Source organism: Microtus pennsylvanicus, chromosome 7 (assembly GCF_037038515.1).
Source record: "Microtus pennsylvanicus isolate mMicPen1 chromosome 7, mMicPen1.hap1, whole genome shotgun sequence".
Classification (NCBI taxonomy): domain Eukaryota; kingdom Metazoa; phylum Chordata; class Mammalia; order Rodentia; family Cricetidae; genus Microtus; species Microtus pennsylvanicus.
Genome location: NC_134585.1, coordinates 82,176,230 through 82,464,587, shown reverse-complemented (window position 1 = coordinate 82,464,587; position 288,358 = coordinate 82,176,230). Strand labels below are relative to the sequence as shown.

The 288,358-nt window shown below is 43.9% G+C and overlaps 4 protein-coding genes and 1 non-coding gene across 11 annotated transcripts; 3 read left to right on the top strand and 2 right to left on the bottom strand.

The window, feature by feature from the left end:
* The first annotated feature begins 137,429 nt into the window (after window positions 1-137,429).
* On the top strand, window positions 137,430-139,631 carry H2az1 (H2A.Z variant histone 1). The gene is made up of 5 exons (XM_075981265.1): window positions 137,430-137,562; window positions 137,974-138,051; window positions 138,335-138,448; window positions 138,809-138,938; window positions 139,176-139,631. The coding sequence occupies exons 1-5, from the start codon at window positions 137,560-137,562 to the stop codon at window positions 139,235-139,237; spliced, it is 387 nt and encodes a 128-aa protein (XP_075837380.1). The 5' UTR covers window positions 137,430-137,559; the 3' UTR covers window positions 139,238-139,631.
* A 753-nt stretch (window positions 139,632-140,384) lies between these two features.
* On the top strand, window positions 140,385-185,085 carry Dnajb14 (DnaJ heat shock protein family (Hsp40) member B14). 2 transcript variants are annotated; one of them, XM_075981263.1, is made up of 8 exons: window positions 140,385-140,810; window positions 152,927-153,098; window positions 159,370-159,515; window positions 170,600-170,785; window positions 172,586-172,680; window positions 173,365-173,474; window positions 174,151-174,323; window positions 177,753-185,085. In XM_075981263.1, exons 1-8 carry the CDS (start codon window positions 140,678-140,680, stop codon window positions 177,875-177,877), a joined length of 1,140 nt encoding a protein of 379 aa, XP_075837378.1. In that variant the 5' UTR covers window positions 140,385-140,677; the 3' UTR covers window positions 177,878-185,085. The 2 variants fall into 2 exon arrangements, with proteins under 2 accessions (XP_075837378.1, XP_075837377.1); XM_075981262.1 differs by lacking the exon at window positions 152,927-153,098 and having other exon boundaries at window positions 140,574-140,810; window positions 177,753-178,010.
* On the bottom strand, window positions 181,966-182,069 carry LOC142855160 (U6 spliceosomal RNA). The gene has a single exon (XR_012911428.1). It is a non-coding gene; the product is annotated as a U6 spliceosomal RNA (small nuclear RNA).
* A 2,854-nt stretch (window positions 185,086-187,939) lies between the features above and the next one.
* Window positions 187,940-199,320, top strand: Lamtor3 (late endosomal/lysosomal adaptor, MAPK and MTOR activator 3). 6 transcript variants are annotated; one of them, XM_075981260.1, is made up of 8 exons: window positions 187,940-188,075; window positions 188,290-188,335; window positions 189,083-189,117; window positions 191,927-192,034; window positions 193,374-193,432; window positions 196,073-196,206; window positions 196,646-196,709; window positions 197,235-197,453. In XM_075981260.1, exons 4-8 carry the CDS (start codon window positions 192,003-192,005, stop codon window positions 197,306-197,308), a joined length of 363 nt encoding a protein of 120 aa, XP_075837375.1. In that variant the 5' UTR covers window positions 187,940-188,075; window positions 188,290-188,335; window positions 189,083-189,117; window positions 191,927-192,002; the 3' UTR covers window positions 197,309-197,453. The 6 variants fall into 6 exon arrangements, with proteins under 6 accessions (XP_075837375.1, XP_075837371.1, XP_075837374.1 ...); XM_075981259.1 differs by having other exon boundaries at window positions 187,950-188,085; XM_075981261.1 differs by having other exon boundaries at window positions 187,993-188,133.
* Window positions 199,321-201,274: 1,954 nt separating this feature from the next.
* Dapp1 (dual adaptor of phosphotyrosine and 3-phosphoinositides 1) lies at window positions 201,275-251,079 on the bottom strand. The gene is made up of 9 exons (XM_075981266.1): window positions 250,880-251,079; window positions 234,402-234,524; window positions 230,261-230,394; window positions 218,442-218,572; window positions 209,464-209,511; window positions 207,942-208,004; window positions 206,477-206,562; window positions 205,835-205,922; window positions 201,275-203,704 (listed from the first exon to the last, which is right to left on the bottom strand). Exons 1-9 carry the CDS (start codon window positions 250,978-250,980, stop codon window positions 203,636-203,638), a joined length of 843 nt encoding a protein of 280 aa, XP_075837381.1. The 5' UTR covers window positions 250,981-251,079; the 3' UTR covers window positions 201,275-203,635.
* Between the last annotated feature and the right edge of the window lie 37,279 nt (window positions 251,080-288,358).

Genomic DNA, 288,358 nt, shown 5'->3' with positions numbered 1-288,358 from the left:
AACCCAGTTGGACAGAGTAAACGTATATTTTGGCAGACTTCTATTAATGATCAAAGACCAAAGCTAAGAGTCTGTATAAATGGCACTTTTATTGAAGGCTTATTAGACACAGGTGCGGATGTAAGTATCATTACCCCAGAATCTTGGCATCCGAATTGGCCTCTTCAAGAGGTAGATGTTCAGTTCCTGGGAATTGGAACCCTATCTCGTGTAAAACAAAGCACAAGATGGGTTGAATGCATAGGGCCCGAAGGGCAAATAGGAAGACTAAGGCCATATATAGCCAATATTGCCATAAATTTATGGGGCCGTGACCTGCTACAGCAATGGAATACCCAGATTAACATTCCTGTAGTTCCAGGAACTCATAATTCTGGGAAGTATATGATGAGGTATTATGGAAAAAGGTCACTAGCCATTCAGGCTGTACAAGAACATACAGCAAATACCAAACCTTTAGAGGTACCAACAGCCCTACCTTTAAAATGGCTAACTGAGAAGCCAATATGGATCAAACAGTGGCCTCTAGCTAAAGATAAACTACAGGCATTGGAACAGCTGGTGCAGGAGCAACTAGATGCTCACCACATTGAAGAATCAACCAGCCCTTGGAATTCTCCTGTGTTTGTTGTAAAAAAGAAATCTGGTAAATGGAGAATGGTGACAGATCTAAGAGCTGTCAACAAAGTAATTCAACCTATGGGCTCACTACAATCTGGAATTCCTTTGCCTTCTCTGTTACCAAAAGGATGGCCTCTTATAGTTATTGATTTGAAAGATTGTTTTTTCACTATACCGTTACAAGAAAAGGATAGAGAAAAATTTGCCTTCACAGTGCCTACTTATAATAATTCTCAGCCCAATAGGAGATATCAATGGACTGTCCTCCCACAGGGTATGCTCAATAGTCCTACACTGTGCCAATATTTTGTAAGTAAGCCATTGGAAATAATTCGTAAACAATTCCCCAAGTCCATTATTTATCATTACATGGATGACATCTTGTTATCTGATCCAAATAAAGATACTTTAGAAAGGATGTTTGAAGAAGTAAAGAAAGTCTTGCCTAGGTGGGGATTACAAATTGCCCCTGAAAAGATTCAAAGAGGAAATTCTATTAATTACCTAGGTTACAGAATAGGGTTAGAGAAAATTAAAACGCAAAAGGCACAAATTAGGAGAGACCGGTTAAAGACTCTTAATGACTTCCAAAGATTGTTAGGAGACATTTCCAGTCTACGACCAGCTGTTGGGATAACACCTGATCTAATAGTTCATTTAAACAAAACCTTAGATGGTGATAAAGATTTGAATAGTCCAAGAGAACTGACAGCTGAAGCAGAAAAGGAACTGACAATGATTGAGGAAAAATTACAGGAGGCACATGTGGATAGGGTGAACCCAAATCTTAGCTGCATCCTAGTCATATTGCCTTCCAGAATTTCTCCTACAGGGATTCTAATGCAGAGGGAAGATATTATTTTAGAGTGGATATTTATACCTAATAAACCAAGTAAAAAATTAAAAACTTATGTGGAAAAAGTCTCTGAATTAATTATAAAAGGTAAGCTGAGACTTCGTCAACTAGCAGGTATAGACCCAGCAGAAATTATAGTGCCTTTTACTACTGAAGAAATAAAAAAGTTATGGGAAGACAATGAACCGTGGCAAAGAGCTTGTGCTAATTTTTTGGGAGAAATTAATAGCAACTATCCCAAAAGTGGTAGACTTAACCTCATAAAAAGAACTTCTTGGATTCTTCCTAGAATTGTACGTGATGCTCCAATAACTGGAGCCCGTACGTTCTATACTGATGCAAATAAATCAGGGAAAGCAGGTTACAAGTCAGATGAATTGAGTAAGGTGGAACAAAGCCCTTATAATTCTGTCCAGAAGGCAGAATTATATGCCATTCTTATGGTGCTAAGGGATTTTAAAGAACCTCTTAATATAGTTACAGATTCACAATATGCAGAAAGAGTTATCTTGCATATTGAAACCGCTGAATTTATACCAGATGACACAGAGTTGACTTCATTGTTTATCCAGGTACAAGACATAATCAGGAACAGGCTTTGTCCGATGTACATAACACACATCCGGTCCCATACAGGTCTGCCTGGTCCTCTAGCCCAAGGCAACGCTGAGATTGATCAATTATTGATTGGAAGTGTGTTGCAGGCCTCAGAATTTCATAAGAAGCATCATGTCAATAGTAAAGGCCTAAAGAAAGAATTTTCCATTACTTGGCAACAAGCTAAGGACATTATAAAGAGATGTCCTACTTGTTCTTTCTATAATCAAACACCGTTGCCTGCAGGGAGTAACCCAAAGGGCACTAAGAGAAATGAAATCTGGCAGATGGATGTGTTCCACTTTATAGAATTTGGTAAATTAAAATATGTACACCACACCATAGACACGTATTCAGGTTTTCAATGGGCTACTGCCCTGAGCTCAGAAAAGGCTGATTCAGTAATCACACATTTATTGGAAGTTATGGCCATCATGGGTATACCTGCGCAAATAAAGACAGATAATGGTCCAGCATATGTATCTAAGAAAATGAAACGCTTTTTTGATTATTATAATATAAAACATATTACAGGTATACCAAATAATCCTACAGGTCAGGCAGTTATAGAAAGATCAAATCGTACTATAAAGGATATGCTGAACAAACAGAAAGGGACCGAAAATACCCCCAGAAATAGATTACATAATGCTTTATTAACCTTGAATTTTCTTAACGCTAATGAGAAAGGAACGACAGCAGCAGAGAGACATTGGATAATGGAAAAGTCTGCTGAACTAAATCAACCGATTTATTTCAAAGATGTGCTGACCTCTCAATGGAAGCCAGGAGATGTGCTACGTTGGGGAAGGGGTTTTGCTCTTGTTTCCACAGGAGAAGAAAAATTGTGGATACCATCAAAATTAATAAAGTTTCGATTTGAAGAGGAAAAACCTCTTGGAAAGGAGAAATGACAACTTATCTACAATATGATATTCATACAGATGGTAAGAAAAACATATAGAATGGGGGCAGGGTTCTGTTCTTATCTCCACAGGAAAACACTCATCTTTGAAAAATTCAAGGGACCCTGGATGTTTGGATACTGACAGATGGAAAAGTACCTGCCCGATAGGAAATATCAAGAAAACTGAATGGGTTGTGTAAGTAATATTAAACCATATTTCTAAATTTATAAAGCTGGTTTTGAAGTTGGACTCTGGCTCAGTCCCTCTCCAATTCCAAGCCTGTTAGTAAGAGAAAAACCCAGAGTTTCTGGAGTTTCTGTCTCATGTCAAGAGCCATGATGTGGGACAGAAAGAAATATGAGTTTAGAAAACATCTTTGCTTTTCTTCATATCTATCATACTTTTCATTGAATATATCTATCATGTCTTTCATTGAATATATATATATGTCTATATGATTAATGCTTAAGTTTTTCATAATGAACAATGAGTTTTTCCTGAAGTGACATTTGAAGTTTCCAGGAAGAAGATGGGGCCCCATAACAACAACTCCACCTGGTTGATATGACGTCATGATACTGATAGCGCTACAACAAGACCTGCTTTGGATACCAGCTGCACAAGACAGTTCCAACTTGGTTAGCTGAAATGGTGCACATCTTATACAACATTTTGGCCAGACCTGCACAAAATACTCAGAGACTATTGGCAATTTTAAAAGACATTGATCTTGAAATTTAACCATCATTTTACTTTCACAGGATCCCCCAGAAAGAACGTCGCCCCCATGACAGCTGGAAGTAATTCTAGAGGACGACGTCCCCTCTCCCAGTAAAGTTTGCCCTTGGGTTTAGGGACATCATTTAGGGGTTGATTATAATTAGTATACGATTGAGGGTTGGGGGAGGAATTTTATAAGCTCAGGGATCATTTTGAAAAAAAAAAAAAAAAAAAAAAAAGAGGGATGATGGGATAATAGATTTGTAATTGTGAGTTACTGTTGTTAGACAAATATATTGATATAGATTCTTGTATATTGATACAAAGTTAAATTGTATTGACTATTGTATGCATTCATGTTTCTACCTCTGTTTAAAACATTTTTATGTATTGACATATATTGTATTGTATATATTTACCATATTGCTGTGTACATTTCTACCTCTGATTAAGATACTTATATAATGTTTGTGTATTGATATATATTTACCTACTGCAATGTATATTTGTACATTGTTTATATTTGGAGGTCATTGTCCTCATTTGTTTCACAGTTGTTTATTGTCTTAATCTTTAAGTTAGATAGATATTGAGAATTATATAGACTAATAGTCATCTAAGTTTGTCATTTATAATTAGACTAATCAGGTTCTTTAGATATATAGAGATTATACTCAGTATAGATAGATAGTCTTCAACTTCTTCAAAGAGCTGTAGAAAATGGCCTTTAATCTAACTCAGAGTTTTGTGGTAGTGAGACACAATTGCTCCTGGCAACACCACTCTATTCCCGAGAGAATGTTGAGCACCAAAGACACTCCACCTGGAGCCTTTCCTTTTGGCAGAACTGGCCTTGGGGCAAAGAAATGCCCATACCTCAACCACTGACAAAGATACAGAGCGTGCATCAATGGATAAAACAGGGCTGTCTTATCCTGCCAAGACAGGGTAAGATAGTTTTGAAAAGTTGCTTGCCTTTGAAAATGGTGTGTCAGTTATGTTAGGCCTTAGCCAAAGTTGGTTGCTTCAACGCTGCTAATGTGACTTTGGGTGATTGCCTAGGTAGCTAGTTGTCTCTGTGATTTGTTGCATGTTTTGGAAGTTGTTTTACTGAACTTCCTAATTAACCAGGTAACATTATTTCCCTTCTCAGATCTTCGATGGGGTTGAAGACTATATAGATGTAGTTACTTTTCTCTCATGACTTGGCCAAGTTATTTATTATACAAGACCTAAGCTAGTTAGAATAGCATATTTGTACTTATTGTATATAATTTCATAGTAGGTTTAGAACTCTCTTATTTAAACAGAAGGGGGAGGTGTTGCGGGAGGTCCTCCCACTCCTCCAGCCTATCGTCGCTGAGATACCAGCCCCTTGGGGCGTGGTCTCTCTCCCTTTAAAAAAGCAGCCACTTCCCTCTCCTCTCTCTCTTCACTTCCTGCTCCGCCGGTGACTTGACTTCCTTCCTGGTTACGCAGAGGGCTGAAAGTGATCTGTAAGTTTTTTCCCCTTTAAATAAATATCACCCTATTAATCATAATCCCAAATTGGCATTGTTTGTGACTTACGCCTTCACATGTGCACACACCTACATACACACATGTGTACAAACATGTACACACACATACCATTCACATAGACACACAAAATTCAAAGCAAATAAACTCTCTTTTGTTTGTTTTTGAATAAGGTCTCATGTAGATTCAGCTGGCCTTGGACTTGCTATATAATTGAGGGTGACATTGAAGTCTTTAACCCATCTGTCTCTAGCCCTCAGGCGCTGGATTACAGGTGCACACCACCACCATGACTAACAAGAAACCTGCTTTAACAGAGGATCTTGAGTTTCAAGTCATGGCAATCAAAACTCCAAAAATCAGTGTTCTTTCCCAACTGTCACGTATTTTAAAACTTGTTATATACTTAGTCACAAAGAAATTACAATGAATGAAAGAAAAAAGTGATTGAGTCATTGGGGAAAGAACGCATGTGAACAAATCTAATTGGTATCTGTCAATGTTCAAAGCAAGCAGATGTTTTACGACAATCTGAATATCATAGAAAATGAACTTAAGTTTTTATATTGTGCCAGTTGGTGTATCACTACCATGACAAGGGAGATACTGAGATCCTCAACTTTCAAATCAAGAAGATTTGTGTTCAGGATTTCAGAGCTTTTGGTCTTTGGCTACCCAGTCCTGCTGCCATGTAGGTCTACACTAGGACATCCTGATGGGAACATATAGGGGAAGGAACCTGGTCAGGGCTGCTATTACTGTGAAGAGACACCATGCCCACAGCAACTCTTATAAAGGAAATATTCATCTGGGGCTGGCTTACAGTTCAGAGGGTCAGTTGACTATGACCATGGCAGAAAGCACGGTGCTATGCCGGCAGATATGGTGCCAGAGAGGAAACTGAGAGTTCTACATTTTGATCCACGGCAGAAGTGAAATGCCACACTATGCCTAGCTTGAGCATCTGAGACCTCAAAGCCCAACCCCACAGTGATGTACTTCCTCCAATAAGGCCACACCTCCTAATAGTGACTCCCTGTGGGTCAAGCATTCAAACACATGAGTCTTTGGGGGGGGGGGGATCAGTCCTATTCACACCACAAGGAATCTATTCACCTCCTAAGAGTGTTAGGAAGCAGCTGGGCTCTCATATCCCTTCTGAGGCATGTCCACCAGCTTCACTCTTAATGAATTTACTGCCTCCCACCAACTAAAAGCTAAGTCTCTAGCACAGGGCACACGGAAGGTGTCAACACTGCTAAAGATCAGAATTTCATGTTTCCTTCTTAAAAAACAAACAGACAAACAAACAAACAAAAAACTCTCAACTTGGTTTTGATGACACATGCCTTTAATTATCCAAGCTCTCGGGAGGGAGAGGCAAGCAGATCTCTCTGAGTTTGAGGTCAGCCTGGTCTGCAGAGTGAGTTCTAGGAAAGCTGCCCAGTGCTACACAAAGAAACCCTGCCTTGAAAACCCAAAATTAAAAAAGAATCTCTTGTTCAAGAAGTAAGGCAGTTAAGGAAAAGCAATCCTGTGAGAAGAAAGGGGGCCATGAGCAAAATCACAGCCGGATATTCTGTTGCGTCCATCATCCACTCCTGTACAATCAGAAAACTGCTTGAAAGAAAAAGCGTGCTTAGTAACCTTCTCAGCACAGGCTAGGCTTGGTGAAATTACCAACAGTAGATGAGTATTCTGTTTTCACAGCTGTGCCAATTTAGATATAAGTTCTGCATTTTGATTACAAATGTCTTGCCTTGGGTCTCCAGGCAGAACCCAGTCAGGGAGGACTGGGCTTGTGAGTATGCGGACGTGAGTTCGTTCCTCGGAACTCACATGGATGTGCTGATATAGCATGTGTGCCTGGCATCTCAGCGCTGGGGAGGTGGGGACAGAAGGAAATCCGGGGCTCACTGGCCAGTCATGCCATTCCAGATCAATGAGGGACAGTTCCTCAAAACATGTGGGTGGTGTTCCTCAGGATGACAACATAGTGTGTCCTCCTTAGGCCCCATGCATACAATTTTATATACACACATAAGAAAAAAATAATAAAACCATCTTTCTGCAGCAAGACAAAGATTTATGACCTGAAGACCATGAGTCAAGCTGACTTCTGTCTGTTCCATCACGTCCCCAGGCTGTAGCCCACAGTGCAGCTGGCGTCCAAGGTGACCTCACATGGATAGTGTGACCATGTTTAGCATATGTTAGAGGAACTGTTTTTTTCTTTGCTCTGTGGGAGATTTTTTTTACTTCTTAGAAAAGCTTTGCTATCTTTTTTAAGCCAAGCAGCTTACCAGTTTTATTTAGAAAAGGATCTTGTGTGGGCCACTTGCTACCTCTGTAAGGAGTGAAGGAACAGCTAGCTCCTGAGCAACTTGCCCACGGACATGTTTACACACTAATTTACATGGATAAACTGTGTAGGAGAGAACCAAGTCTGTGGTATTGATGACATAATTATATTAGTTCATATCCTTAAATGTCTGCATAAATATCTTCTAATGAACTGATAACAGCCATCTTCACAAGGCTTGTGAGTCTCCCATGCACTTTGGAAGACAGATTCCCCCTCCCATCACACTTGTTGTCAGCACCAACGCAGCACCACCTGATGAATATTGACGCTATACCCAACACGAAGCTTAGGGCCGGTGTTCATTCTAGCTCTGTGCAGTAGGACGTTTCCATTTAACACATGGGAAAACTCAAGTGTTATAAATGGCTAGGGAGTCAGACTCAAGCATAGAGACACCTATCTTGCTGAGCGTGCTATTCAACACAGGGAGAGCCCCAGCTACTAGGGTAAAGGCTGGGCTATTGAAACAGACTCTGGATTTTATTGTCTTTGACAATAAAAATATAAATGTACTAGAGTTAAATAGACTAATAGGAGTTTTGTCTTCATAAACACAAGTATAATTCCCTACATCTAGTAATATTCAATAAGAAGCATGGATACAAATGAGATGAGATGGTCTGCTGTCTCCCATTAAAATATCCATGAAGATTAAAAGATAGACAAAACCCAATGATGTGCAAAAGGGAAGAGAAGAGGGACCAAAATTTCCAGCCAGTTTCCTCTAAATACACTATCAGCGAGGACAAAAGAAACAGGGAGTTGTTGGACTCTATCATCTCTCTACAATCTGTCCATCTATTTTCTATGTATGTGAGAGAGAGAAAGGGATGGAGGGAGGGAGGGAAGGAGAGAGGGGGGAGAGACAGACAGAGAGAGAGAGAGAGAGAGAGAGAGAGAGAGAGAGAGAGAGAGAGAGAGAGAAGATAGAAAGAGAGAGAGATTCTGACACTCATTTCTTCTTTGCACCCTTAACACCCAAAGACAATGGTTGGACTCTTGTTTTCACAATATAAACCTTCCTTTCTACGTTACCTCCATCAGCTCTTTCTTTTCCATTTTTCTGTCCATTAGTAGGAGGTAGAAGGGAAACTAAGACAGTAATCTAGGATGGTTTATATTCTGAAAAATACTCAAACCCAGGGGAGCTGTGAGGGTGGGGCGGGCACACTCTCCTATCTAAGGTCCCATTTAAGGACTGCGACTGGCTCCCTAGGAGGGGCAGAAGCACTAACGTCATTTCAACGCCAGCTCCAGCAGAGCTGGTGAAGGCCTTCCCAACACTGCAAACACAGGAAAGTCAAATGCCCCATCCCGACCTTCCGATCTACATCCGCCAGAGAGAGAGAAAGGTACTTGGTGCAAATGAAAAGCACAGGAGCCAAGAAAACAGCTTCACTGTAGACTGCCATCCTGGAAATCTCCCTTCCTGTAAGTCAACACACACAGGGAATAACAATGGAGGCTCCCTCCATAAACCCTGGAGGAAGAAAATTCACTGGGGAAAAAGTTCTAGGAAAGGAAAAAACTTTCTGGAAGACTAGGGGGAAGGTCTTAGTTCTGAAAATTATTGGTTTTGGGGGGGTAGTTGTTTTTTGTTTTAAGCATTTTATAAGACTCAATCTGTTGGGAAAATCCCAAGGCCACATTGCACAGATCTCACTAAAAAGTTAAAAAACAAAACAGAACAAAACTGCAATGAAGGCAGAGAGACAATGAACAGTGGTCAAAATGAGAAGGGGACTCGGGAGCATACGAAAATCTGCTTTGGGGTCAGTAAAGAAGAGAAGAGACCTCAGAGAACAGGAAATACTGTGAAGATGAGCCGGATAGCTATACTCTGGTGAGCGGGACAGCTATACTCTGGTGAATGGAGCAGCTATACTCTGGTGAGTGAAACAGCTATACTCTGGTGAGCGGGACAGCTATACTCTAATGTGTGGGACAGCTATACTCTAATGTGTGGGACAGCTATACTCTGGTGAGTGGAGCAGCTATACTCTAATGTGTGGGACAGCTATACTCTGGTGAGTGGGGCAGCTATACTCTGGTGAGTGGGGCAGCTATACTCTGGTGAGTGGGACAGCTATACTCTGGTGAGTGGAGCAGCTATACTCTAATGTGTGGGACAGCTATACTCTAATGTGTGGGACAGCTATACTCTGGTGAGTGGGACAGCTATACTCTGGTGAGTGGAGCAGCTATACTCTAATGTGTGGGACAGCTATACTCTGGTGAGTGGAGCAGCTATACTCTAATGTGTGGGACAGCTATACTCTGGTGAGCGGGACAGCTATACTCTGGTGAGTGGGGCAGCTATACTCTAATGTGTGGGACAGCTATACTCTGGTGAGTGGGGCAGCTATACTCTGGTGAGTGGGGCAGCTATACTCTGGTGAGTGGGGCAGCTATACTCTGGTGAGTGGGACAGCTATACTCTGGTGAGTGGGACAGCTATACTCTAATGTGTGGGACAGCTATACTCTAATGTGTGGGACAGCTATACTCTGGTGAGTGGAGCAGCTATACTCTAATGTGTGGGACAGCTATACTCTGGTGAGTGGGACAGCTATACTCTGGTGAGTGGGGCAGCTATACTCTGGTGAGTGGGGCAGCTATACTCTAATGTGTGGGACAGCTATACTCTGGTGAGTGGAGCAGCTATACTCTAATGTGTGGGACAGCTATACTCTGGTGAGAGGGGCAGCTATACTCTGGTGAGTGGGACAGCTATACTCTAATGTGTGGGACAGCTATACTCTGGTGAGTGGGACAGCTATACTCTAATGTGTGGGACAGCTATACTCTGGTGAGTGGAGCAGCTATACTCTAATGTGTGGGACAGCTATACTCTGGTGAGTGGGACAGCTATACTCTAATGTGTGGGACAGCTATACTCTGGTGAGTGGAGCAGCTATACTCTAATGTGTGGGACAGCTATACTCTGGTGAGTGGAGCAGCTATACTCTAATGTGTGGGACAGCTATACTCTGGTGAGTGGGACAGCTATACTCTGGTGAGTGGGGCAGCTATACTCTGGTGAGTGGGGCAGCTATACTCTAATGTGTGGGACAGCTATACTCTGGTGAGTGGGACAGCTATACTCTGGTGAGTGGGGCAGCTATACTCTGGTGAGTGGGACAGTTATACTCTGGTGAGTGGGGCAGCTATACTCTGGTGAGTGGGACAGCTATACTCTAATGTGTGGGACAGCTATACTCTGGTGAGTGGGACAGCTATACTCTGATGAGTGGGACAGCTATACTCTAATGTGTGGGACAGCTATACTCTGGTGAGTAGGACAGCTATACTCTGGTGAGTGGGGCAGCTATACTCTGGTGAGTGGGGCAGCTATACTCTAATGTGTGGGACAGCTATACTCTGGTGAGTGGGGCAGCTATACTCTGGTGAGTGGGGCAGCTATACTCTGGTGAGTGGGGCAGCTATACTCTGGTGAGTGGGACAGCTATACTCTAATGTGTGGGACAGCTATACTCTGGTGAGTAGGACAGCTATACTCTGGTGAGTGGGGCAGCTATACTCTGGTGAGTGGGGCAGCTATACTCTAATGTGTGGGACAGCTATACTCTGGTGAGTGGGGCAGCTATACTCTGGTGAGTGGGGCAGCTATACTCTGGTGAGTGGGGCAGCTATACTCTGGTGAGTGGGACAGCTATACTCTAATGTGTGGGACAGCTATACTCTGGTGAGTAGGACAGCTATACTCTGGTGAGTGGGGCAGCTATACTCTGGTGAGTGGGGCAGCTATACTCTAATGTGTGGGACAGCTATACTCTGGTGAGTGGGACAGCTATACTCTGGTGAGTGGGGCAGCTATACTCTAATGTGTGGGACAGCTATACTCTGGTGAGTAGGACAGCTATACTCTGGTGAGTGGGGCAGCTATACTCTGGTGAGTGGGACAGCTATACTCTAATGTGTGGGACAGCTATACTCTGGTGAGTAGGACAGCTATACTCTGGTGAGTGGGGCAGCTATACTCTGGTGAGTGGGGCAGCTATACTCTAATGTGTGGGACAGCTATACTCTGGTGAGTGGGACAGCTATACTCTGGTGAGTGGGGCAGCTATACTCTGGTGAGTGGGGCAGCTATACTCTAATGTGTGGGACAGCTATACTCTGGTGAGTGGGACAGCTATACTCTGGTGAGTGGGGCAGCTATACTCTGATAAGTGGGGCAGCTATACTCTGGTGAGTGGGACAGCTATACTCTAATGTGTGGGGCAGCTATACTCTAGTGTGTGGGACAGCTATACTCTAATGTGTGGGACAGCTATACTCTAGTGTGTGGGGCAGCTATACTCTAATGTGTGGGGCAGCTATACTCTAATGTGTGGGACAGCTATACTCTAGTGTGTGGGACAGCTATACTCTAGTGTGTGGGACAGCTATATTCTAATGTGCGGGACAGCTATATTCTAATGTGTGGGACAGCTATACTCTAGTGTGTGGGACAGCTATACTCTGGTGTGTGGGACAGCTATATTCTAATGTGCGGGACAGCTATATTCTAATGTGTGGGACAGCTATACTCTAGTGTGTGGGACAGCTATACTCTAGTGTGTGGGACAGCTATACTCTGGTGAGTAGGACAGCTATACTCTGGTGAGTGGGGCAGCTATACTCTGGTGAGTGGGACAGCTATACTCTAATGTGTGGGGCAGCTATACTCTAGTGTGTGGGACAGCTATATTCTAATGTGTGGGACAGCTATACTCTAGTGTGTGGGGCAGCTATACTCTAGTGTGTGGGACAGCTATATTCTAATGTGTGGGACAGCTATACTCTAGTGTGTGGGACAGCTATACTCTAGTGTGTGGGACAGCTATATTCTAATGTGTGGGACAGCTATACTCTAGTGTGTGGGACAGCTATACTCTGGTGTGTGGGACAGTATATTCTAATGTGTGGGACAGCTATACTCTAGTGTGTGGGACAGCTATACTCTGGTGTGTGGGACAGCTATATTCTAATGTGTGGGACAGCTATACTCTAATGTGTGGGGCAGCTATACTCTAGTGTGTGGGACAGCTATACTCTAGTGTGTGGGACAGCTATACTCTGGTGTGTGGGACAGCTATATTCTAATGTGCGGGACAGCTATATTCTAATGTGTGGGACAGCTATACTCTAGTGTGTGGGACAGCTATACTCTGGTGTGTGGGACAGCTATATTCTAATGTGCGGGACAGCTATATTCTAATGTGTGGGACAGCTATACTCTAGTGTGTGGGACAGCTATACTCTAGTGTGTGGGACAGCTATATTCTAATGTGTGGGACAGCTATTCTCTGGTGAGTGAGACAGCTATACTCTGGTGAGTGAGACAGCTATACTCTGGTGAGTGGGGCAGCTATACTCTGATGAGCAGGGCAGCTATACTCTGATGCCAGCCCTCAGTACGGGGAGGCAGAGGCCAGGCATCTGTAGAATAGCAAAGTTGAAGAGCTCATATATGACATAGGGTGGAAACACAGAGACATGACACCACACCAAAGAACAAACCAAATGGAAGAGGAAGTAGACTCTGAGAATTAAAGGCGTTTGAAACAAAAACAAGAATTAAATGAGATGCCGAATGGTGGTGGTGCACGCCTTTAATCCCAGCACTTGGGAAGCAGAGGTAGGCAGATGGATCTCTGTGAGTTTGAGGCCAGCCTGGTCTACAGAGTTAGTTCCAGGACAGTCAAGACTGTTAACACAGAAAAAACCCTGTCACAGAAAACAAAAAAATAACAAAAAACAAAAGAAGAGGAGGAGGAGACTTAAATGAGACAGCTGTGCTCTGGACCAAAGAACTCACTTCGCTGTCAGGAATGACATACAAATGAATAAAAACATAGCCTTCTAGAGGCTCAAAGACTTCGTGTTTAAGCTCAGTCGCTGTGTGTGTGAGAAGCAAAACAAAAACATCGAAAAACACAGTCTTTTTGTTCCCACACCCACTAAAGCATGTTTATTCAAGTAGGGACTTTTTATGAAAGCATCGTTATCAAGTAGAACAAATAAAGGGGTGGCCATGGCAACAGCTAAGGCTCACTGAACCCTCAGATAGTCAGGAGCCCTCCATCCATCCTCCTTGCTGCCTGCCTTGGGGGCAAGGCCTGCTCCTTACAGAATGCAGAATCACTGTCTTCACAGGGAAAACAACTTAAATGCTAGAAAACACTGAGCTCAAGGCCAAAGGCCAAGACACTGGGGTAGACTTGCCTTGAGTCAGTTGCCTACCCTGGCACCAATAGCTCGTCTGCAGAGTGAACATTGCCGCTCCCACACAAATATGTGAGGGGCAGGCTGGGTCAGCTCCAGAAGGGCCAGCACCACACCCCAGGAAGAACTCTGGCTGAGGGCTCTCCCATCAAAAGTTGCCAGCTTGTGCCTCTGACATACAAGAGAATAACAGATGTCAGTGACAAAGAAGCTCTTGTGTAGTCGGTTAGGGTCACGTGAACTTGTCTTTCCAGCATCTCGGGGTAGAAGTGGAACCATCCAGAGTTCGAGGTCAGCTTGACATATTTAGTGAGACTGTCTCAAAACTAAATGGATAGATAGACAGACAGACAAAGAGAGATACATACATACACACACACATACATACATACATACATACATACATATACATACATAGGAAGAGAGATAGAAGAGTTGTGGGAGCCAGAGGGGTCAAGAGAACACGGTCTACAGGTATCAACTAAGCAGGGCTCATAAACACTGAAGTGGCAACCTCAGAGATGCCATGGCTCTGTGCTAGGGGGTTATGGGACTCCTAAGAGTGGAAGTCATGGTATCTCTGATTCTTTTGCGTGTTCTTAAGATCCTTTTCCTCCTACTGCATTGCCTCATCCAGCCTTGATATAATGGTTTGTGCCTAGTCATATTGCATCTTGTTATGCCATGTTCAGTTGATATTCCTGGGAGTCCTACTTTTTTCTGAGGGGAAACAGAGGAAGAGTGGATCTGGTGGGGTTGGGAAAAGTGGAGGGAGGAGAAACTGTAGTTCGGCTACATTGAAAAAAAGATAAATAAAATAAAATAAATAAATTTTTAAAGAGCGTCTTTTATTGACTTGTCCACAGATAACACACAACTGAACAAAACACACATAAATAAGAAAGTGGGTCTATAAAAGTTTCTGAAAGCAAAATACCAAAAGAAAGAATAAAAAAAGAAAGCTCAAAGAATATAGGATATTGGATGGTTGAGGGGGGGGGATATAAAGCAGTATAGCAAGGTATGATTAAAGCTTAGAAAGAAAAGAAGAAAAGAACAAGGAAAGATCTAAATATTTTCAACAATAATAGCAAAAACTTTCTCAAAGTTTATAAACATTTTAAAAAGTGTATTTCAAAAGAATCACACACTTCAAACGTTTAAAACTACTAACCAAGATAACTCAAAATAACAATAAAACTGTAGACATATCAACTCAAACCAGAGAATGAAAAGGACAAAATACAGATAGCATAAATAGTTACTCTCTAAATCAAAGATTATCTATCTATAAAACAAAGCCTAGCATTTAATCAGAAATTAAGACTGAGGGAAATGTAATAAAATCATTAAAGTGCTCAAAGGAGTGAAATACTGTTACTATAAAATTCTGTAGTCAATGAAAATATTTTTGAAGAGTAGAAGCTAATTAATTATAAACAGAGACTGGCTGATGGTTGACTTTCTTGATGGGCTTCTAACCTGTAAAGCTATCTTTCTGGTCAAGAACATCATATCTCATAAATATAAAAAAATTTCTTGATGAAAAAAAAACTCTCATATTGTAGTAAAGAACCCATCTTCTGCCAGCAAAGTACGTTTTATGTATAAATGCTAGCAGCAAAGTCATTGCTATTATTGTACTACACCCTATATATCAGAGATCCCAAAGCAAATCACCTATCTTCTCCATCTCATCGAAAGCCCGTGGGAAAATATTCATGGCCATTTATCCTGTGAGCATTTTAAGGTATCTTTGTAAACTGATTCCCTAAGAGCTCAGACTCTGGTGGTTACCTACTCTGGGACAGCATCTCAGTTCCCCTGTGCCTACTTGATACCTTGCGCTCCTCTAATGTGATGGTTCATTTATGTCTCAGCTTGGCTGAGTCAAGGCATGTCCAGATAATTAGTTAAACATGTTCTAGATGTTTCCATGGAGATATTTTTGATGTATTTAGTGCTTAAGTCATCAGAATACCTTCTCTACCCTGGGTGGGCCTCATCTAAGCAGTGAAAAGCCTAAGTACATAAAAATGTTCAGTCTATCTTGCTCAAGGACAGAATTCTCCAGAAAAAGCCCCTTGAACCGAGTACCAGATCTCTCCAGTTCATAGCAGCACTGGTGCTGGGTTCAAACTGGTTCAAACTGGGATATTGCCTCTGCAAACTTTGCATTGCCAGCCTCTGAAATGAAGCACATTCCTTGTAATAAGTCAATACATGATGATAGATCAGTATTACAGAGGTAGATTGATAGATAGAAAGTGACTGACAAACTGCCAATAGAGGCAAAACAGTCTTTCAAATTACCTGCTTCACGGAAAGGTCTGTCAGACACTATGGGCCTGTAGACTGAAGATGGGTGACCCAACGTTACAGAAGAACTTTGGGGTAGCTGCCTAGGCAGCAAGATGTCTCTGTCAAGCCTAGAGTTTTGAAAGTTGCTTACAATGCACTTCCTTTTTACTTAGGTAATATTATATCCTTCTGGGGTCTTTGGTGGAATTGAAGATTATATAGTTAAAATTATAGCTTTCCTTAATTATGATAAAAGATAAATTAGATATGAAACTTTAGACTCATAATGATAGGATATATGATAGAATATTTTCTTTAATTTTGCCAGATATAGACTAAACATGTAACTATAATTCTTGATTGATACCTCTTTTGTTATATGTAATTTTCCTATGTTAAAGTTAAAACCTTCCTTTTCTTTAGACAGAAAAGGGAAGATGATGTTGGATGTCCTTCTCCTTCTGTATATGTGTTACTTTTATTGGTTGATGAATAAAACTCTTTTGTCCAATAGCTTTGTAGAGTACAGCCAGGCAGGAAATCCTAGCAGAGAGGGAGAGAGAAAGAGATAGGAGAGAGAGATAGTTGGCAGGGTCAAGGAGACACTATGTAGCCACCAAAGGAGAAAGATGCCAGAACCTTGCCAGTAAGTCACAGCCTCATAGCGATCCAAAGATTAACAGAAATGGGTTAATTTAACATGGAAGAACTAGCTAGGAATATGCCTAAGTCATTGACCAAACAGTGTTGTAATTAATATAGTTTCTTTGAGATTATTTGGGTCAGAGTGGCCAGGAAACAAAAGTGTAGTCTCCATTTATATAAGAGTTTTATAAAATTCCCTTTCAGGGCCTTCTTGCAAGGACTCCAACACTGCCACAGATGACCTGGCCCCATGTTTGGTGCAAAGCTCTACAACTCCCTCAATCATGCATCTTTTATGCTTGCATGAAGAGTACATGTGGCTGAGACTGTGAAGTTCTGCTGCCAGCTTGGAATGAAACCTGCCCTCCTTCAACCACAGCTGCATTGACATCTATGTAGACTCGAGGGAAGCAGTTCTTTAGGAAGTCTTAGATATAAAGGAGACACTCCAAAAGACTTCCAAGTAGCCAGAAATAGGCTCAACTTTGACTATTGTGGGATTTCTGGTCGTTAGATAAAAATACAGCATGCCTTAGAAACTTGGGAGGCATTCAGAGAATTCCATCACAAGTGGCAGACATGTATTTGCAGGAGCTGTGTTTTCCCGGCTGGGTCAGTGTTACATTAGTCTGATCACCCCTGGCTATTCTCCCATTCTGTTCTGTGCCATTGTATGTTGGAAGGCAGAAGCAGGTGGATCTCTGTGAGTTTGAGGCCAAGGGCTACTCTACAGAGCTAGTTCTAGAATAGCTAGGGTTGTTACACAGAGAAACCCTGCCTCAAAAAAAAAAAAGTAAAAAAAAAAGACTTGGATTTTTAACTTTAAATAGTGTTGGAATTGTTAAAGGCTATGGAGACTTTTGAACTTTAAATTAGTGCATTTTTCATTATTTGATGACCATGAGTCTGCAGGGCTAAGGAGAGGAAGGTAAGGCTTTAAAACAATGCCGTCAGGTGTCAGGCTGAACAGGGGTGGAGTTGGAATGCTCAGTATTGTCAACTTCTAGGATCTAGAATGATCTAGAAAACAAACCTCATGGCATGCCTGTGAGGGTTATCTACATTAGGTCACCCTCCCAGTGCTGCAGGAACTCCTTTTGCCAATAGCCTTTAAGATACCAGCCCACTTGGGCCTGGTCTCTGGTACTATAAATGTAGACATAAAGCTTGCAGGGCTTCTCTTCTCAGCAGCTGGACTCAGTTCCTGATCTCTGCTCATGCAGAGGACTGTGATCTGTGTGTCTACCCCTAAATAAAGAACCCTTTATTATACTCAATACTGAGCTAGTGTGGGACTTAAAAGATCATTTCTTCACTATACCTTTACAAGAAAAGAACAGAGAAAAATTTGCCTTCACAGTGCCTACTTATAATGATTCTCAGCCTGCTAGGAGATATCAATGGACTATCCTCCTCATCTGAATAAAGAAAGGGAGCAAGTTCAAGTATCCATTGCTCTCTGTAGATGGATGTTTCTATCCTGCCTGGCCCTGCAGCCATTCAGTCCAAAAAAAACACGCAAAGTTTATATTAATTATAAACTGTTTGCCCTATTGCTCAGGCTTATTACTAACTAGTTCTTATAACTTAAATTAACCTGTAATTCTTTTCTATATTTAGCCATGTGGCTTGGTACCTTTTCTCAGTTCGGCATTCTCATCTTGCTTCCTCTGTGTCTAGCTGGTGACTGCATCTCTGCTTCACAGAATTCTCCTAGTCTGGTTGCCCCACCTATACCTCCTGCCTGGCTACTGGCCAATCAGTGTTTTATTAAACCAGTGCAATTGACAAATCTTTATAGGGCACAAGAGCATTATCCCACAGCAGCTCTCTGCTTTCCTACACAGTGTGAGCAAATGACTTAAAGCTCCTGCTGCCATGACTTCCCCACACGAACTCTTTCCTCAAGCCGTGAGGGAAGAGAAACCCTGTCTTTGAGTTATTTCACACAGGGTGGTTTGTCACAAAACAAGAAAATGACTAAATATCTTAATCTAGGGTTGATAAGTAAAGGTCTACTTTCAAATAACTAATTAATATAACACAAGAGAAAAAAATACATTTCTTATGTCTTAAAACATCACATTGCCTGAAGACCTGTGCAACCCCATGTGGAAGTGGTGGTGATGGCGGTGGTGGTGGTAATTGTGGGAGTGTGAGGGTGGTTGTGGAGGTATGGTGGTGTGGTGGTGGGTTGGGTGGCTAAAATATAAGTCTCCATTGCTTGTTTTCTTAAACTTATTATTCTACTATCTGCACAACTGCTAATAAGCTTAAGAACAAAATTTCCTAAGTAAAAATGACCCTATTCCTGGTTTTACACAAATATTCTTGTATGAAAAATTACATGTCTGTTAAATATCGGTCCCTGCGCTTACCTTGAACTCCCACTTACATGTGAGGATTCATTGGGCTATTTTGACGAACATGTAATTGGCTATGTATTTTTTTATTGTTAATAAGTTTAATATTTCCTGGCAACATTCCAAGCTATGGGTTTTCATCAGTATGGAAATGCAATTTTCCACTGAAACAAAGAAACACAATCTGATTTGTGACTATGTTTCTTGTTTTATGTACAGCCTTTATTCTGTATCGACGAAAGTGGGTCAGAATATAAATCTACATAATCAAATTTTGCTTTAATTTTCAGGAGAAAGGAATGTATGAATGCTTGGCCTCTTTGCTAAATGCTCCAGTCATTTTCTCAACAGTCTCAGAAAACTTAATGAGCTTCTACCCATGAATGTGGAGATAATGGTCAACATAATAATTATGTCTATTATGCCAATTATTCCTTTCCCACCTTCATGTAAGAGAATAAACATCGTGTTAGCATTTTTAAAATTAAATTCATTCAACAAACTCTTACTTAACAACATCAAGAAAAAGATGATCACAAGCACACGATGTGTTTACAGGGATAAGCATTCACTAAACCTGGGAAGAAAGGGCAAGAAAAACTTCAACATTCCTCCCTAACTGTTGAGTTAACTGTTTTCTCTGCATTCAGTGTTCACAGTAGGGAGGTAACTTCATGACATCAGGGGTAACGTGGTCTTCAAAGTATAAGAACTGGGACACTAAGAGAAAATTAGCCTGACTTTAATCTACCTCCACTTCTAAATGATTATTTTAGATTTCACACATGTGTACAGTGTAGCTGATCTTTCCTTGGACTGCCAGCTCCTAAATAATGACAAGGAGACTCATTATTAATTATGAAAGCTTGGCCTTAGCTTAAGCTTGTTCCCAACTAGCTCCTATAACTTAAATGAACCCATTTATATTCATCTACGTCGTGCCACATGGCTTGTGACCTCGGTACTGTACATCCTACTTCCCCAGAGTCTCACTCATGAATCTCCCACCTCAGATCCTTCCCAGAGTTCTTATCTCTGATGTGGGATTCCTCTCTGTATGCTATAAATATATTTATTACCATTGGATAATAAAGAAGCTGCTTTGGCCTGTGGTGGATCAGAATAGAGCTAGGCAGAGACACTAAACTGAATGCTGGGAGAAAGAAGGTACAGTCAGGGAGACACCGTGTAGCTGCCAAAGAAGAAAGATGCCAGAACCTTACCAGTAGGCCACAGCTTCATGGTGATACGTAGATTAATAGAAATGAATTAATTTAAGTTGTAAGCACTAGCTGGGAACACTAAACAGTAGTGACAAACAGTATTGTAATTAATATAGTTTCTGTGTAATGATTTGGGTCTGGGTGTCTGGGGAAACTAAAGTACAGTCTCCATTTATATAACTCTGCCTGGAAGTTTACCTATCCTCTTCTGCCTAGCTATCAACCATCAGCTCTTTATTAAATCAATCAGAGGTCCCTTAGTTAAGTGAGAAGGGGTAACGATACATCTTCACACGGTGTGATCAAACATCTCTTAACAGTACATTGTATTTTTATTGTATCCATCTACATCACTCTGTAGATCCTTCTATACACTGTGCAAATTATGCTGTGATTGCTTTAATAAAGAAGCTGACTAGCCAATAGCTGGACAGGATAAAGTTAGGCAAGAAAACCAGACTAGGAACACTGGAAAGAAGAAGGGTGGAGTCAGAGGAGTCTCAAGCCAGAAACAGAGGAAGCAGGACATGGAGAAAATGAGTTAGCAAGCCATGAGTCACATGGTAGAACTTAGACAAGAAATACGTGTTAAGTTGGAAGTGGTAGTTAGTAACAAGCTGAGCTATCTGCTGAGCATTTATAATTCATACTAAGCCTCCATATCAGTTATTTGGGAACTGGTGGGCCAGAATGAAAAGTCTGCCTACATTGTTCCTCTTCTCTCCTCCCACTCCAACTGAACTTATTCCCAACAATCCCTCATCCTATGTTCATTTATTTTTTAATCTTAGCACAAAGTCATTTTTCTAGATTTCATTTTGAAACTGACACTTTCAAGGGAAGCAGATTTATCTAAAAGTGTGAAGGAGGAAGAATTAAAGAAATACATCTTAAAGTTCTGTCATCATTCCAAATAAAATCAGCTGAGGTGACTTGACAGTATTTAAGATACCTAAACATCCATAGGAAGTTCTAGGGGATGAACTAATCATGCCAGTTGGCCATTCTGCCTGTGCAAAGGCAGGCAATTGTTTTCTCTTGGATTTTTAATTATTATTTTCTTATCTATTCCTGCCAAATATTTGATCGACAGCTAAGATTCAGACTTTTCTGAGAAAACTTCACAAAGTAAAGTTTGAAGGAAGGAATCACAAATGTGTGGGTTAAGACATTTCCCGATGGAAAGAGACCCACTCTAAGATTAAATAATTTATGACAGCCTTGGCCTAACAGCAAACTCCCAGGGATGAGAAACAGAGGGATTTGAATATGGCTGAGAATCCACCATATTAAAAATACACTACATGAGAATAGGATTTTCTGTTCCCTGTAATATCCCACCAGCCTTGGTAAGGGACTGGGCTAGGGTAGGAGGCAGATAGATCTCCCTAGAAAAGGAAACAGAATAGCTATGAAGAGATGGGGACATGGGATGGAAGGATCAAGTTGGAGGTGGAAGGAAGAGGGGACAATGGAGGGAATATGGAGACAGACAGCTAAGTTTAACGGCCTTTTGAAGGGTAGTGTGGAAACCTAATGCAGTAGATTCTCCCTAAAATATAGACACATATGAAGACAATCTAAATGAACTTGCCAAATAGTGAAGGAGACAGTGCACCACTGGAGTGCTGAGATTGGGTTACATCTAACTGAATTGTTGGACAAAATAGTCCTGTGGGAACTCCCAATTAACTCAGGCTGCTGCCAAAACTATAGGCTGCTCTCCTTAAACATTCCAGCATCTTTGGTAAAGGAAGGTACTCTGCAAGCTACCAAAGGAAAAACATAAACACCAACCCAGCCACAAACCCTTGATATTCAATGATATCCTGCCTGCAAGATGTGTGTGTGTGTGTGTGTGTGTGTGTGTGTGTGTGTACGTGCCTGTATATGAATGTGGGGAAGAAAGTGTGTGCACACACACATATGAATGTGTGCATGGGTGGGTGTGTGTGTGCATATGCTTGTGCATGCATACCTGTGTCCATATCTTCCTCAGCTTCTCACTGCCTTGGTCCTGGAGACAGTCTCTCAGTGAACCTGGAGCTCGCTGATTCAGTTAGACTGACTGGTCAGTGGCGCCAAGGATCTTCCCTTCCCTTCTCTACCCCTCTAGCACTGAGATTACAGGCACACAGTTCCACACTCAGCTTTTTTTTTTTAACAGGATTCAGGGGATATGAACTCAGATCCCCATGCTTGCAAGTCAGGCTCTTTACCACTGAGCCATCTTCCAAACCCCTATTTTCTATTTTGTTTTGTTTTTGTCTATTTGCTCATTTGTATGTTTGTGTTTTTTGTTTTGGGGGGGTTAGGGAATGTAGTGATATTACATTTGTACTTTAATAAATAAAGCTTGCCTGATGTTCAGAGTAAAACAGCCACACTGCTAGTTTGCCATAGAAACCAGACAGTAGCAGTGCATGCCTTTAATCCCAGCACTAGAAAGGAATATAAAACGGGAGGAGACAGCTCTCAGACACTGTCTAATTCTGAGATTCCTAGAGGTAGGATCGCCATTCTAGACTGAAGTAAGAGCCAGCAGCTGGCTGTTTTGCTTTTCTGACCTTCAGGTTGAACCCCAATTTCTGTCTCTCGGTGTTGCGGGGACTTGGGATGGTTTTTTTGTTTTGTTTTGATGTTTATTTCTAGGTGAAAGTTCAGATTGAGTTTATGATGAGATAAGACTACCAGAAACATGCTTAAAAGGAAACATCTTACCTGTTAAAAGAATGACAACAGCCAGGACAATGGAAATCCTCCATGTTCTGAAGCCACACTCTGTGCTGAAAGCTTGTGTGGAGCCCAACACTTTCAAAGGTCCCTTGACTAGCTCTACTGTCTACAGAAGCCAAAAGCAAAATGTGTCTTTGAAACACATCATAAGAAAAATTGAAGAAATGTAGTTCTTCCTGTGCGTAGTTTTTCAAGACAGGGTTTCTCTGTGTAGCCCTGGCTGTCCTGGAACTTGTTCTGTAGACCACACTGGCTGGGAACTCAGACATCTGCCTGCTTCTGCCTCACAAGTGCTGGGATTAAAAGTATGCACCACCCCCTCCCAGCCAAAACTAGAAATATGAAATTTGATGAGTAAAATGAAAGTGTTGTTGCAGGGAAAGAATGGAAATGTAATCTGGGTGTTTCAGGATTGGAGGGGCTGTCATTTAGAAGTATCAGAAGGCTGACCAGTGACCAGAAAGTAGTAAAGTACATAGAAGAGAAGGCACCTTAATGTGGGCAGAAAATGTCCCATGCTCGGAGCAGCTAAGATGTGAGTATGATGACAGGTAGTGTTCTCTCCATTGTCCCCCTGCTGATGCCTCTCTCAGAGCTTTCCAGATCCCTCCACTGTTCTCGGCGCTGCTCCAGCCCCCAATGTGTGCAAGAGGAGCGAAGGGGCGCACAGTCAGCTCTGCGCCACATGTCGTAGACGTCTGGTACTTCTACGACAAGTTACACCCACACCAAGACCCCGACACCCCAACACCCCTCCATGAGGAGCGGCAAAGTGTCTCTCCACGCCCGGTCAGTACTCTTCTGTTTGTTTTTGCTTTTGTTTTTTCCCTCTTTTGAAGTATCTTGAGGTGTGTAGGGTTTGCTGCCATGTGTTTGACATGAGATCTTTCTAGAATGCCCAATCTGGTCTTGAATTCATAAACTCAAGCAATCTTCCTGCCTTTGCTTCCCACGTTCCTTGGAATCCAGTGGCACACCACCACATTCTGCTATCATCTTTTTTTGTTAAACTCTCCTGAGTTCTAAATATTTTTCTGCTTTTACTTGTGTCTCATTACAGCATAGCTAGCCCAAAACCTTTAGCAAACACAAAAAAATCTTCAGATAATCCCATGTGGCTCTGCTTAGCTTTACTGCTTACGCTAACAGCAAATTGAAACTTGTGTGAAGACACCTGATTGTGCCCCCCTCCTCCAGCACGCTAAGTGAAGTTACCTGTCGGTTTAGTCTTTTTCACATTCCTACAAGGAAGCCGTGTGTGAGTGTGTAATGTGTGTGTGCCCATGTGTGTGCCCGTGTGTGTGTGTGTGTGTGTATATACTGGCTGGCTCTCTGGACCTTTCTGAAGCAGACACACTTTAAAATTCTCTGCTCTCATCTATAGATTCAATGCAATCCCCATCAAAATTCTTCACAGATCTGGAGAAGACAATAATCAACTTTATATGGAAAAACAAAAAACCCAGGATAGCCAAAACAATCTTATATAATAAAGGATTGTCTAGAGGCATTACCATCCTGACTTCAAACTCTATTTCAGAGCTACAGTATTAAAAACAGCTTGGTATTGGCATAAAAACAGAGAAGTCAACCAATGGAATCGAATAGAAGACCTTGACTTTAACCCACAAACGTATGAACACCTGATTTTCGATAAAGGAGCTAAAAGTATACAATGGAAAAAAGAGAGCATCTTCAACAAATTGTGCTGGCAAAACTGGATATCAATCTGTAGAAGAATGAAAATAGATCCATATCTATCACCATGCACAAAACTCAAGTCCAAATGGATTAAAGACCTCAATATCAGGCTGAACACACTGAACCTGATAGAAGAGAAAGTGGGAAGTACTCTACAGCACATGGGCACAGGAGACCACTTCCTACGTATAACCCCAGCAGCACAGACACTAAGGGCATCATTGAATAAATGGGACCTCCTGAGACTGAGAAGCTTCTGTAAAGCAAAGGACACTGTCACTAAGACAAAAAGGCAACCCACTGACTGGGAGAAGATTTTCACCAACCCCGCAACTGACAAAGGTCTGATCTCCAAAATATATAAAGAAATCAAGAAAATATACCATAAAAGGCTAATCAACCCAATTATAAAATGGGGCACTGAGCTGAACAGAGAATTCTCAACAGAAGAACTTCAAATGGCCAAAAGACACTTAAGGTCATGCTCAATTTCCTTAGCAATCAGGGAAATGCAAATCAAGACAACTTTAAGATACCATCTTACACCTGTCAGAATGGCTAAAATAAAAAACACCAATGATAGCCTTTGCTGGAGAGGTTGTGGAGAAAGGGGTACACTCACCCATTGCTGGTGGGAATACAAACTTGTGCAACCACTCTGGAAAGCAGTGTTTCAGTTTCTCAGGAAATTCGGGATCAACCTACCCCTGGATCCAGCAATACCGCTCTTGGGAATATACCCAAGAGAGGCCCTATCATACAACAAAAGCATATGCTCAACTATGTTCATAGCAGCATTGTTTGTAATAGCCAGAACCTGGAAACAACCTAGATGCCCTTCAACGGAAGAATGGATGTAGAAAGTATGGAATATATACATATTAGAGTATTACTCAGCAGTAAAAAACAAGGACTTCTTGAATTTTGCATACAAATGGATGGAAATAGAAAACACTATCCTGAGTGAGGTAAGCCAGACCCAAAAAGAGGAACATGGGATGTACTCACTCATATTTGGGTTCTAGCCATAAATAAAGGACATTGAGCTTATAATTCATGTTCCTAGAGAAGCTAAACAAGAAGGTGAATCAAAAGACAAACACATAGGCATCCTCCTGAATATTAACCTTCATCAGGCGATGAAAGGAGACAGAGACAGAGACCCACATTGGAGCACCGGACAGAAATCTCAAGGTCCAAATCAGGGGCAGAAGGAGACGAAGCACGAGCAAGGAACTCAGGACCGCGAGGGGTGCACCCACACACTGAGACAATGGGGATGTTCTATTGGGAACTCACCAAGGCCAGCTGGCCTGGGTCTGAAAAAGCATGGGATAAATTTGGACTAGCTGAACATAGCGGACAATGAGGAAGAATGGGAACTCAAGAACAATCACAGTGGGTTTTTGATCCTACTGCATGTACTGGCTTTGGGGGAGCCTAGGCAGTTTGGATGCTCACCTTACTAGACCTGGATGGAGGTGGGCGGTCCTTGGACTTCCCACAGGTCAGGGAACCCTGATTGCTCTTCGAGCAGTGAGGGAGGGTGACTTGATCGGGGGAGGGGGAGGGAAATAGGAGGCGGTGGCAGGGAGGAGGCAGAAATCCTTAATAAATAAATAAATTATAAAAAATAAAATAAAATTCTCTGCTATCTAGGCAAAATCATGCCCAGAGAAGTCTCAGCTATCTAGCATAGATGATAATAAAAATGGCCACTAACAATGAGCTTTTTTCCCTACTTCAAGAGTTTCCCAGGAAAACACTCAGAGTCAGTGCCTCAGAAAACAGCACTCTGCTTAGCGGTCTGCAGCCTCACCCCCATCTTGGTCCCTCCATCCTTCCAGCCAACAGACGATGGATGTACATGCATACGTGTACCTACATGCCTGAGACAGACTGCAGTTAGACCTACAGGGCAAAGGCAAAAGAGGACTGGTCATCTCGTCCATTTTAATCTACACAAAGAATCAAACCAACGTAGTTCTCTAATTTCATGAATAAAATAGGAGGGCAGAATACTTTCCTAAGAATGGATTTATATAATAAGTGCATCCACATAGGCACCGGACACTTCATTCACAGTACCCAGTTGAAGAAATACAAAGGAGAAAAGAGGGAGAGAAGACAGGCCTTCCTCCACACAGAGATCGCTCAGGCCCATGAGAGGAAGTTCCTTTCATGTTGTCACAGCTCGTCATTCAAAGGTGAACACACAACTTGAGTGGATCAAGTTAAGTCACTGGTTTCTTATCCTGAGATATATAGTAAACCTACTGACTGCTTTATTTCTGTTAGATTCTCCCGAGTTCATGAAGATTGGAACCCATGCTGCAGCTAAGAAAGCACGTTGATGTCTCGTGTGTAGGACGTAGTCATGACATAAACTAGCAGAGGCATTCAGGCCGCGGTAACAAAGTACCATACAACAGGGACTTTAAGTGACAACTCTGTTTCTCACCATTCTGGAAGACTAGGGGATGTGGCTGCAAGGAGATGCTGAAGCAGAGGAAAGAGACTGGGCTCCACTCCAAACACAGCGTGCTCAAGTGGAAACTTATAGCCGAGGAGCAGGAAGGGGTCAGGGGATGGAAAAGTACTGAGACACGGCAGCCGGAGTAAGGACAGTCCCGGGAGAACAGACATAATCAGATTCTAGATGTCGACAGTCCAGGGTAAGGAGGCCTCAACCATCTAAGGGTGGGGCTGTAATCAGAGAGCCAAAGCCTCCTGCTAACTGGGCTTAGCAGGTTCCCTGCTCAAGCTGGGTTTTTCATGAAAGTGTCAAGGGGTCTAGAAACCCTGCTTGATTGTCCCAATCAAGCTTTTATCCATCAAATGCAGATCCCAAGGGAAGCTATCGTGAGACGTCTGCTACCAAAAGCCTCCTGTTCAGATACAAGCACTCTTGTCTTGAGAAAGAATTGAAGAGTTATAGGTGGTGAAATACTTAGAAAGACACCGAGAGGAAATAATAGTTAACATCTGAAAGCACGTAGCGTTCCTGTCTTAACTCCCGTGATGGGGATTTCACTGCCCATGTTTCTATGGGTTTGGGAAGGAGATACTAAGATGTAAAGGGTTTGGGAAAATGACCAACCGGTTAGGAGCAGTGATGTGGGAGTGTCATATATCAATCTGTTGATTTCATTGGCTAAGCAATAAAGAAACTGCTAGGCCCATTGGATAGGCCCACCCTTAGGTGGGTGGAGTAAACAGAACAGAATGCCGGGAGGAAGAGGAAGTGAGGTCAGACTCGACAGCTCTCCTCTCCGGAGCAGAAGCTTCAGAGAGACGCCATGCTACCTGCTCCAGGGAAGACGCACGCTATGAAGCTCTGACCCAGGATGGACTTAGGCTAGAATCTTCCCGGTAAGACCGGTGCTCACAGATTGTTAGAGATGGGTTGATTGGGATATCAGAATTAGCCAGTAAGGGCTAGAGCTAAGGGCCAAGCAGTTTATAAAAAGAATACAGTGTCCGTGTAATTATTTCGGGGCATAAGCTAGCCGGGCAGGGCAGGCAGCTGGGGTGTTTGGGGACGCAGCCCCGCCGCCGTCCTTATTACTACAAATGACGCCCAGACGTGTGGCTAACTAAATCCACTTAAAAAACCTGAGAAGGCTTAAAAATAATGGAGAGAGAGTTTAACACAGATTTTTGCTGTTTGTTGGTGGTGTGCTGTAGAGAGATTTCCTGATTCGGCAACAGCAGCAGAAAAAACGCTGTGTCATTTCAAAGCGTGGCTTCCTGGGGCTGTGCCACCAGTGCAAACTCTGGCTTTATGTTTGTGTTCCCGCTTGGGATCGGAAGGAGAGTGCTCTGAGACCGTGACGATGACTCAGAGCTCCCCGCCTGCTCCTGGGCAGAAGGCAGAATCAGGCTTAGGCAGGCGGAAGAGCATGGCGGATTCCTGCCGCCATACAGGGACGTGTTTTCAGACTGCGCAGTGCTCTGCGTGTCAGATTTGGATGTAACTTGGATGAAAAGAATTTCTGTGCTGCACGCTCAGTCTCAGAATTAAAGTGCTGAGTGCCGCTCCTACCTGGTAGCCCCAAGAGGCTTCCTGACTCAGCTTTAGCTGCAAAACCCTGCGTCTCATTAAGAGGTCCTGCCACAAAACACTTAAACAGTGTTGATGAAAAGCTGAACACATGCTTTTCGGTTTTCAGCCGTAGCAGGAAAAAAGCTGTGCCATTTAAAAATGCCGGCTTTCTGGGCCATCCTGCCAGGGCAAACTCTGACTGTTTGAGGCAGGAGGGCCGGCTACCAAGAGAGGACTTGAGTGTCGTCTGTTGTAGCTCGCTGGCTGGCAGGGACCTTGAAACGTCAGGTGTGGCTATAAACATGGTTGCAGCCTGTATACCAGCCATGAGGCTGGAAAGCTAAGGAATGGACTGGATCTAGCTGGCAAAGCCACGCCTTTAGTCCTACTGATATTGCTTGGTAAATTAAAGACTCGTGTGTTCAGAAAAAGAGAGATATACAGTAAAGAGAGATTCAAAGACAGAGAAAATTTCTGAATGGTTTAAAATGTGTTAAAAATATATGCAGACTAAAAGTTAAAATTCTTAAAGTAAACCTCTGTGACTTCAAGGTGTGGTAGCACACGCCTTTAATCCCAGTGCCTAAAAGGCAGAGACAAACAGATCTCTGTGAGTTCAAGGTGTAGTGGCAAACACCTTTAATCCCAATGCCTGGGAGGCAGAGACAGGCGGATCTCCTAGAGTTCAAAGACAGCCTGGTCTACAGATATACGCTCAAAAAGCAAAAAGTTAACCTAGGAATGTCACAGCTTAGATTCTTAAGTGCCTAGTGATTTAAAGGCGCAAATCAAAAGTGCTCCTGGATAGTAAAAAATTGCAGATTCACAATAGGACAGATTCAGACCACTAAATGAGTCACACTGTTGGATGAATGTACGTAGGCTTGAGAGAGAGAAGAAAAGGAATATAGAGAATAAAGTTAATGGTTAAAAAAAAAAGGTAAAGTCTTTAAAGAGACAGAGTACAGATAGTTAAGAGATTAAAAGAAATAAAGAAAAATAAGCCGCGTAAAAATGAAAAATTCACAGAGAGTCTGGATTATGTACATTGTGTTTTCTTTAAAATTTTTGACTGTGAAGGAGCTAAGTACAGAGAGACATTTCATTATATGGGCTGCCAAGTGGAACCAGTACGGATATCATGAGGGTATGATTTCAGAATTTGGATCTAAGGATATGATACTTTGGAAAAGAGAGTCTTCTTTTGTTTTCACAGAGGATGAGACTCTATGGATTTCTTCAATTCCGATTTGGTATGATGGACCACGTCCTCCTGAAGGGTTGCTGTGAACATCTTCAGAAAATTGCTTTGCTCAACTGCCAACTGAGATGAAACTAGCACACAGGTTATACCATGAAAGACCTAATTAACGATGCCCCCATTCAGCAGGAAGCAGTTTGGAGAGAAAAAAACTGCGCCCATGTTCCCAAATATGGTTTATAAATGTTCTTTTACATTTAAAGGGGGATATGATATAGACATGAATAATTTGCATTAGTATAGATTTTGCTTTATTGATAGAGATTTACGGTCAATTTTGTTATATGTATAAATGTTTCTGATGTAACTTTTACTTGATAACTGTTTTGTTATATGTAATTTTGCTATGTTAAAGTTAAAGCCTTCCTTTTTTTGTTTAAACAGAAAAAGGGGAAGTGATGTGGGAGTGTCATATATCAATCTGTTGATTTCATTGGCTAAGCAATAAAGAAACTGCTAGGCCCATTGGATAGGCCCACCCTTAGGTGGGTGGAGTAAACAGAACAGAATGCCGGGAGGAAGAGGAAGTGAGATCAGACTCGACAGCTCTCCTCTCCGGAGAAGAAGCTTCAGAGAGACGCCATGCTACCTGCTCCAGGGAAGACGCACGCTATGAAGCTCTGACCCAGGATGGACTTAGGCTAGAATCTTCCCGGTAAGACCGGTGCTCACAGATTGTTAGAGATGGGTTGATTGGGATATCAGAATTAGCCAGTAAGGGCTAGAGCTAAGGGCCAAGCAGTTTATAAAAAGAATACAGTGTCCGTGTAATTATTTCGGGGCATAAGCTAGCCGGGCAGGGCAGGCAGCTGGGGTGTTTGGGGACGCAGCCCCGCCGCCGTCCTTATTACTACAGAGCAGCTCACCCAGCGACAGCCCAACCGGGGACTCATGAATATGAATGAGCAGTCAGAGGCATCTGGGAAATACAAATGAGACCCACTGCCTCCTTAAACTTTGGAAAACAGAAAAGGGCAAAAGGGGATTCTTCAGGGGCCTGATAAGTAACCAATCCTTAATTAAGTAAATGTACCGAGAGAGCAATGAGGAATGGAAAAATCCAGGACCCAGAGAACCGATCCTGGCTTGAATGAGAAGTAACTTCAGAGCACCGGGCTTAATTGCCTAATGGGTTACCACACGGGTAGCTTCTGTGTGGGCATATTTTCTAGATAAAAATGAGCAAGAATCAAAAGGCAATGAGTGGTTTAAATCTTTGTTTCCCCTAATTCAGTTAAAAGGGTATTTTCAAAAGTATTTCTTTCAGTTCAAGAAAGTCTATATTTTATAGAATTAATGCTGTTTTCTGGGGAACGGTCCTTAATGTTGGAGGATGGGTGGTTTGCTTGGCTTTAATGTGTTCATTTATGCAACAAACACTCAGAGTTTCCTCTGAGCGAGGCACTGGCAGCGTAAGGGACCTTATCCTCGTCTCTTCGCGTCAATTTCACAGCAGTAACCATAACTGTTTTCCCCAGTTTCTCCAAAGTCCCAGATCCAAACATCAGTAGACTCAGGGCTAATGAGGATACACTTTCTTGGTCACGCTCAGTGCCTTCCACCCATGACCTCACAGAGTAGAAGGGCTGGGGGGAGGGTGTCTCTTTTGAATTTAAAAGTAAGTATGATTAAATAATTTTTTTTGGTATCTACTGATTTTATTTTTTTGTTGTTGTTGTTTTTTTAATTTATTTATTTATTAAGGATTTCTGCCTCCTCCCCGCCACCGCCTCCCATTTCCCTCCCCCATCAAGTCCTCCTCCCTCATCTGCTCAAAGAGCAATCAGGATTCCCTGACCTGTGGGAAGCCCAAGGACCGCCCACCTCTATCCAGGTCTCGTAAGGTGAGCATCCAAACTGCCTAGGCTAAGTAAGATAAATTAATATAAAATATGAGGACACTGATCTCATTCCTCATTCACAGGACTCGCCCGCCTACCACAGACCACACCGTGTCACACTGTCGCTTTAGAAGCTATGTGAGGTGAACGTATGAAAGGGAGGTGCAAAAACTATTCAGCCCGTTCCATTCCCATCAAATGAGCGCCTACTGTATGCAGTTTATATGCTAAATTGCTTACTCTTTAGGCCGGTCTTAGAAGAGACTCTGTAATGATACTTCATTTGTATTTTAATAAATAAAGCTTGCCTGAAGATCAGGGAGGAAAACAGCCACACTGGTCAGTCTTACAGACCAGGCAGTGGTAGCACACACCTTTAATGCCAGTAGCCATATTAGTTAGCCATAAAAACCAGGTGATAGTGGTTTTAATCCCAGCCCTAGAGAGGAATAGGAGACAGGATGAGGCAGGTCTCAGCTCAGTCTCCTTCTGAGGATTTGCGGAAACAGAATTACTCTTTCAGTCTGCGGATTTCTTAGAGGTAAGAGCTCTCTAGCGGCTTGACTGCTTTGCTTTTCTGATCTTTAGGTTGAATCCTAATATCTGTCTCTGGGTTTTATTAACTGTGCTACAATATCCTGGACTCAAAGGGTTTATCTTTCCCAAGTTCTGAAGCCAGGAATGGTGTACTCTCCTCTACTACCAGCATTCGGGAGTCTGAAGCAGAAGAATCGACAGGAGTTCAAGACCAGCCTGGTCAGCCAGGGCTACATAGCAAGAGCTTTAAAAATAAATAGATGATAGATAGATAGATAGATAGATAGATAGATAGATAGATAGATAGATAGATATTCTCATGTTTAAGGAACCAGATGGATAGATGGATTTAAACCCAAACTTGCTTCCAAAGTTTGTGATCTTACCATGTGCCGAAGTTCTTCATAAATAAGAAAAATGGTCTGGATGGCACCGCCCCAAACAGGGAGAGCTACATGTTAGTAATTTTGATAGAACTTGGTGACACCTTTGAAATCATAAGCACTGAAACCATTAAGCTGCAAAGGCTGAGGCTTGCAGTCCAGTTGGTCGTGTCTGCCCAGCTTACAGCATGCCATGTTTTCAGTCCCTGCACTTCTGTCTTAGTTAGGGTTTCTATGGCTGTGAAGAGACATCACGACCACGGCAGCCCTTATAAAGGAAAGCATTATTTGGGGCTGGCTTACAGTTCAGAGGTTTAGTCCCTTACCCTCATGGCAGGGAGCATGGCAGCAAGCAGACAGGTAGCAGAGAGTTATACATCCCAATCCACAGGCAGAAGGAAAAGAGAGACACTCTGCCTGGCTTGGGGTTCTGAAACCTCAAAGCCCACCCCCAATGACACACTCCCTCCAACAAGGCCACATCCTGCCACTTCCTGGTGATGGCAATGCATTCAAATCTATGAGCCTATGGGGCCATCCTTATTCAAACCAGCACAATCATAGAAACTAAGTGTGGCGGTGGTACACACTTGTAATCACCACACTCAGAAGATGGAGGCGGGGGATCAGACATCCAGGGTTATAACAAGTCCAACGCCACCCTGGGATACATGAACGTCAGTCTCTCTCTCTCTCTCTCTTTCTCTCTCTCTCTCTCTCTCTCTCTCTCTCTCTCTCTCTCTCTCTCTGTGTGTGTGTGTGTGTGTGTGTGTGTGTGTGTGTGTGTGTGTGTGTGTGCGTGGGGTGTGTGTGTGTGTGTGTGTGTGTAAAATTATTAGGCTTCACTTTCCTCCTCTACAAAGTAAGAATGCTTACAGATTTCTTGTCATGGATAAAGTGAAATAAGATGATTTGTTAAAATGTGTACTTCAGCAAAGGTCAGTTATTGTTTAATCTCTGACCAATGGAGACTCCTGCATTGGAGAACAGAATTGATTATTTTTATGTCTTTGTAACATTTTCCGCCTGAAATTGCAATGTTTCCTAGGTACAATTTTCATAGACTATAAACTCAGATAAGAAAAAAATGTACAATTCTTGCTTTTTAAGCTGATTTTAAATTCAAAATTTTCAACAAATATAGTCCCCCCCCCCCCATCCCAATTTCCCTCTGATGGCAAAACCTTGATTTACTCACTCCTGGGTAAAAGAGAGAGAAACGGATCAGTGTCTTGGCTTAGCCTGGGCTTTACAAATCTTAGTCTTTCCAAATCTCATCTTCCCTCTGGGGTCCAGGGTTGCTGGAATCTTGGCACTTGAGCCTTCAGAATGCTTTGCACCCTCAGTGACTGCCTCCACCCTCCACCGCGTGTCTGTAGCTCAAACCTTAAGCCTTGGCTTTTTCTCCTCTTAGATTTCTGAGGTTAGAAATTTGATCCCCGTGAATGGAGAGAACACAAAAGACCTCCCTGCTGCTTGGGTAGTGAGGAAATGGAAAATAGTCCCTCTGTGTAAGAACAGAAACCTTCTCTAGTCTGATGGTGGGGAGGTCCGAGAGCCGGGACTGCAAGGAGCCTTTATCAAGAAGAGTCGCAAAGCAGCGCCTTGGGGATTTGAAGACTAGAAGGCGCTGCCCACGCTCCCTCTCCCTGATGGCTTCCTTTCTCTAGGACTTCACAGTTTCTCACAGCTGCCACTTTCCATGAACCCACTTCATCCTTCTCTTTTTCCGTCCTCCCTGTCTGACCCCAAACACCTCTCCCACCTCTACTCGGTATGACTTTCCAGCTCAAATCCTGTCACTGGCTTCTCCTGATTCATCGGCTAACCAGCCTGCGGCTTGAGAACTTGTCAATCAGTTTCCATTTTTAGTTCAACCAGCAATTTGGGGGGATGGTAGCCTGCAGTTTATCTCCAGTATTCTTTAATTTTGGAATACAAAGTGTTTTATAGGCTTTTGCTTTATTTTTAGTAAAATGAGCTGTCTTGATTTTTTTTGTTGTTGTTTATTTGTTTGGTTGGTCGGTTTATTGGTTGGTTTTGGGGGGCAGTTTTTTGTTTGTTTTTGTTTTCTAATGCTTTGGCCAGTCTTGGGGGGAGGGACAGCTTGAACTACCCCAACTGGAAGTTTTCTAGAAAGATAATGGGATCACGGACCCATCTGTGCGCCCCATCTCTGTATGCCAGTGTTTGGTTTCGTTCTTCTGGGGCTTGAACTCTGGGCTTTACACTTTCTCAGCAGGTGCTCCACCACTGAGCTTCATCCCAGCCCCTCTGCTACTGCTCTCTAAGAGACACATACTAAGAAGAGGTTACTATGTGTGCACACATAGCTAATGTCTTATGACTTGGCCATTGCAGGAATAAGACTTCCTCCCTTTGGGTAGACTAGAGCACCTGTCACCTGGAAGCTATCACAGCAAGTCACGAGGAGATGAAAGTGACATCAGTGTGAGTTGTAGAGAGGTCAAGAGCGTCTCGAGCCACCGTAAGATTTTATTTCAAACTTTATTTCAGGCTGAGGAGAACTGCTTAAAATCTTTCCATGATGGGATTTAGGTTCTTTGCAAAATATATTTGGTAGAAACGTTTTATCTGTAGGAGATAAGAAAAGCAAGGCTAACTCATGTGTAGGAAAGTAAATAAAGCTCCAAGAAGCAATTATTTTGGAATTTTAAAGATTCCTTATTGGGTACTATATGATAAAAATTAATTTTGTTGTTTTAATTGTGAAAATTTGTAATCACTGAAGGATATGATATATATGACAGTTTTTATCTGAAATGTAACTGATAGCAAACAAAACGACAAGAAACATTCAAGAGATGCAGAAAGGAGACACAATAGGATGAGATTCCAGTTACCATTTTCATGGCTATTACTTAAGGTCATGGAATTACCAAACAAACCACAGTAGGCAAATGGATTTTTAAAAAGTCTCAAATTGGGCCTCTAAAATGTAAATACTTTCTTTGTAAGTAGAGACTGCTCTTACATCTCCCAGCCGCTCAGACCTGAAAAAATCACACAGAAACTATATTAATTACAACACTGTCTGGCTAATGTCTCATGCATATTTCTAACTAACTCTTATATCTTAAATTAACCCATTTCTATTATTTTATATTTTAACACAAGGCTCGTGGTTTGTTACCTCTTGCTTCTTGGGCAGCTACTTGTGGTCTGCCTCCCTTGGCAGCTACATGGCATCTTCCTGACTTTGCCTACCCTCTCTCTATTTCCTGCCTGGCTTTATTACTCTGTTAAGTCATTGGCTAAACCAGCTTTATTCATTAACCAATGGTAATAAAACATATTCACATCATACAGAGTGGAATCCCACATCATTTCTTAAAGTACATCTGAGAATCTTCCAAAGGAAACCCTTCGCTTTACATGTTTGATGGCCAATGGGACCAGAAAAGAGGGAAGAAATGAGGACCCTGTGGGAACAGGTTCACACTGCCTCCAAACAGCCACGTCACCTGCAACCTGGTTAGCGTTATTTGCTAAGTGAGTGATTTTTTTTGTACAGTTATATGTGATATTGGGCATCAAACCCAGGGCTTCAAACATAGTAGGCAAGCACTCTACCACCAACCTACATCTTCAGCCCCTTATTTGTAAGTTTTGGGGTTTTTTGTTTTGTTTCATTTTAACTAAGATTAAAAACAATAAGAATTGTCAAATCTGAAAAAGACAGTCAGTTGGTACAGAAAGAGACATGGGAAACCTGAAAAGCAGACACGGCCTTGAAGGGAAAGAAGAAACGTGCCCGCCAATCACTGATGCCGAACTCGGTCCAGGTTGTTCGGGGAAAGCAGCTGTTGGAACATATTTCCCTGCACTTTAGAACCAGTCTCTCTCCATTTTCATCATCACAGTTCCCATCTGCAAAGACGATTATAGAAGTCTATTGCAAGATGGCCACAATTTGCCATCTGTGTGTATTGCTACTATTGACAATGGACACCAACACTACACAGCAGTCTCTGCGGGAAGGTGTTCAGCTGCACAAGTTTGCCCCACTGGGAGTTGAGGCAGGGGTCAGGCGAGTAGAGGAACTGAACAAAATGAGACCTGACCCTGATAGGAAACAGATTGATGAACAGCTCTACAACCTGGGCTATTTGAAAACCTAAGTGGTCGTTGAGTCCTTGCGTGAAAAGGATATCTTTAATACATGAGGCTATACTGTGTGGAAGTTAGAGTTCTTGAAAACTTGTAGGACTCTTGGGATGGCTCCAGGGGTAAAAGCGCTTGCCTCCAGACCTGACAGCCCAAATTTAATCTCCAGAACCCCAGTGGTGAGAAAAGCAACTCCCACAAGGAGACTCTAACCTCTATGCGTGTATCATACACAAACACATATACTAGATCAATAAGCAAATACAAATGAGACCTGATCCTGATAAGAAACAGACTGATTAGCAGCTGTAAACCTGGGCTATTTGCAAACCAAAATGGTCACTTTAGTGACCATTTTTTAACTAAATACATTTTTTCCTCTCAAAAGTTATGTCCATTAACTGTCATAGAAATAAATAAATAAATAAATAAACAAACAAATAAGAGCAACATCTAATTCTCTCATGGGATTTCTGGTTATGGATGCAGTGAGCTGGCTCTTTTGCTGTCAGGTTGCCACAGGAAGGTGAGCAACGAGCAGATGAAGAACCAGTTCTGTTCTGCCTTCATTAGCAGGAAGCTCTTCCATAAGGACTAACGTACGCATAAAGACCAAGGGCACCTGAAATGAATTCTCACAGCCTGAATTTGAAAAGTGGAGCAAGAACTGGGCAAACTGCAGTCTATGTCAACACATTTCAAAGTGTGCTGAGCCAGGAGCTGAAAAGGAGAGTCACAAGAGGATAGGCAAACCAACATGCAAAAACCAGAAGTCAAAAAAAAAAAAAATTCATCCACAATGGCTTCAGAAAGATAAAATAGTCAGGAATAAACACAATCAGCAGGGTGAAACTCTTTTACAATGAAGACACTGGAAGATAAAAAGACTTCATATGCTTGTGGATTGGCAGAGTCAATATTGTAAAAATGACCATATAATGGTATCATAAATGATCTACAGATGCAACAAAATTCCTCATAGGACTAGTTCACCCCTCTCAAAACTCCTCTTCCTAGATGTGGATTTTAAAGGAAACACTTTCCTCACATGCAGCCCCCCAGTGGAGGGGGCAAGGGAGGGGAAAGTCTCCTACCTATCCACAGTTTTCTACACACAGCCTCTCCAACCCCAACTCCTTCACATTCTTTTTTTTTTTTTTTTTTGAGACAGGGTTTCTCTGTGGCTTTGGAGCCTGTCCTGGAACCTGGAACTAGCTCAGTAGAACAGGCTGGTCTCAAACTCACAGAGATCCGCCTGCCTCTGCCTCCCGAGTGCTGGGATTAAAGGCGTGCGCCACCATCGCTCAGCTCTTCACATTCTTTAGAAAGCTTTGGATGAGGGCACAGAACCAAGTTTCCCCACTTTCTTTGCAAAGTCCTTTTTTTTTCCAGTTCTGGGGTTGAACTTAGCCTGTTGCATACCAGACAAGTGCCCTATTTCTGAACAACAATCTCAACCCTTGTTTTCATTTTTATTTTAACAAAAGCTCTCACTACATTCCCCAGGATGGCTTTGAACTCACCCTGTCCTCTTGTCTCAGCCTCCCAAGTAGTTAACTTACAGGCCTGAGAAACTGGCCCTTGGGTTTCTTTGCATATTCTGCATGGATGGTTTTTATTATTACTGTAACGAAGTGACTAGCATCTCTCATACCAGCATCTGCTGTTCACTCATAGAAGTCCTTGAAGGGTATTTAACATCTTGTCAAATAGGCTTCCCAAAGTTCAAGTTCTTCAATATAGTTTTTTAAATGAGAAACAACTGTTAAAGAATTAATGACAAAGTTACTTTATGTGTCTTATGTTCAAGATAAAGTGAGTTGGCTGAGCATGGTAGTGCCTGCCTTCAATCCCAGCACTCCAAGGCAGAAGCTGGCCCAGTTCAAGGTCAGTCTAGATTGTGCAGCGAACTCCAGGTCAGAACTGCATACTGAAACTATCTCAAAAAAAAATACAAAGTGAATTCATAAACAAAAAGGAAAAAAATGTATCAACAATAAACCTAGACATCTCAGTCCACGCAGCTTTTCAGTATACAGACATGAGCTGTTTTCTGCACAAATCTAGAGAAAAATAAAACAGAACATTGGTGCAAATAAAATAAGACCATATCAGGTTATCTTGACACAGAAAGCCTTGAGGATGTGGGACTCTAAACAAAAAATATTCAAACAAACAGTTTTGAAACACCACCACCCAAACCCCTATCGTACGCCTAATTCAAACACTGTACATTGCCCGACGAGCAATCGTATATTCCTCTTTAGAAGGCCGTTTGCTTCCAGCTGCTAACCACACCACCTTTGCATGCAGCAGTGTTTATCCGGGAAAATACTTTTATAATTGTTGCATAAATGTTTCTACCACGATTTATATAAATGAGAGGGGGGACTAAAATTGTCAAATTATGATTTTTCTCGCAATAAAATTTGCACAGACAAAAAAGGGGCTGTTTGATAAAGCTGGTCATACACATCTATAATGAGGCTGAGGTGGGAGGATTGTCAGGAATTCAAGGCCAGCCTGGGCTACATGATGAGCTCATGGCCAAGGCTGGGATACACTGTGAAACCTTGCCTCATTACAAGGGTACAGAAGAATCCCGTAGTGGCCAGGATCCAGATGTTAGGTCTGTTCTCATCAGTACCTAAAAATAAAAATAATTTTTTAAAAAAAAACTGATACAAACCACATTCATCAGACACTGAATTCATCAGACATCACTGAATTCTGCTGGGCACTGGGAAGTTGCGGTGAACAAAGCAAGCAGGAAACCTGTCTGCATGGCACTAGCGCCTTAGGGAGGAAAGGGAACAACTGACAGGAACCAGTGGCACTATGGGCTTGGGGCTATGAGGGAAGGGAACAGGTAGGGTGATAAAATATAACCGAGGTGAGTATCAGCATCGCCTCTCTGAGAACAGGAGGGTAAACATGAGATGTCAGGAATGAGAAAGAACCAGAGACACAAAAAGCTGGGAGAAGAACCAGGGACGGGCAAAAAAAAAAAAGAGCCAGAGTGGAAAAAATGCTAAACTCAACTTGCAACTTGCTCCAGGCACAGAAAGGTCAGAGTATGAGGTCAAGGCATATGAAATAAAGTTGGGGAGGGGAGAAAGACTGGACATCCACTGACAAAAAGAAAATCACCTTAGCTAGCATATAGGTATCTGAGAGAAGTCTGCTGACAAACAGAACAGTTCAGCTTCCCGGGCTTCCGTGTCTTTTGGGTGCTGTGACTCCCCTGTATAGAGACCCCAAGCTCACCTTGCAGCCAGGCTTTTTTTGCCAACTCAGTTTACATGGGCCTATGAGAGTCTCAATACCCAAGTCATCATACTAGGTTCTACTCACTGTGATGGACACCTATTACAACTTCTATTTCTTCGTTTCTGTTAGAAGCGTAATAAAGGTCCAAGAAGAAAACCTTCTGGTCAAGAGAACAGGACCCCAGTCTGGATAGAGACCTAACACTCCAGGTGGGGTAGATGACTAACCTGGACAAGGAACACAGGCGGCCTCTCTGGAAGCCGTGCTGAAGAGATGGGCAGAATGAGACACTATCCCTTTCTTTCCACAACTTCCCCTCTTCAATTCAGCCTCTCCTAGGGTGCAGCCGTGCTGGCTTGCACGCCTGTGCACCTTGCTGAGTTACTGAGGCAAGCACAGCTTTTATCTTTCTCCCACTTTCTCTAAGCATGATCCCGCTAACACTCTGGGCTTCCCCAGCATCGCGGGGTTCTGATCTAAGCCTCCCTCTCCACTGTGTGGTCGCTGGAGCTCCGTGTGTCTGTCCTCCGAGCCAGGGTACACAGCATGACCTTTTCTTCTTCTACCTCTAGTCTCCTCCAGACGGCTGCTGAGATCACAGCTTGTCTGCCCTAGAAGGCTTTCTTTTTCTTTTGAAAATATTTCCTTATTTTGCTTTAGTTATTATTTTATTTGTTGAGATTACAATATAGTTACATCATTTCCTCTTCCCTTGCCTTGCTCCCAACTCTCTTACATGTATCCCCACCTTCTCTTTCAAATTCAAGGCCCCTTTGTCTTTGTTATTACATTTTGTGTGTGTGTGTGTGTGTGTGTTCTTAAATATAAAAATACATCCTGTGTAATGTTATTTGTTATTTGATATACTTATGTTTTTAGGGTTGATCACTTGGTACTGGATAACCAATAAGCATGCTCTTCCCTTGGTTTTTCGAGACAGGGTTTCTCTGTGGCTTTGGAGCCTGTCCTGGAACTAGCTCTGTAGACCAGGCTGGTCTCGAACTCACAGACATCTGCCTGCCTCTGCCTCCCGAGTGCGGTCTCTGTTTCCTTTCTAAGGGGTAAAGACTACATATATCTATGGGTTTAAAGAAAACTACTTAGAATGTATTTAGGTTTTAAGCCACTTAAAGTGGTAGTTGCAGGTTCTCCTCCAAGGTCCGCGACTTCACTAGCCCTGGACAGATGCCTAGATTTCCAGTACCAAGCATGGTTTCCTTCTTGTTGAGCCGGCCTTGTTCCATAAAAAGAGATGCTTGTCACACACATTCTTAATTATAAATACCTGGCCTTATCTTGGTTTGTTTCTAGGAAGCTTTCCTTACTTAAATTAACAGGTCTACCTTTTTGCCTCTGGGCTTTTTCCTTTTCTAACTTCTGCATAGCTTTATTTCCTTCTTACTCTGCGGTTGGGTGAGTGGCTGGGTGACCAGCCCCTGATGTCCTCCTCTCCTTGTTCTCTCACTGTTCCCCCTTCCCCTCATCCAGATTACTCCTTCTGTTTATCCTCTCTGCCTGCCAGCCCTGCCTATCATTACTCCTCCCTCACTATTGGCTGTTCAGCTCTTTAGCAGACCATCAGGCGTTTTAGACAGGCCAAGAATCACAGCTTCACAGAGTTAAACAAATGCAGTATAAACAAAAGTAACACACCTTAAAATAATATTCCACAACACATCACAACTGGATAGGGCTATTGCTGGCTTCCCTCCTTTGTAAACTTTCATAGCACTTTGTGGTACCGCGAGAGCTAGTCCTTAGGGAAGGGGTATTCAGATCAGTACCAGCTCAGGGGCCCTTGGGTCCTGTGTCTGAAGTGCATGGTGTCTCCAGCAATAGGGAGTTATCTTCCTTCTCTGGCGCACAACCAAGGGCAACCACAATAACAACAGTCTAACATTTTTAGTCTCTTGCATGGACCTGATCAACAACTCAAAATAAGGTTTCTCAAATCTGATGTTGGGGTTTTTGTTAGATAGTCTATAACTCTTGGAGCAGCCCAGATGGAAAATTTTTATTTAATTATAATATACATACATTTGTATACACCAACTTACATATATCGTGGGCATTTTTAGATAAATGCTTAATAGTCTGGTTCCTTATGACTTTTTCAGGCCTCCTTACTATTACTGTACCCTCTTTCTTCTGTATGTACCTCTCTCCCCCTCCCTAGCTTAGCACGCCTCCCCGCCCCCCCCCCCCATTTTCCTGTTTCTCTCTTCAGATTACAGCCCTTGGCCCAACACATGAACCCCTTCTCCCTCCCATTACCAAGCCCTTTCAGAAGCTCCATCAGACTCTCCTGCAGGCTCCAGCACTACATCTCCCAGGCCTAACACATCCCTTCTCCCTCTGTGTAACAGAAAAAGAGGGATATGTGCTCGGAGTCCTGGGCCACCAACTGGGACCTTCCTTTGTATCCACAGCATGTACCTTACCACCCAGGGATGGCACCCTGCCTATGCGCTTTAGCAGCTGCCCAGCTCCTCACTCACAAACCCACCCCACGGTCACTTCTCTACATCGATAATAAAAACTGTCCTTGAGTCCATTCTTAAATCACTTTACTAACGAGACTGAGAAACCCAACCCTGGCTTCCCTAATAGAATTTACAAAAGTTATAATGCGATGGGCTAGCTCATCTCAAGCCAGGCCAGACCTAGAGTGGGATCATTCCCAAACAAGACAGGTAGTCCTTCTCCAGTTTAGACTTGACCGAAAACTCATGATCATTAGCTGCAGAAAATAACCAGAGACTTCAGGGTCTATAAGATGAATTTCCCTAAGACGTGTGTGTGTGTGTGTGTGTGTGTGTGTGTGTGTGTGTGTGTGTGTGTGTGCGCGTGCGCGCGCGCGTGTGTGTGTGTGTGTGTGCGGCGTGCGTGCGTGCGTGCGTGTGTGTGTGTGTGTGTGTGTGTGTGTGTGTGTGTGTGTGTAGGAGTGCCCTGCCATTTATCTGGCATATCAGCGAATGAATACATGCCTGACAGACATGCTGCATGAATTACACGAGTTTGGTAAAATCTCCCCCCTCCAGAGGAACACTTGTCCTCTCTAATTTTGAGAAATAGCTGCTCAAACGATTTCACTTACAGCAGAAATGTTCCCAACAAGTCAGTCTTTCAGTTTGTCATCTTCCGCACGAACGAGAACGCTAGCCTCAAAACAAGCTGCTCAAAAAACACGAAGGTCAATTAGGCTTGACATCTTTACCGCAGACCAGATTTGCGAGCCTGAGGCAGGCACACGGGCTCCCATAAACCCTGGTTATTTGCTGCTTTAAAGCCCTTTGAAGGGCTTCAGAATGTGATCTGTCAGGGGAACGGTGATGGAAATCCCTAAACTGGCATTTAAAAAAAAAAAAAAGATCATTTGAAAAGCATGGGCTTGAAATGTATTTCTTCACTTGTGAAATTTCCATTTTATTTCACTGTGGGTAAGAAGCGGGTGGAGAGAGCCTTCAGGACGCTCCCACACCACTTCAACCAGCAGGAAGCGCTGCCCAGGCGCGCCAGCCGGTCCTTCCAGGGCCAGCCCCGGCACCTCTGTGGTGGGTGAGTGAGCTGTGCCAGCCAGGCCTTGCTGGACCACACAGGAAGTGAGAAGTTGAAGGCTACACCTCACCTCCCCTGGACCCTTATTCGATCAATGCCTCCTGCAGCCGGATCTTCCTGGAAACCACATACCTACTCAGCAAACAAAGCAACCTGCTTGGTTAAATACACAGTGAGAAGCCTCTGGGAGCTGGCAGTCCTCTGTGGCAGTTCTACCGCGGGGTTGTTAGCATCACAATGGCAGTTGCCCTGTGCCAGGCGTTCCATGAAGTGCTCCATACCCGTAATTTCATTTAAGGGTTCCCAATGAAATATGTGGATGAGTCTCAGCCTATTTATTTATCCTATTTATTATTTATTTTCACCTAAATTTGGTTATGAGAGCTTTCTTTTTTGTTGTTTTGCTTTGGGTGGAGTCATTGTTGTTGTTTTGTTTGAGTTTTTTTTTGTTTTGTTGCTGGTCTTTTTTGTTTGTTTTTTTTGTTGTTGTTGTTGTTGTTGTTTTTAAGACAGCATTTCTCTGTGTGGCCCTGGCTATCCTAGAACTCTCTCTGTAGACCACATTGGCCTCGAACTCAGATCCACCTGCCTCTGCCTCCCGAGTGCTGGGATTAAAGGCATGTGCTACCACAGCTTGGCTTCTCAGAGTATTTATTAATTCACAGGCTCAGTCAATAATGAATATAAGTAGACTATCTCTTTAAGCTCACTGCCATTCACTCATTTTAAACTTTATGTCACTTTGAGTTCCCTAGTGGTACGGAGATGGGTCAGGATTTGTTGGGTAAGTACAAATTGGTTTATAGATTCTTGTGTTGTTGTTTATTTTTTCCAGAAAATTACCAAATCCTTCATGATAATCAGTTGAAAACAACAGTGAATAACATAGATCTCTTTTTATCAAAAAGCTAAGGAGCATAGCTCTTCAATCTTAGTTGATGAAAAAGGCCAGGGAAGTGTGTTCAAAACCACAGAGCACTGGGTTCCACTCTCGCTGAACATTTTAAATCAGTGTATTACACAATATCCATCTAGGCGCTCCATATACCAAACTTAGAGAAAATCCCACCTTTGTTTATTCCTTTTCTCTTTTATTTTTATCGTCTTAAATTACATGTACGTGTGCTTGAAGTTATGGACCCATGATTGCCAGTGCCCACAGCAGCCCCAGAGACATGGGACCGTCTCTGGAGCTGAGTTAGAGGTGGTTAGGAGACGCCTAGTGTGAATACTAGTGACCAAACTCAGGTCCTCTGAATCACACATTTTGTTTGTTTTTGTTTTTATTTTTCGAGTCGGGGTTTCTCTGTAGCTTCTCTTGTAGACCAGGCTAGCCTCGAACTCACAGAGATCCTCCTGTCTCTGCCTCCCAGTGGTGGGGTTAAAGGCGTGCGCCACCACCACCCGGCTCCTCTGCTCACTCTTAACTGCTAAACCATCTCTCCAGTCCCTCTGTGCATGCGTGCGTGCATGCATGAGTGAGTATGTGTGTGTGCATGCGTGCGTGCGTGCGTGCGTGTGTGTGTGTGTGTGTGTGTGTGTGTGTGTGTGTTTGCTCCCATGAGTTCCTGCCCCCAGAGACCAGAAAAGAGCATTGGATCCCCTGGAATTACAATTACAGACTGTCATGAGCTGTCCAGCATGAGTGCTGGGAACTGAACTCCAGTCCTCAGAAAAAGCCTTGAGCCATCTCCAGCCCAAGGGAAAATCACTTCTGAGGGGCAGCGGCTGGAGCTCAGTCATAAAGAGATTGTGGGCAAGGCTTCAGGATTGCTCCCTGACAGTGCACTTTTGAAAAAGAAAGGAAACAAGTTCTGAAGGGTAAGATAAAGAAAGGGAGTGTGAGCAGAACAGAACTCAACAAGGCGAGAAGGTAGAGTTGAGAGAGGGTTAGTGGGCCCTGCCAGGATCTGAGCAGGGAGCTGTGCCACCGAGACGCAGCCTCCTAACCAACGCTTTGTTCCCATGGACTGGCACAATGCACCATGGCGCTCCTGTCTTGCAGAATGGCTCCTGTAGGAAAAGGACTTGGGAGCTAGGCACAACGGAGACCAAGGAGCAGCTCCGTCATAAACTTCCCACAACAAAACAATGTATGCAACTTTCTGACCCTGAGTTTTATCATCTATTCAACACACTTAATGGTTTGCTTGGTCTACAAGATCGTTAAAGGAGTTGAAAATAAAGAGGTGCTGTAGTAATGACATTGCCAAGTGGTAGTGGCGCACACCTTTAATCTCCGCACTCAGGAGGCAGAGGCAGGCAGAGCTCTGTAAGTTCAAGGCCAGCCTCATCCACAGAAAAAAATTCCAGGAGAGCCAAGACTATAGAAAGAAATCCTGTCTTTAAAAAAAAAAAAACAAAAAAAAACCTTACTTGTCAGACACAGCTTAAGGGAGGGAGGCTTTGATTTGGCTCAGTTTCGGTCCATCATGGCACTGGAGTCACAGCAGTAGAAGTAGGAGATGTCTGCTTCTCACGTCTCAGAGGATCGGGAAACAGGAAGTAGAGGCCAGAAGTAGATATCACCTTCAGACACTGCCCCTACCTCTCAATATTCTGCAACCTCCCCAAACAGGAACTCAAGTGGGAACCAAATTTGCAAATACATAAGTTTGTGGGGGGCATTTTACATTCAAATTATAGTAGGAACTTAAGAAACAACAGCTACTGGGGCCAGCGAGATGGCTCGATGGGGAGAGATGCCTGCCTCCAAGCCTGGCAGACAGAGCTTAACCCCTGGAACCATACGGTGGAAGGAAAAGAACCAACTCCCTTGTGTTGTCATGGCATAAACACTCACAAAGTGTGTCTCTATGTGTGTATAAAGTAATAAGTGTGAAAAATAGATAATAATTATTAATAATGACTTCCTCGTGCACTTAACTATTTTGTCTTTAAAAACACTTTTAAAAATACCCTTCAAATTTCTGCAATTTTAGCATATAATAGATGATATAATAAGATTGAAGACGTGACATCCGTGAGAAGGCCTCACAAAAGACAGCTTTTCCTGAGCTTAGCAATCAGGGTTTCCACGAACTGAATGACAGCTCAAGTCAAACTTCACTTCGGAGAATGTTCAGGATGCTGCATTTGCATGCCCCATAATCTGGGACCAAAAACATTCTTCAAAGCCTGTGCCAAACAGCAATGTGACAAGAAATTTAGTCCAAAGAACTTGGTTGGCTCTAAGGTTGGGGATAGGGGGTTAGTTAATTGGCTTTGGTTTTGGTTTGCCCTCCAGGGCTACTGTGTAGCTCTGGCTGGCCTAGAACTCACTGTGTAGGCAGAACTGGTCTTGAATTTACAGCCATCCACCTGCTTCTCCCTCCCAAGTGCTGGGAATACAGACATGCACCAACAACCCGCTTCAGTGGGTAAGTATAAAAGCCTCGCTGACAATAATGGGTGGAAGAAAATAAAAACAAGAGCTGATTGGTGGATTCAAAGATGTTTTCCTTGCAAAGATGAAGGTAGAGGAAGCATCCCTACCAACATGTCACGTCAGGACTAGCCTAACTATGTATACATTCAATGTCACCAACATATGTCCTCAGGACTAGTCTGACTATGCACACATTCAATGTCACCAACAGGACTAGTCTGACTATACACATATCCAATGTCTTTAACTCCTACCCTATGCCCTTGAGCCACTAATGGGCTGTGTTTCACCTCCTTCTTAGGCAACTCAGGCAACACCTGGGGCTCTGGAGGTGATAAGTTCCCTTCTACCCTCTGGGACAGGCTGACCAGAACCAAAAGGAACCCAGGTTCTGACAAATCAAATGGGTGGTACTCCTGAACTGGTTCCTGGGCATCAGCAAGTTCAACTGTGCCTCGGGGTCCTTGTTCTCATACACCAAGAGGACCAATCTTCTACAGATCAACTGCTGGTCCACGGGTACCAGGAGGTTTACCACTCCCAGCATCCCAAGGAATCCAGCATCACAGCAACAAGAAAGGTACAAACACTATCACTGTATTGTGTCTGGGTCCCCAAGAAATGTTTCAGGCTTTATGATATAAGAAAGAGCCCCCAGGGCCTTCTTTTACCTTCTTGTACCTTTATGGTACAATAAACACTTTTATTTATAAGTAAAAAATAATAAAAAGTGATTATTGTGTCACTCAGAAAGGGGCAAATCTTGAAACTAGAAAAGAGAAATAGAAATGAGACATATTAAGGGGGAAAAGATCTTTGGGGAGAATTGGGGGGAGAAAAACAAGAATACAGGGAGTATGGGAGCATTTGTGGCCTGGCAGTAGAGGGGTGGCTGGGCACAATGGCACATATACTTGTAATCCCAGTACTTGAGAGGTAGGGACACAAAGATCGGGAGTTCAAGACCAAGTTCAGCTATACAGTGAGTTTGAGGTCAACCTGATCTATGTGGGACCCTGTCTTAATAACAGAGGGATGGGAAAGGAAAGGGAAGAGAAGGGAAGGGAAGGGGGAGGGGAGGGGAGGGGAGGGGAGGAGAGGAGAGGAGAGGAGAGGAGAGGAGAGGAGAGGAGAGGAGAGGAGAGGAGACAGGAGGGCTATATGGGAAGAGAAAAGGGGATAAGAAGGGGACCATGGTAGATGGGGAGGACAAAGGGCAATGAATAAGAATAAAGGATAACAACAGAGGGTATGAAAATACCATAGTGAATCCCACCACTTTGCAGGCTCACTTGAAAGTAATTTTTTTAAAGAAATTCTTGAATACAAACCAGAAGATTACAATTCTGACACTTACAAATATTATAACTTTAGGATGGAAGCGCTTCTAAAATTCATGCTTAGCCTCAAGGGAAATCAAACCCTAGCTTAGCAGTCTTTGCTATCCTAAAGACACTGTGCTGGTGATTAAATAACTAGAATAGATTTTGAAAAGCAAAGGGTACCATAAAAACAAAAAATATTATTAAACTCTTCAGCTTGGCTAAAAATTTAAAAGATGATGTTATTTCTTTTGCATGATAATAATAAAATCCTAAACTTAACACTCTGAGAGAGGGCATTTCCACCTGTGATCAGAGTCCAGCACGGTGACCCATGATGGCTGGAGGGGACCAGGGCCAACCACAGAGGCAAAAGCTTTCTGTGTTTTATGACCTAGGATGGTGGTTGCTTCCTCCATGGTGGCATGAACGGAGGCACAGTGTGGATGAGGGTTGCCCTTGAAACACTGCTGGTATTGGTCTATACCCTTGCTGTAATGCAGGGAAAGTATGAACCGGATAAAGCATAGCAGGTGCAAACACCCTGTCAACAGAATGACTCTCACCACCCTCAACCCTGGTGACACTGCCAAAGCAGCTAAGCCCACTGATGTCGATCTAGGAAACAGAGGGTTCACAGGTAATCCAGCATAACCTGAAGACGATGCTGGTCCAAGTGAGCTGAGCAAATAAACATGGACATACATGGGTGGCCTTGTGCCAAATGCCACAAGCATACAAAAACATGCAATTCCATGTCATCTCCCTAAGTCATGGCAATAAGTTCCAGAAGACATAGTTCCAGTTCAGTGACATTTATATGATAAAAAGGTACTCCGGAGGTGCTTAATCAATTCTTCTGAGTACTTCTCTGTCAACACGCAAGAGTCTTTTCAAATGACAAGTGGACACGTAGGAGATATTCCTGTGGAAACCTGGCACAGAAGCTCCGCCCAGTGTAGAGCTATTCCCAAGACCAGAAGTTTGTCCCTGAGATGTGGAGCCTGCCACCTGCTTGCTCTTCTTGGCATCTTCAGATGTATGAACTGGAAAAAAGAGCCACCAAGAAGGGACTGGTGAGATGGTGAAATGACAGTTTGCTCCCTAGAACCCATGTAAAGGTAGAAAAAAAGACCCAGCTCCATAAAGTTACCCTCTGACCCTCACATGGGGACATGCAAGCCATTGAACATTAAGACACATTCTACAATTGTCAACTTTTTCCCACTCCCTGTATTCACAGGGTCATGACCCCTAGTGTGGCAAGCTGTGACACAGGGTTCTCTGTCCCTCTCCACACTGTGCACTGCCCTTCATGTGTTTCTAGATTGGCAGTGATGCTCTCAAAATGAAAACGAAGTCGGTTAGCTTTCCTTTTTTGCCTGCTTGTATTCCAGTCCCAGGGAGAATCACTCTGATTCTGAACTGCGTCCTCTGCTCTTTAGAGTCTCCCTGAGGTGCTTGTGTTGGCCTTGAAGTTACTCTGTAGCTTAAGTGGGTCAGTCTCACGTTTGTGATTCTCCTGGTTCCGCCACCAGGGCTGCTGCGGTTACAAGTGTGAACACCAGGCTCAGCCTGTAGTTTGCCTTTGGGATGGAGGATAGAAGACTTGAAAACCATCAATCCTCCTTTTTATTAAACCTACCAGCTCCTATTGTTTTATACATTATTAATATTTTGGAGACAGGGTCTTCATGTAGCCCAAACAGGCTTTGAACTTGCTATATGGTTGAAGTTAGACTTGAACTCTTGACTTTGTCGTCTCCACTTCCCAAGTCCTGGGATTACAAGAGAGTGTTGTCATACTTGGCTACCTTGTTACTTTGAGGTATACATATAATACTTGGAAAGATCCTTTGTCCTTTATGTCTTGACATGACTTTCATCCTATCATGAAGAAGTAGGCAACAAATGCTGGGCATGGCGGCTCATACATAGAGAATCTCAGTACTCGGGAGACTGAGGCAGAAAATGCAGAGTGTGAGGCCATCAGAACCCACATAAAAACTAGGTAAGTGTTGGCCCTCCTGCAATCCCACAACATAGGAGGTGGAGATCGCATCTCTGGAACAAGCTAGGTAACTGTCAACTGAACTGGTGAGTTGCAGATCCAACAAGAGGTCTTTGCTCAAAATATAAAGGGGGAAGCAATGGAGGAAGACACTCCCTGTGACCCTCTGGCCTCCAGGCGTATATACAGATGAATGCAAACACACATACTCACACCAAAAATAAAATGGAAAAGATGAAGTGTACATGATATTCTATTATAGCTAGGACTGACTCTTGAGTGTTTGTTTGTTTGTTTTGTTGTTGTTATTATTGTTTTGAGACAGGATTTCTCTTTGCAACAGCTCTGACTCTCCTGGATCTCATTTTGTGGACCAGACTTGCCTCAAACTCAGAGATCTGCCTGCTTTTGTCTCCCAGGTGCTGGGATTAAAGGTATGCACCACCACCACCTGGCTAGACTCTCAGTTTTCAAAGCCAAGATTTGTGAATTGCTTTCTCCCCAATTCTGTCAGACTCATGTATGAGGTTATTCATGAAAGCTTTACGAGTGACCAAGTGCTTTTTTTCATGTTTATACAGAAGCTGATTCCCCTTCAGAGGATGTGAGCTACATAACATGCCAGGTTATGTAAAAGGCACTATTGGTCAAGCGTGGTGGCACAGGCACTTGAGAGGTAGATGCAGGGGGATCAGGAGCTCAAGGTCAGTCTCAGCTACAGAACAAGTTTGAGGTCAGCCTGGCATTAGAGAAGGCCCGCTTGTTTGTTTCTGCCCCCCCCCCCCCCAGCTAGCTTAGACTGGAAATAACGACACAGAAAGTGTATTCATTAAATAGATAGATAGACAGACAGACGGCACTGAGTTTGTAGTCTTCTTTACAATGGGGACCTGTGCTCAACCCCGAAGGAACTGCTCACAAGCTGGCCTCTACCTACAATGCTGTGCAGCCCTGGGCATCTGCACATGTGGGTGACTAAGGCATCTGTGAGACGTCGTTAAGATGCCTGTCAGCTTCTTTTGTTCCCAAAGAAAGTTGTCAGCTCACAAAGAGCCTTGAGTGAAGGGATTCACCTTATCTTCGGTAAGTTTTGACACACAATGACATAACCAGTTCTTAAGTTAAAATTAGAAGAAATATTTCAAAGTAAAGAGTAAAACTGACAGATTTTCCGTGGAAAACTATTACATCCACATCGTTTTAGGGATTGTTATGATGATGATGATGATGATGATGATGTTTTGTTTGTTGCTTTTATTGCTGTTTTTCTTCAGACCACTTTGCAGACTTAATCAAATTCTAATTAAGCATAACCCATTGGTTTCTGTGCCAACATTCATTCAGCATTCCAGACTAGGCTTGAGATCACCTCTGCATGAAAAACCAAGATCTTGCAGACAGCCAATCCTTTAATAGATACTCATCTCAGGAAGAGTGGGTTTCCTCTATCACCCAGAGAGCCACTATAGTCTCTGTTGACGTCACAGACTCTGGTGCAAAGATGGGATCGTGTGTGCAAAAGGAAACTAAGCTGAAGATGTCAATGTGCTGGTGGAATGCTTGCCTAGTAAAGTAGAAGGCCCAGGGTTCAATTTCCAGCAGCACAAAACAGGGATGGAGACACACACCTATGATCCCAGCACTTGGGAGGTGAAGGCAGGGGGATCAGGTGTATAAGGCTTATAAAGTAAATTCCAGGTCAGCTTGGGCTCCCTGACATCCTGTCTTGAAAAAAACAAACAAACAAAAAAAAACGGGATGCCCCATCTCTTTGTGATAGCAGTGGGGTGTTTATTCTCCCTCTGCTCCAGGAGGTGATCCTGCCCTCTCTCCTGGCTTATGATATTGGGTCAGCAGGATGACAAGGAAAGACTGGATGAGCAAGGAATAGCAGATGTTCTGTGTGTGTCCGCCACACAGCCTTGACAGCCACAGTGACCTTAGGTGACAAGAATCCTTTCATGTCTCATTACTCCTGAACATAGCCATTCCAAAACCATTCTTCCTTTCTCTGTGTTCCCACTCAATGACCATGACTCTTCAGTATCTCCAACATCCCTGAGTTTCACAAGCCACCAAAGGACTTCTTGAAAAATTAGGCACCTCTTGTTGGAGATTCTATCCACATAACTGGCTCAGGTCTGACCTCCTACTCACTTCCAACACAAACACACACATATACTCAGGATCAGACTAAATCTTGCTAAGAATATTCTTGGCCCACTGTGAGTTGGGATAGGAGAAACAAGACTATAAGATAAAATCCAAATTTTACCAAGGACTTGAATTAATAACAATCTAGCATTCTTTTCATTTTTAATGAATTTTCTGTTAGCATAGCAAAGCTATGGGTATCACTGTGGTGTTTCACACGTGTTGGGTCATTGTACTGCCTTCTAATTCATCCTCTTCCTCCTCCTAATGGCTTTTCCTGCACCCTACAAACGAAGATTATTTGTCCTAATATTTTGCACAGTCTTTGGTTGAAAATCAAATGCGACAAGAACTAGAAACAGCTAAGAAAGTCGGCAGCAGAGAAGGTAAGGCATACTAAGAGAGAAAATCGCAAGAAACTCAGAACGGTGGGGGTGGGGGAGGCATAACGCTAAGGCAGTGAGAAGTGCAGACTGGGGGTGCGGTCTAACAGGATGGCCTTGGTACCATCGCTCATCCTGGACTGAGAAGAGCTTCTCCAACAGGGCATCCTATAACAAGCTCCTCCCCGTGGCCTTGTTACACGGGGTTTTTCCCTTAGCCCAAGCTCACCTCATTCCAGGGACACCTCAACAGGGACATGGACTAGGCAACAGTTCAAGATCCAGGACAACATGACAGTTTTCTCCCACAGCCTAAAACCAAGATATGTTCTGCTAGATTTTACTAACCATCCAATGCATCTAAAATGGGAAAGAAAACAAACCAGGAGACGCTGTGGGTATGTGCTGCTCATTCATATTTTGTGGGTTGTCTTTCTGTTTGTTTTGTGAGCTATTTTTTTTAAATAATGAGCAAAACAGGCAAACAGGGTGAGTCATAAACAGAAGATGCATATTTAGGGTCTCTGGCGCCGGAATGAAAGAAGCCAGAGAAAGTATGAAGAAAAAACTGACAGGCTCTCTTCAAACCCAGACAGAACGGCTCATGCAAAGGTACTGATGGCAAGTCCCACGCCCAGGAAGCATGGTCAGTCTATACAAACACACCCACCTCTGTGAGGTCCTCCCCCAGGACCTGGCCTAGAAGATAAAAGAAGGCTCGACCTTGGGGTAGAGAGAAAACCAGGCTCTGACACCTGGCTGCATCACTTCCTGGCAAGATTATGAGCACTTCCTCCTCTGTGGGGAAGAGAAAAATGAGACCTTTCTTGCAGAACTCTTGATGGGAATTTAGTGACGGCTCAGGTAAGCATGGCGGCACAGTGCTGTAGTTGTGGCACTCAGGAGGAGGTTGGGGCAGAGCCGAAAGTTCAAGGTGAGCCTGATATACACAGCCAGACCCTACCAGGGAGCTGAGCATACAAGCCAGAGCATCTAGTGCCAGGGTGAAAAGTCAGAGGGGGGAGGCATCTGGAGAAGCTGGTTCACATTACTGCTGTTGTCAACACTGAGACAAATGTCACCACTGTATGACATAAGACCACATACCCCAAAGAGAAAGCACAGCGTGACCACCACTGTTTGCACACCTTCCCAACAGCCCACCAGTTTACAGCTCCGGAGGCAAAAGGCACCAGCATCCCTAAGTGTGTTCCTCAGACACACGAGGATAAGAACATCAAACTGATCAGCATTAATAGGAATTAGAGATTAGATAGGTGTGTGAAGCAAATAATAGGCACCCAACACATTTCAGATGCTGTCACTGCCATTCCTCCTGCATGAATGTAAAACGACAGTCGGGTGGCGCTGTTCTCATCAAGATTCTGGATTTGCCAACATCGGGCTGCTGTGCCCAGAGCACAGAAGTGAAAACCTGGCCTTTAAAGTTCCCTTTTCAGACCCTCATTTCCCTCCTTGTGATTTGTTTACCCCCAGCCAAAGCAACACTGCTGTTTCTACAGCTGCCTTGCCTGTCTCAGAGAGTCCCACGGAGAGCTCACTGCTCTATTGCTTACTTTAGGTCAGGAGCTCACACCTGCTGCATCCCCATCATTTCTTCCTATGATGGCCACTGTGGTCATGACTTTTTTCTTCCTGTTGAGACAAAAGCAACCTATGGGGGAAAAGGGCTTGTTTCGGCTCACAGTTTGAAAGACAGGCCATCACGGCAGGCAAGGGTCATGTCCGGGAGGGTGTGAGGTGGCACTTCATGCTTGCCTGTGTGAAGGAAGCTGAGACCAAAGATCTCTCAGTTAGCTTTCTCCCTTCTTTAATGTTTTATTTGTTGTTATTTTACGAGTATGAGTGTTTTGCCTGAGTGTATATCTGTGCACCACTCGCATGCCCAGTGCCTTAGGAAGGCAGAAGAAGACACTAATGACCTAAAACAGGAGGTGATTATGAGCTGCCAGATGGGTGCTGGGAAGCAAACTCTGGTCCTTTGCAAGAACAGGAAGTGCTCTTTCCTGCTGAACCAACTCTCTAGCACCAGCTTTCTTCTTTTTATTCCATCAGATCCCAGCTTAGGAGAGCGTTAGACCCACCCTCAGGGTAGATCTTTCCTCATCAATTAACCCCTTCTGAAAACACCTCCCAGAGGTACCCAGAGGTGTGTTTCCATGGCAACGCTAAAGCCAGTTGAGTTGACGATGGAGATGAACAGTCACCACAGTTAAGATTTCACTCATAGACAAGTGACTGAAAACTACACTGGTCCTTCCCATTCTAATTCAGTTCCCACGGGGCTCTGCTAGCTGGCCCACGGGCCTCGCTTCCCACTTCCACTTGAGGCCCACAGGCCTCGCTTCCCATTTCCACTTGAGGACTCTCACCAGGTGGCCTATTTGTAGTTTCGCATGAAGCTTTTCAAGAATGGAACAAAATCCACATCTCTAAAGGTGAAATAGCCCTTTTTCAGAACAGTGAGATAAAGCCTGCAAAAAACGGCCTGCTGGTTCCCCGTGGGACACTGGACCAGCCTTGGAGTCATCCTATCTTTGCAAAGCACTTTGGCCTCGGAGGTGCCTACAGTCTGGTTTCCTGTTTCACACTAAAATTTGGAAAACAGACCTCATTCACTCAACCGGGATGTGGGCTTCGGCCGAAGAAGTCAAGGACCAGGATGTGGCCTCTCACCATCCTGAAAGCATCATTTAACTCGGACCCGCCACTATGGACAGCTTGCTCTGCCCTGGGCACTGGTGCGACACACACACACACACACACTCCCACACACTCATGTCACACACACACACACACTCCCACACACCCATGTCACACACACACACACTCCCACACACCCACATCCTGGGTCAGTCTACCCCTTTCCGGGGATGTGATGATGAGCCAGCACTGGTGTGCTGTCGTGCAAGCATGTGAGCTCTCACACACACACACACACACACACACACACACACACACACTCACACACACACACACACACACACACACTCACGCACACACACACGTCCTGGGTCAGTCTACCCCTTTCCGGGGATGTGATGATGAGCCACGTCATCAGGTAAGCTGCTCTTTTCTCTTCGTTTACTTGATGTAAATACAGCCCAGTGGATGTGGCCGCCAAACAACACCTTCTCTAACCAGGGCTTTTCTGTTATCCTGTGGTGAGCACATAGGGCTCTCAAACGCAATCCAAGTTAGGCAGGTTACATGGCAGGAAAAGGAGATTGATAAGCATTTGTGTACTTAGACTTTGCTCTGCTGTCCTGCGAAGGGCTGGCTCACCTTTAGAGTTGTGGGCTTTATTCCATTCTGGCCACGTCTCATGTAAAACGATGAATAGACCCACTAGGTGAGAGTTCTCAAAGTAAAACTGGAAAGCGAGGTAGATACCACAGCTAGCAGATCCCAGATTCGTGGCGCTGGGATTGGCCAGTGGAGGGCTCCACAGACCATTTGTCAGCCCCGCGACTGAAGGCCGGCGGTTCCATCTCTCTCAACTGAGCCTTTCCGACAACTTCATACAATTACTGTTGAAAATCAAATGATATAACAAAGTGCCCGGCACATATCAGCTGTTTTATAAGTGTTGATTTCCTTCTCTTCTACCTCAGCCCCAGACCATCCCCCCACCCCAAATTAACGTTGCCATTGTTTGCCAAATAAGGAAAAGGCCACTGGGGTTGATTGCAGCTGCAAGATTGCAGAGTCTCTCTATCCCACCCAAGTGCTTGAGAAGTGTCGGGCACACTCCAAACTCCAAAGGAAATTAAACGCTACTCCCCTGCCACCCACTCTAGTCACCGGGGCCCCAACGCACATTAAAGTAACATTAGGGCAATGATTTAAGCTGAAAATTGGGCTGCCAGGGAAAGCACAGGCCCCACTCGTGGGGGATTAACTATACCTACGGGCACAGCGGCAGGCGCCTCCGGCTGGCTGACGTCAGCGCCCCCGGGGTTGTTTTGCTCCCTCCCCCCCACCACCACCACCACCCCGTGCGTGGGAAGGATTTAGGGGTAGAAGTGGATGCAGGAGTGCGGCGCCTCTCCAGCACCAACGTAGCCCGCTGGCTCCCCCTAGTGGTCCTCAGCCAACATAGGTTTCCCTAAGAAAACAAAAGCAGGAGCCTCAGCGTATAAACGCCGGTTTTGATGATGTTTATCCTCCTCTCTTCCCAGTGGTCAGAATGGTCCCCATCTCCATCACAGGAAGCTGGTGACAAGGGAGAGAGTATTGGCACTGCTTTGTGGCAGGCCCGAACAAACCTCAAGTTTAGGAAGTCAGGGACTTCAATGAATTATTCCTAGCAGTCTTCACAAAGGAAGCAGAAGTCAGCTGAGGAAGGAGCACGAGGCTGCCCTCCGTGTGCCAGCTTCTCATGGAGACAGCCCGGCTGCTGCTGCACTGAGGACCGTGTCTTAGATCCATTCCCTAGGCTCCAGACAACAGATGGACCAAGGAGTCTAGGATAACCTTGCTCGCCAACAAATGGCAGGCAGTAAATGCTCCTGTGTCTCTGCTCCGGGCGCCTATTTCACGAATGATACCGAAAACAAGCTGAAAGGCTCTCTGTAAAGAGGAATGAATTTAATAAATGGATTTTAATAAATGGATTCGGACTAGACGGCAGGCAGGTCTGGAGAAGACAAACGCTCTGTGCGTACTGCCTTACTTCCGCACTCTAGAGGAGGAAGCAGCGCCTGCAAGTGAGGCACGGTAGTTTCAGGAGAGCCAGCATTCACTCCTCACCCCAACACACATACCAGAACCTCCCACCCCCACCCCCACCCCCACCACACACACACTACAGATGTAACCTGGCAAGGTTAGATTAAAAAACCAGGAAGCCACTAGCCTCCCTGTGAACTTTGAGCTCCAGTTACAAACCACCACTTAAATGACAATAAACTGAAATCTAACTTACAAGTGTTAATTTGTTAGCTTATTTTGTGGCCCAGTCTGGCCTTGAACTCCTGGTCCTCCTGCATCTGCCTCCTGAGAGCTGGGATTTCATACAGAAGCCACCCTGTCTACTGGGAGTATATGTTTTGTTACAGAAGGTGGATTCAGCCGGATAACAAACAGCCCCACCCTTCGCCAGTTGTTCTTGGTTATTGTTCATGCTGTTTTGCCTTCTGTTGCTGGGATAAAACACTGACCAAAGACAATTTGGGAAGGAAAATTTCTCCTTACCTTCTACAGCTTATCATGGAGTCAGGGCTGGAACTCAAGACAGGAACCTCCAGGCAGGAACTGATGCTGAGACAATGCTGAGGAACACTGTTGGCTTGCTCTCAAGGACTTATTCAGCCTGCTTTCTTTCTTCATTATTTATTTTATTTAAATAACTTTATTTTTCATTTATTTTACATGCCAAGCGCAGTTTCCCCTCCCTCCTCTCCTGCCAGTGCACCCCTCCGCCCCAAACCCCTCTCTTCTGCTCCTCCCCAGTCTCCATTCAGAGAGGTGCAGGTCTCCCATGGGCTTGGACAAAGCATAGCGCATCAAGCTGAGGTAGGACAGAGTCCCTCCCCTTGCATCAAGGCTGGGCCAGGTAATCCAGCATGGGGAACAAGTCCCCGGAGGCTCTCTAATTGTTGGCCCAGAGACCATGAGCTCCCACAAGCTCAGGTCAGCTGTCTCTGTGGGTTCTCCATCATGACCCCCCCCCCCCAGTTCATACAATCCCTCCTCCCTTTCTTCAGCAAGACTCCCAGAGCTCAGCCTAGTGCTTGTTTGGATCTCTGTCTCTGCTTCCATCAGTTAGTGGATGGAGTATCTGTGAGGGCAATTAGAGTAGTCACCAGTCTGCTTAAAGGAGAAGGCCAGTGCAGGCCCCCTCTCCACTGATGCTAAGAATCTTAGCTGGGCTTATCCTTGTGGATTCCTGGGGGTTTCCCTGGTGCCAGGTTTCTCCCTAACCCCAAAATGCCCCCCACCAAGATGTCTCTTTTGTACTCCCCCCTCTATCCCTCCCCCTATCCGTCTCCCATACCCAGCCTGCCCAACCTCAAGCTCCCATCCCTCCATCCCCTCCTTTCCAGGTCCCAGTTCACTCAGGAGATCTCTTCTGTTTCCTTTCCCAGGGAAATCCAGGAATGAAGCAGAGGCTTCGTTAAAAACAATCAGATTTCTCTAGACATTTTCTATTTAAATTTTTAAAATATTTTATTTATTTATGTGTGTGTGACCATTTTTGCCTGACTGTATTCATGCACCACATGTGTGACGTGCCTACCGAGGCCAAAAGAGGGCACTAGACCCCCTGAAACTAGAACTGAGTTATAGAAGATTGCGAACTGCCATATGGGGTCTGGAAAGACAACCTGGGTCCCTTGGAAGAGCAGCGAGCTCCCTTAAAAACTGGACCATCTCTCCAGCCCTCTTGACTTGCTGTTGGCACTGCTGAGTGATGCTCTCTAATTCTTTACTGGTTCTGAGTGTTACCTAATCTGTGAATCATTTCTTGTTCAAGTGTACTCTGTAATTTGCCTGCAGTGTCTCTCGCTGCCACTGGTGGCTGTCTTCCCAGGCTTGAAAGTCAACGAGGGCACAGCTATCACTTTTGGCAATGGCAGTAACCATAAGCATGGACCCAAGTGGCCAAAAGAAAAAAGAGAAATTTCAGAAAGCACATGTAACCAAGGGCTCATTAGCTTCTCACTGAAGCAACCCTCAGGCCTGCTTGCTGTAGTTGGGATAGGTTCAATAAATCCCTCAAAAGATAGGTCCGTTCCCTAGCCCCTGGAACCTGTGAACGTAAACGTGTTTATGGAGGGAGAAATCTCTGTGTATATAACTAAGATAAATATCTGTATACACTAAGAAATGAAACATACAGGAATTATGTAGCCATAGACCATGGAATACGTGCAGCCACTAAAAGTTGGAGGCAGCAAGATATAACTTTTTTCTACTAAAGTCTTGAAAAGGAATATATTCTAACACCTCAATTTCATGTTCCTGATCTCCAGGACTAAAGGAGAATATTACCAGGAAGAGGAGAGGAGAGAAGAGGAGAGGAGAGACAGAGAGAGAGAGAGAGAGAGAGAGAGAGAGAGAGAGAGAGAGAGAGAGAGAGCTCTTTGTTTGCTTTGAGACATGGTCTCAGTACGTAGCCCTGGCTGACATGAAACTTGCTATGTAGTTCAGGCTGTCCTTGAGTTCTTGAAGATCTGCCAGCCTCTGCCTCCTGAGTGTGGGGATTAAAAGTGTGGAATATTCCTGCTGCTTTTAAGACACCCACTCTGGCTGTCTTTAACGGCCCTCTAGGAAATCCATCTGAAGATGTACAAATCTAAAGGCCAACAAACAACTACGTCACACACAGCCACGTGATGAAACACAGCAGATGGTGATAACTTTGGACCCCACGAAGAAGAAAGATGTCTTTGAGCATGTGACATTATAGCTGATGCTACCTAAAAACACCCAGCAGGAAGGGGAGGGCATGCAGGGATGGGAAGCAGGCGGTGGAGCAGCAGAAGAAGACTTTTTCCAGAAGCCATAGCCAGGAAAGCACTATTATGCATTATGGCTCTCCAAATTTTAAGATCCTTAAAATTATTTCAAACAGTGTTCCTTGGAGCCTTCAGGTGGTCCACACAGATCCATACAGCCGTGGAGGGGACACTTGGACCAGGGTCTGGCTTCCAGCTGTCCCCATGAAGGCTTCCTAATAGAGTGAGCATAAGAAAGTTACTCTGCTGAGAGAAGACTTGAAAGCCATTGCCCAGTGCTTGGGCAACCAAGGACAAGTGTAACTAACCACCTCTTCCCAGTACACCCATCCACAAAGGGTAAGCTGAAAAGCTCAGTGGATTTAGCCAAGATGGTGTTAAACTTCTGAGATCCCTCCTTGCAAGGTTACCAGCTGCATTAGATCCTCCACAAGTAATGGGGGTAAGGGGCTAAATCTGAAGCCCCGTAGCTTAACAAGCCAAGTCATTTCCATCTATCTCCTCCCATCAAAGTGTCAAGGTCACATCCACTGTCTTACTGCACAGCGCCACAGACCCAGGTTATTTCCATATTGTTGCTCTTACATACTCAGACTTTCTTTTCCAAGGTCAATCTGAAGTTGAAAAGATCTGACTGAACCCAACTACTCTGTCCAGGTTTCTGCCAACAGGAGGAAGGCAGTAAGGGATAAGTACAACTTTTACAGACACTTCCCCAAAACTTCAGTCCTTACTGCCACCTGTACCTCGTGGGCCAAAGTTAGTCAAAGAACCAAACGCAGACACACTAGAACCGAGACATGTATTCTTTTTTCCAAGTGGCCATATTCCAGATTAAAAGTAGAGGCTTTGTTACTGATCCCATCGGCGCCACTAACCTCATCTGGCTGAGGACCCACCCCACCCTCAGCTCTGCCGCATCACCTCACACGAACCAGGTCTCCCTCCAACAGAACCTGTTTGTGCCCCAGCTTATCCTCCTCCACCCTAACAGCCCATGCTCCTTCTCTGCCAATTCCTATTTATCCTTCAGATCTGAATCAACCCAACACTTCCCAACCAGGACCTTCCTTTACCCAATCACATCAGCACCACTCTGCCCAGTCAAAACAAAGCCCATCTTCACTACTTAGCACTGTCAATGATGGTTTTCAATGTTTTCCTCTGCAGTATTAAGGATCAAACCTAGGACCCTGTGTGTGTTGGGTCAGCAGTCTGTCCCTGAGCTATGTCTGCAATACTCTTTCTCACTTTTTGCTCTTGCAGGGTCTTGGTAAGCTGCCCTAGCTGAACTTATTCTCACTCTATAGCCCAGGCAGACCTTGAACTTATGATCTTCCTGTCGTACGCAACAAATAGGATTACATGCCTACAACCCCAGGCCTGGCATGTTTTAACAGTTGTTATTCTGGCTGCTTGGTTAATGGCCATCGCCTTTCCTTTGGGTTTGTCTATTATTCATAGCTGCATTCAGGGCTTAGGAAATGCCCAAGTCCATGTAAAGTAAACAAATTAACACCGCTTAAATTTCTGTTTCACGAACATGTTGCAAATCCCTTTCTTAAAGGTATATTTGTGGCAAACACACATGAGAAATGAGAAACCTTCTCTTTCTGTCTGTCTGCATAAATTATGATCTTTCCCAAAATTAAAATGTTTCCCCTCTGTAATCTGGATATTGGGGCAAAGGTTCAGATGGGAGGAGGGTGCTAGTGTTGGTGGACTCGGGAGTGGGGACAGTGAGGGACACTTGTCTTCTGGCTTCTCTTCACAATAGCTTCAGGCCCCAGGATTTCATCACCTCCTGCCTTCCAATTCTCTCACCAACTCAGCCTGGAAAACATGTCTTAGATGCTGTAGTGGGAGTAGCAGCTTTGCTTAAATGTCTCAACCAGTCTGATCTAATTCTAGCCATGTGAACAATTTCTGTCCCTTAACTTGAACGATCCCCCAGGGTGCCGCTCACCAGCGCAGCCTGCTTAGGGACTCATAACTGCACGATTTCCAGCACCAGTCTCCCTCCAAGGCTGAGTCCCACCTTTCCCTACCTCCTGGAGTAGAAACAGCCATGAATAATACAATGTCTGTGGGGGAAAAGTGTCAAGAGCCACAGTGATGGCGCTGTCTTCCAGTTCTACCCTTCTACTTCATTCCACTGTCCAACTACCCTGAGTCAATCACATTGTCCTTGATACTGATGAAATGACAGACCAGCAAGTCATTAAGGGCTGCTTACGCCCTGCCCTGGAGAGCAGTCAAGACTGAGGCATTAGGGGGCAGATCGAATGTTTTAAATGAAACCCAGTGGAGCATCTTCTGGTGGAACCGTCTGGCACTGATAATAAACCCAGAGCTCTCAGGCTGTATGCATCTTACCTGGCCCGTGGCACTCTCCATGATCCAAAAACAGAAGCAGGAAATGAAAATATTCATACTGGTCGATTGTGTTCCCATTCACAGATGCAGAATTATAACTGTCCCCCCAGCTCTCTTTCTTGTCTAAGGCCTCCACCCACTTTCTTCTCTGTGTCCGACTGGCAGCAAATTTGGAATAACCTGTCTCCTGTCCCTAAATCCCAGACCTCATCAGCGTTCCCACTTAAAGCACTCAGCAGAGTATGTTAGGGTTGTGCTATAGATTTGTCTATAACTCAGAACAGTGAGACGTATACCTTCGGTTCTGTCTTACTTAGTCAGGGTTGCTTTGCTGGGATGATTACCATGGCCAAAGCAGCAAGGGGAGGAGCAGGTTTGTTCAGCTTACACTTCCACATCACAGCTCATCATCGAAGGAAATCAGGACAAGAACTCAAGCAGTGGGGAACCTAGAGGCAGGAGCTGATGCAGGCCATGGTGCTTTACTGGCTTGTTCTGCTTACTTCATTATAAAATCCAGGACCACCAATCCAGGTAGGGCACCACCCACAATGGGCTGGACCCTCCTACACTCTACAGGATTGCTTACAGCTCAGTCTTAAGGAAGTATTTTTTTCAGTTGGAGTTCCCTCTTCTCAGATGACTCTAGCCTATGTGGAGTTGACATAAAAACAGCCAGCACAGTTTGTTTGGGTTTTTTTTTTTTCACACCAAACGCAGGCGATAAGCACAATGACTTTATCACAGTCTCCTGACAATGACAAAGGAGGTGTCTGTCTTGAGCACCGCTCTATGGCAATCTCGAAATCACCCGCTTCTCAAGCATAAACTATAAATATCTATGTTGTTTAGTTTTATTTCTGCAAACAGAAATCACGTAACCACCTAGAAGTGCCAGTGAAATGACTGAGTGTGTAAAGGTGATGGCTGCCAAGCCAAGAGACCTGATATCGATCCCCAAGCCCCACACGGTAAAAAGAAAAAACTGACTCCCGCAAGCTGTCTGCATCTGCAGGCCAGGGAACACCCACCATCATATTAATCTAAAAACTGATTTAAATAAAATAAAAATAAAGCCCATCCACTTTCTCTAGTCTCTGTAGAATCGCTGCCTCAGCATTTCTAAGCTCATGTCCAAGAGGCAAATGTGTGGTGTGTGTGTGTGTGTGTGTGTGTGTGTGTGTGTGTGGTGTGTGTGGTGTGTGTGTATGTGTCTATGTCTATGAAGTTGGTTTTGGTTTTTTTGGCTTTTGGTTTTTTTTTTTTCTGGCCTGACACTATGTACCCAGACCCTGACCTCGTGGCCAGTATTCTTGTTTCTTCCTCCTGAGTTCTGGGATGACAAGCATGCACCACCATGCCCCCGCTGTTTTGTTGGGTTTTGGTAAGGATCTTGTATAGCCCACATTGGCCTTAAATTCCTTTTGTAGCTGAGGAAAACCTTGAATTCCTCATCCTCCTGCATCCACTTTCCCAGTTGCTATGGTTACAGGAGTGTGCCACAAGTTGAACTTTATGCTGCTGTCTTTTAAAACACTGTAGTGGTTTGAAAGAAAATGGCCCCCAAAAGGAGAAGCACTATTAGGAGGTATGGCCTTATTGGTGTGGATGTCATCTTGTTGGAGGAAGTGTGTCACTGTGGAGGTGAACTTTGAGATCTTATATATGCTTACGCCATGCCCAGTGAGACAGACCACTTTCTGTTGCCTGTGAGTCAAGATGTGAGAACACTCAGCTCCTCCGCTAGCATCATGCCTTCCTGCATGATGCCTTGCTTCCCGCCATGATGATAATGGCCTAAACTTCTGAGCTGTAAGCTAGCCCTAATTAAGACTCCTTTATAAGAGTCGCATGGTCATGGTGTCTCTTCACAGCAATGGAAACCCTAACTTAGACAGAAGTTGATACCAGGGACCTGGGGATTGCTGTGATCGGCCTGACTATGGTCTTGTTTGGTGTAATATGGACTTTAGGAGTTTGAGTCGGGAAAGCAGTGGCAGGCTTCCAGTGCTGATGAGTAGGCCGTAACAGTAGGACCATGGCACACAGTGCCACTAAGAAGAATCTGAACTGTGAGAGGCTGGCTCAAGAAGTTTCGGGGAGAATTTTAATATGTTGCCTACAGATCATTCTTGTGATACTTTGGTAAAGAAAGAGGCTTCGTTTTGCCCTCGTCCAAAGAGTCTTCCTGAGGCAAAAGTGAAGATATCTAAATTAATTCTACTGCCAGAGAAAAGCCCAAAAACATCCTAGTATTTCCTCTGCTATGTAGTTATTAGTGGGCATCTTATACAGATTTATAATGAAAAGGAGCAAAAAAAATGTAAAATTCAAGGAGAAGAGGAGCACCAGGAAGTGAAATCGAACTAAGTCCTGTGTTCAAGAAGATAAACAGATTAAGAAATGGAATAAAAGCAGTGGCAACCTGAGGGCAAGATCCCACCCAGCTAAATTTCCCACTTGCGGAAAGGAATTAAAGAAAAACTTAGAGCCTGGTGGTTCACACCTTTAATCTCAGCACTCAAAAAGCAAAGGCTGGTGGATCTCTAAGTGTGTGGCCAGCCTGGTTTATAGGGTAAGTTCCAAGGCGGTGAAGATTAGGCAGTGAAGGAAACCATGGAAAACAGAAAGTTGGTGAAGATGTAAATGGAAGACAGGGGCCGTGTTACAGCCCCAGCAAGCTACTTTGGCCATGTAGTTGTGGCTTTAGAGTCAAGGACAGAAGGAAGGGGTTAATGGAAATTACCTCCACAACTAAGGAGAGACCCTGGGGCCAGGCTGTGTCAGGAGTGGAGGCCTTGAGAGGTCCTTTTGTGAAGCTGTGAAGTTGAAACCTGGATTGCCTTAAGAGACCCTAAGACATTAGAGGTGCCAGAGCCATGGGATACCTTCCAAGGAAAGCTGCTAACAGGGAGTGGAACCAGCCCAAGAGAAGGAAGCGTGCTGGAGTCAACAAAGCTGAAAAGAGTTGGAGATCTGAAGAACATTTTGACATTACATATGGAGATGCAGAGTTTGGAGTTTGTCCGCTGGTTTTCAGTCTTGCTTAGCTCCAATGTTTCCTCACTCTGCTCCCTCCCCTGCATTTTGGAACAGTAATGTATATCCTGTGCCAGGACATATTGGAAGTGTGTGATCTGTTTTATGATTTTGATTTTATAGGGGATTACACTTAAGAAATTGCTTGAATCTCAGAAGAGACTTTGAACTTTAAACATTGTTGAGACTGTGATAGACCGTGGGGACTTTTGAAGTTGGACTGAATGCATTTTTCATTATGATATGGCTACAAGCCTTTGAGGACCAGGAAGTGGAATGTGGTGGCTTGGAAGAAAATGACCCCAAAGGATGTGGCCTTCTTGGAATAGGTGTGGTCTTTTGGAGGAAGTGTGTCACTGTGGAGGTGGACTTTGAAGTCTGATATATGCTCAAACCACACCCAACAAAAGAGACCACTTCCTGCTGCCTGTGAGTTAAGATGTAAGAACTCTTAGCTCCTTCTCTAGCACCATGTCTGCCTTCAGGCTTGCATGATGCCCTGCTCCCCACCATAATAATAATGGACTAAACCTCTGGACTGGAAGCCAGCCACCACAATTAAATGCCTTCCTTCGTAAGAGTTGCTGTGGTCATGGTGTCTCTCTAGGAACCCTAATTAAGACGGATACTGTATTCAAAGACAAATGCACATGTGTTGGGTGGTGGTGCAGGCATATGCTCTAACATGCAAGGAGCAGAGTTAGGATGGTCACAGGTACCAAGTGCAGAAAAACCTAAGGTGTCTTCTGATGGGGAAAAACCCAAGAATTTCTTTCTTTATGGTTCTTCTACCAGCAGGGACTGCAGTTTTGCTGATGTCACTTGAGTCTGTCTTAGGCTCATAAGTGCATAATTTACAACATGCAGAAATTTCTTCCTTACAGTTCAAGGCTGGGATACTCAAGATCCAGGCGTTGGCATGAGATATGGATCTTTTCTGCTATATCATCCTGCCATGGAAGGTACAGTCAAGAGAGAGTAATAAGGCCCTGTATACTTTTAAAGATGCCAATCTTGCTCTTAGGGGTGGAACCCTCCTGTCCTAACGACTCACTTTTCAATATTGTTTCCATGGCATTGAGTTTGGCAGGAGACCAACACTGAAATCATAGGACTAGCCAGTCTACAAAATAAGCAACATCTGCCAAGGATAAGTATTTGGTTTTCAAGAGTTCTATTAAATCTGATGTAGAAGGAAAAAGAGCCACCTATTAGTGAGGAACCCACCCTGACCAACATTAGGAGTCAGTAACCACCAGTATCATAAAGAATGGGAGCTGTTTGCTTTGCTTTATTTTTTTAACTCTGAGACGAATGTTGCCTAGGCTAATTCTGTTTTTACCAGGAGAGTTTCCTGTGATAGGGGCCTGTTGGCATAGTGAGGAGTCCCCTGCCAGCCTCTCCCCCTCCATGAACCTCTACTCCTAATCTAAGGAGAAAGCGTGTAAAACCTAGTATGTGCAATGAACTGGGCTCTGCAAAAGTTAGGCAGGAGAGCCTGGGGCAGAGAAGTCCTTAGCTGCCCCAGGAGATAGCAGAGCGAGAGAGTTAGAGACAATGTCAGGAGGCGCAATCTAAAAGCTGAGCCGAGTTTTTCCAGGAAGATAGAAGTGGCTAGGGACAGAAATTGTGCAAAGGCACGAAGAAAGAAAGTCTTAAATCATTTTCTCAGGTTGTCAGAGTTTACTTTTATATTTATTTATTTGTTCATTTAGTGTGGTGCGGGAGGGGGGTACTTGCTTGCACGCATGCATATGTATTACAGAATGCATGTGGTCAGAGAAGAAATTTTCAGAAGTCCGTTTTGTCTTTTGACCATCTAGGCTCTCAGAACAAAACTCAGGTAGGCAGGCTTGATGGCAAGTGCCTTCCGTCACTGAGCCACCTGGTCATCCCGTGTCCTCTTGGTTTTGTCTTTAATTAGGGTCTCATGTTTTAAGATAGGTTGGCCTGGAACTCACTATGTAGCCCAGGCTGTCTTTGAACTCTGAAAGTCCTCCTGCCTCAACCTTCCAAGTGCTGAAACTACAGGTGTGTAGCACCACAGCCAGCTTATCTATTTCTTTAGACGAGGCTCACCATGAAGCTATGTGGACATGTACCATCTCCTTCCCTAAAGCGTAGGCTTTTCTGGGTTTGTACTTTGAAGGTAGTAGTGGGGGCTAGGTTTTAAGTGTTTGTGCATACATTTGTGTGTGTACCATGTATGTGGTACACACAGAAGCCAGGAAAAGAGTGACTGATTCTGGAACTAGAGTTACAGATGTGATGAGTTACCAGATGGGTGCTGGGAACCCAACTCGAGTCCTCTACAAGAGCAGCAAGCGCCCATAACCACTGAGCTGTCCGTCCAGCCCTCACATTTTCAGTTCTTCCAAACTTCCATGTCAATGCCCACATTTGTTTAATCATTACCACATCAAAGGGCACAGTTCCAGTTATAGCAAATTGGGTTTGAATGCCAGCCCTGCTTTTATGGGCCATGTGGCCTGAGCTAAGACCATAAACCTTTCTACACTCAATCTTAGCCAGAAACCCAAGAAGCCAGGACCATAAACTTGTCTGAGTCTCAGTGTCCAGACGTGTAAACAGCGGATACAGACAAACCTGCTCCCTGGAGAGGGATGGAGATGGAGTGAGATAATGCAGATAAATTTTAACGGGAAGCTGAGCACCAACAACATGCCTAATCGTATCACACCAAGGCAGGTAATAGTGACAGGTATATTTGCAATAGAAAGAAATCATTTATTTTGGCAATGAGGAAGCTCCTGTGTGCTGTACTGTCTGCTATTATTTTCTTCCCAGCACTAGAATTCTCTGGAAATCAGTATTGATTTGCTGACTGGCACAGTTTTTGTCTGTTTACACTGCTGAAGGTTCCTTCTCTTCCTCTCTTTAAATGAGCCAGTGCCCTGCCAAGCGCCTCACCTGTGAGAAACGCTGCATACATGCTGCGTTGAATACATGAATAACTTAAAAGATTAACCTCATTTTCTCCAGTGCTTCTGGCAACCCAGTGAAACCGCTGTCAAACATCAGAAGAGGAAAGATTATCTCCCCCTCTACATAGTTCACAGTGGAAGTAATGATGGATGAACTTGTGAGGACCTTATGATATCGTATGGGTTAATTAAGTCAAAAGAAAATCTTTCCTCAAGATTTGGAATTTCAGACCCCTGGATTTTGTTTTTTTAGTTACATAATTACTCAAAAATTACTCTATATAAAAATTTGCCAATAAAAGTGATACCCTGCCAAAATCAATTGTCTTTCTTTCCAAGTCTGTTTATAAAGAATTCAACCAAAATATGAAAATATTATCCAGAAACAAAGTCCCATTAATAGAAATTAAATGAAGATAAGGACAGTTTTGGTCACGATGTATTTCTGGTGCATCTAGCAACAGTAACACATAATAAAGTATTTTAAGGCATTTACATTTTCTCTCACCTGAAGAACTACCACACTGAGAGTGTATTAAGCTAAAAAAAATTACCAGTTACATAATGCAGTGATATTGTCATCAAAGCATACTTAAGATAAACTCTAGAACTAGATTATAATTTACTGAGAAGAAAACTTTACCAGTTGTTGCAATTGTATCTAAGCACGGATTAATATCCTTAGCACTCAGAATACAGGCAGAATGGACAGACACAAAGCACCTGGTACATAAAACATCAAGCTGAGGAGGAGAAAGAAATTGGAAATGATTCTACGCAGACAGGAAAAGCCACTGGTTTTTGGCTTTTGCTGTCTGTAAGTCACCAGGTATAACTTACCATTAGATCTAAGAACGGCAGGGGAATAAAGATTGCATCAAATGCTTAGATCAAAAATAAAGTAATTACCATGAAAGCTGGCATGTATAATTCTTATCTCTTCAACAGCTTGTCAGTCTAGCTGTTCCTTAGTTGGGTCGTTCAAAGCCAAGAAATGCAAACAAAACTCATTGCCTCTCCTGCCTGTTTAAAGAAAAACACTAGACAATAACATAAAAGAGATTGTGTAAGCCAGCAGTGACTTGTCCTGGAATGGTAGTGGGAAAGACAAAGGCTATTTCTTTATTTACTTTTTGGTATTTTTGAGACAGGGTTTCTCTATGTAGCTTTGGAGCCTGTCCTGGAACTTGCTCTGTAGACCAGGCTGGCCTTGAACTCACAGAGATCTGCCTGCTTCTGCCTCCTGAGTGCTGGGATTAAAGGCCTTAGCCACCACTGCCCAGCTAGACAAGGATCATTTTAATAGTTATTCCAGATCATCATGACTACTCTTATTTCCCATTATACCAAAACTAGACTCTTGTTGACGGATATTTGTTTATACTGCCTAAAGATGTGTCTATGTTTTGCCTCACCTGCCTAAGGCACCTGATTGGCTAATAAAAGCTGAATGTCCAATAGCTTGGCAGAAGAGTATAGGCGGTACTTCCAGGCAGAGAAAGCAACTCAGGGTTAGAGTATAGGCTCCGCAGGAGATGCCAGCAAGACACAGAAGGAGTCTGACATACAGAATGAAAGAGATGTAAAAACCAGGTGGCAAAACATGAGTTAATAGAAACAGGTTAGTTTAAGTTACAAGAGCTAGTTAGGAACAAACCTATGCTAAGGGCCAAGCTTTCATTGTTAATAATAAGTCTCCATGTCTTTATTTGGAAGCTGGTGTTCCTCACAAGAAAGGCTAACTACAAGTTTTAGTTTCTTGTGGGATAGCTGCAAAGCAGAATCTGAACTAGGATGCTGAAGAGCTTTCTGAATTCAGTTACAGTGAGATGCGCTGGCTCACCCTGAAATGTGATGGGCCTTTGACTATGCATGATTTTATGACAGCTTCCATTAGTTATTGAAAACTACTGGTTCTCAAAGTTAATGTAGGTTTCCAAATGTTGGTGTATTTTTTATGAAATATGCTTTCTATATACTAAATAACAAACTGCTAATGTCATTAGAAAAAGTCTTTAAATATTAAGAGGGTCTCAAGGTCATTGTGACAGGCACATGATTTATGAAATATTCACTGACTGCTCAGAATTCTACATTGGCTGACTTTGCTCAGTTTCCAAAATCTGCCAAATCGAAATGAGGAGAAAGGAGGCGTTCTTGCTTGTCTCCCTGACCCCTAAGCATCAGTCTCACCATTCCTAAACCTACGTCATTGGTGGCCTTGAACAGGACTCCCAGAACTAGCTTCTAGATGCCAGCTTCTATTTCACTTAGACCTTTCCCTCAACTCCATGCATGACAACTCAAATGAAGCATTTAATTGGTATCTTAGTGTAAGCAGAGACTGCTCGTTCCTTTCCCGGATGCCCAGACCTGAATAATCACACAGAATCTATATTAATTACAACACTGTTTGGCCTGTTGCTTAGGCATCTTTCTAGCTAGCTCTTATATCTTAAATTAACCCATATTTATTATCTTATATTTTACCCAAGGTTCGTGGTTTGTTACCTCTTGCTTCTTGGGCAGCTACACGGCTCCTGCCTCCTTCAGGAGCTACATGGCAGTGTCTCCTGACTCCTGCTCTCTCTGTTCAGATTCCCCCCCTGGCTTGCTCTACTAGGCCATTGGCTGAAACAACTTTATTCATCAACCAATAAAAGCAACACATATACAGAAGGACATCCCGCATCATCTAGAGTCAATACATCCACATTCTAGGTCCCAACTTTATCCACATCACTCACCCCACCTCCCCCAGACCCAAACCTGCTTCTCCTACCTCCGTCAGCATTTCAAAAAAGGATCACTGCACACTGACCATTGCTTTAACAATGGACATAGCATCCTTACCTCCTCTCTCACCTGGACAGGTCAATCTGCAAATCTTTTCACTCTTTTTTAGGTGTGCTGGTCATCAAATTCTTTCCTTCTTTTGTGGGGATGAAATCTTAGAGCCCAGGTTAGGCTCTTATTTTACCTTATACCTGAGGATGACCCTGAACTCCTGATTTTTCTACTTCTGCCACCCACGTGCTGAGATATGTGCCACAGCTTGTCACTTAAATAAGTTATTTCTTTAAAGATTTATTCACTTTTTGGATTTTTTGATTGGGGGGGTTGGGGGAGTTTTGGTTTTTGTTGTTGATGTTGTTTTGCTTTGTGTCTATAAGTGTTTCACCTACATATACATATGAGTACTGCATGCATGCAAAGGCCAGAAGGGAGCAGCAGACTCCCTGGAGCTGGAATAAACGGTTGATGTTAGACCTGAGGCGGCCATCGGAGTGGGCAGTGTTACGACAAACACATCTTCTGCAGCAGTCCTGAGGTCCGTGGCAGAGAAGCTTGCAGTTCTCTCATTAGGAGCATTATTGCCAACGATAGGCTGGGAGTGGACCCTCAGCACTACAGGACAGTCTTTCTGAAGCATGGTTCAGAGCTGCCAATTATCCCAGAGGTGATGTCAGAAGGGACACCGGAAGCTGATTACCTTCCAGAGTACACGCTGGTGCTTATGGTAGCATTGATATTGTGCAGTAAGACAGTATACCATGGATCTATAAAATAATAAGCAGTGACCCTTCTGTCCCTTCTTGTTCATACTTCTCGTCTAGGAAGACATGGCCCACGCTGGAAGGTCCACACATGCTGGGCTATAAGGAAATGACTTAGAACGAGACCCAAACTGCAACTCATACAGGGATATCAAAGCTAGGAAGTCATTCTCTCACGTGACCAGTTCTCAACAACCTAATTCCAGGCTGAGCCACCTTAGACAAGGGGGAATGATCACTCTAAAACTAAGAACTTCCTTTACTTGTAAAATAAAAATAATCATGTTCTCACCTCATTGCATTGACTGAAATTGAGCTCTTGTGTGTAACATTAGATATAAACTGGGCCTTGACAAATAGCAGCCACTGTCGCTGATACTATTTCCCAGGTACTGGACTGGGCACTGAGCCCTACCCTAGTGGTCTTGGACACTAGACACAAAGACCAAGCCTGCTCTCTGGGAGGTACCCACTGACTGTCTTCTTGTCACAGGGGGCAAGCGAAACTCTTGACAAGGACTCCCAGGAGGGACAGAAAACCTTCAGCTAGCCCCCACTCAGCCCTCTAGACACCCACTTCTCCAGAGAAGCCAACCCATGTGTGGTCACAGACAGGATACACTTGAACACATTCTGTGCCCGGGCACTCTGCCAGCCTTGTCAGCTCAACAACAAAGCTCTGGGATTTAGACGAAGTTCAGAAGATCAGTCATGGAAACAGCTTAGAAAGGAAAGGCAAACCCAGGGTTCCAGCAGAAAGTACGCGTGTGCACTCAAGAAAGAAGCACGGTGTCGTTGGGTGCCGTTGACACTATTGCGAAGAAGTGCCTGTCGGAGCTGCCACTGTGAGCCCGGGCGAAACGTGGAGACCAGAGTCCTGGAAAATCCTGGGAAGTCTCGCTTAGAGCGTAAATGCAGTGGTTAGCTCCACGTGGAGGGACATGCTGGTAAAGCAAAATACTACTAAATGTGTGTATTGTGGGATTCCTGAGTTTACTGAGGATAGGCTATGCTGCATGGTAGAAATGGCTCTTTCTTTTTCCCTCTAGTGGCCACAGGATGGCAGTACAAGGTAGGAGATAAGGATTAGCCATGCATTCTATTAACTGTTTTGTTTGGTTGGTTTTTGTTGTTGTTGTTGTTTCGAGACACAGTCTCACTTGCCCAAGACTGGCTTGGAATGAACTGTACAGCAGAGGGTAACCTTGAAGTCGGAGCCTCTCCCTTCTGCCTCTGAGAGCTGGGGTTACAGGCCTGCTGCCACCAGTTTCGCTTACCTGCTGCTGGGGATTGAACCCATGGCTTTGTGCAGGCTGTGCATTCTATCAAGTGAGCCACATCCCTGAGTTGAATGCTGGAAACCACAGCCTACAAAACCCTAAGTCATAGAGTTCTTTGATTAGAAGTAGTTTCTGAGCGGAGCATGGAAATCCTTGTCCACAATTCTGCTACTTGGGAAGCTAAGGATGACGGCAGCTAGTGGAGTTTGGGGGAGGAGGGAGCCAGTAGGCTTTCTCTCTGTGAAGTGACAACCCAGATGGAATGACAGAAGAGTAAACACGCAACTATCACACAGGGCAACTACTGCCCAGGTAAGAAAACGTGTGCGGGAAATCCAAGAAAGTGAAACTGAGCCGGCTACGCTAGTTCACACCTGGAATCTCAGCACTCTGGGAACTGAGACTGCATTTCTGAGGACAAGGGAAGCTGTCAGAATCCACCCTCATTGTTCCCTAGCACTGTATCCACGGGACTGCAGAAGCACACACACACACATATGTGAAATCGCACTGTGGGTCCCTGAGTTATTGACTGGGCTGAAGTGAAGCAGTGTGAAAAGGCCCTCGCTGCGGGAGGGGAGATGTGGTGGGCAAAGAACTGTGCTTGAGAGGGAAGTGTGAATCAGAGGTGGCCTTGGAAACAGCCTGGGCTAGACACGGAAAAAGCCCTGAGTTCACCCCCAGCACTGTGCCAGCCAGGCATGGTGGCACACACCTGTAATCCAGCGTTAAGGAATTCAAGGTCATCTTCAGCTATGTATTAAATTTGTCAGCCTGGATACATGAGACCCTGTCTGAAAACTAATAAATAAACAAACAAACAAACAAATAAATAAATAAATAAATAAATAAATAAATAAATAAATAAATGGGAAAGGACCCAGAAAAGCAACAATAGTTTAAGAATGGCCACACAAAACTTTTTTAAAGATTTAGATATGGGGTCATCATCTCTGTGGCTCAGCAGGTAAAGGCCTTTGTCACCAAGCCTGACAACCTGAGTTTGATTCCTAGGCCCTCCCCTGTAAAAGGCACGTTGTCCCTTAGCCTCCACATGAACACTTAGATTATGTAAAGGCAGCTGCAGAGAGACAGGAGGTGGAGAGAAAGAGAGCCCTGGCCTGACTTAGGCAGGATCGTGTTTATTATTCATGGCACGGGGAAGTTTTTGTCACCCACATGTGCAGATGACCATAATGCCCACAGAAGAGGGTGAGATGTGGCCCCCACACAGGGTCAGAAGCCACTCCCATAGTACACAAGGAAAGCTAGGAAGCTATCAAACACCATGGTGGACGCGCATGCACACACACGCACACACACACACCACACACCAAATGAAAAATTAATGATTTAAAACGTTTGGATGTCACACCTCCTTCACATTCCACGTGGCCATTTGCTTCTCCGTTTCTCCACACAGACTGATCAGAACTCGCCCTCACCAGAAGCCGAAAAGGTGCTACCCATGTATCATGAGTTAAATAAACTACTTCATCACCTAAAACAGAAAGCTGAGATGTCATTCTGACCGTGTGGATTATTAAACATTTTAGAGTGGCATGATCAAATTGCATACTTAAAAAAAAACACTTTCATGCAAATAAAAATCTCTAACTGCTCCCAACCACTTTTGGAATAAAGCCCCACGTGTGCCCCAAATTCCTTCTAGACTTGAGAGTCCTCACGTGAGGTGCTCCCGCCCAAGCCCAGCACCCTCTCAAAGCCTGTCCTTCTTCTGGGACGTCATTCTTGAAATGGGAGGGAACATTCCTGTCATTTTACCCTTTGGAGGGTGAACTCTTACTCCACCCTCAGACCTCAGAGAGAAACCATCAGGGCTCCTCAGGGAGTCTTTCTCTGGATCACCCACCCCCACCCCCAGCCCTTCCTTTACCCCAGGAGGAATCTTTGAAGCTCTTCACCCTTTGTGCCTTTGAGCGAACACTCAGTAGCTCTGACCCTTTTCACTTTAACCTTGGGACGCTCTTTGGTTCCTGTTTGTTTGTGCTCAGGTCTCCTGAAGTAGCCTAGGCTGCCTTGGAATTCACCATCCTCCCGCATCTTCCTCTCCAGCAGTGGGGTCAGACTGCCGCCACCACGCCCGGCTGTGTGGGCAGCTGATGGGTGAGCAGCGTTCAGTAGACAAGCGGAAAGAATGGCTCTGGAAGCCAACGATTTGCGCGTGCAAGGGCTGGACGGGGAAGGCCGAGCCACAGAGCGCTTTGCAGGTAAAACAGGTGCCCGTAATTTTACACGCCCACGACCGCAGCTTATCTGGAGGCCAGACTGCCTTCCTTGGCCTAGGTTCCTTCCTACAGGACAGTATTACCATACATTTCCTTTTAGCTAAGGCAAAGGGAAAATCCCCACCCTGAAGACATTGCGCTGTCTGAGCTCCTAAAGAGTGATGAAACGCTTCTTACTCAACTCCTTTTCTCGGGGAAATGCAGGAAAGACTTGGACACTAACGTTCTTGCACACTCAGAACATCAAAGCAGTTGGGTGTGGGGCAGGGCTCCTTTCTCTGTGAGTAGTTACCATCTCAAATGGGTTAAAACCAACACCTCCGGATTTAATGTCTGTCCTTGAGAGCTTTCCAGAAACTTAGCTACTCCCTAATTGACAGAACAGCTCACAGTAATGCTTCTCAAAGACCAGCCCTGGGGACCCCTGACTGTCTGAACATGGGCAACAAGCCTTCTCAAAGAGCTGTGGGGGTGGGGGAGCAAGCCCAGTCTTTTCCTCCCAGGAAATCTTACTCAGAACTTCAAGAAAGCTTGACCAGCTGCCTTTGCAAACTCCCCAGTGTTCGAAACTCCACACTTAATGACCCGATCCCGCAGAGCTTCCCCTCCACCCTGCCCTGCCTTCTTTCCTGTCGCTTTGATAAAATTCCCTGACAAGCAACTCAGGGAAGAAAGCGCTTGTTTTAGTAGGAAATTCTAGGTTACAGCCTATTATTGCGGGGAAGTCAGAGCAGCAGGGACTTAGAATGTGTCCACAGTCAAGACAGAGAGCCTGGTGTGGTGGCCTGGTGTGGCCTTCAGTCTCCACAATCGGGAGGCAGAGGCAGGGAGATCTCTAGGAAGTCAAGACCAGACCGGTCTACAAAGAGGGCTCCTGGACAGCCAGGAATACAGAGAGACCCTGTCTCAAAAAGAACTAAATAAAACAATATCAAAAAGATTTTAAGAAATTAATTTTTTTTTAAAAGGCAGAAAGAGAGGGAGGTGGAGAGTGGTTAAGAGCAATTCCTGTCCTCACAGAGGACCTAAGTCAAGTTCCCAGAACCACACTGACACGGCAACCTGCCCACCCGCTACCCGCAGCTACAATTCCAGGGAGATCTGACAACTCTGACCTCTGCAAGCCCTGCGCTCTCTCTCTCTCTCTCTCTCTCTCTCTCTCTCTCTCTCTCTCTCTCTCTCTCACACACACACACACACACACACACACACACACACACCATACACAGAATTTCCAAAAAAAATGTAATGTTTTTTAAAAGAAGAGAGACAGAGAGGGGCGGGGGGAGGGGGAGGATGAGTGCGCACACGCATGCTCACAGGCACCCAGGCTGCTTTCTCCTTTCTAGACAGCCCTACCCAGGCATTCCTGGCTGTCTTTCTTTGCTGCTCCTCAGTATAAATTCTTGCTTGTCACCTGGCGGTGGTGGTACACCCCTTTAATCCCAGTACGTGAGAGGCAGAGGCAGGCGGGTCTCAGTGAGTTCGAGGTCAGTCTGGTCTACAGAGTGAGTTCCAGACAGCTAGGACTGTTACACAGAGAAACCATGTCTTGAAAAAAAATATATTTTTATTTATGTATTTATTTATTTTGCTTATCAATCTTTAAATCCTTCCTTGCTCTCCTCGCCTTGCTGGCTCTGCTGAAGACCCCCTAAGTGACTGTGGAGTCCGTAAACTGCAGCCAAGCGCATCTTGTTAAGGAACAAGAAGGTTCCACTATCAAACCTGAACTCTTGTCATACACATGTCCCCCAGATCGGCTGGGTGTCGCCCACAGTGATGGTTAATATTGTCCACTCTACAGGACCTAGAATCAGTCACCTAGGAAATGAATCTCTGGGCACGTCTGTGAGGAAATGTCTAAACTAGGTTAACAGAGGAGGAGACACCCACCCTGAATGGAGCACCATCATTCTATGAGCTGCTGTCCCCACATCATTAGAAGGAAAAAGCTAAAATAATGAAATACAATAAGGAGGTTTATTATTTGGGGGCAAGGGCTAACAGGGTAAATCCATCACCTCCCTCCCCCGTCCCGTCTCCCCCCCCCCCCCCGGACTTCCTGACTGTGGATACGATATGGCCGGCTGCCTTGTCTCAAGTCCCAATAGCCATGACTTCTCCAGCACCTTGTACTACATCTCAAACTGTAAGCCAAAATCAGCCCTGCCTTCGTTCAGTTGCTTTCTCAGATTTTCGGTCAGGGCAGTGAGAAAAAGTTATTATCTGGGCAGTACCACAGTAAGCTTTGCCATTCATCCCTCAGGAGCAGCCTCTCCATGGTAGAGAGGAGGGAACAGGATGAGCGAAGTGGGCAACCCCACTGTCTGTTCAGAGAAGAAACAGAACAAAGACTGGAAATGGGCACATGCTGATGGGGGAGTGTCATATATCAATCTGTTGATTTCTTTGGCTAAGCAATAAAGAAACTGCTAGGCCCATTGGATAGGCCCACCCTTAGGTGGGTGGAGTAAACAGAGCAGAGCGCTGGGAGGAAGAGGAAGTGAGGTCAGACTCCACAGCTCCGCTCTCCGGAGCAGACACCTCAGAGAGAGACGCCATGCTACCTGCTCCAGGGAAGACGCACGCCATGCCCCAGCTCCGACCCAGGATGGACTTAGGCTAGAATCTTCCCGGTAAGCGCACCTAGGGGCGCTACACAGATGATTAGAAATGGGCTAAATTAATATGTGAGAGTTAGCCTAGAAGATGCTAGGTAGAAAAGGGCCAGGCAGTGTTTAAATGAATACAGTGTCTGTGTAATTATTTTGGGGCATAAGCTAGCCGAGCCAGGTGGCTGGGGTCTTGGGGACGCAGCCCTGCCACCGCTCCATATTACTACAAATGACGCCCAGACGTGTGGCTAACTAAACCCACTTAAAAAACCTGAGAAGGCTTAAAAATAATGGAGAGAGAGTTTAACACAGATTTTTGCTGTTTGTTGGTGGTGTGCTGTAGAGAGATTTCCTGATTCAGCAACAGCAGCAGAAAAAAAAAACCTGCGTTATTTTAAAGTGCGGCTTCCTGGGGCTTTGCCACCAGTGCAAACTCTGTCTTTATGTTTGTGTTCCCGCTTGGGATCGGAAGGAGAGTGCTCTGAGACCTTGACGATGACTCAGAGCTCCCAGCCTGCTCCTGGGCAGAAGGCAGAATCAGGCTTAGGCAGGCGGAAGAGCATGGCGGATGCCTGCTGCCATACAGAGACGTGTTTTCAGACTGCATAGTGCTCTGCGTGTCAGATTTGGATGTTACTTGGATGAAAAGAATTTCTGTGCTGCATGCTCAGTCTCAGAATTAAAGTGCTGAGTGCCGCTCCTACCTGGTGATGGAGCTAGCACAAAATGGTACGTCCTCCATTTTGAAATTTTCCTGACTCAGCTTCAGCTGCAAATCCCTGCAGCTCATTAAGAGGTCCTGCCACAAAACACTTAAAACAGTGTTGATGAAAAGCTGAACGCATGCTTTTCGGTTTTCGGCCGTAGCAGGAAAAAAGCTGCGCCATTTAAAAATGCTGGCTTTCTGGGCCATCCTGCCAGGGCAAACTCTGACTGTTTGAGACAGGAGGGCCGGCTACCGAGAGAGGACTTGAGTGTTGTCTGTTGTAGCTTGCTGGCTGGCAGGGACCTTGAGCCATAGAGGTGTGGCTATAAACATGGCTGCAGCCTGTATATCCGCCATGAGGCTGGAAAGCTAAGGAATGGACTGGATCTAGCTGGCAAAGCCACGCCTTTAGTCCTACTGATATTGCTTGGTAAAGTAAAGGCTCGTGTGGTCAAAAAACAGAGAACTATACAGTAAAGAGAGATTCAAAGACAGAGAAAATTTCTGAATGGTTTAAAGTGTGTTAAAAATATATGCAAGCTGAAAGTTGAAGTTCTTAAAGCAAAAAACAAAAAAAGGAAGAGAGTTGTTGTGTGTCTTAGTACACACCTTTAATCCCAACACTTGGGAGGCAGAGGGAGATAGACCTCTGTGACTTCAAGGTGTGGTAGCACACGCCTTTAATCCCAGTGCCTAGAAGGCAGAGACAAACAGATCTCTGTGAGTTCAAGGTGTAGTAGCAAACACCTTTAATCCCAATGCCTGGGAGGCAGAGACAGGCGGATCTCTGAGAGTTCAAAGACAGCCTGGTCCACAGATATACGCTCAAAAAGCAAAAAGTTAACTTAGGAATGTCACAGCTTAGATTCTTAAGTGCCTAGTGATTTAAAGGCGCAAATCAAAAGTGCTCCTGGATAGTAAAAAATTGTAGATTCACAATAGGACAGATTCAGACCACTAAACGAGTCACACTGTTGGATGAATGTACGTAGGCTTGGGAGAGAGAAGAAAAAGAATACAGAGAATAAAGTTAATGGTTTAAAAAGAAAAAAGTAAAAGTAAAGTCTTTAAAGAGACAGAATAAAGTAAAGTGATAGAGTAGAAATATAAGCCACGTAAAAAATGGAAAATTCACAGAGAGTCTGGATTATGTACATTGTGTTTTCTTTAAAATTTTTGACTGTGAAGGAGCTAAGTACAGAGAGACATTTCATTACATGGGCTGCCAAGCTAAACCAGAATGGATATAAGGGTATTATGATTTCAGAATTTGGGTCTTAGGATATGATGCTTTGGAGAGAGTCTTCTTTTGTTTTCACAGAGGATGAGACTCTATGGATTTCTTCTATTCCGATTTGGTATGATGGACCACGTCCTCCTGAAGGGTTGCTGTGAACATCTTCAGAAAATTGCTTTGCTCAACTGCCAACTGAGATGAAACTAGCACACAGGTTATACCAAGAAAGACCTAATTAACGACGCCCCCATTCAGCAGGAAGCAGTTTGGAGAGAAAAACTGCGCCCATGTTCCCAAATATGGTTTATAAACGTTCTTTTACATTTAAAGGGGGATATGATATAGATATGAATAATTTGCATTAGTATAGATTTTGCTTTATTTATAGAGATTTAAGGTCAATTTTGTTATATGTATAAATGTTTCTGATGTAACTTTTACTTGATAACTGTTTTGTTATATGTAATTTTACTATGTTAAAGTTAAAGCCTTTCTTTTTTGTTTAAACAGAAAAAGGGGAAGTGATGGGGGAGTGTCATATATCAATCTGTTGATTTCTTTGGCTAAGCAATAAAGAAACTGCTAGGCCCATTGGATAGGCCCACCCTTAGGTGGGTGGAGTAAACAGAGCAGAGCGCTGGGAGGAAGAGGAAGTGAGGTCAGACTCCACAGCTCCGCTCTCCGGAGCAGACACCTCAGAGAGAGACGCCATGCTACCTGCTCCAGGGAAGACGCACGCCATGCCCCAGCTCCGACCCAGGATGGACTTAGGCTAGAATCTTCCCGGTAAGCGCACCTAGGGGCGCTACACAGATGATTAGAAATGGGCTAAATTAATATGTGAGAGTTAGCCTAGAAGATGCTAGGTAGAAAAGGGCCAGGCAGTGTTTAAATGAATACAGTGTCTGTGTAATTATTTTGGGGCATAAGCTAGCCGAGCCAGGTGGCTGGGGTCTTGGGGACGCAGCCCTGCCACCGCTCCATATTACTACAACATGCTGATCTCAGTTCTCATAAAACTGAGTCTGAGGCTAGAGTTCAGCTCAGGGATGGAGAGCTGCCCGGTCTGAGCAAGGCCCTGGGCTCATCTCAGAATGGCAGCGGAGGTGGGAGGGGGGAATCTTCAGCTTATATAGTACATACAATAAAAGCGCATTATGGAACTTACAACGTCATTCCAAACAAAACACATTAAACTCAAATTTCTGGCATCAGTTTTACGCAAAATTAACTTTGTTTTGCTGATTCTAAACTCCCAGATTCTACCCACCCTCTCGCTCAGTGTGACTCTCCGGTTCACAGTACAGGTACGGTCCTGTCCTGCTCGCTTGCTCGATGGTGTCAGTAGTCACCATTTAAACTACTGCTCCGAAAAACACGCTTTCTAGGAGAAATGTTTGCTGATTTTACGTGCACCCTCGTCTACTCTGTTTCTCACCGTCCTGTGCTGGCCAACTGGCAAAAGGAGGCAGAGATGTGAGCATTGAGTGGGGGGGGGGGGGGTGGCTCAGCAGTTAAGAGCACCTGCTGCTCTCACAGAGGACCCAGGTCTCATTCCCAGCACCCACACAGTGGCTCCCAGCCATTGGTGACTCCAGTCTGAGCAGATCAGATGCCTTATCCAGACCTTCATGGGACCCAAGCACTCTGCGGAGGCATACATGAGGACCAAACACTGACACATGTAAAATAAAGACAAAAAAAAATCTCAAAAAGAGAAATGCAAAAGGAACCTTCAAGCATAAACACTAACACTGATTTCTTTAAATAAGGATAAAAAATCAAGATATGAACATACTACTTTTTATTGAAATAACACAAAAAATTTCTTAAATTTTTTCTATGCTAATGGGGTAGTGGGGGACACAGATGACATAACGGGAACCAAGGGAAAGCCTGAATAAAAACTATAGCTTCGCTGGTTTTCAGTTGCTGGCTTTTATTTTCAATTTTAGTGGTTGCGTGGCTAAGTGATATAGTTCCATTAGCTTTGCTATCAATAACATCTCTGCGGTGTGGGTCACCATGGTAACAGCTGCCCAAGATGCTTCTCATAGACTTGGAGGTAAGTGAAGCCAGCTGAAGCCATCCACCTTTTATCGGAACCTGCATCCATTTGCCATGGGTGCCTTTTGACACCAGATGGCAAAAGCTCTCTCCTCGGAACAGGCTGATGACATTTCCTAACGGCTAAGGAACATTCTCAAGTTTAATTACAAACCTGGCTCCCATTTCCTGTTATCCTATTACTTTCCCTCAAGCCCTGGACCTTTCAATTTCTTTCCCACCACGGCCTCTCACTAGGCCGACTTCAACCTCATGACCCTCCCACCTCAGCCTCCTCGGTGCTGAGATTTGCTTTGCTTCATCATCCCTGGGCCCCGCTCAACTCTCTCCTCGAAGTGGGTTTGAGACCCTTTCTCTGGCTCTGAGGTCCCCTCTCTCGTTGGCAAAACCTATTGTTTCTGTAATTAGCATATTGAGGGACGTGCAAAATGAGTCTGATTCAGTAGGGCAGTCACGAGGCAGCGAAAAGAGTACAGTTTAAGGCAGGAGTCTGGGAGGCCCAGTGCAAAGCTGCGGAATTATCATATGAAAGGCGCAAGCTAATGGGAGATGGGCGGCTGGAATTACACACACACACACACACACACACACACACACACACACACCAGAACTGAGCCAACTACATCAAGCCCCTGGTACAAGAGCCCAGGCGTTACTCAATGTCTGGAGGTGACCTGTGGCTCATTATAACACTAAAGTATGAATTCTGGGTAGAGATTGTAATATGCTAATGAGACACGTGACCCATGTTGTTGCCCATAGAACCACATGTGACAGAGCAGAACTGCACTATGCAAATGACCCGGAAGTCTTCACCGAGACGTGTAACCCTGTCCCTATCCTTTGTTTGGGTGTGGTCCCTTAGCTTCCCACACTTTCCCCTGCTCCAGCCTGCTACCTCCTTTGGAAAAATCTTTTTCTAATAAACTGCTGCCTCCTCCTAAGACCATTCCTGTGTCTGCGCCAGTACACAAAAACCCAGATCCTCTCCAGATGTACCCACAAAACCCCAGTACCTGCTGCTATCAGTCAGATTAAACGTCCATCAAATATTTATCACTATTTTATGGCCAGCACTTAACCTTCCTGCTAGATTTTTTAAGCTATCCAGTGCAATAGAACACACTGACTGCTCATGGCCACAATACCCAGCATCCCCAGCCTCAAACATCATATTCCCAAACCTCCCTCCTGCCTATACTCCCAGCCTCTGGTAACCACCATTCTGTGGCCTCTTTTTTCCATGTGATGAGGTCATCAGTGCTCGGCTTCCAGTGCCTGGCTTATTTCACTTGGCAAAATGGTTTCCAATTCCATACATGTTGTCATGACAACAGCCTTTCATTCTCCTTGTAGTTGAACAGTATCCAGTGGTTTATACGTCCTTTTTTTTTTTAAATCCATTCATCAGTCAACAGGCAGGTTGTTTCCATTCTTGGTTTCTGTGAATAAGGCTTTAATAAACATGGGCGAGCAGATGCCTCCTCGGCATATGGATCTCTTTCCTATTGGCTATAAATACCCAGGAGTGGAACTCCACATAGTCCTATTAGTGTTCAGGGAAACTCCACACTGTTTCCCACGGCGGCTAGACTGATTCACATTCTATAGCACTGTGACGCACTAAGGGCTTGCTCTCGTCCACATTCTCACAGTACCCACTGTCTTTGCTCCTTCCGGTAGTACTCTTTCTTCCTAAAGCACAGTGACATCTCCATGTAGCTTTGTTTCCCACTTATCTGATCATGATGCTGTGTGGAGCATTTTTTAAAGATTTTTTTTTTGATCCTGTGCACACGTGTGTGCGTGTGTGATGTGTGAGTTCCTGTGTAATCCAGAAGAGGGTATCAGTGAGCTACTCAGTGTGGATGCTGGGACCCAAACTCGGGTCCTCTGCAGGAGCCATCTTTCCAGCCCACAAATGTCCAATTCATAGTTTTTAAGATGTTCCAATAGAGAGGGAGGGAGAGATATCTCAGTGGTTAAGGGTGTTTGCTGTGCAGCCATGAAGTCCTAAGTTTGGACCCCAGCACTCATATAATGACCGAGGTATGGTCTTGCCTTTGCCTACAACCCCAGCACTCTGGCCTCTGTGTAGTGTGTGTGTGTGTGTGTGTGTGTGTGTGTGTGTGTGTGTGTGGTGTGCAATGTGTTGGGGGGGGTGTGTGTAGTGTGTGTGTATGTGTAATGTGTGTGTGTATGGTGTGTGTGTTTGTGTGGTGTGTGTATGTGTAATGTGTGTGTGGTATGTGTGTGGTGTATGTGGTGTGTGTGTGGTGTGTGTGTGTAATGTGTGTGTGCTTGTGTGGTGTATAGTGTGTGTGTGTTGGATACTACTGTTTTGAGAAAATGACTATATAGGTCTATTTGTGTATGTGTGAGACACTGGGGATCCAATCTTAAACTTTCCTCATATTAGGCAAGTACTCTAAGAACTAAACTCCTTGCATCCTCAGCTCTATAGATTTTTTTTTATCTATTTTTCTAATATCGGTTCTTCTGGTCATGAATACAGAATGCCTCTGCATTGCTTTGCATGTCTTCTACAATTTCTTTCACCAATATTTTACATTCTTCAAGATTTTCCATCTTTCAGATTCAATTTATTCCTTGGTATTTTGTTGTATAGGTGGGGAAGGGTAGCTGCTGTCAGAGCAATTGGCATTTTGATTTTCTTGCACACAAATCTGTATTTTAAACTTAATTATAAATCATATCATAAACAACTTGAAATATTTCAAAACTCAGGGCTGGGTAGATGGTGTAGTTGGTAAATCTCTTGCAGTGCAAGCATGAGACCCCCAGTAATTAGAATAGACCTTAGTTTCACCCTTCCCCAGTGCCTAGGGGAGGTTGAAACAGGAAGATCCCAGGAGCTTGCTGGCCAGCCAGCCTAGCTAAATCAAAGAGCTCCGGGTTGAGGGTGAAACTTTGCCTCAAAAAATCCAGTGGAGAAAGATTATGTAAGGCATGCAACATACACACAAGTGCTGGTGTATACTGGTCTCTGCACACTGGTCTCTGTACACAAGCACACATACATGTCCATGCACTTACAAGTGTGTGCATACATACACATGCAAAAAAAACAAAATTAATTGAATATTTGAGAGGTTTTGGACAAAAGGAAATTTAAGGAGTCTAATTAATATAATCTTAAGACTCAAAGACTTTCAGGAAAGAAAAGGACTCCCCCACATGCTCTTTCCAAGTTTGGAAGCTTCTCTTCCTGCCCTGTGCCCATTGTGTCTGCTCAACACAACACCCTTGTCCTGCTCTCGCTCTTCCAAGTCTATCACACAGGGTTAAAAGTGAGTAGTGTCTCTCCTGTTAAGAGAGAAGTTTGGGGATGCATTATTTAATCTCCTCCAACATGGATTATGTCAGTGGAGTAAGTTTCTTGCCTCAGCTTGATTTCACTCTGTTGTTCCAGCCCAGCTGCAATGGGTTCTCCATTGAGATCATGTGTCAATCTGGGAATTGCAAAGATTCGAGTCAAAACAACCTCAGGAAAGAGGGGGATTTCTTTAGCACATTCATATGTGGATATATGTGGTATTTCTGCTAGTAAAACACATGGTCAAGCTTTTGACAAATGCTCGAAAAAATTGTACATATTCTGTGTATTTTCTTTGGTGTGAGTGTCCCGAGAGGAAAATGGGAGGAAGCAGAGCAAAGAAGGAAAAACACGAGAAAGTTTCAATTGTCTTAGTAACATCTTAGAGATGGAGCAAACCCAGGCTGAATATCAAGCCGCTGCCCTAACCCCAGCCTCAGAGTTGACAAAGTCACCAAGGCTGCAAGATCCTGGAGTGTGACTGAGCACGGAAGCACTGTGTATCCTCATACACACTGTAACCCAGCACTCGGGAGGTGGAGTCAAGGGTATCAGGAAACCAAGCTATCCTTGACTACATAGCAGATTGGGGGCCAGCGCTGGCTATAGGAGATTCTGTCTCTCAGAGCAACAGCGAAAATGAGTGAGGAAGAGTTAAGGAAGTGCATCTGAGATCACGGCAAGAGGGTAGAGGCACAAACAAATTAGAGAGACTTTATCCTTTGGAGCGGGACGGCAGCTATTTTCTCCAGGCTTATGAGATTTTAATTTCCCCACATCTTCTGCTATTACTGTTTATAGTCATTCATTCATGTGTGTGCACATATGTCATAGTGGGTATGTAGAGGCCAAAGAATAACTTGTTAGAGTTGGTTCTCTCCCTCCACCACGTGAGTTCTGAAAATAGAACCACGTCATCAGGCTTGGACCTGAACCATCTCTCCAGTCCTGACAAGCTTGGCTTTTTTCTTAATTATGTTTATTTATATGTATGTGTATGTGCATGCATGCCATGGTACACATGTGGAGGGAGAGAACAATTCACAGGAATTGGTTCTGTCTTTCTACAGCTGTAGGGATGGAACTCAAGTGTTCAGATTCGGTGAGAGGCATCCTTTCCCCTGAGCCATCTTGATGGTCCCTCCGCTGTTATCTAAAGGTAATAGAGCATGTAATTTTGTGTGGGTGTGTGTGTGTGAAGTTTCCTTAGGATCAAATGTTAGTTCATACATGCATGTGTGATATCTTTTCAGGTACTCCCCTGGTGCACTGGCCCCTAGAGATATTTCTGTAGTTTACAAAGAAGACCTTCAGCAAGCTGAATTTTCAGAGTAAGAAAAGGGGAGACATTGGCCATCGCACCTTCTCCATGCTCCCTGGGTCTTCAATGTACATCCATGCCTATTCTAAACAGGCATAAGATGATGGGACAAAAGCACCACCCAAACACACTCTTGTTTTCTGTAAGATTCACATGCACCTCCACAACAGCTTTACTTTATCACACCTTTATGTGAGCACACAGATAACAATTCTGTTTGTATTGTTTGTAAAACCCTTGGCTTAAAGGAGTCTTCCCTGGCCCAGTGCAAAAGAATGGCCAGCCTCCCTAGTGTGTCCCGGAGCCCACACTTGGCTGGTCCAGGAACTGAATGTGCTGTCAATCACCGCCCCTCATTTACAAGGCACCAGGATACAGGAAAAGGTGTTATCTGCTCCAGGCCTGATCTACAGCTTAAATGCGTGGCTGGCTCCTCATGTACTCTGCTGGGAAACACAGGCACAGAACTGCGAGGGCAGCTCATCTTTCTGGGTGGAAAGTTAAAACAGGGCATCTCGTCACCATAGTTACAGCCATTCTGTCAGTAGTCTTGAGCCCTCGTGAACCCAGAAGATCAGTTAAGAGGCCAGCGGGGACGGTGAACGGCTGCTCCACTGACAGCTGACAGCCACGAAGGCTTGCTGTGGCCCTAGAAGCTTCGACGCATGTCCTTTCAGATGACAGGCCTACACTGGGAGGGAGCGTTTTAAATGTGTTCTCCCATGTGCAAAACTAGAAAATGCAATGCGAACTTGAACTTATTTTTAAAATTAGCTGGAAAACGCAAACATTGGGCCTGCAAGATGACTTTGCAAGTAAAGGCACTTGTTGCCAAAGCTGACTCCTGGGGCCCACGTGTTGAAAGAAAAGAACAAAATCCCCAAAGCTGCTCTCTCTGCTCCACACACCTGCATGCCCACACACACACACACACAATAAATAAACAAATAAATAAAATTCGAAAATCTGAATGTATCTTTGAAAAGATACAATACTTGTAAGGACATACTGTGGTATAATTTACATTAATACATTAAATAAATAAATTAGATTTAAGGTTATACGAAATAGGACTAGAAAGATGGCTCAGACCAGGTGTTGGTGTTGCACACCTTTAATCCCAGCACTCAGGAGGCAGAGGCAGGAGCATCTCTGTGAATTATAGGCCAGCCTGGTCTACAGAGCTAGTTCCAAGAAAGCCAGAGGTGTTACACAGATAACCCCTGTCTCAAAAAAAAAAAAACAAAAAACAACAACAAAAAAAAAAAGATGGCTCAGTAGATAATCCACTTGCCACATAATCATGGATTCAGGATCTCCAGAACCCACATAAATGCCAAATGGGCATGGTGCCCCTTATAAGCCTGGCCCTTGGGATGCTGTGACAGGGGGTCCCTGAAGTAAGTGAGTAGATTAGCCGTATCAGCAGCTTCGGATTCAACTGACAGACTCTGACCCAATGAATATAATAGAGAGCAATCAAGAAAGTCATCCAGGTGTATCCAAACCTCCACACATGTATTTACATATACTGACAAGCTCCAACATCCACACAATCGTGGTTACACACAAGCATGCATACGACACACACAAAATATATCAATTTTTAAAAATTAAACTAAACTTACTAGCAGTAAAATATATAGCCTAAAATACATATAATACAGATGAATGCACGTGTGTAGATTCGGTGCCTTCTATGTGGGAGACACAATGGCTGTAGATGTCATAGGTGATACAACACCCTCATGTTCAAATCACTCAACGGCCAATCAAAAATTGCCCCCATATGTGTGTGTATCGTGTGTGTCTGTCTCTGTATTTTTGTCTCTCTGTGTGTCTGTCTATCTCTCTCTGTCCCTGTATCTCTGTCGCTGTCTCAGTCTCTCTCTGTTTTGCTTTGCTTTTGTTGTTTTATTGAGACAGGCTCTCACACTGTACGTAGCTCAGGCTGGCTTTGAACTCACAGCTACACTCCTTCCTCAGACTTTTACAAATGTGAACCATCGTGCCTAACCAGAAACTTCTAAAAAAAAAATAAATAATGAATAAAAAACCTTCTAAATAATAAGTGCTATGTGAATGTTATACATAAATGTTATGAACCATCAAAGGAACTAACTGCCTGGAGGAATCTGGAGCCGGGTCAGAGGTGAGGGCTATCCAGGCTCCTGACGGTCCATGGAGAAAGCCCCTGTGCAGACCCCTGCAACGAAAGGGCATCTCTGATGTGCAGTGAGGTACAGAGCCCATGGATGTAGGAGATGCTGGGTCCTGGGCTGCAGGGGCAGAAGAAGGAATCAGAAGGCAGACTGGACAAAGCCTTCCTACTGGGCTTTGTAGGCATGAAGGAGCCAGTGGGATTCCAGACAGAAAGCAAGATTGTCAGATTTGATCACAATTGTTTCTTTGGAGAACATACAAAAAACAGAGACCCACCCCAGGATGGGAGGAGCATGCTGCAGCAGCAAAGCACCATTTGTGTTCAATGTACTTTTTTTCTCCTTAATATGTATTCATTTTTTTAAAATTCCTGAAAATACAGGTTAGTTTTTTTTTTTGTTATGCTTTTGTTTCTAACTGTTTTGTGGACTGAAAAGACATGCCAGGTGATAATGATCAATACTGTATTATGAGAGACCTAAGTTTAATTAGCCCCTTTTATAAGTGTCTGAATTGTAGCTGGATATTCAGCTCAGTTAGTAGAGTGATTGCCTGGCATACACAAGATCACGGGTCCAGTCTCCTGCATCAGTTAAACTGAGTGCGGTGGTGCACATGTCTGATCCTGGTATTAGGCAGGAGGATCCATATAGGGTCATCCTCAGCTACATATGGAGGTCAAGGCCAGCCTGACATACATGAGACCCTCCTCCAACAAAAGGAGCACTCGAGAATCTAAGACTTTTTTTTTTGTTAGGCTCTTATCATGTTACATTTCAGAAACCTGAAACCTGCCTTCAATGAGAAGTCAGATAGTCTTTTAAAGACTCCCAAGCAGAACAAATATCTATAGAACTCCCTTAGAAATAATTGATTCAAGTAGTTATAATGTATTCTGGTGGGAGGAGTGGAAAGGAGAAATAACACTACCAGAAAAGGGGGAGGGGGACAAAAGGGAAGCCAGGGAAAGCTGGAAGCTGTACTGCATGGTGTTCCCTGGGTAACAGAACATCTTTCTCAGCGACCTTGCACTGATGAGTCAGAGAACCTAGACAGTACTGAATCCCAGCAACATCCACATGAGTCAGCTATGACTACAGCCACAGCGGCTCCCATTAGCCAGGATAGCTGAGGAGGTGAAAGGAGTTCTCAAGAATGACAGGGCCCTCCCCCACTCACAGCTCTGGGGTGATATCCTGCATCCTGCTAATTTGAGGGAAGACTATTAAATTTTATTTGGAAAAAGAGATTCAGGTCCTAACATCTTTAGGTACTATGCTAAAAAAGACACATTCCACCCCCTGCAGCAAAATAAGCCCCTCCTTTTCTTGTTTGGCAGAAGTGGCAACAGTCCTAGGGGAGATAAGTTATATTCCTAAGAACCACACAGTTAATAAGTGACTCAATTAGAACTGGATACCAGTAAGTTTTGGGGGAGCAGATATCTGAGTGTGCACACATGTGTGTGTATGTACATGTATGTGAGTACTCTTACCAGTGTGGACATGTGTAGAAGCTGGAGGTCAGTGTGAAGGGTCTTCCTCTATTACTCTCCACTTCACTTTTAGAGTCAGGATCTCTGAGCAAACCTCCATTATACTGGCTAGTCAAGGAGTGCCCACAATCCCCCTGTCTCTACAGCCCATCATCACTGGGGTTAAGTTTATGCCAACAGAAAACTCTCTCTGCTGCGGGTTTCTCTCTCAACAATAGTCACAAGAATGGTGCATCTCCAGCCTCATTGCTTCACCCACCTAGAGTTCTTGATGCAAATTCTGCCTAAATAAATAGCTTTAGGGTGGGAACTGATATTATACATTGCCCACCAACCAGCTCCTAGATGATATGATTCTGTCTTCCACAATATCATGATTAGCAAAGCTGAAATGAGCAATATACCTGTAGCTGTGAGTTCTGTGTTACCGTTCCCCACAAAGGATGTGGGATCAAAGCCTTCCACCTTGAGGGCTGGATTATAGTATGTGCCATAATTGTCTATGTGGTACTGTGGGTAGAACCCAGGGCCTGCCTTTTGCATATTAGTCAAGTACTCTACCAATTGTTATGGCCCCAACCCTACTTTTATCTTTGTGACTCACCCCCAGGTGTGTGTGTGTGTGTGTGTGTGTGTGTGTGTGTGTGTGTGCAAGTGCACACATACCACTGCCAATCAGAGAAGGTCAAAAGACAACTAACTCTCTACATTGTGGGATAGAACTCAGGTCATCAGGCCCTACCTACCAAGCCACCTTGCTGGCCCCAGTCCTTTTTTTAGTTAAAGAAAAACCTGATCATAGTAGCTTACATCTGTAATCCCAGTAATCTGAAGGCTGAAATAAAAGGCCTGCCACAAGTTCAAGGGCGGTGTGGGCTCCAGAATGAGACCTTGTTTCAACACCCAAACAACCCAGCAAAGAAAAAGTGTGCTGTGCAAGAAGGCAGCAAATGTGATGGGTTGGACCTAACCAAGGACCGCAAAGGCTCTGAAAACCTGCTGCTTCCTGTTAATAACGCTCCATGCGCACATGCTGGTCTGTATTTAATTGCAGTGGAATTGTAACTGAGGACCTCAACTCTGACAGGCACTGATTAGATCACTGTGGACTGTGAGTATTGAGACTAGGCAGGCATATCGTCTGGTTTACTGTGAGCAGGTACCAGAGGCCAAAGCAGAGGGGGGAATGAGAGGGAAAAGAACAAGCACCCGTTTTTCTGCCTTCAAAGCAGTTTTTCTGTAACATATGCCACACGACAGCGTCTAAGAATAAAACGTCGCTTTTCAATCCACAAAGGATGAAAAGGGGCTTCGAGGACGGCACTGCAGAGCCCACAATTATTCTTGAACAAAACTAACACATTCAGTCAGTACTCGGTTTTAATTTAGCCTGTTGCCAAGGAAACATCAATATCCGAGTATATTCAAAGCAAATCTTTCTTCTTCCGTGGTTTTGAAGGGATTGTTTACTGAAGGAGCAGCCATCGAGTGACTCCAGCAGACAGACTTAACACCACTCACTAGATGAATCTGTTGGGGCTCCCTGTGCCTTAGTCTCCTTAACAGACAACGTAACATAATTTTCCTACCATAGCCCAGAGTAGATCATTATTACTAGAACCTGCTCCTTTTAATTGGCGTATGGTTTGACGTCTCATTTGATATGGGGAGGAACCCATGGATTTACACCGAATCTCCTGATTCCGCATAATGCAATAGAAAGGAATGCAGCAAGGACCCCCTATTCATGGGTGGCATGTCACATGCCTGCAGTGTCAGCTGTTGGGAGGTGGAAGCAGAAGGATCAGAAGTTCAGGGGCAGCCAGACCTACGTGAGACTCCTATCCCAACAAAAAAAGAGAGCCTCATTTTCTCCTTCAGCAGCGCAAACATAACAGTTGGCATGCTGAAATGAACTGTGGAAAGGGAGGCACAGAAAGACTTTTGGGGAGGCCTGTCTTGGGCTGGCAAGATGGCCCCTTGAGGAAAGGCACTGGTGGCTTTGACCACTGGGCTTCACTTCCTGTAACCCACATGATACAAGTAGGGAACTAACTCCCGCAGGCTGTTCTCTGACCTCCACACAAATGCTGGGGCATCGAGGACACACACACACAATACAAGAACTTAAATATCTTATAGATATCTAATCTATATTTTTATTATTTCGTGGTACTCCAGAACTTCCATCAAAGGAGAACCAAAACTGAGGTCAGCTCACCTAATGCTCTATGTCATCAATTGTCGGGGACAGGGGTGCAAAGAGCAGAGGCAGACTGCGTGACAGGACACACTTACCATTCCAACCTTCCGGAGTAAGGGAGGGCCTGATGAGAAGTTTAACATCATCCTCAGCTACAGAGGGAGCTTATGAGATCCTGTCTCAAGGGGAACAACGGGGAAAGACGGCTCTGCAGTTAAAAGCACAGAGGACAGAATCCAGTTCTCAGTACCAATGTCTTACAAACGCCTGGAACTCAGGCTCCTGGGCATCCAATGCCTTTTCCTGACTTCCTTGGCAAGGGCACATGAGTGGCGTGCCCTCACACATGCACATAAATAACAGGAATAAAAATATTTTAAAGGGAAAGAAAATAAACATCCCTTTCAGCTTCATAGCTTGTTAGCGTTAATGTCGTATAACCATTTAGGACAGTAGGCAACATTGGGAAGATGTATAGTAACTTTCTTAAACATATTTTACTCCAAGGTTTAGTCGTTGTATCTAAGCACATGTCAAGCCACTTCCTCCCCCAGCACCCACATACTCCTTTCATTATTATTTTGTGGTAGTTGTGGAGCATGCTCAGATCTTGGTGAGACTCTGCGTCTCAAAGAACAACTTGAGGGAGTTCGTTCTCGCCTTTCACCACGTGAGTCGAGCCATTCAGACTCCTTAGGTCCATCACCTGCTGGCCTATCTCGGTCCCAGTATTTCTGATGCCGATTACTAAATACAGCCCAAGGCTTGGCCCCATTTCAGACACTACATTCAAACACTGGGCAGTCTGAATTTTCTAGAATACATGCCAACAGTGAGACAGTTCGTAGCTATGAGCAAAATATGAAAGTCAAGTATAGATCAGATCAGGAGTTGACACGGTGACCCTGGGTGGCTACGGTGGCCATGCCCACCAACTAGAGTTGCAATGGCATCCCACAGGTGACGGGGATAAGAAAATCAATGTGTGGGATACATTCTGATTACACATATTCCCGGCCTAGCTTCCCACGCACAGCCTTTCCATGACAGTTGATGTGAGAACAAATAAGACCGGGAAGAAATCAGAATGATCCCAGCCAAGTGGAACCAAGACGCCTTATTTGGAGCGTGCTTGCGAAGGGCCTCTGCTTGTGAGAGTTAAATGGCAGTAATGTTTAAACTCGGTTTATTTACTTCCCTGTGAGTCTGCCTCTGACTAGAAGGGAGTGCTTTCTCATGCCTGACAGCCTTCGCACAACCTCCTTCAGTGTGAAAATTCAGACTGCCCAGTGCTTGACGCAGTGTTTGTGTGAAAGACTGTGCTATGTGTGGTTTTTAAGCCTTAGCTGGCGCACACAAGTATGTTCTCCTGCAGCCTTGGGAGAACAGAGTAAGTTTAGGGCAGAGAAAGAGCAAGAGAACTTTCTCTGCTTCCTTTGGCATGGGGGCTGGTGCAGAAGGGCTGAGGCTAGCTCAGAGGAAGAGTGCTTCTCTCATGCAGGTGAGGCCTTGCATTCCAGCCCCCACACTGCCAGAGAAAGCGAACAAACACTATGAGATGCCCAAGTCTCATGAAGAAGAGAGCATGTGGTGTCATGCTGCCTAGCAATGAATTGAACCCAGAGCCAAGAATCTACGAGGTGGAATCTTTAGATAATTTGCATAAGTCAATCACCAAAGATTGACTCTTCAAGGTATTAACAGATAAGCTTTGATGACACAAAAAAAGAGAGATAATCCAAGCATCAGAGCAGATAAATGGGGAGCCTGGGGACACCCAGATTCCAGCCACCATGGTCTTGCAGGGGCATAGAAGAAGGGGCAAGGACAAAGGGCAGTCACAGGACTGTCTCTGAGCCAATCAAACACGCACCAGTTTATTGCCACCCTCTTGCTCTCTGGATGTTTTGCTTTCCTCCCATTTGGATTCTGTTGGCCATTACACCATAGGGCAGGGAGGGAAGGAGCCTCCGATACAGCAGGACCCCAATCCATCACAGGCTGGCACTTAAAAGTGAGTTCTCATTCAGTCTTAGTGGGCTCATGAGTCAGGCCATGCTTTGTACCTAAGTACTGTCTTAGGAAAGCCAAACATCAATGGCTCAGGCTGGGGATGTTGCTCCATTGTTAGAGTAAGACATATACATAAAATTGGATATGGCTGGGCACACCTAGAATCCCAGCACTCAGTAGATGGAGGCTGGAGGGACATCAGTTCAAGATCATCCCCAGGTATACAGCGAGTTGAAAGTCATTCTGTAATACATGAGACTCTGTCTCAAAAAAAAAATCTCATAAAAGCAAACAAAAAAAAGTGAAGGTTGGCCATAGATAAGTCTGTATGTGGTCTAAGTATACATAAGCTTTTCAATTCCTTCACTAATTTTATTGATTTATTTAAGCAACAAAGAACTGATAGTAAAGATATATTAGCACCCCAAACAATTAAGTCAACATTAAAAGGGAGACATGAAGTCAGATATACATATACCTGTAACCCCAGCACTTATAATGCAGAGGTAAAAGGAGTCTCCAAGCTTGAGGCCAGCCTCAACAGCATAGTGACTTCTAGACCAGCTTAGGACTATACAGTAAGACCCTATGTTAAAAAAAAAAAAAAAACAAGCAACAAAAAACAGAATTAGGAATGGTAGTTTACCTTAATCTCACCACTCAGGAGGCAGAGAAAGACTATCTCTATTATAAATTTGATGCTAACCTGGTTTAGATAGAAGTTCCTGGTTTACATAGCCAGGGCTACATAGTAAAATCCTGCCTCAGAAAATAAGTAAGTAAATAAATGTAGGCCTGGGCTACACAGTGAGATCCTGATTCAAAGCAAACACACAATCCACTTTGCCACCAGCTTTGTGACCCTGCGCACATGTGACCCTCTACACCTCTTCACATACCTGTGAATGGGGGTGATGATACCACCCACCTCGTAAGATTTTTATCACTAGAAGGTGATAAAATTTGGGGGGAGGCAAATAGAGTACACTGGCCTCAAACTTGCTCTGTGGCTGAGAATGACCTTGAACTCCTGGTCCTCCACTTCCAACTGCCCACGTACTGAGGTTACAGTGTGGTCCACCACCCTGGGCTACTTAGGAAGTGGTTAAGAAAATATCCTACAGATGGAAGGAGTTTGGTAAATGCTCACTCTTGGACTTTATTATTTTCCCCTTTTTAGAATTTTTTTTTTTATCATTTTAGAAAGTATCTCAGCCGGGCGGTGGTGGCGCTTGCCTTTAATCCCAGCACTTGGGAGGCAGAGACAGGCGGATCTCTGGGAGTTCAAGGCCAGCCTGGTCTACAAGAGCTAGTGCCAGGACAGGCACCAAAGCTAACAGAGAAACCCTGTCTCGAAAAAAAAAAAAAGAATCTGTGTGTGTGTGTGTGTGCGCACGCACGTGCGTGTGTCTGTGGGGGGGCATATGCAGGTATCCTTGGAGCACAGAAGAGGGCATTGGATCCCCTGGGGCTGTAGCTACAGTGACTGTAAGCAGCCTGCTGTGAGCACTGGGAACATAACTCAGGTCTTCTACAAGAGCAGAGTGCTCAGCATATTCTCTCTGCTGCTGATTCACCTCCCCAGCCCCTACTTTTCAGTTTCAACAATGATTACAACTATTTCTCCCTCCTGCAGAGGACATTTTGCAATGGAAAACGTTAATACCATAAAAACCTGATAGAACAGAAATCGAAATGCAGAGACATGAAAACTAGCCTGTTTTATGCAGAACACCACATGCTATCGATTAGCTGATGGAGACTTTAACGCCTTCAGTGGCTGCTGCTTAGCAGATCTAAGAAGCCGACAGTTCTCACAGACCTCTGTGAAACAGGAGCTCTTCTTCTCCTCCCACCACTGGACAGAACGCTGACTGACTGAATGAGGCTTAGCTGGAGAGAACAGGAAACGCGACAAGTAGAATATCCTCCGTGCTGAGGAAATCTCTCGGAAAACTGACAAACCACCTCACTTAAAGGGTTATGAGCTGCAGACTAGTTATGTTGGAAGCCCAATGTCAACTACTACTCCAAAGTTCCACAAAAGGGCTGGGTAAATACACTCCCTATTAAACCAAATGACCTGAGTTTAAACCCCAGGCCCCCCCATGTTGGAAGGAGAGAACCAACTCCCATACATTGCTCTCTGATCTTGACACTCACACTTGCCATACACACACACACCCTCACGCATGCATGCACACATGTGCACATTAGATAGATAGATAGATAGATAGATAGATAGATAGATAGATAGATAGATAGATAGATAGATAGATACGTACGTACGTACATACATACATGGATAGATACATACATACATAGATGGATAGATAGATGATATAGATACATACATACATATACATACATATATAGACAGATGGATAGATAGATAGATACATACATACATACATACATACATACGGATGGATAGATACATACATACATACATACATGGATAGATACATACATACATGGATAGATACATATATAGACAGATGGATAGATGAATAGATAGATAGATAGATAGATAGATAGATAGATAGATAGATAGATAGATAGATGATAGATAGATAATAGATACATACATAGATGGATAAGTAGACAGATACATAAAACAAACATACATGGATAGATAGATAGATAGATAGATAGATAGATAGATAGATAGATAGATAGATGTACATTTTTAATTTTAAAAGAAAGTTTCACAAAGCATTGCAAAACCACTGTGGATAAGAGATATCAAAGAATCCATGTTCTAAAGCTTGCAGAATGTGAGCCATGGTTTAGAAAAAACTTTTTGTTCCTTTAGTTGCCAAGAACTTGCTCTTATATTTATTAGTTTGTTTTCTATTTATTATTTATTTAGTTTAGACAGGGTCTTCCTATGTAACCCAGGCTGGCCTGAAACCTGATATGAAGACCAAACTGGCTTTGAGCTCATCAATATTCTCCTGGCTCTGCATCCTGAGTGGGGATTAAAGGCTTGCTTTTAATTTAAATGACGCTCTCCAGAAGTTCCTGGTCAACTTGTATTCCCCATTTGTAGCAACGTGAAGAAGGTCTCCACACCCCTAGGAGAGGGAGTGAGCTAATGGCACAAAAAGGCTAAACCAAGATCCCATTAGCCCAAAGGTCAGTGTCAGAGGCAAGTGAATCCCTACTGAAACTCATTCTACAGTACCAAGGGGAGCATTGCCATCCCACCTAGGATTCAACATGACAGTCTTCACAGCAAAACCAGAGACCTCCAGAAATCATCTTAAAACATCAGGAGCCAGCTGGGTTTCTTGTTTATTTGGTATTTGTTTTGTTTGTTTGAGGCAGGTTCACACAAAGCAGAGGCTGGCTTTGAATTCTGTAAGTAGCCAAGATGAACCTGATCCTTCTGCCTCTAACTCCCATACTCTGGGATGCTTCCCACACTCCGCTTCACTTATTTCAAGCCTATAATCTTTTTTTTTTAAACGCATGTGTGTATGTGAGTGTGTGTATGTGACGTGTTTAGCAAATACCTACCTACAGGGTGCACATATAGAGGTCAGAATACATCTCAAGGGAGTCAGGAGTTAATTCTCTCATTCCAGAGATCTGGGGACTGAATTCAGGCTATCAGACTTGGAAGTAAACATCTTTACCCAGAGAGTCTCACCCACCCTTAAGCCTAGAATCTTATGTAATTCCTGATGTTCTCTTTGAGGTAAATCCTAGAACATTCTATTTTTTATTTTTTGCAGGTTCCATAGACAACAAACCCATCTTTTTGGCAGCTGCAGAACGGTGTGTGTTGACAGAGTTGCCCCTAGAGGGTAATTTCAAATCTTCATTAGTCAAATAATCTGGGCTGGAAATACAGCTCACCAGCCAACCGCCTGCTTAGATTGTGAGTCTTCCACTTCTGTTTCCTGGATGTTGAGCATACAGGCATATGCCACTGTGTTTGGATAAACAATCTACAGTTTTTTTACATTTATATATGTATTTATTCTTTGTGTGTAGGGGCATGTATGTACCATGTGAATGTCAGAAGACAACTTTCTGAAGTCAGTTCTCCCTACCATGGGAGTTTCCGGAACTTAGCTCAGGTCTTAAGGGTCTTGGGGGCCTCATCTAGTAAGGATTCACTTCATTCCTCTAGTTTTAAGTTGCTGCCCTGCACTCTTATTCAGCGTACCTCAGGGAAAGAAGGGGAGTGCAGAAGGAAAGGAAGGTAGGGAGGGACAGAGAGAGGGGAGGAGGAAGAAAGGAAGGAAAGAAGGAAGAAGAAAAGGAAAGAGGGGAGGGAGGGAGTTAAGGGAGAGAAAGAGGCAGAAAAAAAATTGTCTAAGACAGTGTGGTGGCTCATGCCTGCAGTCCCAGGATTTGAGAGATGAAGGTGGGAGGATTCGTGAAGCCAGTTTGGGCTAGAGCGAAGAGAGACTGCCTCCAAAAACAGAGGGGGAAAACAGTCCCTCAAGCCGCCTTAAACAATATAGTGTCAGAAGCTAGCACCCACACTGGGTATGGTCCCCTTTCCTTAGGCAGCACCCTCCCCTTTAATGCCTGTGATTAAATCTATATTAAAACCACTTGCTGAAGAACTCCGACTTTGCCTCCTACTGACTCATCTTGGAATTCTCCTGTGCGGCATAGTCAGATGGTGTCTGAACCGACCAGGGCTGCAGCAGCACCAGTGGGCTGTCATGTCAGCTGCCACGACCAAATGTCGTCGTGCCTGCTCATCACAGGCTCATGGAATGGCTTCAGCGTATGGGTCAACGACCTCACCACCCTGAACAGGCTCCATCTCATCTGACCTCAGAATTTGGTCTGTGGCTCCATGCACACCCATGAACATCCCCTTGCTTTGTGAGTTCGTTACTATTGTGCTAACTCCGCAGGGCACAGAAGGAAAGGGGTAGAAAGTAAGCCACACAGAAACCGGAACCTGTCAGTACACAAGGACGATTCGGAGGGAATGTCACTGCCCTACTTTCAGAGACCTGGTCGTGCTCAAGTTTCACAGGGTTTTAGATGTTTAATATCAAACAAACACTAATTCTACAAAAGATAGTCCTATAATTATTCAGCCAAGTTGATGTATCACATGTGATTGCTAGTAACTGACTAACCATTGAAAATGTAACACTACATGTCTCTTATCAATTATTTTAAACGCATTTTAAAGAGTTTTCGCTTGTTTGTTCCCTAAATTTAATGTTTATCTGGAATACATTAATTGGCTGATTAGGGAAATGCAAATTTGTGTAAATATAAAAGTCTCTTGAGGTATTCCTGAAATCCAATACATCATAGGCTGAGAGATGAGAACGGCAAGTTTGAGGCAGCTTTAACTACACAGTTAAGAATACATAGAAATAGAAACTTCAGCCTGTCGACACTCTCTCCTGGAAGCGGGAGAGGTTCACATAGCCCCACTACTTCCTGAAGATTATCTGCTCGGGCTGATGGGAGAGAAACATTTACTTCAGTGGCACAGCCATTGGTAAGGTGCACAGCTTCCTGCAGACAAATCCCCAACCATGCTCTGATTGTTATCTAATGGAAAACTTTGGGTCACACATGAACACATGTGGAATATGAATGCAGAAGGAAATTTTTAGTTGGGAGTAGGAAGAGGACAAGAAAGAGTGGGCAACGAATATAATAAAAATGCATTATGTACATGTATGAAAATGTCAAAATGGAACACTCTTGGGAGTAATTAACATGCCAATACAAGCATTTTTTCAAAATGTTTGAGAAGGCTTTTCTTTTTGTAATGTAGTATAACCTTGAATGAACCTATCTTCAGTTTGTTTCCCAGAGATTTACAAATACTTATTTATAAACTCAATTCTGGAGCACCATGGGAAACACAATATTATTCTATGTGCCCGTGGTTAAGGATGGCATCCCTAGACCTTGCCCAAGTTTGTCACATGTCCTGGAGTTACACTTACCTCCCATTCAGTCCCTGGGTTGAGAGCCGCACCCCTGAACTTCCCTGTGTTGTGTTGAGAGTGTCACTTGCCTGAATTCTCTCTCCCTGCTGCTTCCAAAGGCTTGAAAACACCATAGCTCTTCGTAGTGAGACCCTCCACCAGTCTCTGTTCACCGGAACAGTTAGTGTTCCCGGCCTGACATGGCCCTCCAGAAGTCTGTTCTTCTTCTACAATTCAGGGTCCTTCTGTCTTCTCTCCAGACCCAGGTTTCACTGGCTAACCTGATTTTTCCTCTTTAATTTATGACTGAGGCATGGCAGCTGTCTTTCCATGATAAGCCCCAGACAAGAAATGAAACAGACACCAAGGGAATATAGGAAAGAGAAAGAGGCCCTTTCCCTAAAACTTTGTTTTTATGCTGAACACCCAGATACAATTCCAGTTTTTTATCCATGGGCTTGACAGAAACAGGTCCAGCAAGTTACCTCATCTGAAGAGTGAAATAAAGTCTTGGCCCCAGACTCTTTTAATCTAAGTAAGTGTGCTGGCTAGTCTCCACAGCAAGTAGAAGACCAACCTGGGCTATATAAACAAACAAATAAATAAAACCAACAACAAAAGACAAATCAGAATAACCTGTGAACACCAAGGAACATGAGACAGAGCAGGATATAAGATTAAATGTTTATGGACTTAATTAAACTTTATCTATAAAAACATGAAACAGAAATATGTAATCAAACATGCTATTGAAAATACAGTACACATGTATAAAATATATAAAATAAGGTAGAGTTGGGACACCAGGATGAATGATATAGGACCTTTCTATTCAATGTATGGTCCTTTTACCTGGGGCCTGGTAAAAATCTCTATTGTTCTATTTTGCCAATAAAGACTCAGGAGCCAGATGCTGGGGTGAAAACCTGCTAGCTCAGAGAGGCAGAGAAAGCACCCACCTGATCTTCCTCCTCCACAAACATCCCAGAAAGAGAGTTCTCGCCTGTACAGTCTCAAACAAAACTCCTCCAACCACATGTCCCTCCCTTCTATCTCCTGTGTGCGTCTCTCACTCCATCCTCCTGACTTCCTCCTTCTCTTTCTCTCTATTTCCTATCAACTGGTTGCTTGTTAATCGTGTTTACAGTATCCAGGCAGAAAGCTCTTGGATTAAAGGTGTGTGCTAAGGGCTGAGCCACACCACAACTAGAAACAGGGTTTTGTAGTAAATAACGTAATCTCAGGGTTCATAGCATGAGCAAATATCCTACAAGGGTTCCAAGGCAAGCTATAATGCCCAAAGGCAATGCTGGAAAGAATCCCACGTCTGCAGGAAGTTCTCTCGTTTTCATTCCAGTGCAGATGGTGACTGCCTCAGCCTTAACCATCTGATGTGATTGGCTAATCATTAAAGATTAAAGGGTTAAGTCAAGCCTGAGGAATGTGTAGGAGTCAGGTAAATAGGCATGCCACAAGATTGGGAAGGTTTGTGGAATACGGGTTCTGGTGGGCTAACTACCCTTGATTTAAGAAAGTGTTTCTCATACACTTGAAGGCAAGGCTTGCAGTCTTTAAACTTCGTACTGGGTAGCTCTGGTTCCTAACTAGCTGCCTGGCATTCCTTCTTTCCCGTAAGCACACCAGTTTCCCCTTTGGAAACCTGGACATGGATTATCAGTCTGCGCTGCTGAGAGGAAGGAAAGAGGTTTTCCAGTGGAAACCAGACCCCAAATCTCCTGTCCTCCCTCCCTCCCTGCCTCCTTCCCTCCCTCCCTCCCAGGTCACTACATAGCTCACAGTGGAGCTGTCTGTTTTCCAACTCAGCCTCCTGAGCACCAGGCTAAGTTGCTTGATAATTTAAAAAGGAAGGAAAGAAAGCAAGAAGGCAGGGAGGAAGGAAGGAAAGAAGAGGAAAGAAGGAAGGGGAAGACAGACAGACTTGGACTGAGGTACAGTTGGCAGACTGTTTGCCTAGTTTGTACCAAGTCCTGGGTTGGACATCCAGCCCTACATACACCAGGTGATGATAAACTAGCCCCCCTTAAGCAGTAAGGCCCATGGTGAATCCAGAGTGGCCACTCACATTTAGGTCCCCTAAGGCCTAGGGAGCATGTATAGACAGCCCCCAAAATAAACAATCCCAGCAAAGATCTCCTCCAGCTCCTCATCCGGTTCCATTCAGAAGATCATAAAAGGTGCTGGGCAGAGCAGCACCTATGCACCCTAACTCCTCCCCATCTTGGACGTTTTCCTCTCTTTCCCTTGCTCTGATCACTCTTTGTCTGTGTTTTCTCACTTTGGGATGTGAGACAAAGAAGTGAGAAGCCACAGACTCAGGATGGCCCCTGTGACTGATCACTGACACCCTAACACTCTGAGTTAAGTTTATCAAGAGGCAAGAAAGGCTCTGTCCTGTCAACGAACATACTTCACACCCACGCCTGTAATCCCAGCAATTGGGAGGTAAGAGAGGAAAGGCAGAAGTTCAAAGTTTTCCTTAGCTCCATAGTAAGTTCGATGCCAACCCGGGATATGTCAGACCCTGTGTGGGGGGAAAAAAAACACAAAAATCTTCAGCCAAAGATGATAAAGCAAAGAACTTATATAAACTCATTATTGTAATATTTTAATCAGTCATTCAAAGTACATAGCACATATCTAAGTGTACCTAGGACACGTTCTATGTCAACAGAAGAGCAATTGGATCATGCTGCAAAACTGCTGTATGTTAATATCAGAGTTCATCTTAAGTTATCATGTATTTTCCTTGTAATCTACCAGATATGCCCATACAGACGACCAAAACCATTCCATTCAGAGTATCATTCAGTTTGATTGTTTGATTCTCAACTAAAGATGTCAGAACGCCCAAGTTCTGGTCTCTTCCACCTTGCTATTTTAGGACCTGAGACATGATCGCTGAGCCTCTCTATCTCCTGTATCCAGAAGGGCTGCTGCACTTTGTGGCACAATTCTGTAATCTCAGCCCTTGGAGGCGGAAGCAGCAGGGTCAGGAAACAAAGCAAGCCCTCATCCCCATTGCAAATTTGAGTCCAGCCTGAGCTGCATGTCCCCCCCAAAAAAACAAAACTGAACAACAAAGCACTGCACTTGAGTCAGGGGTTTGGGGATCAGGCTTTCTTCTTTGTTCATACAGATCTCTAAAACGAGTTTTTAGAAAGCCTTCACTTTTCATTCTTTCCGCACGCTGCCATCGTGTGGTTGCTTGGCTCCCTCACACGCAAATCCTTCGAGGCCTGCATTGCTGTACAGGGACTCCTGCTCCACCAGCAGCTGAGGAGGAATTCCCCTAGATGTGGAGACCAAACAGGATAAACACTCCCATAATTAGTCTAGGCTATGATCTAAATATGTGCGTAACTTGCTAGCTTTATTATGTATGTATGGTTTGCTAAAATGTAAGAAGGAATGTTAATATGGGATATGAAGACACTAAGAATATAAAGAAGACGTGGATGCAGTCTCTGACCCAAACCCTAGAGGACAGTAAAGACAAGATGACCATCAATTCGGTCTCAGCTATATAGGAAGAACCAGTCTCATAAACGATGATGACGATGATGATGATGATAAAATCCAAAATTAGGATGTAAATTAAAGAAAGCATTTCATAAAATACCATGAATTTTGAGATTTTTTTCATATGATAGGGTTTTATATATAATTTTGTATATTCTTTCTTGTGAACACACGAAAACTCAGAGAAATTAATAGAATTCAACTCTATCATATTCGTGGGTGTGTAGAACAGGTGAAGGCAGGAGGATCAGAAATCCTCCTCTCTGGTGGCTACATAGTGGGTTCCAGCAAAGATTGTATATTGTTCAGTAACAATTAGCCGGGCAGTGGCGGTGCAGCACTCAGGAGGCAGAGACAAGCGGATCTCTGTGAGTTCGAGGCCAGCCTGGTCTACAGAACGAGTTCCAGGACAGGTTCCAGGACAGGTTCCAAAGCTACAACAAAAACAATTGAAAGAGCTATTGTTTAGGGGTTAACTTCCTATACTGGGTCCAAGCAGTCCAGACAGAAAACCCAGTGTCATTCCCATTCTAAATTTGTTTCTCCGTGCTCCTCAGACATCAGAATTAGAGAGATAACAGCCCAATTTCCCAAGCAAGTCTCAGTTTCAATCAAGAATTTCCTTCTGCTCACTCCTTGCACAAAGTAGAACCCGATGTCAACCAGTTAGCATTCTCTGTTGGCCTTAGAAGGAAAGCAGCTTCACGACGGCCTGTCGGCTCTTGTGTCATCTTTTATTTTCTTCCCGTTTCCTCAGCCTTTCCCTGTCTATAAACCAACTCCTGCCAGGCCCACAGAGCACGGACTCTAGTTTGTGGAACGCAGCGTCGCCCTGTTCCAGAAAGTCACTGCTGTAATTTCATCCTCGGCAGAGTTAGGAGGTCTCAGGTCTGCCCACGTTTGGGGATGCTGTCATCTTGGTGCTCACCACTGCTTTGTTCCCAGAGAAGAAGCCAGTACAGCCAATGGGATCGTTTGCAGTTTCCTGGGCACCCCGACTGCACACTCATTGTTTTAGATCACCCACGAGATTAGAGTCACGGTTTGATGGCATCGCCCTTCCCCCAAGTTCATATGCTGAAGTCTTCATCTCAAGCACCTCAGAACACAACCTTATTTGGAAATAGGTTCTTTATAGGGGTAATAAAGTTGAAATGAGATCATTAGGATGGGCCCCAATTCAAGGCGACTGGTGTCTTTATAAAAAGAATAAATTTGTTGCAGTGACATTTACAAAGGGAAGATGCTATGTAGACAGAAGGCAAAGATGGCATCGTCATGTCCAGAGTAGAGTCCTGACTCAAGCCCTTTGTCACCATCCCAAGGAACCCGCCTATCTCACAATTGATGGCGAGTGTCTTCAACTCTAAGATCATACATTTCTATTGTTCACTGACTCCTGAGTCTTTAAAGCAATTTTTAAAATTTCTGTGTTCTTTTAAGTGTGCGGGTGTTTTAGCAGCATGTGTTTCTGTACCTCATGTGTATACCAGGTGCCCATGGAAGCCAAAAGAGGGCAGGCGATACCATGGAATTGTAGTTTACAGTATGAGACACTGTATGGGTGCTCAGAACTGAACTTGGATCCTTGGTAAGAGCAACAAGTGCCCTTTACCACAGAGCCGTCTCTCCAGCGACAGTTTCTCCTGACTCCTGAGCGTTTGTTAGGGGAAACTAAAGCCAAAGAAAACTGACACACCCAAAGTCAAAGAATGCAAATGCGGCAGAATGGGTTGTTTCCCTTTCTATTAACCTTCACTCCAGGGCTCTGGTGTTCCACGCTTCCTCTTCATTGCCTTCCTTTCCTGAAACAATCCTTCCTCACGTGAACAATTTCCTCCACCCTCCACAGACAGAAGACTCAGAGCCAAGAGAACCATTTCCCCTTTCTACTAGCCTTGTTAAGTTTCTAGATTTTTTTCATTTGAGAGAACTCCTTAGGCTGGCCCCCTGCTGGCAAGCCAAGGATGTGTGAAGTGAGGTGAAGCCCAGCTAAGTTAATGTGTTCTAGCCAAAGCTGCTTTGAATGTACTGACCAGAAACCAGCTTAAGCTAGCTGGGGAACAGGGAGCGCTAACACCATGGGGTGCAGAAGCGCTCTTCTTGGGTAGCAAATAATGCAAGCAGAAGAGAGAAGGAAGCTTCAGGTTTTCTATGAAGTGAGAACCTGTGGGCAATCATGTTTGCTTTTCCCACTTTGGCATCTGACAGGACAAAATCTACAAGAACTAGATTGAATATCCATGCAGTCGAGTCTTTCAAAGCTGTTACAGAGAAATGGAATGGGTAAAGGGTAAACACGTCTCAACCATCTGTTCCTCTTTTTAAAAGAAGTCAAACTTCTGGCTTAATTCTTTAATAAGAGCATAAGACATTAGTAGAAATTTAGGGCTCGGAAGAAGACATTATTCTTCGTGTATATTACTCATAGCATGGGTTAGAATATTGGGCTGCATTCTAAATACCATAGAGACATAAATCAACAGAAAGTGTCTTTTGGCAGTTGTCAAACCAACAAAGGTGTTGACATACCAGTAAGTATAAAGGCAGTGGTTAACTTCTAGGTTACATGAGAACATTTAGTTACAGATATTCTTCTGTGTGGCTGGAAGAGACACACTGGCATTCCCTAGCCTGAGCCCATTGGTCTGGTGCATCTGGTGCAGGATGGAAAGGCGACTGGTGTGCTTCAGGAAGAATCATTTATAAATACATCTTTTGTTAGCTAAAAATTGCTTTCTTGGATTCCATCAGGAAAATATGTACAATGTATTTTATACAACTTATATACAACATAAGTTACACTTTTTTTTTTTGGTTTTTTGAAGCTTTGGAGCTTATCCTGGAACTAGCTCTTGTAGACCAGGCTGGCCTTGAACTCACAGAGATCCACCTGCCTCTGCCTCCCGAGTGCTGGGATTAAAGGTTTTTTTAATAAAACAGGGTCTCATTATGTAGTATGGCTTGCTTGAAACTCACTATGTAAACTGGGCTAGCTTCAAACTCAGGTACTGGAATCAAAGGTGTGTATGTGCCACCAAGTCCAACATGGTTCCATCCTTTAACAAACAAAGTGTGGAGAGAGTCCGTCCCTCCATAGAGGTCACTGGAATTTACTATCTGATGTTTGCAAACAGCTACCTCTCTTCCACCGCTCACACTGGCCACTGCTGGAGCTAGCTCCCAAAGGTCTGTCTTACACAGGCTCACAGCATTCTTTAAACCGCTCTGCAGGGCAGACCAGAAAAACAGTTCCAGAAGCAAAGGCCTGGCCAGTGATACTATCAAACGAGCTAAATGTTCTTTCCACACAAACTTTACCGCTGTCGTTGGTTGCCCTGGAGACCCCGCCCCCTTTGTAATCTCTGGGCTCCGCTCGTAAAGATTCTAAAGAGCAACCAAGCGATCACAAGCCAGCTGTCCCTGCTCCTCCAGCCCCAAGCGAATCTTAGATCAGCGTGAGTTCGCTGACAGGACTGCAACAGTCTGTGCGCACCTCAGCTGTGTTGCTGCGGGGTTGCTAGAGAGGCATCGTCACTTAGCATGTTAAAATCTCTGCAACAGTAAGATTCCTCTCAATATTTTATGAGACAATGTCCTATATATTTTGCTTTTAATCCCCAAAACCCAACATTTTTTGTGTTTCCTCCCTCCGCTGTGTGTGTGTGTGTGTGTGTGTGTGTGTGTGTGAGGGATATATTTGTGTAGTGTATACATACACACACACATGCTCTCTCCTTCTCTGCCTTATTCCTTTGAAACTAGATCTATCGCAGAAGCTGGAGACTGGTAAGCCTCAGAAATGCTCTTGACCCCATAAAGTTGTTAATCACTAAAGTTAATAATAGTAACAATGGTGATGATACTTGGACAGCAATAGAGGAGACACCCAGTCTTGATTGCTAGTATCTATGCATGCGCTTTCAAGCAACAAGATCTCCACACACATGAAAATCCCTTCCATTTGAAATACCTTATTATTAAGGGTGTTACGATTTCTGAGAAATAGGCTGATGGTTATCAAGACATGAAAGAAATGATCTTTTCCCATAACTGAAAATTAAGCTCTCAATAAGCACAAAAGCTTAGTTCATTTGGACCGTCAAAGTTCTGAAGATACAATTTAATGTATGGTGGAGGAGGCAGCAAAAGTTATGGCCCAAAATGTATGAAGAAATTGAGAAAGGATATTTCACTTTTAAATATTAATTTGAATTATCTATCAAATGTTTTAAATATTTCAGAAAGAAAAGCGTTTAATGAATCACAGCACATACACACATTAAAACTAATAAAAATTAATTTTTAAAAAATTATTGATCCTAAGCCCACATAGGAAGAAAAAACCAACTCCTGTAAATAGTCCTTTGACCTCTACAAGCACACTGTGGCACGTCACCATACACATGTGCACGCACACAAACACGCACGCACGCACGCACACAAGCACTAAGTAAATGAATGAATGTAATTTGAAAATACAGTTATTTTGTAATATTTGAAGAATTTTCTATAATTAAGGAACCAGTTCTACACAAGGGTAAGGTGTTTTGGTGCCTGTAGAGTTCCGTATTAAAGAAGTGGAATGCCAAGGACAGGGTGGGTTTGCCTTTGGGTTAGGACCTTAGTACATGGAAAGTTCTATATCTCACAGTAACCTCAGCCAAATCTGCAGAGCTGGGATGGGACCATATTTAACTGTGGGCAAGACATGCAGGCCCACAGATGTGTGGAAAGTTCCTCAACCATGAGAGCTGCAGATCCAGGCAGGAGACATAACTAACCCTCAGATCGAGACTTAAAGTAATGCCTCCAGCCCTAAATACTAGTCCCCCGGAGGGAAACCAATAGTTCAACTCTACTATGTCTTTATCCTTTACCAAACATTGAAAATACCACTATTGGAAAAAAAGGGGGGGGGGATGCTGGAAAGATGGCTCAGAGGTTAAGAGCACTTATTCTTACAGAAGATCTTTCTTTGGTTTTTCGAGACAGAGTTTCTGTTTTGTTTTGTTTTGTTTTGTTTTGGTTTTGGTTTTTCGAGACAGGGTTTCTCTGTGGCTTTGGAGCCTGTCCTGGAACTAGCTCTGTAGACCAGGCTGGTCTCGAACTCACAGAGATCCGCCTGCCTCTGCCTCCCGAGTGCTGGGATTAAAGGCGTGCGCCACCATCGCCCGGCTCGAGACAGAGTTTCTCTGTGTAGCGTTGTCATGGAACTTGCTCTGTAGAGGCCAGGCTGGCCTCAAACTCACAAATATCCACCTGCCTCTGCCTCCCAAGTGCTGGGATTAAAGCGGTAACTGCCCAGTTCTGAAGATCATTCTTAACTCCAGCTCCAGGGAACCCAATGCCCTCTTCTGATCTCTTGTGTGCACCAGGCATGCACATGGTACACAGACATACAGGTAAGCGAAACACCTATATACATAAAATGAGTAAATATGAAACCATTTTTTTAAAAAAAGAATCAAGGAGAGAGAGGCTTTAATTTAAAAAGAGAAAGAGAATAATTTAATCAAGAAACTAGCAACATCAGAACAAGTCCCAGTGAAGAAGCTGCAACAACACAAAGGTTCGAGGTAGCGGGGCTCCGCACCAGTCCCTAATCCTACAGTGCCAGCACCTAAGGCAATGACGCAGAAGACCTACCTGCTGGACAAATCATACGAAAGACTGATAAGTACTTTCAAATGGCAGAAAGAAGGCAGGAATACACTCCAGGAGAACTGAAGGGCCGAGCGGGATGAAATAAGGAAGCCAATCCGAGATGTGCAAATGGAATTCAACAAAGAGACAGAATTGTTAAAGAAAACCCAAACTGAAATGTTGCTGGAAATGAAAGAGAAAAACTAGAGACCATCATAGAATAAAAACGCGAAGACTCTTGGGAATTTTCTTGATTCATGATTGATGTGAAAGGGTCCAGTTCAGAGCTGGGCGGATGGTGGCGCAGGCCTTTAATTCAAGCACTCAGGAGGCAGAGGCAGACTGATCTGTGAGTTCAAGGCCAGCCTGGTCGACTGAGCGAACTCCAGGACAGCCGGGCTACACGGAGAAACCCTGTCTCGGAAAGCTAAAAATAAAATAAAATAAAATAAAATAAAATAAAATAAAATAAAATAAGGTGCGTGGGGGCCAGGGCGGGGGCGACAGCCCATTATTGTGGTGAGCTACTGGGCAGGTAGTCCTGAGATGCGTTAGAAAACAAACTGAGAAAGCGGTGGGAAGCCAGGCAATTCCTCTACAGTCTCTACTTCAGTTCCTGCCTCCAGGAGCAAGGCAAGAGTCTTGACTTTCCTCAGAGATACGTGACAGGGCAGATGTAAGCTAAATAAATCCTTTTCTCCACAAGTTGTAACTCCTATGACAGTTGGCCTTTTTTTTTTTTTTTAAGGCAGGGTCTCCCTATGTAGCCCGACCTGGTCTGCAACTTATAAATTCTCTTGCCTCAGTCTCTTCCTAGGTGCTGGGATTGTTAGGCATGTATCACCTATGGTTTTTTTGTATTATAATATTTTTACTTTTATCTCAAACATTTATCTATGTATAGCATATGTATGTGTTTGGGCACTCATACATACCGCTGTGTGCCTGGAGGTAATAGAACAACTTGCAGAAGTGGCTTTTCTCCTTCTACTGTGTGGGTTTGGGGAAGCACACTAGGTCGTCAGGCTTGGCAGCAAGCACTTTACCCACTGAGCCACCTTCTTGGCGGCCCTGTATTATAATTTTAATGTCCCTAAAAATGATCAATTAGCTAATAATTTTACCCAAATGTGGTTTTTGCAGGCTTGGGGGTTGGGCTGGTTAAGTTTTTAGTCGGCTTTACACAAACTAGTCTCCAGGGAAGAGGACATCTCAATGGAAGGATTGCCTCCATCACACATATCTATGGGACATATCTATGAGGCATTTTCTTGATTAACAATTGGTATGGAGTAGCGCTATGGGTGACACCAGCCACCCTTAGGCAAGTGCTCCAGGATTGTTTAAAAAAAAAAAAAAGCAAGCTGAGCTAGCCATCGAAAGCAAGTCCTTCTTGGTCTCTGAGTCGATTCTTGCCTCAAGATTTCTGCCTTAATTTCCCTCAAGGATGGTCTCTACTTGTAAGCCAAAATAAACCCTTTTTAGCCAATGTTTTATCACAACAATGGAAAGCAAACTACACTAGGTATCAAACCCAGAGCCTAGTGCATGCTAGACAAGCCCTCTACCCCGTGAGCCCTCCCCAGGCCTGATCAGAATTTCCAGTAGATGAAAAGGGAGATTTGGTATCATCTGAAAGCTGTCAAAAACTTTCTCAAAAAGCCCGAACAGCAAATCCTCGAGGCTTCGTGTGCTCTATGGTCTCAGTTATTACCAGCTGAAGCTCCTTCCGCACTCTGGAGGCCAGAGGCTCAGCTCTAACGAGAGCCTCCTTTACAAAGCAGGTTTGTAAAGCAGGCTCTGCAGAAGCCTGAAGGCGGGTGGTCTCCACCAAAATTCCTGCTAAGACTTAGGCCACAAAGCAACAGTGTTGACGGGAGGCCCTTTAAAGGGATTGTTACTTTTCTCCTGAAAGCGAGTTCTCATTCTCATAGGACTGGATTAGTTACAAAGTGAAAGAGGCTGAGGCAAAAATAGCACACGGCTCCCACCAGACATGGCGGCCTGATCACCCGCTCTGCAGCCTTCCAGAACCATAAGAATCAAAAGTAAACCTCTTGTCTTTATAAATTGGTCTCTGGAGTTCTGTTATAACAACAGAAAACAGGCTAAGAGAGAGGCATGGCTTGATAGTCCCTATTACAGCTGATAAATAGAAGCCAACAGAGATTAGAGGACAGATCCTAAAATGTCCATCACAACGACTAGACAGAGTGCTTAGAAATCAGGTGGAGGGGAGGTTTCAGCATACCTGAGCAATAAAACGACGTCCCAGGCAGCAGGGACTACGTGAGTCAAGGCACAAACCCCCACTCTCGGGACCCTGGATGAAGAAGCTGCAGGATGTTTAGAGAAAGGTTTTAAATCGCTGTGGCAAATGACCAGCGGTCTTGATGCTCTGTTCGCATTGGAACCTTGCAGATGATAAACTCCTCTATTGTTTCCTTAGATGGAGCAGCAGAGGCTCGGGGATCCGTGTGAAGCTCGCCGTGCAACAGCTTTAAACATCAACTAAAATCCTAAGAGTTTTAACAACTCCAGAGAACCGAGAAAGCCCAAAAACAGAGGTGAGGGAGAATTGCAGCCCAGCTGCTTTCAAGGATATCCTGGTGTTTGGGAACCACCTTATTGAGGCATGACTGACACATAAAGAACCGTACATCCTTAATGTGCATAATTGAATGAGTGTGCACCTGCCAGCCATTACCATGGTCTATGCCAAAGGTTCCGTGACCGTTTCCTCCTGCCTCCTCGATAAACAGCCATTATTGGTTTTGCTTCACTAGCATTGTTTTCAAAGTCTCTCAGACTGCAGTCTCTAATGTCAACAGCAAAGTCGGGAACCTGCTCCAGGTGGCGGAGAGACCCCTGTGCCTCTGCCTCTTCATTTCCGGCACTCTGCACGGTCAGATTCTTGTCGTGTGGCAAATGACAGAAAATGATCCCTGTCACAGTCAGCTTCGGCTGCCAACTTGAAACCAATCTAGAGTCAGCCAGGAAGAGGAAACCTCAGGTAATGACTTGCCCAAGCTCAAATTGGACCATGGTCAGGTCGGTGAGACATTTTCTTGGCTGCTTATTGATGTAGGAGGCAAGTGGGTCTGGGCTAGATAAGAAAGGACGCTGAGCAAGTTAGCAAGCAATGTTCCTCCATGGTCTTTGCTTCAGTTCCTGCCTCCGGGTTCCTATGTGGGGTCTTCTTCTGGCGCCTCTTGATGATAGACTTTAATCTGCCGGCTTGAAAAAGAACCTTTCCTTTCCAAGATGGTTTTGATCAATGTTTTATCACCGCAACAGAAAGCAAACTAGGACAATCCCTGAAAATGTGGGGTTTTTTTTTTAAGGTTTATTTTTGTGCGTGTGTCTCCGTGTAAGCATGCCATGTGTGTGCAGGTGATCACAGAGTCCAGAAGAGGGGCTGTGGTTGTTTTGTTTTGTTTATTAACTCTTTCCTCTTTGCCACTCAGCTCCCAGATGGATGCATGGAGACCTTTTCTTACTCACAAATACCCAGCCCTCGCTTGGCTTATTCCTAGCCTGCTTTTCTTAAGTTAAATTATCCCATGTACCTTTTGCCTCTGAGATTTTATCTTTCTCTATTCCTTCCTTTCCTTCTTACTCTACAGTTGGTTGTGTGGCTGTGAGGCTGGTCCTTGGCATCCTCCTCTCCTTCTATTTATTCTCTCTGCCTGCCAGCCCCACCTATCCTTTCTTCTGCCTAGCTACTGGCTGTTCAGCTCTTTATTAGACCAATCATGTGTCTTAGACAGACAAAGAAACACAGCTTCACAGAGTTAAACAAATGCAACATAAAAGAATGCAACACATCTTTGCATCATTAAACAAACATTCCACAAATGTTACAAATCTTCAACTAATAATCCACAACCAAGGGCATTGGACTCCCTGGAGCTAGTGTTACAGGCCACTGTGAGCTATTCAACATAGGTGCTTGGAAGTAAACTCAGGTCCTGTAGAAGAGCAGACTTCACTCTTAACTACTTGGCCATCTCCCCAGCTCCTGAAAGAATGGTTTTAATCATTGCTGGTCTTAATCAGAAAGTCATGCTCTACTCTGGATAAAAAGGCCATCTGAAGCCCATGTGTTAAAGGCTTGTTCTCCAGCCCTTGGTGCCCTTAGGTGGTGGAAACTCTGGGAGCTTGGGTCTCACTGGAAGTACTTAGATCACAAGGAACATGATAATAAAGGGTATATTGTTATCTTTACCCTTTTGCTCTGCGCATCTTTTGTTTACTTCCCAGCTGCCGTGAGGTGAACAACTTCTTCCGCCAAACACAGCAATCACTGTGCACTGCCTCCACGCCAACCCGACCACCAAGGAGTCCAATGGCAACGGTCTGACGTGTCTGAAACCATAAGCTAAAGTGAACCTCTCCACTTATGAGGTTGATTCTGTCGAGTATTTTAATACAGCTCACAAAAGTCACTAACAAGCCAGGCGGTGGTGGCGCACGCCTTTAATCCCAGCACTCGGGAGGCAGAGGCAGGCGGATCTTTGAGAGTTCGAGGCCAGCCTGGTCTACAAGAGCTAGTTCCAGGACGGGCACCAAAGCTACAGAGAAACCCTGTCTTGAAAAACCAAAAAAAAAAAAAAGTCACTAACAATTTGTTTCCTGTTATAACGTAATGCATGAGACCGAGTAATTGACAAAGACAGAAGGTTTGGGCTGGTGAGATGGCTCCGCAAGTAGAGGTGCATGCCACTAAATCCTGACGACTTGAGTTTGGCCCCTGAGACTCACACGGTGTTAGGAAAGAACTGACCCCTGTCGGCTATTCCCTGACCTCCACGTGTGCACCGATACACACACGCACAGAGGAGTAATGGGATCTGAGCTGGAGACCTCACAAAAGCAAGGTATGTGCTACACTTGTCTAGAAATCCCCCTGCCTCTGTCTCTGCCTCCCCAGTAGCTGGGAGGTCAGGCTTATAACACAGCCTTGGTTTTTTCGTTTGAGGTTCTCTTGGAGCTAGTAGCCTAGCATGGATCTCTGCACCTCTACAACCCTCCCTGCTTTGACCAAGCTACTCTTACTGACTTCCAAAGGCCCCGCTTACAAAACCCACCTCCATAGACTCTTGGGGTTAAATTTCCACCACATAAACTTTGGAAGGACACATGTAAACTATAATAAGCATTTAACACTCATAAAATCTGCCCTCTTGTCAAGGCATATACTCTTCGTTTTTTTGTTTTTTTTATTACGGCACTGTTAGGAGAATTAAATGATAAAAGAAATCACATGTCACTGTCTTTTTATAAACTATTCAACACGAAAAGAAATAAGATACTTAGGCAGTACTAAAAACAACTCCATCCAATAGGGGAAGGCTTATGCTTTGAACAGCACTTTGCAGACCCAAGGATCAAAGAAATTAACTTCCTTCAAATCACAGGTGAAGAGCAGAACCAGAACTGAAGTGCCAAAATTAAATTAGATGCCAAAAGGTTAGTATCCCCAGTGACTTGGGAAACCCAGTCGTTCCTTTTCTTCTGATTGGTCTCTTCATTCCCGAACTGCAGCTGACCATAATAACATGTGACTACCACACAGCATCTGGGAAAATAGATGGAGGTGATGCATCCATCTCTACTCTGCCACGCTCAGTTCCTTTCCCCTCTTCCCTGACTCTGTTTTACTTTGCTTATTTCGTGTAGCCCAGGCTGGCCTCAAACTCACTACATAGCTGAAGATGGCCTTGAACGCTTTTCATTTTTCTGCCTCTATCTCTCCGGGGCTGAGACTGCAGGCCTGTGCCACCGTATCTAACATCTAAAGTTCAATAAGTTTTGAAACTGTTATTTTATTGTTGGAGAAGCCCCTAATACACATGCGACTGTCGGAACCAGTTTGTAACTGTACAGTGCAACATGGTTGGCTGGAGATAGGATGTTGCACAGCACATCTCTACAGCTTATTTAGCTTGCACAACTGAAACTTCATGCCCAGCAGTTGGTCATTCTCACTACCTCTTCCTAATAGCCACTCAGAACCAGAAGGCCTCAGGGAAAGGATAAAGCAAGGTCCGGGAGTCATAGCTTCATTGGTGAAGTGCTTGTCTTGTAAGCACTGGGTCCAGCATTTGATCACCAGCTGCGGTGTTTAGTTGTTTGTTTGTTTAAGCCTGGTATGGTGGTGCCGTGCTTGCAACCCTGGTGCTGAGGATACAAGAGACAGATAGGTTCCTACGTTTCTGCCAGCCTAGCCTAGTTGGCAAGCTTCAGGCCAGGGAAAAAGAGCTGTGTCAGCAAACAAGGAAGATATGCGGCCCTGAATACAGGACTCCAGCCCAGGCTTTAATCAGGCCACATACATGTGCTCACAAACACACCTGAAGATGCATGAACGGACAAACATATAAATCAATAAACAGAGCCAGAAAAGCCAGAAATATGCTTCCGTGGCTAAGGACAAACCTAACCACATGAGTTAGATGCCCCAGGACTCATAAGGTAAAAGGAGAGACCTGGTTCTCAAAAGTTGTCCTCTGACCTCCATACATGCTCCATGCGGGCATATATACATGTACATGCTCAATTAAAAAAAATGCAATAATTAAAAGTTAAATAAATAAAGGTAGAAATCTAGTCCATATGTAACCGTCCCTTTCTTTGAGACAGCATCTTAATATGAAACCCAGACTCTCCACAGTGTGGTGATTTTTCAGCCTCCATCCTCTCTCCTACCCCCACACTCAGCCTGGGACTGCAGGTGTGTACCACCCTGCCCCCCCAACCCCCCCCAGCCCCGCTTGAATCATTTGCCAGTCTCCTTCAGTTTGGCATCTCAGGTAAGGCAACATGAGTGGTTCAGGTCCTAGAAAATCTCAGAGACCAATTGGAACTGCCAGGCCGAGTATGTGCACTTTAAGTAGGAAGAGGGAAGAGAGTCCTGATCCCAGAAGCGCTGTACACAGCCAGGCGCCATCCGTCCTTCCGAGTGCAGCCTTCTAATTGGCCAGACACTGAGAAAGAAAAGCACTGGGAAATTACCTTCTGGGGAATCCCAGCAGCCCACTTCAAATGCTAATTAGTTCCTGGACTCAGTGCCTAGTATTTAGATGCAGTACCTGTAGAAAGAAAGCCAATCCTTATTCTTAGAGTCCTGCGGTGTCTTGTGATTAGATCTCACTTCTGGTTCCTCTTGCCCTCATTGGAGATTCTCCATATAAAGTATTTTACACTTTACTGACATTTGTATTTTAAAAGAAAATTTTTTAGGAGATAAAATGCCTCACCCCCATGATATTGGATTTTAGAGTTAGCAATTATCTTTGAGCCAATTTAGACCTACCCCCTCTCATTTTATAGGTGAGAAGCTATGAACCACAATGACTATCCTGAGCGACAAGTTGATTTTTGTTTTTATGCATTAAAAGAAGAAGAAGAAGGTCACTGTCGTGCTCTAGGGAGGAAGATGGTCCACGCTGAGATCACTGGGCTGACGCCGTGTAGTTGATGCCACTCTGAAGAAGTAGGACCGCAAGGGAGGAACAGTGGGGAGGGGAGGACTGGACAAAGAAAAGATGCCACACCTGGGATCTTCAAGGCTACTGACCTATAGCAGTCAACGCACAGGATGTAGCAGATGAAATGGGTTTATGTTTGATCTAGTTATTTCTTTGCTGCTGTGATAAAACCCTCTTACCAAAAGCAGCTTGGGAAGGAACGGTTTGTTTGGCTTAGACTTCCAGGTCCCAGTGCATCTCGATGGAACTTGGAACAAGAACTGAAAAGTCTTTTTTTTTTTTTTTTTTGAGACAGTTTCACTGAGTCCCCTCAAACTCAAAGAGATAGATACACCTCATCTCCTTCCCTAGTGCCGGGATTAAAGAAATGCATCACCATGCCCTGCTTAACTAGCTTTCATATACAGCCCAGGACCACCTGCCTAGGGATGGAGCTGCCCACAGTAGGCTAGGCCCACGTGTATCAGTTAATAATCAAGATACAATCCATAGACACGCCCATAGGGTAATATGATCTAGGAAATTCCTTACTTCAAGCTGGCCTCTGAGATGTTAGATCTAACAGGACAATGTTGCATAAATTCGGAGACCGGCGGCGTGGTCTTGTGGTGTGCCCATATGTCTGTCTATCCTCGTGGCCTGCTGCAGCCACTCTGGGGGAACTGTGCTGTCCCTGCCTGGGACTGGCTGCTCTCAGGACCTGCTGTTCGCTACCTGCCACCACATGGCCTGCTGCCACCACTCGGAGACCTGCAGCATTTTTTACTTAATCTATTACAATAAAACTGTATTTTGTGCTGAAATTAAGGTCAATAAAGAAATCCAGGTGGGGCTGGAGAGATGGCTCAGAGGTTAAGAGCATTGCCTCCTCTACCAAGGGTCCTGAGTTCAATTCCCAGCAACCACATGGTGGCTTACAACCATCTGTAATGAGGTCTGGTGCCCTCTTCTGGCTTGCAGGCGTACATGCAAACAGAATATTGTATACATAATAAATAAATAAATATTTTAAAAAATTAAAAAAAAAAAAGAAATCCAAGTGTGGTGGTGCATGCCTTAAATCCTATCACTTGAGAGGCAGAGGCAGGTGAATCTCTGTGAGTTCAAGGCCAGTCTGGTCTACAGAGTGAATTCCAGGACTGTTAAATAGAGAAACCCTGTCTCAAAAAAAAAAAGTCACCATAAATACTATATTAAAAAATAAGGGACTTCTGGCACTAGAATTCATAATTCTAATACCTGTGAGATAGAGGCAGGAGAATTATAAGTCCAAGGCCTTCCTTGGCCATACAGTAAGTGCCAGGCCAACCTGGGCTGCTGGAGACCAGAATAAACAAGGAAAGAGGCTTTCAGCATCTTTGGATTCTTTTAGGTATATTTTAATGGAAATTTTGTGTTTAATTGCTTGATTTTATTTTAAAATTGTATATGGCGTCTGGATAGTCAGCTGAGAGGTTAAGAACACTTGCTGCTCTTGGAGAAAACCTTGGTGTGGGTCCTGGCATTCACACAGGGACTGGCAACCATGGACCTCTCCACTCCTAGAGGTCTGACACCCACTTCTGGCTTCCTCGGGCGGCAGGCAGTGTGTGATGCACAAACATACATATAACCAAGCAAACACTCATACACGTAAAATAAGTGAATCTAAACGATTTTTTAAAAATCAATGTGAATAATTCTTTACATGTATAAAGTAAATATTTGTCCCCTTTTCAACATTCATTCAGAATGGCTTTGTTTTGGGTTTTGTTTTGTCATTGATTATATTTGGCATTGGGGCAGCTCTCACATCAGCTGTGGCGCTTTGGACATGGTGACAACAGAGACATAGGTTACTAAAGCACAGAGCCTGTTTGTTGGATCGTTGCCACTGTGTGGGGGACAAATGTTCTCAGAAAGGACATGGAGCAGTCCCCATTCTTAGACCCAAACAACTTTGTTGTACCTGTTGTCAATACACACGGCCAAGGTTCCCACCATCTTCTTTGTGGCAAATTTGCAGACCTTTGTGAGGGCCTGAGGGACACGCTTCCCAAAGCTCACAGCACGGAGGCGCCTGTGAAGTCACTATTATATGCCCAGGACAGCCTCACTGATGCCAGAGTAGCCACTCTTTGTCTCTCCACCTTTCTGTGAAGGCGCCACTCTGCCAGCTCTGTATGTATTCTTTATTTACTTACTTGTTTTGAGACAGGATCTAGCCTCCACCCCATAGTCCTGTTTCCCGAGTCCTAGAACCACAGATGTGTCCACCACACTTGCCTACTGCTCACTTATTTTGCTATTTCGTCTTAAGATGATGGATGCTTTAGGGCTGACAAAGCACTTCCCGTGGTTTATGTAAACATATTTTGCTCTACAGAGGTATTCATAGAGGCTAATTAAAGCAGTGTGTCTTAGCTGAGAAGTGTCAATGTCAAAACCGGGTCGTCTGAATTCTATCTCCTCTTGTGTTTCTTTGCTGCTGCTGTTTTGCTGACTTCTGTTCTTTCAGCGGTAAAATTCCCTGACACGCCACTGGGAGGTGGAGGCGTGTTTAGGTTCAGTTCACGGGTACACATCCATCACAGTGAGGGAATTGGAAAGTTAGGATCGCAGCAGCTGAGGGAGCTGGTTTCATGGCATCCAGTCAGGAAGCAGGTTGCTAACAGTCTCAACCTGCTTTCTGCTTTTTACTGGATCTCAGATCCCAACTGTGAAATGACCCCACCCACACGTCAGATGGGTCTTTCCTCCTCAATCCCTCACAAACAAGTCCAGACTTGTTTCCACAGTGATTCTAAATCCCAGCAAGTGGAAAATCAAGACTAACCACCACTTCTGCCTCGGGAGTCACTTGGGCACCTCTCTCAAATGCAGAAGGGGCAGGGAGGCATACTTATCTCCTACAGCTTTGAGGGAGAAACAACACATTGACTCCACCCATATCAGCATGAACCAACCACATGCTGCCCCTCTCTGCAAGTAATAGTCTCCAGGAACCGGTTCGCAAGAGGACAGGGGGTTGGTTAGCATGATCCCATTTCAGCCACTCAGGACTTTCAATACCTGCTTCCCATTCTCCAGTCTGTTTACACTGGCAATTATGTTCATAACCCATAAAACAATCTTATAAGTGAGAAGGTGCTTTGTCCTGTATTCAAAATAGCTCATGAAAATTTGTATGAAAAAGACTGAGTCAGGAAGGTTATGACAGATATAATTTTATAAATATATATATTTCCACACCAGCAACCATTCAAGATTGTTCAGCCTCTAGGGGTGAATTGTGGGGAGATTTGGCTTCCTCCAGAAATATGCAGTATGAATAAAAATGCTTGGTAAATGGACCTACCCCCAGTCCTTTAGGCCATTGCCACAGGCAACCAAGAGTAGAATGGCACTTCTCCAGGTCCTCAGGTGAAATTCCAGGGCCGTTAGAAATGGATCGTATAGTTAGAGCTATCCATAACAACTTAATAGAAACCAAAAGCCAACTTAGTAGAAAACACAGCAGGTAGATACCATTTATTAATTTATAATTTTATTTAGTGTATGGTATGTGTGTGAGTTCAGATGTATGTGTGCCTCTGGCATTGGCATGACACAGCAGCTTGTGAGCAAAGGTCAAAGGATGTACCAGTTCACATGAAGAAGGTCCTCAGAGTCTAAAGCATTTGAATTCTTGGTCCCCAGTGGTGGCACTGTTTGGGTAGGTATAAGAGGTGTGGTCTTGCTGGAGAAAAGTATGGCACTGGGGACAGGCTTTAAGAGTGAAAAGCCTCACCTGCTTCTAGTTTTGCTCTGTCTGCTTCCTGCTTGTGATTGGAGATATGAGTTCTCAGTTTGCTATCCCAGCAACCATGCCTGTCCCTTCTCGGCCATGATGGATTCTTATCTCCCTGGAACCAAAAGTCCAAATGAACTCTTTCTTTCACAAGTTGTCTTGGCCATGGGATTTTATCATAGCAATAGAAAATAATGAATACAGAGAATAACTTAGGAGTTGGCTCTCTCTCTCTCCACTGTTCCTGAGGAACTCAGGTCACCAGGTTGGGCGAGGAGAGCTTTTACTAGTGGAGTCATCACACCTACGTAGACATTTTTTAAAGTTCTTGAGCCTTGATGCATATATAAATTATGCTACTGTAAATGCCCTTTTAATTTAATGCTATTGTCATTAATCCCTTTTCTTTATCAGTGTTTATTCTCAGCACTAACATTGTTTCTTTAGATGGGTGGTTTTCTGCTGTGGGACAATGGTCTTTTAATAAAACACTGATTGGCCAGTAGCCAGGCAGGAAGTAGAGGCGGGGCTACAAGAACAGGAGAATTCTGGGAAGAAGAAAGGGTCAGTCTGCAGTCATCAGAAAGGAAGCCAGACACAGAGGAAGCATGATGAGACTGCCTCACTGATAAAATGTGCCAAGCCACGTGTCTAACATAGACAAGAATAATGGGCTAATTTAAGATTAAGAATTAGCTAATAGGAAGCCTGAGCTAATAGGCCTACCAGCTTATAATTAATGTAGGCCTCTGTGTGTTTCTTTGGGACTGAATGACTACAGGACTGGGTGGGACAGAAACCTCTGTCAACAATTCTCAAACTGTAGTAGGTCACAACCTCTCTGCGGGTCAAAACAGGGATCATCTAGGATATTTATATTATGATTCATAACGGTAGCAAAATTACAGTTATGAAGTAGCAACAAAAAAAATTTTATGGTCATGAAGCACCATAGCATGAGGAAATGTATTAAAGGGTCACAGCATTAGGAAGGTTGAAAGCCACTGCTGTGGATGGTTGTATGCAAAAGTATACATTTATTATTTAATTTGTTGTTGTTATAGGGTTTCTCTGTGTAACAGTCCTGGCTGTCCCAGAACTCACTTGGTAGACCAGGCTGGCCTTGAACTCACTTAGATCTGCCTGCCTACGCCTCCTGCATGCTGAGATTAAAGGCGTGCACCACCACTGCCCAGCTAGAAGTATACATTTATACTATGTATCACATATATACATATAGTCTGTCTTCAAGTTTTCTGTAACTTATACTGTTAACTGACCAATCCCTTTCTTCGAATGAATAAGGTTTTTATTGCATCACAGAACTGGGGGTTAGGGAGATGGTGAAGAGTACTTGACTCTTTCCCAGAGGACCAAAGTTCAGCTCCCAGCACCCACATCATGTGGTTCACAACTGCCTTGTGCTCCAGCTCCAAAGGATCTAACACCCTATCTTCAGGCATCTACACACATGCAGATGTGTGTACATTCATGCAGATACACACATGCACACATTAATACAAATAGGAAATGAATCTTTTTTAAAAGTCACAATCTAACGGCATGAAATAGGCACTTCTACATTAAAATGATACAATAGCACGTACCTGGTTTTTCCTATAGTTTATAAAACTTGTAAATTTTCAGCATAGTTTGGAGGAAAAAAATGAGTTGTTCCTTGTTTTTGTTATTGCTTCAGGGGAGAGGAGAGGTTGACATGGTCTCAAGAGTTCAGGCTACCCTTGAACTTTATATAGCTAAGGATAGTTAGCTAAATAACTATTCAGTTTTCTAAATGCTGTGATTGAAGCAAGTGCCATTGTGCCCAGCTTTGTTCATTGTTATTATTATTATTATTTTATTTTTGATATAGGATTTCTTTGTGTAGGCCTGGCTGTCCTGGAACTCACTATGTAGGCCAGGTTGGCCTCAAACCTGAAGACACCCCACAGTCTCCCAAATGCTGGGATTAAAGGTGTGTGCCATAACTGCCCCGCTCCTTAGTTTTATTTTCTGAGACAAGGTCTCTCCACATAGCCCTGGGTAGACTGGAACTCTCTCTATAGACCAGGCTAGCCTCAAACTCACAGAGATCCGCCTGCCTCTGCCTATGGAGTGCTAGGATTAAAGATGTGTGCAACCACACCCATGTTGCTGTTTTTTTTGAAGATATTTTTTAAAATATTTATTTATTTGTTATGTATACAATATTCTGTCTCTGTGTATGTCTGCAGGCCAGAAGAGGGCACCAGACCTCATTACAGATGGTTGTGAGCCACCATGTGGTTGCTGGGAAATGAACTCAGGACCTTTGGAAGAGCAGGCAATGCTCTTAACCACTGAGCCATCTCTCCAGCCCTTTGAAGTTATTTTTTAGATTATTTTTTGAGACAGGGTCTCACTGTGTATCCCTGGTTGACCTGAAACTCCCTATGTAGACCAGACTGATGTTGTATTCAGAGATCCTCCTGACATCTGAGTGTTGAAATTAAAAACATATGCCCCACCGGCAGTGGTGGTGCACGCCTTTAATCCCAAGACTCAGTGGGAGGCAGAGACAGGTGGATCTCTGTGAGTTCCAGGCCAGCCCTGTCTACAAGAGCAAGTTCCAGGACAGGCTCCAAGGCAACAGTGAAATGCTGTCTCAACAAAACCAAACCAAACCAAACAAACAAAACCATTAAATAAAATACAAAAATAAAAACATATGCCCCACTCTAAGCATTTATTTATTTTAAAAACTTGTGTGTGTGTGTGTGTGTGCACGTACATATACACACACGTGAGTACACATCAGTGCAGATACCTTGGAGGCCAAAAGAACACACTGGATCCACGGGAGCAATACTTACAGACAGTCATGAACTGCCTAACACGGACACTGGACACTAAACTCGGAAAGTGCAGCATGTCATCTTAACTTCTGAGCCATCTTTCCAGCCCTCGGTTTTGTTTTGTTTTGTTTTTAAGATAAGTATACTGTTTTAAGATAACGATATTAAAAAGGAAACAAAGAGTATAATTTCCCACATCCTGTGGTGGGAAATGATCAATGGTCTGGACAGTTCCTGCCTAGAGAAGTTGGACCAGTCTATTAATGAAGGAAGAAACCTCTGCTTCCAGTTAGGATTCTGAGCAGCCGAGGTTTGCTGAAATGAATGACTACTTTGCAAAATGTTAGGATGGAAACTAGAGGACAATGTGCACACCGTCTCTCTGAAAACAGGCATCCATCTCTTAAATGTTGTTCAGCGATGCGTTCTGCAGATTTTGTTTACACAAAGATGGCTCGGCTTGGTCACACTCACACACACACACACACACACACACACACACACACACACACCTGTAATCCCAGTAAGTGGCAAGTGTAAGTAGGAGGATCCACAGTTCAAGGTCATACAGAGGTCTTGTGTGAGAACTAGGACTTCAGATGGAAGAAGCACACAGTCTGCAACTGAGTTGCAGCCCCGCCTCTTGGCTGTCCTAGTTCCGTAGATGGTTTGCTACTGTGTACACTAGACCACCAACTGTTTGCTCTGTCCTGAAAGCTTGTGGAGACTTTGAGAAGGTGAACTTAACAGGAGAAAGCAGACCACAGGAAGAGGACTTGAGGAGTATGGGCCACCCCTTTTTATCCCCTTCCTGATCTGAACGGCGCAGTAAGCTGTCCTAGCTGTAAACTTCCTTGGCCTCAGCTAGCCAAGTCCTCCCTGCCACCATAGACTAGCACCTCAAGCCTTGAGCCATAATGAAACCTCCCTTAAAAGTGGTTTCCTGTCAGTTATTTGGTGAGAAAAGTAACCAATACACATTATAAAAGCTAAGTAATTTGATTTAAATGCTCATGTCCCCTTTCAACTCACTATTGGAATTAATCTCGGTGGTAGTTAGATTTTGTCAGCTTGACACAAACCTAAAGTCACCCAGGAAAAGGGAACTTCAATTTAGGAACAGCCTTCATCAAACTGGTCTGTGGGCATGCCAATGGGGATTTTCTTGATTAATGGTTGCTATGAAAGGGCCCATCCCACTGTGTGGGCATGCCACCCCTAGGCAAGTAGTCCTAGGGTGTGTAAGAAAGCTAGCTGATCTCTTCAGGAGTGAGCCAATAGCCAGCATTCCTTGACAGTCTCTGGGTCGGCTCCTGCCTTGGCTTCCTTTAATGATGGACTATGACAGGCAAGAAAAAGCCAAATAAACCCTTTCCTCCCCATGTTAGCTCTGGTTAGATGTTTAGACTGTGGGAAGTGGTTGTGTCATGCGGATCTGTGCTCATGAATAAGATCGGATGCACCTCTGAGAGGTCTGACTGAAGAAGCTTGTCTGCTTCCACTCCTTGTCACGTCACCCGGACACAGTGCTCCTTCCTACCAGGGGGCACAGCATGGTGGGGCCATCTTGGTATTAAGAAGCTTCTCTTGCCAGATAATTTAACCTCCTGGAGTCTTGCTCTTCATCTTCCCAGCTTCCAGAACTATAAGGAGTTTAGAGGAAGACATATGGAAAGCAGTTGGGGAGCTAAACAGGAGCAAAATACTACATAATATGTAAGTATATATGTGTATGTGAAAATGTCATAATGAATTAATTAAAAGTCAGCCCTTGATAGGAGATTATCAATCAATAAAATAAAATGGAAAACAACAAACCCGTTACTTTGTATAGTACCTTAAAATATTAACACAATTAAAATTTTCAATCTCGGGCATTTTTATATAGCAGCAATCAGTGGATGAAGACATCCTGTCTCCCAGGTATAGTGATATTTTATTTGTGTGTTAATAAATAAAGCTTACCTGAAGACCAAAGTGCAGAATCAGGCCACTAGAGGCCAGGGAGTGGTACCACATACCTTTAATCCTAGAACTCAAGGCCACCCTGGGCTACACGAGATTTAATTTGTCTAAAAGAGAAATAGATTTCATATAAAGATGCTCCCAGTCACACACCCTAATCCCAGCCCTATGGAGGTAGAGACAGGAGTGCTATGGCTGGGTAGAGAGAAGAATATAAGGCGGGAGGAGACGAGAGCTCAGTGCAGTCTGAGATTTGGAGAGCATTGGAGTCTGTAGTCACTCTAAGGACAGGATCGCCCCTTGGTTTGTCTGAGCCTTGAAAGAGGTAAGAACTCTCTAGTGGTTAGCTACTTTGCTTTTCTGGTCTTCAGCTTCAACCCCAGTATCTGTCTCTAGGTTTTTATTTATTCGTGCTACACCAAGTCAAGTACGGTGGTATTCTAGCTGTAATCTCAGGTTTGGGAGACCAAGGCGAGAGTATCAAGAGTTTGAGGCCATCCTTGATTACATGAAACCTTACTCAAAATATAAACATATCTTATGTCCTGCTGAAAACTGAAAGATAGGAAAACTGGTGATAGGAAAGTAGACAAAGACTCAGAGAACCAACACTGTAGCCATGTGTATCAGGGTTCTCTAAAGGAACAGACCTGATCAATATGTATGTGTGTCTGTCTGTCTGTCTATCCAACAATGGCTGTTGAGGATCTGGTAGCTGTTCAGCCCTTGATGCTGGATGTCTCAGGGGTCTCAACTGGTGCTGGAGTCCCAGGCAAATCCTAGAGAGCTGCCAGTCTTCGGTCTCCGCTGGAATCCTGAAGAAGCCAGTTCTAACAGCCATGAAGGGATGTCTCGGGACCAGGATAGGTGAACTTGCCAGGGAAAGTGAGAACAAGCAGGCAAAAGGCAACAGCTTCCTTCTTCCATGTCCTTTTATGTTGGTTGCCATCAGAAGGTCTGGCCTAGATTTAGGGTAGATCTCCCAACTCAAATGATCCAGATTTAGGGTGGGTCTTCCCGCTTCAAATAATTCAATAAAAAAAAAAAACCCTCATGGAATAGCCAGGTGCTTGGGTTTTATTTATTTCCAGATATGGTCAAGTTGGCAACCGAGATTAACCACCACACCATGCTCTCAGTCTCGAATGAGTGAGTTTATCACCTATGGGGCAAGCAAAAGTAAAAGAACAAACAGCAAGTAGCAGATAGACAGCAAAGCATCATCAAATCAAATCAAAGCTTAGCACATCCAACAGAGATGCCTGGGGAAGCCTACTTGAGACAGCCATGCTAGAGTGTCTGACTGAGAGATGATACAGTCAGAGCTGAGTACTCTCTGATGAGCTTCAGGATTCCCAACCCCACACAGGTATTTTTATACCGTGGGATGAACAGTGGTAACCTCACTAGTAACCATTGCCTTCTGAAGAACAGTGGTAACCTCACTAGTAACCATTTGCCTGCTGGCTGTTTCCAAGGGTGCAATGTTTGTAATTGCCTTCCTTGTTTGCTGTTCTCCTTTCGATCTGTTACAGAGCCAGGGGGCCAGTCTGCTCCAGGACAAGGCAGATTTAGAAGCTACTTGAAATAAGACCTATTTGCTTGTTCTGAGTCAGCCCTCAGTAAGTATACACAGCTTATGACAATTTACCAATTTATATTACAAACAGGAAATCTCTGCCAGACCTACCTTTCAACTGCCACTTCCTCAGAGCAACCTGCCACTCCAGACACTAATCCGGTTAAACATAGAGTCTTCAAAAGCACCCCTCTACATTTGTTCTGTTCTTTAAACTCGAGATGTTGTCCCCTTGGTGTCTGACCAAGTCTGTAGTCTGTAGCAGTGTAACAGCCTTGTCAATATGGTCTTAATGTCTGAGTCATTGTTTGCAGTTGCCTTCTGGTCTGATATTCTCAGCTAGATTAAGGAAGGACCTATGACCAGTTTGTCCTTTCTCGCAGCTGCTGTCGCTTGGCAGGATGCCTGACAGAGAACGACGGACTGCCTACCCGTGCCTTGTGGTATCAGACTGACTGGCAGAGCCAATCTGCTGTTGTCATATATGCCACTGCTAGGGAGGGTTACATATCCTCTGCTATAATGTCCCTGTGTTCCGTCTTGATTAGATGGAGACCAAAGGAGACCAAATCAGAACATGCTAAGAATCTACAATCAACTTCTTGTCATGTTACAAACATTGTGTTAAATTATCTGAGAGAGAAGAGTTATAAAATACTAACATAGGCAGTTACGATCTTACTTAAGAATATCAATGTATAGACATATTTTCTTTTATTCCATAACTCTTTTTTTTTTAATTTTAGGGTTTGGATTTTTTTTCATGATATTTATTGAGCTCTACATTTTTCTGCTTACCTCTCTGCCTCTCCCCTCCCCTCTTCAACCCTCCCCCAAGGTACCCATGCTCCCAATTTACTCAGGAGATTTTTATTTTTTATTTATTTATTTATTTATTTATTTTTGCTTTTTTCGAGACAGGGTTTCTCTGTGGTTTTGGAGCCTGTCCTGGAACTAGCTCTTGTAGACCAGGCTGGTCTCGAACTCACAGAGATCCGCCTGCCTCTGCCTCCCAAGTGCTGGGATTAAAGGCGTGCACTACCACCTGAGTAGGATTAAAGGCTACTCAGGAGATCTTGTCTCTTTCTACTTATTCCATAACTTCTAAAGATCAGCATTAATATCTATCCATAATATTAGATAAATATCAGGAGAGGAAACACCATTTATTTTTGTTAAAACAGTAAATGTTCCAAAATTCTGAAACTCTGATTTTATTTTTTTATAATTTATTTACTTTTACTTAATTTACATTGGTATTTTGCCTGCATGTATGTCTGTGTGAGGGTGTCAGATCTTAGAGTTAGAGACAGTTGTTAGCTGCCATGTGGGTGCTGGGAATTGAACCCTGGTCCTCTAGAAGAGCAGTCAGTGCTCTTAACCACTGAGCCATCTCTCCTGACCATAAATTAATTTTTACTTAGCTAAAAGAGATGTTAGAGGGGGTTGTAGACATGGATCAGTAGGCTAAATGCACTGATTGTTTTTCCAGAGAACTGGAGTTCAATTTCCAGCATACACAGAGTGGCTAACAACTATCTGTAACCAGGGGCTCAGTGCCATCTTCTGGCTTTCATGGGTATTAGGCACACACATAATGGACATACATGCAGACAACACTCCCATGCATATGGATAAAAAAAATTAAGAAAACAAGCGTGTTAAAAAAAATTAAAAGGATACAACAGAGTCCATAACCTGTGAAAGTCTGGGTTGAGTAGATTTTGCTGGTTATATTTACAACTTATGCCCTGCATTTGTGAACTTTGTCACGTCAGTAGGCAGGAGAAGTATGCTATAAACACATGGCTTTAGTTTTAGCACTGAATTAAATGGTTCTCTTGGGCCCAAGGCATCTCTTAACTATGTTTATGTGAGGAGTTTGGGAGAGCTATGGCTACTGTGACATGGATGTTAATGCATCAGTGTGCATGTGCTCACGGTATTAAGCCCTGGCACATTTATGCAGTGTTGGCTTATTTGATTCTGTGAGTTACTTAATCAATGCAGAAACCATGGCTCAGAGTTCGCCTTACTTGAGGCCATGCAGAATGTGAGCGGCTCTCTACTTGGTGGATTCTCAGTCACACTGGAATCCAGTTACTGACAGACGAATGAGTCTTTAGAGTCCCTCCACCCCTCGTCCTAATGAATCAAGATTCTCACAGGAATTTTCTGGTTAGAAATTCTGTCATTGTCTATAAATGATAATATCCTTGGAAATAACTTGGAAATCTGTTCCTCTCTGCTTAAAAATAGGCATTTAAAGCAAGATGTAGTTGAGAAATTTAGAATTTCCAAGTGTGGCATTATCTCAGATTCTTTATATGAGAAGCTAAGGAGAGTGCTGGCATCTGAGGGAAGATAGGAACTGCTAATAGAAACTCTGTTAGGGACAACCTGTTAAAGCCCATAGTAGTGGGACCATGTCCTTCACGTTACTTTATATTTTTGTGATAAGAGTATTTATTACATTGGTGACCGTGGGGCTGGGGCTGTAGCTCTCTGTAGAGTACTTGCCTACCACAAGGGAGGCCATAGATTTAATCCCCAGCACCACACCCTACAAAACTGGTATCGCATTGAACAATGGACACATGCATTATCAGGATCACAACTACAGCAAAGATAAGCCAAAATAGTAACACATCGCGTCGTATCCTTTTCAGCCCAGGAAAGGGACCAGGGAGCTCACCACACAATTACTGTGAGCAGAAGATAAACAAATACTGTCTACTTCTTTGAAAGAAAAGGCAAACTTGTGTGGCTGTGTTAAACTAACTCAGGGTTTTAGCTGGGAGGCTGGTTGACTCGGTTGTGTTTGTAAGCTACTGTCCTGATGTTGTGCTAGAAGACCACGGCCACAGCGGCTTATTTAGGAAAGAGTTTGCTTTGGCTGACAGTTCCAGAGGGGTAAAAGTCCATTGTGGTAAGGAAGCCTAACAGCAAGGGACAAGCATGAGCAGGAACAGGAAGCTGAGAGTTCACACTGTCAAATGCAAGCATAAAGCACAGAGAGTGACCTGGAAGTGAAATGTGTGAAATTTTATTCTCGAAATTCAGCCCCACCCCTTGACATATGTCCTCCAACAAGGTTGAGCTACCTCAACCTCCCCTAACAGCACTACCAACCTGGACCAAGTATTCAAATGCCTGAGCCTGAGGGCCTGTGTTGGTTAGTTTTCTGTCAGTTTGATAAGGCTAGTCATTGGGAAAAGGACTCTAAATTGAGAAGATGCCTGCAGACAAGTCTATATGCCTTTTAGTGACTGCTGTGGCAGGGACCAGCCCATTGTGGGCGATGCCAACCCTAGGCTGGAGATCCTAGGTTCTTTAAGAAAGCACACTGAGAGCCGTGTGGTGGTGGCACACACCTTTAATCCCAGCACTCTGGAGGCAGAGGCAGGCGGATCTCTGTGATTTCAAGGCCAGCCTGGTCTACAGAACAAGTTCCAGGATAGCCAGACTGTTTTACAGACAAACCCTGTCTTGAAAAACCAAAAAAAGGCCAGATGGTGGTGGTGCATGCCTTTAATCCCAGCACTCGGGAGGCAGAGGCAGGTGGATCTCTGTGAGTTCGAGACCAGCCTGGTCTACAAGAGCTAGTTCCAGGACAGGCTCCAAAACCACAGAGAAACCCTGTCTAGAAAAACCAAAAAAAAAAAAAAAAAAAAAAAAAAAAAGGTAGGAAAACCAAAAAAAAAAAAAAAAGAAAAATTAGAAAAAGGTAAACAGCACATTGAACAAGCCATGGAGAGCAAGCTAGTAAGCAGAATTCTGTATCGGTTACAGCCTCAGGTGTCTGCCTTGAGTTTCTTCCCTGACTTCTTTAGATAACTGATTAAGCTGAAATAAATTCTTCCCTCCCCAAGTTGCCTTTGGTTCTAATGTTTTATCACAGCAGTAGAAACACTAAACTAAAACAGGAACATTTTCATCCAAACCATGACATTCTACTTCCTGGTCCCCATAGGCTCGTGGATAAATCATAAGGTAAATTATGCTTAGTCAAACGTTCAAGGTCCCATAGTCTTTCACAGTCTCAACATAATTTAAAAGTCCAAAGTCTCTTCTAAGACACAAGGAAATCTCTTAATGGTAATCCCCTGTAAAATTAAAAAGCAATTTTCATACTTCCAGCATATAATGGTACAGAGTATATATTACCATTCCAAAAGAGAGGAAAAGGGACATTGTGAAAGCTAAAATTGTTTTAAGTTTAAATTACTTTGCTTAAGAGAGCTATACAACAAAAAAGCCTCTAACTGTAAGTCTCAGTTGCCCTAGGGCAGATCACTTCCTGGAATGCTGGGGGCTGTTGTTTACATAAGATAATAAGCTTTGTGTTGTGTTTTTCCTTCTGTAAACAAGTTTGGTTGCTCCAACTGCACAGGATGTGTGTGCTTGATCACGTGGAGGTGGGAGGTATAGAGACAAGAAGTACATAGGGACGTATGTTTGTCCCTGACTGAATGAAGTTGGGATGTAGGCCTGTGGGTTTTGCCTTTATAAGCCCCTGACCAATGTAATTTGCAACCATACTCTGGGAATCCCAGCTATGGATCTAGCCAGTGTCCATTGTCCTGTTTCAATAAAGCTTGCTTCAACCTTGGCTAGAAAATTGTGGTAGTGGTCTTCTTCTTACCCAGTGGGATTAACAACATAATGAGGAAATGCTGGACCAAAGCAAGACCAAACTCAACAGGGCAAATACCAAATTCTGTAGTTCTATTTCTAGTATCAAAGGCTCCACCCCCCCCCCCCCCCAGCTTTGTTGTCTACAAAACACAGCTCTTTCTTGGGCTGGCTCCATGCCATGCATGCAGATCTCCTTGGCAGGTTTCCTGTAGTCTGCATGGCTCTCAGCACTGTCTTCCAGCTTCCTACTACGCTGGTCTGTTAGGCTCTACTTATGCCATGCAGCCACTTTTATAGTCCAAAGTCCCAAAGTCGTCTACACGCCTCCAAAAGGCTTGGTTACGTTCTTATAGCAACACCCCATTCTCTGTATCAACTTTTGTATCAGGAACCTCTCTGTCCTTGCCACCATGACCATGGCAAATTACATAAGGGGTTTAATTTGACTTACAGTTCCAATGGGCAAATCTCTATCAACATAGAAAAGCATAGAAGCAAGTGGCAGGGATGGCAGGAAGAAAAAGTAGCTGAGAACTCACATCTTTAATTGTAAGCATTGTGAACTGGATGGTAGTTGGGTGAAGCTCTCTGGCCAGGCTGCATCACCGAAATCTCCCCAAACATGGGAACAAGTGTTTGAATGCTTAAGACTATGAACAACATTTCTCTCATTCAAACACACTTTGGGTGGCCTTTATGCTTGCTGTTTCTAAGTCAAAAGAAGCAAACTACTAGTCAAGACAAACAGAGTAGGAATATAAATTACTTTGTTTATGCTTCTGTTTTATTTTTCTATTGCTATGAAGAGACACCTTGACCAAAGCAACTCTGTATCAAAGAAATTATTCAATTGGGGGCTTGTTTACAGTTTCAGAGACTTAGTCCATGACCATCGTGGCTGCAGGCAGACAGGCATGGGGCTATTATAGCCTGATCTTCAGGAACACAGGCAGAGAATATGGGTGGCATAGTTAAGTAAACTTCCAAGTTCATCTGGACTAGAGAGATGCCTCAGTGGTAAACAACACTGGCTGCTGTTCCAGAGGTCCCCAGTTCAATTCCCAACAACCACCTGGTGGCTCACAACCATCTGTAATGAGATCTGGTGCCCTCTTCTGACCTGCAGGGATACATGCAGGCAGAATACTGTATACATAATAAATTAAAAAAAAAAACACCCAGCTCATCCTAAGTACACCTCTTCCAACAAGGCCATACTTCCTAATCCTTTCCAGTTTCACTAACTGGGGACCATGAATTCAGATATATAAGCCTATGGGGAACATTCTCTTTCTAACCACCACACCTTCCTTGTTATCCTTATATGTTATATATGTTATCCTTGTTTATGAAGCATTTACTACGTGCCAGTCAAGCACAGGCTACATGTACTTTGTGTACCCTTTTCCTTAATCTTTAAACGGCTATGTGAAAGCACTGTGAAACTTGGGTTTTCAAAAGGTTAATAACCTTTAATATAAGCTCAACATAATAAGGCTGCTTGTTAGTTCCCGGCCCCCCAGAACTGAAATAATCACACAGAAACTGTATTAATTAAATCACTGCTTGGCCCATTAGCTTTAACTTCTTATTGGCTGGCTTTTACATCTTAATTTAACCCATCTCCATTAATTTGTGTCTCACCACAAAGTTGTGGCCTACCAGCAAGGTTCTTCTGTCTTCTGCAGGGCTACATGGCTTCTCTCTTGACTCTGCCTTCCTTCTCCCAGCATTCAGCTTAGTGTTCCCTGCCTAGCTCTGTTCTACCCTATCAGGCCAAGCCAGTTTTCTTTATTCATTAATGGTATTCACAACATACAGAGGGGAATCCCACATTAGAAGGCAAAGTTTGGAAGACTGGTCCCAAGCTACCCTAGGCTACAGAATTAAGATAGTGGGTTTTTTTTTTTGAATTTTAAACAACAACAACAACCAAAAAAGCCAGATGTTACTGTGGGATGTTTTACTCTTTTAGCTTTTGGAGGGGTCTAGCACTCAGCTCCCAAATAAATCCCACATGGAGGTTTATTTTTATGAAAGTCCGGCTTTTGCTTGGCTTGTTTCTTGCCAGCTTTTCTTAAATTATGCCGACTACCGTTGCCTCTGGACTTTTATCTTTTTCCATTTCTGTATATCTTTCTTTCCTTCTTACTCAGTGACTGCCTGGGTGGCTGCCCCTGATGTCCTCCTCTCCTTGTTCTCTCCTTCCAGAGTTCTCCTATTTATCCTCTCTGCCTGCCAGCCCTGCCTATCTTTTCTCCTGCCTCACTATCGGCCGTTCATCTGGTTATTAGGGCTATCAGGTGTTTTAGACAGGCACAGTAGCAGCCTCACAGAGTTAAACAAATGCAGCATAAACAAAAGTCATACACCTGAAAATAATAGTCCCCAACAAGGTATGGTGGCGCACACCTTTAAGCCCAGCACTCCTGAGGCAGGGCCATGCTGGTTTCTGCGATTTCTATGCCAGCCTAGTCTACAGATCAAGTTCCAGGACAGCCGGACAGTTACACAGAGAAACCCTGTCTCGGAAAAAATAAAATAAAAAAAAACAAATAAAAACAAAAGAAGGGGGGAGGTGAGTACTGAGATGATACAATGAGGAGGCATTGTAGAATTCATGTGTACTTGATTGTGAGCTAATTTTGTCTACCATTCTCCAGCAGAGAAACAATAAATTCTTAGCTGGATTTTATAGCAAAAAACTTGCACAGAATTATCTGAGGAAAGGAATGAAGCTGTGAGGTAAACAGCAAGAAATCTCATCAGAAGTCAACGTTCAATGTCATATTGGGCTTGGCTCAATAATTCTTTCTGTCTCTCCCTCAGCGCTGGGCTGTAAGCTCCTGGCTTTGTAAATTGCTAGGCTGTTATTGCTCTACCAATGAAACTGCTTTGAGGTATTTGGCTGTGGTTTATTGTTTTGTTTTTTTATAGACAGGGTCTCTGTTACTCTACATGGCCCGGAACTCACTGTGTAGACCATGCCGTCCTGGGACTCACAAGGATCAGCCGGCCTCTGCCTCCCCAGTGCTGCAATTATGGGTGTGGGCTGCCGCTACAGCAGACCAGTCCTTGCCTTTTTGAAACAGACTGTGTGTATGTAGTTCAGACTGGCATTCTGCTTGTGAATCTCCTGGTGAGCCTACTAAGTGCTGGGGTTGCAGGAGATTTGTGGGTATTTTTGGTTTTGTTTTTTCTCTTTTTCCTTGTTTTGGGGTCTTTTTTTTTTAGCATCGTATGATGGCATCATTATAATTCTTTAGTTTAAGCCTTGGCATCAAAATTTTTGGAAGCCTCTCTTCTAGCATTAATCTGGCACCAGAGAGGGTCCCAAATTTAAAAAAAATCTTTCAAACTGAAGCCCAACATAATGTAGAGTTTATGTTTCAAAATTCTCTCACATTGCTATTCCATGACACAGAAAGTGTAACACACTGTTGAGCTGGTAGTATGACTCAAAGGGTAAAAGTGCCCTCTGTACCAGCCTGACTACCTGCGTTCCATCCCTGCATCCCATGCTCAGGTGGAGAGACAGAACCCACTCCACAAGCTGTCATCTGATTTCCACAGAATCCTGATGGCGTGCACACCTGCGCCTACCCACATGGCTACACAATAATTTTTTATTTAAAAGTGTTACATCTTAAGTACTATTAATATGAAAGCTCTAGATCATTATGGTCTCCTGATGACATAGGTGTTGTCAACCTGCTAACTGCAACTGACATCAGAACAGTACAGTGTGTACATTCTTGTGGGGTTTTTTTTTGTTGTTTGTTTGTTTGTTTTTCGAGATAGGGTTTGTAGCTTTGGAGCCTGTCCCGGTACTCGGTCTGTAGACCAGGCTGGCCTCGAACTCATAGAGATCCACCTGTCTCTGCCTCCGAGTGCTGAGATTATAGGCGAGCGCCACCACCGCCGGCTCAGTCCCACTTCTTTTAAGCCCAGCATTTGTAATTGATTACATGGACCATCTGTAACTGCTTGTGAATCATGTTACGGTTACCCCACTGACATTTACCCAACATTTTTCATGTGGCAAAATGTTTAGTGTAGGAAAGCTGACACATAATAGCTTTGATGTTCCAATAAATCAACTTTCGATACTAGGCTATGAGGCGCATCCCATGGATGTGAAGTCTCCGCAAAATTATGGCTGACGATTTCATTATAATAACGCTCCATCCTAAGCTGTGTGCGGACAAAATTATTTGTTATCACCAAGGTAAGTTGGCCCTGCTGCTATCAGGAGACAGGATGGAGGGGGTGAGCGTTCCAAAGAGGTGAGGGCAGAAGTGGGGGGTTAAGAGTCAGTCTATTAGGGAAGTAGTTCACCGAGCAGAGGCCGATCTGAGCCACCTGTCACAAAGGAGGAGCTAGAGGGGACCCGAGATCTGCGGAGAGGAGAGGAATGGCCGGCCGGATGCGAGCTGCGAGGCCCAGGCTATCAGCCAGGGGCCAGGCTAGACCGGGAGGAGAGCTCACGTGGTCGCCCGAACCCCGCGGGGAATCAGGTAGGGGGGGCTGCGGTGGGGAGGACGCGAGCGCTCCCCTCCCCAGCCGCTCGGCTCCTCCCTCCGGGCACGTGACGCCTCCGTCGGCTCGATCGGTGGCGGGTGGCGGTGGCGCAGCACTCTGTTTCTGCCCTCCCGCCGCGGCGCCCTTCTTCTCCCCGGTCCCGTCCCGCCGCCTCCCCCACTCTTCCCCCGCTACCCCGCACGCGCCAATCAGCGCTCGAGCTCGCGAGCGCCCGCCCCCCACCCCGCTGCGCCCTCTCCCATTGGCTGGAACCTCAAGGACGCGTCCCGAAGGCGGGCGGCAACCATTGGTGGGCCGAGCCAGGCGAGTTCCCGGATGAGGGAACATTCTGCGGTATAAAGGGCGCGAGGAAGGCGGGAGACGGCGCAGTTTGAATCGCGGTCCGACGGAGGAGTGGGCGCCGGGATCTCGCTGCGCGTCCGCCTGGCCTCGACTCTCTCTCGCTTGTCCGATCTTCAGCACGGTCCGAGATGGTAACGTGAGATGGACGCCGGGCGGCCACGAGCCGCGGGCTTCGGGCGGGGCCGCCGTCCCCGGGGCTTGGGGCGAGGCGGCGGCGAGTGGGGAGCGTGCGGAGACGGGGTCCGGACGAGCGGAGGGAGGTGTTTTGTGAGCCCGGAGCTCCGGGCGGGAGGCGACGGTTGGGTGGCGCGCGCGGCGCCGCTGGGAGCCGGCGCGGGGGCGCGCAGCCGCTGCCGCGGGGGCGCGCGGCGGGGGTCGGCGGGGGAGAGGGTGGGGGCGAGCGGCGGCCCGGAGACCCCGGCGGGCGGCAGCGAGCGCGCTCTGGCCCCCGGGACGCGCCGCCGTGGGGGAGGGGCGCGCCGCCTTGGTAATTCTATCCTCTCCCGTCCCTCCCGGGCTCGCGGGCGTCGGCGGCGCCGCAGGCTGGCGGTAAGGCTGGAAAAGACTCCGGAAAGGCCAAGACAAAGGCGGTTTCCCGCTCGCAGCGAGCCGGCTTGCAGGTAGGTAGCCGCTGCCGCAGCCGCTGTCGGGGTGACCCGGCCTTTATCTCTGCACCCCCTTGCTTGTTTGTCGGCGCCTTGCATGGGTGTTCCATCTTTGCGTGGGTGATGTGTCGCGACTTGGCCTGCAGAGACTGAATATTGGGGCGTTTGGGGGGGGGCTTCTATCGCGCGTGTTACTGCCAGGGCGCGATGGTGCACCACCGTCCTTGGCTTTGGCGCGCACATCATCTTTACGTCTTTGATCTTTGTGCATTTTTGTTTGTGTGCATAAAAAATCAAGTTCCCTGTGGGCCGTATTCATCGACACCTGAAATCTAGGACAACCAGCCACGGACGTGTGGGCGCGACCGCCGCTGTGTACAGCGCAGCCATCCTGGAGTACCTCACCGCAGAGGTAAACGGGAGTGTACGCCTGTGAGCTGGAAAAGGTTTGGGGGGCGGGGGAAAGTGGCGAGAGGGAAGAAGGAAAGTGATGCAAGAAAACTCCCAGGCCTTGAGCGCGGCGCGGAGGCTGAGCTAGCACTAGAGGGAGCTAGTGTTGAGCCAAGGATCCTGCTGAGCCGGAGTTTGCTGCTCTTGCAAAAGCAATTGCGTGCCCCTTCAATTCTTTGCATAATTTGCATAATTTTGTCATTCAGGTAGTGGGGAGGGGATGACCACAGTTGGTAGATTAAAGACGCCGCTGAGGTTTGGCCAGCTTCATGGATCTCGACTGAAGAGAAGTTGGGAGATTGATCATAATTTTGCCTTTTAGGTACTAGAATTGGCAGGAAATGCATCAAAAGATTTAAAGGTAAAGCGCATTACCCCACGTCACTTGCAGCTCGCTATTCGTGGAGATGAAGAATTGGACTCTCTGATCAAGGCTACAATTGCTGGTGGTGGTATGTTATCACTGAAACTCCTTGCATCTCCATTAAGAAAATTAAACTTTCATTGCTTCTAGAAGGAGGATATTTAAGTTATATCTCGAAAAGTCATGCTTTAGTTTACATCACTCAGTTTTTCTCTGTTTGGACCTCATGGTTTTTAAAGACCTATCAGTTTGTAGTTACCTGCTTTGATTTTTAGTGTTTTAAGAATGTTTCCACAAACAGAATTAACCCTTGTCGCTCTCCTAGGTGTCATCCCGCACATCCACAAGTCTCTGATCGGGAAGAAGGGACAACAGAAGACCGTTTAAGGATGCCTGGATTCCTTACTATCTCAGGACTCTTGTTCTTAACAGCTGTCCAGTGTCGGTGATTCCAGTGGACTGATCTCTGTGAAAAACACAATTTTGCCTTTTGTAATTCTATTTGAGCAAGTTGGAGGCTTAGTTAGCCTTCCAAACCAACCAAATTTCTGCATTCGAGTCTTAACCATATTTAAGTGTTACTGTGGCTTCAAAGAAGCTATCGATTCTGAAGTAGTGGGTTTTGATTGAGTTGACTGTTTTTAAAAAACTGTTTGGATTTTAATTGTGATGCAGAAGTTATAGTAACAAACATTTGGTTTTGTACAGACATTATTTCCACTCTGGTGGATAAGCTCAATAAAGGTCATATCCCAAACTAGTTTTAAACCTGCTTACTGAACGTGTCTCCTAGGTCTCATTCTTTGCTCACTAAACAGTCCATCTGCAGAGCAACAAGTCGTAGCCAGTTTTGTCATATAACGAGCTGTTAGGACTTGCATGAGGAGCCATCCTGTATTTGTCCTGTGGACAGTTACAGTAACGTGGGACAGCTGGACTGTAGAGACCCTCGGGGTACAACGAGATAGCTCTGCGGGATGGGCTTGAGATGTAGAAGATAATCATGTTTTCAGTGACCAGACACTGCTGCGGAGTGTGGAATGCTCGTCGTCATGGGTTGGGGGTGCTCTAAATTCATAGACTAGGGTAACAGGATGACAACATGTTCTTTAGCTTGAGACCCTTCCCTATCCGAGACAGTGCTTGCATGTTACTTCGTGAGCAAAACCAACATGGGAGCAGGAGGTGCCAAACAGCCTTTGTAGGTGAAAGAACCACTTCCTGCTACAGTTACAGCTGATTCTAAGTGACCAAAAGAGCTGCATTGTACCTGCGGCGGCGCAGCAGGAGAGATGTGGGTCAGAAGTGCCACTGGAAAGGGGGTGCTGGGGTGGCCGCGGTTCATAGCCTTAGCCGCCTAAGTCGCGCCTGTGGGACCCGTACCGCAATGCTCCCCGTACCAGGCCTGAGGCCTCCAGACCTATCGGCCCAGGGGCGGGGCCTCGGGTCCTTGGGAATCGAACTGAAAGTGCGGGTCCCCTGTCCCCGCCCCGAGGGCGCGGGAGGCGGGCTCCGGGGCCGCGTCTGGGGTTAGAGGCCGGTCTCCCCTCCTTCGCCCGGGCTACCCGCTCAGGCCGGTTACGGCCGCCGGGACCCGGAGTGCGGCAGGCCCGGGAGGGACGCGGCTGGCGCCGCTGTGGCAGCGAGGGGCGGGGAGGCGGCCGTGAGGAGGCGGAGCTGCGAGGCCGCCCGTCGCCGGGCCGCCGCCGCCGCGGTGCCCGCTCCTCCCCGCGCCGTGCCGCGCCCCGCCCGCCCGGCCGCCTCGCCTCCTCCGCGGCGGGCCCCCCTAGCAGCTGCGCGGCCGCCGACACCGAGGAGGCGCGAGCCATGGAGGGCAACCGCGACGAGGCGGAGAAATGCGTGCAGATCGCTCGCGAGGCCCTGAGCGCCGGCAACCGCGACAAGGCCCAGCGCTTCCTGCAGAAGGCCGAGAAGCTGTACCCGCTGCCGGCCGCGCGCGGTGAGCCCTGGCCCCCACCGTGACCCCGGCCCCCGCGCCCTCCGCCCCGCGGGCCGCGGCAGCTCCAGCCCTCGGGGGACACCGGCGGGGCGCAGTGGGGTGCTGGGTGACGGGTCCCCTCCCCCGACCTGCCTAGGCCCCTGTGAAGTGACAGGAGCGGGACTCCAGTGGCTTATCGGGCTTCACCATCCCTGGGCTCTGTATGTAGCCGTTCCTTAAGTATCTTCGAATACCTTAGATGACACTGCTTTTCCCGGGGAGAGGGAGAGAGCCCTTTACAAGACAGCTCCACTTTTGACAGGGATGGTGAAGTTATTAATGATTTCTAGTGTCTGATTTGATATGACACCGTAAGTACCCGCAAGTTCGGTAAATCGCTGAAGAGTAGGGTTTGGACTTACCCACTTTAATTCTCCTTATTCATTGTCTAACTCTCTAGGCTTCGAGGTAATACAGTCCATACAACACTCCCAAAGCGCCCAGAGTTGTGCCTAGTATTTTATAGGACCCTCATTTATTCCTCCAAACAGTCCCATGTACAGGCATGGGATTATTTGACCAGGTTAACCCATGTGCAGAGACTCTGACAAATGAATAAACGAGTGAATGAATGAATGAAAATACCTTGCTCAAGGTCGTACAGAAAGTGGCAAAGTCAGAAGAGTAGCCGAGTTTTATCTCCAAAAGGTCTTTATTTAACTGCTACTGTTTGCCTCTCCAATGGGGAGATATTTTACTGTGGTCTCAAGTATTTCCAGGTTAAGAGAATTAAGAGGAAACTTAATAAACAAGGCCTCTGTTTGACTTTACTGTTTTCTTCATTCTTTCTGCATTGTTGAAGCCTTTTGTTTTTGTGCTTTTCGCTTTATCTTTTTGTTGCATTGGTTTAGGACAGGAAAAGAGTGAAGGAAAAGTTCATTTTAATTGTAGAGAGTGCAACATAAGATTTGTTATTCTAATCCTTCTTAGGTGTACAGTTTAGTGGTGTTAAGTATTTCCACCTGGTGCGCCATAGGCTCTGTGCTTTATCTTGCACCCTCGATACCGTACCAGTTAAATAGCCCCCGTTACTCTCCAGCTCTCAGCCCTCATTCTGATGTCACTCTTTATAGATTAGACTAATTGGGTACCTGATCTAAGAATACTCTGTATGCCTGCCTTATTTCACTTAATAACTTCATATTTCATCTGTATTGCAGTATTTGACAGATCTCTTTCTTTTTTTCTTTTTCTGGATTTTTGAGACAGGATTTCTCTGTCACAAGATCTCACAGAGATCCACCTGCCTCTGCCCCCCAGTTGCTGGGATTAAAGACGTGCGCCACCACCGCCAGGAAAGATTTCCTTTTTAAAAAAACGCTAAAGAACATTTTATTATTTACATACACACGTGCATTGGTGTGAGTGTGCACATGCACATTCAAACATCACATTTTCTTTTTGGGGAGATCTTATTGTGGGGGGGTGGTGGAGTGTGTATTTGTGTGTGAGCCATGATGTGTGCATGAGATCCGGTGACACCTTGTAGAGGAAAGGGTTTCTCCACACATGTGGGGACAGAGCACGGGTCTGAGCCCTCTCATTGGCCACCACGGGTTATTCGTTCACCTGTCAGTGAGCCTTGGGTTCCTTCCCATCCTGTGCTGTGAGTGATGCTCCTACCAGCACGAGTTTCTACAGACCTGCTTTCCCTTCTGCATATATACCCAGAAGTGGGGTTATTGGGTCATGGAGTAGTTCTAATTTTGGTTTTCGAGGAACTACCACATTGTTTTCCAGAGCAGTTGCACCATTTTGTGCGACATACATGGGGGGTTCCAGTTTCCTAGTGTCTGATTCAACACAACACTCCCAGTTTGTTTTTGTTTGTTTGTTTTGATAGTGACTACTCTATGACTGTAGCCTGATGATAGCTCACTGAGGTTTTGATTGCATTTTCCCTGATGATTAATGATGTTGGACAATTTTTATGTGTTTATTTGACCATTTGTATATTCTTTGAAGATTTATATATTCTCTTAAGTTGCTTGCCCAGTTAAAAAATCAGACTGTTTTTATTGATGTTGCTGTGGGACTCTTTATATATTTGGGGCATTAACTCTTTGACGTCTCCAGCTTGCAGCTCTTCCCTTTCCTTCCGTAGGTCATCTTCCCAATGTGTCAGCTGTGTCACTGGGAGCTTGAGCTTTGTGTCATTAGTCTCATTTGTCAGTCTTCGCTATGCTGTCCGGGCTTCTGGTGCCATATCCGAGAACTCATTGACAGAAATTACTCGCATCCCTTCTACTATGTAGATAGATTGCAGCTAGCTGTCATCTGGTGCTGGAGGAGCAGTTCTAACAGTAAAGAAGCAGAAACTCTAGGCCAGGTCACCTGCTTTGTAGGCCTGGTTCTTCACCACCCAGCTCCCTTACTCAAGGTAGACAGACTCTTGTGCTTGGCCTTTTGTGTGTGCAGCAGGGACAGTGTACGGCTCCCATGGTACTCCGAGGACAAGAACGGGCTGCGAAAAAGCATCGAATACATTTTGACTATCCTCTCTGTTTCACAAGTGAAACCATCTCAGCATCCTTAAAGCTAGTCCAGATTTACAGCGGGTCATGCTTCTATCATGTAAACAGCTAGGATGGATCTCCTAACGGACACTGTGAAAGTACAGCACCGTTATTGCTCTGAAAGCCATGGGTATAGGAACAGTGGAGAAATGGAGGAGAGAAAGTCAGGTAGAAAGATATCAACAAGGATGCTGGGTAATTATCAAATAAAGTGGTAGGGTGTAGTCATGGAGTAGTCTAAAAACAGTTCAAAGGCAGACTTCTGCTGTCTCTATAACCAGGGCCAAGATATTTAGCTATTCTAAGCTTTAATTATATGCAAAATTAGGATGTCATCACAGAGTGGATGTGACCCAAAATAAAGCAGTGTGACTGTTCTGTGAAAAACTGTCTTTTAGATATTCCTAGGAGATGTTTATGGGAGTTAAATAAGACCTCAAGTGAGAGAAACATCTGGAATGTTCTTGAAGGACCCTGATAAAGGTTCTGTATGGGGGAAATTGGAGCTTTTGGGTGATGACTACAAACAACTCAGGAAGTTGACTGGATCGTCTTTGGATCTGCTTATACTATGGCAAAAGAAAATACTGTGTTTTTTTTCCATTATTCTTATGATGAGTAGGCAGCCACAAGATTAAATTCTAGTTATGCTCCAGGATTTTTGTCCTCTTGGGATTTCTTATCGAGTAAGAAGGTAATCTCATAAAACACGCTAATAAACTGGCAAGTGTTTTCCTTGTTGAAAAGTTTGATATTGAGATGGATGAAGGACGCTATCGCTTTCCACGTCTTAGTTGAGACCATTCTTCAGACTTCATTCAGATGCTCACCTTGGAGTCACCTTTGTATGCTTGCTCAGTTGAAGTGGGTTAGCATTGGGTAGAAGGAAAGATACAGCGCCACCACCCTGAGGCTTTGTTCGCATTGTTTGTGTCGTTTTAATCTATTTTTATTTTGTGTGTGTGAGTGTTTTGCCTGAATAGGCCCACGGAGATCAGAAGAGGTCATCAGATCCCCTAGGCCTGGATTTAAGGATGGTTTGTGAGCCGTTATGTGGGTGCTGAAACCAAACCCAGGTCCTTTAGCAAAGCAACAAGTGCAACGAACCACTGAGTCATCCATCCTTCTGGCTCCACACATTGGTGTTTCAAGTTTTAGATTTTCAGAGTAATTGGAGGATAGTTTGAAGTGTAGATTTTTTTTCTTTTTTATTTATTCTCTTTCTTCTTTTCCTTCCTTCCTTTTTCCCCCCTTGGTTTTTTGAGACAGTAGGATTGACTCTGACTCCCAAGTACTGGGATTATATGTGCACTGCTACCTCCCGACTCTTTTTTTTCCTTTTAATGAGATAGATCTCGCTATGTATCTTCAGCTGGCCTAGTTCTCACTATGTAGACCTTGCACTCAGAGACACACCTGCTGCTGCCTCCCAAGTGCTAAGATGAAGGCATGTGTGCACAACCTTGTCTGGCTAGTAGTATAGGTTTTGTTGTTGTTGTTTGAGAAGAGCATTTTTATTCTTTTCAAGAACGTGGTAGCAGTTTGACTCAAATGATGGCATACAACCACAGAGAAGCCCATTCAGCATCCGCTGTCATGAGCGAACAGATACGTTTAAGTGCGTGGATAGTCTGTACATGCTACCCGCTTAATAACAGTTACAGTAATCCTTTAGTTTATTTCAGCCATGGGAGAGGTGATGCATATTTCTCTGCTTTTTTTTTTTGTCTTGTTACTTTGTATTTAATACAAAACTGAAAAGTGTTCCTGCTCTTGTCTCACCTAAACTGGTAAGGTTTTAAGCATCATTTGTATCCTTATCATTATACATCCTATTTTCTTTAAGAGCATCCCATTCTTTTCCTAATTGGCTTAATTAAAATTCAGTGATGAGAACATTTAAAACAATTATTTTTGTATCATCCAGTGAAGTGTTAGGAAATGACTTCCGAATTTCCACTGGTAGTGAGACTGTTTCAGATGTTGGCGCTGAGGAAAGAGAGTTGAGTTTGGGTCTGAACTTCGCCTTAGATAGAAATCTTCACTTCTGAGCTGCAGTTTTCTCATCCAAACAGAGTTTATTCAACAGATAGTTATTGACCACACACTTCTCTGTGCCATGCAGAGTTTTGTTTCATTTTGATTTTACATGTTTGGATTTTTTTTTCCTGCGTGTATGTCTGTGCACTGTGTGTGTGCTTGGTGCTCTCAGAGGTGGGAGGAGGGTATTGAATCCCCTTGAACTGCAGTTACAGACACTTGCAAGCTGAGCCATCTCCCTAGCCCCAGACAGTGTTTTAGGTACTAGGGAGTAAGTAGATAATGTGGCAGAAATCTTCTTCCATGGCATTTCCGTCCTAGAGGAGAGCGGAGTGACAGATGGAAATGAGGATGATGGTGTGATTTCTATAGTTACGTGCTCCTTTTTCTTTTTCTTGAGGTAGGATCTAATCGCCAACTCTATAGGTAGCTAAGGATAACCTTTAACTTCTGATCCTCCTGCCTCCGCTTTGCCACTGCTGGGATTATATATGTGTGCACCACACCTGGTTTGTGTGGTGCTGGGGTCAATTTAGAGCTTCATGCATGCTAGGCAAGCACTCTCCAAGTAAGCTGTGTTCCCAGCCCACCGTCCCTTTGAGAGCCTCATTTGTCTTTATAAAATGATTTGCGTACTTAGTTTTGTGAGTCGCCCATGTGTGGAAGTACATGTGTATGTGTGTGTAGGGCTGAAGAGGTCGTCTGCAGTGACAGATGGCTGTGAGCTACCATTTAGGTCCTAGGACTCAAACTCAGGTTTCTGGGAGAGCAGCCAGTGCTCATAACTGTTTGCCATCTTTCCAGCCCCAAATAGAACTTTTATAGTTACATGTGATTACATGTAATGTGTTCTATGTTGATACACCCACAGATAAAGCATGTCCAAAATTAAATTAACTGTAAATTTCTTTTTAAGGAATGTAGATCTCTACAAATGAGAATTGACAAAACAGGCTGCATTTCCCCTGTGAAAATGATGATTAGGACTTATATTTATTGCCGTAAAAGGATGTCAACAGTAAAATAAAGTTTATTATTTACTATTTAGTTACTTACTTACTTGAGATAGGGTTTCAGTATATAGCCTTGGCTATCCTTGGAACTCACTACTGACCTTGAACTCAGAGATCCTTCTGTCTCTGCCTCTGGGGTGCTGGGATTAAAGGAGTGCGCCACCACCCCCTGGCTAACCCTATGTTTTATAATCTTGGTTTCTTTTAGTGGAAAATGGTGTTTCAGCATCACAGTACAGGTAACTAGGGACACTGAGACTCTTAGGTTGTTCATTGTTTGGGACTCTATTCAAAGCACAGGGTTGTGAAATGCAGAGTGTGTGTGTGTGTTCATCTGTCTGTATGCTTTGGTTTTGGTTTTTTGAGACAGGGTTTCGGTAACTATGGAGCCAGTCCTGGAACTCACTCTGTAGACCAGAGTGGCCTCAAACTCACAGAGATACACCTTCCTCTGCCTCCTGAGTGCTGGGGTTAAAGGCATTCATCACCGCTGCCTGGTGTTTGTTGAGACTGGTCTGGAGATCTGCCTACCTCTATCTCCTGAGTCTCCTGAGTGTTGGTATTAAAGGTTTGTGCCACTGTGCCTTGCTAGTTTGTTGTCCTTTTTGTTGTTGTTTTTTGTTTGTTTTTTTCTGAGGCAGGGTTTCTCTGTGTTATAGTCCTGGCTGTCCTGGAACTCACACTGTAGACCAGGCTGATCTGCCTGCCTCTGCCTCCCAAGTGCTGGGAATAAAGACATGCGCCACCACCACCAGGCCTGTGTTGTCTTTTTAAAGGTAGTCAGCCTATGAGTGTATATTGTTCCTTCCAATCAAGGTAAGCATTCAGTCTTTGCTTAAACAGTTTTTAGCCTGTGTCTGTCTTCCTTAGATACGTCCTGGTTCTTAAACCCATGATGTCATATTTGGAGAGCTGCACCTGAGATTATGCAAGTACACTCACTCTGTGTTCCCACAATGGTGAAACTGCCTTAGAACACGGCAGGACACGTCCCTGTGATTAAGTGATGCTGACTATAAAGTAATGCAAGGCTATCCTGAATAATAATGAACCCCCCCCAAACATTAGGATTTAAGTTTTTATTCAAGTTTTTTGTTTCCTAGTGGGTCACAGGGTGAGTTTGTAGAACTATGTTCCCTAACTTCTAGAATGCCGAAGACAGTTTACTGTGACTTTACTGTTAAAGTTTGGTGGCTGTATTGTTACTCTACATGTTGCTGGGATAATATACCCAACAGAAGCAATTTAAGGAAGGGGGCTTATTTTGTCTGAAGTCAAGCCAACTGAAGTAGGGAATCCTGGCAGCGGGAACTGGAGGTTGCTCAGTTACATGTATCGGGAAGCAGAGAGAGATGGATGGATGCTGGCACTCAGCTTGCTTTTCCCTTGTTATGGAGTGCAAGACCTGAGCCCATGGCATAGAACCATGCTGCCCAAATGTAGAGGAGCTTTGCCTACCCCAGTTAAGCTCATCTGGAGAATCCCTCACAGACATGTTGAGAGACTTGTCTGCCAGTTATTTTAGAGCCTGTCAAGTGGACCATCAGGGTTAACATGTCAGTGGGTAGTCATTAGCTCACGCTTCATTTTCTGGGGTATGCAAGGAGGATACTCCAGGGTCTTATGCAAGTGCCAGTGATGGAAAAAGTCCAAGGATGGTCTAACTTTTCTTCCATATAAATCATTTGGTTGATTGATTGATTGATTGATTTGTTTGTTTTGTTTTTGTGTGGATACCCAGCTAACTTTACTTGCGTGTATCTCTGGTGTCATTTATCTTAGGATGTCTGGTATTTTATTATGTCATGTAGATGTTTTGTTTATATGCCAGAAGCCATCTAATTACTATTTTATTTATCGTTATATTTTTCTTCGCGATGTCTATTTCCATGTGCTAACTTTTCTTCATCTTCACTATCCACTACTTTCCTTCACAATTTTTATTTTTCAATTTTGAAGTTTTCAACCTTTGTATGTCTTATTCCTCTGTATGATACTATCTGTTGTTTTAAGTAACTTTGTTTTCTCCATGTAGGCCTTTTTAAATGATAGGGTAGCGTAGCCCAGGCTGGCCTTAAACCTGAGCTGCTCTTGCTGCAGCTCCCCAAGCACTGGTGTTACCCTCACGCCCAGCTTAGCTGACTTAGTCATGGTCTCACTATTAGCCTGGGCTGGCCCAGAACTCACTGTGTAGACCAGGCTGGCCTAGCAAGTGGTAGTTTTCCTGACTCTGGTTCTGCTGTCTGAGTGCCAGCGTTACAGGCCTGACTCACCATGCCCAGCCAACCCTGTGTTTTTGAATGGATATTTTTACCCTTTGATTTCATATTCTTTTAGTGTGTGTGTGTGTGTATTGCACGCATGTGTGTGCATGTATGTATGCTTGTGCATGCCAACTTTATGGAGTTGGCTGTTTCCTTCCACCTTCCTGTGAGTTCTGGGATTTGAACTCAGGTGGTCAGGTGGGTTTGGCAGCATCTTCATCTGCTGAGCCATCCTAACTCTTTGCCTGTTTCCTCACCTGGGATCTGCTAAGTAGTGATTTCTGAGTTGCGGTTCTGACTGCTCCTGTAGAGCAGCCTCCTTCACCCGCTGGCTTGTCAAGGCTTTCTGGTGCACACGATTACTTTCGAGGGCACACGCAGTGACTTTTTCTCATACCAATACTTTGCATCATTTGAGTACTAGCATTTTCTTTTAGTATGTATTTATTTTACTAATTGCTTACATTACTTCCTTATGTAGTGTTTGTTTATTTAGCCTTTCCAACTATACAGAGATCCTTCTGTCTTTGTCTGGTGTTTAAAAAAGTATGTCACCTAGTTAGGGAAGGCATCACTCATCCTGTCCTCCCCATGTCCCTTTTCATTTGCTATTTAGTTGTGCCTTCCTCTTTCAATGTGGGTCCTGGTCACCGCAGTTTCATTGTAAGTGTGGACCAGGCTCTCCTGCTCTTATAAGTGGGTGAAACCCATCCTGTCAGGTATCTCCTCGGCTTTACCAAAATGCCCGTTGGTTTCTCTTTTTCTGGCCTGTGAGCTTGGCAAATGCCCATGTACTGTTTTGTGCTTCTCACATAGACACTTAATATCCACACATACCTTTTTAGCAGTTGGTGGTTTGTTCCTGTCATCATATATTAGGGGATTCTGTGCATGAGGTTGTGATTTTGGTACTTAATTCTCTTTGACTGTATTCAAGATTTAGTGATTTAAATTTTAAGTTCCTGACCTGGTATAGTGGTACACTCCTGTAATCCCAGTACCAAGGAGCAGAGGCAGGAGGATTTGGGTTTGAGATCTACTTCATCTGCATTAGTTTTTTTTTAAGTTTTGCTAATTAATTACATGTCACGGATCACTACTTGCTGCATAGACTATTCTGATTCCACTATGGTTATATTAAATACAGCCTGAACTCCAGCTGGAAGGAAGCTATATGGTAGGTCTTTTATGTTTCTTGTTAATAACTATTTGATTACTATATCACCTCCAATTAAATTGTCATAAAATACAGTTTCTTTCTTTGGTGACCTCTTATCTGTTAGCCATGGTAAAAGAATCATATAAGTAATAGATGTGTTTTTGCAAATTTGACAACAGCAGTTGGAGTTTTTAATATATAACTAAAATTATATATGTATAGTAGCTTTCTGGATATAATGTGCATACTAAATAATTGACTCATTGAAAGTACAGACTTAGTGGGTTTGTAGTGGATTCACAGAATTGTGCATCTTGTGCCATACTTTTGGAACACTTCCAAACCTTGGAAATAAAATGGCTTATTGGATGCCTTGTGTCATTTCAGGTTCCTCTGACCTACTAACCCCTGCCCTTGGCAGAAACCAATCTGCTTTCTAAGTGTGTGTTTACCTGCTCTGTTTGTTTTCTCTCCTTCCCTTTCTCCTCCCTCTGTATCCCCAGCCTTCCCAGGCTCCCGCCCAACTCCAGTGTCCTGGAGATTCAGTTCAAGGCTCGCTAGGCCAGCTCTGCCTATGCCCCACATCTCCAGGCCTTGTGCTTTTCATATCCATGGAATCATGTAGTATGTGGTCTTTTGTGCCTGGCTTCACTGGCTTAGCAGAATGTGTTCTCTGTCATCTGTGTGATAAGCATGTTAATATTTAGTGTCATTTTATTTCCAAATAGTATTTCACTGTCTGGATAGGTCATTTTGTGATAAATATTTGTCTCTTTTTATCATTATGCATGATGATTTTTGTTTTTGCTTTGCAGCCTACTTGTGAGTTAAGATACTTTTTCTCTTCCCTTTTCCTTCCTTCCTCCCTCTTTCCCTCCCCTCTCCTCCTTTTGAATCAAGGTCTCACTTTGTAGCCCTGGCTGGCCCAGAATTTGCTATGTAGACCAGACTGACCTCGAACTCACAGAGATGCTCCTGCCTCTACGTCTGGAGTGCTGGGATTAAAGGTGTGGACCACCATTCCCAGCCTTAAGTTATGTTTTTATAATTGATTTATTCTTTAAAGGTGAGCATGCTGCTCCTAGATTGTAGTTCATACATATGACACTGGTTTTTTGAGATTGGAAGAAGTAATTTTATCATCTAGATATAAGGCTTCCAGCTTTCATTCTTTTGTGCTTACAGAAAGAGAGGGGGGAGTAGAGAGAGAGAGAGAGAGAGAGAGAGAGAGAGAGAGAGAGAGAGAGAGAGCGCTAGCACTGGAGATGTATCTGAGTGGGTAGAGAGCTTGCCTACTATGCAGAAGCCTCAATCCCTAGCACACTTGTGTGGCATGCTGGCACACACGTGTGAAGCCAACACTGGGTGGCTGAGGCAGGAGGATCAGAAGTTCAAAATCAGCCTTTGCTGCTAGTTCTAGGCCAGCCTAGGCTACTTGAGTCTTTGTCTTAAACAACAAACAAGCAAACCAAAGCATCAGTTGGATTTAACATCTCCTAGTTCAAGCTGAATAGATTTGAAGTTATCCTTAATTAAGTTGTTGGTTATTGGACTGAGGTTTGTTGAAACTACTATCCTGGTGAATTTTCCTATTCTTTTGTTCTTTTGCTAAGTTAAATACTTACTGTTTAATTTTAGTTTTTATGGAAAATTTCATACTTTACACACACACACACACACACACACACACAATAGTAAGATTAATCATATTGCACCATTTATCTTTAACCACTGGGAATGTATTGACCCACCTCACCTTGTCATTCCTTCTACCCTGCCGTTAGCCTCTGTTTCTCAGATTATTGAAAGTAAACCCCAGATGTTATTGCTGTTCTGTCTTTTGGTATACATTTATCCACAGCGTGATAGATCACTGTTCATGCTTGCAACTCTGCTCACAAGGACACAGTTGCCTTGTGTCTGAAATGTGAACAGTGCAGTTTCTTTCTTTAGTGCATGTTCTCTCAAAGATGTGTGCAGGTTCCAGAAGGTGGTGGATCCTCTGGAATTGGAGTGTAGGTGACTGTGAGCCACCCGACATGGGTGCTGGCAGCTGAACATGGACCCCTGCAGGAGCAGTGAGCACTCCTAACTGCCATGCTGCCCTTCCAGCCTCTTTAAATGTTTCCATTTTGTGTATTTGAAAGAAACTTACCGCTCAGCTCAAGTTGACAATTGGTTTTTCTACTTTAAAGATCATATTTTAAAAAAGAAAAAAGATTGTATTCCAATGTCCTTTGTTCCCGTTGTTGCTGCTAAAAAGTAAACAGAAATCTAATTTCTACTTCTTTTTTTGTTGTTGCTTGTCGTCTCCCACTCTCCCCCCAGGGTTTCTCTGTGTATCCCTCCCTGGCTGTCCTGTCCTGGGACTCACTCTGTAGACCAGGCTGGTTTTGGATTCAGAGATCTGCCTTCCTTTTATTATTATTTTTTAAATAGTCTCATTAATTACTTTGAAATGATATCTTTTGGGGATTTCTTTAGTTTTACTGTGTGATAAGCATGTCATGACCATTAGATGATAGTGATTTCTAGTTGCTGACGTCACATGTCTTTGAACTCTCCCGAGTGACAGTTAATGTTCTGTAGACAGTTATGCACTATAGCAATCACTGATGTTTACTATTTGTTTGGTTTTGCTTTTGAGAGGGGGTTGCACTGTGTAGCTCTGACTGGCCTGGAGTTCACAGATCTGCCTACTTCTATGCCCAAAGTGTTGGATTAAAGGTGTGTGTCACCACACCCAGCAGCAGGAGGTCTGTTATTTAAAGAGACATTGTAGAGTCTGAATTGGTGGTTTGTGCCTCTAATCTAGTAAACTCAGGCAGAATTGAGAGTTCAAAGCCAGTATGGGCCACATGAGTCTAGGTCAGTCCAAATGAATAGCAAATAGCAAGATCCTGTCTAAATAAAGGGGAAAACAAAACAGTGCCACCCTCACCCCCACAGCCCTAAAGGAGGAGGAGGAAGCCATGTTAAATCTTTTTGGAAGACATTGCAATTTGTCTGCTTTCTTTCCTTGTGGAGTTGCGCATCTGTGTCCTGATGTAAGTGGGTACAGTTTCCTTTGTCTGTCTTCCCACAGCATTATTGGAAATAATTATGAAAAATGGAAGCACCGCTGGAAACAGCACACATTGCCGAAAACCTCCAGGGGGTGGGGACCAGAGCAAGCCTACCTGCACAAAGGACGGCACTCCGAGTAGTGGCGAAGGAGGAAAAGTCTACACCAAAGACCAAGTAGACGGAGTTCTCAGGTAATGAGATGATATCATCTCCTTGATCGTTGATTCTGATTGAACTTAACTGATGTCATAATACCAGAGAAAGGTACAGTTGCATAGAAAGGAAACAAAGGTGTTCCTGGGGCATCCGGTGCTTCAGAGTCTGGTGGGGTCAGCCTTTAAAAAGCTCTGTGGAAGGTTCCATTCTTCTAAATCCACAATATGACCCAAGTGTAAAGTAATGACTTGAGCATTGATTCTGTGCATTGTTTGGTCGGTAGGAGGGGGAAGATGAATTGCTGTCTTGTCATATACAGTTGGAAACGGGAGCGTTTCATAGGAGGAAAATTGAGAGTCAGGGCAGCAATGCTTTACACTTTCTGCCTTAGCACCCTCTTTTTCCATTCTAGTTTGGCAAGGCTGCCTTTGTATACAGACACCACAGTGCCCTGTCTGGGTGTCCCCTCTGGGTCTCTCATACTCTCCTGTATGCAGCAGAGTGGGGTGGAGCTGAACAGCGAGAAACTTGGTTTTAGAAATACCATGTTACTAATTTTATAAATAAGAAAGAGTTTTCTTGAAAAAAGGCTAAGCTAAGAGGTATGAAATACTTCAGAATAGATTGTTCTGCTTCCTATTGAAAGTTTTTGGCGACGGTAATTAATTATTTATTTATTTATTTATTTTGGCTGTCTGGAGCTCGCTGTATACCAGCCTAGCCTCAAATACCCAGAGATCTGCCTGCTTCTGCCTCCCAAGTGCTGGGATTAAAGGTGTGCGCCACCCCTGCCCGGCTCCTGTGGAAGCTAAGGAAAGTGTTCTGATGTTGCTCTTCTGGGCAGCTGGTGCTGGCAGGTGATGGACTCTGGAGATGACGAATCGGGAGGGTGGATCCCATGGCATTGTGACCTGATGTGAGGAAGCACAGGAGAGCAGCAGAGTGGTCCACGTCTCCTGTCCTTTAGACACTTCCTTTCCTCATCCAGCGTAACTTCTATAACATATACTCTCAGACTCAGATTTTATCAGTGATGAAAGCCGCTTGTCACGATGTCCTGAGTCTAATATTGAAATATTTCTATCGTATTTTTCCCCTCTATATGTGCATACTAAAGCTCTGTTGAATCATTGTGTCTGAAATCACAATGAAGAAAACATATTCCCTGGTCAGGGTGCAGCCGTGAAAGAGGACATGACTGGTGTGAGCAGTAGCAAGCATTTCAAAGGCTGCCAACCACTTCCACAAGGCCGCACCTTGTCAGAGTTGACTGAATAAGTGAGTGAGAGATTGCTCTTGGCTTTTTCTGGGGACAAGCAATAAGAAAGCAGTATGCTTGAAACTGTATCCTAAAACAGGTTGTGTTTTCCTGTAGGCATTACATTACACTGGGAGAGCATGCCCCGAGACTCCTGTTTCTCTCTTTTTGGATTTACTTACTTTTATTTTATATGGATGAGTGTTTTACATGTATGTATACATGTACATTACATGCATGCCTGGTGCCTGTAGAGGCCAGAAAAGAGCATCTGATCCCCCAGGAACTGGAGTTACAGAAGGTTGTGGGTGCTTGGAACTGAACCTGGGTCCTCTGGGGAAGTAGCAAATGCTCTTAACCACTAAGACTAATCCATGCATTTTTCTTCAGCTAATCCATGAATTTTTCTAATTACAAATTGAATTGTATTGTTTGTGATTTTTGTGACCCTTCCCCCAAAATAGAATCACTTATTTGCTTGGATGTGTCACCAACCAACAAAACTTCAGCTGCACATTTTAGAAAATGATGTTCTTCCAGATGTGGTGTTATTGCTTTTTCTAAGTCTATAGTTCCTCTCCCTTATCGGGAGGGAGAGCACACATGTGAGGAGCTTCAGTGAATAGAGAAGTAGATTTGTTCAGCACTGGTGTGAGTGTGCTTCTGTGCATGCCTATGTGTGTGTGTGCTTGTTTTCCCCAAGGTGAGGGGATGTGCTTCTGGGATATCATGAGAATGAAGAATGAACGAGCACTAATGGCGGAACAGACATGCTATCAGAGTTGGGCAGGTGGAGACTCGCGGGAACGGCTGTCATCTTTTGTTATGTGAGACTGGGAACTTGTGGAGACTAGTAAAAGCGTGGGCTTCTTTACAGGTGGAATTCAGTGAGTGCAAAGTTAGCCTTGACTGAGGGTCCAGCCATATTTACCATCATGTTCCTTATGGATAGATGAATTTCTTTAGAAGCATCACCTCCAGCATTACAGATTGATTCTCCAAACCAATAACTCTACTGTATCTTTTAAATTCTATATAATATAAACTATGTCTATCTAATATAAATTGTATATATAAAAAATCCCTTCTGGGACTAACTATGAAGCATTCTTCTAAGTGAAATCCCTAAGTTATTTGGAGTATTTCCGTCAGCCCCTTGTATGGAAGTTGCCTAGTTGTGCAGTGCGTATGTTTGCAACAGGTTTCACGCGTGGCTCTGGCGAGGCGGCAGGTGAGAGGCCAGAGCTGCACCATGCCATTTTGTGTTTTGTTTTATTTATACACAAGGGATTTTCCTCAGGAAGGCACTTTGTCTTGATAGAGAAGATGCTTATGTGAACAAGTTGCTCAGTAACAGTTTGGCTCAATGGGGAGAAGCCGTGCAACCATGCCACTCCCGTTGCGTAAGTGCAAGGCTACAGTAAGACTGAAGAAAACTTGTGTAACTCAGCGAGCAAGCAGTCAGTGCCACGAGACTGTCTGTCTCTGAGATGAAATAGGCTTTAAAAAATTGAGGAAAATGAATTTTATTTGAAGTTTTTAATACATCATTGTAAAGCCATTTTGTATTAAACATGTAAGGTCCATGTGGAGTCTAGCAGGCAGTTATCGTCAGTGTCCATGACTGTTCCTATACAGATCCTTCTCATTGGAATTACAGAGACTGGACCTTCAGATTTGATTTAAGCTTCAATGCCCCTTGTCTTCCTCTACTCTTTTTGTTTGTTTTTAGACCAGCTCTTGCTGCGTAGCCTAGACTGATCTTGAGCTCATGTTCCTTCTGCTTCAGCTTCCCGGCACTGTGCTGGGGCTGCAGGTGCGAGACCGCAGTGCCTGGTCTTGTTAAATTTCAGTTCTTTAAGTTAGAGGAAGATAAATTACAGTTGTTAGACATATCAGAAGGATGATGCCTTAACTCAGAAGTGTTTCCCTAAACACCAATTAAATCTAAAGCCTATGTATTCATTTGAGACAAAGTCTCACATAGCTCAGGATGGTCTAGAACTCTCTCCAGCTGAAGATGACCTTGATTTTCTGATCTGCCTCTACCTCCTGAATGCTGGGGTCATAGGTGTTTGCCACCACACCTAGTATGGAGACTGGACCCAGGGCTTCATGCACATCAGGCACCTACCGTACTAACTGTATCCCCAGTCACTGGGATCTATCAAAATGAACATCTGTAACACATTTAAAAAGAGAGAGGAAGTTGAAAAATGATTTTTTGCTTCTGCCATTATATTTCCAGTCCAGCAAAAGAAGGTATAAACAGTGGAGCAGACAGGTCCTGCGGGCCTCCGTTATACAATATTTGCTTCCCAAGTTGTTGAGAAGCAGATTGACTTGGGTTATGTTTCTGGCCCAGGGTTAGGAAGTGGATGGTGTGTATCTACTTGTGGTCTTCTTGCTGGCAGAGTTCTAAGACAGCACAGGGAGAAGGCATCTGTGTATGAATGAACTGTGTCCTCTGAGATTTCTTTTTGAAGGTTTGTTTTGTTGTTAAGGATGCAGAAAGTTTGGATCTTTCAGAAAAGAACAGATTAAACACACAGCAAACACTTATTTTAACTAGCAGCATGACAGGACCTAGACTCACCCTGGAGACAGCTGCTTCTGGGCACATCTGGGAGGGATTTTCTAGGGTAGGTTAACTGGGGTGGGCAGATCCTCTCTGGATGGGCAGTGCCCTTCCATGGGCCAGACTGCATACAAAGGAGAAGGTTGAGCTTAGCAAGCACTCATTGCCCTGTGCGCGTTAGTGTGCGCCACATCTTCCCTGCTGTGGCTGACTTCCCCACCAGTACGGGTCAGAATAAACCCGATGCTTTCTAAGTTGTCATAGTCAAGCATTTGGTCGCAATAACAGGAAAAATGACTCCCAGCTTGATGGAAAGGCTGTGATGTGAGAAAGTAGGGTCTCTTAGTCACTGTTCTATTGCTGTGAAGAGACGCCATGACCACAACTCCTCTTATAAAAGAAAGCATTTAATTTGGGCTGACATGGTTTCAGAGGTTTCGTCCATGGTCTTCACAGTGGGAAGCATGGCAGTGCACAGGCAGACATGGAGCTAAGAGTTCTACATCCCGCTCTAAAGGCAGCAGGAAAAGCAAGACACTGGGCCTGCCTTGAGCATCTGAAACCCAAAGCCCACCCCTAGTGATACACTTCCTCCAACAAGGCCATACCTACTCCAACAAAGCCACACCTCCTAATCCCTGTTAAGTAGCACCATTCCCTAATGACCCAACATTAGTCCTCCCCATCAGTCATCAATCAAGAAAACGTCTGGTGGGGACTCAGTTGAGGTTCACCTTCTGAAATGACCCCAGATTGTGTCCGGTTGTCATAAAACTATCCAGGACAGTTGGCCCTTTGCCAGTTTAATGCACAAACACATCACTGTTCAGCTGTAACGTTTCTTATTGTCACCAAGATAGCGTTACTGTCAATATCACAATATAAAGCATATTACAAACTTTAAGTGTCTCAAAATCTTCAAACGTTCAAACCTTAAAAATTCAGTCTCTAAAACATCCAAAATCAGCCAGGCATAGTGGCAAATGTCTTTAATCTTAGTACTCAGGTGGCAGAGGCAGGCAGATCTCTGTAAGTTTGAGGCCAGCCTGGTCTACACTGAGAGACCCTGTCTCAAAAAATAAAATATTCAAAGTCTCTCTAAAATACCAAAGTGTCCATAAAAGCTCAAATTCTGTCAACCTTGGGCTCCTGTAAAATAAAAAAAAATAAGTTCAATACTTTCCTTACTCCACGAGGAAAGAATCAGGGCACAGTCAAAATCAGATCGGAAAAAAAAAAAACCGAAGTCCCCTCCCACACTGTGAAGTTCAGTATCAGGCTTCTGGGACTTATAATTCTGTAGGCTCCATTGAGCTTGTCACTGCACATGTCGGGAGTCTCCTAGACTGAGACCAGCTCTGTGCCACAGTGGCTGCTGTCCTTGGTCCAATAGCACTGTGTAATTTCTGTCATTGTACCCTTCTCCTGTCTCCTCTCCATGGACACAGTGCCTCGTGGATGTTTCCATTATAAAGGGGAGTTAAGATGGCTGTTGAGGTACCAAGCACTGTGGTGGTAAAACCCGCCTCAGCTCTCTGTGAATTGACGTGTGAGGTTTTTCCCTTTTCTCCCACATCTTTTCCCAGTTTTGCCCCTAGTTACCAGTGCTCCCAGTTAGTTTACCGGTTGTCATGCTCTCAAGACAGAATATGGAACACAATAAAGTTACAAAATATTGTACAAAGAAATGCACATCTGCTAAAAAAAACGAGCCCAGCGTTTCGTCCATGCATGCTGTGTGCTCCCTGGCACCGGGCTCCGCTGCCAGCCCTTACACCCTTGGCTCTTGGGATTTCAGGTAGTTTGGTTGTAGGATGTGTCATTCTAGAGTTCTCAGTGTTCTCTAATCCCTTCAGTATTTCTCTGTTATTCCTGATATATTTTCAACACTCCTAACCTCAGTATGTAAACCTTGGAAAGAACTGAAGAACAAACTGCATTAGATGATCGCTGGGAATGGACTGTTGGAAATTGGATGTAACAAGTATTCTTTAATCCCCATTACTACTTTTGACTGTTTTATTAATACAGGATCCCTGTGTTTTTCAGAGTAACTCAGGTAAATTCTCAGTAGCCATGGTGTGGAGCTAGCCTGTGCTGGCTTCGGCCGGGAGAGCACTGCTGTTCCTGTTAGACAGTCGCCCTACTCCTGTGCCCCCTCCGTCTGCACTCTGTACTAATGCTCTCTCCATGTTTACTCCTTGGTTGTGACACATTTTGAGGAGTTTCTTCTCTCTAGCTGCAGTCAGTGCCCTTCATCTGTGCTCACCATGGCCTGTTCTTCCCTGTAGCTTTGATAAACTGTGATGTGGACATTCTCAGGGGTGGAGGAATTGTCTGTATACCAAAGAGAGTGGCACCAACAGCCTGGATAGGTCATTACAGCCACAGATATCCCTCATCCCATTCTAATAGAGAGTAGCATTGTGCTCTTGCTTGAAATTCATATCATACCCTTTCTTGTCCACAGCATAAACAAATGTAAAAATTATTATGAAGTTCTGGGAGTTACAAAAGATGCTGGTGATGAAGATTTGAAAAAAGCTTATAGGAAGCTTGCTTTGAAGTTTCATCCTGACAAAAACCACGCTCCTGGAGCCACGGATGCTTTTAAAAGTAAAGTAACTTATAAAACTTCAATAAGGTCTTTTTTTAGAATGCACTTTACAGTGTTTCAGAATGTGAGATTCTGCTTTCTTCTGGTGTATCTAGAAACCAGCTTAAGAACTTTCGAAATGCCTTTGAAACTGGCTTCCGTTACTCAGCCGAGCAATCCTAAGTCACTTTCCTAGGTAGCATGAGTGTCTTCTAGGTTTGTTTGGGGATTGATGGTTTGCATTCCCTTCCAGCATTGACATCTGGCTCCAAGTCAACCGAAAGGGACACTTTTAGTGCATTTTTCCTGGACACAGTCTAGAATGATGGTTTCCTAGATAGTCTATTCTAGGGATGTTGGTCGTGTTTCTATCTCTCTATGACACCTGGTCAGGTTTGATGATGCTTGAGTTCAAACCCAGAGCCTTGACCATGTTAGGCATGCATTCAGCTGCTGAGCTGCATCTCTATCCCTTGGGTTTATGAGCCCGGTCTTGCTGTGCAACTCAGGCTGGCCTTGTATTAACAGTCTCCGGGCTTTGCCCCTGAGTGCTGAGGTGCCAGGCATGGACCGCCAGGCTCAGCACAGTTCTCTCTTCTGTGTGCCTTTCTAGTGATAGGATTCCTTTTGCTTCTTCAACATTGATTTCTTATCTCCTGTCTGTGTTTTCTATTTTAAGTTTTAGTGAGTTTAGTATTATATTAAATAAGCACAAATATTATGTAACTGACTTCATAATTTCCTCTTTTGTGTGTTGTAATGAGAAACATGACTATCTCTTGTCGCATTACCCTTCTCTCCCCATGATTGCATATGGTTCCTTTAACTTCTCCTGTCCAGGGAAGCACTTTCTGGCTTCTCTCTGAAAGATAGAGTTGCTGGCAGCAGGACTGATTCCTGTGCTTTAGGCTTATTATTAAATAAAAGGTCAATAGCAATGACTTCATGTTTTGTTACAGTCTCATTGTAACAATTAATGTATTATACACGTGAAATGTAATTTTGTGATTGTTGATTCTTGTGAATTTGATATTCATAGAGCCAGTGTTTAGCGTTTTCAGTAGTACACTGGGGTCTTAGAGTGGAACAAAGGAGGTACTTTTGTTTTAAATGTTTCAAAAAAGAAGACTTGATTGGTCCTTCAAAATAATACCATTAAAATGGTTTACAGTCTAAGCATTGTGGAACATGCCTATAACCCCAGCTTTCAGGAAGCAGAGGCAGGAGGATCACAAGTTTGAGGCCAGCCTGGTCTACATAGCAAGTTCTAGGCCAGCAGGGCTTTATACTAGAAAATTATTTTTGTTTTCTTCTGACTTGAGAGAGAGGTGGGTAGGGAGGAAGGAGGATATTGTTTACAGAACAGTCTTATTTGTTGAAGGAAGTTGCCAAGGAAAATACATTTGGGAATTAATAATATATTCCAGTGAAAGCCCTGCCAAAGCTGTGCTTGTGGAAACGCAAAGCGGCATTTCCTCAAGTTCACAGTGGCGTATTTGGAGTATAGGAAACCTGGGGCCAGTGAGATGGCTCAGCAGCTAAAGGCGCTTGCCACCAAGCCTGGCGTCCTGAGTTTGAGTCCTGGACTCAAAGTGAATTGGTTCCTACGGGTCAGCCTATGACCGGTACATATGTGTGTAGTGTGTGAACACGCGCAAGGGACAAACACACACAAATAAATAAAAAGTTAAAATGAAGTTATAGAAAACATTTTAACAGTTCAACATTATGAGTTAAAACGTTTTAATTTAAACCTTTTCCTGTTGTCTCATAAGCCCACCAGGCTCTGGTCGCAAGTTCCAACCCCATGGTCACACAGGTGGCTTGGGTTAGACTCAGTGGGTTACACACAAGAAATAGTGTAGGCTTTCTAGAGGAGGAGCAAAGCAGATGCTGGGGAGTGTCAGTGCTCAGAATGGATCCTTTACGTGCATCAAAATGTCAGGACAAATTTAATAAAATTGAAGCAAATCTTTTGTTTCAAAATGCTTAGAAATATTTGTGTGATCCACACACTATGTCTGTGATCGCCTGGTGCTGTCAATATTCTTCCTGGCCTGGAGAGGTGATACTGTTGTTAAAATCACGGGATGCTCTTCCAGAAGACCCAGGTTGAAGGACTATCTGTAACCCAGTTCTAGGGGATCTGACGCCCTCTTATGGTCCCCACAGGCACTGCACCCATGTGGTACAAGCATCCAGGCAAAATACTCATTCACATAAAAGTAAACAGTAGTAATTCTTCGTAATGTTAAGAATGTTAGGCTTGGCACCAGGTGTGGTTGTGAACACGTGTAATCCACGCAAGGTACAAGCAGGAACAAAAATTCAAGGTCTCCTTGGCTACTAGTGAGTTCAAGGTCAGTCTGAGCTGTGTGAGAAACTCAAAAATAATGAACAAGCCAGGCAGTGGTAGTACATGCCTTTATTTCAGCACTCAAGAGGCAGAGGCAGACAGATCTCTGTGAGTTCAAGGCCAGCCTGGTCTACCGAATGAGTTCCAGGACAGCCAGGACTACATAGTGAAACCCTGTCTCGAAAAAACAAAAATAGGGAGCTGGAGAGATGGCTCAGAGGTTAAGAGCACTGACTGTTCTTCCAGAGGTCCTGAGTTCAATTCCCAGGAACCACCACCAACCACACAATGGCTCACAACCATCTATTCTTCCACAACATCCAGATTTAAGTTCTAGAACCTATATGATGGTTCATAGCCCTTATGATGGCTATAACATCAGTCTTATGATACCTGATGCCCTCTTCTGACTTCTCAAGGCACAAGGAACAGTTACATGCATGCAAAACACTTATACTCATAAAATAAAAGTAACTTTAAAACAGAATATCGTTAAGCTGTCTGTAGAATGCCTAGTGTGCACAAGGGTGTTTGGTTTTCAGTATCACACACACACACACACACACACACTCACTCACACTCAAAACCCCCAAAAAATGCTCACCTGGTTTCTACCACTTGTGCATCAAGGTCATGTGAGCATTATTGGCCTTATAAAAATACTAATATAGATGCTTGTATTGCAATAGTTGCTGTTGTCCTTTTGAAGCAGCAAAAAGCACAAGTATCCCAGACAAAGCCAGCCATACACTCAATGGAGTCTCACTAAGTGGGGTTTTCAGTTGAACCATGGTAGTGCACGCCTTTAATCCCAGCACTCAGGAGGCAGAGGCAGATGGATCTCTGAGTTTGAGGCCAACCTGGTCTACAAGAGCTAGTTCTAGGGCAGGCTCCAAAACTACAGGGAAACCCTGTCTTAAAAAAAATAAAAGCAAACAAACCAAAAAAGATAGTTTTAAAGGTTATGTGTTACATATTCATGGTTTAATGTTGTACTTTGTAAAGGAGGAATAATATTTATTGATCAGCATGGTAGGAGATGATGATCTCTAGGAAGAGGCTCACACAGCCAGTATAAGGGTGGTCATCTATATATAAGAATGTTAATTTACTAGTTCCAAAGGGATCATAATTGGGAGTTCAGGAGCCAATTTTCACCCAGTAGAAACTGGACAGACAGTTCAAGCTGTAGCCCGTAGCCCACACATTTTCTTTTCTTTTTCTTTTTTTTTTTTTTTTTGGTTTTTTTTTCGAGACGGGGTTTCTCTGTGGCTTTGGAGCCTGTCCTGGAACTAGCTCTGTAGACCAGGCTGGTCTCGAACTCACAGAGATCCACCTGCCTCTGCCTCCCGAGTGCTGGGATTAAAGGCGTGTGCCACCATCGCCCGGCGAGCCCACACATTTTCAATGAGCAAATGTAGTTCACTGTCTTGCAGCCTGTTCTGTCAGACAGACATGGCAGGCTTCATTCGTGATGCACTTCCTAAATGTCTGATTGCATTCTTAGCCAGTCTTCCATTTGGATATGAAGCCGTTTCTCCCTAAGCAGAGGCAGTGTTTGGGTATTATTTTCTTTTTTTAAAAAATATATTTATTTGGACTGGAGAGATGGCTCAGCAGTTAAGAGCACTGACTGTTCTTCCAGAGGACCTGAGTTCAATTCCCAACAACCACACGGTGGCTTATAACCATCTATAATAAGATTTGGTGCCCTCTTCTGGCCTACAGAACACTGTGTGTGTGTATATATATATATAATTAATTAATTAATTTATATGTGTGTGCTTGTACACACATGCCTGCATGTGGACTCAGAGGACAGTTTGCAGCAGTGGATCTCTCCTTCCACCGTGTGAGTCCCAGGGATTGCGGGAGTGCCTTCCCTGTGGAGCCATCTCACTAGCCTCCACTCTTTCTTTTATGTATGTTTTCTTGTTTGTCCCGGTCGCCCAGAACCAAAATAATCACAGAAACAGTATTAATTAAAATATTGCTTGGCCCATTAGCTCTAGCTTCTTATTGGCTAACTCTTATATTAATTTGACACATTTCTATTAGTCTATATATTGCCATGTAGCTATGGCTTACTGGAAAAGTTCAGCATGTCTGACTCTGGCAGCTCCATGGCTTGACTTCTGTCTCTGACTCTGCCTTCTTTCTCCCAGCATTCCATTTAGCTTTCCCTGCCTACCTAAGTTCTGCCTTGCTATAGGTCCAAAGCAGTTTCTTTATTCATTAACCAATAAAAGCAACACATAGACAGAAGGACCTCCCACATCACTTTTATATGAAAACTAAAGTCAGGTTTGATCACACCGAAACATTATTTTATAGAAAGTGGAAATCATTTGCATGTTATTTTCTTCATGAATAGAAAAATAAAAATGATTAGATTAGGAACTTAAGTTAAACACTACATTTGTGTTTTTGCAAGGCAGACAAATTCTCCCAAGGACAGCAGACTAAATGTGGCTGTTTTGTCTTTCATCAAAGCTTGTCTAGTTTACTAAAGCAGAGAAATATTCACTGTGACTTTTAAAACGTACCTAAATATGTTTTACAAATTATTCTAGTGGGCTTGGATTCCCTCTCTATCTCTGACATAAACACCGTTACAGCATATCTGTGTTTGAGTTGGAGTAGCTCAGTGGTGCTTGCCTCTCATTCACAAGGCTTTAGTTCATTATCCACTGTCTCCACCAAACAAGCAAAACACGACAAACAAAAACACCACCAAGCTGGCACAGATCATCCTCCAAGACTGGGGTATGCGGATATTTGAGTACACGGTTACACCGTCAGCAGAGTGTCATAACGGAGGGCATTAGCCGTTTGTTTCATAAATAGTTATGGATCATGTGCTACGGCTGGTGCTAGGTTTGGTAGTTTAATATTAACATTGTAGATCAAGAGCAAGTCTCTCAGAACAAAGACATTAATTCTACCTCTGGGACTGTTCCTTATCTTAAGTGAGGGGTTTGATCCTTCATCCTTACAGAATTTGTACTCATAGAAGGGAGTTGTGTCGCACAAAGAAACATTTGCAGCCTAGTGAAGCCTACAATCCGGCAAACATTCTGTAGTTTTTCATTACTGGTTTTTCCTTTTTTCCTTTTTTCCTTTTGTTTTCTTATAATATTCATGAAGCCATACGTACTTTATGACACATGTCTATAATATCATCACCTGGGTGATAGAGGCCGGAGGATCAGAAGTTCAAGGCCACCCTCAGATACGTACAGGCCAGCCTAGGTCACATGAGGCCTGTCCTAACCACATCTTCCCCAACAAAGTGTCATGGGGCTAGTGCCACCCTTGTTTCATAATGAGAAAATGGGGACTCAGAAATTCTCCCAGGAGACTCGCTGTAACGAAATACCTGAACAGAAAAGGACAGCTGAGGGAAAAGTCAGAAAGACAAGTAATGGTGGCCTGGTTATGAAAACTGTGATTACAGGTGCTCAAGGGACAAAGGCAGGCGGTCACAAGTTCAAGACTTACTTGAACTGCAGAATGCAGCATGCATTCAAGGAGGCTTAGGTAACTTACTGAGAGTCCCCACCCCTTTGTATTTTTAAAGAGCTGAGTCTATAGCTAAGTGTTCAGTACCTGTCTAGCATTCTTGAGTACTTTATCCTCAGTAGCATAAAAGATGAAAAATGAAGTAGCATTAGGATGAGAGTCATTGGAGAATCATTCATATCGTAGGTGAGAACTTTTTTGTGAGATGTTTGATTTTTTTTATGGTTAGAGAAAGGGGCAGGGATAAAAGCTTGGCCGTGAGAGTGAGGCAGAGTAGTTTAAACACCAGTGGCCTTTTGGATAGAAGAGCTGACTTTGGCCTTATTCTCCATACCAGGTAGATGAAAAGCTTGTACGTTATCCAGTGAACAGGTCAAGTGGACCCTGGAAGACCAACAGATAGTGAGAAGATCTATATATTCAGGACTCAGGAGCAGTATGGCAGGGGACACTTGAGTGTCTGGTAGATCTGTCCTTACACCTTCCTGATTAGGTGATGGAGGACTTGGCAACCCTAGAGCACTGAGAAACATGGAAGAAGAAAAAAAAAGTAATAACTGGGCCAGGCAATGGTGGTGCATGCCTTTAATCCCAGTACTCGGGAGGCAGAGGCAGTCAGATCTCTGTAAGTTCGAGGCCAGCCTGGTCTACAAGAGTTAGTTCTAGGACAGGCTCCAAAGCTACAGAGAAACCCTGTCTCAAAAAAACCATAATAATAATAATAATAATAATAATAATAATAACAACAACAACTGTTTTATTGTGGACAAATACTACAGAAGAAAGTGGCCCCTCAGTGACCCACACTGGACCACACGCCTTTCTCATGAGGTGACAGATGCCCTAATTCCCTGAAAGGACAGTGACAGAGGAGGAGTTGGGACCTTCAGCTTTCTTCCTTCCTTCCTTCCTTCCTTCCTTCCTTCCTTCCTTCCTTCCTTCCTTCCTTCCTTCCTTCCTCCCTTCCTTCTTTCCACTATTTACTTATTATGTGTGTTTTGCCTTCATGCATATATGTGCAGCACATGCGTGCCAGGTGTCCTCGTCAGATCCTCTGGAAGAGCCAGTGCTCATCACTGCTTTACCATATCTCCAGCCTCAGGAGAAGCTGCACAGTGTCCGTGGGGTGCTGTGGGGGCCGCACCCCAGACTCCCTAAAGATGACAGCCACTCTCCTCCCTACTGGGGCGGTGAATTAGTTACTTTCACACCAGCTTGACCAAATACTTGAGCCACATAACTTAAGGGGAGGCGAGATTGGTTTGGGTGTATGATTTGAAGTGTCCATCCTTTATGAAGGGAAAGCACATGGCATGGCAGGCTAAGGCCGTTCACATGATGGTAGATAGAAAGCAAAGGAAAGAGATGCAGTAAGGAAGCCAGGATAAGATGTAGCTCCAAGGGCATAACTCACACAGCATTCTTCCTCCAATTGGGCCCACCTCCTACCCTCAGTGCCTACTAATAATGTCAGCACTTGACTCCATCAGAGGCTAATCCACGCACTCAGTCAGAGCCCTCATGCAATTGTGGAAAGCTGTCACAGACACTGGTTACCAATCTCCAAGGCAGTTTTCAGTTTAATCATGCTAGCAGTTTGGATTTACCATCACAAGGGGAATTAGGGATGGCATGGTGACCACTATCCAGACAAAGATATAGCTTCATGGTGTCAATAAAACCACACGGAGAGCAGCAATAAGGCACCCTTCTCTTTCTATCCAGGAGACCACTGTAGCTTAATACAAATCTGGAAAACCCGTGTCTTCCCAATGTTAGTGAGGAGGTCCCCACTCCTTCACTTGGTGTCATCAGAGTCTGAGGGAAAGGAAGTGTGCTCCTGCCCGAAAGTGGTGAGGTAGTGTCCCTTACACCATTGGAATGGCACAGGGGAAGAAGTGGGAGGTAGTGTCCCTTACACCATTGGAATGGCACAGGGGAAGAAGTGGGAGGTAGTGTCCCTTACACCATTGGAATGGCACAGGGGAAGAAGCTGAAGCACAGCATTTAAGATGTAGAGCCTCGCAGTAGACAAAATAGCAGAATTGTATTTGAAAATCTCTTATCATCCCAAGAACCAGGACCTCACATGGAGTTTTAGAACTCCGTTAGACATATGGAAGGACAGAAAAGCCAGGACTGTGTATATGTGTTACTGTGGCAATGATACAGCTGTTCCGGAGAACCGAAGTTCAAACAAGATCAGAAAAAAACCACAGAAGCTGAACAAAATGGAAATTCATTATCAGAAGTAAAGATCTGAAACACCTGCTAATGAATAAATGAAAGAAAAGGCAGAATGAGTAAAGAACGGACAAACTAGAAAACAGAAAGTAGACACTGCCTGCTTGGACAACCAGGAACGTAACAGAGCTGAAGAAGAGCCTAATAGAACCTGAAGCTCTAACAGATCTAATGCTCAGGTCTGGGGGCTCTGAGACCGCGACGGAGACAGAGTGTATAATTCTGACAATGAAAGTTTGGAGACTTATCAGACTTGGCCAAAACAAAGTTTTTATATGTGAGAAACTGAATGAACCCTAAGCAGTTAAAGCAGAAGAAATCTTCAGCAGAGACATCTCCCATCTCGAAGTTAAAGATGTAAACAGAGTTGTCCTCTGACTTCCACATGCACCTCTCTCTCTCTCTCTCTCTCTCTCTCTCTCTCTCTCTCTCTCTCTCTCTGTCTGTCTGTCTGTCTGTCTGTCTGTCTGTCTGTCTTTCCCAGGAACCCATGGTAAGAAAAAGCATGGCTGGCAGCACACACTCAGCATCCCTACGGGATCCCTGGGGCTCGCTGGCATTGAGTCCAGCTTACTTGGGAGCTCAAGTCAATGAGCCTGTCTCAGAATCTAAGATAGGTTGTAGCCGAGAAAGCAACACCCAAAGGTTATTCTCTGGCCTTTATACAAATGCTAACACAGATGTTTGCATATGCACAGATACATTCATACATGAACATGCACGCACATGTCACACAACACCAAACACACACACACACATACACACACACACACACACACACACACACACACATACACACACACACACACAAGAAAAGACATGGAGATAATTTGCCCATGGCAGAGGAGCCCATGAAAAGACTTCAGCATCATTAGCCACTAGAGAAATGCAGAGTGAAACCAAGATATCGGATAGTGCTATGCACCTATCATAATGGCTGACATAGAAAACTGTACCAGCTCCTTTTAAAGGCTCTGGGTGCATGGGATGGATTATTCATGTATTGTTGAAGAGAAGTAAAATGAGAATCATTTTGCAGAACAGCTTTGGAAGTTGATCAAAAAACTAATTCAGAGCTACTGTGCAATTGAGCAGTGCACTCCTGGCAGTTATCCCAGAGAAATGAACATTTTCATTTATACATAAACCTGGGGTAAAGGCATATAGCAGCTTTATTATAATAGCCCCAAACTAGAAAGAGCCCAGCTGTCATGGAGAGGATGAGCAGTTAACCCAACAGTGCTGTATCCTTACCATAGAGTACTATGTAGTAATAAAAACGAACATCCTCCTGCCATGCAACTAGCTGGGTCTGTCTGGATACTGCGCTCATTGAAATGAGTCAGTTCCAAAGAGTTTCATTTATATGAAGTAATCCTATTTTTATACTGTGTTATTTATACAACATATATATACGTATATTTGTGTGTGTGTGTGTGTGTGTGTGTGTGTGTGTGTGTGTGAGAGAGAGAGAGAGAGAGAGAGAGAGAGAGAGAGAGAGAGAGAGAGAGAGAGAGAGAGAGAGAGACTCAATATGTAACCCAGGTTGACTTTAAACTCAGGGTCCACTGTCTCTGCTTCTCACTTGCAGACATTGTAGGTATGCATCCCCAACTTTGGGTCTTCAACATCCTAGAAATGGTAAAAATTAGAGAACTGACTAATAGTTCATTAGTTGTCAGGGATTGAGGAGCTGCAGGATGGAGCAGGGATTGAATCCAGTTATATAAAAGGACCCCTTAGTGCCAGTGAGATGGTTCAGCTAGTATAAAAGTGCAAATCCAGTAACCTGAGTTCCACTCCCAGAACCACAGAAAGGTGGTCAGAAAAAACTGACCTGATCATCAGGTTGTAGCCATGGTCCACGCATCCACAGCACACACCTGCACACATACAAAGTGAGGAATTAGAGTACTTGAAAGAATGTTCTATTGACATAATTAGTAGTACTTAGTACTCCATTTATGATATTTTGCTATAATTGATAAGATAGTATCACTAGGAGAAATTAGGAAAAAGGTGTAGAGGATATCTATTGTGTATTTTAAAAGTGTGCATGCATCTATATCACAAAGTAAAACATTTGAAGAAAAAATTTTGAACACCAAAATAAAATTTGTATTTAATTCTCTAAATAACTAGGAGCTGCAAGCATCCCTGAATTTTGCACATGCACTAAATGGTTGAATAGTTCAAGGCTAGCCTGGGCCATGTAGTGAGACCCACTACAAAACCAAAACAAACAGCAACAACACATAAGACTTTGTGCTGGACCCTTAAGCACTGTAGCACAGGCATAGACAGTCCCTACTCTCATGTGGGGTTTTCTGTCTTAAGGAAAACAAGTTGTTTAGAAATAAAATAGGTGGTAGTGTGCAAAAAGAAAAAGATTTCCAGCAGAAATGTCTTGGGTTATGTATTGGGTATGTATTCATATTATGCTGAGCATTTGACCTCAGACACTCACTCACCAAGTAAGCTTTGAATCTTATTGCGAAGGAGAAACTATTAACCAGCGAAGGGCAGAAATGGTAGGGTTCTCGATACTTGCTGGATACCACTGTGGTTGTTGGGAGTAGTCTTGTTTGTCAGGATGGCCTTGAACTTTAAATCCTCCTGTCTTGGCTTCCCAAATGCTGGGATTAAAAATGTGTGACCTCCATCCGTGCTGTGTAGTTGAGCAATCTTGAATGGCTCACTATGAGAACACAAAGTGGGGGACTGTGCTTTAGAGGCCATGGTGCAATGTTGCAGGGGAGAGATGGCAATTTCTTTGTTTCCAAGGCAGTGGGAAGATTTGACTATTACAGAAAGCTATATTGAGATAGCATGATGTTGCAAATATATACATATAGTATTAAAAAATATTGTTACCATTTTGTAATTTTTCTCAGTTGGTTTCAAGTAATATTTGTATGTATGTGAGACAATCTATAGAATGAATATGTTACTTTCCAATGCTGCTGCTTGTTGCATTTTTAGAGATTGGAAATGCTTATGCAGTTTTAAGCAATCCAGAGAAACGAAAACAGTATGACCTCACGGGCAGCGAAGACCAAGCTTGTAATCACCAAAACAACGGCAGGTTCAATTTCCACCGAGGCTGTGAAGCCGACATAACTCCGGAGGACCTGTTCAATATCTTTTTTGGAGGTGGATTTCCTTCAGGTACTCTGAGCTTATTTTGTTTCGTCAGCTAGACTTCGTAAAAATTTCCAGTGTTCTCATCTGGGCTTTGTTCTGTTTTAAGACAGAGTTTCACTCTAATCTGGAGCTCACTATGTAACCTGGGCTAATCTCTAACTTAGAGTAGCCGTCCTGCCTCAGTTTCCCAAGTGGTGGAGTCACTGGCTGGAGCACGAGGATCTTTCCACCAAAGGAGGGAAACATCAAGGGTTACCATGGTTACTGGGCCTGTCTTTAATTAAAAGGGTTGAAGGATGTAGATGACTTGTCTTAGTGGAAGTTGAAGGAAAAGAGTGTAGGCCAGAGGTTATGTGTCATAGAGGTTACAACAGGGGAAGCATCTGGTACCTGGGTAGAGTGATTGGCATTGGTCCCTAGACTCTTTTTTTTTTATTTTTTTTTATTTTCTTTTTTTTCTCTCTTTTTTTTCTTTCTTTTTTTCTTTTTTTCTCTTTTTTTTCTCTTTTTTTTCTTTTTTTTCTCTTTTTTTCCTTTTTTTTGTTTCGTTTTTCGTTTTTTTTTTCCTTTTTTTGTTTTTTCTTTCTTTTTTTCTTCTTTTTTTATTTTTTTCTTTTTTTTCCTTTTTTCTTATTTTTTTTCTTTTCTCTTTTTTTCTTTTTTTTATTTTTCCTTTTTTTCTTCTTTTTTTTCTTTTTTTTTCTTTGTTTTTCTTTCATTTTTTTCTTTTTTTCTCTTTTTTGTTTTTGTTTTTTTTTTTTTTTTTTGGTCCCTAGACTCTTAATGCCAATGTATGTAAAGGTCCTCTTCTGTATTTCATTGAAGTAGTAGACAGTCTGATTGATATATAATCTTTCTAGATGCCTTTTTATTGTGGTAGAGTAGGAGCAACCACTTAAACAAGGCTGACAGGAAGTATCATTTCCCACTGTATGAGAAGATCTAACAGTGCTGGCATAAACAGTGTAAACTCCTATTTTCACTTACTGTGAACTATTTATGTGGAAATGAATTTAAGAATATATTTTTTTAAGCTCTAGGCTTGTTTATGACATTGATGTAAGGTGCTGAGTAAAATGTCCCATTCAAAATGAGAATCTGACCTGAGAGCCTGTCTTAGTATCATAGAGAAAGAGAGGTGTCATTGATTGGACATTTTTGCAAAGCATCCCCGAGTTGTAAAAATAGATCAAAACTCTAACCTGTGTTTTGACAAATTGGAGTCTATTACCTCCAAGGAAAGTTACTAAAACTAGGAATTTTGACTTAAAATATGTTGGCAAAAGTCAGAAATCTTGGAAACAAAACTTTTTTTTTAATAGTTAATTTGAAGCTCTCTGTTAGTTATAATATGGTTTACTTTGTCAATAGTAGCCATTGCTGGCCCTTCACTCCATTCGAAAACAACTAAATATGTCCATCTGTGATCCACTTATACTTTAATATATTAGCATTTTAAAAACATTAATTGTAATGCTCTTTTTGGATTTCTAGATGTATGTGATATAGTTAAGTGCAGAAATCAGAATTTTCAGAATAAAGGCCTAAGGTTTGTAGGAACAACCACCACCAATGATGGCCCTTCATGTGTGGAGCATTGTTAAGGAACTCACACCCACATTTTCACACAGAAATTTAGAAAGCTGGGTACAGTAACTCATATCTGATGGAAGGTGGAGGCAAGATCAGACAGTAAACATTCATTGTTGAAAACAAACATCCAGCAATTTAGTTACAGACAGGTGGGCATGATGGCATGTGCCTTTTTTTGTCACATCAAGGCAAATGGGATTCACTAATTTAACCTCGTCTTTAATTTTCTAGGTAGTGTACACTCATTTTCAAATGGCCGGGCTGCTTACAGCCACCAACATCAACACCGACACAGTGGCCACGAAAGAGAAGAAGAAAGAGCAGATGTATGTTTATAATGTGATTATAAATCTCAAAATGACAAATTCTAGTTCAGGAAAGCAATTAGAATTGACTAAAAATAGGGCAAGTTGTTTAAGGAAATAATGAGTTTTCTCTTAGCAAGTGTTCAAAGGAGACGCAGATGTCCTATGAGAATAATTGAGACGCAGGAGTAGCAGTCAGGGTAGGGTGGTGGCAGTGTGGACCTTTTGATTTGGTATTGCATAGTTCTGATAAAGGTATATCTGTATTTTGTACGTTCTGAAGGTGGCTTCTTTCTATTGACTGGAAAGATTTAGAAATGATGCTGAAAACCCTTGGGTAGAGAATCTTTGCTTGGTTCTAATGCAGGCATACCTGATTGCCTGTGTTAATGAAACTCCTTGTGTAGAAAGCTTCACGGGAAGGACACTGGATGAGACAGGAAGGGGCCTGAGCCCAGCTCCCGCAAACCCGGGTGACTCAGTGTGCATGGCAGGAGGAGGCTTCCTCATCTCTCAAAGGAGGTCGGATTAGTTTCCAACCCTGGGGAGTTTGTATTTTAGGGATTATAACAGGAAGTTGAGATTATTCGCAAGTTTGGAAGCACTACCCTCGATAACCAGAGATGTCCTTTGTACCTGTCAGAATGTGCGGCAGCAGTGGAGTGCTGGCAGTCGCTACACTCATGTTCTCTGCTCTCGTTATAGGGAGGCTTCTCTGTGTTCATCCAGCTGATGCCCATTATTGTGCTGATCCTCGTGTCGTTGTTAAGCCAGTTGATGGTCTCCAATCCTCCTTATTCCTTATATCCCAGATCGTAAGTAGCTAAGTAAAATTTTACATTTAATTGTTGCAGCTTTATTTCTCCCCTTGAAGGGTCCTTTGATGTTTTTAAGTGCCAACTCTTTTACAAGAAAATCTCTAATTCTAAAAATAGTGATACATTTATATGACTGTTGCTATTGTACACTTGTCCCACTTGGATCAGGACAAAAGTGCTGTATTTGAATTTAAACTTAATGTAGTAGTTAATACATCGACATGAAAGACAGAAAGGAAAAGGAGAAAATTGGTCTTGGGCTTGTGTCATTAAGTGGGAAATGATGTAATTAAGTGATGGGAAGACAAAGGAATCTAAACCAAAAAGTGCGTACTCTGTGCAAAGTGACTTGGAGCAGTTTTCAGGAATGTAACTAAGGGCTGGAGAGATGGCTCGGAGGGTAAGAGCATTGTCTGCTGTTCCAAAGGTCTTGAGTTCAATTCCCAGCAACCACATGGTGGCTCACAACCATCTGTAATGAGGTCTGGTGCCCTCTTCTGGCCTGCAGGCATACACACAGACAGAATATTGTATACATAATAAATAAATATTAAAAAAAGAATGTAACCAATACTGATGTTAACTTTAAATTGCTTTTATTTTTGTTTCTTGATTTGAATATTAGGATATAGTTTTAATTAAATGAAGAATGATCCTATATCTCTTTTTGCAGTGGATCAGGACAAACTATTAAAATGCAGACAGAAAACTTGGGTGTTGTTTATTACGTCAGTAAGGACTTTAAAAGCGAATACAAAGGAGCACTATTACAAAAGGTAGAAAAGAGTGTGGAGGAAGATTATGTGACGAATATTCGAAATAACTGTTGGAAAGAAAGACAGCAGAGTAAGTCTATCAAATATTTTCTAACATTTTAGAAAATTTTTAGAGTCTTTGTAATGCTTGTTGTAGATTATGCTACTTAAGGAGGGAAACTACCTGGTTTACAATTGGAATCCAGTACATGAATGAGTACAGTCAGCCCTCTATGTTTGAGGTGTCCCTCATCCATGGATTCATTCAGCTGTCAATCAAAACTGTGCAGAAAAAGAGCAGTTGTGTCTGTTCTGAACATGTGCCAGTGGTTCTTGTTGTCATTGTTCTCTAAGCCATCCACTGTAACAACTCTGTGCATGACATCTCCACCATATCAGGCAGCATTGGTAAGATGGAGGCAGCATGCACAGGAGAATATCTGTAGGACATGCAAACACAGAAGTTTTGTGTAAGAGACATACATGTCCTTGTGTCTTAGCATCTGGAGACCCTGGAAGCAACCTAACATGTCTGTTGACTGTAATGATTTTTCTACACATGGCAAAACGTAATAATTGGCACAGTATAATAACTTACTAAATGGTTCTTGTCTCACTGTGTTTCATGAGCATTTTTGTTGAATAGATAGCTTCTTCTAGCCGTACATTATCTAGAAGATCAAGTTGCTTCTTGCTAAACGAGTTACCTTATCATCATAACACATTATCCAGTAAGCATTCAGCATTGTGGCTTGTACCAGTGTAAAGTGTTATTTATTATTTAGTTATAGTTCATTTGTCTTAGGGTTTCTATTGCTGTGAAGAGACACCATGACCACAGCAACTTTTTTTTTTGATGTTGTTCTTTTTCCAAGGCCAGGTTTCTCTGTTTAACAGTACTGGCTGTCCTGGAACTCGCTTAGTAGACTAGGCTGGCCTTGAACTCACTGAGATCTGACTGCCTCTGCCTCCCAAATGCTGGGATTAGAGGCAAGTGCAACTCTCTTCTGGCTACAGCAACTCTTAAAAAGGAAAACATTTAATTGGGCATGACTTATGGGTTCAGAGACTTAAGTCTGTTGTCATCATGTAAGCACAGTAGCATGCAGACAGACATGGTGCTAGAGCGGTAGCTGATAGTTCTATGTCCAGATTGTCGGGCAGTAGGATCAGTGACACACTTTCTCCAATAAGTTCACTTCCTCCAACAAGGTCATACATACCTCCTCCAACAAGGCCACACCTCCTCCAACAAGACCACAATTCTTAATTGTGCCTTTCTCTATGAGCCTATGGGGGCCATTTTTATTCAAATCACCACACATTTATTAATTGCACATAATACTGGGTTGTTGTAAGGAGGCCACTTGTTTTATTCCTGGCTGCTCAGCCCCAAAATAATCACACAGAAACTGTATTAATTAAATCACTGCTTGGCCCATTAGCTCTAGCTTCTTATTGGCTAACTTTTATATTAATTTAACCCATTTCTATTAATCTGTATATTGCCACGTGGCTGTGGCTTACCCGGTAAAGTTACCAGCATCAGTCTCCAGTGGCTCCATGACTTCTCTCTGACACCGCCCTTCTTTCTCCCAGCATACAGCCTAGCTTTAGCTTTTCCTGCCTAGTTCTGTTCTGTTCCTGCCATAGGCTCAGAGCAGTTCTTTATTCATTAACTAGGGCTTTAACTAGGGCTCCTTTTGGGAGTGTGGGTATTTACAGGAACATGGGCATCTTTGTACTGCCTCTGTAACACCACTAAAGAAAATCTCTCTCCCTTTTCCCTTTAGCAACTACTAACTGCAGATAGCTGTAGGGTCTCATGATGCTCTCTCCCTGCCAACTGTTAACTGGGCAGAGGTCCTCAGAGAGGGCTTGGGCCTTCCTCCCACTCCATGCAAGAGTACTGATGACCCAGTGTTGTGCAGATCTCGCAGATCACAATCAGTGTAATTCAAGAGCATTAATGATATCATTTCTGGTGGACATCGTTCCACAACGCTCCAGCCTTTCCAGCTCTTCATTCCTTTCATTCTCCCCAATCTTAGGAGGGGATGGTGGGAATGCCCCATGGTGGGGGAGCCTTTAGCACAGTCAGTCTGCAGAAAGCACCACCCTTTCTGTTCAAAGCTGGTGGAGTGTTATTCACTGGGTTAGACAAGTGTTTAAAAACAAGCTTATTGTGTCCATTTAGCAAAACAATAGCTTAGCTTCTCCAGTTGGGCCTATGATCTCACAGCCACAGGTTTTTGACCATGTTTACAGTACCAGGTGTGAATTCCTTCCTGTGGGGTGGACCTCAAGTCCAATCAGAATGTGGTTAGTTACCCCATAACAACCATGGCGCTGTTGCATGATGGGCACACGCTGCTTAGCAGGGTAGGTAGACCAGCATCCACAGCTGATGATAGTTCTCCAATAGCCTGTGTCACTCCTTTGTAATATGAAGGCTGTCTGGGAAGGAGAAGGCGTCCAGCTTTGCCAGTTTGATTCTCCTAGGACCAAGCCATGTAATATGTTCAGCTGGTCTTATCATCTAATTCTTGCAGGCAGAATTTTGGTTATTTTTCAAGTTGTGTGGGGGCAGTACTTGTGTATATGTATTTTCCAGCTTTTTCCCCAAGTGTGAAAGCACACACAATCCGGGCACTTAGGGTGTTGCTGCAGAAGGACCGCAAGTTTGAGGCCAGCTTGGGCGATATCCTGAAATCTGTTCTCATGGAGAAAAAGAAAGCGGAGGAAGAGGGAGAGGAGGATTTTATTTTAGTTTGTGTCTTTATTTGGGGGAGTGGTTTTTTGAGGCAGGGTTTCTCTATGTACTGATGGCTGTCCTGGAACTAGCTCTGTAGAACAGGCTGGCCTCGAACTCATCCACCTGCCTCTGCCTCCTGAGTGCTGGGATTAAAGGTGTGTGCCACCACCCAGCTTAATTTGTGTTCTTAATTGTTGGAATTCTCATAAACCACACAGAGCCATGGTAAGTCCTGGTTTCAGGTGATATTTTAGAAAAGCTGAGAAGTTATCCCAGAACCTTAGCCGCTGGGCTCTGGGGTAAAGGAGAAGGACTCTGGGAGGAGATGGCAGGGCTCTAGCCTCATTCTCTGTATTCTCTGTTGGTGTTGGTTTTGTGTGCTAAGTCAAAGTAAAGTTATATATAAAGAAAAAACCTGATGGGTGTGGTGGTACACACCTTTAATCATAGCACTCAGAGGCAAAGGCAGGAGGACGTCCAAATTCAAGGCCAGTCTGGTCCACATACTGAGCTTTAGGACAGCGAGGTCTGTGTAGAGACACTGTTCAAAAATTTTTTTAAAAGAAAAAGTCCTAGTGAACTGGTTTATAGGAATTGTATTTGGTTCTTTCTTTAAAGTCAGTTCAGAGAAATTTATGTGTGTGTGTGTGTGTGTGTGTGTGTGTGTGTATAAATATAATATACATGAATTCTCTAAAGTGTTATTTAAATTTAATCGACTAAGGTGATGTAAATTGTTGTTAACTAACGAATATTTGTATACAGAAACAGATATGCAGTATGCTGCTAAGGTGTACCGTGATGAGCGGCTGCGGAGGAAGGCTGATGCTCTAAGCATGGACAACTGCAAAGAGCTGGAGCGGCTGACTAGTCTCTACAAGGGGGGATAAGCCGGAAGTCCCGCCTACTCCTTTCCATGTACTCTGTCTTTTCTGTACATTTCATTTCGCTGTGAAGCCGAAGAAGACTTGATTACAGAAGCTGAGGAGTTGATGGCCTACTGGCGCATTCAGTAGTAAGAGCGGACAACTGAATACTTTAGTATGCTTCTGCACTTACTTTCCCTCTGAAATCTCACATGATTCCTTACGATGTCTGGAGAGGATTATCACACCTGTAGCAATTGCCAGTTTTAGTGATTCTCCATTATTCCTTTGCCATGTAAATAATTTTAGAATCATTTTGTGTATATATGAATGCTTGCCTTTTATTTAAATTATTTTAGCGTTTAGCTCCATGAGGCGCTCCATTTAGGCTGATGGAATGGATGTTTATGACACAGTACCATTTTCCATTAGGTATTTGGGTGTGTGGAGTTTAAACAATGAAATTTTTTTCAAAAAGAAAAGACAAAACTTTATGGAAAAGCTTATAACAGTGTAGAAGGAATTGACATTTTTAATATTGTTCTTATATTCCAGAATATGTAATGAGATAAATGAACTGGTATATACTATCAGTATGCTCTTTAGTTTTATGAATTGCTAAGCCATACATAGGAACAAAATGCTATAAGATAGATTTTAAAGAAAATATGATGACAAATATTATGCTAAATGAGTTTTCAGTGGTAAGTTGCAGTTATGCTATTCACAATTCTGGTAATTAAAAGTTAGCCCCAAATGTTCATTTATGTATCTTTCAAGGCTACTGAAGCTTATGAAGCAAAAGATGAACTTTTTTCCCATGGAAATTCAATTTCATGGATATAACTGAAGCAGGACCCCCAAAGCAAATGGATTCTTCTACAAATACATAATAAGAACAAAATGACCACTAACACCCAGCTATGTGCCTTTCCAACTGCTGCTGACTTACCGGACAGAGCACGATCTCTTGGGCCACACGCGGCCCTGAGCAGAGGTAGAGCAGCAGCTGGAGCTGTAATTGACAGCAAGACCTCATCTGAGCATTCTGAGCTGAGCTCACTTGCCCCAGGCAACTCATCAGATCTTTAGACTCAGCTTCTTCTAACTCAATCTGTAATACATGGTGGGAAACACAGCTGGGACTTGAAGGTTTGGTGCTTTCTGGGTTTGAAATGATTTGTGGTCTTCTATGTTTAATGATAGTGATGGCTTCATGGTTTCGCTTCATACAGTAAAGGAATTACAAACACAGTTTTGGTAGTTTGTTGTCCTGACCCATCCCCCCCTCCACAATCCCTTGCTCAAGAATGAGCATGTTAGGTAGAGAGACTTTGTGGTTTTGCTTACAGATTCTTTTCTAAATATTGCTGTTTTGTTATCTCTTGGCTTGTCTTGAAAATAGTCTCTTGTGTTCTGTTGTCAGAGTCTCCAGTAGAAAGACCTGATTGTAATTACACACATGGTTTTAGGTGTCTGGACAGCCCCACCATGCCTAGAAATGGGACCTGTAACAAGAGGAGTGTCACAAGGAAAAGGTTCCTCCTGAAGTTCTCACACCATACATTTACTATAAAACTATTAAAGCGCTGCATGTCTAGTCATCCTTCGTAAGAACCTTTTCTTCACCGTCACCCATATTTCTGTCACTCTCTAAAGTAGAATCTTGACTTTTCTAGCTTCTGAGGAACACCTTCAAAGGACCATGTACCACAGTGGCTGCCTCTACCTCTTCAGTATGTGTCTGTCCATAGGTTCTTCTCAATGCTCTCACGAAGGCTGAGGGCTTGACGTAGGAATCACTGCTCTTTGCTTGTGATAAACTGGGATTGAGTTTTACACTAATGTCACATTCACAATTCCAGGGCACTCTGGGCCTTGTTCTCAGAGCCTTCCAAGTTCTGTTTTGCTTCCTTCAGCAAACTTCCTGTCTGACGATTAGCCTGAATTAGAGTTGTTTAGTTCATGTGAATGGTTCCCTAACGTTGCATGCCTCTAAACATAGCTGTTTGTATTTTTCTACTTCTTTTTTATCCAAATCTTCTTCAGCTCTCATTTCAGCGTTCAGTTTGCAGATTTCTGAATTGCATCAAACTGTTATTATTCCTTTAATTTCTTTGTATTTCCATCAGCTGTTGATCTTGTTCTCTGGAAGAAGATAATAAGACTTAGTGCTTCTCTTCCCAGAGTCCTCTGGTCCTTGAGGAGGCTGCCATGCTGCTTTTGTGATGCTTTTTGTGCTTGCTCATTGCGTCACTTTCTTTCTGTATTTTGGGTCTCACCACGTAGCTCTGGCTGGTTGGAGCTCTCAGTGTAGACCAGGCTGGCCTGGAGCTCACAGAGATTGGCCTGCGCCCCTCCTCCACCATGCTGGGAGTAATGGAATGTGCTCCCACACCTGGTAATAAAGTGGGATGGTTTTTTTGTTTTGTTTTGTTTTTGAGACAGTGTTTCTCTGTGTAGCCCTGGCTGTTCTTTAGACCAGGCTGAATCTCTGTAGACAGAGATCCACCTGTCTCTGCCTCCCAAGTGTGGGGATTAAAGGCGTGCACCACCACCACCCGGCTATAATGTGTATTTTCATTCAGAAGAACACATAGTTTTCCATTTCCCATGATGATCATGGCTCTCATGTTTAACATAGCCATTGAAATATCCATTTCAAAACTCTCTTGTTTTTAAAGATCTGTGACAACTAAATTCTTAAGTTTCTTGTTCATGTAAGTCCTCTGCTCTTCATTGTAAGGGTTTCTTAAGTCCAGTGCACTTTTGAAGTCTTCTTTCGTCTATGTTTGATCTGAAGAATGATGTGTACATACTGTTTCAACTCAGTAACTTCCTTAGTTGTCCCTTTGGTCTCCAGCCAGATTTGCACTGATTGTCCCAGTCTGTTCAGCTTTCTGCCTTGCTCTGTTAGCACAGCCTTTAACCTGGAACATTCAAGGCAAGCTTGTGAGGGCTTCAGCCGCTGGTCATTCCTGTGATTCTGCGACTGTTTGAAATGTTTTATTATAAATTTTCTTTATTATGTTTATGGTGGTGTGTGTGTGTGTGTACATGTGCCAGGGTGTACATGTAGAGGTCAGAGAACACCTTGCAGAAGTTAGTTCTCTTCTTATGCCTTGTTCAATTCTGTGGACTGAACTAGAGTCCTCAGACTTGTGCAGGGAGTATTTTATCACTGAGCCGTCTCACTAGTCCTCAGATTCTCTTTTCTATCTTAATTCCATAGGCAGTGTCCTCAGAGAGACTCCAGCCTCCTCATGCTATAGCTCTTTCACCTTGGCCACTAGGTTTAAGTTTTTCATTTTCTCCCTTCTTTTTTCAAAAGCTGTGTTTTGTTAATGCATATTAGTTACATATGTCAATGGGTTTCATTATGACATGTTCATACACATGTATAATACATTCCATCATCTTCACCCCCTATGGCCCTCTCTCCTTCAGTCTTTTTGTTGTTGATGATGACGACCCAAGGAGTTTTCATTGTGGTTGCATGTAGGGAATAGGTGAGGGGTTATTTACAGGAACATAGCACATTACCAGTGCCTGCAACCCTGAAGGAAATGTCTCCCTCCCTCATCAGCCACTAGATAGATGTTCAGGGCAGGGTGTAACCTCTTGAGCCCCTCCCCCTCCACAATGGGATGTGGATAGGCCTTACCTTATAGAGACCATGTGCAGAATCACGGTGTGGTAACTGTGTCGAACACATCAGCACTTCTCATGTTATTTCTACCCCCTGCTCCTCAATGTTCTCTGAGCCTCAGAGTGGGTAGTGCAAGTGTCCCCATACGCTGAGCACTCAGGAGTCATGTCTCCTCATTACTGTGACTGTCATGAGCTCTAAGGTCACTTCTGCCCACTGCAGAAATGAGTTTCTCTGACCAAAGCTGGCGGTAAGCCCTCACCCACGAGCACAATAACAGTTTGCTGGCTTTTCATTTTAGTGGAAACCCGCAGTTGCAAAGTTCTGTCTCTACCCCATGTGGCCCGTGAGCCTCATGGTTTTCCATTTGCTAGTCTTGACTTCCCCGATCTTACTTCCCACTTTTTTCTCCAAAGGAGTTCACTGTGCCTGTTTTCAGTTTCTGTTTGCCTTTCGTTGGATTAAAGCATATAGAAACCTCATGAATTTTCATGTTGTCCTTGCACAGGGGCCATGCTCTTCTCTGTACTGTTCTGCTGTTAATACACGTGCTGCAGAAGTGGGCACACGCCACAGAAATTTAAATATTCTCTTGAGCCTGTAGAATAAGTCACTTAAAACATAGAGTTTTATTTAACTTTGAAAGCTTGTATCTGTCAGAAATTTGTAGGAACTTGAAGGAAATCTTTCAGCTATTTTTCCAGTTCTAGTGGGAAATTTACATTAATGTGATAGATATTTACGTGAACCAAACCTACTTAAATCCCATCCTTAAAGGGATAGAGAAGATAGGTCGGGTTGAGAGATGGTAACACAGCAGAGTCACACATGGCTTCGGACAGTATTGTTTCTGATTCATTGCTGCATCCCATCATTTTTATGACACTTATGGGTTAGATTAAACAGAACTTGGAATTAGCTGTGGGCGTGGCTGACTGGTCTCTTAAGCTACATATAAAGTATATAAGCAAAGACTGAATCGTTAACGATGCCTGAATTGTGGAAGGAAATAGTTGGTGGCTTTGAATTTAACTTCATGCGTATTTAGGTGGCTTGAGCTGAAAGATTTTTTGCGTGCTTGCTACTCAGGCTATGGTACAAAGCCCAATATTTTCTGCCTTATAGCTACATGAAGTTTCCCAGTTTCATTTGCTCGCTTTCGTCTTTACCCAGTCGCTCTTCACCTTTGCATATTAACTGGGAGGTTTGGGAATGGTAGTTACACTATGAGTAATTGACGTTTTATCTCCTTACACACAGAAAAGCATGCACTCACGCTCATCCACACACGTTGGGAGGAAAGAAAACAGCACTTTCCCTCCTTTCCATTCCCTTCTTCCTGAATACACTAACATTAGTTAGCTATCTTGAAGTCTTAGGGTTTTTTTTTTTTTGACCAAATAGGCTAACTGAACACTGAAGAATCTCAAGTTTCCCATCTAATAAGCGAAAACAACATTTTGAGACCTGATTGCATCTGAGTGCACGATCGTTTCATAACCACTTCATGCTTATTCATGATTGTCAAGAATTGATAAGGAAAATCCTTACAGATAGGATGTCTGTGTGTGCGCTCGTGCTCATGTGCACGGGCCTGTGAAAGCACTCTGTTTTGTTCAGCTCAGGTGTCCCCAAGAACAGGACTGTGGCATGCTAGCCCTTGACTTCAAATGCACTTTTATGCTGAATTTTTCTCGCTGTTCAAACTTTCACACTGATATGTAAAGTAAGTGAGTTTTTACTCTCCTTATCTTTATTAGTAACATTGGAATGCAGCTATTTCACATGTGATACACTTGTTACTGTGCTCTGAGATGTTTAATTTTAAAAACTCCCACTTTTTAAAGCAGTGAAATGATGACTGGTGGGCCAGAGGGCCTCATGAGCCATCCTTCAGTTAGGCAAGTATTACAGCAAAGGACCAAGTGGTTTAAAGAGAAATGAGTGTCTTTGCTTAGCTTCCCCACTCGACGCTTGAGCTTAGTTCTGGATGTCTTACCATCCGTCTTTTTATTGAGTGAGGCAAACTGAAAGGAAACCCATAGCATTTTTCTTTATCTACAAGAAAGTGTATGAAGATGAACATCCTGAATTTTAATCCACGAGATAGCTAAAAACTTTTGTCTGCTAGCCATATCAGAATAGGAGGAATCTTTAAAATTCTCTGTAAACCAATGAAAATAAAAGAAAACCTTGACTATAATCTCTACATTTTGTTTTTCTGTAAATCCAGTTTTCCACTACAAGTAGAAGTCAGGCATGGTAGTTCATGCATGTAGTCCCAATACTTAAACCACCAAGTGAGGCAGGGGATTTATGGATTTGAGGCTAGCCTGGGTATCTTGTAAGACTGTTTCAACTACAATAAGAAACAAAAACAAAAGCAGAAAGAACCAGGTTATTTAAGCAATTCTTGCACAACCTTTAATAATCTGGTCGGCTTCACAATCCTGAAGCCAGGTTCCCTGTTTGGTTTCACTTCTATAAAACAGATACTTTCATATAAGTGGAAACATTTTTTCCTCAAAGCAATGATTCAAAACATGCTCCTTATATTAAGGATTATGTAACCACATTTTTGTAAATGCCCGCTGTGTAACTTTTCCTATTACGTGGTTCTTTTTCAATTAATTTGATCTTCTGCTGGTATAGGGGCCAATAGATCTGTGAATATTCTGTGGGTGTGTCCATGTATAAGTGTGTATATATATATATAATGTATATATTTTCCAGCTAATACCTCAGATGTGTGATTGTTTAATAAATCCCATACTGTTTGCACAGAGCAGGGCTTCCATTAGCAGTAGGTATTCTTATTTCAAAATGTGACCATTAGTGAAGAGGATTTCAGTGATGTGAAACCTTTCAGTTGATGTCCATGTTTTAATCCTGATTCCCAGTTTAAGGCCCATGCATCAAGTAAAATTGTATCTTTCTGAGTCCGGTAACCCAGAAGTGGTCCTTGAAATGTCCTGGTTTAGAAGTTATTAAAACTCGGGGTGACTGCTTGCTGAAATGTCTAGGAACTGCATAGAGGCAACAGACACCTGATGCAAGTGCCAGCAAGATTCCGCTTAGCCCTCCAGTGGTACCATGAACACTGGAAGGGACTTTTGAGTGACATTACGTAGCATTTTCACATTACCTTCAGAATGAATTGGTATTTATTATTTATTTATACTAAAAACTGCTTTATTTTTGGTCTTTAGGTTGCTGTGTGAAACTTTCCATTTAAAGTTCTTGTTCATTTGTTTGTTTTTAAGCTGCAGGTCATTTCCAGGGTGTGATATAGATTTTCAAGGTCTGGTGAGATTTGAATGGAAGCCTTGTGTTAGGAAAATGAAGTACTATTGATAAAGGAGATCTTCACAGTGCATTCAAGATCACATAATTATGTTTAAAAATGAAAGGTCTGATTTGTAAAAATTTAATGTTATATCAGACTTATCTAAGATTTCCTGTGAGAACTTAAGCTGCTTTTGATTTTTAATGAATGTTGTAATGAATGATTTATGAATTTTTGTCTTTCAGTCTGTAATTTATCTAAACATATTAATAAAAAGAAGGGATGTTCTCACCATAAGAGACTTGTCATTATATTTTATCCTTTTGTTTTTTGAGACAGAGTCTCACTCTGTAGCTCTTGCTGTCCTGGAACTCACCCTGTAGACCAGACTGGCCTCGAACTCATAGAGATCTGCCTGCCTCTCCCTCTCGAGTGCTGGGATTAAAGGCGTGCGCCACCACCTACTGGCATATTTTGTGGTCTTCATATGTTCATTCTTTCATTCATTCAATCATTTAATAAATGCATAAATCTCTTTTGTATTACAGGTCATGAGCTGAGAGCTGGGAATTAGTCACTGATCAAGACAAAGCTCTAAGTGTAAATTTAATCAATAAAATATTATTGTCAAGGAAATAAATCTAGTTTTAATCTTGATACATGTGAGCAGATCACAAAGGACAATGAGAACATTCCCCTAGCGCACCCGAACTGTCCTGGAGAGGTAAAGGAAGATTTCACTGAGAAAGTAAACTTAAGCTGAAACCAAAAAGGGGAAAAAAGAGGTGAAATACTAGAGAAAGGCTCCATATAGTGTGTGCCAACTGTCATCCTGAAAATATTAGTATTCGTGGCAGCTTAGGTTGCTTGCACAAGAGCAAGCCAGTCAGCATTCTAGCATGGAGTGGGGAGGGGTTCATGGGCCCTAATTGAGGAGTTATAGACAGTTGATGGCTTCTGAAAGAGGGGGTGTCAGTTTTCTTTAAGGGTTGTCCCATGTAGGTTGATTGTGCTCCATTGGATAGTCCCACAGGCCCAGGAGTATATGAGTAGCACAAACTGAACTTGATAGATTATCGGGAGAAGGGGAAAAAGGACACCATGTTTAGGGGTATGGAAATGGGGTGGACTTTGGAGGAGTCTTATCAGAATACATTGTATGAAATTCCCAAAGAATAAAAGCACTAAAACTTTATGGAAATGAAAACAAACTTGTGGGATGATTTAGTATAAGGTAGGTAGAGAATTAAGATAGGGCCCTAATCTTCAGAAGACTATATGCAAATCATGGTGATGATATTACACCTCAGGTCAGTTGTCAAAAACCTTAGACCTTTAAGGAGGGAGTTATAGGATCAGATTTGGGTTTTTAGAGTATAATTTTAGTTGTTCTCTGGAGGCTACAACGATATATTTCTAACAATTTGCTGAGCACCTGGTCATATGCACACTTTTAGCGGTTTTGTTTGCATTATTAAGTGGCGGTGTAGCTTGTGTCTTCAGTATCTCTCAATGGTTTACCTGATTACATATCCCCCAACATGCCCCATCTTGATGTCCCATTGCAAAGTAACGGAACCAATTAGTCGTGAAAAGAAACTTCTAATAATGAGCCCAAACTAAGTTGACTATTAGACTGATAATAAGCTTAACACAGATGGATTCTGATTTGGTCTCAATGATGAGAAGTAAGGGCTTCAATCAGGAACTGAAAAATGTACATGTGAGTCATTGTTAAACAGAATGCAAGCAAAGAGGTCAACAAATACAACTGTTGGTTTACAGAGTTGGAATTCCAAGACAAGTAGAAGGAGAAATAGGCTCCTTGGTGTTTTGAGAGCTTCTGGGTTGGAGCACGGTGATACAGGAAGGACATTTTTCAGCTTTCAGTAAGCAAGAGCAGATGAAGACAGATCACAGTTGAAAAGGGTAGGTTCCGAACGGATTCACTATGGAAGGTGGAACACAGGTGCCATCACTTGAAGAGTTAGGAGACCGGTGAGAATGGGACCTGAATCATATTATGCAAGAAAGAAATTAGCCAGCCCATTAGAGCCGGCACCCAGGAGACAAAGGCAGGTAGATTTCTGTGAGGCTGAGGCCAGCTTGGTCCACATAGCAAATGCTAGGCCAGTCAGATATACAGTGAGACCCTATCTCAAAATAATAATTTTTAATTGAAGTATTTTAATAGTGAAAAGGCAAAGACTTTTAAGAATGTCCCTTTCAATTTCTCATGTCACTTGAAACAATCTGAACTGACTAGGCGGAGGTCATTTGTTGAGCTCAGTAGTTAACAGTGCCATCCTCCCAGACAATTGTAGGTAATACAGCATTTCCTCTATGTGTTTGAGTGTTTGCGCTCTTACTTTTAGGGTTCGGAAATGAAGATTAGGCATTTATTCCCATACATCTGCCTTTTTTTTTCAAGGTACACTACTGTTAAGAATACATGAGGTAAGAGAAAATTTGTAGCAAAAGCCACCAATTTCATTTTTCCTGAGACCCCAGACAGTCACTGGGCTGTGACTTTGATCCGAGGTGATTTCTGTTTGTCTCTGGGATTCTACAGAAGTCCACTAAGCTGACTACCACGAAGAATTACCAAAGCGTCAATAATGAGAAGCATTGGGCCAAAGCAATTGGACTGTTCTTTTTTTGTTAGCATTCTAGTCTTCCCCGTACGGTAGGCTTTCTTAAATGTACAAAACACTAAACAAAAGATAGACAGTTTTTAGAAGGCACAACTAATGCAGACTCAGAACCTAAGAGGCAACCCAGTACTTGCATGTTTAAAAAAGACGTGACAAACGAGCCTACCGCTCATGGCTCCTGAACTGACTTTAAGTGAAAATTCAAGAGTACGAAAATGGGGTCATCTAGGGACCTGGGACTTCTATCAAATACGCTATTCAGTCCGTGCTCCTCAAATGTCTTCATTCATAAAATTGTATGTATGTGTGTGTGTGGTTTTTAAGGAAAAGGATTTATGGAAAAGGGTGTGCATACTCGCACAGGAACGTCTTCCGCTGTAGGTGTGATGGGTGAAAAAGAAGGTGCTGAGACCTCAGGAGCTAGCCGGGCGGCTAGTGGCGCAGCGCGCAGGTGCAGTTTCCGCCAAGTCTCCCCGGAACTTCCGAATCGCCGGGAGCGAGGGTATAGGAAGTTCTTCCTGGAGCGCCGCGGAGGTCACGAGTCATGTGACTGGAGCTTGACAGGCGGCTTCCGAGAGGCGACTGAACTGTGGGGACACCCGGGCAGGTCGCCCCAGGCTGGAGCGCGCGAGGGTCTGCAGAGGTCGCCCCTTCTTCCGCGCGGGGACCCCTTCTGTCCGGGCGGGCGGAGGTGGGCCGTCGGGGCTGGCCACACGGACGGGTTTCCAGACCCAGACCCAGAACTACGGCTCTCGCCGGATCTGGCGAGGGTGGATCCCGGGATGCTGGGTCTGGGAAGGGAAAAAAGCCCAGGGTGCTGGGGCAGTCACAGAAGTTTCTCTTCCAGGCGTATAGGTTGATCCTGCGGGAGAAAGGGGTTCATCATGGCGGATGTGAGTGACACCCGTTCCCGATAAAAAAGAGGATGTGGGAGGGTTGCATGAGGCCACTGAGTGGGGAGAGGTAGAAATTGGTTTTGTGCTGAGCCCTGCCCATCTTCCCGGGTCCGTTGTAGGGGACTGATATGAGAGTGGACTCGCAGGGTCCTGAGTTTCTCTCAGGAATGGTTGTGGTGAATCACTAATGTACCTTAGCCTGAGAGAACTGTATTCTTCCCACTTCCCAATCCTATTGGGGCTCACAGGAGCTCCGGGCAGTTAACACTTTTCTAAAGGAGGAATGGCCGCTCTCTCATCAGTACCTGTTCCGTTGGTATTGTTCCTGATTCCCACTAAGTCCTCCTGATGTCTCATTGTTGTGATCTAAAAGGATTTCTTTTTTTTTATTTTTAATTTATTTATTTATTAAGGATTTCTGCCTCCTTCCCGCAACCGCCTCCCATTCCCCTCCCCCTCCCCCGATCAAGTCCCCCTCCCTCATCTGCTCAAAGAGTGTGTGATTATCTCTCTATATACATATAATATAATGTATATCCCATATATATATATATATGTATCTATGTATCTATAAACCCAATGAAACTGAGGCCTAGAAAAAAAGGTTAGTTAACTTCTTCCAAGTTATACAAATAAAAGCTGAAACCCCCAGTTAAAAATGGTGACTTATGTCCTTTAAGGGGGATGTGGCAGGGCTATGAGAGCAGACTGTAATATGATCTTTAAAACATTATTCTCTTTCAGGATCTAAAGCGATTTCTGTACAAAAAGTTGCCAAGGTAAGAAAATACTCATTTATTGCCAAATAAATTCTGTGTAACATTAATCTTACAAAGTATTTTGTTTCACCCTTTTAGGTTAGTATTTTATATGTGTCATGGTGATGATTTCCCATATTTAAATTCACAACCAACCCCAAGTATCGTAAGTGATGGCTTGAGTTTACAGATCGAGAACATCAAACCAGAGCTGTCACGTGACTTGTTCACGCTCAATAGGAAATAGGCGCTGGAGCCCAGGACTTAGACTTCGTGCCATTCTGAAGTTTTTAAAAACAACTTATCATAGTTGTTTATTGGGTCGTAGGTTGGCTCTTTAGGTTGGAAAAATGAATGTTAGCTTGGACTCTTGCTTTCATTGTTGAAAGTGTTCACATATTAGCTTATGCTTTTACTCTGATTATAGATCAGTAGAAATTAAAGACAGCGTGTTCTGGTTTTAATTTATATGTTCTATTTTTCTTTTTCTTTTTCTTTTTTTGGTTTTTCAAGACAAGGTTTCTGTGTAGCTTTTGAGCCTCTCCTGGAACTAGCTCTTGTAGACCAGGCTGGTCTCGAACTCTCAGAGATCCGCCTGCCTCTGCCTCCTGAGTGCTGGGATTAAAGGTGTGCACCACCGCCCAGCTCATATGTAGTATTTTTCTTATGTCGTCATGAAGAAAACACTATTGGTGTGTTAAATAAAATAATGGGGAATCTTTAATTTTAATTATCTTCCTCTGACTAAATGGTCAACTATGGAGACTAGCTGCTGGTTCTTTTTCACACAGATGGCCAGAATGATGGCAGTTATAGCTTTACCTGCTAGCACATGACCACAGAAACATGGTACAGGCTAAAGCCCTGCAGGGAAACGTTAGTGACTAGTGGGAGAACTAACAGTTGCTTTCTGACCTTATAACTCTTCCAACATTGAAACTTTTCTCATTACTGCTTACAAATAGTTTTGGGAATGCAGACTGTCGTCATTTGCGTTCTACTTTTGTGATAAAACACTGGCTGAGAGGAACACAGGGAGAAAGGATTTGTTTCGTCTTGCAGACTACAGTTCATCATGAAAGGGCAGGGCTGGGGCTGAAGCAGAAGCAGAAGCTGTGGAGGAATGCTGCTTATTCACTCGCCTCCCCGCATCTTGTGTGGAGGTTCCCTCTTCCCACATGACCCTACCTTGGATCTACTTGCCAAAAAACGCACCAGTACACAGACCGATCCACTGTCTGGTTTTTGCTTAGTATACTAAAACATTAGAAACACCGTGAAAGTGAGCTGGGCGTGTGGATGGGCCTGGAATCCCAGCATTGGGAAGGTGACAGAAGTGGAGATCCTGTCTCAAAGGAACAAGGATGGTTAGATGTCTCAGCGGGTAAAGGCAGTGGCTGTGAAACTGATGCGGGTGCAGTGACACGCACAGTGGAGGTATAGAACTGACCACACACGTTGTCTGCTGACCACATGCTTGCACACATAGATAAAAACATTTGAAACAGCAGCTGAAAAGCAAAAGAAACTGAGGTGGTTTTTGTTTGTTTGTTGGGTTGGTTTTTATCGAGTCATTTCAGGGTGACTGTTTCTTTTGTTTGCCTTCCGATAAGGAATAGGCATCTTTTCTACTCTGCCACCTCTGATTGGCTTCCATGTTTCATTCTTTGTGTTTTCCATACTGTGAAGTCCCTGAGATTTCCTTTGATGTTCATGTGTGTGTTTTTATCCAACTGCTTTCCTTATGGTAAGGCTCATACATGAGATATGTGCAATTTAAGCATGCTGTAAAGGGCTGGGAATGTATGTCAGTGATAGAGAATTTGCCACGCGCTTGAAAGGTTCAGTCTGCAGTACTTCCAAAGGGGCAGAAGAATATTTGCCATAGCATAACGGTAGGGAGGGACTAGTGCCACCCTTTTCATAAGGACTGAGTGCACTCTGATTCATATTTGCAGACTATTTCTTGAAACAGATTTATTAAACCTTAAGAACAGAAAGAGAAAGAAGGAGGAACAATAGCATTGCGAACACTCAGATTTGTTGCTACAAGTGTGGGTTTAGTGGGGTTCATGCATTTTCGTTGTTTTTGTTTATTTTTAAATTGTTGTATATGAGTGTGGGTGTTTTATGTGCATGTTTGCTTGTGCACTGTGTGTATGACTGGTGTCAAGTTGCCAGGACTGGAGTTACAAATGGTTGTGAGTTGCTATGTAGGTGCTGGGAATTGAACCTGGGTTCTTTGGAAGAGCATCCAGTCCTTTCTACCACTGAGCCATCTCTCCAGCTTCATAGGTCCATGGTTTTAACTGCTTTATCTCTCTACTTCTCCACAAAACCAGACTAGTTCCAGGTATCAATACAATGTATTTTTAATTCCCTGTTAAATATCGTTCTTGGGTTTATATTTTAAAATCTAGTTGTGACCCCCTTCCCAATATCTCAGGCTTTCCATGTTTTAAAATAGCCAATATTTTATAATTATATGAAGAACAGTTTGGTTAGTTTTTTGTGGCAGGTTTGCTGAGATGATGGGGAGACGGTTAGGGGCTGAATCAGGGTCTTATGTGTGCTCCGCAAACACTCAGCCACCCCGCAAACACTCGGCCACATCATAGACCCCAGCTGATGTCTTCAATACTAGTGGAAGGAACACTGTTTTTAGAATGAAAATAGTTTGTTTCGTAAGCTTTAGATTTTTACTGATTAATAAAATTTACTTCTAAAATATGTCTGTTGGTGGCTCAACAATTATTAGTAAAATGTATGCAGATAGCTCTTGGTCTTTTGTGTAGAATTGAAAACAGCTTCTCTGTGCTTTGATTTCTAGAAAGGAGTGCTTTAGGAATGGGGCTGTCCTGCGTTCTTAGGCTGTGTCTCTGAGGATTTGTAATCCAGTAAAAAGAATGAACACCCTACTTTTTCACCTCCTCTTTTGGTGTGTTGGTTACTATGTAAATTAATGACTATGGCAATTACAAAATTTTACTTGTGCACAGATTTTTCTAAGCATTTTGAATAACAGGTATAACATATTGAGCATTTGCCTTTTTATTTGATTTTTTTTGAGTAGACAGTATATTTATAAAATTCAAGATTTAGAATCTTCTCATGCCTGTCGTCCAGTCATGTAGTTCTGCTGCTAGAAGCATCTGGTGATAGAGGCATTTATTCCTTACAAACAGACACGGATGAGTGTACACTTGTATACACACGTGTGTGTGTGTGTGTGTGTGTGTGCGCGCAATACACAATACACACAAGGTCTACTTACACATTTTGTTATATAATTTGTTGCTTAAGTTGCATTTTCCAAACCTGAAGTTTCTTTTTCTCTTAAGAATATAACTTTGAGGGGCTGGAGAGATGGTTCAATAATTAGGAGCACTTGTTGGTCAGGCAAACGACAGGGAAAGGTTAGGTTCCCAGCACCCTCACTGGGTGGTTCAGCTGCTTTTCAGTCCAGCTCTATGGAATTTAATGCTCTCTTCTGACCTAGGGAGGCACCTTCCTGCATGTGGTACATATACAAGTATGTACACAGAATAAAGAAATAATAATGAGAACATATGGCTCAGCAGGTAAAGACGCAAGCTTGGGTCCTCAGAACTCGCCTGGACTCGGGCTCCTGTAGTGAAGTGGGAGAATCCCTAGAGCTCATGGCTGCTAGTCTGGGTCTTCAGAACTCGCCTGGACTCGGGCTCCTGTAGTGAAGTGGGAGAATCCCTAGAGCTCATGGCATAGTCTGGCATATGCAGTGGCAGACAAGAGGCCTGAGGTTATCGCCTGCCTTCCACATGCACCCTGCGTCATCTCTCTCTCTCACACACACACACACACTTGAGAATTACCATCATGAGTCTGAGGTTATCGCCTGCCTTCCACAGGCACCCTGCGTCATCTCTCTCTCTCACACACACACACATACACTTGAGAATTACCATCATGAGTCTGAGGTTATCGCCTGCCTTCCACATGCACCCTGCGTCATCTCTCTCTCACACACACACACACACACTTGAGAATTACCATCATGAGTCTGAGGTTATCGCCTGCCTTCCACATGCACCCTGCGTCATCTCTCTCTCTCACACACACACACACACTTGAGAATTACCATCATGAGTCTGAGGTTATCGCCTGCCTTCCACAGGCACCCTGCGTCATCTCTCTCTCTCACACACACACACACACTTGAGAATTACCATCATGAGTCTGAGGTACATGTTTGTAGAAATCAAAATGATTTTGTAATACTGACTTTTGCTTTCTTGTAGCGTTGAAGGGCTCCATGCAATTGTTGTATCAGATAGAGACGGGGTGCCTGTTATTAAAGGTAAACTGAGTGCTTCGTGCATTTTACTTTTGACAAAATATGTGTTTTAAATAATTAGAAATGTATAAAGCTGGGCTGGAGAGATGGCTCAACGGTTAAGAGCATTGCCTGCTCTTCCGAAGGTCCTGAGTTCAATTCCCAGCAACCACATGGTGGCTCACAACCATCTGTAATGAGGTCTGGTGCCCTCTTCTGGCCTGCAGGCTTACACACAAAACAGAATATTGTATACATAATAAATAAATAGCTATAAAAAAAAGAAATGTATAAAGCTTATTTCAACAAATTAGAACGACTGTTTTAGTTTTTTTATGTACTTTTGTCTGTTGGAGACTGGATGTGGAACCTGTAGTGGGTTCCGTGTCTGCAGGACCTGGAATCTCTGCACGTGTTTACCATTTACCATAGGTGTTTTCATTTAGAAAAACGCAGCATGAGAGAGAAAGACGCCATGTGACAGAACTCACGTGGAGAGGTTTTTTATTGGGTAAAAGTGAATGGAAAAAGAGGGGAGGGAAGAAGGGAGACTGGCCCCTGGGGATAGAAGCAGCAGAAGAGAAGAGACAGACAGACAGACAGACAAGGAGAAAAAGGGAGAAATGGGAGGTGGGCAGGGCCCTTTGAAAAGGGAACGAAGGTGCACAGGAGGTGCTCTAAGCAGTGCAGCTGAGGTTGTAGCTGTCAGAACCCCAAGAGCAGGCCAGTACATGCCTGAATACTAACAGCAGGCCCAGTTTTTCATTGAAGATGCTTATGATAATGCAAACTATTAAATATATCTTTAGTATTGGAATTGAGTGTGCACGGCAAGCAGGCAGTCATCCTTGAACCATATCACTAGTTCAGATTGGTGGTTTTTAAATCTTACAAGGGTTTTTGCTTATTTATTAGAAATATTTTTTTAAAAACTTTAATGTCATAATTACTTTAGTTGATCTGAATATAAGAAGTTTTAGAAAATGCATCTTTATTAATTCTTGAGGCTGTCATGTGTGTACACAATGTGTTTTGATCCACCCAACATGAATTTGGCTGATTCTTAGTTCTTTTTAACATGTATTTGCTGTAACAGAGTCAGCATGAACTCAGATTGCTTACTTTTGTGTCTTGTGGCATGATCCAAGTGGATGTTTGTAGGCCATGGCTGCTTGCTTGTTTTTGGCCAAGACCTGAATAATCCCACAGAAACTATATTAATTATAACATTGCTTGGCCTATTAGCTTAGGCTTTTTATTAACTAACTCTTACATCTTAAATTAACCCATTTTTATTATTTTATATTTTATCACAAGGCTTATGGTTTACCGGTAAGGTTTTGGCTGGTGGCTCGTGTCTTTTTTTTTTTTTTTTTTTGGTGTCTCTATGACTCCACCTACTTTCTCTCTATACCTTTGTTTAGATTTTTTTTGCCTGGTGTCACTTGTTAAGCCATTGACTGAAAGCAGCTTTTTTAATAGACAGTGGCAATAAAAAATATTTACAGCATACAGAGGGGAATTCCACATCATCTTCCCTTTTCTGTCTAAATAAAAAGGATGGTTTTAACTTTCACATAGCAAGATTACATACAGCAAAAAAGATACCAAGCAAGAATTACAGTTACAATATTTATATTTATTTTATTTTTTTATTATAACTAAGGAAAACTGTATTTTTCTTCAACTTTTCAAAGACCCCAGAAGGATATAATATTATTTAAGTTAACAAGAAGTGCATTGTAAGCAACTTTTAAAACTCTAGAATTGACAGGGACATCTTGCTGCCTGGACAGTCACCCAAAGTTCTTCTGTATCACTGGGGTATCCATCTTCAGCCTACAGGCCCATAGTATCTGGCAGACTTTTCCATGAAGCAGGAAATTTGAAAAACTGTTTTGCTTCTATTGACAGCTTGTCAGTTAACTTTTTTGTTGCTATTGTTGTTGTTATTTTTTTGGTCCTGTGGTTTACAGTTTCTTTTCCATGTCAGGACAGACAGACATATAATTTTAGACATTAGGGTTACCACATTCTTTAGAAGTCACCTGGGTTAGTTCTTCCATTTTACACATTAACATGATCAAGTACAGAGAGAACACGGCCTGTCTGGAGCCATGCATTGAGTTGGTGACAAGCTGTGACAGGGTCCATTGTCCGTGGTGGCTGTCTTTCCTCACCTCTCTAAAGAGGGCTCAGGTGATTCTCCAGCCCTTGTGTCATTTCACAGAATCCTGTGAAACACTGGAGCTCCCTGCTTAGCTGATGCTGCTAACCTAGTCCAGCCTTTAGTGAGCAAGGGGACCTGAAGCAGGCAGCCAGCTATGGGACTGTCAGCGTCTATGAGAGACACTGCTTCCGGGGGTTTTATGAGAGCAAACAATTTTGTAGTTTTTCCCATTTTATTCTCACATATCCTCAGATGACCAGAATATTCACTTCATCATGGAAGTCAGCATATCTTTCCTGAGTTATGAACACTGAACTTCTGATTAAGTAATTTTTCCCATCTGAGTTGATGAGACCCAGGTGGTAGTCGTGGGGTTTTCAGCACTGTAAATGTACCTTTGTGCCTAGGTTTTATGTTCTTGTGCTCTTTTGAAAGTTGCTGTTAACCTCTTCCTGTCATGCTCTGCATCATTTTATTTACCGCTCATTCCACAGTGGCCAACGACAGCGCTCCAGAGCACGCCCTGAGGCCTGGCTTCTTGTCCACCTTCGCCCTTGCCACAGATCAAGGCAGCAAACTCGGGCTTTCCAAAAATAAAAGTATCATCTGTTACTATAACACCTACCAGGTTGGTATATTCAGTGTGTAGCTCAATGCTTCACTGGCTCATCTGTCATTTTTATATCTTTTGTATAAACTGTTTTTGGTATAATTTTAATATGAGGGGCACAGATTTTTTTTTAAAATTAGCCTTCAGAGTACTTATATTAAAACTAGGGTTTTTTGATGTTTTTATATCAGAAAATAGTTATTGTGGAAAAATACTTAAAACTTTAAAAATTAAGAGCTTGTTAGCCTGTGAAGTGCGCATTAGATCACTGTCAACTCCAGTAGATGGTGCCGTTAGCTTGCACAGCTGGGGATCCTCAGCACGGTTCCTCTGTTGTGACAGGTAAGAGCCTTGCCTGGAAAGTTCAGTGATCAGCTGTTTAAATCTGTTGTTCCAGCTGAATCGTAACTGTGTTTTCACCATGCAGCATGCGATTTAGACCTTATTCTCCTTCCAGGTGGTTCAGTTCAATCGTTTACCTCTGGTGGTGAGCTTCATAGCCAGCAGCAATGCCAACACAGGTATGTTAGAAGAATGGCCTGCGCATGCAGGCTGTGCTCTTTACAGTGCTGTCCCGGAGCCGGCCTGGTGGCCGCTCTTGTCAACCACCTGTATTTGTGCCGTGGCCACTTGATTCCTAGTTCCCACGTCTGCAGAATGGGGGCCTCTGCATCATCCAGGGTATTTCCATATGCAAATGGTATGGTCAAGAGATTGGTTTGATGCAGTAGAAGCTAGTCACACCCGCATTGCGGTCCGTGTGCTATTTATAGCTCACATTAAAACAGCCCACGGAAATGAAGGGTTACAGAACATAAGCAGGACACATTTGATGCTAAAAATGACTTCATGCTATAGACCCATCAGTTAAATTACAATTTTAAGATTTTGAATACTTATAAACAAGTTGAGCATGACTGAGAATTTAGTTTCTTAGTTTCTGTTGCTGTGGTGAGATACTCTGACAAACCCTGAGGAGGGTTGATTTTAGCTCAGCATTCATAAGAAGAATTTTCTAACATTCTAATTTCTTAAATCTCTTTTAGGACTAATTGTCAGCCTAGAAAAGGAACTGGCTCCATTATTTGAAGAGCTGATAAAAGTTGTGGAAGTGTCCTAATCTAACAATGGATTTGATGTCTTCCTTGTCTTCACCGCAACAACACCCTGCCAGTCCAGCAATCTTTAGACCACAGTAATACTTTATCTATGTGTCCAGAGGGCCGCTCTTCCACCTTACACTAAAGGAGAGCCTGTAGCTGTAATTTATAGACAGATCAATTGTTATATTTATGTGTATAAAGTCTTTTCTTACTTAGTGAGATCTGGGAACGCCACAAAAATGGTTCATTCTAGTGCAGCTCCCATGGAGTTAGTGTGGATGTCTGATAGAGTGGTGTCTGTCCCGTCGTTGGGATCAGAGTGGCACACGGATGCTCTGGAGCCAGCAAGCACACCTGCTGCACAGTTCTCCCATGCCACAAGCCACAAGACGCTTATGAGAATAATAATGAGGGCGTATTTTTTTTGAGATTATATTTTATTTCTTTGCATTGAGTGTGAGGAAGATGAATGGCTTAGTAAAGTAATAAAGTAAGTACAATCACTAACCTCCTCTGTCTGTGATCTCCGATAGATGAGTATTACTAATGGAGTTGATTCTTCTTCGAGGGTGCTGCTCTTCAGTGAGAACGCAAATCACTGCTCATGATGTCTCTTCTCCTCTTTCCGTAACAGTGCTTTAATGACTGTGTTCTTTCTACATTGGACATGCCGTGTTACTGAGTTCTGTTTCCAGTATCAGTATGTATATGAAAATGACAGTATAGCCATTTTTTCATACACAAATATAAATAAAATAGTATTTTTAAAAGCACAGAATGAACTTTGTATAGGCCTCTTTCAGACTTTCAAATTTGTAATGGACATAATTAATTCTGTCCTCCAGCCACATGAATCAGCAGTGACTGCTTCTTGTGAGTGTTGTATTGGAGTTGTTTTACTTAGTATATACTGTCAAAGCCTCATCCATGGGTCTGACTGAATCACCAGGACCAAGGTTTTATCTGCTAGATATGCCTAAGAGGTTCAGGAGTGGCTCAGCCATGACTCCCCTTGTCAGTTTGTCGCTGGGGTGCGTCAGTTCACAGGCACTGACTGCACCAGTCTCCAGCGCTCCCACTGCACATCCGTAGCGGCAATGGCCTGGAATGTCTGCTCTGGGGACAGCTTTCCATGTTGGAGTTGGTGCTAGCGCAGTCCTCGGATTCCGCAGGAAGCAGTTTTCCTCCCCTCACTTTCTAGCACAGTAGGAGATGGATTGCGAGGAAGGGAACCAGGTGTGCAGGTCCTGTGAGCGTGAGACAGATGCCACTGCACAGCCACGCAGCAGGGCTGCTTAGGGCTCTCTGGTGAGCAATACACTGTCAGCTCTGAGATGCAACCAATAAAATGCAGAATTCTTACTGTCTGGGTTACCACTTGATGTCTGGAAAGTTCTTGCCAGTAATGTGGTGCATGAAACAAAGAAGAATAAAGTAGCAAACTTGTTATTGAGGTGATAATTGTATAAGTGGCCAGCTCTGGGGAAGGCTGAAGCAGAAGGGTGGAGTTTAAGGTCAGCCTGGGCAACTCTGGCATTCTCAAAGAAATTGGCTTGAAAGGATAGAGTTGCAGCTCAGCGACAGAGCACTCACCTGGCGGATGTAAGGCCCAGGACTCGATCCTCAGTACTGCAGGAAAGGGTGGTTGCTTCATCTGAACACCCAAAGAAAGACGTGTGAGTAGGTGTGTGCACCCTGAAGATCATTAACTGTTCATGCTGCTGTAGATTTTCTATCTCAGGGAAAGTCTGGATACATTATTGATCATCTGTAAAGTCCTGCAGATGGGAATCACTAAATATTCTTTTGCACAGGTAACATAAAACTAAAATAACTTTTAAAATTCCACCTATTTAGTGTTGTGTGTGCATACGCACGTGTACTTGTATGGTGGTCAAAAGACAACTTGGGAGCCAGTTCTCTCCTGTGTAAGTCTGGGGAGCGAGCTCAAATTGGCTACACTCACAATAACAATAAGTAAAAATATTTTAAAGTTCTTCAAGCAACAAATAAAATGAGATACTTGCGGAGAAAGTTGTATTGGTTCTCGAGCAGATCAGTGGGGCTTATATGTGTGTGTATTCATTATAAGGGTTTGGTGCAGGACCCGGGAAGTGCAACCGTGGAGCATGCCCAAAGATGGAGACCTTCTCCACTCAGGCTTCTTCCTCTCTGGAGATCTGTCAGCTGACTGCTTGAGTCCTGCCCCACTCTGTTAACTATACATTTGCATCCCAAAGTCTGCCAACCTCACAGATTCCTTCCCAAGTGGGTTCTCCCTTTTTGGCCTGTTGGACAGCTGTACTTGTGCTACTCAGAATGTGGTCCATAGTCCAGGCTGTTCTATACTGGTAGACAATAATTGATGCTTAACTACTTGCCTCTCCCTAGCACTAATAATAATAATAATAATAATAATAATAATAATAATAATAATAATAATAATAATAATAATCTACACTAAGTTGATGTCTGCTGAATCTGGTATTTAAAATGGGATATATAATTTCACTTCATTTTAATTTATTATGTGTATGTGGGGGGGGGGGAAGGCATGTGTATGGGTGCCTGTAGAGGCCAGAAGAGGCATTGGAGTTACAGATGGTTGTGACCTCTCTGATGTGGGTGCTAGGAACCTCTCTCTGGTCCTCTCTCCAGTCCCCTTAAATCATTAAAATGGCTTATAGAAGCCCCGCCTATGATAGGGCAGAAACGTTTTAAAAAGTATAACTGGTCCTCCAGCACAGGCGGCTAAACAACTTGACGCCATGGCTCAAACCACTGTGTGGTTTCCTTGGTGAGGAAGAGCTTAGTGGGGATCTGAAGTGTGGAAGGAGAGAGAAGTACGATCTTATGTCCTCTGTCACAGTCTTCCTATTATCTGCCCCAGCAGGTTCATGTCATCAGGATGGGGGAGTGGGAGCTAAGGCACTGCCGCATACCACCTGAGTAGGATTGAGGGGATAGAGAGGGACCCCTCAGTGCTCCAGTGCCCAGGGTCTCTGAAGCAGGGGCTGGCTTCTCCAGCTGCACTAGCCTTCCCTCGCCCACGGGGAGATTTTACTGTCTTAGTAGGAATATTTTGACAGTAATGGCTAACGTTTGGTTGTCTTAGGGGAACTTGGACAGACATACCTCACTCACTTTTCTCCCACATCCCCCTGCTCTGATCTGCCCTCTGACATAACACCTTCCCTTCTGCTATTTTGGATTTGGGAAACTAGCCAAGAGCCCCTGACCAGGCTCTTCTCTGGAGGTAAAAGCATGATGCTTTCATTGGACAGCCAAGAACAGAAAGCGTGTGACCAGGTCCTAGGCAAATAGGTGTGTGTGTGTAAGGTCCCCCATTTCCTGTCAGTCCCTCTAACAGATGGTCTGGGGCCCTGCCTACTCCACTGCTTTCCAGACCCCTCACAGCATTGACTGCTGTGTGTGTGCACACACATGTGTCTCTGTGTGTTTACTGCTCTTTTCATATTCCACTAAATCCCCGGAGGAATGTCATATTTCCTAAGCTTCCAGTCTTCTGTGAAGTGCCATTGCTATTTAGGATATTAATCAGTTGTATTTAAATTTTAAAAGTCTATGGGAATCTTTCTGGAGAAAACATTCCCACGCTGATGAGAGTGGAAGAGAGGCAACATCACGGCTGGACCAAGGCCAGGACAGCTCCTGAAAGGCCTCCATCCTGGGTCCAGTTTGTAGTCTCATTTTATACTCTAAAACCACAACGTGGGTGGTCAAGCAAGCAAGATTTTACAGAAGCTTCCGGTGGCAGTCAGCAGGTTGTTAAGGGCAACCACCCATTGAGGCAGCTATTTTGCCAGGTCATTCTATTCCAGGTGGCAAATGAAGTCATGCTTGTCAAAAAGGCAGTCCAAGCAGCGCCTTAAATAAACCACAATGTACCAGTGTCTAACTGGCCTTTTCCATTTTATTCCTCTTTGAAAGCAATAAATGTTACAATAATAAAACTGGACATGTACAACAAAATCATGCACTTTTTACTTAGTAAACAGAACCAAAGAATATAAATAAACAAATTTTACAGAAAGTAAAAAGAATATTTAACACACGAAGAAAAACACTTTTTTGTAAGGAAACAAAATGGTACATCTTAAGGAGAGGCCATTGTTACCTCCTTATTTTGCAAACTTGACACAATACATTTTATCTTGACATTGCTTTAGTCCATATAACACAAACATAACAAATTAAATGTCCCTCCTTGCAGTAAGCATTCTACCATTGATCCACAACCCAACTCCAAAAAACCTGTTGGAAAAAATAATTTCTGAGTCTTAGCTGTATAAACAACAGAAAAAAAATTTAACAAGGTACTGTGAATGAGAAATACCAAAAATATTGTGGGTATGTCCTTGAAGGCATTCCAGAGGTGAGAGAGCTGACCTAATGACAGGTTTACTTCATTTATTTCATCCAAATGGATCAGAATTTGAACAGATTGCTAGGACGTGGCAGAATGTGGATGATGGGACCTGGTTGGAAGTACCTGTTCCTGGGGTCTCTTGTCTTGGCTCCTCCCTTTCCTATTCCAGCCTTGCTCAGATTCCTGCCTGCTCTGACGTGAGCAGCTGCACCACACCCTAAGCATGGTGAGCTGAGACGTCAAGAACCACAAAGTGATCATTCTGACCAGCTGTTCGCTCAAGTGTCTTGGTCACACTGGCGAAAGTGCTGCCCACTGCCGCCTCTGTGCTGCAAGAACAGAGTTCCCCCAGTTCTCCACTGCTGGCTCATCACCCTTCTAACTTCTGTCCTTTAAAGCCACATCAACAGTGATAATAGAAGTCAAGACCTATTCATGGCCTCTGAACACCAGTCTGTCATTGGGGATCCTAGTTTGCAACCGCTATGTAACAGAAGTTGTCTTTTAATAATCTTGGGGTGCTTTACATAGGGCTATTCTCATACAGCCTACCCCGGAAAGAGCACCCTTTATGGGAAGTCTCTAACTTAGTGCTTCTAAGTGTGTTATTACATTTGTAATGATAACCATAAACTAAAAGTCACCCACTGCTCATCACCTTTTATGTGTAGTTTCACTCCTTACTATATGTTCATTTACATTTATCTATCTAGTTACCCACAAGACATGTAGTTCTCACAGTTTATCATTAGAAGTAAAGGATCCACTGGATTTTTATTTAAAAAAACCAATTATTGTGTGTGTTATGTGGGGATCACACATGCTGACATACATATAGAGGTCGAAGAACATCTTTGTGGAGTTGGTTCTCTCCTTCCACCTCGATGTGAGTTTTAGGGATCCCTCTCAGGTTGTCAAACATGGCGTGGCACCAGTCTGATTTCTAAGCCTCTTAAAAGCAAAAAAAAAAAAAAAAAAAAAAAAGCCCATGATGAACATTTTCTCATTTTTTGGAAACATTTTTAAATTTTTTTTTTTGCATTATGTGCGTGTGTGTGTATGTGTGCCTGAGCGCAGGTGCCCAAGGAGGCCAGGGGTATCTGATCCCTCTGAAGATGGAGAGATGGGTGTTTGCAAGCCATCTGATGTGGATCCTGGAAACTGAACTCAGGTTCTCTGCAAGAGCAGATGAGCCACCTCTCCAGCCCTTCTTGAGGTTTTTGTATATAAACAAAACGAAAGCAGCCCCTCCTTTGAAAGTCCTTGGCGTTTATTATCTTGCTTTTGCTTTCTTTTTTTTTAATTTATTTATTAAGGATTTCTGCCTCCTCCCCGCAACCGCCTCCCATTTCCCTCCCCCTCCCCTGATCAAGTCCCCCTCCCTCATCTGCACGAAGAGCAATCAGGGTTACCTGACCTGTGGGAAGCCCAAGGACAGCCCACCTCTATCCAGGTCTCAGGTGAGCATCCAAACTGCCTAGGCTCCCCCAAAGGCCGTACTTGCAGTAGGATCAAAAACCCACTGCTTTCTTTAAAGAGCCTGCGCTCCCAATGTATTGCCACTTCCTTTCTGTTTAGAACACATCTGAAGCTTAGTTGTGCTGACCGTGACTTGGAGCAGGAAGCCAGGCAGCTAAAGTCAACAAGCCTAAGCCACTGAGAGAGCAAACCAGCTCTTCGTCTTGTGCTGTGTTCTGAGTGGCTCCACCTGGCAGTGGAGGTTAGGCAGTTTGCATCGGCAGGGTGCTGCTTCTGTGTTCTTGAGCAGATGGCCGGGTCCTGCCAGCTGTTTTCCGTGAATCAGCAAACAGCATCCAGCTCCCGACCACGGTCTGCTTTGTGTTTGTTTTTGTTTGAGGAACTCCCTTAATGACCTTTCCTCTGAAGCCTGCCACAGATCAGAGCACCTGGAACATTCCACCTTGCCCTTGAGCCAAGAAAAGCCAAGAAAGTTCTATTTGAAGATGAATGACCGAGTTCGGACAGTGTCCTCTCCTTGATCCAGCTGTTTTCTTATTTTTGACTGTAATAAAACATAGGTATAGCTATCATTGAGTCACTTGAGAAAACAGACGGAAACAGTAAGGAAGATATGCAGCTATAGATTACCCCTCTTAATTGTTTGTTTTTAATTCTCCCTTCAGACGTCGTAGAATGGCTTTACAGTGTGTACACTCTGGGAATCGATGTACCGCTTCCGAGAAAGCGTCATACAATACTGCTCAAACAAAAAAAAGGTTCAGGTCTGCGTTTGTGGCCTTAGAAAGATAGTGGAGTGATGAAAACCAGCAGAGAAGGGCTGTTTTCTTAAAGCTCCAGTTGTTCAGGGAGAAGTCGGAAAGTGTGTATTTGAACTACTTTTTAATTTAAATTTTCTATAATAACCAGGTGTCACTAGGATAATAACAAAGTACATGGAATTAGAAATGGGTCACTTCAGCCCAGACTGGCCAAAACGAAGCTTTTCCCTGCTCAGAATCAAGCACGGGAACAGTCTCAACATGAGCACCATATTAACTTGGATTTCAAACAGAGACAAAACAAACCAAAAGACAAAGCAAAACAAGCAACCCAAAACACTTGGATGCTCAACAATGTTCACAGCATGCCCCCCTTTTGTTTTTTGTTGCTTTTTTTTAACCAGGGAGGACTGAGGACTGTTCTTATCATTGAGCCATAAGTTGGGCCTTAAGGATATCCATTTTCAGACACTGCCTATAGATACAAGTTACAATTACCCCCCCCCCACACACACACACGAGAGAGAGAGAGAGAGAGAGAGAGAGAGAGAGAGAGAGAGAGAGAGAGAGAGAGAAAGAGAAAGAGAGAGAGAGAGAGATTAGGAAAATTGTGCTTTGCCTTTGAATACACCAAGGGTTTCAATTCAGTAATATGTAAAGGCTTATTCCCAAGGGTGGTGGCATTGATTATTGATGTGATCAGGTCATTAAAAGAAGGGACTTACTAGGAGGTTTTTATGTTACTGGTACACTGCCATTGGAGAGAGTTCTAGAAGTCTGAGCTTGACCCATACACTCTCAACCCTACTTGATCTCTGGCTTTCTGTTTGGAAGTGTGAGGTTTCCATCCCCCACATGTCCCTGTCTTTATGTTTCACCAAGAGGTCTTCCTCAGAAGCTAAGTGTGTGTTAAACCCTTGAACCTCAAATACTGTGAACCCTGGGTACTTTATAAGTAGCTTGCCTTGAGTATCTCATGAGAGAAACAAAAACCAGAATAATATATTACATCGGTGGAATACTCCTTTTATACACTGAGAAAACCTGTCACTCGGATTGGTTTCCTAAAGGGCTATATGGCCAATAGGTATGCAGGTAGAGGCTAGGCAGGAAAGAAGGTGGCGGAACCACCAGCCAGATGCAGAGGAAGCAGATGAACACGCTCTACCGTGAAAAGGTACCGTCATGTGGTAGAGCCCAGACAAGAAATAGGAATTAATTTAAGAAGAAAGAGCTAGTTAGTAAGAAGTCTAAACTATCAGCTGAGCATTTATAATCAATAATGAGTCTCTGTATGGTTATTTGGAAGCCAGGTGGTGGCACAGAGCTGACCAGTGGCCTCAATGAAAAATTCTGCCAACATACCACACTTAGAGGAAATTTTAGAAAGCTTGTACTTGGCTATCAACTCTATAACGTACATGGTGAAAAGTATAAAGGCTGGTAAATTATTTTAACTGTCTTCCCCTTAGGGAAGTACACAGCAGGAAGATAAAACACCTTAGGTTCTTGATACACACAAGGTGCCGCTTATACTGGGAGCCAAATTCCTTCCCCAGCTCCCTCCTTGACAGTTTAAAGGCTTTCCAAGTCGAAGCATGTGTCAAGGTTCCTCTCTGAGACCCTCCCATCCCAGTACTCTCTTCCAGACAAAATGGGGCTGGCCAACATGCCTTACACCTGTCTGCTAGCAGCTGCAGCTAAGGCTAGCCTGAAACCCAAGCACAACGCCACCCTTCCTTCTCACAACCTCCTCTTCCATTTTCCACCCTTTAAGCCCACGCAGATTATCCTGCAAGGTCACAGACAGACTCCCCATTGGTTCTAGGGCCTGCTCTGATGGCCAAAGTCTACCGGCAGTCACCAGTGTGTTAGTTATCAAGACTAGACATCGGGAGACTTGTGCAACTCACCAGCTTCCATCGCAGTATTTTGATCCACTCATCAGCTTCAACTCCGGTCTTTGCACAGAGATAGAATGTCCTGAACGGAAACACCAAGCTGACGAAACAAAAGCGGGAATGTGTGGTAGTCAGCATGGCTAGTTGTACAGACCCTGGTTCGACAGTGTGAGCTCCTTCCAAGGGAAGAAGAATGGATGAGGGCTCCCACGGTTATCAAGGTGATTTTGAAGAATTGGTGCATACCAAGCAATTTCTACCAGCAATGACAGAAATACCTAGGAAGCTTTAAGTTTCTATTATTACAGGTGACGTTTATAGTCTCCCGAGAGACTTCAAAGAAGTGTATGCACACCCCCATCTTTTTGCCGTCTATATCTTCTGTGGAATACAAGTCTACTTAGCTGAGCCCCCAGGGGTCCAGAGCCTATGAATGGTTGAATGAGTTCTAGCTGTGTAGTTAGCTCACAGTCTGAACCTAGCCATCCTGCCTCTATGTTGAAGCCACTGTGTGCTCTGCAGCTGGAGGCACTGACATTAATGTCCTTGTGTTAGGTCCATGCCCCTCCCATCCAGACGTGTACACATGGGGTCGACTTCTATTCCTTGGCTTAACAGACTTTTGGAAACATTTCCTTTATGAAAGCAACTTACCAGAAACAGTTTACTCTTTCCTGTGAGTAATCAAACTGAACGGCTGAGCACTCCGTTAGGTCTAGGATCCGAATTGGTTCTGGTGACTGGGGAAAAAGGGAAACCATAATAAGCACACACGTGCGTCCATCACTCACCCTTCAACGAGGCTTCTGCTGCTTGAAAATCTCAATTTCCTTTCATGAAGATAACGGATGATTATAGCACAATTAATAAAAACCCAGAGACAGAAATTGGGGTTCAACTGGATGGTCAGAAAAGCAAAATTGGCAGCCACTAGTTCTTACCTCTATTCTACCTCAGTCCAAAATGGTGATCCTGCCTCCAGGAATCTCAGAATGAGACTGAGCCTGAGAGATGGTCATATTCTTCTCTAGTGCCGGGATTAAAGGCGTGCACTAGACTAGAAACCTCCTGGTTTCTGTGGTTAACTAGTGTGGCTACTGGGATTAAAGGTGTGTGCCACTACTGTCTGGTCTGTAAGGGTGATCAGTGCAGCTGTTTTACTCTCTGAATTTCAGGCAAGCACTATTTATTAAAATTCAAATGAAATGTCACTATAGATGATGGGAAGGCCTGGCAAAGGGAAGCACACCCCGGGTTCTGGGAGCTAGCCTTTCACAGGCTAAGCAATGGGAAGACATTGTTGGGCTGCACAGGTAGCTCACTGTTTAAGAGGGTGACCTGCTCTTGCACCCACATCAGGCGGCTCAAAACTGCCCGTAACTCCAGCACCAAAGGGTGCCATGCCTCCCACCTGGTACCAATACTCACGTGCACACACCCCAAAACAGACACATACTCACGCACATAACTTAAAACAGACCTACTTTAAAAAAGATGTTGCTTTTGACAATTTACATCAGACAGAGATAGATTTTCAACACATGGAAAGGAGTGGTATTTTCGCCCATCTTTTTATAAACTTCTACTTTTACAGAAAATTTGTATACCAAAGCGAAGGGAGATCATTTTAAGGAGGCGTGACAAAATGGACCCGAGCAATGAATGTGTGTTTAATAAAAGGGGACACTGGTTCATAGGGACAGTTAATAAAGTATGGCAAGGGAGGGATCCCATGGCCCCAAACAGAGGGAACCGGGCACTCCACAGTTTGCACTGACCCAAGAGGCAAACTGCTGTTCACAGACTCAGAGCAGATCAGGGATCAAGAGCCCACACCTTGGGCTGACGAGATGCTTGTGGCTAAAGATGCTTGTGATCAAATCAAACCCGACGACCAGCGTTTGATTCCCAGGAACCACATTTCTGAAGGAGAGAAACAACTCCTACAGCTTGTCCTCTGGCCTCCAAATAGACTTCCTGGCAAGTGTGCCCCACCCCCACCCCCATTACAAACAGATACACAGGGAAAAGAGCTCAGGTCTCTAAACTCTTCAGAGGATGCCGGGAACCTTACAGAACTGAAGTCTAAGGGGGAGCGGGGTGCTGTTGTCTTCCTCACCATTTGATCTTTGAAATATTTCAGCTCGTTCCTTTGCAAAGTGAACCATCTTGTTTTCCAGGTCTGAGGAGAAAAAAAAATTAAGTTTTGGGTACAGAATATCTAAACTTGACAGTTAATTTTCATTTTAAAAGCTAATAATGATTAGATAAAATACGCCTAAATTATTTTCATGTATAAATTTTGAGAAAAGTTTCAAAATAGCTATAAAAATAATATGTTCTAAGATCACAATAGAAATAGCGCTGGCTTATTTAAATGAACAGATGCAGCTGTTGTAGACATTCAAGGTGGCTCGTAATGAGCTCCTCAAGTTTCTATTTTATTAATACAATAATAAAAATACATATCAGTTTTGAGAACCTCCTGTGAGCTATATCCCCACATCAAAAATTTACAGATATATTCATGTATATTCTTGAAATTTTATTTATATATAATGTATATTGAGTAAAATATAACTAACACATATAAAGCATTACCATCTATCATTATTATTATCATCATTATTACTATTATTTCACAAATAAGCCAGTTGAGGTTTAGGAACCTCTAACCACATGACCCTCTGAATTTTACCTGAGGACTCGTGGACTGAGCAAAAACTGTAGCTTTTTCCTTCCTATGTCCTAACAAAGCTCTGGTCCCTCTCAGCTGCCAATGCGCCCAATTAAAAGGGACAATAGAAGATTCAGGAATAAGCCATCCAGGCTAGACATGGTTGTACATGCCTGCAATCCTACCACGGAGGGCACTGAGGAGTAAGCCTGCATATCTGAGGTCCTCCTGGGCTGTGAGTGAGACCCACAGTGAGAACTGAACACGAAACAAACAAATCAACAAGTAGGCTATGAATAGGACTGCTTCCCATCCTCGGGGAGCACGCAGCCCAGGGAGGACACGGAGCACTGCGTGGCCAGGATAGAGCCAAGCAGCTGTTCCCAGGAAAAGGAGGGGTAAGGACTCTGACCCCTGAGATAGACAAGAGCCGACAGGGCACGAGATGACAGTGGCCACACACCATGGAAATGGAAGAGACATGGAAACTGCAATTGACTTAAAGGACAATTGCAGACATGGGGCAGTCAGGCGACCTGGACGTGTCAAGACCTAAACTATGTTTACCTTGGCACGTTATAAGGTAACTTTCTTAAAGCACCAGTGATGTATTTGGCTTACCTTTCAGTAAACATTGTATAAAAGTTTGGCTTTTTGTGAAACAAAAACAAAATACAAACAAACCCAAAAAGAGCAGAAATATTCAAAAGTTAATTTATCCCATTTGTTCTTAAGCCTTCCACTGAGCATGCTACATGGGGCTTCCTATTTAATATGAACTGTAGGTTACTCTTACACGGGGCTTTGTCAGAGAACTTGAGTCAAGTCATTTTTCATTAAATGTAAGTGGCTTCTTAAAATAAGTTTATAATTTTCCTTTTTAAAAAAATTCTGTCAGTGTCAAGAATTGAGCCTCTGGTTGCTGTCTTCCCTGTGGTGGCATGAGCAAACCACGCTCCCTTACCTTGACCAGGCCGCCCTGCTTGGTGAGGTAACCTTCTTTGGTGCCAAGCTGCAAAAGAAAAAGGCCGGAATGAAGTCCAGAACCGTCCCATGTTTGGCCTTATGCTCCTGTCCTGTTTTATCTTGCAGAACTCGGGGTGAACTCATACTCGACAGAAGCACTTTGCCCCCCGCCCCCCGCAACCCCCAGTTAAAGCTGATCTTTAGCTGGTCCCCTTTCATTCTTCAAACTCTCCCAGGTGCTGCAGGAGGCTGGCTCATCTGTTGGTGATTTGAAAACAGCCACATTGGGAGTATGGTGGTGGGGGGGGGTGAAAAGGGAGGGAGAAGGGGAGAGAACGTGAGGGAACTGGATAAAGAAGGGAGAAGGGGAGAGAGAGAAAGAAAGGAAAGGGATTGAGGGTGGCTTTAAAGTGCTAGTGTGAAATGCAGCACTAGAGAAATGCCCAGGAATCCACAGGGATGACGCCAGCTAAGACTCCTATCAATAGTGGAGAAGGTGCCTGAACTGGCCTCCTGTAATCAGATTGAGGACTACATTGATTGTCATCATAGAAGCTTCGTCCAGCAACTGATGGAAGCAGATACAGAGATCCACAGCTAAGCACTGGGGCGAGCTATTGGAGACCAGCCCAAGAGAGGGAGGAGCAATAATATGAGCAAAGGGTCAAGACCATGATGGTGATACCCACAGAAACAGCTGACCTGAGCTAATGAGAGCTCACTGACACTGCACTGACAGCTGGGGACCCTGCATAGGACCAAACTAGGCCCTCTGAGTGTGGGTGACAGTTGTGAGGCTTGGTTAGTCTGAGGGGCCATTGGCAGTGGGACCAGGATTTATCCCTAGTGCTTGACTTGGCATCTTGGAGTACATTCTCTTTGGAGGGATATCTTGTCAGCCTAGATATAGAGGGAGGGCCTTGGTCTTTCCTCAAAGTGAAGTGTCAGACTTTGTTGACTCCCCATGGAAGCGTTAACCCTTTCTGAGGAGTGGATGTGGAAGGTGCTGGGGTGTGGGAAAGAGGGCTGGAGGAGGGGAGGGAGTGGGAATGGACATAACTCTGTAAAATGAGAAAAGATTGTATTAGAAAAATTCTTTTTTCTTTTTTATTTTTCTGAGACAGGGTTTCTCAGTAGCTATGGAGCCAGTCCTGGAACTTGCTCTGTAAACCAGGCCGGCCTCGAACTCACAGAGATCCGCCTGCCTTTGCCTCTGCCTTCCGAATGCTGGTATTAAAGGTGTGCATCACCACCTCCTGGCTAAAAAAAAAAAAATTCTTAATGAAAACAAAAACTTCCACAGGTGGTGTTTGTTAGTGCACATTGTGAAGAGCAGCAGCTTGTGTTGTCACAGGAACCCTATAAGCGCTCATATATAATGGGTGCTCGGCACCCATTGGCCTTCAGCCCCTGTACCTGTCAGCTCTGCACTCTTGGGTTCACAAACCATAGATTGAAACATTTGAAAAAATCATTAGTCTGTTCTGAACATGTATATATCCTTTTTCTTATCGTCTCCTAAACAGTCTTTTAACCATTTGCCTGGCGTTTATATTATGTTGGTGTGATAAGTCTGATTTTACGTACGTGGGAAGATGTGGATAGTTTAGGCAAACACCGTGCCTTGTATACAAGGCTCTTGGACATCCGAAGACACTGGCACCCGTGTGGGGCCTTGGGAATCCTGACTGATACTGTGAGATCACTACAGTCGGGACAGTATATTAAGAAAAGTAAAAGGTTTCCTTTATTTCAGGGCCGGATTTTTTAAAGCTTTAAGAGAGAACTAAGAAGCAGCATTATCAATATTGGTCTTATTCCGTAGTCTTCTTTCTCCTACATGCTCTTTCTCCTCCACTCCAAAGCCGTCTCAGGAGACTCACATCCCATGGGGAAGATATTTAGAAGTGCAAATGTATTTATACCTCATCTATTCAAGACGGGATTTGAAATAGAAATGTATCACTTATTTTAATCTATGCTTCACTAGTTCAAAGGTAACAGCAGTACTTAGTACCTATGAATTATGGAATGGTAGGGAAATCTACACAGGCCAGGGCCCTAAAATGAAGACCTTCACACTCCTGTAGCCTTCCGAACAGACTGAATTCCTGGAAGGTTATTTTGTTCTAATGTGTTCTCCTAACGTATCTTTATAGAGAAGAAAACAAGTAAGAATTGGGAAATGATGCTGTTGATGGCAAGGTTCTTTTTATGGGAGTTTCCAGAGTGTCCTTTCCTGAGGTGAATTCTTCCTACCAAAGAGAAAGAGGAACCCCCAAAGTTCCAAGAACCAGAGATGAGAAATAGCCCAGAGCCGCTTCTGACCACAGGAAGGTGAGGATGAACTTCCTACATGTGCTTTTCAACGGTGCTAATCAATACAGCTGAGGCTGACGTCACATAACCACTGTGATTTATTCTGACGTGAAAACTAAACTAAGGGGCTGGAGAGATGGATCAGTGGTTACAAGAACTTGCTCTTCCAGAGGACTGGGTTCACGTCCCTGCACCAACACAGTAATTCACAACCACCTGTAACTCCAGTTCAAGGGGAACCCAGGGCCTTTTGGACCTCTGGGGGCACGAGGCAAGAAGCATGTGGAGCACAGACATACATGCAGGGAAAATATGCACAGCATACACTTCATTTTTTTTAAATTTAAATTTAAAATTAAAAGAAAAAATTAAACTAGGTTAAGTATTAAGAAAACTTTTAAAAAATATCATTTTGGGTTGCTACAGGTAATAGAGAGATAAAATGATTAAGGGTAAAATGTTTGGTAAAAGGTCCTGATAGGATTAGCCACTGATTCAAGCTAAGGGATCATGATTCTCAACGTTACCTCGGTCTAATGTATTTAGCCTAGTATTTTCTGTGGTGTTGACAGGTGAAATACTGAAGATGGAAGGGTCGAGAATACAATTTGATACAGAGTCTCCAGATAGAAGAACTGAAAGAATAGTATGGCAAACCCTTAACCACGCTATGCTCTGTAGCTGGGGAGATGTTTGAAACAGCTCCAGGTTAGGAACAGCCTAGATGCTCCGCGCTAAAGGACTAGCCAAGCTGCCTCCCTCACTGAGGGCCATGAGCATCCAAAGTCCTCAGGGGGGATGAGTGTGGGGACATTCGGGTATCTTGGCACAGAGCGGTGGAGCCCACGCAGAGAACAGGGAGAACTCATGTGGATGGCGATGCCGTGGGAGCAGCATCTTGGTGTGTACAGTGAAGCTGGGCCGGGTGAGGACTTCTTTCCAAACGGGTTGTGGTGGCAACCAGTGCGGTTTCACAGAGAAAGCGGTAAAGCAGCCATCTGCACTGAGAGCGCAGTGGCAGAGGCCTGGAACTGATGGGGAGGCGAGCAGGAAGTCTGGGTAGGGGCATGGGCAGCAGGAGACTGCTTACAACTCTCTTGATCAGCAAATTCCTGATAATGGGATCTGTATTCCTCCTGTGGGAGAAGGGTGTCACAGACATGCAAAGGGAAAAACCCGAATGAGCCTTGTGGTTTGGGTAAAATTTTCAGTCAGTGCTGTGTATCCATGGAGGGAAGAATAGATGGACTGATGGACCGATGGACAGATAGAATAGACATCAAGGCATAGGTACACATGCTGACACATATCTTTTCCTTATCCCCGAGTAGGAAGGAAAGTGACATTTCAATCAAAACAGGTACACGTGGCTCAGATGTAAAGTTGTAAAGTACCACTTTAAAAGACAAAGAAGAACAAGGTATTTTTTAAAAAGGAAAAGTAGTTGATTTTTTTTTAAAGAAAAAATATGAGCACAAGGAAAGCATTGCCAAGTCTGGGGTGCCTTGCTAAAACGTTAGGAGGCCATAGACACAGGAGCCACCTTGAAAGGGCTCTTACTCACCAAATACCACACAATTTTGGAAAGATCAAAATAAATTGTGATGGTCAAGATCTTAATCCATCGATACACAAAACACTGGATAAAATGAGAAATGGAGAGCTTTCTCTACGGCAGCCTGGCAGGCAGTAAACATAACGAACCAAGAGCATCCAAGCTCACCACTCTCAGTAACCGGAGCTGTGGTTAAGCCAATAAACACCAACAGATGGACCGAATTTTAGCAAGGAAAAGAGTGTGCATATTCATCCCCAGTAGCTTTCCTGGAATTTTTATTAATGACAAAAACAATAAAGTGCTTCTAAAGCAAAGAAAGCCAGCGATACCTCTCACGTGGTCAAACCTGTTCTCATGGGAGAAACTGTAAACCTGGTGGGTCTGAGGACGCAAGAGGGGCACTACAGTCTGTTGTCCCCGGTGGGTCTCTACCAAACCACATACCCCAGCCAAATCATGACTCAATGAGAACAAGCCAACATGGGAAATAGTTCACAAGAGGATTGGCTTTTAATTTTCACATATGAGAGTGGGGGAGACTCAAGGAAAAACAGGAGTTCAGACATGAAGGATGCTCAAGAGACAGGAAGGATGCTCAAGAGACAGGAGCCACAAAACTGAGGACAGGATCTTTGTGCTCTAAAGGACTGCCTTGGGAAACAAACGCCACTGAGATCTGTGGATACAAATATGTGGAACTGTGGTATAGCAACTTCCTAATTTGGATGGTTGTGTGTGGTCATGTAAGCAAGGGTCTTTGTTTGTAGGAAATGCACACTAAAGTGTTCAAGATGATCAGGCATCCTATAAGCAATGTATTCTTCAATGACTAAGGAAAAAACAAAGCTTTTTGATTGTTCTTTCAGTTGTTCTGTAAATTTGAAATTGTTTCAGATTTTAAAATGCCATGAAAAAAAAAAAGCCCAACAGAATGACTGTTCTAAGTAAACTGATATACTCAATAATAAAATACTTAATTGTATTTTAGGAAACAATATAATGTATGGAAGATTTTCACAAGGTATAGTTAAATATACGTAACTCTGTAGTGAAGAACCTAAACGCGTGCATACACCACACCCACACACGAGGGATACACGTGGACACATCCAGTCTATCATCAGGTTGTCTTATACCTTCACAACATCTTTATACCTTCACAACATCTTGAAGGTGACCAGTTTATGTCCTATGAGGTCTCCTGCCCCTAACTTAGCCACAAGTCCACTGAACACTGGCGGTTAGGGGGTTCCCTTTCAAAGGGTGAGGACTTAAATGCTGTGACTAATGCTCTTCAGCTTTGTCCACACCCAGAGCAAAGGCTCTGCCCTGGACAGTGAAGCAGACAGTTGGCATTTGGGCCACGGCGATTCCTCATGCCCTCAGGACATTTAGCTTGCCTCAACCTTCCCCCAGTGGGGGCGGGGGGAGCAGCTTTATCTGGTTCTCTCCTGCTTTTGTGCCTCAGGTTCCCTCTGGCTCACTCCTCCCAGCTTTGCTGACCATAGTCCTTGAAGCCACTCAGTGGAATTTGTGCCTCGGGGACTTTGTGGTACTTTCCCAGTCTGTCTCATTACTCCTTGAATGTGAACTGTTCTTCCTTTATTTTTTTTAAAAAGCTTTTATTTGTTGACAATTTCATATACACACATAACACATTTTCTACTTCCTTTAAATGACATTTCTGCTCAAATGTTACTTGCTCAGAGAGACTTGCCTTGTCCTCCCCTTGGTATTATAATATTATGCTGATTATGGTCTGCAACATGCACTAAAATGGGAACTCAATGAGGGTGGGTCTTTGTCTAGTTTATTGCAAAACTCAAGGTTTATGATGGGCACTTCAAACATTTCAACAAGTGAATTAATTAAATTAACCTTATCCCAGGAACCTAATGCTTTGATGTTTACAATACATGAATAACAATTTCCCTAAACGCAGCTGACAAAGGATGTTTTTTTATGTAAGTGCCTGCATTTGGGGGAAATGGGGATACTTTCAATTTTACTTCAAGCAAGTTCTTCTTCTATAGGTATGATGCAATGTTCTTTCTCCACAGAGCGGGCTCAGGCAGGAACTGAATTCTCCAAAGAGAAAGCAGAAGTTGGACAGCTCAGAGTTTGTAATTGGAAGGCAGAGGTGCCACATCAGATGGCTGCTTGGGACAATTAGGACACAGAGAGCCCTTGTGCTCAGTAGGGGACAATAATTCCAATTCGACCAGAACTCTTCCCTCGACCACGCCAATCCAGGATTCCGTAAGCAAAGAGTGATGAGATAGGGTTCAGGATCTATTAAACAGTCTTTGCTGTTTTGGCCAGTATCAGTACATAATCAATTTCATGGGTTTCTCATGATATAATCTGTGTTCCTTGTTGACCAAGCACTAAACACTGCTTAAAATTTCCTTCTGTGTTCCGGTGTCTACATACTTGGGCAGGTGAACTATCTGACACATGGAGGAAGTGGAAAGTATACAACTTCCATAATTTGCTCTAAAGGGTCCTAGCATTCCTGGCTAAGACCAAAGCTACAGATTACATACTGGCTGATTCTTACTACCAAAAAAAGAAAGATACTTGTAGAAGATGAGAGTCTCACTGACCACGAATCATCTAGGAGAGTCTGAGAGGGGAAGGTGGACACGGGTTCCCAACCCTCACCAAGAAACTACCTGCAACTGATACCTGCCGGCAAAGGAAAAATTCATTTTCTTCAGTGGCATCTCACTGGCTATACCGACCAGGCTTCAGTGTAGACCTGATGTTTGGGAATCATTGGCCAACACATAGCGAACTCATTGGTATTTTTGTAGAATTTTTTTCATTTTGCTTTTGGGGGGCATTTTTTTGGTCTTATTGGCATTTCGCTTGTATATTTGGGGTTTAGTTTTTGTGGTACATTTCTTGTTTTTTGTTTGTTTCTTAAAGAGGGAGAAAGGGCATGAGTTGGGTGGGTAGGGAGATGAGGGATCTGGGAAAAGCTGGGGGAGGGGGAGTGTGACCGGAGTGTATGGAATACTCTTTTTCTCAGTACCAGAAGAAGTCTAGGAGAGGAGACTGCAGAGTTAGGCAGACAGCTGACACAGGGGGTGGCTTTGGGATGGCTAGAGAGCTAAGTATAGGCAAAGAGGAAACAGAAGGGACTGGGGGATGGAAAACAAGAACTGAGCAGAAGGTAGGAGATGGCTGGTCCCCTCTGACTCTGGAATTCGCATCACTCACTCTGCTTTCCTGGATTTCTCTGGTTCTAACATCTGATGCTTCCTTTCGCGAACCTTTTAATAAAGCTGCCTTCCCTGCGCACAAGTGTACACGCGTGCACATGCTCTCTTTCTCTCTCTCTCTCTTACACACACACACGCGCACACACACACACACACGCATCTTTCTTAACCAATTTCTGAGGGGTTGTAGAAAAATGATAAAAAATAAGGCACACTGTTAACTATTCAAGTTACAAAAACACACAGCATTTATACCTGTGTGCATGCACATGCTACAGTACGTATACAGAGGTCAAAGTGCAACCTTAAGTATATTCACCTTCTGCCTTAGAGTCACACACAAGGCTAGCTGGACTTGAGACGCCCAGAGGCTCCCCTGCCTCTCCCTCTCACCTCTCACAGGGAATAAGGACCTGTGTGTTAATGAGCCCTGCTTTTTCATGGGTATAGGGATCTTAACCCAGGTCCTCAGCTTGTGTAACTAGTGCTTTACCCACTGAGTTATACCCCAGGCCTCCTTCCTCTTTTATGGGCACAGCATCTTGCTACAAATTTAACCTCACCATCACACCCAGTGTGGTACATATAAGGAAGCCTTCTTTGGCATCAAAGAACAGAAGAAAAAAAATCACTTCAGAGATAGGAAGGCCCCATTGGTTTGATGAGGTTGGTAGCTGGCATAATTGCAAGAGGCTGTTTTGCAAGTGTAGACTTGGTGTTTTATTTGGGCAGTGCCCTTTCTTATCATCAGCAAAACTTGAGACTCCTCCTACTAGAAGCTTTCGGCATGCCAGGAAGAGATAGCATGTAGAAGAACCGTGAGAATGGGGAAGGGAGCGGGTGCAGGAGGAACCCACAGACTGTGGTTCACAGAACATGCACTGATGGATTCTGGGAGGAACAACGAGCTAGCGATTCTGTAACACGCATACTAAAGTGGGGGCTCATGTTGTAAAGAAGTAAGAATACTTTCTGTGGGTGCTAGTCAGTGAAGAATGAAGGCTAGAAAAATAGCACCCCAAGTTTTGTCTTGCTTTTTTTTTCTGGTATTTCGAGACAGGGTTTCTCTATGTAGTCCTAGCCTCCTGGAAGCCAATCTCTGCCTGCCTCTGCCTCCTGAGTGCCCGGATTAAAGGCGTGTACCCCCATGCCCAGTTGTACCCCAAGTCTTATGGTGAAGCTGGAGAAGGCTTTTCTTTGATGAACGGTTGAAATGCAAAGGGAATTGTTTTTCCAGTTTTTAAGCAGCCTATCAGAGAATGGCTGCTTAGTGAACTTGGTGAGTACCTCTCTCGTTTACTCTCCAGTAAACCTGTGTGGTTCATGACAGTGACGTTCTCTTAAGTTTTCAATTCCTATCACTAAGGCATCCTCCCCCTCCGTGTGTGTGTGTGTGTGTGTGTGTGTGTGTGTGTGTGTGTTTCACTGGTGATGGAATCCAGGACCTCACAATAGCAGGCAAGCACTAAAACCACTGAGCTACACTCAGCCAAAGCATTTGTGGGTTGTTTTTTGTTTCATTTTGTTTTTAATTTTCATCAGTCCAGATGGACCAAATTATAGCCTTCAATATTATATTACTATCCAATTTTTATACTTACTTCCTCTAGAACATACTGTTTTATCATTTTTTGTTTGTCTGTCTGTTTGCTTTTCAAGACAGGGTGCTATAAGAAAGCTCTGGCTGACAAGGAACTCCCTATTCAGCCCAGGTTGAACTCATAGCAATTCTCAAGTTTCAGGCTCCCAAGAGCTGGGATTATGAGAGTGTGCCACTAGGTGGGCTCCAAGCTAGAACGTTTGGATAAGCCCATGAACTTTAGTTCTTGCTACATCTGACGGCATTCAGTGAAGAACATGGTGGGCACTTACAGAAGGTGCAGTGGGCACGAGGTCATTTTCTGTTCTTCCTGTCTGCATTGCTGTGTGGACCCGGACTGATTCATAAATGGAAGGTTCTTCCACTTTTCTTGGATAAGGATGTTTCAAAACAATCAGAGTCCCTGAATGAAAACAGAAATACACATATATAACACATACATATAATCTAATATGACCCCAAGGGAAGACCCAATTGTTGGCAGGTGACTGGCAGGATTGTAGTAAAGTCTATTTAATGTTTTGAGGATGTGTGTGTGTGTGTGTGTGTGTGTATGCGTGTGTGTGTGTGTGATTGTGTGCGATTGTGTGTGTGTGTGTGTGTGTGTGTGTGTGTGTGTGTGTGAGATGTGGAGGTCGGAGGACAACTTTTGGAGTCAGTTTTGTTTTTCCACCATGGAACTCCCAGAGTAACACCCAGGTCACCAGGCTTGTGAAGCAAGTGCCCTGTCTTCCCAGCTGAGCTTTCTCGCCACCTGTCTATTGTCATACACATGCGCTTACTGGTCTTCTCAGCATCCAGAGAGTACCAACTTCACACAAGGCACATAACTTGGATGCAGAGACATATTACGACATGATTCAGATGAACAATCAATGTAGTCATTTAAGTGAACAGGCTGACGAGATCTGTAGAGTAATGTTGACAAAGTGGAATATTCAAAGTCTGAGGCCAGCCTGGTCTACAGAGCTAGTTCCAGGACAGCCAGAGCTGTTGCACAGAGAAACCCTGTTTCAAAAAACCAGGAAAAAAGACAGACAGACAGACAGACAGACAGAAAGCAAGGAAGGAAGGACGAAAGAAAGAAAGAAAGAAAGAAAGAGAGAGAGAGAGAGAGAGAGAGAGAGAAAGAAAGAAAGAAAGAAAGAAAGAAAGAAAGAAAGAAGAAAGGCTTTCACAAGAAACTTGATGATTGAGCTAGACCTGAAGCAATAATCAGGAAATTTGCAAATGGACTTTAACAAAGCTGTTAGGACAAAGCACAGGACATGGGGAAGGTCTATGCTGCTGCCCTTCCTGAAGAGCAGAATTGACACAAACATCAATGGGCCTCAGAATCACGGCCTCCCAGGCCTCCCTCCATGCTCTCCTAGCACCCCAGGGGAGTCTGGGACTTGGGTGAGTATCGCACGAGCGGATGGAAGCTTGTTTGCAATTGCTTCGGCTTCCATCAATAAGAGAGGCCCAGGCAGAGAGGAGGTTCAGCCCAGTCAAGTAGGCCCTGGGAACATCATTCAGAGGCTCAGAGAACTTCTGACTTGGCATTCTGACATTTCCCATCCCCTAAACTTCCCTAACTGATCAGTCAATCAGAAACTAGAGACTTGACTACAAAGAAAGTCAAAGGCTTTTTCTTGTTTTCTACTGCAATGGCTTCTTGCTAATTTTCTGGGGTGGGGGTGGGATTGTTAAAGACAACACCCAGGGGTTTAGATGGGGTAGGCAAGAGCCCATTTCTACCCCGGTCTCCTCCTTGCTTTTTATTTTAAGAGGGCCTTTCTTATAGCAGCTCTGTTCAGAACTGTACAAGACCTGAAGGCTGTAAGTAATTCAATCACTAAGTAGTTTGCTTTGCTCAGTGCCAAATGCTTGCGCTGGCCATGGGGCCACAACAGCAGACACAGGGTACCTGCTCTTCCTGTTCCAGTCTGAGGACCAGAAGCACAAGGTCAGTGTATTTCTGGTATAAAATGCATTATGAACAAATAAATAAAGAAGGGCAGAAGATGGTGGGGAAGGGAGAGGGAGTCTCCATAGGTGGCCATTTTTGAGAAGATGAGTTGGAAAAAACTATGGAAAGGATAGACAGCAGATTGGAGCAAAAGAGGGGCAAATAGTGACAGAAAAATAGCTTCTCGGTGGTGCAAAAGCCCAGAACATTAATGATGATGGTACCCTCCCAAACACCATACAGTGCTTACATATACATGACTGACCGTCCAATCAGATACCCTGGCTGCCACAAAGTGGGAGGGGCAGGTAGAGAAGACAAAAGATGCTGCCTTTGAGAACAACAGGATCCGGGTCCCTTTGTGTATCCTATTCACATTGGTGGCACTGGGGCTCACAATGACAAATGGCTTGGCAGTTATCAGAGGGTACAGGCCTGCTCCTGCACATCGTCTGTGCCTTTTTTCCCTTTTCTTACTGTTTCAATCACTGTGAGCATTTCTGAGAATGTATCAGTCATATGTGGGGTAGGAGTCAGAATGAAAGCTCAGCTACCTAAATCAAGAGCAGTCTGAGAGTAGGCTCAGGGTTCTATGAACCCTGCTCCCCTTGGAAGATGCCAGGAGAGCTCAGGGCTGTGTGAACCCTGTTCCCCTCTGTAGACGATGGGGGAGCTCAGGGCTGTGTAGACACTGCTCCCTTCAGAAGATGATGGGTGAGCTCGGGGCTAGTGTCCTATCCCCCAAGAAACACTCACACTGCTATGCCGGGCAGCTGCCCCTGCACTGTGGAAGGATTCCTGGCTTCACCAAGCAAGACCAGGCTGGACTGGCCCTCCGCTGCCCCTCTGTACCTGCTAACCTAGTGCAGATCTTCTGTGCTTTGGTTCTTCCTCTTACTGGTACAAACAGCTAAACTTCCTTCAAGGCTGAGCTGTTCACCAGATAAAGGGTGTTTGTGGAAAGATTACAAAACCAGATATTATTCTCTGATAAAGAACATTTAAAAGTCCTTAAGTAAAATTCACTATAATGACTAAATGTTTGAGAACTTGGATCTTTTTTAAAAAAAAAATTTATGTGTGTGTGTGTGTGAGTCTGTCTGCATTTGTGTGCATGTGCGTGCTGGTGTCTGCAGAGGTCAGAGTGTGTCAGATCCTCTGGAGTTGGAGTTACAGGCAGTGGGTGTTTGGAACCAAACTCTGGCCCTCTGCAAGGAGAGCAGGCTGGGCCATCTCTCCAGCAACATGCATTAAGTCCTCTTTATGTTACTCCCTTCTTCTCTCTCTCTCCTTTTCTCTCTCTCCCTCCCTCCTCCTTTCATCCGCCCCCCCCCCCCGTGTGTGCATGCGTGTGCATATGTGCATGTGTGAAGTAATTGGATTCACTTCATTGAGTTCCTCTTCTGGAAGGAAGGCTCAACAACTCCGGTAGAAGCTGACTGCTGTGTCCTGCTTCACAAACATTGTTGGCGGTCGGTCCATCTTTGAGAAAGGTAGAGCTAGGCAGGCCCCTGCAGAAGTGTCATCACTGACAGCCTGGGCCTGGCTGCTTCCCTTTGCTCTCTGTCTGGTTCAGCCTGTCCTTGCATTCTGGGAGAATGCCCTAAAGCATTTCCTCTTCCCCTGTCATTCCAATGTTTTTAAATTTAGCCCGCTAGAGATGCAGGACTCTTCCACCCAAAGCCCAAGAGAGTGTCTTCACGCTACAGGACAGAAACTCTGGGCTGGTCAATTTAGACAAAGGAACCATAGGACTTTGTGAGAAGAGTCCAAGTCTGAGAAAAAGGGCAAAGGGGAGGAGGGTGGCTGTGGAGGTGGGGGGATGGGCGTGGCAGAGGTCAGAGAGGGAAGCAGATCAGAAACTGCCTGCCCTGGCCACTTGGTTCCAAGTTTCACTTCAGTTTCTGTACTTCATGAAGGTTGCTTCCTGCCGCAGACATGAAGCCTGCCTTCAGACATGCTCGGCAGAGGTAAGGTTTTCCGATGATCAGAGCTGGGCCAACACAGGCATTCTAACTTGATGGCCTGATGGGTAACAGAGTTTACGTGACAGATACATCTGTAACTCCATACCCAACAGCATAGCCTGATGGGTAACAGAGTTTATGTGACAGATACATCTGTAACTCCATACCCAACAGCATAGCCTGATGGGTAACAGAGTTTACGTGACAGATACATCTGTAACTCCATACCCAACAGCATAGCCTGATGGGTAACAGAGTTTACGTGACAGATACATCTGTAACTCCATACCCAACAGCATAGCATGACTGTGCTAGACGAAATTCAGAAAAAGACGGGAATGGCCTCAGGCCCCGGCGTTGTTTTGCAAACAGAACGAACATAGTTTGGCACAGTCTTAGGGAACTTTCATTTTCATATTTATTTTATGTTCTAAAGTTAGCTTGTCAGGTCTCCCAGCGGAACATAAAGAGTCTGAGAACAAGAATGGTTTTTCAGGGGCCTGGAGCAGTGATTTGGAGGTTAAGAGCTCTTGCTGCTCTTGCAGAGGACCCAGGCTCAGTTCCCAGCACTGACATGGTGGCTTGCAACCATCTGTAACTCTAGCTCCAGGGGATCTGAAGATCTCTTCTGATCCCTGTGGGCATCAGATACACTTGTAGTGTAGTGTAGGCACACATGCAGACAAAATGCCCATACACAGAAAAGAAATAGCCTTTAAAAAGAATGATATTTAACTCACCTCTCTATTTTATCAGTGGTTAACAGTGTCTATCTGGTGGTTAACACTCAGTCATACTTATTAAATATTAAATTCAATATATGAGATAAGAGTCATCTATGTTTTGTTTCTACTGCTCAGGGGTTCGGAAAATGGCTTTGCAAATGCCAACATGTGTTCTTCTGTCCCTGCCAGTGGGATGTGGCTTTTTAGGGGTGGGGATCTTAAATGAATAGTGCAGTGCTTTTTCCTGGTCCCTTGGTGCTTGTGTGACATTAGCCAACATTCACTTACAACTAGAGCAGCTTTACCAGCCCAGGGAGAGAGGGAAGTAGGCCAGTTAGCTAGGGCAGAAGATTCTAGTCAAATGTCCGAGGCCAATCAGTCACCTATTTTGGAGTGGCCCCTTGATTCTACCACACCTATGAGCATACTGGTGCTTAAAATCTAAGGCGACCTTACAACCATTTGATGGACACACCTGTCACTAATTATTTCACGCTATACCAAAGAGAGAGCTCGCAGCTCCTGCCTTGAGTCCGACAGAGTTACTGATGGCCAAGAGGTTTGGCGAATGAGTCATAAGGGTGAACGTGCATCAAGAATCATTCTAGGCGTCTTTTTCCATCTGAAGTCATTCACAAAGAGACAGCAAACTATGAACTATTACTGCAAGCTCGGTTTTAGATGACGGTGAAACCGAAGCTCAGACAGGTAGCATAATGAACGTGAGGACCCGGGGCTGGCAAATGGCAGAAGCTAGCGTGGGATGGAGAATTTGGAGGTCTGCTCATCATGTCCGTTATTCCCAGCCTCAGGTGGCGTTGCCATGGGAATCTCTGCTGCATGCAAACTGTTCTCCACTGTGGGCAAGAGTTCGCATGTAGAAATACTGTTTGAAGACATGGGATTCATCTGGAGCAGCTCGAGGAACGCTGATGAGAATGTTCGCCTCTCCCCCCAACCTCCTCACCAGGTCTGTTTGTTCATTTGTAAAGGAGAATTAAATGGTTCCAAGATACGCTCCATTTCTAACTGCCTGGGAAGCAATTCAGACACACAGGCCCCAAAGTGGGAGGAAGAAGACGAGAAGCTTTGTAACCAATGCATGGCCTGCTCCCTGGAACTATGACATTCCCTTGAAGGACGCTGGTCCAGGTTTCCTCTCATTCTCAATTCCCTTTTCCCTCTGCAGGGCATTTTGCCCATCATTCTGTCTGTATTTGTCTTACTTAGTTACTCAGGCAGCTTGATGTCCTTTCTCAAAAGATGTACAGTCAGGTCTACTATTTTAGGATGCCTTCTAGGTAGCTTTTGTGTGTGTGTGTGCTTTCAGATTTTTCTCTCTAGTGCAATCTTGAAGAAGATGGGCAGTGAGATTGTTCAGCGGGTGAAGGAGCTTGCTGCCAAACCTGATGACCTGAGTGAGCTTCACACTGGGCCCGTGTGGTGGAGGGAGAGAAAACAGACTCCAGAAAGTTCTTCCTTGACTTCCATGTGTGCATTGAAAATAAATAATAAATAACTAGATGCAATAAAAAATACTTAAACATCTCTCGAATGGCGTTTCACCAATGCAGTGCAAACAGCCGTGACACGGAAGGTGGAAGGCGGAAGTTGAAAGCGATCCACCTTCTTTAGAACAATAGGCCTCCATCACTTAGCAAACCCGGAAAGTACCGGGGCCTTAAGATGCTTAGCTCGAATTCCAGCGTCAGCTAGGAGGGTTAGGCTTAGATGCACAGCCTCGGGTAAGTAATGTAAAACCTCTGGTTTTTATTTCCTCATCTGAAAATGGGGTCACTGTGGGCAGCTGGGAAGATTAAATAATCTGATATGTGTGAAAACCCCTGAGCCGAATATCTGGAACCTGCTAAGTTCTCCAGAGTAGAGCCTCACACCCCCCAACCCCTGTCTTTTTCATTGGCAAACACACCTCACTCGCTAACTGCAGAACATTAGCGACTGCCCCTCATGAACGGAGGAAGTGATGCTTGGCTGTGGTTTGGCAGAAATTCCAAGCTGTCCATTAAGTTCCTTCCAGACACAGCATATACAACTCTTAAACTCATTAAGTTTAAAGCACCACCACCTGGGGAAACCAGCTGGGGCCACAGATGAATAATAGGAGCCGTGACTTTTACCAGAAGCCTGGGCAGCCCCACATCAAAGCCAAAGACAGAAGTGGAAATTTGACATTTGGGGAAGAACCGAACAGGGTCTCCAACGCTGCACCAGCTGGGGAAGTCAGAAACAGAAGGCCTGGCTTGGAGCCCTGAGCGTGTTCTCCTGTATGGATTAGGTAACGAAAGCTGCCTAGAGTTCTTAAGAACAAACCAATGCACACGACAGTTTTCACTGGAAGCTATTTCAATATGAGAAAAGGCCTTTTTTTTTGTTTTGCTAATACTTGGATACTTCAGCATAAATAAAATAAAATTTTTATCTACATTTATCTACATTTTTATGACTGTATGCATGAAACTTAGCTAACTAGACTCAGTGAGAATTAACTATACTAAACCCATTTCTCAAATACCCAAGTTTACTGAGTGCTGTTTAAAAGGAATATACTTTTTCGATATCATCCCTGACAAGCAAAAGGCAGATCCTGAATTTAATCACCACCAGGTAGATACGGAACACAGAAGCATAAGCCTGTATTGTGTTTTGTGTCAGTTTTGCTGGCTAGAATTGTCAGGAGTGTTTGAGCGCTGTGAGAATCCCTCGCTCCCTCACCCTCACCCCACCCCTACACCTGTGGCATGCTAAGAAAATGATTAGCATTGTTCTTTCGAGTTCTAGGATACGTTAGGAAGCAACACTCACAACAAGCCCCTCTCCACAAGTTTATGCTAATATGCAGAAGAAGATAGTTTGAACAAGTGAATGATAAAAAGTGTACAATTATCAAATATGCTGGAGGAAAAGTGAGTCTATCACATAGTGCTATTGTGGACATAGGAAACGCTAAGGTTTTGGGGATTAGACACATCCTTAGCGTGTTCCTGGATGTTAGCGCAGAGAACTTGGAATGAATACAAGCTCTAATGGAGATCATGGAAGGGGGAATTCTAGAGTGCACACGGCTGGCAGGATAGCTTAGGCATGATTTGGGGAGCCTGAGTTCTCCAGATTAAAAAGCACACATCCTGAGTGTTTAAGGAATAGAAACTAGGGATAAAGGAGAGAATAGGCACTGGAAGTGTGTCCCTTTGGACCAACATCTTCCCCTGTCTTTAAGACAAAGGCTTGCTTGTGACCTCCAACCACGCATTCTGGTGTCAGGCTCCTGAAGCTGTCACCTACCCCTGTGGGGCACAAACGCGAGGTCTGTGCCATTTTATTCGCATCTCCTGCTGCCCTCAGAGGCGGTAGCAATTCCCACCAGTGTCACCTCCCGCTAGGGCAATGTCCCCCTTGTGCATGTCAGGCAAGCACTGGACCTCTGAAGCATAGACGCATACCCCCAAGCCCCCCCTCTCTTTTTCTTCTTTAGTATTATTTTTTAAATTTGAGATAGCATCTTGCTAAGTTTCTCAGTCTGGCCTTGAACTTGTGATGCTCCTGCCTCAGTCTCCTGATTAGGTAAAATTACAGTCCTGTTCTACCAAGTCAGGCCCAAAGTCTCTCTATTTATAAACACACTGCAGGGCAAAGCTGGGTCTTGGACTAAATAACAGGAGTGACCTAAAATATTGAATTTTAGATCTGATTTTGGAAGACTGAGAGAAAAGCATTCAGGAAGACCTTTGTTCAGTGTGTGAAAAAGGAGTTTTTCTGTGCTCGTCTTCAAACCACGAGAAATTTAGCCTGGAGTCTCCTGATCACTCAGAGCTAATATCACAAGTTCTTTTGTTTTATTTTTTGAGAGTAGGCCTTGCCACGCAGCTCAGGTGGATTTTGAACTTGGGATTACAGGTGTGTACCACCATCTGTGCCCACCAGGAGCCAATGAGTAAGTGAACCAGAAGAAAGCGGCTATTTTTAGAAGGTGGCTTTCTGCTTGCCATGCGTCATCCCTCATGGCCACAGTGGTGACTCCGTGACTTCTGGAGTCCTCCTAGGCTTAACAGTCATCATGACATCAACACACGATCTTGTTCTCCGGAAGCCTATTACTCCCACAGAGGACAGATTAGAATGCTCAAGTGTCATGAGTTTTATCCCTTGGACAAGCCTTGGTGGCTTGGCCTTCATCTGGTGGGGACAGATAAGCAAGAAGAGTGAATGTATTCTAACTCAGTGCTCATGTCCATTGGCTGAATCAAGCTCCAAAGAGCAAATTGTTTATCAGATAATGGAGAGGAGAGGGGGACAGCCAAGGGACAGGATAAGGAAAACGGGAGCCATAGCAATAACGCACGGAAAATTTAACTTTGAAGAAACCACTTCCCTAAACTCTAATTCTAAACCCTTCACATTAATCGCCAGCTGCACTCCAGTCCCCTTTAAAGCCAGGGTCTTGTTATGCAGTCCAGGCTACCCTCCGCCCAGCTGTGTATCCCAGGCTCACCTTGAACCTGTGATCCTCTTGCCTTCGCCTCTCACTACACTTGGCCGTGAGACTTCTTTAGTCAGGATAATGTATTGACAGGGAGGCTGTCTATTGCTCCAAAGGCAGGGTGAAGGTGACCCTACCTGCACTTCGGTCTCAGTCTGCCTTTGAAATCTGCCTGGAGGCAGGATGCGCACCTTTCTCTAATTTTGAGAAGGTCCAGTAATGAGCACAGAGAACCATAAAAGAGATTTAGATAGTGTCTACGAGAGAAGTTTAAACAGCAAAACTGACTCTGCTGGGGCAGAAGAGGAGCTGGGCAGATAATGAGAATGGTTTTGCAGCTACAGCAGTCCTCATAAACATCCAATACTAGCCCAGCTACACTGACGGCAAATATCAGAGGGACAAAAGGAGAGGTGGTCGAAATGAAGTCACCCTGCTCCACGGCTAGAAACCAAGACTTGAATACAACCCAGCCGCTTCAACATAAGCAGGAAATAAAGCTGCAGGGCAGGGGTCAGGGAAACTGAAATGCTTGCTTGGGCCAAGGTAGCAGTGGAAAGGAGTATCCATCCCCAGTGCGTTTGTTTAGGAGAGCACTGCTGGTTAAAGCTGGAGGGAATTGTCAGGGCAGGCCCAGAGGAGTCCCACCAGGAAAAGGACAGATTTAAAGCTGAAGGTTTGAGTTCAGGATGTTCTCCAGTAAACCTGGTGTTTTCAGTTTAAAGAGAAGAGACTGTTTTGTGGTTTCTTTTCTGTGTCTTTCATCTGTGCTAGACACTGATTCACCCTGGGGTCGGTCACAGCCACACACATGGCAAAAGCAGAAACCAATGACAGCACAGCTCTTTCCTTCACACTGATGAAGTTTTCTGAGACGGGAGTTTTCTGAGAAAACTGATAAGTGCAAATTTATGGCAATCAGCTGTGTTACTCAGTTTTTCAGGCTACAGGCTCTGGCAGGTTTCTCACTGTTGATAAACTGAGATTATTTTTTAATCATCATTTAGAGTAAATAGAGCTGGAATTCTAAACCATAAATTCAGAGGTGACCTTTTACTTACTTTCTTTATAGATAAACATGTTACATAATTCAAGCACCAATATGTGTGCTTGAGTGTGGATAGAAAATGTCCTTCAAAGGCCTGTGTGCTAAAGGCGTGGCCCCTAGCTTGGCCTTCTGAGAAGGTGGAACCAGCATGAAAAAGTTAGGTCCTTGGTGGTGTGCCCTTGAAGGGGATATGAAGATGGGACTCAGTCACTTGCTTTCTGGTCATGAGCAAGCGGCTCTCAATTCTGTGCGTTCCCATTGTGGTGGCAATGGGGTAAGGTATCATGGACTAAAATCTTTGATGCCATCGGACAAAATAAACCTTTTCTACTTGCATGCCCATTTAGCTCAGGGATTAATATTGTTACACCAATGGAATGCTGGCTGACAAAATGGTTATATATATATATATATATATATATATATATATATATATATATATATTTAACTTTCCAGTTTGTCTAAATACTGAAATGGGAAATTTCGAATCCTTCCAAGTCATATGAAAGTCCAGTCCTAAAACTTTGTAGCAGATATGGACCTTTATTGTGCATAAGAAATGCTTTCTAATCAATGTTTTCAGTATTGAGCACTCTATCGCTGTGGGCATTGCATGTGACATTTATCTTTGGAAGTGCTTCAAATTAAGCTCTCTGGGTCTCACCTACATCCAAAAAAATGTTTCTCTACATATCAGCTTCATGCTTCACACAGACCCAGTTTCCCATCAGTGTCCATGCCTAAACTGATAAGGAGAAAAATCCTTCTTGGCTTGTGCTTTCTTTACTGTATGTATTATAAAATAGAACATCCTAAGGAAATCCTTAGGATAAAGTCTATGTGGCCCTAACTGTCCTGAAACTATGTGAACCAACTGACCTCAAACTCATGAAGATCTTCCTGCTTGTGTGAGCTTTTAATGTCCCACGAACAATCTATTAATGCATTTTGAGAAGATGTATACTTTTGTAGAATGTACCTTGTTTTCACCTAAAGAGGGTGCTGAAATCCTAATATTTACATTTAAAAATGATACTTATTTTTGTTTATGTGTATGTGTGTGCATGTGTTTGTTTGTATAAGGACCCCATGCACGCACATGTCCACAAGGCTAAAAGAGGGTTGGACCCCTGGAACTGAAGCTACCAACAGTAGTGAGCTGTCTGGTGTGGGTTCCTGAAATCAACCCAGGTCCTCCACAAGAACAGCGAGCGCTCTTAACTGCTGAGCCATCCCTCTAGCCTCCTTCATATACATATTTTTTCATGTTCCACATGACACAACAACATGAAATTTGTTTCTAAACATGGCAATTTCCTATCACAGGCATAAGATTCAAGAGTAACAAGTGTGAAATTTGTTGAAATCTACTTCAGTTCTTCTTCTTCTTCCTGGAACAGTATTTCAGAGGTAAAGTCTACAGTTTATACTATGCCTTGAAGACAATTTGTTTCCTTTAAAACTAATGCTAGGTTTAATTTTCATCATATTTAAACAGGAGGACCAGATCAAACTTTCAGAGGTGATTTGGGCTTAGTCCCAACCATGAAATATCAATCTATTATACTGTTAATGGATTAATGGGCTAATGGACTGTACCAAGGATGGGTTTGTTATCGATGCTGACTTGAGTATGGTGTGGTAGGATGTGTGTATAATTCTAGCACTTGTAAGGCTGAAGCAGAAGGATCAAAAGTTCCAGGCAACCTTGGGCTGTGGTGCAGGCTTGGTCTTTGATGTACACAGCCCGTCTCTTATTATGCAATGTTCTTAGCCCCAGTAGGAGTCACTGGGTTCCGAGCAAATTCTCACGCAGAGAAGGGCATTATAATGCCCTTCTTAAGAAATCGCACACCCCAGGTATTTGTTTATAGCAACATCAACCGGACAAAGATGGCTTACCTGTCTCGCTTCCGATCAAAGGCTGGTTTGCAAAATGCTTGACAAAATCCTTTAAAGTTGAATATTCATTAAAGCCAAATTTAAACGAGTACCCAGTGTATTCGACGTGAAAGTGTTTGACAGAGTCTTTGCCTCTGAAAGAAAACAAAAGTGCTTAATGTTATTTAAAAAATGAGGAGTCTTTTTGAAGGCAGTGAGCATCACCACCAGCTTTTGAGAACGCGGAACATAAAGCCATCCGAATACTAAGAGTTTTAAGGCTGTCCTTCATTTCTTCTGGCAGAGAATACTTTTAGCTTTTCACTCCCCCGGAAGGGAAGAGATGGTCCTCCATCTCCTCTTGGACTGACCACAAGGGCTCTTGAACACTAATGTCCATAAAGCATAAATTCAGGAAGACAGAGGTGACAGAATGACGTATTTGTCCTTGGCACTCCCTTGTCTGGGAGTCAGTCAGAAGTCCACTTCTGTCAGTGAGTTATACGTCCCTCGTCTTCTCCTCCCTTGCCTCTGAGACTGTCTACTGAAAAAATGTCACATTTCTAAGGCTGTCATTTTTGAAATAAAAAGTATTCATAAACTTTCTCCCCCCCACTTTATTGGTCCCCGTTTTATCTTCCTAGCCCCACCCTCACTGTATCATCCACACCCCAACTTCGGAATGCATCAGAATCTACTGTAAGGTTTGCTCAAACCCCCAGACAAAGACTCGACAGGTGGAAAGTAAGCCCTCCTTCTGAATTTAGGTTCTAAGGGGCTGTCAGTGGATGCTCTGTCAGTGGTCAGCTTCAGGACCCTGTCTATCTGGACCTACTGCTCTTCTAGAAGTTATTTACACCTCTGCTCCTTACATCCAATGTCCCTTTCACCTTCCCCTTGGTCTCTGCTGGTAGAAACCCTCACTACCCATTGAGTTTTCCAGTAAATTTTGACTTCTCACTGAGAATCACACGGTAATTCTGGCTCACATTGAGTGCCGTTTGACTTCTCCATCACCCAAACACTTAGCCTCCTTCTTTGATGTTATTCCTGCATTCTCTTCTGTAACAAGATTTGGGGTTTATGGGTGCTGTGAGTCTGTACACTTGCCAGCACGGTCTCTGAATTAAGATGGCTGGTACAGAATGCATGCTTTCAAATATCTATCATCAAGGGAATGAACAAACAGATGAATAAAAAATAATCATACCTTTCAACAACTGGCCTATGGAGTCTGTCACCTCTGCTGGTAGCTTTTCCCCGCTAAGTGTTACCAAGTATTTGTAATGAAAACCAACGGCTTATATTTTAATTTTTTAGGAAGATGAAATGCATGCAATCTATTTATAAACAGCTTATGATTAGATGAGCCACACATATAAAACATTACTTATATCTGTTATTCAATAATTACATGTTTATTATCCAATCTATATGTTTATTTGAGATATTTGGGAGAACTGTGCGCTACAGCACCCTAACAAGCGGTCTCCCTGTCGTATGCTCACCTTCACTGTCAAGAAGAGAAAGCAAGAACTTTTCCCCACTAAAACAGGATTCCATCTTGGACTGGTAGTTTTTGCATCCCCACTCTTTATTTTCTCTTTGTGATGATGTACATGTGTTCTCGCGTGTGCAAAAGCACATGTGTGCATGTTTGTGGAAGCCCGGGGTTAACCTCAGGGGTCATTTCTCAAGAGTCTTCTACCTGGAATTTTTGAGACAAGGTTTCTCACTGAACCTGGAATTCATGGGCTCAGCAAGGCTGGCTATGGCCAGTGAGCCCCAGGGATAATTCTGTGTCCTCCTCCCTAGTTCTGGGATTACATACTAACATGCTCAGTTTTTATGTGGGTGCTGGGAGTCAAACTCAAGCTATTCTTATTTTTTCTTGCATAGACTTAACTACTACTGAATGAGCTATTACCTTAGCCCCTAGTCCTGATACTTAGAGAATGTATAAATAAAACTTGCTAGGGTAACATCAAAATATTAGTAGATATACCTCCCCTTTTGTTGCCTGGATTCTCCCTCACTTTCTATCTATCTCTCCCTCCCCTCTTCAAAGAGGCATGTAGACTCACTGCTAGGGAATGGAAGGCTTGGCAGGGAGCATTCATAGATGCCCCAAGCCTAATCCCATGGAGTGTATATCCCTGTTCCAATTATCCAGGTAAAAACTAATCTAGATGGAGTGGTGAAGAGATTTCATGGATCGTTAAGTCTTTAAATTGGTTCATCTTAAAATAGGAAGATTCCCTGTGTGGGCCTGACCTCTTCACACGAGCTCCGTGAAAGAGAACCTTCTCTGTCCCCAGAAGTGGACATCAGAGAGATGAGCTCGGGCTGCCAGGAAGGCAGCACACATCCATGCTGAGAACATCACGCAGGCCACATAGCATAACCTAAGGTGGCATCTGTCGGTCCATGCTGGTCCTTGAAAGGCAGCTGGGAGAACAGGGCCCCAGCCACACCACAGCAGGGAAATGAAAGCAAAGCATAAAAGGCAAGGAGGAAGTTAACAGTGAGAGGCTGAGTTCCAGAGAGGAGCCCCAGCTGCAGCTGGCAGCCTTATTTCAGGCTGGTAGAATTTAAATAGAGAACCCACCCATGCTTGGCCTGGACTTGAACACATGCAGAGAGAGTGGTATGATCAGTTTGTGTTGTTGGAAGCTGTTACATTTTCTGGTAATTTGTCATGTTTAGGGAAATAATTTTTGGATTTGTTTGTGTGTGTGTGCATGCATGAATGTTCACCTGCATACATGTGTACTTGTATGTGACTGTGGAGGTCAGAGGCCAGCCTTGGTTTTTGTCCCAGACACCAGTCACCTCTGGCCTTGAACTCACGAAGTAGACTAGGCTGGCTATCCAGTAAGCAGTATCTGTTTCCACAGCAAGAGGATTGATAATATATATTACCATTGCTGATTTCGTGATTCCCTCCCCCCATTCCTTTCTTTTCGGTCTTGGGACCCAAATTCAGATTCTTGTGCTTTCAAAGAATGCACTTTACCAACTAAGCTGTCTCCCCCAGTCTGAGAAATACTTTCTTATTTTCTTATCCAGTTTTCAGTTTGCTCCCAATCAGAGAGAAGGGAGGAAAAGAGGGAGACGGAGAGAGAGAGATGAGGGGATTAAAAACAAAACTTCACACCAAATAAACCAATTGCTTCACTAGATGGAAAGGAGATGCAAACAGCAGCAGGGGTACAGCCAGGGTCCCACAGGAAGGGGGGACGCAGGGGGACCACAGAGGACCACACTGCCTTGCGGGAATGCACTGAGAAGGGACCGCATGACTTCCAAGTGCTCCTGGATTTGTGGAGGTGCTGCCACAGTCGTACAATGGCCGTCATTAGTGGAAAACCTGTAGAACCTTTACATGTCCAGTTGAAATGACAAGAACCCAAGAAAACTCACTGCTTACCACTAGACCCCAGGGTGCCAGGGAGGGGCTGAGGGCTACAAGCCAGGTGCAACTCAGAGGAGCTAGATTAACTCACCACGTGGGGAAACTTTGAAAAAATGTAAAGTTGTACATTGTCTACTTCAGTCTGTGACTATGAAAACTCAGGGTTACAAATCATTTTGGCTTCCTCAGGTAAGAAAGGAATAGCAAAAAAGAGCTGAGTCCAGGAACTCAGATGACAATGTTGTTTTCATTGCTGATTGAATAAAGCCAGACAACCCACCGCTTTGGGTTTCAGGTCTTCATGTGTCCAGTGACAGGTTAAGATTAAATAATTTCCAAAGTCTCTTTTGGTTTTGACACATTTTTCCTGCTAGTGAATGGAACAAGAAAGATGTGTATGTACCTCTGTGTGTGTGTGTGTGTGTGTGTGTGTGTGTTCCTGTAAGTGCAAGTGCCCATGTAGATCTATGAGATCTTCTTGAAGCTTGAGTTACAGGCTATTGTGAACTGCCTGGCATGGATGCCAGGAACTGAGCTTGGATCATTTCCAAGAGCCCAATGCTCTCAGCCATCGATCCATCTCTCCAGCTTTGAGAAGATTTCTTCACAGTCTTACTATTCCGAGTTTGAAATCCTTTAATCTGGTGACTCAGCAGGAATCAGGGAGTTTACTGTCTGGCAGTCTGAGTGTTGTAAAGCGAACAATCGACAATGGGACCAAAATCTACCAAGTCCTAAAGCACCTACCTCACGGAGAGAGAATAGAGTCCGGTCTGCTCATTGCTGTCCCTTAGTAGGTAGCTACCATCACGTCCATTGGAGAGGAGAAGTGCCTCAGCTGCATGGCGTGTGAGGTTGCCATGATACCACCTACAAAAAAAAAAACAGAAGAGCACTTTCCTTCGGGATGAGCCACGGGTGATCCTTCTCTGGAGTTTCCTCTCAAAGACTAACTAGCAATATTTTCCATCTTAAGGGTGTCAGAGGCAAACCTGTCAATCCCAGCACAAGGACAAGGAAGCCCTGGATGAGTGTGAGGGAAAGAAGAGGTCCATAGCTGCGTGATATAGGCCCATTATGTTCTGACAGTTCCACATCATCCGAACCTCCAGTTCCTAAGAATGCGACCTTATTTGGAGAGAAGTGAAAAGGAGGCGAGTCTGATGGGCTCATGTATGGATTCTAGCGTGGTTGGAATCCTGTAAAACAGGAAAGCTGAGGAGAGATTTCCATGTAGGAGAATGCTGTATGACCAAGATGGCAGCCAGAGAGTGGGAGACCCCAAACTGGGTCTTCCTTACAACCTTCTGAAGGAGCTGACCTCAGAGATGCCTCGGTTTTGAACTTCTAGCCCTCAAAGCTGTGAGGGAGAGGATTATTCTTCGCCAAACCACCCAGTTTGTGAGGCGGCCCAGTAGACTAATAGTGTTTAAAGAGCCCAAGCTAAAGCAGCCATAGCAGAGGCCGGGGAGATGGACCAGTGTGCCTGTCATTACACCCTGGGAAGACAGAGAAAACGGATCTCCAGAGCAAGTTTGCTCCCAAGACTAGTCCTACCCACAAGCTCTGAGTTTGATTGAGAGACGTCGCTTCAGTGGGTAAGGTGGAAGAGCTATGGAGGAGTCCCAACATCAACAAACCCTTCACCTTCACATCACTCCTCCGTAACATACACGTGTCCACACACATGCAAGCATGTGTACATACACACAAGCATGACAATGGAAAAAGAAAAAGAAATAAAAACAAAACAGCTGCAAGAGCATTGACCAGTTTCTCTCTCTTCTGTCCTCTGTCACTCTTTCCCAAGCGCAGGACAGTTTTATGAGAAGGACACCAAACTGCCCTACAGTCCATGGTCACGAGAAAAATGAAGCTGGGCACAAAGAACCCTGATGTTCATAGTGAGCATTGGCCTGTCACTGCCAAACACTGTTTCAAGTTGATGAATATCTGAGGAGTTGGGAAAGTCCCAAGGAGATTTCAATTGATCTTTTCATGGGCCTGTGTTTTCAATTGATCTTTGTGGTTTAGAAAAGGCAATGCATATATGTGGTGAAAAGAAGACAGTTAACAAAAGCCCTTTTCTTATCCTTGAGCCTCAGCTTCCCTGTTTCTTCCTCCAGGAGACAGTTTACCACAGACCTGTGTCTCATGTGCCCATGCATGAATTCAGCTAGCATTTAATTCTGGCTTCAATCACAGATCCCTAATTCTACAAGGATAAAGAACACTCTAGGCCATGGCTCTGCACCTTGGACCTTTACCCTAGTGACAGGTCCTTCACTTAGTCTTTAAGAACATCATTGTGGCAGTGCAGTGTGATAACTGGGGTAGTGACCCCGGAGCCATGTTGTCTGAGTCCCAATTCAGGTAACGCCTTTCTCTCAAAGCAAGACTTTAGGCAATTTGTTTTACCTGCCTGAACCTCAGCTCCGTTATATTCAAAATCAGAGTAAGAGCAGCTGTATATCACAGGCCAGCAGTGAGAACTGCTCATGTTCACACCAGTGAGACAAGTCAGTACTCAGTAGGTTAGTCACTGTTACGAAGCGGCGAGAGTCACTCAGCTGTACCTAGCGAATTCTCCAATATGATATCCCTTTCCTTATTCTAATTTGTATCATTTCCATTTACTTCAGATAATAGAAAGCTAGGTACAAGCGGTACGAGTGGTAGCTGCCAACTGCAGGGACCTCTAGTCCCAGGGTGCTGGTGACGGTGAGGCAGAGACGGCCAGTCCTTCAGATAATACTGGCATGATGAGATAAACGGTGTTAGGGAAGCATCTGAAGGAACATCTTTTTGCTAACAGCACGGGCATCCGTGGTGATGTGGCGGTGCACGAAGCGTCAGCCTGGGCAGTGAAGAGTAACTGTGAGACTGTGGAAGGAAGTTGCTCCCTATGTCTCGCACTCGCCCGTTTCCTGACCCCGCAGTTGCTAGTGGTCCTTTCTTCAGCAGAACCCTCTCATAGGTGGAATTACACAAGGTGAAAGCACCTGGATGTATCCCTTCTCTGTCTGTCCATCCATCACCTTTACCTTCCCTTTTTATCACAGGCTCTTATTTCCTTTGTAACCCAGAGCCCTCATCCCCTCTGAGGACCTTTTAAGTTTTGCATTTTACATTCTATCTAAAAGTTAAGTTCTGATGTGCCAAACAGAGAGGCACTATGTCTGTCTGGTCTTGCCATGGGGGCCCACCTGAGCGAGCTCCAGGCTCTTTGGAATTGCATGAGGGAGCTCACACAGAGCCTGCTGGGGGGGGGGGAGCTCCCCACTGTCATTTCTCCCTGCACCTTTGTAAGACTGATACTTTTAGAATGAAGTGCAGTAAGGAACCAGGTGACTAGCGGGCAATGCTAAGAGAAGACATGAGCTAATGAGAGCATCCATCCATCTTAGACCCAAGCACATGGGGAACAGAGCGAGTAATGCTGGGAGAGGAGGCCATGCTTTTGCTGGAATCTCTTCTTCATTGGCTCCAGCTGCTCCAAACGCCTTAGCTTAGGAACCACGTGGTCCCCCGCCAGCAGAACCTTCAGGTTGTCACGTGTCAAGATGACGATATCAAAAGTCACAATATCCAGAGAGGAAACCTTATTTTCATGTATTGAGATGTTACCTTCTAGTATACATTTTCCCAGTTCCCTAACTTTTGCAAAAAAAAGAACAAGCTGCAAACTTTACTAAATTATATACCACTAATATGCCAGACATTCTTTTAGCCACTGGTAGTATTGGCTATGCAGTTTAGAATAACGCTTATTTTCCTACTTCAAGTCTTTTGGTCTTACTTTCTGTAGAGAAACAAAGTCAAGACATTACTACTGGTAACTGTGTTTTAGAAGCAATGTGCTATAAGTCACCTTTTATCCCTACACGAGAGCACAGTTGCGTCTCAAGGTCCGTGGCATTAACAGAGCATAGGCAATCAGACTTGAACAGCACGTTTTTGTTTTTGTTTTTTTTTTTTGCCTGGGTTTGTAAGAATATCAAAACTAGCAGTTGACCTTGGAGGAAACAGTGGTGTTATCTCTTCCCTGCTGCAGCAGCAAATTAGGAAACACCCACCCACTAAATAGTTTTCATAGCTGCCTCTCAGTGAGGTGCAGGAAATAAATTCAACCACAGAGAACACAGGCAGGCGGGATCCAGTAAGCTCCCTTCCACTTCAGCCCCACTGCCTTCATCCCAGTGCCTTTCAGGCTAGACCCTTTGGGGAAGCTGCTCCAGCATGCTGCAGACACTAAGGGACTGTGTCCTTTGGATTTTAGGGTTTTAGTTTGCTGGTCTAAGTTTATGTGTCATTTATGCTCTGTCCTTTGAAGAACAGACTTGAAAACTTTCGAAATAACACATGGTATGTGTCATTGCATGCACGCACACACACAAATACTCATGCGCACACACACACCTGTGTCTGTATGTTAAGAGAACACCCACACCAGGTGGGGCTCTGTGAGTTCTAGGACAGCCAGAGCTACACAACAAAACCCTCTCAAAACAAACACACAAACAACAACAACCAAAAAAACAAAATAAAGCAATTCAAAAATGAAATGTTACAAGAAAAAAGTTATCCTTTTACATTCTATTTATTTCTATATTTTTAATATTTATTTTGAACAAATATTTATATCAACCACTAAATTCACTACCAGACCACTAATGATGTTGCCGCTGGAAATCAAGGCAAAGTCTTGCTACTCAAAATCTGGGCTGGTCACCTCTTCAGCACCGACATCTTGCTAGAAATATATATTCCTGTCCCCCAGGTCCCTGGCCTGTTGCAGCCCAAACGATAGTTACCCCGCTAGGAATTTGAGAAACATAAACGTGAAAGACCCTTGATCCTGAGACCTTTCATTCACTTCAGGATCCCTAATGGCTTGAGTTTGATGTTTGACATCGGGAGAAAAGAGCGAGGCAAAGTATTACAGGAGAAGGGTCTTCAGACTAGCACAACCAGAGGCCCCTCATGGCGACATCTTAGTGCTGCGTGGTACTGGATCTTGCGGGAGGCAGGAAAGATCCAGAGAAGCTTCCTGAAGGAAGGTGATCGTGACCTGGGCTTAAGAACGGATATTTGATCTGTTAGGTAGGGAGAGAAAGGACATCTCAGGAGGAAAGTACACAAGCAAAGACATTGGGGTCAATTTATGTATGACACACAGGGACAGGAGAATGCCTAGCTGAAGCACTGGGTCCATGTTGGGAGTTATGCAAAATAATGCAAGAAAAGCTGCTGGTTTGCATATTCATTGAGGGTATTTATTGCCCTTTTCCTCCCTCTCCCCCCCTCCTTCCTGGCAGTACTGGGGGTTAAACTCAGAATCTTGCATATGTTAGGTAAGGCTCCACTACCAGGCTGGCCTTAAACTCACAAGAGATCCTCCTGCCTCTGCCTCCCGAGTGCTGGGATTAAAGGCGTGCGCCACCACTGCCTGGCTCAGATTGCTCATATATTTAATTAAATCCCCCCTTGCTGGGAAAGAGCAGTGATCTGGAACTTGGATTCTGTCTAGAGTAATAAAAGGTCATACATTTGAACCTAAAGCAGGAATAGAAACCCCTGGTTGTAGGAAAGGAGAGAAAAGGCTCTGGAGTTGAATAGCTAGCACAAGAACTCAATAGTTTCTTCCTTTTTTCCTTCCGTTTTAAACTGCTTTCATTTTTGAATGACAGCGACACTCTCCGAACATTGCAACATGCAATGTTGTACCACTCTCCTTCCCTAAAGCCAAGGCACAGATCTGTGGTTGAACCTACGGGTTGGCTTCACATTCCTTGTAAACACAGCGGTGCCAAAACATGAAATGACCTCATTGGGCTTCCCTGGTCCAAGTTGTCTTCCCTTGGGTTGATCTGGTCTGAGTTGTTAAGTTGGATTGGTAGAGCACTGGTTTCATTTGTGTTCATTTGGACATAGAACCAGAGCTGGACGCTTCAACTGTGGGAAAGGCAAAGCACTTGGCCTCTCTCTGTGTCATCAGAGATTGTCAGTGTAGGATGAAAACGTCTCTTGTTTAGCTCAAGAGCTCTTAGTGCTGCAGTTGGTATTACAGTCAGGCTATATCCAAGACAAGAAGTTTATAGAAGTGTATGAAGGCACACACCCACAGGGTTGAACTAAACTTCTCAATTAGAGAGAGGCAATCAGAAGCTATACACAGGGTTGAGGAAGTTCAAAAACAGCTCAGGTAGGCGCAGCACATTGTCTGGGGGAGGCTGAGTCTCCCCACGGTCTTTCCAGCAGGGAGTTTTTGGTGATGGAATCAGCATGGCTGGGCCTTTCCATGTCATTGCTCTAAATGTCCCATTTACATGCCCTACTAGCAGAGCTAAATAGTGAGGCCAGTTGTCCCAGGCTCTAGGAAACAGACAGGGGTGACAGCAGAGGCACAGCACGCAAATACCTAGCAACTGAAGCCACAGGATCAACCTGTTATTGGAATCTGAGGACTGAAGCTGGATGTTCTGGGATATGAAAGCACACAGACGGATGGAAGAAGAGATGCGGTGACTCGGAGACTCAGGAACCAAAGGGACAGAGATGCAGCAGGACCTGGTGTGCAGGTTAGGAATCCCAGCAGGCAAGGAGTGAGACAGCAGGATTAGGAGTTCAAGGCCAGGCTAGGTTACATAGTTAACCCAAATCTCAAAAGATGAGGGAAAGAATGAATGAGAAAGATGGGGGATTGGGGGGTGGGCAAGAGTTCTCTCATCAGAACCTACTTCCAAGTAGAATCAAAGGAGAGAGAGATTGAAGAAAGGAAGAGGAAGAAAGAGAAACAGAGGGTAGAGAGGTAGATGGAGAACACTGGATCCCACAGCTCACCCAGCCAGGCAGAAGTATATGTGTTCTGTGCAGCTGGGAGCAGTATGACTTAGAGAATGCAGCGCACAACGCCCTTCTGCACTCTATGCGCCGCCATAGCATTTGTGAACCGGGCAAGGGGCTGGAGATTGAAACACACAAAGACACACAGAGAGACAGGTCATCCTGGATGCCAGAATGCCCCCTTTATTGTGTCCAGGGGCAGCTTATATAGGGTTCCTTAACTGATAGCCAGGCCCCAGCCAAACGCACCAGAAACCACTCTCCTGCCATCAGGAACTCCTGAGGGTCTCGTGCTCAGAGCAGCTGTAGGCACTCAGATCAGGGGAAAACAAGAAATTCAGGATCTGGGGGTTCACCGCTCCCAATAAGAGAACACACAGATAGTGACCCAGTCATCTAGACAACAGAGGCAGAGAATACAGCAGTCACACAAGAAAAGCTCACAGTGCAGCCCCTGAGACAGATTCCCAGGCCCAGAGGCGTTAGCTACTGGGAGCGGCTGAAGGACCTAGCCACTAACTGGAGACTAGGCTAGAAACTGCGCAGTCCTTGTGTTCAGCCCCCAGGCCAGCCTGCACTGATGTGAGAGCATCAGTCCCCAAAGGGTGTGAGAAAGGAAACGCTTAGGTTGCACTGGAAAAAGCCTGCTGTGGGTAGGAACTTGAAATTACCTGTGCTGACTGGTCAAGGATGCCAAATCCAAGCATCCCTCAGAAGGTTCTGTGCCCGAGGGAAATCAAGTGGATTGGGCACCTGGTCTGCTCACTCTTGTATCGTTCAGAAAGTGCTGGTTCGGGGTTAGCTGTTTTAGGACTACTCTTACCAGTGACAACCTACCCTTGTGGGTACGGGAAAGAGCCCTAAACCTCAAAAGATGTAAAAATTATGGACAGGGAGATCCTTATTCCAGCTCATGTCTACTACATGGTTCCAACTGGTGTTGGTTTAGTTCACCAGTAACAAGCGTTGGATGGAAGGGGACTGAGTTATTAGGGTGTGACGTCACCAGGCTGAAGTCAACAGCCTTGAGTTCTAGTTTTGGCTTCGGGTTGACAAGCACTCCCGCATCTGTTCTTTGACAAAAGGTGGGCTCCCAGGGAAAAGGTAAAATGAACGACCTATAGTCCTGCTCCTGAGGGGCTCCCTTCCAAAAGGAGGGGTGAAATAGGTGGCCTGACTCCCGAACATCATAGAACTGACACCTGCAAAGGCTCAAATGTCACCCCAAAAACGTGAAAGGCACAGGTGTGAGTCTGGACAATAGAAGCAGTGATAGAACCTAGGCAGCTTTAGGAATATGCGGCCCTCAGCACACAAAGAAGGAATTAGAAGGTGTTTGTGAGTCTTAAGGTTTTCACAACGTCTTTTATTACATTAAAAAAAATTCACGCCGTGGGGGGCAGGGATACACAAAGATAAAACAAAACAAAAGAATTCAAAAGTAGTAGAGTTCTGCTTTCTGGGGTGTGAGTCACTTACAGTGTTCCACGGAGTGCCTGGCTCCCGCCCACATCCCTTATCCGGGTCAGCAATCTGTGAACTGCCTGAGGAGTTCTAGGCTCCTGAACCACGGCCACTCATGCCCAGTTACCTCATCGTCCTCCTCACAAACACAACGTGATGACCATGAAATTAATTCCATTTTTCTACAAGCATCCAAAGAGTCCATATCATCTGCTAATCAGATCTATCTCAGACCCCCCGGAATCCAGACTAACCCCAGTATCCTAAGTTTAACAAGATCCCACCCCAAGATGAGATCCAACACTTGCTTTGACAAAGACCAAGATAACGGATATTCTACCAAAAAGACAGAGCAAAATGATGAATACAATTCAGTCTGTGTATGTGGTGTGTGTGTTCACAGAAAAATATAGTTATAAAACAAGAAAGATTTTTGAACAATGCCATTTTAGGTAGACATGCTGTTTGGGTAGAAATGACTAATGTATTTATTTGCCAATTTCTTTATTTTTATTTTTTTGAGACAGGGTTTCTCTTTATAACAACCCTAGCTGTTCTGGAACTAGCTCTGTAGACCAGGCTGGCCTCAAACTCACAGAGACCTACCTGCTTCTGCCTCCTGAATGTTGCAATTAAAGGCATGCACCATTTCCTGACTTATTTCCCAATTTTTAGTAATTAACAGATCAATATAATTTTAACTTTTTATTATAAATACCTTCAAGCACACAGAAGACTGAGAAATAGTTGAAAGAATGCTTCCATTTTAAAATACCCATTAATTTTGTGTGCATGTGTGTGCATGCATGTGTATGTGTGAGAGAGATGTGTGTGTATGAGAGAGGTGTATATGAGGTGTGTGTGTGTGTGTGTGTGTATGAGAGAGGTGTATATGAGGTGTGTGTGTGAGAGAGAGAGAGAGGTGTATGTGTGTGTGAGAGAGATGTGTGTGCGTGTGCATGTATGTGTATGAGAGGTGTGTGTATATGAGAAAGAGGTATGTGTGTGTGCATGTGTGCGTGTGCATGAGAGAGAGGTGTGTATGCGTGTGCGTGTGTGTGTGTGTGTATGGGCATGCCATGGGATATATGCGGAGGCTAGAGGACAGCCTGTTGGAATTGGGTCTTCCTTCCACCACATGGGTCTCAGGGATCGAACTCAGATTGTCAGGTTTGGTGGCAACTGCTTTTACCTACAGGGCCATCTCTCTGGCCCAACAGTACCTATTCTTTAGGGAGAAGACATTTTTAACTTTTTGCTCTGTCTTTTATATAGTTTTTGATGAGCAATTGTTAAGTAACATTGACGTATCACGGAAGGGACACTAGTCCACTGGAGCATGGCTCTGGCAGGCCTTGCCCTTCTCCCCATCTCCTCCACCTTGCTAAAGAAAACGTTAGATTACATCCCTCAAGCTAGCCACCAAGGTCTATTCCCTTATTTGGCCACTTTCTTCTCCTGAGGCTGCTGGTTCACTAATTAACACGTCTAAATAAAATTAAGCACCGCATCCTAACACAGGGTTTCCTCCTTTACCTTTATAAACCGCCAAGTGCGTGTTCCACACCTGTCTCCTCTCTATCCAGAGGGACAAGTACTCCTACCCCTTACCTTTCTCCCTCATCCTTCACCACCACACCTTAGCCCTTTCTAACACAGACCTCCCCTTTTTCTCCTCTTTTGAATGACACATGCAAGGTCATTTGCTGCTGTTTTTCTGCCTGAGTCAGAAAGCACCCGATCTAACTTTTCTTCCCCACTCAATAAAAAATCTCTCTGTGAAACAGGTGTTTGGGTGTGGTTTGTGCCTAATCCGGGGTCTGAGAGGAAGCCTTCTCTTTGGGGTTCCTTCAACCACGATATGTCAGGCTTATATAATCTCATAAGTGTCTCCAAAATACAGCATTCTTTCATGTAATCCTAATGTCAATCCTAAATGGCTACACGTATGCATTTTAAAGGTGCAAATTTTTTTAGAATTCAGATAACATGGTTAGATACTAATTGGGTAGCTTGGGCTGGGTGGGGTTGGGAGTGTGCCACAGAGCATCTGGAGGAGGACAAGGGGCAGTGCCAAGACTAAGTTCAGCTCCAGGCAAGGAGCAGGGAGCATCAGCTAGAGTATGAAAAGGTTACTATCTGAGCCAGGAATCAAGCAAGGGTTTAAAAACCAAGGACAAATACAATATGTACTCACTCATAAGTGGGTTTTAGACATAAAGCAAAGAAAAATCAGCCTACAGTTCACAACCTCAGAGAACCTAGACAACAAAGAGGACCTTAAGAGACATGAATCTACAAAGAAAGGAGAAAAAGACAAGATCTCCTGAGTAAATTGGAAGTATGGGAGGATCATGGTAGAGAGTAGAAGGGGAGAGGGGAGGAAGGGAAGGGATTGGACAAAAATATATAACTCAATAAAAACAACAACAACAACAAAAACGTTATGGGCCTGGTTCTGAAAGTGAAATAGCACATCAGCCAGGTGGCTGCTTGGCTAGAGCTGGCCAGACTGAATGCTACCTCCAGGGGGGGGCCTGGGATGTCTTAGTACCCCAATCTTGTCAGCCTATCTCTTTACTCAGGACCCCCACCCTACCTGCACCCACCCCACCTCTATAAAGTGCTATGTTTTCTTATTCAGCTGACAAACATCATCCAGGGCCACCTTCCCCCCTGCATGTGTTATTCCAGAGACAGAGTGTTTCCCCAGGCAGCGTAAGGCCCTCAGCCCAAACTGTTGCATGGTCTTGCTGTGCACAGGGTGCATTTTGCTTCTGCACACTCCACGCTTTCCTTCCAGACCCTCCCAGCCTTGCACAATGTCCTCATTCCATAGCCGGGTTTATGAATGGGTGGACGAGCAAAGAATGCAGCCAAGCAGCCCCTCCCAATGCGAGGGACCTGTGGGGCAGCTTCCCAAATGTGTAAGTGGAAGGGAATCACCGGCGGAGGAAAAGACGAACACAACTTAAGAGGAAACTCGCTAGCACCAAAACATCCCAGACAGTTCACTGATTACACAACATCAAACAGCCACGGAAGAGCCGCCTTCTACTTTTAGAATTCAAGATTTCAGAATAGTCCATAGAAAAACAAACCCATCACTCTTCCGGGGGGTCACCTCTCTGTTGACACTTCCTGACTTGATAACGTTCTTAGCCTGTTTTTTGTATTTGTTTTCTTATCTAGGCCCAGAAAACTGAACATACACAGAATCGAATAAGATTCTGGCTCACTGGGATGCTGGCCGGTCCATACGGCCTATCTATTGTGAAGTAGCGAAAGACCGACAGCTTTTATAGTTATAGTGAGTTGTGCTGGTTTCTAGAAGCTATAGAACTTTCTTTTTTTCCTTCAGCTCACGTGTGCACCAAAAAGTGTACCATTTTAATGAAAAGAGAAGTTGGAGGAAAATTAGGAAGTTGTTTCTGTGGTCAAGAATGTGGGTTTTGTAAACCTGGGCATACGGCAAGAAGTAGGTTCCTCACTTTCTCGCGTGGGTAACACCAACAGGATGTGAATTAAATGCTCCTACAGGCAAAGGCCATAAGACCTCGTTGTGCGTGAAGCTTGCAAGACTGACCGGTCACCATGATTGTTTAATTGGGAGGCTCAACAAAGCAGAAATGCCCAGCGGGGAGGCCATCAGCCCCCACTGCTTATGTCTGCCACCTGCTCAGTTCACTTGGCTTTGAAAGTCACCAACAGTATTTCTGAAAGGAATGCCTCACATTGCCTAATAGAGCACTGTGAATGCCAGGAAGGTCACAGAGTGGTTGCTTAGTAGGTGAGCATAGCTAATGATTGTCACCACAGGGAAGGTACCTGTTTTGCAAAATAAGCGCTTGCATTGAATCCAACTACCCTGGAGCTTTAGCCAGTTGGATTGTTGAGGTCCTTACACGTAAAGTTGGAGTAAGTGTGTTTTGGGGGGACCAGAGTCGGGGTTCACAAAGTGACTGCCTTGTAATGGGAATTCAGGGCATTTATCCATCGTGCATTTCCTGGGCCAGCAAACTGCCAGCCAAGGGCCAGTTCCGCCAACCATTTGGTTTGTATGGACTGAGAGCTAAGGATGGTTGGACAGTTTGAAATGGTTAGGGAAAAGTGTGTGTGTGTGTGTGTGTGTGTGTGTGTATGAGAGAGAGAGAGAGAGAATAGAATCCACATGCCATTATCCACAGCTAGTGTTTGGTTGGAGCCCTATCACACCGTGTGTGCGTGTTCTCTTACGTGTGTCTAGTGTCACAGTAGTGTGTGTGATCAGCTGTGGGGAAGTCATGAAGCCAAAATCATTTGTCACCTGTACCTTTACTAAAAAGATGACTTTTTTGTTGTTGTTTTGTTTTCTGACAACCTCTGACTTTCTCTTACATGTGAGAAACAACAAAGGTTGTTTTCCTTCCTCCCTTCCTTTTTGAAAGACAGGGCCTCCCCATCTAGCTCAGGCAGGCCTCAAACTCACCAGCCTTCCTTCTGCCTCAGCATCCCAACTGCTGGGAGTGCCCGTGCACGCGCTCCCCACTTTGCAAATATTTTTAAGGACAGGTGAACTCTCATTTTTTAAAAAAAATTCTCCCTCTCTCTGTTTCTCTGTACAGTGGGCCATCCATCTAGTTTCAGAAGCTAAAAGTTAGATCATAACCTATGATCTCGGCTTTGCACTGTTTGGGTCTCCTGAATGGATTCATCCTCATGAAAATGTCAGTCCTTGAGGAGAACTCAGCTGTTTTTTTTGGAGAGTCAGATTTTGCTTTATGTTTCTCTGGAAATGACGACTACAAGAGCTTTGGACTGGAATCAGCCAACTCCCGGGTCTCAGTCTTAACACCTGTGTAATTTGTCTGAGGTAGGAAGTAGGGCCGATGGACTCAGTAAGGAGAGGGGACGGGGCATCCCTGGCAGCTGTTAGCTCAAATTCCAGGGACTCTTAGAACACAGCAGTAGGATCGATGAGGAGGACAGTTCTATTTTTGAACTTCCAGGCAAGGTTCATAAGGAAGCTTAATCTACATCTGTCTTAACCCCTGCAGACACTTTCGGCTATGTCAGCAGAAGTTGCCATGCCAACGGCTGTCCTTCCTGCATCACCTTCCCTTGATAGCCGGCTCTGCCTTATTGTCCATTAAAAGCTCCTCCGAGACTCATCTGGAGCTTTTCCTTGGACCTGTCTTTGAATCCTAAAAGACCCACAGGACTCCCCACCATTCTCCCCCCCCCCCCCTTCCCGTACCTATAAGTCCTGGTAGACCTGAAGTGTGCTCTGCCTGCTCCCCTGTCCATGCTCTCGGTAGGAGTGTCTGTGGCTGGGTTATAATCCCTTTTCAGATAAGATTTTACAAACTGGACACAAGGCCCACACAACACCACCTCCTGCCCTGAGGGTTCTGACAGTCCTGTGGTCCTTGCTGGGGTGCTGGGTGTGGGAAGCTGTGGCTGGGTGGCCAGCGTGCTGAGCCTCCCAGTGCCTGACTCACGCCCACCTAGGAAGGGACCTAGCTGGTCCCACAGAGCCCAGCTTTTGTTGCCTCCCCTCCTGCTTGGGCCTGCCCTGTTCCTACACCTCTGGAACAAAGAGGGCTTTGTGTCTCCTCACCTTTGGGGCTCACTAAAGGACTAAAGAGGAAAATAAGTGCTTTTGGACTGGCACTCTGACGGAGCTGAGTGGCTTGTTGGGGCCCAAGTCTCGTTTAGAGACTATACAGCCAGTGTTCCTATGTGTTCTGGGAGGGCCAGGAATGGACTTGCTGCAGTTCTGGGTCTAATTCACAGTAATGACATATTCAAGAGCCTGAAGAAAAATGGGAACTAGAGAACCAAGATTAGTCCTCGCCCCTTCCTGTGGGTGTACACTTCCACTGAATTATCTCTTTATATAAAACACACAAGGTTCCTGGTTTCATCCATGGCACCACAAAAAAGCAAAACAACAACAAAAAGAAACATCTAATAGCTGAAGAAGCTCGTTAAAATAATTAAAAAATTAAGGCATTAAATCTAGACATCTTTTATCTATCCATGACAAAAATAAAATTTTTTTAAAATGGAGCTTCGAAAAAACTGGATTATTCTGGCTTGGTACAGATCATACATCACCAAAGTGGATTAAAGGTTCAAAGACTGAGTTTCATTTATATTCAGAATCCGGCCAGAGGCAACAGGTCCTTGCCAGGATTCCTCTGGTTATCTCCTATGAAGAGCTTGTCACCGGGGTGCTGGGGGCCAAGAGTGGCTTCTGCTGGCGTTTAGATATTCAGTTTTGCAGGATGGAGGTTAAATCACCAGCCATCTCGTTTATTTGCTTATTCCTTAGTAGAGCAAAACAGCTCAAACAGGCCAGTGTCTGGAAGTAAAGGAATTCTAGAAATCAAGGCTTTTTTTTTGTTCCCCACACAGGTAGACCATTGATTATGTTGAAATGAAATATGTTCTTTCCTGTTTTTCAAGGGAGGCAAATGATGCTAATAGTGCCAGCTGCACCCTTAAAGTTGAAATGGGTGAATTTACATGCAAAATGCACTTCCATGAAGTGATTAGCCACAAGGTCCCAAACTAGCAAACAGAATACGAGAACTTACTAGTGATATCGAAGTTTAGAGACACACCTAACAGAACTAAAATAAAAGCTAAAACTGTACTTAATACTTCAGAGAATATACTCTGTATACCTTGAGTCTCAATTCCAGTTCTGCTTTAAATACTTGTAGGGGAAGGAAACAGATGTCCCTCCACCCAAGAGACAGGTGTGTGTGTGTGTGTGTGTGTGTGTGTGTGTGTGTGTGTGTGTGTGTGCCATGCATGACCTGGGCACCAAGAATTGAAACAAAACAGAAGCTGAGGAAGTAATTCAGCTGGTAGAGCGCTTGCCTCAAATACTGGAAGTCCTGACTATAATGGGGTGTGGCGCCATACACCTGTGATCCCAGCCCTTGAAAGGTGGAGTCACGAAGACTAAGAAATTCAAGTCGTCCTCAGTTACCCTGAATCGTGCCAGTCATAAAGGAAAGAACGAAAAAAAAAACCAAAACAAATAAAAATGTCCTTTGCCTGTCTTGTGCACAGAGAAGGCTGCTCCCCATGCTGAAGAACAGTTTATACAACCGGAGTTTGCTTTGTTCTTGAAGCCAAACTCTGACAGTCGAGAAAATATCCAGGTCTTCTGATGTTGAGAAGTCTGGACACACACACACCACTGATTTCAGGCCCTTAGGACTTGGGGTCAGGTGTCTGTTCTTTAGGGGGAGAGGCCTGTGGGTCACCTGCAGTGGCTTCATTCTGCCCCGGGATCTGCGTCAGCACAGGGCACAGACACAGAGGTTCATTCGTGTCCTCCGTGTGCTCAGCGCTCTGAAGCATAGATCCTGCCTTCAGGATTTAATTAAAGAGACAGAGTCGAATATTTTCTGGGGCTGACTTCTCCTTTAGGGTGTCATACTTCAGTGGACCAAGGGGCCTGAAAACATAGCTACAAAGCCTCCGGAGCTGGGCAGAAAGGTGGCAGCTGGCCTGCTTGCCTCTAACCCTGATTTGGATGCTCTCAGAAGAGCCCTTACCTTTTCTATTTTAGAGTCAAAGAGAGTCGCAAAGAGACTCCGGGACCCTGATGGCCTCTTGAGGAGTTTCCTTTATTGAAAATCCTAGCTGTCAAGTCTGGTTTGCCAAGACCTTAGCTTTAAATCTAAAGAATTATTGTGACCTATTTTTAGAATTTTTATTAATTCATTATTACTAGAGGTGTACATGGTGTGTGTGAGTTTGTGGGTACCTGCCTGCCACTTCACTTATGTGGAGGTCAGAGGACCAGTCCGTGGAGTCAGTTCTCTCCTTCCACCACAGCCCTGGTTCCAGGGAAAGAGCTCAGAGGGTCAGGCTAAGCCACAAGCACCTTTACCTGCTGAGCCAGCTGAGGGCCATGAGAAATTTTACAGTAGAACAACCCAAAACGATACAATCTCTTCAGTGTAAACAGAGATTTCCACCTATCTTTAGAGGAGGAGGGGGCCTCTAGCAGGTGCTGTCAAGCTTTACTTCACTGATGTGACCCCTAAGGGCAGGATTTAACCCTTTGGGGCTCACTTTTCATCCTTTGCAAGATGACAGTAGGTCTCATGTCACTGGGCGATGAGGGATTCCAGCTACTTACAGACAGCAAGTCCAGCATCCCCTCTCTTGGGAAGCACAGTGTTTGGGTGCAAGGCTCGGTCCCCAAGGAAGCCCCCTTTCCTCTCTGAGTAGCCTTTTCATCTTGACTAAAAGTCCCCAAGCACAGTGCCGTCAGGCTCCCTTGTGATGCGCTCTGATGGTCCCACCTAGCCTAACCTTCTCGACCTCTCTGAATCCGAGCTGTCGCTACCTAGTTCTTGGACTGTAGCTGGCTAAGAGGGTGTGTTGCCTTTCCAGAGACTGTGAAAATAGTCTACGGAAGAGCTCCCAAGGGCCATGTCAGAAGAAAGAACCATAAAGACCAGATTGATGCACAAACTTCCTCCTTCTTTTTCTTCAGGAATGAAAAAACAAAAACAAAAACCTTTTACTCACAAAAGTGTGGCCTTTCTTCGCTGCCAAGAGGCAGCGTTCAGAACTCTTCAGCCCCAAGGTAGCAATAAATGAGCACACTATCAAAGAAAGCAGGAGTTTCCACTCACACACCCCACTTCTGCCCCAATTGTTACAGGATGCCCAACCATTGATTTTTGTCTCAGGTTCTCAGTCTGTTTTCACTTAAAAAACAAAAATAGCTTACACTTTTACAATGAATCATCCCCCACCCCCAGGAAGCTCCCACAAATCAATAGAATGGCGAGGTAGAAGATTGGGGTGGCAGAGGGAAGAGACATACAGAAGCTACTCACTGATTGAAGGGAACGTTGATACGGAGTGGCAAGTTACACTCCTTGAAAAAGCACTCTTACCCCAAGTCCTGGAGCAGGTCTGCTCCTCCATCGGATCGACCCCACAGCTCTGAGGGATCCTGGATACTCATGTTCCCTCCTAGAAGTTCCGCTCTGCCCATTCGTTCCTTTGCTTCTGATGGCCACCTTCCTGCCAGGTGCTGTTGAGAGAGAAGGGCTCCAGGGCTGGACACACACTGCTCCTCAGTGAGACAGGAGCCTGCAGTGGCTGAGGCTCTCACTAGCAAGGAAGTGAAACTTGGTTGCTCCGCCCACTGACACTGCCACCCCGGGCCTGAGGCATAGGCAGGGGTGTTCTGTCAGTCAGGAAGTGTGCAAACTCGCAGCACCTCTGACACCCACAGTGCATCACCAAGTCAGTTTTTGCCCAAAGGAAACAGCAAGACCACCCACCCAGGATTGAACTGTTCTGACTCTCCAGAGGACGCCAAACTGGAGCTTCCCCCTAGGCAAAAAGTAGAAGAGGGCGCAAGAACCACCAAGGAAACTTCTACATCAGAAACATTTTCTGAGTGGGTTTAAAAAATTAAAGTTTTTTTTTAAAAAAAAAAAAAGAAGGGAAGGAAGGAAGGAAAGAAAGAAAGAAAGACAGACAGACAGACAGACAGACAGACAGACAGACAGAAAGAAAGAAAGAAAGAAAGAAAGAAAGAAAGAAAGAAAGGTATGGTGGCACATACGTTTAATCCTAGCACTCAGGAGGCAGAGGCAGACAGATCTCTGTGAGTTCGAGGCCAGCCTGGTCTACAAAGTGAGTTCCAGGACAGCCAGAGTTACACAGAGAAACCCTGTCGTGAAAAAAAAAATTAGAGTCAAGCAACCTGTCCCACTGGATCCTAGCTTGTTTTTGGTACTGTCTCCAAATTTCTTTCCAAGATCCCCTTGAAGCTTACTTAGGTTGGGGGACAGTTACTGTTTCTCTTATGGAAGAAGGACAGGGGGCTAAGGCTGTCATACGCATGTCACACGCATGCCCAAAGCCCTGGGGTCCATCCCCAACACCAAAGAGAGTCCTGTAATCCCAGCACTTAGGAGGTAGGCAAAAAGATCACAAGTTTCTGGCTACCCTCCTCCACATGGTGAATTTAAGGCCAGCCTGTTTCAAAACAACAGAAATAAATAAACAAGGGAAGGGATTCAGTGAGAAGACCTCAAAAGAAAGTTACAGAATAGCAGCTGTCTGGTCCTCTGGTGAGGGGGAGTCAGTCACATTAGCGCTCACTGGCCTTGAGTGGCTGGAGATGCAGTGCTATCTAGACTCCTATGCAGGGGCGAATTTCATCTGCCTGGAAGGGCGGCAGTGGGTGGATAAAGAGCCTCCTCTCTGCATGTACCTCTTCCATTAGCCCATGATGAACTGGGGTTCTCCAGGGGGCTAGTTCATTAGGTATCATAAGGAAATTGTTAGAATGAAGATCAGGGCGGGCATGCTATACAGCGGCAGTAGTCAGAGGCTGCTGCTGTCTCCTTAGGAATCTTCCTCTCGTCTCTGCTTTCCAGTGGTCCCCGGAGGCCTGGCTTCCTCTGGTTGCCACTGAAATTCCTCAATTCCCAGAGACAGTCCTGGGGAGAATCACCCCTGCTAACACACATGCTAACACACACATAACTGAGCACACAAAGCAACTATCGTGCTTTTGTAGGGTAGGGAGGGACCGTGAGCACTGAAGGGGAGCGGGCAGGACAGCGGGACAGCCAGTGCAACAGATTGCCTCTCCCTTCCTGTAGCCCTTTGTTCAGGGTTTGACTCCCTTTTTCATTCGTTCCCATTTTAGCACATTCTGGGGCTTCCATTTTTCCTATTTTTTTTTAGGGGGAAGTAACAGCCTAAGACCCCCTCTCTTTTTCTCAATCTTTCTGGACCCCCTTTCCTTTTTTTCTTTTTAATTTATTAGATTAAAAAAAAAATACCAGGCTGGAGGGATGGCTCAGTGGTTAAGAGCTTTGCCTGCTCTTCCAAAGGTCCTGAGTTCAATTCCCAGTAACCACATGGTGGCTCACAACCATCTGTAATGAGATGTGGTGCCCTCTTCTGGCCTGCAGGGATACACGAACATTGAATACATAATAAATAAATAAATCTTAAAAAAAAAAAACCCTATTAGGTTAAGGTTTTTTTTAAAAAAAAGAAAATAAATAAAAAAAATACCAATCCAAGTTCCCACTCCTTCCCCTCCTCCCATTCCCTCCACACACCCTCTCACCCCACCCCCCTCTAATCCTCAGAGAGGATAAGGCTCATTGCCTTGTAGAAGGTCCAAGACCCTTGCTGCTATATCTAGGCCGAGCAAGGTATCCATCCAAAGAGAACAGGATCCCAAAAGCCAGTACATGCAGTAGGGATAAATCCTGGTCCCCTTTCTTATATTCTTCCCCATCCATTGCCTTCTCCTTTGATAACAGCCTCCTGCATGTTACTCCCTTTCTCTAGGTGCCCCCCCCCCTTCTTAGCCCTGGTCTCAGATTACCCATGCAGTGTCGTTCGGTCCTATCTACCACAGTTAAGAGTTGGTGTCTACAAAGTGCTGGGTGTACATAGAAATATTTAACAGCATAACTTAAACTAGATCAGATTTAACAGCACACTTTATGTTAGATACATTAGCTGTTGCTTTTCTCATAATTTATTTCTTTTATGCCTACGAGTTGCTTTGTCTGCTTTTATGCTTGTATGTGCGCCATGTGCGTGCCCAAGGCTCATAGAAATTGAAGAGGGCATCCGAGTCCCTGGAACTGGAGGAACTGGAGTCACAGGCAGTCGTGAGCCATCACGTGTGTGCTGAGAATAAATCATGACCACCTATGAGAGCAGTAAGTGCTACCAAGCCATTTCTCTTCAAACCTTAATTTTTTTTTTTTATTAAGGAACCTGATTTTCGCTTCCAAATAACCTCTCAAGGTATGTATGCAGAAAGTAGTTTAAACAATTTTGGACTATCTTACTCTTTGTTGATTTTTTCCCCCTTTGGCTATGCTGAGGACCTCATGCATTCTAGGCAAGCATTCTACCAATGAGTTTCATCTGGAATCATGTTGAAGTGAAGGCTGCTTGTTGGTTCCCAGCCGCTTAGGCCCGAAATAATCACACAGAGACTGTATTAATTAAATCACTGCTTGGCCCATTAGCTCTAGCTTCTTATTGGCTAACTTTTATATCTTAACCCATTTCTAGTAATCTGTGTATCGCCACAAGGCTGTGGCTTACCAGCTAAAGGCATCGTCTCTGGTGGTGGCTACATGGCTTCTCCTGACTCCGCCTCCTTCCTCTCAGCATTCAGTTTAGTTTTCCCCTCCTACCTAAGTTCTGTCCTGGTATAGGATTAAAGCAGTTTCTTTATTCATTAATGGTAATCACAGCATACAGAGGGAAATTCCACACCAGAATCATCATGTGTGTATGCGTGTGTATTGTATGTGGTCACACATGCACAGGTATGTGGAAGCCTAAAACTGATGTCAAGTATCTTTCTTGATTGTTCATCATTTTATTCATTAAGCAAGGTCTCCCTCTGAACCGGTTCTGGTTAGTCTAACCAGCCAGCTTGCCTCGAAAACCATCATCTCTGCCTTCTGAGCACTGGGACTGCAGGCAGCCTCCTTTCCTGCCTGGATTCAGATGCATCGTGTGCTCAGAATTCTGGTCCTCACACTCACATAGGAGGCACTTTATCCTCAGTGCCATCTCCTCATCCCTTTGACCATCTTTTCAGAAACATCTTCTTTATCAAAATCTGGCAAACCTTTTTTTAAACTATCACATTAATATGATGACTGTTCTTACCCAGGTAAACAGGGCTACAAAATGAGACATTATCTCAAAACAAAGAAACAACGACTAAGAAGAAGATGCTCCATTGGAAGAAAGACATCTAGTATTTGCGCTCCTCTGATGAGGGTAGGGAAAACAAATTACTCCTTAGAACTGAAGACCGCCTTTGCCTTTTCTTATCTATTTGTCCTTATAAAAAGCTCAGAGATCACAACATTTGCCTTTTGTTTAGTCACCTGACAAGCCCACCGTCACCATCAACAGAGAGAAGGGTCCTCTGAGCTCCTCTGGTACTGTTTGTTATTAAACATGGCCCCTTTATCTCCACAGCTCCCTGAGTACAGATGGGAAATAAAGGCCACATGCTTTTTCTCACAGCTGCCATGAACCAAAGTTACCACAGCTAAGGGTGGAGGTGCCCCATTTAGTAAGCCTTTTGGCGCTGTGACAAGCCATCTGAACAAATAACACAACATTTTGCTACTACGTTGAGATAAAACACACCTTTTTTCCTTGATCTATTGATTAGGTGAAGAAAATATGTAACTTTTTAAAAACAAATATTCAGAGTTACTTACGCCCCTTTGCATCCACACATGACATAGGCTTTGTGTCGATGCTCAGAACTGTGTGTATTTAACATTTGTTTGTTTTTTTTAAATATTTATTTATTTATTATATACACAGTGTTCAGCCTCCATTTATGCTCGCATGCCAGAAGAGGGCACCAGATCTCATTACTGATGGTTGTGAGCCACCATGTGGTTGCTGGGAATTGAACTCAGGACCTTTGGAAGAGCAGTCGGTGCTCTTAACCTCTGAGCCATCTCTCCAGCCCCCTGTATTTAACATTTGTATTTAACCTCCTGTTACAGGGAGCCACGTGACTTTGGACAGCAGTGTTTCTACATCGCTCCAGCAATCAGAAGGAAAGCACTGCACTGTTCAAGCTCCCTAGTTTCCTAGAACCGCAGAGCCGCTTTCTGCCGTGGACCATTAGGCGCCTTCTGCCAAGCCTTCACTGCGCCACTCGCTTTCCGACTTCAAGACACGGTGTCCTGAAACATGCTAACATCTGCATTTGCGGGTTCGTGTGACAGGTGCCGTTCGTGCTGATGTAGCGAGACACCATCTGCATGGAAAGGTCGTGCTTAATCATCTCGGCACTGATTTCTGAACAGTGAAAGCATGGGCTGAAATGAAACCTCCAACTTTCCAGTTATTGAGTTTAGGCAGCAAAAGCAGCCACTGACTCAAGGCGATGCAGCCAAGTCATCTGAGCTCCGCTGGATGCTACGGGCCTTATCCTGACCTTGCTCTGTCTTCTTTGTTGACCCTCATTATAGATAATCAACGTCAGTGACAATAAGCAAAAACGAGCAGAGCAACTGGCCAGCTGTAGTCGTTGTGATATTTTTGGTTTCCTAGAGGCATCTGCATAAGATTAAACATGAATATGGGTCAACTTTAAAATTACCAGGGCTGGCAAGAGTGAGGAGACAGATCAACTAAGATGTCCGAACACTTTGGGGCTGGAGTTCACAAATGACTGGGAACCCATTCCACAGGAGGAAAACCATGGCACCCAGCCAACCAGCTACCTGGCACTAATGAAGTCATGGCTCTTGGAAGGGAACCTACACTTTACCAAGCCAGCTTAAGGTTTTACCAAACCTGACTACATTCTGAATATCTGTTTTTATACCAGCAGGTACCTATAATTCTCACATCTCACTAAAGAAACTTCGGTTCCAGCAAACCACAACTAACCAAACTACAGAGTGCTGGCGCTCAATCCCAGCTGAAGCATCCACGCTGCAACTCCTGCACCTCAGACTCGGGGGTCCCAGCAGAGTAGGGACAGAACATTTGGAAGAGCCAGAGAAACAGGAACTTTACCCGGAGGTCATCTCTAGAAATGTCAGAGAAGCTACCCCAGGAAGACTCACCGACGTGGCTGCCTAGACGTGACACGAACAAGGACCACACCCATAGGTGTGCTAATGTGGTGTTGGGGGTGGGCTTCAGCCCTAATACAGGCAACTCAGGAATGCCGAGAGCAGGAGAAATAGTCTTTGCCAGGGAAACACACACCAAGCCAAACCAAATAGTTAGCCCTCAAAGCACACCTACAAGTAATATTATATGGGCTTAGCGCTGTATTTATACTTTTAGGAACACACACACAACAATTAAAGAGGGCATGAATTTGAAAGAAAGCAAGAGGTGGGAAAATGGGAGAAGCTGGAGGGAAGAAAAGGGAGAAAATGATGTAATTATATTAAAATCTAAAAAATTAAAAAGAAATGATGGGAAAAAAAGAGAAACGAAGGAGAGGGTTTTGGTACTTTCAGAGAGCATCATGGAAGATACAGAGGCTTGGGAATATGAAGATATTCGTGGCTCTGTTCTGCCAGGCTTAGGATGGGTTTGCTTGTTGTCCGTCATCTTAGACCACTGCTCTTTCTTTACTCACCCCAGGGATTCAAAATCCAGCAAACGGTAGCGCCCTTTTAAAAATTACTATTTACTGAGCCAACGGGAATGACAGACCTTAGCAACACGCTTCTGGCTGTCCTACTGTGACTCGGTAAAGGTCCTTCGACAACTTTCTTTGAAACTGGACCAACAGATGCGCATTTCTTACAATAACCCTGGAAGGTATGAAAGTTGGCATTGCAGAAAATAGAACTACTCTCGCCACCCAGCGGTGGCCTCGCAGTGTCAAGGTACCCAGTTTCCCTACAAGGACCCAGTCAGGACCCCTGTGCTGAGGATATCTCGCCACTAGGTGGCAGTCATACAGTACTGGGGCCGGGACTGTTTGACGAGTTTAACTCTCCTGTTTCTTCACCCTGCCCTGTTTGCGTTATCATTAAAATAGTGGAAATCTAATGAGTTCATCTCAAGGTATTATCACATTTTTGGAAGATACTGAACTACACTTTTTCCCCCTTTGGTTTTTCAAGACAGGGTTTCTCTGTGTAGCCCAGGCTGCCCTGGAACTCACTCTGTAGACCAGGCTGGTCTTTAACTCAGAGACCTGCCTGTGTCTACCTCCTGAGTGCTGGACTAAAAGAAATGAGCCTCTACCATTCGGCTTGTTTGATTTTCAATTGTCGAGACAAAACTTCAGGTTTCTCAACCTGCCTTCGAACTCCACAGAGAGCAGAGAACTTTTGACCTCAGCGGGCTGGGATTACAGGCCTCTGTGACCGCATCTACTTTATAAACACTTGGGACTTTGTGCTAGGAAAACACTTTACCAACTGAGCTATATCCCCAACTACTAAAACCTTGAGATCACTGCCAAAAAGATTTACATGAGCAAAACGTGACTGGAATGGGAAGCCTTCATTTTATTCCTAAGACATGTTTCCCCCCATAAATTTACTTTGCTTTTTGTCAGTTTTTTTCTTAGCCTATTTAGCAAAATACAGATTTTTCTTAATTTTTCTTTTTTTTTCATTTAAAATAAACTTGAATATATCTATAAAACGACTGCAGTAGAATCCTGCCTTCTAATGGTAAAAACGACTTTAGGGTTCTCAGAATCACAATGGAAAGAGTGAGCAATAGTTTCCTACCGGGAAACTGACTTGGCTGCAGCGAGGTGGAAGTGGGACAAAGAGCAGAGTTATGAGAAATCAGAAGATGTTTCCAGAAAAAGTATTGTCAAGAGAGGAGGGAAGCAGGGGAGGGCACAGACTAAGATGATGGAACTGAAGACTGAGACCTAGGGAACAGGAGCAGAAGTATTGAACTTGGCCCCGAAGAAAACAAGGGAATCTGAAGGAATCTGGAAGTGTGTGCCGAGAAGAGCCTGGGAGTGGGCAATTTGGAGTTGGCACAGTGGAAACAAAAGGCAAGGGCTAGAGCTGGTGCATAAAACCTCCCACCAGAGGCCTGGAATCTTTATTCTTCACAGCTACCCCAACTGGGTCTTGTTCTGCAAAGACTGAGTACCACCAGCCAAGCCAGCACCAGAGTCTGCAGATCAAGATGGTTCAGTGATGGATTTGTGGTTCCTGGAGAAATGGTTTATACTGTAAAGCTTCTGTCAAGTCACCGTGCCTCAGGACCTAGTCAGCTTTAAGGCTGGTATCCATCAACATTCCTAAACAAAAAAGGTCTCTGCCATCCCTTGGTGTGTGTGTGTGTGTGTGTGTGTGTGTGTGTGTGTGGTATTGGTAGTCAGGGGAGTGCATAGGTTTCAAACCCTAGACAAATGGCTGATTTGCCTATTTAACATGTCAAAGCATTTCTGGCTATTAGGTCCTCCCAGCATCCCTCAGTCCCTACCTATCACAGACTATGGCTGGCGCACCCCACATTCTTCCAGTGGGGCTGCCCTTCCCCAAGAGGCTCTTCCCTAAATAGAGCAACCACTTTGATTACCTACCTACCCCTTCTTGTACCTTTGCCTTCCTAGCTGCTGTACCTGGTCCCCCTTTCTGTCCCCACCTTTTCCCCTCCTTCTCTCCTCACATGGCTCAGGGTCACTCTGATGTGCCTGCCTCTGACTAGGCTCTCTCTTTTATCTATAATAAACTTTCTCCTCCACCACGCCTAGGAGCAATCATATGTTTTCCTTTTTATTTCTTTCCTGTTTTGCTCTGAAAGAAAGGTAACCTTTCAGAAGGATAGAGACCAGCTTTCCCTGCTCTGATGGTGGCAGCAGAGGAATCTTGAGGCCCCTTGTCTCTGAGCACCCTGGCTGCAGCTCATGTAAGGGGATTGCTAGCGGTGGGGGCCGATGGTTTCCCTGGAAAGTGCCCATGTGCCTTCCATCAGCAAGGCCTTCCATGCCTACAGAGGTAGCTTGTTCACACTGATGACCTGGGGCTCAGGGGTGGGAGCCCATGAATGGGACCTTGAACTTTACCAGATTTAGCGTTTACACCCCCACCCCCACAAACTGGTGTGTCAGACACGAGAAAAGGAGAAAGGTGTGAATGGCGATTCCGGGGAATGATGGGGCAGTTAATCTCACAGGTGAATACTCATGGTTTCAGGGCCAGGAGTAGGTAGATTCCTGGCTTTAGTGACTCAGTCTACCTTACTCTCTGTAATACCTGGCTGGGAAGCCCCCTCCTCCTGGGAGTCACCTTGGTCTGGATTCCACCTCCAGGAAGCCCACCAAGTGCTGACTCCCTCCCCAGGGAGGGTCAGGACCACTCCCACAGACTATTTAGGCTTGTACAGGGAAAAGGAACACGTGGTCTCAGGGTTTGTGTGGACTCCCCTCTCCTGTCTTCCCCCCTCCCCCCATGCTCCCGTGTCACCCAGGAGTTCTGCATTTATTAAACATGGGCATTTTTGATTTGGTCTAATCTGGTCTGATTGGAATTCTTTGCTTCGGTGAAGAGGCTCCTCTTAAGATTATTTTTAACACTCTCCAGTGAGACTTTATGTCTTGGAAGGGGACAGCACTATAATGCTTAACAGTGTTATTTCTAAGAGATCTCAGTACCTTCAGCCTTCTGAGGTCATCTTTTCTTTAATAACTCACAATAATATTTCCAGGTTCTCCTAATCCATGCGATCTGGCTAATCTAGTAACATGGCATGCCTATGAGTTCTGGAGGCTTACACTCCCATGGTTAATGTTTACCCAGCTTCCTACTGTCACTGAAATGTAGGTGTGGGAGCCAGTGCACGAGGTGATTCTTTTCCACACCATCTACCCCAGACTCTGCAGGGTCCCTCCAAGCTCAGCCTTCTCATGAAAGTATGGAAGGGCAGATGTTTACCAACAGTTTGCTTTAGGACATGGCAGTCAATGCCTTTGGTAGTGTGAGTGTAGCTTAGAGAGCTTTGGAAAAGTCTTACCATTGAGTGGGAGGTTCTGGGAGCTGAATTTCTCCAACACCCCTGCGGCTTATTGCGGTGTGAGCAGTTTGCCGTGGGCTTACTCCACCTGCTCGGGATCCTTTCTTTCCTGCTTGCTCTCACAGCCTGCTCTTCAGCTTTGAGGGGGTCACTTGAAGGAAGAAAGTCTTCCCTTCCTGAAAGGGGCACCAGTATTTGCAACCATAGAGCACATGCAAATCGCTCCAAGGCATCACACTCTAGCAGAAGTAGAGGGTGGGAAAGAGCCACTTAGGCTGTGGGTAGCTGGGGCTGTGTCTGCAGCGGCACTGACACTCCTGAAGCCTGAAAGGGGCTTTCTCCCTCAAGGGCAGAACAACAGCAAGAGCCTCAGGTAGCAGAGCAGCAGGCAGAGGCCCAAGGGATGGTGAGAAACTCTTCTTCTCTGGAAACTTCTGGACGCATGCAAACATGGGGATGCCCATCTGGCAGATGGATGGCTTGGATCCAGCAACCTCAAGAGCAACCTGTACAATGACTTTCCTGGGACTGACAAGCTAATGTGTCCTGGGGTTCTCAGAGTTTACCCATTTGAAGAAAGTTTGAGGAGGAAAATATGAAGAAATAGAAAAATGAGTTGAAACAAAGCTTGATTGAAAGAGGGGATGAAAAGGTGTTTGTGGAGGATTATGCTCCTTCCTCTGTAGGAATTTAATGGTGGAGGGTAAACTGAGCCCAGAGTAGGGAGAGCTTTCTTGACTCACATCTGCTATTATTTATTTATTTATTTGTTTTTACCTTCTTCAGTTTGTGGCTGGAGAACTCATTTTGAAGGCTTTGTGAGAAATCTCTTTGCAATTTGAGAGTTCTTGTAGGCAGAAGTTTCTGTCCTGCCTGGTCCTGCAGTTGTTCAGTCCCAACAAAACACACAGAGGCTTATATTAATTATAAACTGTTTGGACTATTAGCTCAGGCTTATTATTAACTAGCTCTTACAACTTAAATTAACTCATAATTCTTATCTATGTTTAGTCATGTGGCTTGGTACCTTACTCAGTACAGCATTCTCATCTTGCTTTCTCTGCGTCTGGGTGGTGACTACAGACTGAGCCTTTCTTCTTCCCAGAATTCTCCTAGTCTGGTCACCCCACCTATACTTCCTGCCTGGCTACTGGCCAAATCAGGGTTTTATTAAACCAGTATGAGTGACAAATCTTTACAGGCTACAAGAGCATTACCCCACAGCAAATTCTAAGTGTGTTTCATAGCTCTCTGAATACCTCACAACTGCTGAATTAGGAGACGGTAGGTAAGACATTCAGGATATGCTGCCCCACATGCCGCTCTGGGATATTGATTATTTTGAGGTGAAGACTCTTGACAAACAGCAAATTCAAGAGGGGTTGCCTAGCCCGGTTTTGTCTTCCTAAAAGCATATGCAAGGTCCCTCCCTGTACCATGAAGAGAGTCGTTGTTCTTAAAACCCGAGCCAGTATTGCAGGAGTAAGGCCTGCAGAAGCAGTGTCAAGATTAACCTAGGCAGAGGCAGAGAAGGACTGGAAGCCTCCCCACTGGGCTTCATTTTAATAAGGGGACATTAGCACAAACATGCTACACAGATGCTATGTAATGACCTATAAAAGGTCACCCACCATCCTTGTGACACAGGACTTTGGGGGTTTTTCCCTCAGCTTACTAGCCTGCTCCTTGTCATGGAGTTTTCCATCAACACAGTTTTTATTTCTAAGCTTGTGACTCTGGCACAATCTTTTGTCCAGGGACACAAGAGTCTAGAATGGGCTGCCCTTGGTACCCAGAACTAAGTCTCTTTTTCTTGTTTTTTCTGCTTTTGGATACTAGCCCAAAGCCTAAGCATGCTTTCTCCGAAGCCCTGGGCTTTCTCACTGTTCTCTGAAGACCCGCCCTTGCTACATCTGCTTGCTGAGTGAGCTCCACACCCAGCTGAAAAGGCTGTCTTCTCCCTCCTCAGGGCAGCTGCCTACATTTGCAGTTCGCCTGCCCTTTGGTTTTTCTCTCAAACTCAAACAAAACGGTTCCTCTGCTTCCTGCCTTCCTTCTGAGTTGGCCTTTAAACTCTTTTGTAAATGTGCCTAAGAACTCACACAAGGGAATGCCAGATTCCTGGATAACAATGGGGGAGTGGAGGCCAAGAGAAATCTGTATTCTAGCCATTGTTCAAAGAAGCTGCAGTTGTCTGCCTTCTCCTTAGCACCTTTGTCTGGACACACTAGGTAATTTACCACACATCAACCTTACTGCATGTGACTTTGACCCTAGCTGCTGCTTTTGCTACGTTTTTCTCGTGAAGGGTCCTGTGTGGATATAAAAGAAGCGAATAGCCTATTTCCTTTCTTCTCCTGTCAATGTGTTTGTTTGTTTGTTTCCTACCCTAGTGGAGGGAGTTGGGAGAAACTTTCCTCTCCTACACAGGAAGTGAAAGGGACACATGGCCGCTGCCTTTGAAAACATGGAAGACCACAGACAAACACAAATAGCGGCAGCGCGGCAGAGCTGGGCTCCAGGGACAGCAACAGCATCATCTCACTTCATTCACCTGCGGTGAAGAAGATGCATTTGACTTTAAATCGAGAGTTAAGTGAAAAATTGGAGGCTATTTAGAATGACAATTAAGAATAGAGTCAGCCCTCCATATTTCTGGTAGTCCATAAAGTAAGTTATTCCCTGCGACTCGTCTCACAGGATGGCTGCTTCTCCAGCACCCCTAGGTGGTTCTACAGGTTGAACCCTGTGTCCCCTGAATTCCAGGCAAGTACCACTGAGCTACACTCCCAGCCCTCTAATTTATTTTTTAAATGCTGAAACAGGGCTTCACTAAGTTGCCCAGCTTTGTCTTGAACACACTCTGTAGCCCAAAGTAGCAATGCTCCTGCCCCAGCTTCCCAGGTAGCTAGGATTCATAGGCCTGAGCCACCTGGCCCAGCTACTGATTGAGCACCCTGTCCCTAGTAACCTATATCTGATGCTCCGTATCAAATTGTTTGGCCAAAGCATCTCATATGCAGTGAGGGTGGCTGTTATTACCTAATTATTTAAGTTGATTATTGAGATGCTAAAATTCCTTAAGGTCCCCTTAATGATGGTCATTCACCTTTCGAACCAGGCCCTCATCTGATCATCCCTGCATCTGCATGGAGAGGGGTCCATCCATGCTGGGCTTTCTCATACAGAGATCCCCGTGGCTGGAGACAGGACCCCTCTTGCCTACAGGCTGGGTTCTCTTCCCCTGAATGGTACCACACACCACCAGGATACACAGAACTCATGGCATCCCACACCTGTGGGGACTGAGAACCACAGTGAGGCAAATGCATTACGTGTGGCTTTAAGAAACCCCGTGACTGTCGTCAAGAAAAGAATTAAATAGGCCTAGGTAAGCAAGCTTCTAAGGAAGAAAACTCATTTGCATAATCACTCCTGAGCAACTCATGGGCCCGCACCTCAACGTCCCACAAATAACTTCCTCTCCCTGCCCCCTCAACTACCTTTCTTCAGCCTGACTTTTAAAATGACTGTAACAATCGACACGAGCAGTTAGACTCCATTAATCACTTATTTTTGGAAGAGAGTTAAAAGAACCATGCCACCCACCGCTGGCAATTAAGCCTCCTAGAGTTCTCTATGTTAGTCCCAGAGCTGGGGCCCCGCCCCTCGCTGTCTTTCAACTTGTTTGTTATATTTAGCCCGACTCAAAGTTCTCCCCACACTTGAGCCCAAGGCCACGTATTCATTTCTCGAGCTTGCACGTGGGCTGACCCATTTCCTTGGGGGCCTATCTTGTGAACCTGGCGCCGGCATTGCTCCGTAAGGGAATTTCAGAGAGCACGGTCATTTGATCCCGGGGACTCTCCTGCGAACCATCTATAGAATAGATTAGTTCATGGACACCTGCCGCAGAGAAGTTGGTTTCCTGGGGATGAGAGGGGAAGTCCCCAGTGCCGGGTAGCCAGAGTCTTCCAGCCTCAGGGCTATTGGAGGCAGCACGCATGAGGGACACTGATTTAATGATGGGCAGCCTGCGTGTGTTGTCTGTTTTGGTCAAGATTAGCAAGAGAGACCACCTGCTGGGAATGAGCTGGCTTGGGAAAGGAAGAATAACCCGAGACACCGACCACGGTTCTTGTATGGGTGTGGACTTCACGCTCTCTTTAATGCCACACTGACCTGGAATGAGGGAAATGTGTGTCCCAGGAAGGCTTACTTACCCAACATCATTCCCATTCACGGGAACAAGGCAAGATGGAAGGGCAGGGGAAATTATGGGGAGACAGGGAGGGAAGGGAACCCCTCACTCCAGAATTTTTTGAAGTCCCTCACCAGCTGGGAATCAAGAATTATAGCACAATTACCGACAATTACTGTTGAGGAGGTTGCTGGCACAGACGACATATATTTTTTTAATATGGAGATATTTTCAAGGAAAAGTGTTTTTTTTTATTAAACTGTTTAACATTCAGTAAAAGAAAGTCTATTTACCTAATGTGCTCAAGATCTCTATAGGCCAAGCAAAAATAATAGTAGTTATTCTAATTATTTTAATCTTTGAACAGTTTTAAAGAAACTTAGTGGCACACGAGTAATCGTTCTGGAAGTAAATGAAGATGCTCACTTTGCACGAGAGGCATCTAGAATTCATCATCAAAATTTCCACATAACCTACTTTTGGCTACTTTTAGCCAGCTGAGGGCTGTCTTGCTATTCTGCCTCCCAGGAAAGCATATGGGTACTTGGCTCTGTGATGTGTTACTGGGGTACCCTTGTGCTCCCCCAGGTCACAATAACAGCCTTACTTCCTATGCACTGTAGACTCTTCAGGAATCTTAGGATTGGACACAATCAAGACCAACCTGTTTGTGATGGCTAATTTGTCAACTAATGAAGCACAACTTGGTGTTGGCTGTGTCTGTGGTGTTTTTCCAGAGCCAGTTAGATCATATGAGTTTTTATCTAGTTTAAAAGTGAACTTTTGGTGATTCATATGATATCATTATTAGGACACAAGTTAGAAGCAGCACAGCAATTAGGATGTGTCCCCAGAGCCATATCGTGTCCTGGCCATTTCCTGTATGCCACTTTTCTCTGCTTCCTGTTCACTAAGAAGTAAAGAATGCCTTCCTAAGTGCTCTTGCTACCACGATCATCTGCCCAAGCAACTGTGGGCTATAAACCCTTGAAAACCATGAGGCAAGATGAAGTCACCTACTATTAAGCTGCTTTTGTAAGGTATTTTGGTCATGGTAATTAAAAAGTAATTAATAATCTATTAAAATACACCAAAGGCAAGTGTCATTGGTTATTGCAGCTGAAATCGAAATAAATACAATTCCACTTCAGCCATTAAGTGAAAAGACTCTTCTCACCTTTAAAAGGCAAGATTGTGGCCTTTAGGCCACATATATACACATATATAATATATGCATGTTATAATATGTGTGTGTGTAATAAAAACATGTAATATTCATATCACTGTGCTGAGATTTTTCTAGAAGAGGTTTGACCTCTGAGGATTCTTTTCATCTTTTTGTCCCTAATTGGAAAGATTCTCCAAAGCGGGAAACAACTTTAAATTTACCTCAAGTATAACTTTCTAAATCAGCAAATGACACCAAACAGACTATTATCCTCAACATGCATTGGTCTGTCACCCACCAAGAATCACTTGTCAAATGCAGTAACATCTCTGATTGATGCCGGATGAGCTGTTCTTGGTGACATTATATAGCTCAGCACCAACTGTGTCCCCCATGGTCATCTATCTTTCATGACCCGTTTCTCTTTGTTGCTTTTGCGTCTCTGTCAGGAAGTGTCCTTAGCGCTCCCCACCCCACCCAGTGACTGGACTTGAGGTCTGAGTCTCCTGATAGCTGGCTCTGCTCTGGGAAGACCTAGAAGATTTGAAAGTGCCCCTTTGTAGATCAGTGGCTGAGCTTCCGTCACTGGTCCACAGGGTGGGGTGTACGTAGATGCTGTGAAGGGTGGTGCACACCCACAGTCCTAACTGGCAGTGTGCATCGTTCTTCTGCTTTAATCGCTGTGGCTTACACTGAGTTGATCTCCCGAGTCATTCTCATTGATTCTGGAGGAGGTACAGTTCCTACCATATCATGCCAAGAACATGGAGACTTTTGTTCTTAACCAGTTAGAAAAACCATTTAGTTTATGGTTCATGTCTCTAGAAGCATACCTCTAAGTCATTCATAACCTTGATTAACTTCTTACTATTTATCCACAGGAGACGAGGTCTAACCTTGGGCTGGCTCTCATCATTTAGCTTCAACTTACTCCCCCCAGTCCCAGTGCTAGGGACTGAACTTAAGACTTTACACATACTAGACAAACAATCTACTACTGAGTTATATTCCCAGACTTAAGAATTGTTTTAGATGATTCTTTTTATATTTTTAAATGTGCATTGGTGTTTGCTCACATGTGTGTCTGTGTGAGGGTGTCAGATCCCCTGGTACTGGAGTTACAGACAGTTGTGAGCCGCTCTGTGGGTGCTGAGAGTTGAATCAGAGTCTTCTGGAAGAGCAGCCAGTGCCCTTAACCTCTGAGCCATCTCTCCAGCCCCCTCTTTTTAAAATTTTTATTTATTTTTTTGATGATTTTATAGACACACACAATGCTGGTTTTTTATATTCACCCCAACTTCACCTTTCCCCTATCCCAGAGACCCTCGACTCGTTCCCTTCTCAACTTCATTCTGCTGCCCACCCTCCTCCTCTTGCTCCCTTCCCCTTCCTCCTCCTCTTCCCTCTCATCCAAGTTCTTCGTAATCCCCCGAGTCCACTTAGTGCTGCCTGTGTGACCGATAGGCCACCTACCAGGCGCAACACCACAGAAGAAACATGATCCTCCCAACAGCTATCAGCTTCTAAGCTGGGGTGGAGCCTTGGGAGCCCCTCCCTCTTCCTCTCTGGACCTGTGACTGATGTGACTTTATGCTGTTAACCAGAGCAGCTGTGAGTTCATAGTGTAATGCCCATGCGATGTCGAGAAAACAGAGCTTAATAGTACTTTCCCTTATTATCCAGTTCTTATATCCTTTCTTCTCTTTCTTCTGGGATGTTCCCCACTCATTGGGTAGATTAATATAAACATCTCATTTTGAGGTGAGCGCTCAACTGTTGCTTACCCTTCGTACTCCAACCAGTTATGAGTCTCTGTCTACCACAAAAAGAAGCTTCTTTAACCAAGCAAGTTGAGAACAGCACAGATCTTAATATGAACATGATTATTTAGAAGGCAATTTGACAAGATGTCCATTTAACAAACAGCAGTAGGTTCCCTTTTAGGGCCCATGACCTCCATGTTTATGGGCTTCTGACCAGGTTTGCAGTAGCGGGTGTTCATTCTTTCTTGTACAGCCGGCCTCAGATCTAATTCGAGAGTTGCTGGTTACTGCCTTAAGAGTCCTGCCATTGCTGCACCGTTAGGCAAACTTTGCCTGGCCCGTTAGTATTGCACCTGTCAACTTTCACCAACCTATGCAAATCCATCCTTAAGACCTTGGATTTGAGGACCTGAAAGAATGGGGCAGACTTCAGTCTAATGCTATAGACAACTTTACATCAGTTTCCAGGTATTTTTATACACGAATGCAACAAAGAAAACCACGATCCAAGTTTGGTTGTTTGAGTTTAGAAAAACAAGATCAGAAAAGCATGGAAATAAACAATAGTAAGCACATAATAAATATCAACAAGCAACCATTTCCCAGAACTTTCTCAGGACAGATCAATTTAAAAACAATTGCCTGACACACGCTATAGATTATATCTGAGAATGCACAAAAGCAAGGCCTGGATTCAGGGCACACCGAGGACGGCACTCAGCAGATCCTTTCTTCAGGCTGGGTTCTATATCTGACTTCAACAAGAATGAACATGTCTTATAGATTGTATGCAAATATTTGTTGCAGAAGGCATGGAATTACATCCAAGAACAATCCAGGGAACAACATGCACCTGAGGTAATGGGCCCTCTGCCTTTTTTCCTGGAGCCCCTCTCACAGGTCCCTACAGCATTGTTCAGCAAGCCTCATGCTTTTCACTGCATTCTGACAGCATCACTTTGGATACAGTGATAATGATGAGTTTTCTCCTGGCAGCAGCCTGCACAGCATCTTCTGCACTATGAGAGCTAGCCACCAGGGGGAAAGTTTCCCAGTCAGTTCCAGCTTGATTTCTAAAGGCCCTGCCAAAGCATGTTGGGTCTTCAGCTCAACCTATTTTTAAAAACCTCGCTCTGCCATATCACTTCTAGAAGCATATGGTTCTTACCCAAACAGGCTGCACATTTTATATTCTTATGTCTTCCCTTATCTATATTCTTTTATCTTGGAACATTTCTCTTTCTAGCGAGAAGAATATCGTCTGGTCTTTGATGTGTTATATTTGCACAGCTCTGTGATCCTTTGGGCACAGAGTGTCAGCCTTAGATGTGGCCACCGGCTATGACACATAATTAGGGACAGATGTCCTCAAAAGCCTGCTACGTGCACACTGATCCCCAGGGTGGCGGAGGAGTACAGTGTCATTGTCATTCAGTTTGACTAGCAGGAGCTTTGTTTAGACACCTGCTCTTCTCCAGCAACCAAAGGTAACTGATATCTGTGCGCATGGTCGTGGTCAGACGGGCATCCAGTTCTAAATAGTCAACTAAAATTATCTTTCTTGAGCCGTCTATTTGAATCTGACATTTGCTCGTTTCTTTTCTTCAAATTGTCCTGGAGAAACCAAGAGCCTGCTCATCACTATTCTAGGAACTGGTCCCCACATAGCCTCTCTGCCGAGATACATTTAGGGCTCGGGGGCTTGCAGAACCCCACAGTGGCCAGGCATCCATATATTCTGCAGGAAGAGAAGGCTGGGGGTTGAAAATTACATCCTCCATGAAGAAGCCCTCAGGAGAGATGTCCGCACTTCGACTTATGTTCTCTTACCTGTGATGCCGTCCTTCATTCCCTCTGCACGCTAATCTTACTCCTATCACCTTCAGACACTGCTCGTCTTTCACAGCCTCACCTTGGCTTATGTGAAACACATCAGCGACACCCACTTGGGCTTTTGGGGGGTGAGGAATGGGCTTCTCACCCTTTGAAGACATTAATTTCCACTTTCCTGGACGGAAGGCAAGACTTTTAAAGGCCTTGCATGTCTGTGTTTGCCTCCCAGCATGGCCCCACGTGATAAGTACATGTGACCCGATTGGAAGGCATGGGAAACAAGTTAGAGAATGCAATGTAAGGGAAGCTTTAATGACTAGACAGTGTCTGGATGCCCTAGATTCTTAAAACTACTTCAGATACTAAACACCAGACCCAACTGCTGCTTAAAACGTTTTCTCCTTAATGACTAAAAATAACACAGCTGTGAACCTTACACACATGATAGCTTCCGTCATTTGTAGGCAGTTTCTAACTCAACATGAGCTTTATGCATAGACTCTCAGGCAAAGGGATTTTGTTTTAATCTTGTTAGTCACAGGGGGAGGAAGGCAATAACCAGAAAAGCTCCCCAAAAGGGACAGGATTAGCCCAGTGGCTAGCTAGAAATACTCAATGACAGAAGAAGCTAGAAGCTTTGCCTAGCTCCTTTGCTTACTTAAAATCATTTGAGAATTATATGTGTGTGTATCTTTTATATCAAATTTAAAATATGATTGTCTTCGAATGTTAAGAAGCTACTATTGCCTGTTTTTATTTTGGCATCTTATTAACCTGTATGGGTTTAGTACCACTGGAGATTTCTGTTTCAGAAGCCAGGACACATCTGTAAGAAGTCAGACTACCTTTGCTCGTGTGAGCCACAGGGAACTTCTATTGTCAGTTCATTTGTGATGAAACCAAGAAAGAGGGTCATCACAATGCAAAGGATAGCAAGTGACAGTAGAATTATGTAATAAGATAATTTTATTGATTTGAGAAAATGTGGTTGTATGTGAAGGGAACATTGGCTCAAAAAAGCAGGATTTACTCAATTTTTATTAAATTTATTATACTAAGGAAAACGGAAATTAAGTAACCATTGACAAATATGAAGATGAAATGTTGACAGAGGCTGTTCATTCATTCCTTTCTGCTCTGACCTGAAATATTCACACAGAAAGTGTATTAATTATGACACTGCTTGGCCAATAACTCTAGTGTATTCCTAGCAAACTCTTACATCTTAAAATTAACCCATTCCTATTATTTTATATTCAGCCACAAGGCTTGTGGCCTACCTGCAAGGTTCCTGATGACGGCTCACGCTTTTCTCCTCTGGTGGCTACATAGCATCTCACTGACTCTGCCTTCTTTCTCCCAGCATTCAGTTTAGTTTTCCCACCTAGCTCTATTCTGCCCTGTCCTAGGCCCAAAAAGCTTCTTTATTAACCAATGGCATTCACAGCATATAGAGGACAATACTACAACAAAGAAAGAGTTATTCTTTTCCAAATCTAATTAAAGGTTCTATTTTTTATTCTGTCTATTATCTTTCTGTTTGTCTATCTATGGTCTCAGGTGTTCCAGGCTGGCTTCCAACTTGCTATGAAGCTGAGGATGACCTTGAACCTCTGGTCTCCTGGCTCTACCTCCTCAGTACTAAAATCACAGGCCTGCACCACAATGCCTTCTTAATGGGATGCAGGAGACTGAACCAGTGCTTAGTATATGCTTGGTGAGCACTTTACCAGCTAAGTAGATCTCTAGTTCTGATTAGGAGTTTTACATATTACCCCACGGTGCAATGAGGGTTGGTGAGTAAACAGCACCAGTAAAATTGACAAATGGAGTTTGAAAAGGAAAGATGAAGTTATTAGGACCAAATCTTTTAGGAAGAAGGAAGAGTTCTAACTAGTTTTAGCTGCAGAGTGAGGAGCAAGAAGACTCTGTCACTGTGTAAATTCCATTGTTTTATTTTGATGATGAAGATATATTGCTGTTTCATGTGTACACATAATATTTCAGGATTTATGTCAAGCAGGACCTTAGTGGTGATCAAAGATAATCCAGGTGAGTGTTTAACAGCAGGAAGCAGGCCCATCTGGCCTTGAATGTAGAGGATCCGTAATTACAGAACTGGAGGCAGTGGCCCAAGTAGACACAGAGAAGCTTTTGAGGTTTTCAGGAGAATCAGAGACAGTGGGTAGGGACATTCTCAACCAGCAGAGAGATGGTTTGAGCTTGGTTCGGGGTTGTTCTAGTGTGGTGCATTTTAAGCCAAAGGAAGTGGTGCTGAGTAAGACAAAGACGTGTGTGACCGTAACAGACCTGATTGAGAACAATTCTTTCTTAAGCTCGTCTCCATGCAGCACTTTCTGCCCGTGCTCCTGCGTGGCTGACTTTGAAGATGGAGGCTATAGGCAGAGTTCATATAGATCTCTGTGTGTGCACATGGTCTTCCAAATATCCAAACATTTGAAATATCCAAACATTTTTTACAGTAGTAAACAACAACATATATGTATATATCGCCATATATATTTGTTCATCCCTTATATTTAACAGGCTGTAAACAAAAGGTGATAGAGAGGCATCTAGACTTTTTTTTTCAAGGATTTCTGTGTGGTATGTACCTGAGGTATTGTATGAAAGCACTTTGTGTGGCGTTCTCAGCTGCTACTCACCTTCTGTGCATGGCCAGGACTGCCTGGGGTCGCAGAGGCTATTCTGATTCCTGGGTATCTTTAGTTCCTGTCCCTGATTGTGATTCTATATGATCGCAAATGGAATATATAAGGGGAAATAAAGGTTTCTACAGTTTCCTCTCTCCCACTTTTCCAAGATGGGAGAGGTTTTCTCTGCCTATCATCTATCTGTCTGTTTGTGTATATTGATTCCTCCCACTCCTGCCCAGAATTCTCCTGTTCTCATTACATCCTTTCTACTTCCTGTCTGGTTTTCCCTCCTATATATCCTACTGGCCAATCAGCATTTATTTATAACATGATTGACAGATTACAGACAATTCTTCTGCACCACCCAAGAGCTGGACAGCAACTGCCTCCTAAATTGGGTTAAACAGAGAAGCCCCAAATCCATTTCTTAGGCCCCCTTTTAAGGAGTAAAATCACGAGTGGTTGGAAAGCAGGTTTACAAAAGAGAGACATTGGGCAATAAGGAAAGACAGAAAAATCTTAAAATAAAACAACAACAACAACAACAACAACAAACATACCAGGTGGTCGCCGTGTGATTAGGGAGGCAAATTATTCACCAAGTCTAGGTCATGGTTTGGGCAGGTCAGGCTCCAGGAAATAGATTTAAAAACAGAAACTCAGCTCTTACAATAAATGGAAACTTATTTTTAAGGTTTATTTATTTATTTTATACAGATATGTGCCCTGTCTTCATTCACATCAGAAGAGGGAATCAGATCCTATTACAGATAGTTGTGAGCCACCACGTGGGTGCTGGAAATTGAACTCTGGAAGAGCAGCCAGTGCTCACAATCACTGAGCCATCTCTCCAGGCCCTGAAACTTATTTTTAGCAGTACAGCACAATGGCTCCTTCATCAAAGTGGAGTTAGGCAGGGTCCTTACTGTGTCTACAGGCTAAGGTGGTTGGATCTAAAGTTTCATGGTTAAGTGAAAGCTTCTCTGGCCTCACCCCCTGGTATCCTCCAGTAGGCGTGTCCACCCTGTGGCTCACTGGCTGCATGTGGCTTACTTAGCTGATGACAGTGGTCCAGCACCAAGTAATGAACCCATGCACTTATCTTTAAAAGTATGGATTGTTTTTGGTAACTTGATAGCATGGGTTTCAAGTATGAACTTCACAGATGACAATGTTATGTAACCAAAAGGTTAGATGTAGTAAATCATATTTTATATGCAGGGGACAGCATCTTGACTGGAATTCAGATCCCTAAACTCTTCATTGGCCTGATGATTTTTCTGCTTATTTTAGAGTTGGCGATGCTTCCCTTAAGTCTTTTCCAGGTTTCTCAATGGTAAGTGCATAATCTCCAAATTCTCACAGTACCTACAACAAAGAGTCATCACAGAGCACTCGGGCATCAGGTGGCCATTATGTGACAGCTGATATTTGAAAGTGTCTTGGCTTTGCCTCTGCTGGACATAATGCACTTACTTTAGTGAACTGAACTCAGTGGACTGAAATTATGAAGCTTTGCAGATATTGCTAATTATTAAACTGCTTTTGGATTTCATAGGCATGGCTGAATCTCAGAACTTTAGGGAAATTTGAGCTTCATCAATATTATTCATCTGTTGATAAATATGAATTAAGATATGAGTTATGTAAATAAATAGCTTTGAGAATTAAAGGAAAGACTGAGCCAAAAGATTATAATTTTTGTCATGATAGTTCTAGTATAGTAAATAACAATGTAAGTAAAGAATTTCTGGATTTGTGTCACGGGAGAAAAACACTTTATAATACTAATATAAATATTACAAACTTTTATTTGCACGTTTTTCATTGTATGTTAATTGCTTTCTCTTGAATCTCTTCAATATAAGCGTTTTCATAGATGAAGAAGAGAGATTTTACCCTCACTCCTTTTCAACCAACCAAAAGAAAAGACATGAGAAAATTGTAAGCAATCAGTGTTAGTTTAGATTTTTTAAAAAAATCCTGTGACTGGATCTGGCTCTTTTGATAGAGTGCCCACTGAGCATGCACAAAGCCAAGAATGTGTACTTCAACAACAAATAAAAACACATTCCCATAGTCCATGGTGGCCATAGCTTCCCATGACCAGTGGCACAATCATGGAGGCAGGAAGATCAGAAATTCAAGACCATCCTTAGCTACATAGAAAGTTCAAGTCTGGCTTGGAATACATTACACCCAGTCTACAAAGGAAATCCCAATCATAGTTATAGTAACCTAGCTGTAAAATTTTCTATGGTATAAGCACAGACATTTAGAGTGAGCAGCTGGGGGAGGTGGTGGAAGCTTACTCCTGCAAAGAGAGAATGTTCCCCACAATGCACAGTAAAGAGGTGACAAGCCATAGCACTAGCTGATCACGAATTGTAAGGGGCTCCCAGAAAAGACAGCCAGAGAGGAAGACAGAGAGCACCGTCATCTTGGGGGCTAAGTTCCATCATACTTCAGACCAGGAGAGACAGCTTCACATAGTTCACGAACAGCAATAGCAGCAACAGGATGGCAAGCTTAACTGAGGTGCTTAATATAAGGTACCTCTCCCTGATGCTGTGCCCAAGGAGGGCTGTCACAAACCAAGCCTTCTTGTGACTTACTCCTTTCTCCTTGAAAGGATGATCACAGCTATTCTGGATCTACTCAAGAATGGGCTGGGAGCTAATCAAGAATGCTGAGAACACAATGCGTCATTGCTCTGTTGAGTGTGTGGGGGTCAGGGGTTGGGGGGTGGTCCTGATCTGACTGTTGGAGCTGTGTGGGGAGGATATGGCCAGGAGGTCATGGCTTCCCCATTATCAGTGGTCTATGCTGAAGGCGAAGTTTTTCTCCTCTCTTCCTTTCCTTTCTCGCGGCTTCAGAGTTGTATGTCTCATCCCAGCAAGCATAGTGATCTCCCCAAACTCAGGTGCATGCTTTACACCTTCTTTCCGTATCCATCTGGGACACAAACACATCCTGGTTTTCATTTTGCGTTCGCATGGAGTTCTGCACACACTGCCGCCCTTTCTTTTTTTGGTTCTCATTCATTATTACTGGTCTGATACCTAACAACTCTCTCTAGGCTTTGACCATAAATGGACTGTTTTCTAGTCCCCCTGACATCTGTTCTCTGCTTATCCCAATGGGGGCGATGATGATTGTTGTTGCTTAGTAACCATTTACTAAGCATTTATTCTGTGTGCCCCACGGTGATGCATTAACCCATACTGTTCATTTACTGTCATCGGATGATAATTCTCATGTGAGTCACTGTTCTATGAATTGCCAACCTCAACCTTTAGTCAGGCTTCCGGGGAGCTGGTGTGACTTCATCGGTACAACTGGAGATGAGTAAGCTGAGCTTCCACCTGGGTTACATCTAACTTTGAAGCTCCAGCCCCCTCTCACTCGACAGCTTATGCTGCATGGGGTTTCATGGGGTTCTTCACCATTATTTCTTTACATTCTTCTTGCTACGTGGAATCCATTCACGGTGATTTCAATGTATTCTGTGTATTAGACAAATACTATTGTATAGTCCTCCTAAATCTGCCTCTCTGTTCCAAGGCATCCAGAGTATAAAAATACTTAGCATTTCCAGAGAGTTCTCAGCAGATTTCCTTTGGGTCTTTAGAGGAAAGCAAAATATCTGGCAACTCTCTCCAAACTTCTCCATGATTTAGATCTTTTCTCTAATTCCGAAGGCGGATTCTGTAATTCTGAAGTTTGTCCCATGCCCTAATCATATAATCTTTATGCCACAGAAATACCATTTTTTAAAACATCCTTGAATTGACCTCCCGTTTCAAGTATCTGACTGATTCAGTACGGAAAACATTGGGTTGCTGTCACGGGATTATCCAGAGAGACACTTTGGACTTTTCTTCTGGGACCCCAAGTGTGATTTTACCATGAGAACAGTCATCTTGAAGAAATAACATTTCAAAACGTCTTCATCTCTATGTTAGGAAGAGCTTGAGCTTGCTAATTAATTAAATGAAAAGTTTTAATTAGGAAATGTTCAGACCCAGCAGAAAGAAGGGAGGCTGCTCTACAAAAGAATGCATGAGCTACTTTCCTTTTCACACCAACACAATCCCTGACAGCAGCAACTCCAGGGAGGCAGGGTTGACTTCAGCTCACAGTTTGATGATGCAGTCCATGACTGTGGCAGGAGCTTGAGGCGACTGGTCACCTAGCAACTAGTCAGGACTGGGAGATGGGAAAATGCTTGGCTCCTTTTTTCCTTCCAGCAAGGCCGGTGAATCATGTTGCCTACATATGGGGTAGGCTGCCCTACTTTATCTAACCCAATCTAGCGAAATCCCTCAGAGATATCCCCAGAGGTGATTCTTCCTGGTCTATCACAGGGAAAAGGGGAGAATTCAGATGACGACAAGAGGAACAATCGTCAGAAGAAGCAGACCCGCTGGAGCGTGCTGGAAGAAGGCTCCACCAGGAGCCACACTCTGGCGGGTCCACTGTTCCTTAAATAGTCAACAAATGGGATATTTTAGTGTATCCCTAGAAGCTGCTGGGACCAGTGACTGCACTGAGCTCACTGAGATCTGAAGAAGGTCTACCCCCCCCCGTCCCCCCCCCGTCCCCCCCCCCCCCCCCCCCCCCGTCATGGAGTCACATGGTCTCAAGGCAGGCAAAGGAGATGGCAATGTCTGTGAGTCTGCGTTATCACAGGGAGCTCCCCAGGTCTCCCCAGGACTTTCAAATGCTGATTCTCTGTCTTCTCACTCATTTCTGCTTTACCTCCTCATCCCCCTTCTCCCTCCCTCTTTTCTTTCATCCCATTCTTCTTCCTCCTCTTCCTTTTTCCTTCCCGTGTTTCCTCACCCTCTTCCTTCTTCCCTCTCTTCTGTGGCTCTGACAAGTAATAGTCATGGGACCTTGAGTATATATCATTTGTAAAATGAAGGCATCATTAATACCTACTTTATTGACCTGTTTTGAATCAAATAAGATGCATATAAGTGCTTAGTTTATCTGGCACATTGTACATATTTTATCTGTTTAAGTTTATATTTTAATGAAGTATGATTTACTTTTAGGTAAGCATGTGTCATAAATATTCAGTAGATATGTTTTCCCTTTTTGTTGTTTATTTTTTAATTTAATTTATTTGTTTATGCTTTAAGACAGGATTTCTCTGGGTAGCCCTGACTATCCTGGAGCTCACTCTGTAGAAGAGGTTGGGCTTGAACTCACACTGCCTCTGCCTCCGAAGTGCTGGGATTAAATGTGTGCACCATCACCTCCTGTCTCCTCTTGTTTTAGTTACCACACAAAGTAAGAGATTTCATTGAGACCTTTCATCTTCACTAAAATATCATGTTTTGTTCTCATTTGTTCCCCACTGCCTTCTTCCCTCCACATGTCCTCTTCCCAGCCCTCTTCTTCCTCCCAAATTCATCTCCCATTCTGGCTTCCTACTACTTTATCTTGTCCCTCCCCCTTTTGACCTTGTGCCCTCCTCTCAGAGTCCCCATTAGCAATGGTGCATTTTCTATCACATCATTGTGTAGAGCTGGGCTGTACTCACGCGCATAATCTGTGCAATAACTCGCCTTACCCATCTTCCAGTGTTAGGCATTTGTAGTTTATTTCCCCTAAATTTTCATTGTTATAAGTAGTTATACAAATATTCTTTTTTTTTTTTTTTTGAGACAGGGTTTCTCTGTAGCTTTGGAGCCTGTCCTGGAACTCCCTTTGTAGACCAGGCTGGCCTCAAACTCACAGAGGTCCACCTGCCTCTGCCTCCCGAGTGCTGGGATTACAGGCATGTGCCACCACTGCCCGGCCTATAACAAATATTCTTAAAGGTGCATTTTTAAGAATGCTTGTATATGTGTGTGCGTGCGTGCATGCACATGCTCACTGGTTCACATGTGCCATGGCAGATTCATGGAGATCAGAGGACAACTTTCAGAAACTGGTTCTCCCTTTCCACCAGGGGTTCCAGAGACTGAACTTGGGTTTTCAGGGCTACAAAGCAAGTGCTTTCACCCACCAAGCAAACTTTCTGGTTCAAATAGATGCACGTTTGCAACAACAAATCAGCTGGTTTCCCTATTAACTTCCAAGATACACTACTTCTCCACCACAGGACAGGCGTGTTTTAACACTTTGCATGCATGTATTTGAATTGTTCTCTAGGAAGATCGAACATGACACCAAGGTAGGTGTCTTTTGACAAATTTAGCAAACCATGTCTCAGTGTATATTCTTCACCTCTCTCAACAGTTGAAATGGTTCCCAGCTGGGTTCAGTTCTGTGAACTAGAGAAGCTGAGCCCGGACTAAGAAGTCTGACATTTGCTTTTCTAAGCAGTGAAATCTGAGAGAAGCAGGGAAGGAGGTTCTTCTCAGTTTACCTCTGTCTTCATGACTGATGGCTGACTGTCATGATTTCCGTGCCCACAAACCCTGTCTTTTCTTTGGAAAGCATTCTGTTTGGATCTAATTTGGAAGATCCTTTTCATTGACTGATACCCTTACATCATTACTTTATATTCCTAGCTGAAAATGACATTTTAAAAAAATCCATTACTCTGAAAATCCCCCCCGGTCTTGAGATTAGTTCTCACCCCCGCAGGGATCATGGCTGCTGCGACTTCCTTAGGGATCACTCCCAGGAGCAAGAACAGTCACTCTGTGCATGGAAAGATTGAGAGTAGCTAGTCCACAGAACTTAATTTAGAAACAAGCTGCCAATGCTGGTTAGCGACTAATGAAGGTTAACTGAGCCCTCCCGGGAGACTGCTCTCCTGGCCTATCTATAACTACAAAGACTTTCTTTTGCATTTGTTACACCGAGGGGGACCAGAAAGGGGAATAAAGACCAAGTAAAAAAAGCAGCTCTCTTGCTACACCCTTACTGCCCTACTTAGAAGGACAGCAAAGCATATACTTTCTCTACTTTCTCTGATAGGTCTTTATGGTCATCTCTTGATTAGAGCTCCATGCTGTGGTAGTTACCATCCACAATTAATTTCGCTGTCAAATTAATTGTCCTATGACTGCCGGGCAGCACAATAGTATTAACACCTAAAAAAATCTGTATCCAGATATGTGAAGCATGTGTGTATGTGCACATGTGCACAATCATATTGTGAGGAGGGGTGGGCATATGCTGCAACTTTGGGCAGCTTTGGGCATGGCTCTTTACTTTCCACCTTGTTTGAGACACAGCCTTTGGTGTTGAGCACTGTGTTTACCAAGCTAGCTAGGATTCTGGTCTTAACTTCCCATCTTGTCTCTGGACTACTGAGATTGCAGAGGCACACTGCCACTGCATCCAATTTTACATTGGTTTTGGGTATTGAAACTCAGGTCCCTATTCTTGAGGAGCAAGCACTTCCCCACTGACACATCTTCCCAGCTTCAATATTAACATTCTTGACAAATCTGGTGAGAGTGTCTCTGATGGCCTGGGTTCGTTTATGTTAGAAAAGCTCATGTCTCTCGTAAGAGCTTACCATCTAGGAGAAGAGAAAAGAAAACACACACAACTAAAGCACAAGCAGACAGTGCTAGCTGCAACTGGAAACATGTAGCCCACTTGAGTAATGTTAGAGAAATGGCAGACAATATCCAGCCAGAGAGTTTGCTGCAGGGAGAGGTACTCCATGTAGGTGTGCAAAACAAAAAGTGAGGCGTGCAATGAGAGAGTGCTTGGAGCTGTTCACATATGAGATGTAAGGTGAAGGTGGTAGAATGCTGGTTTGAGTGGAAATGGCCTCCATGGGCTTGCGTGTTTGAATATTTGGTCTTCAGTTGGTGGTGTGCGGTGCCTGCACCCCCTGGAACCACAGTCAGGCAAGGGCCTAGGGATTAAAGAACACGTAAAGACAGGGGTCACTCTTGAAGCAAAAATGCCAAGTTTATTATGTTCCAAGGCAGTTTATATAGTGCTCCCCTTGACTAGTGGCCACACCCTATCTCTTGGGATTTTCTACTGCAAATCCACCAGAAACCACTTCCTTTTTTCCAGGAACTCATGAGGGTTGTTTACTTCCAGCAGGCAAAAGGTCACAGAAAGCTCAGGGTCTGAGGGTCTGTAGAAAAGTGACTACTGAACTTTCCAAATGGTGGGATGGTCCTTCAGGGTTCCTGCTTCACAGAAGAAATTGCCAGGCATTCTGCAGTGACTAACAAACTGCCAATATAGGTGAAACAGTCTTCCAAATTTCCTGCTTCATGGAAAAGTCTGCCAGATACTATGGACCTGTAGGCTCTAACATTACAGAAGAGCTTTGGATGACTGTCCAGGCAGCAAGATGTCTCTGTTAATTCTAGAACTTTGGAAGTTGCTTACAACGCACTTCCTGTTTACTTAGGTAATATATCCTTCTGGCGTCTTTGAAGAGTTGAAGACAAATAGTTACAGTTTTCCTTAGTTATGATAAAGGATAAATTAGGTATGAAACTTTAGGTTCACAAAGATAAAACAGATGATAGAATATTTACTTTTGCCAGATACAAATAGACTAAATATTGTAACCGTAATTCTTGCTTGATACCTGTTTTGTTATATGTAATTACTATGTTAAATTTAAAATCTTCCTTTTTATTTAGACAGAAAAGGAGAGATGATGTGGAATTCCCATTTTCATGCTATGAATATGTTTTATTACCATTGGTTAATAAAGAAGCTGCTTCAGCCTATGCCAGGGCAGAATATAGCCAGGCTTGAAGAGATCTATAGACAGTGTAGACAGAGTCAAGGAGACGTCATGTAGATGCCAAAGAAGAAGGACACGCTGGTACCTTACAGAAGGCCACAGGCTTGTGATGATACTCAGATTAATAGAAATGGGTTAATTTAAGATGTAAGAGTTAGTTAATAAGAAGCCTGAGCTAATAGACTAAACATTGTTGTAATTAAGATAGTTTCTGTATGATTATTTGAGTCTGGGCAGCTGGGAAATGAATGAGTAGTCTTCAGTTACAATAAATATAAACTAAAATAAATGTAAATAAATGTAAAGAATTTTTTCACATTCTCAAATATTTTAATAGTACTATCTAATATTCATCTTAAATTATTTGAGCTATACTTAGAATTTTGTGAAATATGCTTCATATAGCAATATTCTATGGTGTGTGAGGCCTATGTGTATGCCCATGAGTGTCTGTGCTTGTGTAAGAATGGGATTGAGCTGGTTGTTTACAAAATGGTAGCATCTGTGGAATAGGGAGAGAATCTGCTTGCTAACTGAGCAGAAACAAAATAAGGCCAGATGTGAGTATGAGTACTTAAATCCATCAGGAAACAGATAGCTTGGGAGGGTGCTAGATTTTCCACACAGTGTGTATTAGATGATGGTACCAATTTTCTTTAGCTCTTAAGGACAATGTGGCATCAGTTGATATCTGAATTACACACTACTGCCTTCAACTATCAAATAATCCTCAATTAATTATTAACGGTCATGCTGGGACTTGAAGATAAAGTCTCCCCACTGTCTGACTGAGAAGCTTAGCTCTTTTCTGAAGGCAAATGATAGTCTTTAAAGGCTTCTGGAAATGATAAGGACACAAACAACTACATTACCAGAAGTTATCTATTACTGAAAAATAATTATCTCAAGATTTAGCAGCTTCAAAAAGCATTTGTTTCTGAAGGGCAGGATTTGGGTATGGCTATTGGTGGGACTCAGCTCTTCAAGGACAACCAGATTGGGAACCTCAGGTTTTCAGTGGCCATTTGTTAGAAGCCTTCCTCGGCTCCTTGCCAGGGAGCCTTCCCACAGTGCAATTTCTCATATGGCATCTGGCCTTGAGCAGACAAGTAAGAAAGTCAAACCTTGTCTTGCCTTCTTCTAGAAGTGACATCCCATTGCACCTTGTCTATTTCAGTCATTGCAAGTGGGTTGCTATGGTGCTCCATGCTCAAGGGGATGAATTTCCACAAGGGTTAAATATTAGCAGGTGGGCATCATCACAGGTCATTTCAGAGACTATGTCAACCTAGCAGGCTGGAAGTAGCGATGCCTTGCAGTGGGTGGTTGCTTTTGGGCAGGGATCTAAGGAGATGCCATGGAAATGAAGACAGCATCAGGGTGACCAGGATGAGCAAAAATGGATGGAGAAGATGAACAGAAGAAATGAGACAAGCCTGGTGGATCGAGATGATTGCCTGGGAAATTATAAGACAGGAATCATGGTGTGTGTGTGTGTGTCCACTAGAAGGGACAGGAGCTCAACATGAGGACCGAGAGAGGACACTCCATGTGTGTGTCTATGTGTGTCTCTACATTTTGGAGAATCATCAAATAACAAAAAGAGGTTTTTTAGTAGATTTAACAATACAGAATTGGGAAAGAACTAACTCTTTGGGCTATTACCTTGTGGTAGGTGATAGGAGAGCAAGATACGCAGACTGGATTCACACAGACCTGAGTTCAAACAACACCTCTCTGCCCTGCAAGCCCTGCTCATGGTCAGTCGTTAACTCTTCTGTGAATGTGAAAGCTAATTCATATGTCTCCTAATGTTTTGTTAGGGTCACACCTGATAACCTCGTTAGAAATTCCTTGAGTCCCTGCTCTTACATTGTCTCAAAAGTGAGAAAATATCCTTGGTCAGTCTCACTTTGTAACCATCCAATAGCCCCACCTGTCACTGTGTTTACTTCAGCAACTGCCATAATGGTTTCATCTGGTGTCTGTGTAGTCAAAATCATTTTATACAATAAGCTATTGTCTTAATTGTGTCACTCAAATATCCCCCAAAATAAGGGCACCTAAACCTTTAGATACACATGTTACTAATTTATCCTCTGTTCAAAATTAATACATTGCTTTCTTCTTTCTCCTGTCTTCCACTCTTGTCGGGCTCCAGTCTCCAGCTAGGGTATTATTTTAATATTTCCTTTTACTGTATAGAAAGATAGGGTAGTAAGAAAAAGAAAGGCCGATTTACATCTGGAGATCTGAGTTGAATGCTAACTTGCTTTTATTATTTTCTATCTTTTGACTTCCAGATTTCTCATTCAGAAAAAGGGGATACTGACTTCTGCTTTATATTCCTACAGAAATAATGACAGCAATGGAAGTTGCCTTCATTTTCCTGTAGACAAGGAAAATGCAAAGGAGGGGACCATACCTTGCCATTGAGTCTACTGACCTGAGAGCACCAGATCAGGAAGTGGCTGTGATAACTCAGCACAGCCCACTGACCAGCAATGAAGGACGAGGCAGATGGAGTACCTCCAGGTGCTGACAGCCAATCTTGTAGATCCAAGTAGATGACTACAGACCTCGAAGACTATTGCCGCAGCTTCATTAGAGACCCTAAGACAAAATACCAGTGTGCTGGCTAGTTTTATGTCAACTTGATGTAGGCTAGAGTCATCTGAAAAGAAGGCGCCTCAATTAAGAAAATGCCTCAATAAGACGCAGCTGAAGGGTGTTTTCTTAATCAATGATTAATGGAGGAAAGCCTCAGCCCATTGTGAGCGGTACCATCCCTGGGCTGGTGCTCTATGAGAAAGTGGACTGAGCCAGCTCTGAGAAGCAATCTAGTAAGCATCACCTCTCCATGGCCTCTGTATCAGCTCCTGCCTCCAAGTGCCTGCGCTGCTTGAGTTCCTGTCCTGACTATGGACAACAATGTGGAAGTGCAATCCATATAAACCCTTTCCTCCACAGTTTGTTTTTGGTTAGGGTGTTTCATCACAGCAATAGAAACCCTGATGAAGGCAGAAACTAAGCCACTTCCTATGCAAACTGAGATAAATGTTCGCCGTTGTTATACATTGCTACTTCTAGAAATTCATTAGTTGACTTCATTTCACACTACATACAACCAGTCAACCGACCATAAAAGTACAGTCTTAACAGGATGACAAATGTTGGCAAAGTCATGCGAAGCCTAACATGCTCAACAGCATGGTAACGAAACATCATGCATGCATATATGCACATCTAAAGTTGCTCCCCCCATCTCTCATGTCTTCTACTTGAAACAAATGGTGATCCCTTTAAGAATAATACATACGACAAAACAAAGTAAAAGCTGACTCCAAAAGACACAGACTTTGTTTTCACATATGGCTTTCTAGATGCAATACTAATTCTACATCTCAACCTGGGGAAAAAGAATGGCAGGCAGACATAAGCACAATTACCAAGAAATGCCGATGAGAGGAAAGATAGAATTTTTCAACATGGAGGGTGAGGCTTGAAAGGAAACACAACATCAGTCTTTAATATTCTGTCCAATACGGCCAGGTTAAGATGGAATTCAGCTGATGTCACTGTAAGTGCTATTATCTCTAGCAAATGATGCTTGTGGATATCTGTTTACATAGCGATTATTAAAAAAAAAGTATTCACACCAGAAAATGAGCAGCAGCAGGAATGTTCATTGTAAACCATCAACCCTAAAGACCTGACCTTGGTTTTGAACTTTCAATCAATAACCACTCTCTGCCTTTGCTATAAATGATAGACATCTGGGATCCACCAGGCCCCGCAGTCCTGGATCCTGCTACTTCTGCAACTCCCTTCTTCTCCTCTTTTCTCTAGGCAGTCTTCCAGCTCAGTCTCTCTGGCTTTAGTCTGTAGGCTCTCACCTCCTGGAAAGGACCTTGCTGAGAATCCCTTTAAAGGCATCTGACACAAATTGAATTCTCTTCTAGCTTTCTTTGCTGTTTCTGCGATAAAACGCTCGAATCAAAGCCAACTTTCAGAAGAAAGGATTTATTTGGTTTACGGGTCAGAACCCATCCCTGAGGGAAGTTAGGGCAGGAGCTCAAGGCAGGAACCTGGAAGCTAAGGTGGATTAAGAAGCCCTGTTCCTGGCTACTCTCAGACTCTGCTTGCTTTTGCATGCAGCCCAGGGCTGCCAGCCTGTGGCATAGCCGGCTGCCCTCTTCCACCAGGTCATGATCAAGACAACCCCTCTCACACCTGCTCACAGGCCAATCTGATCCAGGCAGTCTCTCAGTCAAGGCTCTCATGTCAAAAGACACTAGCCTGTGTCAAGGTGACAATTAAAGCTAGCTAGGACAAATACTAATTTATCGTGTAGTTGATTCCTTTTCAGCAATTATACATTTTCTGAAATTAAGTGCTTTTTCCTTACTTGCTCATTATTTGTTTATATCACTAATCTATACATTCTCTATTTATACCACTAATCTATACATTATCTGCTTATATCCTAATCTATACATTATCTGTTTATACCACTAATCTACACATCATCTGTTCATACCACTAACCTACACATTATCTGTTTATACCACTAATTTATACATTTCAAATGTCTTGTTCCACACTATACTCCCAACACTTATCATACTACTTGATATTTATTATAATAACTAGTGGTAGCATCGTTTTGAGTATGTCATAACAGAACAGACAGCTGGATGGCTGGATATTTCTCAGGCAGTTTCTATAAACAATAACAACACCATCTTGCCAACTCTTCCCTTCCTTTCTTTCTTCCTTAGTCCCTCACCCAGTCTATCTCGTGACTTCTCTGTGGCTTCAGCTATCTTACGTTGAAGTTTCACCCCCAACTTCAGACGCACGGAGTGAGGCTAGCATATCTTGCTCTCAGCTCCTCACCAAAGGACTGTTTGACGCGAGTTGCAAATATCCTTTCACGGCAGTGAGCACGCCTTCTCTATTAGGCGTGTTTCGCTCCGTGCTCTTCTGTGGAGCATGGTTAGTAGACAGCAGGGAGTGTTGATTGAGGGAAGCAAAGCGCCCTGCTTGGCAGCACTATTTATAGCGCTTTTGAGACCTGAGATGCCCAGGAGTCAGACTCTCCCCACCTGAGGACCTGACATATGTTCTAGCCAGGAGCTTCTGCTGGTGCGGTCAGCACTGTCTCGGGAACACTACTCACTGGCTTGTTTTCCCTTTCAGTTCCCCAAGTACAGGTTGGTATGACCCTCACAAACCCCAACATTTTCATCATTAGATTCCCATGAGTTGGATTTAACTTGCTAAATTATCATTTCATTACTACATACAAGGGGGTAGCTCATGAAATTTATCACATGCTTTTACATTAAAAAGGACTTTTTAAAAAATGCGTTCATATTTTCATATATACAAATTTTGAATGATGGTGAGATAATAGAGTGAGAGCATGCCAGTTGAGGCAGCTTGGACATTTAATAACCAAGAAAATAAATAATAGGAGTGGGTCTTATCTGTTAGTAAAATTCTACCTTCTAGAGAGTTTGAAAAATACCCCTGGTTTAATAGATTTCAGATTTTAGTAATAGAGTTTGTTAATCAATTATCAGTGCTGAAATGGAGTAACTGTAACAATACAATGTCCACAGAGCTGAAGTCTAGGGTCTGAAAGCCAAAAAGATTTTGTTTGCCCTTGCAACACCTAACTGTTGTCAACAAAATCCAACCTCATGATGCAAGGCTGCTAGTAATCCTTATTTTTCTGTCAAAGTGTGAGCAGCTACGCATTTTTCTATGGAATTATTAATATGTCTGATCTGGGGCTGTTTGGAGTTAGATTCAGGAACATGTGGGGTTTACGATCAATAGGTATCACGTACGCACACATGAGTATTTCAGTTGGAAGGGACCTAAAGGCAAGACAGCCCAACCTCTTCATTTTATGACTGCAGACTCTGTGCCCAGAAAAATATAGTGACCTGCCAAAGGTCTTACTACTCGGTTGGTAGCAAAGACAGAAATAGACTCAGTCCCACGGTACGCAAACTCCACCCCCTCCTCTAAGCCTTTCACGATCTCTGCCTCTTTCCATCCTCCGCATCAACTACCCCACAACACCACAAGGTCAGTTACCATCGGACTCTCCTCTGGCTTATTAGGAACCGTTACAAATCCAACAAGGCAGCATCCTTGCCTTCACCTTCCATTCGAATTCATCCTTGGGCCAGTTTCCCTAAACAATGCCTAGCATACATACTAGCTTTCCACAGGGACTGACAGGATTTCTTCTGGGAGCTCACTGTGGTGAAAAGACCAAATCATCCATTTTCAACCAGGGGAGCATTGTCCTCCAGGGGAGAATTGGTTGGAGATGAATTCAGATGTCACAGCCTGAAATGTGGTGCTGGCATATAGTGGGCAGAGAGGAGAGACTCCATCAAAAATCAGCTATGCAAAAACAAGCCCAGGCCTGCATGGTCAATAGTGCTGGCCCAGAAACACCAGGGCTCAATACAGACCACAGTCCTCTTCTCAGAGGCTCTGTACTCTCATTCATGATGTCCAGAAGAAGACATCACTCAGTGGGCTGAAGACTTAGAGGCAAAAGACCAAAGCTCAAGCCCACACTAATGACTTCCATGTGACCTTTGGGAAATCAAGTATCTGGAGCCTCAGCTTATCTCTGTGGCAGGGTGGCTGATAATTAGCCTGATTCTTCCCCTGTGCTTCAGTGAGCATCAGATGAGATAGCGAAACATTTTACGACCTGCAAAGCATTATATAAATGCAAAGCAACAGTACCAACATCCTTTGTAGCACTGCCCTGTACCAAATTTAGACATTTATCAACATCCACCCTGACCTCACCAAACAATAGGTCATCCATCCATTAGGAAGGCCAGGTGATCTTTGATTTTTTTTTTTTTAAATTTCTCTCACTCTCCAGTCAATGAGCTCCGGGGAGTCTACATCCTCTTTTCAAAAGTGGTTTAAATACAAGGATAGAAACCCAAGATAGCATGGTCTCATTCAATGCTCTAAAGTCAGATCTGGTGCAGAACCCCAAGTTAAAAATACACTAGTCTTTCATTGTTCTCTGTCATAGTCTAACACTTTCCACCCTTCCATTGGATCCTCTTATTCTTGGGGAGGAAATAGCTTCCTTGAACTTTGCTAACAGATACTGGATTCCTCAGAACCTCCGTGTCTGACGTAAACAGACTCAAACTCAGATGGCTGTGTGGGTATCAACTGAGGGCCAGTGGAAGAGCTCGGGTGACTGTTTCCCCCAAGTTCCTCTAGCTCCTTAAATCCCAACCTAGACTGTGGCCCCTTAGGGTGTTTTTATATGAAAACATGAGCTGATTGACCGAATTGGAGATGTCTGCCCTAGATGTGGGGAGCACGACAGTGCTGGACTTTGTGTGGCTCTTCCTGCTTCATTTCACATCCAGCTATTTGTAGCAAAAGATGTGTTATGTTCAATTAGAAGATACTCTGCTTCTAAAATTACCCTCACTCGATAATATAGACTACCCCAACATACACACACGTGTATGTGTGTGTGTCTCCATATATATTTGAA

Excerpts from the sequence above, each read along its gene's own strand:
- H2az1 (XM_075981265.1), top strand. Across the intron at positions 138,052-138,334 it reads CGCAGCGAGCCGGCTTGCAG|TTCCCTGTGGGCCGTATTCA; the intron begins GTAGGTAGCCGC and ends TAAAAAATCAAG. Across the intron at positions 138,449-138,808 it reads TGGAGTACCTCACCGCAGAG|GTACTAGAATTGGCAGGAAA; the intron begins GTAAACGGGAGT and ends TTTGCCTTTTAG.
- Dnajb14 (XM_075981263.1), top strand. The coding sequence starts at position 140,678 with ATGGAGGGCAACCGCGACGAGGCGGAGAAATGCGTGCAGATCGCTCGC. Across the intron at positions 172,681-173,364 it reads GAGAAGAAGAAAGAGCAGAT|GGAGGCTTCTCTGTGTTCAT; the intron begins GTATGTTTATAA and ends CTCTCGTTATAG. Across the intron at positions 174,324-177,752 it reads TTGGAAAGAAAGACAGCAGA|AAACAGATATGCAGTATGCT; the intron begins GTAAGTCTATCA and ends ATTTGTATACAG.
- Lamtor3 (XM_075981257.1), top strand. Across the intron at positions 189,118-193,373 it reads CTGTACAAAAAGTTGCCAAG|CGTTGAAGGGCTCCATGCAA; the intron begins GTAAGAAAATAC and ends GCTTTCTTGTAG. Across the intron at positions 196,207-196,645 it reads GTTACTATAACACCTACCAG|GTGGTTCAGTTCAATCGTTT; the intron begins GTTGGTATATTC and ends TTCTCCTTCCAG.
- Dapp1 (XM_075981266.1), bottom strand. The coding sequence starts at position 250,980 with ATGGGCAGAGCGGAACTTCTAGGAGGGAACATGAGTATCCAGGATCCC. Across the intron at positions 230,395-234,401 it reads CTCTATTCTCTCTCCGTGAG|AGGCAAAGACTCTGTCAAAC; the intron begins GTAGGTGCTTTA and ends GTTTTCTTTCAG. Across the intron at positions 203,705-205,834 it reads AAATACTGCGATGGAAGCTG|TCAAAAATAAGAAAACAGCT; the intron begins GTGAGTTGCACA and ends GTTTTATTACAG.